This window comes from Dermacentor andersoni, chromosome 11 (genome assembly GCF_023375885.2).
Source record: "Dermacentor andersoni chromosome 11, qqDerAnde1_hic_scaffold, whole genome shotgun sequence".
NCBI lineage: Eukaryota > Metazoa > Arthropoda > Arachnida > Ixodida > Ixodidae > Dermacentor > Dermacentor andersoni.
The window spans coordinates 25,023,084-25,310,562 of record NC_092824.1 but is presented as its reverse complement, the minus strand read 5'-3'; the positions used below and the strand labels follow the sequence as shown (position 1 = coordinate 25,310,562).

General features: G+C 47.3%; 3 protein-coding genes across 4 annotated transcripts; 2 read left to right on the top strand and 1 right to left on the bottom strand.

The window, feature by feature from the left end:
• Positions 1 to 11,014: 11,014 nt before the first annotated feature.
• LOC129381720 (uncharacterized) lies at positions 11,015 to 80,885 on the top strand. Its single transcript, XM_055064787.2, has 5 exons — positions 11,015 to 12,366; positions 16,286 to 16,434; positions 26,591 to 26,702; positions 50,966 to 51,105; positions 80,687 to 80,885. Exons 2-5 carry the CDS (start codon positions 16,347 to 16,349, stop codon positions 80,860 to 80,862), a joined length of 516 nt encoding a protein of 171 aa, XP_054920762.2. The 5' UTR covers positions 11,015 to 12,366; positions 16,286 to 16,346; the 3' UTR covers positions 80,863 to 80,885.
• A 10,107-nt stretch (positions 80,886 to 90,992) lies between these two features.
• On the top strand, positions 90,993 to 247,344 carry LOC126518330 (uncharacterized). 2 transcript variants are annotated; one of them, XM_055064121.2, is made up of 12 exons: positions 90,993 to 91,190; positions 101,892 to 102,034; positions 102,797 to 103,102; positions 135,103 to 135,257; positions 176,281 to 176,413; positions 185,691 to 185,830; positions 190,222 to 190,336; positions 191,389 to 191,543; positions 231,118 to 231,307; positions 233,181 to 233,365; positions 241,313 to 241,454; positions 247,075 to 247,344. In XM_055064121.2, exons 2-12 carry the CDS (start codon positions 101,904 to 101,906, stop codon positions 247,304 to 247,306), a joined length of 1,884 nt encoding a protein of 627 aa, XP_054920096.2. In that variant the 5' UTR covers positions 90,993 to 91,190; positions 101,892 to 101,903; the 3' UTR covers positions 247,307 to 247,344. The 2 variants fall into 2 exon arrangements, with proteins under 2 accessions (XP_054920096.2, XP_050024134.3); XM_050168177.3 differs by having other exon boundaries at positions 101,887 to 102,034.
• LOC126535622 (uncharacterized) lies at positions 161,438 to 162,369 on the bottom strand. The gene has a single exon (XM_050182432.3). The coding sequence runs from the start codon at positions 162,333 to 162,335 to the stop codon at positions 161,574 to 161,576; it is 762 nt and encodes a 253-aa protein (XP_050038389.2). The 5' UTR covers positions 162,336 to 162,369; the 3' UTR covers positions 161,438 to 161,573.
• Positions 247,345 to 287,479: the final 40,135 nt, after the last annotated feature.

The window sequence follows — 287,479 nt, the reverse complement described above, 5'->3', positions numbered from 1 at the left end:
AGTGCTGTGTTTACAGAAAACACACTTAAAAAACAAACACACAAACTTTCTTCGACAGTATCTAGCTTTTCGCAAAGATCGCGATGATGCCGTCGCATCATCGGGCGGCGTTGCCATAGTCACACATAAAAGTATAGCGTGTCAACCTTTACAGCTACAAACGTCCCTTGAAGCAGTGGTGGTTCGAGCTGTCCTACTAAACAAGCTCATCACCATTTGCTCGCTTTACATACCCCCGCATTACAAACTAAACAAACATGAATTTCAGTCCTTGATAGATCAATTGCCAGAACCTTATGTTGTTCTTGGCGATCTCAATGCGCACAGTAGCCTGTGGGGAGACTTTCGTATAGATGCGCGAGGTCGTCTCGTTGAACAGTTCCTTTTTTCGTCCGGTGCGTGTCTGCTGAATAAAAAGACACCCACATTTTATTCTCTCGCAAACAGAACATTTTCTTCAATTGACCTCAGCCTAGTTTCCCCTTGTATACTGCCTGAACTCGAATGGGAAGTGACCAACAATCCTTACGGGAGCGACCACTTCCCCATACTGCTAAAAACACATAAAGAAAAAGAATGTCTACCACAGGCTCCTAGGTGGAAGATCGATACAGCCGACTGGGAGAAGTTCCGAAACTTAACTAGTATCTCATGTAATGACATGTCTTCTTTAGGAATTGACGCTGCTGTGCAGTATCTCACAGCTTTCATTACAGATATTGCATTTAAATGCATATCAGAAGTAAATGGCTTGGCATGTAAACGGCGGGTCCCGTGGTAGAACGACGATTGTAGGATCGCTCGTAAGAAGCAAAACAAAGCGTGGGGGTTGCTACGCGCTTCTCCCACTGCAAAGAATCTAGTCAACTTTAAGCAAGTAAAATCCCAAGGCAGGAGAACCCGCCGACAGGCCAGAAGAGAAAGCTGGCAGAAGTACCTATCGAGCATTAACTCGTTTACAGACGAGGCCAAAGTCTGGAACAGGGTAAATAGAATTGGAGGGCGACAAACATATTCACTCCCTCTGGTAAATACACAGGGCGATACACTGGAAGATCAGGCAGACTCACTTGGGGAGCACTTTGAGAGCGTATCAAGTTCAAATCATTATTCGCAATCCTTCCTGAAACATAAACAAATAGAAGAACGTAAGCCATTAATAAGAAAAAGTCGAGAGAATGAGCCTTACAACCGTCCTTTCAGTATTGCCGAATTGAGAGCTGCCTTGAGCGCATGCGAGAGCTCCACACCAGGATATGATAGAACCATGTACGAAATGCTGAAAAACTTACACAATGACACGCAAGTGACACTACTTACACTTTTCAACACTATCTTGGACGCAGGGTACCTTCCGACCGCATGGAAAGAAGCCATTGTGGTCCCTGTTTTAAAACAAGGGAAAGATCCTTCCTCAGTGGCAAGCTACCGCCCGATAGCCCTCACAAGTTGCATGTGTAAGGTATTTGAAAAAATGATAAATCGGCGACTGATCCATTTCCTTGAACAGAACAAAATGCTTGATCCCTATCAGTGTGGCTTCCGAGAAAGGGCGCTCCACAACCGACCATCTTGTACGTATTGAAGGAAATATCCGGGACGCATTTATACACAAACAGTTGTTCCTCTCGATATTTCTCGATATGGAAAAGCCGTATGACACAACGTGGCAATACGGGATCTTGCGAGACTTATCGGAAGTGGGCATTCATGGCAATATGCTAAACATAATAAAAAGCTACTTGTCCAATCGTACCTTCCGGGTGAAAGTCGGCAATGTGCTGTCACGTCCTTTTACACAAGAAACTGGTGTACCCCAGGAAGGCGTGCTCAGTTGCACGCTTTTTATTATTAAAATGACAACGCTTCGTTCTTCCTTACCACCAGCCATTTTGTATTCCGTCTATGTGGACGACATTCAGATAGGCTTCAAATCCTGTAACCTCGCAGTATGCGAGAGACAGGTACAGCATGGTTTGAACAAGGTGTCAGGGTGGGCAGAGAAAAATGGTTTTAAAATCAATCCTCAAAAGAGTTCTTGTGTGCTGTTTACAAGGAAGAGAGGCCTAGTTCCGTATCCTTGCTTACAAATGTGTGGACAACAGATACCTGTAAACAAAGAGCACAAATTTCTAGGTGTTATACTCGACAATAGACTCACTTTCGTCCCACACATTAAACAACTCAAAAAAAGTGTCTGAAAACAATGAACCTAATGAAACTTCTATCCCAGACTACGTGGGGTAGTGCCCCGCAGGGGCGTCTGCGTCAGCAGGCGTTTGGTGTGTTGCGACACCACGTACCCGAGCACACGAGGGTTGGACCCTCCCGCGTGTAGCCGTGCGCGGCTTAGCCGTGTCCGGGAAAGGGGGATCCTGGAGGTTGAGCCGATGCTGGGTGTTTGGACCTTTGGGGCCCCCCGGCGGAGGCAACACACCTCTTTGGCCTCTGCTTCACATAGACGGCACCCCCGGACTGACCCACCCGGGGGAAATCGGCAGTCGCCTCTTCCTGTCCTCCTTTCCAATCTTCGTCTTTCTCTCCCACATTTACATCTTTCCTGTCTTCTCTTCACTTCTTTTACTTCCGTATTTCCTGGCGGCAAGGGTTAACCTGGTGTAATTATCCAACCTTGGGTATTTTATAGTAGGTTATAGTGGCGATGCATGGCTGGCGTCCTCAGGCTTCCAATCATGTAGCGTCCCCTTGTTGGGCTCCGTGGTGGGTGGCCACCATCGCCGCCGAATTTTCGAATTTTCTTATGGCAGAAGCTTTTCCCCCATTACCTGATCGCTCCCTGAAGAGGGGGCGCACCGATGAACAGTTCAACTTTTTCATGCAACCGAAAGTGTCCTTTCCTAAATTCCACGTTGTCCACAGTCAGCACGAAACAAAGACTGTCAGAATGATATCACCATTTCTTGTAGCCAAATCTATCACTGATGCAATAGGCCCAGGTTATAAAGTAACGAAGATGGGAAGTGGCGATCTTCTACTCGAAGTTCGCGACAAGCCACAATACGACAAACTCTCGAAGCTTGTTGCATTTGGAGACATTCCCGTTTCTGTGGGCCCACACAGGTCAATGAACACAGTGCGCGGTGCCATCTCGGAAGATGACCTTATCGAGCTTACCGAAGATGAATTGCTAGAAGGATGGCAAGAACAGAACGTCGTCAAGGTACAAAGGATAAAAATAAGGCGCGATAACAAAGAAATATCAACCAGGCATATAATCATCACGTTTGGAACTAGCAACTTACCAGACTCAATAGAAACAGGATACTGCAAACTCCGTGTAACGCCATACATTCCTAACCCACGCCGATGCTTCAAGTGTCAGCGGTTCGGGCACGGTTCGCAAAGCTGCCGAGGGCGCACTACTTGTGCAAAATGTGCGTCAGCAGGCGTTTGGTGTGTTGCGACACCACGTACCCGAGCACACGAGGGTTGGACCCTCCCGCGTGTAGCCGTGCGCGGCTTAGCCGTGTCCGGGGAAAGGGGGATCCTGGAGGTTCAGCCGATGCCGGGTGCTCGGACCCTTAAGGCCCCCCGGCGGAGGCAAGACACCTCTTTGGCCTCTGCTTCACGTAGACGGCAACCCCGGACTGACCCACCCGGGGGAAATTGGCAGTCGCCTTTTCCTGTCCTCCTCTCCATTCTTCGTCTTTCTCTCCCACTTTCCCATCTTTCCTGTCTTCTCTTCACTTCTAATTACTTCCGTATTTCCGGGCGGCAAGGGTTAACCTTGTGTAATATATCCAGTCTTGGGTATATGTATATTAGGTTATAGTGGGAACGTACCGCTGGCGTACGCAGAATAGAATTTTTCTAATCCTGTGACGTCCCCAGGTTGGGCTCCGAGGTGGGCGGCGGGCATTCCTTCCGAATACAGTAATCCTATATGGCTTCAAATTTCCCCACACTCCCTGATCGCTCCCTGAAGAGGGGGCGCACCGATGAAACCTTCAACTTTCTCTTCAAACCAAAAGAAATATTTCCCAAGTACCACGTAATACATAGTCAACACGAAACCAAGACAGTCCGTACAATATCCCCGTTTGTGGTCGCAAAATGCCTGACAGAAGCCATCGGTTCTGGTTACAAAGTAACTAAGATGGGAAGCGGCGACCTTCTTCTGGAAGTGCGTGACAAGCTCCAATACAGCAAACTGACGAAACTTGTTGCGTTTGGTGACATTCCTGTATCTGTGGGCCCCCACCGGTCTATGAACACTGTGCGTGGTGTCATTTCTGATGACGACCTCCTTGATCTTAGTGAGAGCGAGCTGTTGGAAGGATGGCAAGACCAAAACGTGGTAAAGGTGCAACGAATTAAGTTAAGGCGTGACGACAAGGAAATTCCAACAAAGCATCTAATAATAACATTTGGAACAAGTGAACTACCTGATTCATTAGAGACAGGATATTGTAAACTGCGCGTACGACCGTACATTCCCAATCCGCGCCGATGCTTCAAGTGTCAGCGTTTTGGGCATGGGTCTCAGAGCTGCCGAGGGCGTGCCACTTGTGCAAAATGTGCATCTAAAGACCACTCTTCAGACAACTGTTCTTCCACAACCCACTGCGCTAACTGTGACGGAGACCACCCCGCCTATTCGCGATCGTGCCCGTCATGGAAGAAAGAAAAACAAATAATCGAACTGAAGGTATAACTAAACATCTCTTTTCCAGAAGCGCGCAAGCGTTTAAGTGTCCACAACCAATCGAATCCGTCCTACAGTGATGTGACGCGCCGGGGGGCAGCGCCACATCTTCTGGCGGCCGCGCAAGTCACACGGAGTGTGACGGCGGCTACGCCATCAGCCCCCCTGGCGGGAGCAGTCACTGCTCTTCCGCCCCCTACCACGAAGGGCCAGCAGACTTCCGAGCCTGCTGGTCCCAGGGCCACTGCTCGTGCAGACAGGCCCGAAAAACCCCCGCGCGTGCCCGCTGCGCGGGCGTCATCCAGCGCCTCTGACGAGGCGATGGATGTCACAAAAACTTCTCCGGCGTCTGAGACGCCGAAGGAACGGCGTGGCTCCCTGGAGCGCGCCAACAAAAAAGAAATACCCCGCATCAAGGGGCCTTGAAAGGTCCCTTGAGCCAACCTAATTGATCTCTTGACACACACCTTAAAACACTTCCAATATGGACACACAGATAATGCATTGGAATGTGAGAGGTTTATTACATAATCTTGATGATATTAAGGAACTCCTGCGCAGGTTTAATCCAAGGGTGCTGTGTGTGCAAGAGACACACCTCAATCCTTCACATACTAACTTTCTCAAACAATATGCCATTTACCGCAAAGATCGCAGTGACGCTCTCGCCTCGTCAGGCGGTGTTGCTATTATAGTTGATAAGAGTATCGCCTGCCAACATTTACATCTGCAAACGTCCCTTGAGGCAGTGGCAATCAGGGCCGTGCTATTTGATAAGTTAGTAACAGTTAGCTCTCTGTACATCCCTCCATGCCATAAACTTTCCACAATAGAATTCCAGAGCTTTATCGCAGAACTCCCCGAACCTTACATTGTAGTAGGTGATTTAAACGCACATAACACCCTCTGGGGAGATTCTCGTTGTGATACGAGAGGGCACTTATTAGAAAAATTCCTTTTATCCTCCAATGCATGCTTACTAAACAAAAAAGAACCCACATTCTACAGCGTGGCTAACAAAACATTCTCATCCATTGACTTAAGTATAACATCAAGTACACTAGTTCCATACCTGGAGTGGGACGTGATTAAAAATCCATATGGGAGTGACCATTTCCCAATTATCCTAAGATTAACAAAAGGCGATAAGTGTTCCCCACATCTGCCACGTTGGAAGGTCGACTGTGCTGACTGGAAACGATACAGAGAGCTCACACATTTGACCTGGGATGAGATCTGTACTCTCTCAATCGATGATATAGTATCTTATTTGACGGCATTTATAACTGATGCTGCATCAATATGTATCCCTCAAACGAATGGATCACCCTCTAAACGGCGTATTCCTTGGTGGAATGAGCAGTGTAAGGAAGCCCGCAAAAATCAAAATAAGGCTTGGAGTCGCCTTCGCGACTGCCCAACTACCGAGAACTTGATTAGCTTCAAGAAAATAAAATCAGAAGGTAGAAGAACGCGCCGCCTTGCCAAAAGGGAAAGCTGGCAAAAATACATCTCTAGTATTAATTCTTATACAGACGAGGGAAAAGCCTGGAACAGGGTAAACAAAATAAAAGGCCGCGAAACTCATCCTCTACCATTGGTAAATACACAAGGAGACACACTCATTGACCAAGCCGACTCTCTAGGGGTACATTTTGAAAGGATTTCTAGCTCATCCCACTATTCAGACACATTTCTGAGATACCGGCAACAAGCGGAACGACTGCCTCTGAGTCGGAAAGGAAATAGCAACGAACCTTACAACCGCCCATTTAACATGGCGGAATTTCAGGCTGCGCTGAATGGCCGTAACAAGTCCGCTCCAGGAAGTGACAGAATATTGTATATAATGATCAAACACCTACACCCTGAAACCCACAAAACACTACTGAAACTCTTCAACTCTGTGTTCTCTGCCGGGTACATTCCATCCGCCTGGAAGGAAGCAATAATTGTTCCAATACTAAAAGACGGCAAGGACCTAACTTCAGTCAACAGCTATAGGCCTATAGCGTTGACAAGTTGCCTATGTAAACTCTTTGAAAAAATGGTTAACCGGCGTCTCCTTCATTTTCTTGAAAGTAACAAACTATTAGATCCCCTACAGTGTGGTTTCAGGGAAGGTAGATCCACAACTCATCACCTTGTCCGCATCGAGACGAATATTCGCGATGCTTTTGTACATAAGCAGTTCTTTTTGTCAGTATTTATTGACATGGAGAAGGCTTACGACACGACGTGGCGGTTCGGAATTCTCCGTGATCTGGCCGAAATGGGAGTCCGAGGTAATTTGCTGAATGTCATCCAAAGTTACCTGTCTAACGGCACGTTCCGCGTCAGAGTTGGTAATGTGCTATCTCGTCTATTTACACAGGAAACAGGTGTACCACAAGGTTAGCTGTACTCTATTCGTTATAAAAATGAACTCGCTTTATACTATCATACCACGTACAATGTTTTATTCTGTGTATGTAGATGGCGTACAAATAGGTTTTAAATCATGTAGTCTTTCCATCTGTGAGCGACATGTGCAGCTTGGGCTAAACAAATTGTCAATGTGGGCTGACGAGAATGGGTTTAAATTAAACCCGCAAAAAAGCACGTGTGTTCTCTTCTCGAACAAAAGAGGTATATTACCTGAACCCGCTATTTATCTTAATCGACAACAGCTCCCAGTGAGCCATGAACATAAATTTTTGGGCCTCATATTAGACACTAAATTAACATTTATCCCCCACTTGAAATATCTTAAGGCGAAGTGCATGAAGACAATGAATCTTCTGAAGCTCTTGTCCCGTACATCCTGGGGAAGTGAAAGAAGATGCCTTTTGAGCCTGTATAAAAGTCTGATAAGATCACGCCTTGACTATGGTGCTATAGTGTATAGTTCTGCTACGCCTAGTGCCTTGAAGATGTTAGATTCGATTCACCACTTGGGTATCCGTCTTGCTACAGGTGCCTTCAGGACTAGTCCTGTAGAGAGCCTGTACGTTGAATCCAACGAATGGTCTCTTCATCTACAAAGAGCATATTTATCTGTCTCTTACGCCTTGAAAGTTAAATCAGATATTCAGCATCCATGTCATTTTGCAATTAGCGACTTGTCCACTGCCAGGCTATTCCGTAACCGCCCAGCCATCAGGCCTCCTCTGTCCCTCCGAGTGGAAGCACTGTCAGAAGAAACAGGCGTCCCTTTTGTAGAAAATATCCCAATGGCTCCTGTTCGGTTCCCACCGCCTTGGGAGTGGCAAACTATCCAATGTGACATATCTTTCCCTAGAAATATCGAAACGAGCGCCTGAGGCTCACATAAAATCACATTTTCTTGAACTAAAAGAGAAGTATTCCTGTGCTGAATCCTACACGGATGCTTCGAAGTCTGCCGATGGTGTTGCTTACGCAGCTCTTGGACCATCATTTTCAATATCTGGGACACTAAACCCACACACAGGCATCTTTACAGCGGAAGCATATGCTATACTCTCGGCTATTAAACACATCAGGCTCACAAACATCGCTAAGGCTGTTCTCTTCACAGACTCGTTAAGTGTCGTGAGAGCACTAATTAGTTTACAAAAACATAAGAATTCCGTTCTGAATGAGCTGTATAACTTATTGTGCGCCCTATATATGTGGAATCAAGTGATTGTCATATGCTGGGTACCCGGTCACAAAGGTATAAAAGGGAACGAAGCAGCTGACGAAAGCGCTACATCCGTAACTTTTAGCGACAGAGATGGAAATATTCCCATCCCTGCGACAGATCTTAAGCCTTTTCTACGCCGTAAATTAAGGAATCATTGGCAAGGCAAGTGGGATACACAAGTAATGAATAAGCTTCACATAATAAAACCAAAACTGGGGAACTGGATCAGTGGGAAAACAGCACGTTACAAGGAAGTAGTTCTTTGCCGACTAAGGATAGGCCACACATACGGTACTCACTCTTATCTCTTGACTGGAGGCGATCCCCTGACTTGTGGTAAGTGCGGCAATAGTCTCACAGTACTCCATGTTCTTATTCAATGCCCTGCAATAGAAACAGAGAGGAAAAAGTATTTTCCTTCTGCATATCGTGAAAATACACTTCTTCACCCTGCATTTTTTCTTAGTGATGAACCGCTTTTTAACATGAAATTAGTCTTACAGTTTTTATTGGAAACAGATACTCTCAAAATCATTTGGACAGGAAATTTTTAGCACACGACTAACAGCCCTTCTAATAAACGGGCTCTCTTGAGGTTCTACTATCACTGTTATGTGTTGCCTTGTTCCATCATGTTTTTTAACGAAACCCAATTGCCATCGTCCATGCCCTAATCAGTGTCATCATTTTAGTACCTATTTATTTTACGCCATTTACAGCGACAGTTTTTAGGCCTTTTTACAGCCATGTCACATTTACCATGATAAATCCACTATTCACTGCATTCACAATACATTGTTAAAATTACCTTTTGGCATGGCGCTCTTTGGTCATACTTGGCCCTTGCGCCATTAAACACCACATAACATGCAAGTTTTTTCAGCCAGCTGCAGCTGCGAGCGTTGCGAGCTTCCCCGAAGAGAGAACCATGGAAGCCTATCACAATTGCTGCGGTGACTCATTTCGTAGGGACCTCGAGGTGCCGCATCAACACCCCCTCGGCGCCGTTGTGACTAAACGCGGTCGGCGGACGAACTATTGTTACTGAACCCGCCACCGCCGATATGGTCTCTGCAGCAAGAATAGCTTCTCTAACAAAAGGGTGCTTTGCAGTACGTGGGCCCCAGGATTCGTCACAGTCTGCTGACAGTCGTGGCGACTACAGGACACGAGAACCCGCCGTGGTTGCTCAGTGGCTATGGTGTTGGGCTGCTGAGCACGAGGTCGCGGGATCGAATCCCGGCCACGGCGGCCGCATTTCGATGGGGGCGAAATGCGAAAACACCCGTGTACTTAGATTTAGGTGCACGTTCAAGAATTCCAGGTGGTCGAAATTTCCGGTGTCCTCCACTACGACATGCCTCATAATCAGAAAGTGGTTTTGGCACGTAAAACCCCATAATTCAATTCAGGACACGAGACAATGGACAACCGGCGGCCACGCTGCGGGGGTCAGCTAGGGGAACCAACGCGCCTTTCAAGACGTAAGCCCCGAGTTCTGCGAAGCCCGTCTCACCTCGAAGGGGGCAGTGAAACCTGTGCTGCGTGCTCGTCAGTGTGCTCTGTGATCGTGCTCGTAAGCTGTGTGCTGTATGCTCGTCTTGCGTGCTCCATTTGGGAGCCATGCTAGACTGTCGAAAGTATCTCTTGTTTAATATGTAAATACTGTAAATAAACCCTGTACGCCTAGTGCCTCCGAAGTTCCTCCCTACGACCTACAACCCCTTCAACTGGTGGCAGCGGCGAGATCGTCCGACAAAACCTTACACTGTCTGAAGGACATCTTCTTATGGTGCTAATGCCAGCATTAAGCTACCCTTATTTCTTTAGCGCAAATTTATGGCCGGAGTTAGATAAATCAGCCAGAAAACACATGGCTTTTAGGTAGCGTAGGCTATATTTGAAATACTTTTCATTGTGGATGCAACTATGACATAATAATACTGTACCTTATCACATTTAGTTCTTTGTCCTTCTGGTATAAAGAAAATTTATGTTATCTTTCCTTACACGCAAATGAGCTTGAATTTTGATTTGAATGAGCATGAAAATAAATATATTTTGGTTTTATGTACAGATGAAGGATTGTATTGTTTGGTTCAATATATATTCTGGATATATTAAATGCATATGCATAACACTGCAGATGAATTAGGTCTCCCTATCAGTTTTTGTTGTCAACGTGCGCGTTATTTCACCGGTGTTAGTCAGTGCTGAACACAAAAACCAGTCTGGTAAACAAGACACATAAGTAAAAAAAATTAATCCAATCCTTCACATCTGTTGCAGAAAGTATGCGTGCACTTCACCTCTGACAATGCCACAGTAAGGAACTTCGACATAGCGATTTTTGTCAGGAATCAGGCTGGTTGGAACTCCTGTCAGTGGTGAAAGGAATTGGTGCGATATCAATGTGTCTTTGCAACATACATGATTGAAATGTAGTATGCTCTTCGACGTTATAGGCTGATCAGAATTCTGTCTACTTCGACATTGCTTTGGTCCATAAATGTGCACTTTAATTACACTTTCGTGCTCTTTCTTTGGTTTAGCACGAGCAGTTTGCTCGTGCTAAACTATAGGAATATATATATATATATATATATATATATATATATAGTATACCCTACAGAAGCTTGCGGCATAGCTTCAGTGAACTTCTGTTGTCATCACTGCGTACATGTGGCGACGATAGCTTTCTGTCGTATTTCAACAGCTCTCTCTAGCACTGCAGACGTTCGTCTGGTTACTTCAGGAACATTTCTGTCGTGACAATAGGGTGCCTGTTGTGACAACGAATTTTTCTGTAGTACTACAAAAATCTGTTGTAGTGCTTCAGCTTTCTGCTGTAACGACACACATAGGACGGAGTGCACATCAGAAAAGTATGTCGCTGCAACAGGAATCTGTAGTTACTACAGAAAAATCCTGTTGTACAACATAAATTTCTGTAGTACTGAAGGCAACCTCTGTTGTCATTTTCAACTGGGATAGTGCTTGGAAAAAATATAAGGTTTGTAGGCTTAAGTTTCGCATCTCTCCTGCAGATTCACGCCCTGACTTCCATGCAAAAACAATGCACGCAAAACTATTCGATTTTACTTGAACTTTAGAAATCTGCTAAGCAGCACTAACAGTAACCATACGCAGGTGCAACAAATCTCCAACCTTGTCTCCATACAGCCTACACGTACTATGTCATTGCTTAAGCACTGGTAGCTAGTATGCCTAACGGTTAGTACATTCATCATTTCATAGGAGCTTACCGCAAAATATTTTCAGTCTTTGGTAACGCTCACATTATTGAGCTTAAGAAAGCAAGGTGGTGGTTAAGCAGTCCGGGTATTTGTTATGGCCATAAAGTATTGATGTGCATGGCTAGAACTTTGTATGTGCGTCCACGCCTAATCTCTACCCGCCAACTTGTGTCTTGGTAGTCCATGGTCAAATGCCATGTAGTGCATGGCTTCTGTGCTGCGAGAACTGGGTTCAAAACCAACCGTTGGACCAACGTGAGTCTGGGTATGTAACACTGGGTATCTGGTGATGTTCAATGAAAGTACATAACTCCAACTTGGGTCGGCGGGTATGTGCCACTGTTCAATGGCCCTCTTTCACGCTAGGCATGTGCTGCTCTTCATTAAACCCCTCTCATGCCACCTTGGGTCACTGTGTTTGCGCTGCGTTTCATAATAACTATTATATGAAACGTACGATGAACAATTATTTAGCAAGCAATAAGAACGATTGCTAAAGGAATTTAAGTCGCCAATCACCTATGATGGATCCACCGCCAGTTTTCTTCCACGATAAGGAATATTGATAACGACATCGCGACTCGGATATTCTGTGTGATCAATACGAAGCCACTATTAGTCGTTTTTTCTGCAGCAGGAGCGAAGGGCTTGTTTATCATTATCTTTAGTTTCTCCACAAACGCAAGGAAGAGGACAAAGAAGAAGAGCCAGTCCTCTCGGCGTCGGTCACAGGGTGGGCCATGTGAACGACGCGGGTGACGACCATCTGAGCGAGCCTGATCTGCAGCCTGTTACAGGTACGGCCGAAACTGTTTCTCGCCAAAGTTCTTCCGTAGTTCCTGAAAATGTATTTCACCGGGTACGCGCTCGATCGGCCTTTAGCCATTTTTTGCACTCACTGGCGCGGAAGTAAGACGCGCCTGCACACAGTGATTGATGTATCCGGAGCCAACACTTCGACAAAGACGACTTGTCTTCAGCACTCGGGCATGAAGCCCAGTACGGTGACAACTGCGTCAACACGGGACCCTTTGTCGGAAAGCTGGCTCCCGAAACATCTCTGGCTGGCCACTGTCTGTCGATTCGTCTTTATCCTCCTATAAATCTATGTTTTGTTAGATACCCGCATAGAATATTTTCGCAAAAGTTCCGTCGGTAATAGCGGCCACTCAGCTGCCCCATCAGAACGCTGGAACCACGTGTGCAGTTGGCTGTGGTTTTTCGCCAACTCTTGTCCCTGTGTGCCGCAATTGGGAACCAACCCTGGCCAAGAGAAAGGCCAGTTTGAGTGAGCAACTAAAATATTTTGCCACCGTCCGCAGAGAGACGCCACGGAAACGGCCCGATATATTGAGCAGTACCAGACGCGTGTGTGGGATGCGTCCAGCGAATCTCTCTGTCCACGGCCATGCACGTTGCGAGGAGCATATGCGCTTTTACGTTTTTACACTTTAGCATACCGGTTCCCAGTCATGTCAGGAGCTGGACACATGCACCTCAAGATGAGCGTTGACTTTGTCGACGTCAAGTCGCAGCATGTGCTATTGAAAACTGGTTCCTGCGTACGCCCATATGGGATACGTGTTCTAGCGCTGCTTTGGGCACGCGAAGTTACAGCGTTGGTTTTCGATAACTAGAGAGTCTACTGTGGAGACTCCGCAATTTTCATCGAGGCTTCACGTAGACGCGACGCTTATATGATGGCGCTGATGCCAAAGGTAAGTTGCTAATTTGCATGTGACGATGGTTTACAGTCACCTAATACGCAAAGCTGTATATGTCCCTTCTGAAAGGTCACGTTGGCGTGCGAAACGACAAAGGCGTAAGGGAGTGGCAGGCATCGGCGCGCAGAAACGAAATACAAGTCACATGCAAAGTGTTCGTGCGGCGCTTCGGTCGGTGTCAGTTTGCACATTCAGTCGTAGAGCACATTGCGAACTATCGGCGTCCAAGCGATCAACTTCGCCCATTGGCGATCGCCAGACGCCCGTCGCCAAGAAAGTGACGCCAGCCGCCCATCTGGCCTAGCCAGATTTCGTCCAACGCGCGGCAACGAATGTGAACCAATCCGCGGACAGAGTTAATTAATTCTACGGTCATGCTTCGGACTCTGGTTCGTATGCTAGTAAGGGTGGACAAACTGCATGACGACGTGTACAGAAATTCAGGATTTCCGCCTAGTTACGCGCGTCTTACGGTGCTTTTAAAGAAGTGTGACCTCATCGTGGATCGCTGCAAGTATATTGTTACGATCGGCCAGCGAGGGTAGTGACCTTCTAACCTCTTCCAGCCCGCTGCGACGAATAGCTTCGTGAAGCCAACAATGCGCACCCCTCGCACAGACCTGCAGCGCCACCAACACGCTTTGCGGACCGCGTATTGTTGTTTGTTCACTGTCGCCTTCACGGACCAATGGGAGCAAGAAAATTTATAGAAAAAGGTGTTCTAAGGCGTTTTCTCGCGGCCCCAGTAATCCTCAGGTTCCTTTGAAAGACGCGGCAACTAACTGCGCCCCCCCCCCCCTCCCATGTCAGGAACCAAGACGCGTCTACTTCAGTCAAGCGTGACAACCCCTGTCTACGATGCCTCACTCCTTTCGGTGTGTTCAGTGAAACAAAGGTGCGGGAGTGAGTGTGTGGACTCTCGCCTTATAAGGTACGACAACTTTGGACGCTCAGATTGGACAAAGGTTGGATGGCAGTTTCCACGGCCTAGGGATCCAGGGAGGACAGAAGGGGTTTTGAGCAGCCGTTGTCGGCTCCTCGTTGCTTCGGTTTCAGTCATGCTAGACTTTCGAATTGTAACGTTCTCTACTCTTCATGCAAATATTGTAAATAAAGCCAGTTCTTCTCGTTCTCGATGAAAACACGTTCCACCCTTCAAAAACGTCCTTAGCGTGGATGAGTCGGACTACGGCATAGGCCAGCTACCCTTTTTTACATGTCAGGCTACAACTCTTACAATATATGTTATGTGAGAAATAGAGAAAAAAAAAAAACGCGGCGATTGGTGGTGCTCCTGCAGCTCGAGGTTAGAGCAAAGTGGTATTAGGTATTCTGCTTTCTGGCAAGTGCAGAAAAGCAGACGTGGTTATATGCCTATGAAGCTTGAACACTACTCAGCTGGCAGGCGACTACAAATCATGCAGTTGCGTTTCTAGCAGCAGGCGTTCGCGTTACTAGGCTGCTAATAACATTGGTAACCTAGTCTACTAGCGTTGATATTTCCCTTCCACTTCCATTGTCAACGCGGCACTTTCCCGAAGGTTTGGTAACGAGGCGCTTTTATCGGCGCCGGCAGGTTCTGGTCAGATACGAGTTCTGCGCATAATTCATCCAAACGGACACCGGAAAGACATTTTAACAAGCCGAAAACTGGGACGGTGTGACAGGGATTAGTGAACCTGATTGCGGGACAAGTTCTCTGCAGAAGAACCGCTATCTTACGGTTGTGTTTAGCGCAATTATAGTCTATGCCTCCTATGTGGAAGACATGGCTTGGAATAGCGCTCGATTTTTTTCAATGATTTCATTCACTGTCAGTGTTATCAAAAATTACCACTTTTATATAAAATAATTGCTCGAAGCTGCGACACATAGCCGTGTTATACGGGTGGCGGTGCTTAGTTTCTTTTATGCCGGCTCGCAGTGAACGATTACAATGAAAGGTGTGGAGACACTACTGCCCCCTGTACTTTCGAACGTTCATTGTTCATTGCGCGATCGTTCATTGCGATGTTATCAAAACGACAGCTAATATCAAGACCTACTGCTTTGTCTATTGCATTAAATTGCTTTTACGCTTTTTGGTCACACTGATAGCGACTCGGCGAACGCACGGCGACGTCGGCCTCTTTTTTCGCTCGAGGCAGTGCTGTGGTGGCTAGAAGCAAGCGAACATTCCAAGACGTGCCGTCGCTTATGGTAAAGCGAATAACTTTCTCTGGCTTTATCGCCCATTTGGTGGTCTGTGGTTGGCCGTCGGATGATCCTTGTTGGGGGTTGCTGGTTGGAGGTCAGAAAAAAAAAGAAAACGTTCATGTAAAAGGCGCGTGCGCTCGCTTTGCAAGGACGCGCTGAATCAATTTAGATCCATAAGGTATTCAGAAAAACTACGCTTCTTGACTTCGCGGGAACAGATTGATCATTAGAGGAAAAAATAGCCGCCAAAGTTTGATTTTAGAATTTGTCGCTGGAACACGAGGGCGGGTACGTCAGTGTGACGTCACCGATTGGAAAGCATTTTTCTTTGTGTGTCTGTGCGCGTGTTTTGATCGTTGCGATTCCATTAAAGTTTGTGACGCTTCCTCAGTTTAGTCTATATGGCTCTTTTAGAACGCGATTTAGTCCATTTTTGCCGAGAAATAGTTCACTTGGCCCGAGTAGACGGCTTCAAAATCCGCGACGTGATGACGAGTTGTTGCGGGATTGAAGGTCGCGTCGCCATCCATTTTTTGTATTTGCCTATTTTCTGGCTTGCCGAGCGTCTTCTCGGGGTTAAGAGTGGCTATTTTCGTACTGTGCAAGGATTTTACAAACACAGTGAAAATCGTGTTCCGCTTTAGTGTCCATTTAGCAGCTCTTATATGCGTAGACACTATCGGCGGTGACGTCCTTGCCGTCGAGGCCGAAATTCATTAGGCCCGTGTGTCTCTCGTCGTGTCAATAATTGGGCAAAAAAATGTGCCGTCCCAATTGCGACTCCTTGCTTTGGCAGGCTCCGGTGGGTGCCCGCCCTCGGCAGACGCTCCAGCGTGGTCCCGGACCTGCAGCGGGCGATGGTGACTCTCGCTAGAATCTTGGGCGCCTGTCTCACGCTGGCTGCCTGTTGTCGCGCCGCCACGACGGAAGCCGAACCACCGAGGCGTAAGCGGCCGCCGTTCTCTGCGCAGTGAGCTCGCATGCAGGGCACGGATGGTGCAAGTATACACTCACCCACAAAAGAGTTTACGGACCACGGTATCTCGGAAAACGTTGAACTTCCGAGCAGCCAAGAACAGTAGCCATCGAAACCGTACGTCGTAATGTTGGTCGGATGTACTGGTAGAGGCTGGAAGTGCGAATACCGGGCTTGCCTTGCGAGGCTGCAGGTAGATTCAGCTTTGTCTGAAATCCCTTGGTGCGGAAAATTTTGTGGAGCACTGTGCGTATATATATATATATATAAACGAGAAGAGAGGGGGTTAACCGAGGGTCCCTATTTTTATTAGTCATATCATAAGAAGCCAACAAACACTGACACCAAGGACAACATAGGGGAAATTACTTGTGCTTAATAAATGAAATAAAGAAACGATAGATGAATGGAAATTAAAGTGGATGAAAAAACAACTTGCCGCAGGTGGGAACCGAACCCACAACCTTCGCATTTCGCGTGCGATGCTCTACCAGTTGAGCTACCGCGGCGCTGTTTCCCCATCCACTTTCTTGGGTATTTATGTGTACTAGTAGAACCCTGGGAGTGCTAACACTCCCAGGGTTCATATTTTTTTTTCATGTGTGGCGCACATTTTTTTTTTTGTTTACGAATGTGACCATTGCGAGAAGTTCCTCTAGAGAATGATCGTAGCATTTCTTCTAATGCGTGAAAACCAATATATAGTTAACTTATACTTTTCCGTAATATTACAATGACAGAAGCAGGCACATTGTTGAACAACAAGTTGTACCACCATGCTTATGGGGTATGCATGGAGAATTACAAAAAGTAAAACACAGACAAAAGGTGCCAATACATGCATCTAAGTCGCTGTTGTCGAATCTTGCAGCGAAGGCATTCCTAATTATGCGTCGTCGTCAGGGTCATCAATGGGGCACTAAGATATTAAATCCGTAAGAATTTCTTTGTCTACCCAACGAGGAAACTCGTCCGTGCATCCGTCTGTCACGTAAGACGAATCATTATAAAGGAATTAATGTATGATACAAAAGAAATTCGAAAGAAAAACGTTGGCTGTGATGAGTTTAGAACCTATAACTCCACGCTCAGAATCCGATTGTTTTACCCTCTAGGCTAAATACCCACGCTTGCAGAAAGTTAATATATCTGAACCATATGAATGTGTTCTCCCGGCGGTACAAAAGAAATGTCAAATGAGAACAGGTTCTATGAAGGCTTTGGTGAAAGATTTGGTGATGATGGTATAAAAAGCCATCTCTAGGTCGACATGTAGAGCCAACTTCAAGCGTTGCAGACATCAGAAAAAAAATCCAGTTTTACAATAATTTAGTGCCGAAACACGCCACATCCCCAATGTGCTTGGGTGGTCGCGGAATGCGCATTCCGTTTAGGCGTTCCTTCATTGACAGATATCCCACGGATTTCTTAGGCCCCGTGTGCTTCACGTCGCGCAACACACATATAAGCAGTTAAGGAGTGATGACGGGTTATATGGGTCTCATCACGGTTGATAATGGTTCGACGCGGTAGGGTAAGGTGCTAAAGAGCGGTGAGGGCTTATAATGGTCGGAGCAATTCTGATAAGGTTAATAAGCGCCGATAAGGGTTCATAAGAGTCGGATCAAGTTCGATAAGGTTATAAAGACTGATGAAAGTTGATAAGGGTTGGATCGTCTCCAATAAGGTTGATAAGAACAGATAATCATTGATAAGAATTGTGTCGATTGCGATAAGGCTGATACCGACCGATAAGGATTGATAAGGCTAAGACCTAGTCCAATAAAGTTGAAAGCAACTTACAAGGGTTGTATCTAGTCCGATAGCATTGATAAGGACCGAAAAGGTTTGATAAGGGTTTGTACTGGTAGGATCCAGTTTGATAAGATAGACAATAACACCGGGCTGCACGGAGAGGAGCAAGTGGCACTGTGCTTACGCATACTTAGACAACTCCCAGAGGAGCTTCTGCCTGGATTTGTTTTTAGGTTTCTTCGTTGGTGAAGGCTTCTAGTATCTATCGTGCAGTTTTGTCATGGTGCTTGTAGGTTACATGCGTTTCATTCAAGCATGGGCAGCGTAGACATTGTTCGCAGTGGAATGACAGTTAACGAATGTGCGCGCCTTTTGAAGTGGAGATGTGTAATGGTACATTCCGTTGATTTGTACGGTGATGCATCTCGGATGGCGATCCACCGCATCGCGGTCGTGCTCGTAAGGCGAGAGTGAGAGCGCTTCCGAGTGTATTGAGCTGTAGCGGCGCTCTGAAAGAACCAGCCTCGCCGAAAATTGACACGTGCTGCTGTCTTTACTAGGGCGCCTTGGTGCGCCGGATTCCGTGTAGTGTGATGCTGCGAGTGTTCACATAAACGCGACAGTAGCGTATCGCATTTCTTAGAGCGTCACGCCATTGGATACGGTGCATCCCCTTGCGTCCGCAACAGTGGTTTCTAGCAAGGCGGTATACTTGTTTCCGGTGGCTGCATTTCGCCGGTGACTAAAGCAGCGCACGCCAGGGCAGGCGTCTCGCCTTTTCCTCTGTCCCTCCATGCGATACACCGGCGTTTACGACCCGCTGGGGTGGTTTAGCGGCTATGTTGTTGCACTGCTAAGCACGACGTCTCGGGTTCGAATCCCGGCCGCGGTGGCCGCATTTCGATGGGGGTGAAATGCAAAAACGCTCGTGTCCCGCGCGTTGGGAGCACGTTAAAAATCCCGTCGTGGTTAAAATTATTCCGGAGCCCCCACTAAGGCGTGCCTCTTAATAAAAGCATGGTTTTGGCATGTAAAACCCCTAAACTAATTCATTTATCATTTAAGCGTGCACATGTACAGGAACATCGTGAGCTACTTTACCCGTCACGATGTGACCTCTAGCAACGCAATAACTACGATTAACCTTGTTGGCACATTACCGCGGTTTACATGCATGCGACGGGCTAGAAATTCTCATTCGTGCAAACGCTGGATATGCGACCTGCTTTTGTCGTATTGGTGCTGACGCGGCTCGTGTCTGAGTGGAGGGGACAAGTCGCGGTTTCCCATCGTCTGTGACGTTTTGCCGCTGTGCACACATGGTTACGTGTTCGATTCCCAGTCGCGGCGGCCGCTTTCCCATGGGGGCGGAATCCGAAAAAGGCTACTGGCTTTGCGCAATTGAAAAATGTTGGTAGAATCAACTCATATGTTAGAACTTGAGATGCGAAGCTTTCGTGAAGCTGTTGAATAATTGCCAAGCAACTGATTGTACTCTGCACAGTGTGTTGTCGAATATCGATTACCTACCTACTTGCCAGTGAAGACGACAATACACGTAGACACCCACCACGTGACCCACATGACGGTGCACTACACTGCCTCTGCCTAGGCCCCCTTTGCTATGAGTCGACAATCTAACAAGAGGCGCCGCGCCGACTTCGGCGGGTGGATCCTGGAGACAGTGCAGCAGTGAACTGCACTTTACTCGGCGAAAGACCGACCCCAAGGGTGGGCCGAACCCGAAATCCAATTAAAATATGCACAGAAAGGTTTCATTTAACTGAGGAATCGTGTTCTTGATGACGTGTATTTGTTTCAATGGGAATATTTACGCATCAATTGTTTTGTCACTGCGTGATTGCGTAGAAGTAAGGCCAGAAGCAATAATGCCTGTAAGGCTCGTACAGATGGTAGTGCCGTCCTGCATGCGAGCTATTCACCCAGTAACCCAGTATTAGCCGTGATCAGGGAGGATTCGCCAGTTTTAATTTAATAAAACATCAGGCGTTGTTAAGTGCACGGTGACCTGCGTCAGCGGCTCAGTGGCTGTGTCTTCCCCGCAGGGGCGTCTGCGTCAGCAGGCGTTTGGTGTGTTGCGACACCACGTACCCGAGCACACGAGGGTTGGACCCTCCCGCGTGTAGCCGTGCGCGGCTTAGCCGTGTCTGGGGAAAAGGGGATCCTGGGGGTTGAGCCGATGCTGGGTGTTTGGACCTTTAAGGCCCCCCGGCGGAGGCAACACACCTCTTCGGCCTCGGCTTCACATAGACGGCACCCCCGGACTGACCCACCCGGGGGGAATCGGCAGTCGCCTTTTCCTGTCCTCCTCTCGCATCTTCGTCTTTATCTCCCATTTTTACATCTTTCCTGTCTTCTCTTCACTTCTTACTTCCTTTCTCCACGGCGGCAAGGGTTAACCTTGTGTGTGTGCCCTCCCTTGGGTATAATATATTAGGTTATAGTGGCAATGCACGGTTGGCGCCTGCAGCCTTACGCGTTAAGTTCTGCAGCGTCCCCATGTTGGGCTCCGTGGTGGGTGGCCGCCATTGCCGCCGAAAAGAAACTACAATACTATGGGAACGCCCGCATTTCCCCGTATACTTGATCGTCACCCTCAGAAGAGGGGACGCACCGATGACTTAACTACATATTTGTCCCGCACAAAAGAGAATTACCCGAAATACCATGTTGTACATAGTGAGAACGCTGCAAAACAGGCGAGACTCATTTCACCATTCATAGTTTCAAGATCCTTGACCGAAGCCTTAGGGTCAGGTTATAAGGTGACGAAAATGGCAAGCGGTGATCTTCTTCTTGAGATCCCGCAGAAAAATCAATATGAAAAGCTAGGCAGTCTGGTTACCTTTGGTGACATACCAGTTTCTGTTACACCACACCGATCAATGAACAGCTCACGCGGAGTCGTGTCAGAGGCAGACCTTCAGGATTTGACAGAAGCTGAACTCCTGGAAGGGTGGAAAAATCAAAATGTGACCGATGTAAAGCGTATTATCATTAGACGGGACAATAAGGAAATTCCAACCAAGCATCTTATCTTAACATTTGCATCCAGCGTACTACCAGAAACAATCGAAACAGGATACATCAGGTTAACTGTGCGACCATATATCCCCAACCCTAGACTGTGTTTCAAATGTCAGAGGTTCGGCCATGGCTCGCAGAGCTGCCGTGGTCAAATAACTTGTGCAAAGTGTGGAGTCCAGGGCCACCCTTCCGACAACTGCAGTGGCACACCTCACTGTGTGAACTGCAGTGGTGACCATGCAGCTTACTCACGCTCCTGTCCGAACTGGAAGAAAGAAAAAGATATAATCACCCTTAAAGTCAAGGAAAACATTTCGTTTAAGGAAGCTCGTAAACGGTGCTCACCTTTTCACAGCACACCTTATGCTGATGCGGCGCGTCGGGGGGCAGCGTCGCAGCGGCCAATGCCAAGTACCCAGCCCGCGTGCAGCGAGCAGGTACCTTTGGCTCCTGCCCCCAGGGTGGAAGTAGGTAAGCCTACTCCATCCAACCACCAACCAGGCCAGGCTACCCTTGGGTTGCCGGCCCCACAAGAGTCATCTGCGGCAACCTGCGCTACGCGCAGCGATCCCGCAGGGCCGATAGCGGCCACGAAGGTAGACGCAACCGAGGCTGCCTCGACCTCCCCGGCCCCTCCCAGCGCTGGCAACAGCCGGCGCAGCCAAATTCCACAGGGAGCCCCATCGACCTCCGGGCTGGTGGGCGCAGGGGTCTCGCCTTCCGAGGTGAGACTCTCCCGAAAAACTTCTCGCTCGCAAGAGCGCGTGTCCGGCGCCTCACAAGAGGCAATGGACACAACACCTATCCCCACGGCGCACCAAGCGCCTAAGGAGCGGCGAGGCTCCCTCGAACGCTCCAAAAAAGGCAAAGCCCCGGTTACAGGGCCTCGCAAGAGCCCTGTAATCTAATTAATCATTTCTGTTTCCGTACACACAGCACCAATTTACATTAAATATGGATACACAAATCATACAATGGAATATCAGAGGTCTTCTGAGAAACCTTGATGATGTACAAGAACTCATCCACCAACACAATCCAAAAGTGCTGTGTTTACAGGAAACACACCTAAAATCAAAACACACGAACTTTCTCCGACAGTATATAACCTTTCGTAAAGATCGCGATGATGGTGTCGCATCATCGGGCGGTGTTGCAATTGTCATACATAAAAGCATTGCGTGTCAACATTTACAGCTACAAACGCCTCTTGAAGCAGTGGCGGTTCGAGCTGTTCTCCTAAACAAACTCATCACTATTAGCTCTGTTTACATACCCCCACATTACAAATTAACTAAACATGAATTCCAATCCTTTATAGATCAATTGCCAGAACCTTATGTTGTTCTGGGTGATTTCAATGCACACAGCAGCTTGTGGGGAGACTCTCGTATCGATGCGCGAGGTCGTCTCGTTGAACAATTCCTTTTTTCGTCGGGTGCATGTCTGCTGAATAACAAAGAACCCACCTATTACTCTCTTGCAAACAATACCTTTTCTTCAATTGATCTTAGCCTAGTTTCCCCGTCAATACTGTCTGAACTCGAATGGGAAGTTATAAACAATCCTTACGGGAGCGACCACTTCCCCATACTGCTGAGAACATATAAAGAAAACGAATATCTACCACAGGCTCCTAGGTGGAAGATCGATACAGCCGACTGGGAGAAATTCCGAACTCTCACTAGTATCTCCTGGAATCACATGTCTTCTTTAGAAATTGATGCTGCTGTGGAGTATTTTACAGCTTTCATAATAGATGCCGCATCAAAATGCATATCCGAAGCAAGCGGTTTGCCATGCAAACGACGTGTACCGTGGTGGAACAACGAATGTACGATCGCCCGTAGGAAACAAAACAAAGCGTGGGGATCGTTACGCGCCTCTCCCACTGCAGAGAATCTTATTAACTTCAAAAAAGCAGTCTCAAGCCAGGAGAACGCGCCGACAGGCCAGAAGAGAGAGTTGGCAGAAGTTTTTATCGGGTATCAACTCTTATACAGATGAGGCGAAAGTCTGGAACAGGGTTAACAGGATAAAAGGACGACAAACTTATTCACTCCCCCTGGTAAACACCCAAGGCGATACCCTGCTTGAACAAGCAGACTCACTTGGGGAGCACTTTCAGAGCGTGTCAAGTTCCACCAACTATTCGCAATCTTTTCTGAAATATAAACACATAGAAGAATGCAAGCCACTCACAAGAAACTGTCGGCAGAATGAACCGTTCAACCGCCCCTTTAGTATTGCAGAGTTGAGAGCTGCCTTGAGCGCATGCAAGAGCTCTGCACCGGGCTCTGACAGAATCATGTACGAAATGCTCAAAAACTTACACAATGACACGCAAGTAACACTACTTAAACTTTTCAACACCATTTGGGACGCAGGGTACCTTCCAACGGCATGGAAAGAAGCCATTGTGGTCCCTGTTCTGAAACAAGGGAAAGACCCTTCTTCAGTGGCAAGTTACCGCCCGATAGCCCTCACAAGCTGCATGTGCAAGGTATTCGAAAAAACGATAAATCGGCGACTCATTCATTTCCTTGAACAGAGCAAAATGCTTGATCCCTGTCAGTGTGGCTTCCGAGAAGGGCGCTCCACAACCGACCATCTTGTACGTATTGAAGGAAATATCCGGGACGCCTTTATACATAAACAGTTCTTCTTATCGACATTTCTCGATATGGAAAAGGCGTACGACACAACGTGGCGATACCGGATCTTGCGAGACTTATCGGAAATGGGCATTCATGGTAATATGTTAAACGTAATAAAAAGCTACTTGTCCAATCGCACCTTCCGGGTAAAAGTCGGCAATGTGCTCTCACGTCCATTTACACAAGAAACTGGTGTACCCCAGGGTGGCGTGCTCAGTTGCACACTCTTTATTGTTAAGATGACAACACTTCGTGCTTCCTTACCACCGGCCATTCTGTATTCCGTCTATGTGGACGACATTCAAATAGGTTTCAAGTCCTGTAACCTCGCAGTCTGCGAGAGACAGGTACAGCATGGTTTGAACAAGGTGTCAGGGTGGGCAGAGAAAAATGGATTTAAAATCAATCCTCACAAGAGTTCTTGTGTTTTGTTTACAAGAAAGAGAGGCCTGGCTCCGGACCCTTCCTTAGAACTGTGTGGACAACAGATACCTGTAAACAAAGAGCACAAATTTCTAGGTGTCATACTTGACAATAGACTCACTTTCGTGCCACACATTAAACATATGAAAGAAAAGTGCCTGAAAACAATGAACTTAATGAAACTTCTATCCCAGACTACGTGGGGTAGTGACAGGAAGTGCTTAATGAATCTGTATAAGAGCCTCATCCGGTCACGATTAGATTATGGTGCCGTGGTATATAACTCTGCCGCCCCAAGCGCGCTAAAGATGCTAGACCCGGTTCATCATCTAGGAATTCGACTGGCCACTGGCGCTTTCAGAACGAGTCCCATACAAAGTTTATATGTAGAATCAAATGAGTGGTCACTTCATCTGCAGAGAACATACATCAGCCAAACATATTTTCTGAAAGTCCACTCAAATCCTCAACATCCCTGTTTTAATACCATTAATGACATGACATATGCTACACTCTTTCGCAATCGTCCCTCCGTAAGACAGCCTTTCTCGCTGCGTGTGAGGGAGCTTAGTGAAGAAATGCACGTTCCACTCCTCGAGCTTCGCCTAATGCATCCAGCCAAGCTGCTACCTCCTTGGGAGTGGCAGCTCATACAATGTGATATATCTTTCGTGGAAGTCACAAAGCATGCTCCAGAGATTGAAATCCAGATGCATTTCCGGGAACTCCAGCACAAATACTCCTGCACGGAGTTCTACACAGACGCATCAAAGTAACACGACGGGGTGTCCTATGCAGCCGTCGGTCCATCCTTCTCGGAATCCGACGTACTGCATCCGGAAACTAGTATCTTTACGGCTGAGGCTTACGCACTGCTGACGGTCGGAAAGCATATATATAAATCAAAACTCCAGAAATCAGTTATATATACGGACTCCCTTAGTGTTGTGAAGGCCTTGATGTCTTTCTGTAGCCACAAAAATCCGGTAATTAATGAACTCTACTCCCTACTTTGTAAAGCATATATATCTAACCAACATGTGATCATATGCTGGGTGCCTGGACATAGGGGCATCGAGGGAAACGTTCTGGCTGACCAGATGGCCACATCAATTTCATTGCATGCAGTTAATCCTACTGCTTCGGTCCCTGTCACAGACCTGAAGCCTTTCTTAAGAAGGAAACTACGAAAGCATTGGCAACGCATGTGGGACGAAGAAATAAATAATAAACTGCATGTAATAAAGCCACAATTAGGTTTTTCGCCTCCTGTAACAAAATCCCGCCGTACAGATGTCCTATTCTGCCGTCTAAGAATAGGGCACACTTTTGGCACACATAACTTTTTACTCACGGGAAACGAGCCTCCAACCTGCGGCAGATGCGGGGAGAGGCTGACCGTCCTCCACGTCCTACTGGAGTGTCGGGAAGCCGAATCCGAAAGAAAAAAACATTTTCTCGTAGCATACCGGCACCACATCCCCCTTCATCCTGTTATGTTACTTGGTCCAGAACCACTCTTTGACAGCAACGCCGTCCTAGGTTTTTTGAAAGATGTTGTGTTGCATGTTATTAGCCCCACACGTTCGTAGCGCTTCCTCTCTCCAGAGGACGCCGCTGCGATAATTATTTTGTATAGCACATGCCTCTAGGCCCTTGTGGTTCAAGGGCTCTGGCGAGGCAGTAGTGCTGTAAGCAATTTAACATCTCGCATATTTTAAACAATGCATCATTCTTTCACGATGTATTTTAATGTTCATAGTATTCGTCATTAGTCATCGCCATAATTTTATAGTACATAGATTTTACGCATTTACAGCGACTATTTTTAGGCCACTTTACAGCCAAGTCACATCTTCCATAATACATCGTTAACACTACCACCTGTCATGGCGCTCTTTGGCCAAACCTGGCCCTTGCGCCACAAAACACCACACATCATCATGGCTGTGTCTTTGTACTGCCGAAAACGAAGTTGCCAGTTCGATTCTCGTCTCTGGCGACGAAATTCCTCCAGTAGCGGAATGCAATGATGCCCGTATCTTCAGGTGTGCCTTAAGGAACAGCAGGTGGTCAAATGTAACGGAAAGCCCCCTACAACGGCGACCCACATAGTCCGTGTTGGAGCTCTGCTAAGCTATAACCCACATTTTTTTAAACTTTGAATGCACGCTGACCTCGCTGTGAAATCCAGGGGGCCCTGTTTCATCACACGTATTTTTTTATTGTTCACCTGAGGCAGGAGAAGGCAGCTGCGACGAGACCAGCTTGGCCGCCAGCCTGCGGCAGTGTGACGCAAAGTTTGGTTCGACCAGCGCACAGGACACCGGGCTCAACGCGAAGACGGCCTGCTCGTAAGTAAAACCAACTCAAAAAAGAGTTTCATTGCAGGGAACTCATGCACAGCCTGACTATTTTAATCGTTGCAATTGTTACAAATACTGCCCGAACTTTATTTTTGTCTTGAAGGAGACCTTTCTTGAGGACAGTACTGATAAAGGGCTACTAGGTAATGGCTCATTATACCTGATGTATTTTTTGAACATTGACCGAATTTTTTAATATCGGCTGTGGCATATAACACAAATCCGCTCATTGAGCTGGATTAATGAGAGGGGCGGGTAATAACGCTGCAAATGAGAATGTGTAATTGAATAACTATAGCAAGTATTCACTGAACTTTCTAAATGATTAGCGCACATATTACAATGCATAAATTGGACGAGCTTTAAATATGGCACAAGTTTCGAGATAAGCGCTGGGAAACTTGTAGTATAAATGCGCTGCCGTTCCACGAAGTTCGTTAACAATCGGCCTTGAATCTCTAAGGCTACTGGAACGCCACTGCAGTTTGTTGCAAACCTGCGATAAGGTGTATCCCGAAATCGATTTTCAGTAACACAGTGTTTTAAGCATGTTAGTATGACGTGATTAGACTTATAGCGCGCGAAAGGACGAGGACACGGAAAGTCGTGAAATAAATTACTCGAAATAAACACTATTGTAAGTTAGCGCCTGTGTGCACCACATCTTTCTGTGTCCACGTCTTCTCACTCGCCATAAGCCTCGTCGAAATTGATGTCATCTTCAGAATTCCCTTCAAGTAGATCCGACTTTCGAAGTCAACGGCTACGTACTGAATGCTTTCGGCGCAGCGCACCCGGCACAGGACAAAAGAGTGACACAGAACACACGCGCACATGGCGCTAAGTTTCAACAAACGGTTTATTTGCGGGATCAAAGCACACATATGACTGTCACTTGGTACGCAACAGAACACGAGCTCTGAGCTCGTGTTCACACGGATAGCGCGACATGTAGCTGACATATCTTGCGATTGACATTCTCGCCAACGACAAAAGTTGTTTTTGTTAAAGTCAAATGGACGGTTTGGAGATACATGTTTCACCATAGATGGCTATGTACTCTGCTTCAGGGATTAGCCTGATCAACTCATTCACGCCTTTATCCAGAATCACAGTATCGATGAAGATAAGAAGGCATGCGCATTTCTTGCAGGGAAGCGCAAGAAAGCCATCGGGCTTCTTGTTTAGATTGCCGTTATGTCCACGTAGCCTATTAGTAAGGGACTTGCCAGTCTGCACGACGTACCTAGCTCTGCTCGTCCTTGGTAAGCGGCGAATGACATCTGTCTTTCTTTTCACACCTTATTTACCCGCCGTGGTTGCTCAGTAGCTATGGTGTTGGGCTGCTGAGCACGAGGTCGCGGGATCGAACCCCGGCCGCGGCGGCCGCATTTCGATGGGGGCGAAATGCGAAAACACCCGTGTACTTAGATTTAGGTGCAGGTTAAAGAACCCCAGGTGGTCGAAATTTCCGGAGTCCTCCACTACGGCGTGCCTCATAATCAGAAAGTGGTTTTGGCACGTTAAACCTCATAATTGAATTTGAATTCACACCTTATTTCCTTTGTGCGCGCCGGTCTGGTCTTCCTTCAAAGACTTACTGCTTGACTTGTTTTGTGCTGAGAACGCTACTGTGATGTTAATAGGCTGCGCAATTTTCTTTGGGTAATGTAGTCGGTGAATGTGTGGTATCACTGCTAACAGTTTTTTTAATCTCTATTGCGGCTTGCTGTCGCGAATTCTTGTGACAGAATGGGATTTAGGAGTCCTTAGGCTACGCATTTAGTGATATGGCCTGCATACGCGGAGACATATAATCAAAGAACGCGTCCTTTATGTCGAGCTAGTTATGTTTTTCCAGCCTATACCCAGCGGTGCATTTTCACCACGTGTCTCTTTCCGATAGAATCGTCCTAAACGGGACATATGCTTTACAGGTCCTTGCGTTAAAAAAAAACGCTTTCAAGGCACGTTCTTTCTTCTTTTCCATACTCCTCAGCACCTCTGTTAGATTCATCTGTTTGCATAACTCGATAGCCCTCGTTCGGACCTAAGTTCCTCAGCCTGATATTGTGCTCGATAGTTAGTGCTGTAATTGCAGCATTTGCTTTGGTATCAAAGGTCTTGTGTGACAGGACAGGAATCCCGCCTTCCTCGTCCGTGGTACGACGCAAAGCGAATTCTTTTTTAAGTATGACGTAACACGTTCTACCGTTAGTTTTTAGAGTTGAGGCTTACGTCAGTTCAACACGTCGAGGTCCTCCGAGTTGCACTTATCACTGCAACAATCATGACATTGTATCCATAGCAGAAGGACTGCTACAATAAATAAGAAAAAAAAAACAACTCGTCAGCCTTCAGAAATACGAAGAAGAAAGGGTTAGCAGTGACACCATTCCCATACAGTCACCGATTGTCATACATCCTCAAGAAAATCCGCAGCGTAGTAACATTGGAGTTACGTTCTCAGCACCAAAGAAGTTGTTTAGTCATTTCAGAAAGATAATACCGGGGCGTACAAGGAAGTGAAGCTGTGAAAATAAATACAGATAAAGGTATGTTCAATGAAGCACAGATGTTCTTTATGTCAACGACTTGAGGAGCTTGCTAAATCAACCAGACTGTCAGGTGCCTTAACGAAGGGCTACGCGAACATAACAGCAAAGTAAAAAGAAGAAACAACCTTACGGCTTTCTTGCACTTCATACAATATTGGTTTGAAGGGAAGCCGTAAAGTTACACGGAAGAAGGGTTCACGAACTGGAAGCACGCTGTTCCTTCGTGTTCGGCCTTTATTCTCGTAAACTATATTTTTCTTCGCCACAACTGTTGTGCTCACCTTCGCACACATATGTAAGCAGGCCAACAGACTCGTAATGCAGGTTGCCCCACGTAACTATAGCCAAACACTAAACACCTGCAAATGCGACGTAGCTGTGCAGAATCCAGATAATGTTGTTGGCCATCGCTTGACGTTACTCAGACTATTTATTGCATTTCGCCTAGTTACACACTAATTCTTCATCCACTAATCAACTTCTCAAATATTACAATAAGGCGAAAGGTGCCCATGAGAAAATTGTAAAGCAACGTGAAAAATATTCCAGCAGAACTTTTTGTTGGGCTAGTTGGTGCATCTTACTGAAGTACTAAAGCGCCGAACAGACGACACAAGAAGCGCTCGTCCGTGTCTCTTCTTGTGTCGTCTGTTTGGTGCTTTAGTACTTCAGCAACATGAAAAACTTCCGATACAGATTTGTATTTCTCAATACGTGGTACATAAAAGAGTTTTTCCTAGAATGAGAGAAGCCCGTGAATACACGCAAAGTGCCGCGAGTGGTCAGTCGGGCGGCAATTTCTCGGCGCAGCCTCAAGTAGCCTCAATTGCTGACATTATCTGAGAGGAGGTGCAGCAATCACTTGGAGTCACTGAATCGCCTCAGCCGGACGCGACGACCTACGCCACCGTAGCCTACCGTCACTTTCCCACTGCGCGCCCGCGCCAAGGCCCGGTAACCCCGCAGATCCGTCGTCCACCGCCGCCGCTCCCAGCACGCCCACACGTCGCCTCAAACAACATTGCAAGGAAGACTGATGTTTGGCGAGCAACCGACCACCGTTCGCTCTGCTGTCACAGTGGAGAAGCAGACCATGTGTACCGCCATTGCACATAACGCAAGATGTGACTGCGAGAATTCGCCGTCAACGCGCCGCGTCACAGCTGGACGAACGACCACGAGACATCGCCGACCACCTGGCTGCGACTGAGTGCAGACCGTGACACCCCTCCGGTTCACCGTCACCTGGCTGCCATCTTTCGCAGTGCGCCGACCGTGCACTGGACCTCGCGGAGCCGGTCCTTCGCCCATATCTGGAAAACTACAAGCAGCAACCAATGCAAGTGCGGTTGCTGTTCGTCGAAATGCCGAAGATCCTCCGCCGCCGCCGACAACGCTTCAACTTCCTACTCGACAACGCACCAAGGACACGCTGTCACCAAGACGAAGCCTTGAAACCAAGACTACGCCGCCTACAGAAGGCCTAACGACGAGACCTAACGACAACGGGACAATGCGACGCGCAACCTAACCATAACGCCAGACAAAGAACAGCCGACCTCAACGTGCTTCTCAATGGCCACTTGGTCCCCGCTTTAGCGGACACAGGAACCGATTACTCTGTCATCACTGGATCCTTCGTCGCCAAGTTACAGAAAGTTAAGACTGCCTGGGAAGGTCCTCAAAGCCGGACATACTATGCGACGTTTGTTGTGTTGCCACAATACTCCCGGCACGTAACCCTCGGCATGAACTTCCTAAGCCAACACGGCGTAGTCATCGACTTAAGATCCAAATCGATAACGCTGTCCACGAACGAAGCGACACCACCTAATAGGAGTCTGAATCGCAGCGCCTTGAACATGCTCGAAGAGGAAGTGACTATTGCACTTGGCGCCAGCAGGATTATTTTCGTCGGATAAGAAGACACGGGAGACGTGGAAGGCATCCTGGAGAGTGACCAACAGCTGCTTGACCGTGGAATAGCCATCGCAAGGGCAATCGTGCAATTGTGCGGAAGAAAATCGCAGGGAATGGTGTCGAACTTCAATCGTGAGTCTAAATACCTGAACATGGGCACGAAGATTTAATTCATGGAAGAGGTTACAGCAGTCAGCGATGCGTTGGTCCTCTCGGATTCAGCCTAACCAACAACGATGGTCCATGTTACTGAACCAGACTTCCATGTTATTCGAAGTGTCCCAAGCCATCAGCAAGGACAGCTCGAAGGTCTCCTTCAGCAATACATGGTCTGCTTGTCGTCCTCATCAAGGATTCGACGAACACCAGTTGCTAAGCACTGCCTAATAGACGAAGAATGCGCTCGATCACTTCACAGAGCCCTTACCGAGTTTTGACGCAAGAACCTGAAGCTATAAGACAAAAAATACCCGGGTCTCTTAAAGGGACACTAAAGTGAAACAATAAATCAGTGTTGACTAATGAAGCGTTGTTTGAGAACCCTGCAGGCAGTGATTTCAAAAAAATAGTTTGATTATTAGATGAGAAAATGAAGGTCTAAGTATCAGTATTTGAATTTCGCGCCGAAACCCCAGCGCCGGTACGTCAGCGTGACGTCAGGGACTCCAAAGTATGTTTTCGCATTCGAGCCGCGTTGGTTGAATAAAGGTTCCCGAAACTTCCATGTTTAATATTTGGTTCCTTTATAACACAATCTGGTCAATCTGTACCGCTATACATAGTTAGTAGGCGCTAGAAGATGCCATCAAAATCCAAGATGTCACAGCCCCCAGGTGCGGGAACTTAAGTAGGCGTCACCACCCGTATTTCGTTCTTGCGCTTTTTCTGGCTTGCCAAACGTCTTATCGTTGTAAGAGTGGTGTTTTTGGTGTTGTAGAACGGTAATTTACTGATGCAGAATAAATAATTTTTCACTTTAGTGTCCCTTTAAGATCTCTATTGAGAGATGAACGACGAACGCCTACTCTTCCTACTCTTATCATTCGCCTGTTTTTCTTTCTCTCTTCTCTTTTTCTTCTTTCTTTTAGTCATTACTGATCGCTACTAAGCATCTTTAGTCATTTGTAATCAATTGTCGTCATTACAAGTTGTCGTGAGACATATTGGTCATTTCGTAGTCATTAGTATTCATTACAAGTCATTTGAGTTATTATTAGTCACTACTGCTCAGTAGTAAGCATTTTTGTCATTTGTAATCAATTGTGGTCATTACAAGCCGTCGTTAGACATACTGGTCATTTCGTAGTCATTAGTGGTCATTTTAGTCAATACTATTCATTACTAGACATGTCTGGTCATTTCTTATCAGTTGTGGTCAATACAAGCCGTCCTTAGACATATTGGCCATTTTGCAGTTATTAGTAGTCATTACGAGTCATTACAGTAGTCATTATTCGTCATTACCAGTCATTATTAACCTCTACCAATCTCTATTATATTGGCATCATTCACGAACTGTTACTATCAATCATTTTTCATTATTTAATGTCCTTAATCTGTCTCTTCGTATGGGGTGATTACGCTTCGGCGGACACTCCGCCGGTCAGGTCTGCTGACAAAACTTCACCATGAGCCTAGAAAGGCTTTCGCCTTAAAAGTCAACGAAATGCTACGCGGTGAGATCATCCACCCATCGAAAAACCCGTGAGCATCTGCTGTAGTCTTGGTGAAGAAAAATGATGGAACTTTGCGTCCCTGCGTTGATTACTGTCGCCTGAAATAAATTACGAAAAATGACGCATGCCCCTTCCTATGGATAGACGATGTGTTGGACCGGCTTTGCGATGCAGTGTATTTTTCGTATTTAGACCTCAAGACGGGCTACTGGCCAATTCAAGTCAAGGAGAGCGATAGAGAAAAGGCCGCCTTTATCACGCAAAACGGCCTCGTGAATTCCAGCCATGCCATTTGGTATTTGCTCGGTAGCTGCAACTTCCTAGCGCGTAACAGACATGGTATTTACTGGCTTGAAATGGCAGACCTGTCTTATGTACCTTGATGACGTCGTCGTCTTTGCCTCAAACTTGGACGACTAGCTTAATCGCCTTGCAACAGTCCTAGAAACGTCATAAAGTAATCTCAGCAGACCCTGATGCAGGAGAAATGCCACTTGGCTTACGAAGAACGTTTGTTCCTGGGCTCCGTCATCAGCACTTCAGGAGTCCTTCCTGGTGCGCGGAAAACAGCTGTCATTGCGGACTTTCCGCAGCCCGTCGACAAGAAGTGTCGCAGTGGCGCAGGTTTCTTGGTTTGTGTGCCTACTATAGGCGTTTTGTCAAAAACTTCTCTAGGATCACTGCGCCTCTGACTCGTCTCACGAAATACGACGTCCAGTTTAAGTGGCAAAGACCGCAAGTCGAGGCATTTGAACAACTAAAACGACGCCTGCCAGTTAGCACCACTACTCGCCCACTTCGACGAAGACGCCCATACCAAAATCCACATTGACGCAAGAAGCGTATGCCTCGGCGCTGTCCCAGTACGAGGGTCGTTCATGTCAATCCGGGACCTTTTTTAAAAACAAATAGAAGAACAAATTTCAAAGTGTGGAAAAGGGATTTATTTTGCCACCTAACCTCCAGCTACAGTTATACACTTATCCCGTTTAACTAAGGCCTCGAATGCTTCGGCATAGAAATATTTGTTATTACCACGGAACAATTGTAGGACAACATTCTTCACTTCATCATCACTGTTGAAATGTTTTCCTCCAAGGAATTCCTTCAGGGGCCCAAATAGCTGGAAATCACTTGGTGCTAAGTCAGGACTGTAGGGGGGGGGGGGGGGTAATATCTCCCAGTCAAGTTCCTGAATTGTTTGGAATGTGCGTTGAGCGCTATGCGGTCGTGCATTGTCTTGCAAAAGGACCACATTCTTTGTGTTCAAACCCGGACGTTTCTTCCGTAAACCCTTGTGCACATCACGCAGAACACGGCAGTAATACTCACTGTTGATAGTGGCACCATGGAGCAAAAGTCAAGGTGAATAATTCCCTGTTTAACCCAGAATACATTTGCCATCACTTTGCCAGCAGACGCAACTGTTCGAGATTTCTTGGGAGGTGGTGATTCCGCATGCTTCCACTGCATCGATGCTGTTTTGGATTCTGGGGTGAAATGGTGAACCCATGTTTCTTCACATGTCATCATGCGATTCAGAAAATCCTGGCCTTCCCTTTCATAGGGTTCCTTCAGTTCTCTACAGATTTCAACTCTTCTGCGTCTGTCAAAAATAGACAGCTGCTTTGGGGCCCAGTGTGCACTCACTTTTCGGAACAACAAATGATGATGAATTATTGTGTTCACTGTTCCTAACGACAGATTACACACCCTAGGAATTTCACGAGAGGTCATGCGATGATTGTCCACGGTCACCTGCTCCACGCACTGAATGTTCTCAGGAATGACCACCGTGGGTTGTGATCCACCACTACTGGGAGCGTCAGTAATAGAGATACAGCCATCTTTGGAGGGCTTACATCATTCAAATGTCTTACTGCGACTGAGTGTCTCATCACCGTACTGAGCCTGAAGTCTTCTGTAAATTTCAACAGGTTTATGAACCAGCGTCTTAAAAAACAGACTTTTATAACCTCATTGACCAGTTTCCCGAGTCTTATATACTCGTGGGAGATTTTAGCGCACATAACACATTGTAGGGAGACTCGCGATGCGACGCGAGAGGTCGACTTATTGAAAATTTCCTTTTAACCACCGGTGCCTGTCTCTTTAATAAGAAAGAACCAACGTATTATAATCCACATCATAACTCGTACTGATCAATAGACCTGGCGATCGGCTCCGCTTCCATCTTTCCTGATTTATAATGGTATATAATCAAAAACCCATTCGGAAGTGATCACTTCCCAGTAACGCTGAACTTCGTAAACAAACTTGACTTGCATCCACACTTCCTTCGTTGGAAACTGGCCTCAGCTGACTGGGAACGTTTTAGGGAATCCACCCACATATCACGGGATTTTATAGATAATTTTACTATAGATCATGCTGTTTCATACTTCACCGCTTTTATCATTGACGCCACTGAAAAGTCCATTCCTCAAACAAGAGGCACTTCATCCAAAAGACGGGTCCCCTGGTGGAATGACGATTGTAGAGAGGCGCGGAAGAGACAAAATAAAGCTTGGAGCAAACTACGCGAAAGTCCTACAGCGGAATATCTTATAGAATTTAAACAGGTTAAATCACAGGGAAGAAGGACGCGACGACTGGCAAAGAGGGCAAGCTGGCAGAGGTTTCTCTCTGGTATAAATTCGTATACTCAAGAATCTAAAGTATGGGATGGGCTGAAAAGGCTTAAGGGGCAAGAAATTCATCCGGTGCCCCTAGTAAACGGTGAAGCAAACCGCTTGGAATACCAAGCAGACGTCCTTGGCGAACACTTACAGCACGTTTCCAGTTCTAACCATTACTCCAAGGCATTTCTAAAACACAAACAAATAGCAGAACGCAAGGCTATCGACCGAAAATGCAGACAGAACGAACACTTCAACGCGCCTTTTAACATCGCCGAGTTGACAGCCTCCCTGACAGCATGTCAGAGCTCCGCACCTGGACCGGATAGGATCATGTACGACATGATTAAACACCTCCCCAGTGATACTCAAATTACGCTGCTAGCACTTTTTAACGCTATATGGGCTGCGGGATACCTCCCTGCCGCATGGAAAACAGCCCTGGTCGTTCCGATTCTTAAACAGGGCAAAGACTCCACATTAGTAAAAAGTTACCGTCCATTTGCACTTACAAGTTGCATATGCAAACTTCTTAAAAAATATGATAAACCGTCGACTTTTACGCTTCCTTGAATTAAATAAATTTCTTGATCCATATCAGCGTGGTTTTAGAGTAGGACGATCTACAACCGGCCATCTAGTGCGCATGGGAGCAAACATTCGCGACGCCTTCGTGCATAAACAGTCCTTCTTATCCGTGTTTCTCGATATGGAAAAGGCGTACGATACAACTTGGCGCTACGGTATCCTGCGTGATCTATCGACGCTGGGCATCCGCGACACTACGTTAAACATCATAGACAGCTACCTGCAAAACCGTACATTCCGGTTGAAAATAGGTAATGCGCTGTCGCGTGCATTCATACGGGAAACTGGGGTACCCCAGGGAGGCGTACTGAGCTGCACACTCTTTGTAGTTAAAATGAACACGCTTCGTAAAACATTACCCCCATCTACTTTTTATTCCGTCTACGTAGACGACATACAGGTAGGTTTCAAATCCTGCAACCAAACAGTCTGTGAGAGGCAGGTACAACAGTGCTTGAACAAAGTCTCCAAGTGGGCAGACGAAAACGGCTTCAAAGTGAGCCCCAACAAAAGTTCTTGCGTTCTTTTCACCAGGAAAAAAAGGGCTTGCTGCAGGTCCCACTGCTGAAATATATGGGCAACGAATACCCGTAAACAAGGAACACAAATTCCTAGGTGTTATACTTGACTCCAGGCTTACACTCATCCCACACATAAAATATCTTAAAGCAAAACGTCTTAAAACAATGAACTTACTTCAAGTCCTATCCCACACAACATGGGGTAGAGACAGAAAGTGTTTATTGAATCTGTACAGGAGCCTAGTTCGATCACGGCTGGACGATGGTGCCGTGGTTTACCATTCTGCCGCCCCGAGCGCGCTAAATATGTTAGACCCCGTCCACCACCTGGGTATCCGCCTGGCCACTGGCGCCTTTAGAACTTTGCCCTGTCGAAAGCCTATACGTCGAGTCAGATGAGTGGTCACTCCATTTTCAGAGAACATACATCAGCGTCACCTATTTTCTTAAAGTGCGCTCTAATAAGGAACATCCGTGTTTCATGACAGTAAACGACTTGACGTGTCAAACACTTTTCCGTAACGGACCCTGTATGAGACTTCCTTTGTCACTGCTTATAAGAGAACTAAGTAAAGAAATGGATGTCCCGATACTCGAACATCGCCTAATGGCTCCAGCTAATCTATTACCGCCCTGGGAGTGTCAGGTGATAGAATGTGACTTATCCTTTGTAGAGGTCTCGAAGCACGCTCTTGAGCTTGAAATTGCTATGCATTTCCGTGAGCTTCAATCGAAGTGCTCCTGCTACGAATTTTACACAGACGCGTCCAAATCCCATGCTGGCGTATCCTACGCTGCTGTTGGCCCCTTTCTGAATCTGACGTGTTGAGCCCCCTAACAAGTATCTTCACTGCAGAAGCCTATGCAGTACTGTCTGCAGTAAAACATATAAAGAGACTGAAACTTGACAGAGCAATCATATTCACAGACTCGTTAAGTCTTGTAAAAGCACTCATTTCTTTACAAAAGCATACAAATTCTGCCTTCAATGAAGTCTACACACACTTATGTAACATCTACTTATCACACAGACATGTAGTAATATGCTGTGTTCCTGGCCATAGAGGAATCGAGGGAAATGTGCTTGCTGACGAGATGGCCATATAAATAGCATCGCAGGGTATTCGTTATGCTGCAGTCCCTGCCACAGACATGAAGCCTTTCCTCAGACACAAACTGCGAAGCCACTGGAAACGCTTGTGGGACGCAGAAGCAAATAATAAGCTTCACGTAATTAAGCCTAAGTTAGGTTTCTGGCACCCAACAACGAAAACACGAAGAACGGACGTTCTGTTCACTAGACTAAGAATAGGACACAGATTCGGCACTCATAACTTTCTCCTGACCGGTAACGAGCCTCCAACCTGTGGTAGCTGCAGCGACAGGCTTTCCGTCCTCCACGTCTTCCTGGAGTGCCGGGAAGCCGAAAGAGACAGGAGGAAACATTTTCCTTTTGCATACAGCCATCATGTCCCTCTGCATCCGGCCATGTTTCTTGGTGTGGAACTGCTTTTTAAGACCAAAGCAGTCCGCAGTTTCTTAAAAGATGTTGTGCTACATGTTACAAGCCCATTCATTTCGTAGCGCATCCTCTTTCCAGAGGATATCGCTAGGGTAGATTCTCTGTGTAGCACGTGCCTCTAGGCCCTTGGGTTTCAAGGGCCCCGGTGAGGCAGTAGTGCTCTAGACAATTTTATACATCTAGACAATCACATATTTTATATATTGCATCATTTTTTCTCAATGCATTTTAATGTTCATAGTACACGCCAATAGTCATTCCCATAATTTTATTACTCATATATTTTATGGAATTTGCATCAATTCTTTTAGGCCCCTTTACATCCACGGCACATTAACATCACAGAACACATCAGTCCACTGCGAACTCACTAACATTAGCATGGCGCTCTTTGGCCACACCTGACCCTTGCGCCATTAAACATCAAATATTCATTATGCCCTCCACTAAAAACTTCCTCACAACAAGCTGTTCCACGTAGACGTTCACGCTGTTGTCCACCATCTTGAATAACAGTCTATTCAGAAGCGCGGGAAATGAGCGCCGTCTACCAGTAAGAGGACACAGGTGCAAATTTCTACTGGATAGAAAAGCTCCAGCCTAGGCGTTCATTTAAACCTGGAAAGAAAAAAAAAGTCTCGGATTGAGTTGAACGACCCTCGTACTAGAAGAAACACGGACTTGAAAGGGTCATATATTACGCTAGCCGGTAGCTGTCGAAAGCGGAAGCCAATTATTCAACGATGGAAACGGAATGCCTTGCCAAATTTGGGCTGCGACAAAATTTTGCACTTATCTATATGGCAGGCTGTTCAAAGTTGTAAGCACCATGACGCTCCGTGTTGGCTTGCCAAATTAAAGGACCCTTCAGGACGCCTAGCACCGTAGCACCTCCGACTGCAAGAATTCGGCCACACCGTGATACACAAGTCCAGACTTTTGGAAAACATTCTGATGTCGACTGCCTCTCTCGCGCTCTTCTTGACCCGCCGCAAGACGACCAGGACGACTCTTGCCTCGGGACAATAAGTGCCGACGAGTTCACCGAACATCTGCGAGCAGACTCAGAGCTAAGAAGCCTTGTCGACTACTTGGAAAGGAAGACCGACTTTTCTCCTAGGGTACCTTGGCGCGAATAATTCTCATTTTAGTTACGAAACGGCGCACTCGTAAAGAAGAAGTTGTCACGAGTCCGCGCCAACTACCTTTTGGTTGTGCCTTCAACACTGCGGCCAGAGGTTCTACACACCATTTACGATAACCTGATGGGAGGGCATATTCACTTTTTCTGTATGCTTGCCTGGATTCAGAAGTATTACGTGCCACGCCTGAAAGCCGACGTCACCTTATACTTCAAGACGTGCCGAGATCGCCAGTGACGCAGGACATCACCGACAAGGACGGTGGGACTGCTACAGCCGAGCAAGCCTTCTTGCTGACCATTTCAGCACATCGGGACGGATTTGTTCCGGCCCTGTTTGAAGTCGATGTCTGGACACAAGGGGATCGTCCTGACCACTGTCTATCTTACCCGCTACGCGGAAACGAAAGCGCTGCTCAAAGGTAGCGGAGCGGAAGTAGCGAACTTCTTAACGCCTGCTTCACCTCCGCCGCGGGTCGACCCGGCATTGCACTATCTTCGGCATCGACCCACTTATGAGGACTGCTTAATTCCTGCTTCACCTCTGCCGCGGGTCGGCCCGGCATTGCACTATGTCCGGGATCCACCCACGTATGGGGAGTTTTCTTTTTACTTACCACGCAACAACGGCACGAAAATTTCCTTGGACGGTAGAGGTGTACAGTTTTGCTCTAAAACTGGCCGAGTACTTTGCACGGAAAGGCAACGAGATAGCCGACTCTGATCGGTTTGTCACAAGAAATCAGCAAGTTGACGATTCGACAAGCGATTTAATTGCCGAGCTACGAAGGTGGCTAATAGGTGCAGCTTTGGCGAGGCGCTATAGGGAATGCTGCGCGACAGGCTCGTCTGCGGTCTACGGGATGCTGGAGTGCGCCGTAATCTGCGAGCAAGGCACACGCTCACACTGAAGGAAGCAGAGGACGCGGCGCTAGCTGCTGAGATGGCGGCACGCAACGTACAGCAGATGGGAGATGGGCCAATCAGGGGGGGAGGGGCGTCCACGCACTACGAACAAAGCAAGAGCAGCAGAAATTCTCGAGAAGGCCGCAACCATGCCGGGTGGCAGAATCCAACAACGAGGTCCAGATCGGCTGCCTTTGCTGCGGAAGCGACGCCCACAAGACCGCCAAATGCAGGTTCCGCCGCGTTGAGGTTTTCTCTTGTCGGAGGAGGGGACACCTGGCTTCAATGTGCAATTCAAAGCCACGCCAAGAAAAACTAGCTCACTGTGAAGGACCATCCTCGGACAGCGAGGATTATGGACAGTTCCTGTTACACCTCCATGAGTCGTCGACAGGGCTGGTCCGGTCGATTTGGCGAACGTTACAGTGGAAAGGGGTGCCCGTGAAGATGTAGGTGGACACAGGGTCACCAGTACCAATAGTAACATGGCTAATTTATGCCCAGCACCGCCGCCGCTGGCCCACGCTCGACAAGTAGTCGTATTAACTGAGTTGCTTCCTCGGGAGGCTACCGGTGAAAGGGCAGCTGAAAGTTCATGTCACCTATGATGGGAAAATCGCCAACACGACGCTAGTGGTCCTCGGCTGCTCAGGCCTAAACCTGTGTGGGCAAGACGTAATTCAAGCATTTCAGCTGACCGGAGGTCCAGTGCTCAATGTGGACGTCAACGACGGTAAGCCGCCAGCTGCTGACGAAATTACCATTGCTACTACGCTGAGAGCGGAATATGCCGATCTGTTTAGCCAGGGATAGGATCAATGAAGTGGTCTCCGGTTCATTTGTAGTTGCGCGAAGGAACCGTACCGCGATTCTGTAAGACCGGTTATGTACCGTGCATACTACAAGAGCCTGTGAATGCAGAAATCGAATAGTTGGTTGATACGGGCTTACTGACACAGGTCGCCAGCGCCGAGTGGGTGGCGTCACTCGTTCCCGTCGTCAATAAGGACGGCTCCATCCGCTTGTGTGCTCATTTAGAACGACAGTCAACGCAGCATGCCACACGGAACAATATCCGCTGCCAAAGATAAGGGATATATTTGCGAAGCTCAGAGGAGGGAAAGTATTCAGTAGAATAGATTCGAAGGATGCATACAACCAACTACCGATAGATGATAAGACAAAGAAGCTGCTGCTGGTAAAGACGCCAAAAGGGTTGCATAGCCTCAACCGGCTACCGTTTGGGGTTGCGTCAGCACTGGAGGTTTTTCAGAAGCGAATGGAAGCAATTTTGCAAGGTCTACCGGGCGTACAAGTATACTTAGACGGTGTGGGGGTCGCCGAGAAGAGAGGAAACTGTGACACATTGCGCAAGGTGTTACAGCGGTTCAGGGAAGTCGGTGTTAAATTCACCCGCTCAAATGCAGATTTCAGCAGCCGAAGGTTGAATTCCTTGGTCATCGCATTAGCGCAGAAGGCCTGAGGCTAAAGACTGAAAACATCAACACACTCTTACTAATGCCTCAACCTACGTGTGTAACGGAACGTGGCGCGCTACTACGTCTAATTACCCATTACAACGCATTCTTAGGGAACGTGGCTTCAGTACGTGCGCCGTTATAAGAACAGGCCTTGGCAATCGGAAGCTAAGGAAGACAATGCATACGAGGCAGTGAAGTGGTTGATAAAGGAGGTGCAAGTTTCGACCCACTATGACCCAACAAAACCACTCATCTTGGAAACAGACGCATCTTCATGCAGTGTCGGGTCAGTCTTGCACCGCAGAGTTGACGGCGTAAACCGACCAACCGGGTTTCGATCTCGCACCCTCTCTGCAGCCGAGCGAAATAATGCTCAAAGCGCGAAGCCTTAGCGGTGATATTCGACGTGGCGAAGTTCCGCGAATATTTGCTGGGAAACAAATTTACATTAGTCATGGATCATAAGCCGCTGATGCGCCTTTTTAGTGCCGATAAACCAACACCGCCCTTCGCAGCAGCAAGGATACAGCGCTGGGCTCTTTTACTCGGTGGTTACAAGTACTCCATTCAGTACAAACATGGAAAAGACATAACTGTGGCCGACGCATTGAGCCGCCTTCTCGTGCAAGTGCCATATGATGACAAGACAGTGAAGTCAACGTTGAAAGATGAACGTGAGTACGTGCTGCTAACAGACCATCTGGACACCGGGCTCGTGTCGTCGCACAATTTCGCCGAAATGACGGCACATGATGGCATGCTCAGGCCGGTTATGCGCTATGTTCGGGAAGGCTGGCCAAGGAAATTGCCGGCTACGCAAGAAGTATTGCGGCCTTTGTTCCAAAAGAAAGACGAGCTGACATGCAGCCACGGTATCGTTTATGTTTGGACATCGGGCCGTTATACCCACTGCGGCTCAGAAATCAATGCTGCAGCTGCTGTAGGATACCCATCAAGGCCAGCAGTGTGCCAGCAAAACTGCAGCATGCCACGCGCGCAAGAGCCGGTTCCGTGGCCGGACACATTTGAGCGATGGTCGAGAATCCACGTTTTTTTCGCAGGACCAGTCGACGGGCGAATGTTGATAATCGTAGTGGATTCGCATAGCAAACGGATCGAAGTTGTTCCGCTGGAAATAACCAGCGCACATAACACTGTCGAAGCCTTGCGGGGCATCTTCGGGAGATTTGGATTGCCACGAATAGTTGTTTCCGACAACGGGCCTCAGTTTACAAGTAGACAATTCCGCCAATTCATGGAAGATAATGGTATCCTTCGCCTAGGAACCGCTCCGTATTATTCAAAATCCAACGGGCTGGCGGAGAGGGCAGTGCACACTGTTAAGGAAGGGCTGCGCAAAAACGTGCATGGCACCCTGGTAAGGCTCCTGGCCCGATGGCTACTGCGTTATCGGCGCACCCCACTCCGAAACTGAAAGACACCTGGCTTCCTGTTTTTTGGTTTTAAACCACGTCCTCTGTCGGATAATGTCGTGTCACGACCTTTTTCTGCCGCAGGCGCACTTCCCCGCAGATGTTCGCCCAGAGAACCGGTATGGTGCAAAAACTGTAGGGCAGGCGCCAACTGGAGACCCGCAGTGATACAGAATACCAGGTTCCCCGCCTGGGGAACCATGTGAGCATAATGAAGATCAGCTAAGGCACAGCGAGGAGGGCCAGCTACCAACATCGTTGGACGAGGAAGGCGCTGAAGGAAAAGGAGGGTTAGCCCCAGCAAACAAAAATACAGACCCTTTAGCGGACTTTTCGTGTACCAATCCCATTCCCTCAGCTATCAAAGAGCGCGAAATAGGAGCTGCAAACACTGGAGTCCCGGAAGAGCACGGCACGGGTACCGCCAATGCTGGACCTCTGCCAGTGCGTAGATCAAACCGGCGTCGCAAGGCGCCAGGCGGTTTCTAGAGCTCCCCTTAAGGAGAAAGAACTGATGTAATGTCAGCAATCCACGCATGCCAAGAGCGCATGCGTCACTGCTTGAATGACATGACGTCACACAGAGTTGGCTATTTAAACGGCTTACTCAAAAAACCTGCGTGAATTCCTATTGCGGCGTCCATTACTTCACTTACTGGAGCCATCCTGGAGTATAGTCAAGCAAGTCACCGGAGGACAACTGTCTACCACCCGCAGACGAATTATCGAACGGAACGCCTGAACGAGTCGCTCGTCGACGTGTTATCGATGTACATCGACGTCGAACACAAGACGTGGTATACCCTCATTTCCTACGTGTACTTTCGCTTAGAACACGGCAGTGCAGGAAACAACATTCGAAAACTCCGTTCAAGCTGGTGTACAAAAAAAAAAAAACTCTACGACGACCCACGATTACCGACGCCACTGTTAGCCACAAGTTACCGACGAAGAGAATTTCGACGTCGCTTCCGATCTGCAGCGCGCCGAAGGAGCACAACTCGCCAGCCTTCGCATCAACAGGCAGAAAAGAACGCACAGCTGACACTACAATGCCGATGCCACTAAGTGGAATACCAGCCGCGCGACCGTGTTTGAGTTTGGGCCCCTATATATCGACGAGGGCTTAGTGAAAAACTTTTGCAACGTTATTTCGAGCCTACAAGATCATCCGACGTATTGGCGCATTGGACTATGAGGCGTTGCCAGACGCCATTGCGCAATCACAGCGACGCCACGCACGACCTGAAGTAGACAAGACGGTCGTTTGACGAGTCACCCGATCTTTGTGCGCAGGCGCGAATAAAAGCGGGCGCTCGAGAGAAAGTATGGGCGTTTTTGCTCCTCGAATATCTGGCTTTGCCTAGCTACTGCGGAGAACTTGCTTCGCGGGATTTGCATGCGTTTGTCTCTAGGCGTGCCGACATTACTGAGTGAGGTCGTGTGTCAGCGTGTGATGCTGCGCGCCGTCTACAAGTTTTCCTCGTGCGTCTGCTTGGATATTGCCGACGTAGTGCAATGGCGTAGACGATTGTTGGCGATATTGCGCATGCTGAAGATGGCCATGCGTGAGTTCGCGCTCCGACGCTGGCTGCCAGCGCGGTTAACCAGGTGAAGCAGTGGGCACTGACGCACCATTTGGTGATCGCTGTGTCTAAAGTTGGAGCGCAAAAACTGGAAAAAAAGAGAACAGAGAAAGGCAAAAGGAAAGGAGACGAGCGCTCGTATTTCCTTTCCTTTTGTCTCTCCTTTCCTTTTACCTGTCTATTTTCTTCTTTTCAAGTGTTTGCGCTAAGAAGCATCACGTTAAGTATACACCAACTGGCCTGAGAAGAAGTCATCCTCAAGTCTAAAGGTACGTCGGGCGCACGCGAATCCCAGAAACTAAAGGTACGTCGGACAGACTTTACCCTACCTGCGGCACTCTTGCTGACTCAGTCATGCCGGATTATACCTGTCTAGCGCCACACGGTGCTGTACCTTGAAAATAACACCACTGGTTTTCACAGGGGAGCAGTAGGGACCGTAATAGAGACCGGGCCTGCTCTCCTGGAACAGTATCTTCTCTCATGCCAGGCTTTTCCTATCGCGACTTTTCGAAAGTATTTTTGATTGGTCCCTTTTGAGTTAAATAAAAGTCCTACAAAAACGTGCAAACATCGGTAGGCAGGAGCTAGTGAAACGGAAGCAAAGTAGGTACATCCGACGTATCTTTAGCCTGCCACGAGCGAAGATATTGCTCCAGGGGAGCAGGCCCGGTCTCTACTACGGCCCCTGCTGCTCTCCAGAAGATCAGTGATGTTATTTTGGAAATGGAGCGCCGGAACGCGCAATAAAGGTATAATCCAACATGACTGTCACGATCCGCCCGGGTTCGTGAACAAGGGAGGGCTCAAGGCACCCTCCGTTAGACAGACGCTCCGCAGCGTGGTGGTGCTGAGCGATTATGCCCGAGGGGGCGTCGCACGCTTGCTACAATGACTGGTTTTGCACAAACGCCGCAGGCGCAAGAAAGTTTGTTCTACGTACCTTTAGCTTGTGGGATTGGCGTACGTCCGACCTACCTTTAGACACACCGATACCCGCCGTGGTTGCTCAGTGGCTATGGTGTTGGGCTGCTGAGCACGAGATCGCGGCATCGAATCCCGGCCACGGTGGCCGCATTTCGATGGGGGCGAAATGAGAAAACACCCGTGTGCTTAGAATTAGGTGCACGTTAAAGAATCCCAGGTAGTCGAAATTTCGGAGTCCTCCACTACGGCGTGCCTCATAATCAGAAGGTTGTTTTGGGTCGTAAAACCCCGTAATTTTTTTTAGACACACCGATCACCAAGTGGGGCGTCAATGCCCACTGCTTCACCTGCCTGGTTCACCGAGCCGGCAGGCAGCGTCGGAGCGTAAACTCGCGCATGGGCATGGCCAGCGCCCGAGCTCACTCCGCAATGTGGGCATGCCTATGGAAAACGCATACAAAACGATGAAAGCAACTTTTGCTGCGTAGTATCTATGTGTAGTCAAATATTCAAGGAGCAAAAGTCCCTACATTTTTTCTGTTGTACGCGCTTGTACTCGCGCCTGCGCAGAAACGTCGGGCGAATACTGAAATGACCGTCTAGTCCTCAAGTAGTACAAGTTGTGCGCCTTAAGCCGTTGTACCAGCGCTAACGAACTCTCGGACCTCATTTCTTTGTTGATTTGGTATTTTCTTTACTGCGCCTGCTTTCGTTATCTTTTTTTGGGTTTTGCTGTTGTTTTCGTAATATCCGGACGATGCCTTTTAAGAAGAGACAATGACACATTTACTTATCCTTTTCCTGGGGACTGAATTTCATCGGCTAACAATTTAAAGTTATCGCTGAACGCAAGACGCGTCTGCATGATTCGGAACTTACTCGAATGTCATCGTTGATTCTATATGTTGTGCATGTTCTTGCCGAACCTTGGGTAATGAGATTGTATACGTAACACGAACTGTGTACATCTTTCTTGAAGGCAATTAGGAACCAGAGTTTACCCTGAAACCATCGAGGAGTCATGCATAAAAGCCGACGCGCTTGAACCGCCTATCAGATTTTAGAGCGCAGCTCTCAGGCACCCGTTCCTTGGGCGAGCGTCGGCCTCGGCGTCGGCGTTACCGAGCCAACGAGCACAGCAGCCAAGGTTGAAAGAGCGAACGCGGAGTGGGAAACGAAAGACGCGAGCCGCGAACGGCTGGAACCAATGAGAGAGGGCGCAGGAAACTGGTGTCATGCGGACCCGGCCGACCGCTCTATGCGTACTTGTATCTGGCTTCAGCCGGACCGCTCCTTTCGTACTATCGGCTGCTCGCGTCGGCACTCGCTCGCGCTTGTTTCGATTGTCATGGTTGGAGATTGTTTTTCACAATGTTGTGCCTAAGGCGAGATGTCCTCATTGAAAGGTTTTTAGAGACAGGGTGTCATATCAGATTCTGTACGAAAAGACGGACCCTGCATACAACGACGCGGAGGTGACACCCAGTATCTCGTTCTCTTTGACTTTGGAACGCAGCGACGCTGCAACAGAAGAGAGCACACGAACATGTTTATGATAAGGTTTGGAAGAATTGCGTGTATAAAACGACGAACACAGGAAAAAAACGAGGTAGATGGGAACGGGCGAAAGAGCGCAAACTATCAAATGGTTTTAATGATTTCGAAGTTGCATATGCAGGCAGTGCTCATACTTGACAAAAAAGGAAAGTGGGAGGAGGCAAATCAAGCCTGCCTCATGTCAACAAAAGCTGGGCAGGAAATTGTTTTGTGCATAATACAAGATAAGAGTCTCACTTACGCAGTCATCGCTCTTTTCCTTGATGTAGAAACTTCGAAAAGCTCACAGGCTATTTTGTTCTTGCTCCTGCCTAGAACCTTATTGTTGTTCAACAGTGGCTTACATCCTTTACATGCAGTGCAGTGAGCGGGCAAGTATGCTTCCTCTCTTTTCCGCATTGACAACGGATCTTGCCTGCGCGTTTAATGGTTATGATTAGTGGCGACGAAGTCATTTTCATAAGACATAACTCGCATTATGAACCAAGGACGAGGAGCGTAAACACAGCGCCGAATAATCAGCAGACGAAGGAAAAAGTACGCGACATCTCGCACCTACAGAGTGGAGGCGATATTTTCATGCTGTCACGTGACTGCCGCAGCGGCTCGCCACCAGCTGGCATGGCCGCTCAGCCTTAGCTGCGTTTTAATGCTGGCGGCGCGCTGCACGCGTTTTACCGCTAGTGTGCATGGGGCTTTCTACGGCGACGATCGCTCTGGAATATCGCCAGAGTAGCGCGCGTCGTCTGTTCGCCCATGACACTATGCATGAGGGGTACAGCTAGCGCGTCAAAACAAAGCGCTGCATGAGCGGAGGCCTGTTTGCGGCGGGTGCTCTGAATCGCGTCCACGCCTCACCTGCGCGCTGCCTCTCACCATCTCCCGATTTGTGACGAAGTCGCGCCGCACTTCACTCGCTTGCAACGTGCCGCGCGAGACACATTGTCCGCGTCAGCCACTATATCACGCAATGAAAACACGTATAGAGCTGTGCGCAAATTTAGCATATGGGAGTATGGTAATCGTCGCTGAATTTTTAGACGATTTTCAGTTTGGTCTAGTTGGCGTTTGCTGCATATATATTGACCAAGGTCGACCCAAATAGGTGGCGAAGCTTTGAGCGAGAAGCGGTTCAGTAAAAATTGTCACCGGTATCAGAAAGGGTTTTATGGGAGGAGCGATTAAATCGTGACTATATTTGGAAGGAACAAACACTGAGAAAGAAAAAAAGCATTTTTTTTTTAAATTTCAAGCCAGGCACAGTTAGATTCATTCAACGAAAATAACATTCCTGGTCAATTTTATATGTTCGTGATGAGTTAAGAAAATACAAGCTTATTTAATTTCATTATTATTAATAAATACATTTCTTTTCAGCGCCCATCGTTACAGGGGGCGTTGACGCCGCTATCACTCGCAATGATATGCACCTCTTGACATGTACACAAAGGCGCGCTCGTAAAGTTAACCTGTTGAAATACGCCCTCCTCACGCGTTGTGCTTTTTTGCTTGTAGTTGTTTGTCTGAATTTGGTGACGTGGGTAGCTGCATCGCTTCTTAACCTGTTCAGTCAAAAGTAGTGAGTTACGACCACCAGGTAATTGTGTAGTTATTTTCGCGCAACTGCGCTGGATGATGGGCTTGGCATCCGGCGATAGGATCAGCACTCTATATCGAAAGCTTTCGTCGGACTCCAAAAAAAAAGTATGTTCTGTGGAGGGGTGCGATTTGACAACCGTATGGCTGGCCTTTTCCTGCATAGCTTTCCGCGCTGAAAGCTCGAAACGCTCATCAAGTTGAATGGCGGGGCATTTGAATATATAGCTGTAAAGACAGGCCAACAAAACGAATTTCGCGCCTTCGTAAACGAAATGACGTCACTTCTGTTTTGAAAGGATGTGGCGTCAGATTATTTTCTCTTCCGCCGGAAGTGTCCCCTCCACGTACAGATGGCGCTAAGCCCCATGAACCGCCGATGAACCGCCATGTTTTGAATGCATGGGCTCCTATGGAAGCTTTGCTACCAGGTATATTCACCTTGCAATGACCGCTAATAAAGACGAGGACAGGGGAAGAGAACACAGAACGACCGCGTCGTCGTTTTGTGTTCCCTTCCCCTGTCCTCGTCTTTATTAGCGGTCATTGTTCTCGACGCTCGCCGAATGTGGTCGCCGCTATCATTGTGCTTGACTCTTGCTTATTTTTTCTAGGCACAGGTTTGCCCAATAAAGTGTTACTTTCGCGATTCACAGTTTTCGCTAGTCTGTTCTTCACTGTCGCAACAACGCAAAAATATACGAACCCAGCGAGTGACACGCTTTTTCACGCGACGCAATCGAAGCATTCGAGAGTTAAAGCTCAGCGGGTCGGCTGGCTTGCTGAACTATAACACTCTATTAAAAGGGGGATGTTTTCTTCGCTCGATTACAGCAACAGCGTGTTATTTGCCACAGTATAAGAGATTCGCTAATTATTTAATTGTGCGCATTTATTTCCTTTAATGAATGATGCTAAAATCAACCACGATTTGAATCACGAATAATGAAAATGGCTACAGTGCGTTTTGTGAAAGAAGTTGTACCAAATCGTAGGAAAATATCGTATGCCACGCAAGGACATCATTAGCTCATTCATGAAGCCGACCTATAGCAACGGTGCATTATTTTAAGATGTAATACATATGAAAATACTGCATTGCGTGCTCGGCTCGACGGCATTGCGTCTACTTGCTTCCTGAAGTTGGCTTTCGCGGAATTATTGTTATGTAATTTAGCTTTACAATAAATGTCACGTTTGCGATTGTCCTAAGATATAGCTTAATTGTAGAAATGAGAGGCCAAATAAGGCTAACCATTACTGTCATTACTATGATAAATTAGCTTCAGAAAGGCTAGGTTCTACGATTTCATTATGAGCCACGCCGTAGTGGGGGACTCCGAAATAATCTGGATCACTTGGAGTTCTTTAACGTGCACCTAAACGTAAGTACACGGGTGTTTTCGCGTTTCACCCCCAGTGAAATGCGGCCGCCATGGCCGGGATTCGATCCCGCTACCTCACACTTAACAGCCCAACACGTTAGCCATTAAAAGCAACCACTGTGGGTTTCAGGAAGGTGAGAAAGCACAAGAACGAAGCTAAGCTAATGCACTGCGCATGCTGTGCGTCATTCCCATCGTGGCTTCGCCGCCATGCTGGCGGCGCACGGCATGACATTTACACCATAATTTTCTTGTCGCATCGTTACTGTACAACTGCGCGGTAAACCTGACAACCATAAACAGGCTTGTTGTAGATGGCAATGAAAGCCTGCTCGAATATAAGTATTTTCGGTTAAGGTGGTTTGCGCAAACCATGCATCGAGACTGCTGCGTCCCTGGCAATCATGTTGTGGCACCACCTTTTATAAATGAATTACGTTACTTTCTGAACACAGCGGTAACGTCAGGCTTATTTGTAGTTTAATTACCTTTTTTAAAAGCGAAGTACTTAGTAAAACACTTGAATTGCCTCTTGCGAGTAATATTTGACCTGTGAGATGTGTGTGATGCGTTTTCTTTCAGTAATATTAATACCCCTCCAAACACAGGCAGCTGATACGTTTCCGCTTTAACCGAAAAATTAATTCTAGTTTATAGAGAAGGCTGTCTATAACTCGATATCGCCGCACCGAAATGGCGAGATTGCGCTCGGCGCCAGAAGCGATGATATTTAATCACGTGTAGGAAAAAAAAAACACTGTCTGAAGATGTCACACGTTAACGGCATACTGATTCTTGAGTGCCACCTGTTTCAGGGCAGTCGGAGAATACAAGGGGTGCCTGGTGGAACTGACGCGAGTCAGTGGATGCGGAAACTCTTCGCTACTCGTCAGACGACTGCAGCGAATGGATAAGTTCGCGCAAGAGCAACCCCTCTGCGTTGAGCATGCGAACGGTAAGTACCCCTGCCATAGTCGAAAGACACGTGTTGGAACTTCGCCAAGGAAAAAGTGTTCAGATACGACCGACGATGGTTGACACTGTAACGGAATAGCCCGAACGCACCAATGAAAGCTCACGACTTGCCCATCGCCCCCTCCCGCAACTCGATTGGGCGAGATTTCTCTTGTCCTTTAACGTTATACCAAAGAAGAATGATTGGTATAACGTTAAAGGACAAGAAAAGAGCAGATTGGGTGAGGGAACAAACGCGAGTTCTTAGTTGAAATCAAGAAAAAGAAATGGGCATGGGCAGGACACGTAATGAGGAGGGAAGATAACCGATGGTCATTAAGAGTTACGGAATGGATTCCAAAGGAAGGAAAGCGTAGCAGAGGGCGGCAGAAAGTTTGGTGCGCGGATGAGATTAAGAACTTTGCAGAGAAAACATGGCTACAATTAGTACGTGACCGGGGTAGTTGGAGAAGTATGGGAGAGGCCTTTGCCTTGCAGTGGGCATAACCAGGCTGATGATGATGATGATGGCTGTGAAGGAACGAGAACCCGACCTCCCCCCCTTTCTTTTTCGGCCATTTGCAGTTGCCGACACAATAACATGAAGCATGGCTTCGGTTAAAAAACGCGGACCAGTGCCAACTAGTGTAAAAGGCGCCTGGTGTCGAGACGTCAGCTCTCGCATGCTGGTCCTTTTTTAGCTCGCAGCCTCTCCAAACCGTGAGCATCGGCTTAGCGCTCTTTAATGGTAGGGAGCAGCGCGAGATGATGCTGTTGTAACCGAAACGTCTGATGCGCTGCCGGAATGAGTTGTCGCGGGCGCGATGGTTTTCGCCCAGCTCGCGCTGCAGGTGACGGCTGCCACCTTAAAGCCACACGGCCTACACATTTCTTTTTTCTGTCGCGTGACCACAATACCGCGTAGGCAGAGGGCCGATGCGGCGTCTCGTCTGTGAGAGTACCAATTATCCGTGGGCGACAGGTCGTTGGAATGACGGCGCGCGACACATCCTTTGTATTTGCGCATGCTATCTCGCACTGCTGGGTTTGTTCGCAGTAGATAAGTGGCTTCGGTATACGCTTTCTTTTATGAGAGCTGCTATCGTCGAATCTTCGTTTATTTTTTTTCTGGAACATGGAGCGCTTGGCGCCGTGCAAACCGTGTGGCTTGATGCTCTGCCTCTGTAGTGGCTCGAACTTACCAGCCTTTCACTGCCTAAAAATGGGCATGCGTGGGGCTCGCTGGTGGGTTATGGGAACGAAGCACAAGCCATTGCTGATGAAGCCATGATGAAGCCACAAGCCATGATGAAGCCATTGCTAGAGCCCTCTGAAATTTCAGTCATCTCCATTAGTAGATATTCAATGACAGAAAATACGCTACAGATCTTAAAGAAAAAGGCATAAGGCGATTTTCCAGGTATTACTACGTGTGAACTACCTCAATGCAGGATTTTAGGAGTGTTCTTTTTTAGCTTTAATAATGGGCACAGTCGCTAAGTGTACTCAATGAACAAACCTTAATGCATATCTTTCGTGGCACTTGCCTTCTCTTTCATCGCTCAAGGCATGCAGCGACCGAACAATCAACGAGAACCATGACAAAGAGCACGCATTGGCGATTGTTTATTCGCACTATAATAATCACGTGCCCTCATACTATCCAGAATCGACACTTTTTTTTCATTCTCCTGCATAATTAATATCCAATGAAGTTTCCTTCCGCATCCAAAACTTGCGCCACCCGTCGCGGCATGGAATCGTACAGGGCCACTACTTCGAGATGCGCTTGAAGCGTGCACCACTCGTCACTGATGATTTACCAAAGCGTGTCCGCAGTGGCATTTCCAAGGTGCCTTGAAGCTACGCGCCGTTTCATAAGCCCCAAATATTTTCAATGGGGTTCAAATCTGCCCCATTTGGCGGCCACTGGAGCTCCTGAATGCCACGGTTCTCAAGCAAGCGAGACACTCGGCGCGCTGTATGAACGGGGCTCCGGTCGTGTTGGAGGAAGTAGAGGCCGTCTGGGAAGGGCCCGTCCAGCAGGTACGGAACCAGGGTGTGCTCCAAGATGTCGCACGATTGCTTCGCCGTGAAGCGGTCCTCTATTCGCACAAGCGGGCCCAGGCCGTCTTTGGTGATGGCGCCCCACACGTTTACCAAGCAGCGCCCGCTTGAGAGTACGCTTCTTGTGTACGCTTCCAGGTATCTACAGGGAGACAGGGAAAAAGGGGCAAGCAGGAAAATTAACCCTCAAGGGTCGACTGCACTGAAGGAGGGTTTGCATGACATGTGTTTTAGTTTATGGTAAATGGCGCAAAAAAATATAATGAAATGAAGACATACTGACATAGGATGAGGTCACTATTTGCAAGCTGTAATCTTCAAGTGGCATTCAAATAAGAAGTTAGGCAAGATATCTTGACGACTTAATCTTTCCTCATCGCTTTGTAGTACCAGAACATTTATCTTGCGTCATATTCCGCTGTCATAACTATTTCCGCCGCCCCTACCAAACATCTGGCAGAAATGTATAAAGGGAGTGAAGCGCTGCCCACCTGCTGTTGAAAGGACGCCAGACTCGTTGCTGTTGATTCCATCTTCTACAGAAAGTGGACTCGCCCGTGAAAACTACTTGTTTCCAATTTTCAACGGTCCAGCCAGCAACCTTGTGTGCAAATCCAAGCCTTGTCCTCCTCTGGAATTCAGTGAGTAAGGGCTTCTTGGCAGCGACGCGCTTTTCAAGACCGGCTTCTTGAAGCCTCCTTTGAATTGTTTTGCATGATACATGCAAGGAGAGCGCCTCAATGATATCTCTCGCCGTGAGAAAAGGGTCTGCCACGGCGGCTGCAACTATAAGCTGGTCCTCCTCTTCCTTGATTATTCTTCGTCTCCCTGTACGGAGGGCGTCACCGAATCTTGCTTCGTCGTGGTACGCTTGAGTTATGCGGCTTACTGCCGTTCTTGTTCTTCCTGTTCGCCTACAGATTTCACGCTGACTTATTCCTTCTATGTAAAGCCGCACGATGAATCTTCGCTCCTCAATAGGCACGCGAGCCGGCATCTTGGCGAAAGACGACGCGAACCATTTGCTACATCCTTTTATTACTTCCGTTGCATACCCATGCCCAGTTAGGAAAAGAACGCGAATCTTGCTTCATCGCCGCGCCGGTATATCAGGTCAAGTTTTATTTCTGTATGTTTTTCAAAGGACAACTCGCGATTATGTGAACACATTATGCGGAAATGTCAGCTCAAAGCGGCGCCCAGACCGGCGGCCGTTCCGACTGCCGGCTGGAGCCAAGCAAGCGTGCATCGGTGATCGCTGACATCATGCTCATTTGCCGCAGTCTTTTAAGTGTAACCTAAAAACTTATCAGCGCCATCGTATGCTTTTCGCTGTGCAACGCTAGCTATCGGCCACCAGGACGAGACTGCGTTGCCGTTGCATGGGGAATCCTTGCCGTGGTGTGCAAGGATGCTTGTTTATTCCTTTTGGTCGTGCTCCATACCGTCTCCACCTCCTTTACGTGTGCGCTGGTAGTGGTAGTGATGGTTCAGCTGCCAGTCAATAGGCACTTCTACTTATTTTTTTGTCGAACGCACCACCACCAGTACGCTGGATTCACTGAAGCAGTTTTCCTGCCCCAGTGACGTCCCGTGCATGTTTACATCCTAACATTCATGTACTACAGATGCTTTAATGTATAGCAGAGGCACAACCTATCCCCATGAATTTATCGTCCACCCCTCTCATACATAGCCGAGCCACACGCATGCAGTCACTGCGAAGGAACAGCTTTCCTTTCGTGAGATAATTATTCGTGTCATCCGACACAGTGCCGTTAGAACGTCGCAGAGCATGGCAAAATAGCAACTTCCCAGCAACGTAAGCACTAAACCCTTTCGCACCTAGCGAATTTCAAGGAAATATACCAAAGATGCAATAACATATGTTGCCCGTGAAAAGTCAAGCAGGTTATTCAGGGATCACGAACAGATTTTGATATCATGTACCAGAAACAGATAATTCCATTCAACATGGTCGTCACTTTAACAAGGCCCCTACAGTACAACTGTCGCCTGGAACATGCTGGAGCAAAAACTGCCCGCCAGCAAGCTCACGACACCGGCCAAGCAGTCTGCTAACAGCGAGCCGTGGGCGGTAGTACAGTCGAGCGCGATTTGAAGGTTATCGCGCGAGCGTCAACCAGCCCAGCACTCCAGGCACCTGGCGGCCGGTTTCGGGACAGGAAAAATCATGATTTCGCACTCTTCTCTCCCTCGTTCGCTGTTACATACAACGACCATCACCCCGCGAAAACTCACCGCCCTTTCTCTCTATTCTAAGCTTTCCATTTGTTGCGATAAAGTGTGGACTTGGTTACCTCGTATCGTCGCGGGCTTAAGCTAATGTTCTTGGTCACCCATTCTTCCTGGCTCAGCAGCAATGACGTTACATAGGCTAGATACAGCTTCGTAACGTCCAATTTCAGATAATACCGAAGAATACGTCGTGCGCACTACGACCACTGCCTGTTCGCAGAACCAAAAAAGAAAGAAAAAGAAAGAAACTGATAGCCCAGCAGGGAGTGACGGCTGCTGAAGGAACAGCAAAAAGAGTGAGGGAAGCAGGCTTGATACCTCCCTCGCCTCGGCAGAGAATTCTGGGCCATGGCGCTGTTCGCGTACCCGGTCGACGCTCGCGCGATAACCTTCAAATCGCGCTCGACTGTACATAAAGGCGCACGGTTTGCATGGCGTCAAGCGCTCCATTTTTCAGAAAACACACACACACGCAAAAAAACAAAAAAATATGGCGCAGGGGTGACGATAGCAGTTCTCATTAGAGAAAGCCTACCGAAGCCACTTATCTACTGCGAATCAAGCCAGCAGCATTCAGGCACTGCGAATATAAAGGGTGGGTCGCGCGCCGTCATTCCAACGACCTGTCGCGCACGGATAATTGGTACTCTCACAGACGAGACGCCGCATCGGCCATCTGCCTACGCGGTATTGTGGTCACGCGACAGAAAAAAGGAAATATGTAGGACGTGTGGCTTTAAGGTGGCAGCCGTCAGCTGCAGCGCGAGCTGGGCGAAAACCATCGCGCCCGCGACAACCCATTCCGGCAGCGCATCAGACGTTGCGCTTACAGCGGCGTCATCTCGCGCTGCTCCCTACCATTAAAGAGCGCTAATCCGATACTCACGGTTTGGAGAGGCTGCGAGCTAAAAAAGGACCAGCATCCGAGAGCAGACGTCTCGACACCAGGCGCCTTTTACACTAGTTGGCACTGGTCCGCGTTTTGTAACTGAAGACATGCTTCATGTTATTGTATCCGCGACAGCAAATGGCCGACACACACAAAAAGGAGATCGGGTTCTCGTTCCTTCACAGTGTGGAGGTTTTATTAGTTGCGACTGTCCACTGCTGCGCGACAGCGCACAGTGCTGAACCACTGGCGATTCACGCGCCCCCTCACCCCGACCGTAAGCAGCAGAGCAGCCGAACGCCGCACAAGAAATTTATCAAGCACGACAAACACAAGCGCGAGAGCGAGAGGGTGGAGGACGTGGAGGAGAAGCTTGACGTCACTCCGGGTACTCTTGTCGTTAGCGCGCGAAGCGCGATAGCAGCGCCGTGGTGCGGCCCCGCAGCCGCTCTGGCCGCCTGAGCCATGGTCCATTTTGTTCTGTCTGCGACTGTACTTGTCTTTGTCAATGCTAATGGTAATTCCATGCCAATGCGACATGTTAATGATGTACAGTCGCGGTCAAAAATACGCGGCCCACGGCTCCAGTCGGCGGAGCGGCCGCGAGCCGCACCGCGGCGCTCGCGTCGGCGCTGCGAGAGTTTGCGCTCTGACGACAGGTATCTCCCTACGTATCGTCCGTATCCGTTACGTATCCGCCCGTTACGTATCGTCCGTTACGTATCCGCCCGAGAGCGAGGGAGATACCTGTCGTCAGAGCGCAAACTCTCGCAGCGCCGACGCGAGCGCCGCGGTGCGGCTCGCGGCCGCTCCGCCGACTGGAGCCGTGGGCCGCGTATTTTTGACCGCGACTGTACGTCGACGTCGAATACAAGACTTGGGATGACGTCCTGCCTACCTATTTTTTGCCTACAACACGGCAGTGCAAGAGACAACCCAGATAACGTCGTTCAAGCGGATTTAGCGAAGTAACCCTGCGAGGACGCTCGACGGCATGTTGCCGCACACCACCGATCTAGACAACCTTGACGTCACCGCCTTTCTCCAGCGTGCTAAAGAACCGCGACTATTCATCCGACTGCGCATCAAGAAGCGGGATAGAACCGACAGCCGGCACCAGAATCTGTGACGATGGTACGTGTAGTACCAGCCAAACGACCGTGTTTGGGTTTGGGCCACAAGGCGCCGGAAGGAACTTTGTGAGAAACTTTTGCGACCGCCCGCAGGGGCGTCTGCGTCCGCAGGCGTTTGGTGTGTTGCGACCCCACGCACCCGAGCACATGAGGGTTGGACCGTCTTGCCTATAGCCGTGCTCGGCTTAGCCGTGTCTTGGGAAAGGGGGATCCTGGGGGTTGAGCCGATGCCGGGTGTTCAGACCTTTATGGTCCCCCGGCGGAGGCAACACACCTCTTGGCCTCTGCTTCACATAGACGGCACCTCCAGACTGGCCCACCTGGAGGAAATCGGCAGTCGCCTTTTCCTGCCCTCCTCTTCAACCTTCTCCCGCAGGGGTGTCTGCGTCAGCTGGCGTTTGGTGTGTTCCGACACCACGTACCCGAGCACACGAGGGTTGGACCCTCCCGCGTGTAGCCGTGCGCGGCTTAGACATGTCTGGGGAAAGGGGGATCTTGGGGGTTGAGCCGATGCCGGTTGTTCGGACCTTTAAGGCCCCCCGGCGGAGGCAACACACCTCTCTGGCTTCTGCTTCACGTAGACGGCACCCCCGGACTGACCCACGCGGGGGAAATCGGCAGTCGCCTCTTCCTGTCTCTCTCTCTCTTCAAACCTTCGTCTTTATCTCTCACTTTTTGATCTTTCCTGTCTTCTTCTCTCTTCCATTTACTTCCTTTCTGCACGGCGGCAAGGGTTAACCTTGTGTGGCTATCCTACCTTGCGTACACCATATTTGGTTATAGTGACAGCGTACGACTGGCGTCGTGCAGACTTATACACAAGCTCTGCCGCGTCCCCGCGTTGGGCCGCGTGGTGAGCGTTCGGCGCTGTTGCCGAACATACACATTTTTCTCATGGCAGCGCAAGCCTCCATTCACCCCGCAGGGGCGTCTGGTATGTTGCCACACCACGTACCCGAGCACACGAGGGTTGGACCCTCCCGCGTGTAGCCGTGCGCAGCTTAGCCGTGTCTGGGGAAAGGGGAATCCTGGAGGTTGAGCCGATGCTGGGTGCTTGGACCGTTAAGGCCCCCTGGCGGAGGCAACACACCTCTTTGGCCTCTGCTTCGTATAGACGGCCCCTCCAGACTGACCCACCTGGAGGAAATCGGGAGCCACCTTTTCCTGTCCCTCTATTCAATCTTTTCCTTTCTCTCTCGTTATCTCTTCTTTCCTGTATTCTTATCACTTCTTCTCACTTCCAAATTTCTAGGCGGTAAGGGTTAACCTGGTGTATGTATCCAACCTTCGGTATTTTATGTTAGGTTTAGTGGCTACGTACAGCTGGCGTCTGCGTTTCCTCCCGGACTCGTGGCGTTCCCTTGTAGGGCTCGGTGGTGGGCGGCTGGCGTAGGTGCCGAAATTAAATTATTCTGCATGGCTAAGACGTCATTCCCCCCCCCCCCCCCCCCCTTTCCGATCGTCCTCTTTTAAAAAGAGGGCGCACCGAAGAAACCTTTCAGCTATTCAGCCAGCGCAAAAAATACTTTCCCCCGTTTTCATGCGATACTTTATTCAACATCGCCATGAGGATGTTGGGTGCATCGACAAAAAGCCAGAAGAAAGGCTTGACAGAGGTCGGCGCACCCTACAAGGACTTGGCAACAGTATCGCAGTGTATCATACAGCATGTGTAAAGCATTCGCAACAATAACATTGACAAAATGAAACGGTATTTGAACATTACAGACAAAAACAAAAGCAAGCACAAAGCACTATAACATAAGTGTCAGCAGTGCATAAATTAACATAAATTCACAGCGCGTTATTTAACATCTGTGGAAGAATGTAGCTAAGCACTTGGCGACCATAATTCGTTCGCGTTTTAGGTACAAACCACGTGAAGCCAGTGCCTGTAGCATACTTACGTTCCTTGCATTTCAAAATTGCCAGGTCTAACATGAATGTGTAATTCTATCTTATACTTGTTTTATACTGTCTTAACAGTAAATTCTCATGCAGTTGGGGAAGGGGGTGATGCCAAGTGACGCAGAGATCGGTGCGGTATGTTCAAATCTCGAAGTATTAACAATATTTCTAGGAATTCTCTTCTGAAGCATGTGCAGCCGTCTGATATTGGTAAATGCCGTTGTGCCCCAGACCAAGATACAGTAATTAACGACTGAAGAAAACAGTGCATTGTACAGCATTTGCTTAAAACGCTTCGGTAGGAAATATCGCAGTCGGGACACGATACCAACAACCTTTGACAACTTGCCCCTGACCATTTCAACGTGATCGTCCCACGATAAATTTTCGTTAAAGAAAACACCCAGACTGTCAAGATGCCGAAAGATCCCGAAAAGACAGGTAAAACTATCTCACCTTTCATCGTAGCTAAATGCCTTACCGACACACTAGGTGCTGGCTACAAAGTGACGAAAATGAGCAGTGGCGACCTTCTTCTTGAGGTCCGCGACACTCAACAGCATGGAAAACTCTCTAATCTCCTAGCATTCCGTAATGTGGCAATCACCGTTACTCCCTACCGATCATTGAACACGTGCAAAGGAGTCATCTCTGATGAAGATCTATTGAGCCTAAGCGAGGAAGAGCTCCTGGAGGGCTGGAAAGAACGCAATGTTATTCAAGGGCAAAAAATAAAGATCAAGCAAGACAACAAAGGCATTCCAACTAAGCATCTCATCCTTACTTTTGCATCGAGCGTGCTACCAGAAACCCTAGAAACGGGATATACGAAAATTAGAGTAAGGCCCTACATCCCAAACCCCCGAAGAGGCTTCAAGTGTCAGAGATACGGCCATGGTTCGCAAAGCTGCCGTGGCCGACTTACCTGTGCAAAGTGTGGCGAACACGAACATGAATCCAACAACTGTAATGGCACACTCCACTGTCCAAACTGTCACGGTGGACACGCAGCATACTGTCGAAGCTGCCCCAAATGGAAAAAAGAAAAAGACATAATCACAATGAAGATCAAAGAAAACATCTCATTTCAAGAAGCGCGGAAACGTGTTTCCTTTTTCCATACCTCAGGGTATGCTGATGTGGCGCGCAAGGGGCAGTGTCGCAGAAGACTCCGGCTCCGGCCCAGCCCACAACGAGTGTGGTTGCGGGCTTGCCACCAGCCCCCCTGGCGTCAGCAGCCAGCGCTACTGCGCCGTCCCTGAAGGAGGGCCCATCGACCGCTGGGTTGGTGGCCTCCAAGGGCCTGCTTTTCGAGGGAAGGCCCACGGTGAAAACACCCCGCTCGTGTGAGCGGAAATCCAGCGGCTCTCAAGTGTCGATGGACAAAACCCCGAGCCAGAAGGCGCATCTAGCGCCTCGGGAGCGGCGCGAGTCTCGCGACAGCTCCAAAAAAGACAAAACCCGTACCATAATCACGGGGCCTGAAAAGGCTCCGTAAGTCATTTCTCTAACTTGACTCCTCTTGACACACAGCATAAAAACACGAACAATATGGCTACACAAATAATACACTGGAACGTTAGAGGTCTTATCCACAACCTCGATGACATTAAAGAACTCTTACACAAACATAACCCAAAGGTGTTGTGTGTTCAGGAGACACATCTTAAATGCACACAAACTTTCTTTGTCAGTACGCCATCTACCGTAAAGACCGCAACGTGGCGAATACCTCGTCTGGCGGTGTAGCGGTAGTTGTAGACAAGTCCGACCATGTCGCCCTTCAGACGCCCCTTGTGGCAGTGTCGATTCGGGCAATTCTTTTTAACAAATTGATCACTGTATGTTGCTTATACATACCCCCTAATTTTCATCTGGAAAAAAGTGATTTTTTAACCTAATTGACCAGCTTCAGGACCCTTACATACTCGCAGGCGATTTTATTGCCCACCACACCATGTGGGGAGACTCGCGATGTGACGCGAGGTCGTTTCATTGAAAATTTTCTAGTGAACTCCGGTGCATGCCTCTTCAACAAGAAGGAGCCAACTTATTATAATATTCATAATACTTCATGTTCATCAATAGACCTGCCAATTGGCTCGGCTTTATTTTCCCGGGCTTGCAATGGCATGTAATAAAAAATCCCTATGGAAGGGACCACTTCCATGAAATGTTAAATTCAATGCCTCAACATGAATGCCCCATATATACACCCCGGTGGAAACTAGCCTCCGCCGAATGGAATGATTTTAAGGAAGCAACTTACTTATCACGAGATCTTATCACTGATTTTAACATAGACAATGCAGTAGAATATTTTACTTGTTTTATAATCGACGCAGCTGAAAAGTTCATTCCCTAAACACAAGGTCTCTCTTGTAAAAGACGGTTACCCTGGTGGAATGAACAGTGCCGACTGGCACGAAAGAAACAAAACAAAGCGTGGGGTTTGCTGCCTCGCTCCCCGACTGCAGAAAACCTCATAGAGTTTAAACTGGCAAAGTCACAAGGAAGGCGCACACAGAGAGACGCAAGGAGGGCTAGCTGGGAGAGGTTTTTCGGGCATCACTTCCTACACCCAAGAGTTCAAAGTATGTAATGGCGTAAGAAAGATAAATGGGCAACAAATCCACCCTCTGCCCTTAGTGGACTACCAAGGGACTACCTTGGAGCACCAGACTAACGCTCTGGGCGAACACTTTAAACATGTATCAAGCTCCACACATTACACAAAATGATTCCTCAAATATAAACAATTAGCTGAACTTAAGACACTTGATCGTAAATGCCGTCCGGATGAACCATATAACCGTCCTTTTAATATTGCCGAGCTTAAAGCTGCATTGAGAACATGTAGAAGCTCTGCACCGCGAGCTGATAGAATCATCTATGACATGATTAAGAACTTACACGAAGACACACAAATGACACCTCTGGCACTTTTCAACTCTATCTGGGCTACCGGATACCTCCCAACCTCATGGAAGGAAGCTATTGTTATTCCCGTCTTGAAGCTGGGTAAAGACCCTTCCTTGGCGGCAAGTTATCGCCCGATAGCTCTTAAAAGTTGTTTTTGTAAGCTATTTGAAAAAATGATTATTCGTAGACTAATACATTTCCTTGAACTGAACAATATTCTTGATCCCTATCAGTGTGGCTTCAGAGAAGGGCGGTCCACAACTGATCATCTTGTACACATTGAAGGAAATATCCGCGATGCATTTGTACATAAACAGTTCTTCTTATCGATATTCCTCGATATGGAGAAGGCGTACGACACGACGTGGCGATACGGGATCTTGCGAGACTTGTCGGGGATGGGCATCCGTGGAAATATGCTAAACATAATAGAAAGCTATCTGTCCTAACGTAGTTTCCGCGTGAAAATCGGCAATGTATTGTCGCGACCTTTTATACGAGAAAATGGTGTACCTCATAGAGGTGTGCTTAGCTGCACGCTCTTTATCGTGAAAATGAATACCCTTCGTGCTTCATTACCACCAGCCATTTTTTATTCTGTTTACGTAGATGACATACAAATAGGTTTCAAATCCTGCAACCTTGCAGTGTGTGAGAGGCAAGTGCAACAGGGCTTGAACAAAGTATCTAAATAGGCAGACGAAAACGGATTTAAAGTGGACCCGAACAAAAGTTCTTGTGTGCTTTTCACAAGAAAGAGAGGGCTTGTTGCAGGTTCCAATATAGAAATGTATGGCCAGCAAATCCCTGTGAACAAAAGGCACAAGTTCTTAGGTATCATACTTGACTCTAAACTAACATTTATTCCACACATGAAGTACCTCAAGGTGAAATGCTTAAAAACAATGAACTTACTTCAAGTGTTATCCCACACAACATGGGGCAGCGACAGGGAATGTTTGATGAATCTTCACAAAAGCCTCATTCGATCACGATTGGACTATGCCGCCGCGATTTATCATTCTGCAGCCCCGAGCGCGCTAAAGATGCTAGATCCGGTTCACCATATAGGAATCCGACTGGCCACTGGCGCTTTCAGAACATAGTCCCATTGAAAGTTTGTATGTAGAATCAAATGAGTGGTCACTCCATCTGCAGAGAACATACATCAGCCAAACATATTTCCTGAAAGTCCACTCTAATCCTCAATATCCGTGTTTTAATACCGTTAACGATATGATATATGCTACACTGCTTCATAATCGTCCCTCCGTAAGAAAGCCTTTCTCGCTGCGTGTGAGGGAGCTTAGTGAAGAAATGCATGTCCCACTCCTCGAGCTACGCCTAATGCATCCAGCCGAGCTGCTACCTCCTTGGGAGTGGCAGATGATACAATGCAATATATCTTTCATGCAAGTTACAAAACACGCTCCATAGATTGAAATCCAAATGCATTTCCGGGAACTCCAATACAAGCAATCCTGCACGGAGTTCTACGCAGACGCATCGAAGTCACGCGAGGGGGTGACCTATGCAGCTGTCGGTCCATCCTTCTGGGAATCCGATGTACTGCATCCGGAAACAAGCATCCTTACGGCTGAGGCCTACGCACTACTGTCGGCTGTAAAGCATATAAGGAAAACAAAACTAAAAAAATCTGTTATATATACGGACTCCCTAAGCGCTGTGAAGGCTTTGATGTTATTTTGTAAGCACAAAAATCCAGTAATCAATGAACTATATTCCGTCCTATGTAAAGCGTATATATTGTCACGTGGTCGTGACGTTGAATAACACAGTAGCAGTACTGTGAACGACAAAACTAACTTTTATTGGGCGAACCTGTGCCCACAAAACAGGCTACACTTATAGCACAACGATAGCGGCGAACACGCTCGGCGATCGTCGAAAATCTGCCCAGCGGGTCAAGCGCGTCGGCTTTTATACAGCAGCCGTCGAATGTTCCAGACTAATCGCTGGGACCCGCGCGTATTCCACAATGTTCTACGCCATTCGCGTCAGGCGATGAAATCAGATAACATAAGGTTCGGCGACAACAGACAGCCGGGTAGAATCATCGATAACTTTCCAGAAACGTCGGATACATGCAGGCGCGTCCGTCGCTGTGCGATTACAGTTGTTAAGCGGCGAAACGTGGTCGCCCGATAAAGATAAGTACACGTGTCAATATGTAACCAGCATGTCATCATATGCTGGGTGCCGGGTCATAGGGGCATCAAAGGTATCGTTCTGGCGGACCAGATGGCCACATCAATTGCATCGTATTCTGTTAATCCTACCGCTGCAGTCCCTGTCACAGATCTGAGGCCCTTCTTGCGCAGGAAACTGCAGAACTACTGGCAACGCTTGTGGGACATGGAAGCAAATAATAAGCTGCACGTAATGAAGCCACAATTAGGGTTCTGGCCTTCTGCAACGAAATCACGCCGCACAGATTTCCTATTCTGTCGTCTAAGAATAGTACACACATTTGGCACCCATATTTTTTTACTCACTGGAAATGAGCCTCCAACCTGTGGGAGATGCGGGGAGAGGCTGACCGTCCTCCACGTCCCCCTGGAGTGTCGGAAAGCCGAATCTGATAGAAACATTTTCCCTTAGAATACCGGCAGCACATTCCCCTTCATCCGGTAATGTTACTCGGCCCAGAACCGCTCTTTGACACCAACGCAGTCGTGGGCTTCCTGTAAGATGTTGTGTTACATGTAATTAGCCCCATAGGTTCGTAGCGTCTCTTCTCTTCAAAGGATGCCACTGTGATAGCTGTTTCGCATAGCACATGCCTCTCGGCCCGTGTTTCAAGGGCTCTGGCGAGGCAGTAGTGCTCTTGGACAATTTTAGCATCTCGCATATTTCATATAATGCATCATTCTTTCTTAATGCATTTTAGTGATCATAGTAAACGTCATTAATTATTGCCATAATATTATTACGTGTAGTTTTTATTCAATTTACACCAACTCTTCTAGGCCCCTTTACAGCCACGTCACATTAAATTCACAGAACCCATCAGACCACGACATATTCATTACCACTAGCATGGCGCTCTTTGACCATACCTGGCCCTTGCGCCATTAAACCTCAAACATCATCATCATCATCAGCCTCTATTCTCTATGATCGGCGTCTGAAAAGATGCCGCACCGAAGCAACGTTCCAGTTCTCTTTCCGGGGCAATGCTCCATCATTTCCCAAGTTCTATGTACTGCACAGCGAAAACAACGTACCACTGAGAAAGGTCTCTACATTCCTTGTGGCCAAGTGCCTAAAAGAAAAATTCGGGCCTTCATACAAAGCCTCAAAAATGTCTAGCGGGGACCTCCTCCTAGAACTAAATGACAAAGAACAAGCGCAAAAGCTCACGGAACTTACCAGCATCGGTAACGCAACAGTGACAATTTCACCGCACAGAACACCAAATACAAGCAGGCGTGTGATATCAGAGGAAGGCTTTATTGGCTTGAGCGACGAAGAACTGCTGGAAGGCTTCCAGGAACAAAATGTTACCAAAGTCCAAAGAATTGTCATCCGCAGGAACGACCAAGCAATCCCCACAAAAGATGTTATACTTACCATCGGAACAAGTGTAATGCCTACCTTGCTGGATGCAGGATATGTAAAGATAAATCTTAGACCATATATCCCGAACCCAAGACGATGTTTCAAATGCCAAAGGTTCGGACATGCTTCGCACGCATGTCGAGGACGAACAACTTGTGCTAAATGCAGCTCCAACGATCACCAAACTGACAATTGTACCTCTTCCCCACTTTGTGTTAACTGCAAGGGAGAATATCCCCCCGCTTACTCGCGGTCTTGCCCTTGCTGGAAAAAAGAAAAAGAAGTGATTGCACTAACTGTTCAAGAAAAAATCTCGTTCTTTGATGGCAGAAAGCGACTGTCGTACCTTTCGCGACGTAGCTATGCCGATGGGACGAAGGTGGGGGCATCGTCACAGAGGCCTGAGGAGTGCTGCGAGCCCACGCGCAGTGGTCCCGTAGTGACGCCGCCCGCCCCCGTGGTGGAAGCAGCCAGTGCTGTTTCATCATCTTCAGAGGCCCTGCAGACACCAGTCCCGCAGGGCCCTAAGATCAAGCGAACTCCAAGGCCCGAGACACGTGTCTCGGCGCCAAACTCTCGGTCCTCCAGCGCCTCAGAGAGAGCAGTGGAGGTCGAAACAAAAACCCCGGTGTCATCGACACCGAAGGACAAGCGCTCTCTCGAGCGCGGTAAGAGGGACAAAATCCCAATAACCACCCAAAATAAGAAGGCGATAACCTAAGGGTTATCGCTCCGTTGTATCGGCCTTCTTCAGATACATGTCACCTAACATCTTTCTTATCTCCCATTCACTCGTTAATATCATTTTTTACCTTTCAATTTTATAATGGCTTTTATGATCCATTGGAATTGTAGAGGTCTCTTAACATAACTTAGGTGACATAAAAGACCTGTTGTTTAACTTCTCTCGCGTGGCATTATGCTTATAGGAAACAAACCTAGGTGAAAAAAAACATTTAAAAAAGTTTCACTGTTGTACGGCGAGACCGTACGCAGACGAACCGGCTGTGAGGTGGTGTAGCCATTGTTCTGCAGGGTGGTATTGCAGCCAGAGAAGTTCCTATTAACAGTCAGATAGAAGCTGTTGCTGTCACCGTTTTAGCTCATAAAACCATCACCATTTGTTCAGTATACATTCCGCGGCGTTCATATTTTACCGTAAGAGACCTAGAGTTAATTTTAAACCAGCTACCTGAACCATTTTTAATAGGCGGTGATCTTAATTCACATAACATGTTATGGGGCAGCAAAACTACTGACACCAGGGGTCAAACGCTTGAAGATTTTATCCTAACAAATGACATATGCCTTTTAAACACTGGTGCGGCAACTTATTACTCCCCAAGCACAGGAGTTATGAGTTGCCTAGATCTGGCACTGTGCTCTCCATCTCTCTTTGGCGATTTTCAATGGAGTGTTATTGACAACCCCTATGGTATTGACCATATGCCTGCTATTATTAAAGGAACATCTCCTTTTCCTACCATACCATTGAGACCACCCCGTTCGAAACTCCGTCTAGCAGACTGGCCTCTCTTTACTGAAAAGGCCACTCTGGATAACATAACAGAAGAGTTAACCATAGACGAAATGAATGACAAGTTTACCGCCTGCATACTCGCTGCAGCAGAGCAGACAATCCCACAATCCTCTGGCTTCTCAAGAAAAAACCTAAAACCCTGGTGGATGAAGGAATATACGCAAAAAAAACTACAAAACAAAACGTCGGGTATTTTTCGGCGATACCCTACACAAGAAAATCTACTCCCTTTCAAGATATCAAAAGCGAAAACCAGGTACACACGCAGACAAGCCGAAAGACAGTCCTGGAAAAATTATGTCTCGTCTATAAATAGCTCAGTAACATCCAAACGAATGTGGGATCAGGTTCGTATGTTTAGAGGCGATTACGCTTCTTACACTATCCCCATACTATCACCTCCAGGCATGCAAACAAATATAGAAGGACAAGCAGACATATTAGGCCAACATTTCGATTATATATCAAGCTCAGAGAACTACTCTGCTGCACATCTAAAACATAAGCAATTAGCAGAAAAACTGAAGCTTCCAACCGCAGGTAGTTCAGAAAGACTGTATAATTCCGCTTTAACACTTCCAGAAATCAACAGAGTACTTACTACTGGCAAAAGAACAGCACCTGGTCCGGACATAATACATTACGCAATGCTCGCTCATCTGTCTCCTAATGCAGTCGAAACCTTGCTTCGTTTTTTTAATATAATCTGGGAAACAGGAAAAATGCCGAAAGAGTGGAAGAAAGCCATCTTTATCCCATTCTTGAAAGCTGGAAAGCATCCCACAATAGCAACCAGCTATAGACCCATAGCACTCACAAGTTGTCTAACAAAGTCCTGTGAAGTCATCATCAACATAAGATTGACATACGTCCTTGAAACAGAGAACCTGCTCGATAACCACCAGTCTGGGTACAAGAAAGGTTGCTCTACAACAGATCACCTAAGGCTAGAACACGAGATACGTGCGGCCTTTCTACACAAACAATGTTGTCTCACTGTTTTCTTTGATTTAGAAAAGGCGTACTACACAGCATGGAGGTTTGGTATTTTAAGGGACTTAGCGGATTTAGGGATCCGCGGTAGAATGCTTAAATGTCTAGCCAATTTCATGTCCGACCGAACATTCCAAGTGCGTTTAGAAACGGTGCTGTCCCGCGTATTTAATCAGGAAAACGGTGTGCCACAAGGATGCATATTAAGCACAACATTGCTTGTGGTGAAAATGAACTCGGTCAATAAGGTAATTCCATCTTCTGTTAATGCATTCATTATATGTGGATGATCTACAAATTGCGTGTCGTGCATCGAATCTGACATCCTGCGAACGGCAAATTCAAATTGCATTAAACAAACTAACGCAGTGGGCGTCTGAAAACGGTTTTCGCTTTTCAACTGAAAAAAACTATTACTGTTGTCTTTTCACAAAAAGAGGCCTACAACCAGATCCCATGCTTAAGCTACTAGAATCCACATTACCGGTAAAACAAGAATACAAGTTTCTGGGTGTTCTATTTGATAAAAAGTTAAACTTCCTGGCACACATAAATAGCCTTAAAATTAAAGCGAACAATGCTCTTAACATCCTCAAAGTTCTGTCCCGGAAGCGCTGGGGCTCTGACCGTAAATGCCTGCTACGCATCTACCGCACTTTGGTGCGTAGCATATTAGACTACGGTAGCATCATATATGGCTCAGCCAGACTATCTTACGTCCGACGACTTGACCCAGCCCCCTTTACAGCAGCGCAGAGTACTACTAACTTTTTCTTACGTACTCAGAATTCAGTCCTCACGACAACACATATGCTTCAACATTGTCACAGAGTTTAATGCACGCTTACACTATACAATGAAACCGAACATGATTAAGCCGCTTGTCCTGCGATATGAGGAATATGTTCGGGATTATGACATTCCTCGCGAAGTCCTCCAGGTTGCCAGGAAGCCACAGCGTTTGGTCCCGTGGTACGATGTTGAACCGTTATGTGACTGGACATTGACATATTTAAAGAAGAAAGACACCCCTCACGAACACATTATACAAGAATTTCGCGATCTTCAGGAGAAATACCAAAATTACATGGAATTTTACACCGATGGCTCTAAAACAAAAAATCACATGGATGTGTGGGGGCCGTAACACAACATTGGGAAATAAGTATTCGATTACCACAACATGCCTCTGTGTACACAGCCGAAGTCTACGCAATGTGGACTGTAGTTAAAAAGAGCGTCGCTGACAAACACGAAAACGCGGTAATATACACTGATTAATTAAGCACACTGAAGGCTCTACACGCGAAATCCGAATGTGAACCCCTGATAGGAGATATCTTAAACATGCTAACGTTAAACAAATGCGGCCGGTCAGTTAGGTTTTGCTGGGTACCAAGCCATGTTGGTATACCAGGTAATGAAGCAGCGGATAGGTGTGCATCAACGGCAGCGCGCAAATACATAACAAACACGGCGCTTCCATATCAGGATAGTATCACGGCGATTAGGAAAGCCTTGACGTCAAAATGGCAACAGGAATGGGACCATTGCTTAAGCAACAAGCTGCATTTTACTAAACCCGCAATTGGTGAGTGGAAGTCGTGCACTCACCAGCAACGGTTCTATGAGGTGATCCTGTGTTGACTTCGGATTGGACGTACACATTTAACACAAAACTTTCTCCTCCGGAAAGAAAACCCGCCGATTTGTGAAAAATGCAATCAACCTCTCACAGTAATACATATCCTTATAAGATGTCCACACGTCGAAACACAGCGACGGAAGCTTTCACACAACCTATATGATTTACATATAGCTTTACACCCTGCCCTATTACTGGCAGATGACCCGCTAGTGTCATTTACTAACCTGTTCCACTTTTTAGAGACAACTGGTTATTTACAAGAACTATAATGCAATGCAGGTTTGCCTGCTCTAACCTTGCCTTTCCTTTTGTCTTGTGACAGGCGCAGCATGGCCTTAGTTGCCTTTGTGCCATTAAACCCCAACTAACGAACCGACCATCTTCCACCTTCGTCTTTCTCTCTAGCCTTTTCATCTTTCCTCTCCTCTTTTCACTTCTGGTGTCGTCTGCCTTCTGACCTTGTTTGCTGGTGCTAAATATACTTCCCCCCCCCCCGCAGGGGCGTCTGCGCAAGCAGGCGTTTGGTGCGTTGCGACACCACGTACCCGAGCACACGAGGGTTGGACCCTCCCGCGTGTAGCCGTGCGCGGCTTAGCCGTGTCCGGAGAAAAGGGGATCCTGGGGGTTGAGCCAATGCCGGGTGTTTGGACCTTTACGGCCCCTCGGCGGCGGCAACACACCCCTTTGGCCTCGGCTTCACGTAGACGGCACCCCCGGACTGACCCACCCGGGGGAAGTCGGTAGTTGCCTTTTCCTGTCTCTCTCTCCCTCCAATCTTCGTCTTTCTCTTACTTTTCATCTTTCCTCTACCAAGGGTTAATTTTTCCAGGTAGCAAGGGTTAACCTTGTGTGAATAGCCAACCTAGGTTATTTTATATTTGGTTTTAGTGGTAATGTACAGCTGGCGTTTGCAGGCCGTGTTTCACACGCCCTGCAGCGTGCCCTTGTAGGACTCCACGGAGGGTGGCTGGCGTTACTGCCTAAATATCACATATATTTATGGATAGCTCCTTTCCTCAACTCCCTGATCGCCCTCCGAAAAGAGGGCGCACCGATGAAGTCTTTCAGTTTTTCGGACGCCAAGCCCACAACTTCCCACGTTTCCATGTAGTTCACTCGGAAAAACCAGGCGAACCAGTGCGCACCATTTCACCCTTCCTTGTATAGAAGACTCTGACTGATGTTTTTGGAGCCGGTTATAAGGCGCCCAGGATGGCAAGCGGTGATCTCCTCCTGGAGCTCCGCGACAAGAAGCAATACGAGAAACTGCCTAAGCTAGTGTCATTTGGGGATAACCAACTAACAATTACTCCGAATCGTACTATGAACACCACCCGCGGCGTTGTGTCGGACGATGACTTGCTGGAGCTCACTGAGGCCGAACTCTTGGAGGGCTTCAGTGAACAGAATGTAATCAATGTCAAAAGAATTAGGATGAGGCGAGATGGCAAAGAAATCGAAACCAAGCACTTGATAATCACCTTCGGATCAAGTGTCCTGGTCGAGTCAGTCGAGGCCGGGTACATCAAGCTCCGTCTTAGGCCGTACGTGCCAAATCCACTCCGATGTTTCAAATGCCAGCGCTTCGGTCACAGCTCGCAGAGCTGCCGAGGCCGCCAAACCTGTGCGAAGTGCAGTGCCCACGAACATACTTCTGAAGCTTGCGTGAACACTCTCCATTGTGTAAACTGTGAAGGGGAGCACGCCGCATACTCGCGGTCGTGCCCGTTCTGGAAAAAAGAGAAAGAAATAGTCACAATCAAAGTTAAGGAAAACATAAGTTTCAAGGAGGCACGCAGGCGGGTAGCATACCTGCCAAAGAAAAGCTTTGCCGAAGTGGCGCGTCAGGGGGCAGCGTCACAACGGCCTCCGGCAGCTGTCCGACCCACAAGCAGTGAGTCGGCAGTTACCACATCTGCCCCCGCGGCGGTTGCAGCTAGCGCTGTTCCGTCAACCGAGGAGAAGGGACCATCCACCCCGAAGGTGGGCGCAGCCGAGGCTGCCCCAGCCACCCCGGCCCTTTCCAGCGCTGGCAACAGCCGGCACAGCCAAATCCCTCAGGGAGCCCCATCGACCTCCGGGCTGGTGGGCGCAGGGGTCTTGCCCTCCAAGGCGGGACCCTCTCCAGTAACTTCTCGCTCGCAAGAGCACGTGTCCGGCGCCTCACAAGAGGCAATGGACACTACACGTACCCTCAAGGCGCACCAAGCGCCTAAGGAGCGGCGCTTCGAACGCTTCAGAAAGAACAAAACCCCTATTACAGGGCCTCGAAAGGGCTCTGTAATCTAAGGCATCCCTTCCGTTTCCGTAAACACAGCACCTATATTTCTTTAAATATGGATACACAAATCATTCAATGGAATATCAGAGGTCTTCTTTGGAATCTTGATGATGTGCAAGAACTCATCCATACACACAATTCAAAAGTGCTGTGTTTACAGGAAACACACTTAAAATCCAAACACACAAACTTTTTCCGAACGTATGTTACGTTTCGCAAAGATCGCGATGATGCTGTCGCTTCATCGGGCGGTGTTGCAATTTTAATTCAGAAAAGCATAGCCTGTCAACGTTTACAGCTACGAACGGCCCTTGAGGCAGTGGCGGTTCGAGTTATTCTGCTAAACAAACTTATCACAATTTCCTCGCTTTATATTCCCCCACATTATAAACTAAGCAAACATGAATTTCAGACATTTACAGATGAATTGCCAGAACCCTATGTTGTTCTTGGCGATTTCAATGCGCACAGCTCCCTGTGGGGTGACTCTCGTATAGATGCGTGAGGTCGCCTTGTTGAACAGTTCCTTTTTTCTTCTGGTGCCTGCCTGTTGAATAAGAAGGAACACACATATTACTCTCTTGCAAACAGCACCTATTCTTCAATAGATCTTAGCACAGTCTCCCCGTCTGTACTGCCTGAACTTGAATGGGAAGTTGCCGGCAACCCTTACGGCAGCGACCACATCCCTATACTGCTAAGATCACCTAAAGAAAACGAATATCCACCACACGCTCCTAGGTGGAAGATTGAGGCAGCTGATTGGGAGAAATTTCGATCTCTTGCTAGTATCTCATGGGCTGACATGTCTTCGTTAGGAATTGATGCTGCTGTGGAGTTCTTAACAGCCTTCATAATAGATGTCGCATCTAAATGCATATCAGAAGTAAATGGCTTGGCATGCAAACGGCGTGTCCCATGGTGGAACGACGATTGTAGGATCGCTCGTAAAAATCAGAACAGGACGTGGGGGTTGCTACGCGCTTCTCCCACTGCGGAGAATCTTAGCAACCTTAAAAAAGTAAAATCCCAAGGTAGGCGAACCCGCCGACAGGCCAGACGAGAAGGTGGCAGAAGAACTCGTTTACTGATGATGCCAAAGCCTGGGACGGGGTTAATAGAATAAGAGCGCGGGAAACATATTCACTGCCTTCGGTAAACACAGAAGGCGATACCCTGCAAGCTCAGGCAAACTCACTTGGGGAGCACTTTGAGCACGTGTCGAGCTCAATTCACTATTCCCATTCCTTTTTGAAACTTAAAGAAATAGAAGAACGTAAGCCACTCTTACGAAAATCCAGATCGAATGAACCGTATAACGAGTCGTTCAGTAGTGCCGAGTTGAGAGCTGCATTGAACACATGCAAAAGCACTTCACCGGGACCTGAGCGAGTCATGTATGACATGATCAGAAACTTACATACTGACAAACAACTTACACTTCTCACACTTTTCAACACTATGTGCGCAGCGGCATACCTCCCATCCACATGGAAAGAAGCGATTGTGGTCCCTGTTCTTAAGCAGGGTAAAGACCCTTCCTTGGCGGCAAGTTACCGACCGATAGCTCTTACAAATTGTCTCTGTAAGCTTTTCGAAAAAATGATTAATCGCAGACTTATACACTTCCTTGAACTCGCCAATATGCTCGATCCCAATCAGTGTGGATTCAGAGAAGGACGATCGACTACCGATCACCTTGTGCGCATTGAAGGAAATATCCACGATGCATTTGTTCATAAACAGTTTTTCCTATCAATATTCCTCGACATGGAGAAGGCGTATGACACAGCATGGCGTTACGGGATCTTGCGAGACTTGTCGGGAATGGGCATCCGTGGAAATATGCTGAACACTATTGAAAGCTATTTGTCGAATCGTACCTTCCGAGTAAAAGTCTGTAATGCACTGTCACGTCCTTTTACGCAGGAAACTGGTGTACCCCAGGGAGGTGTGCTGAGTTGCGCTCTTTTTATCGTATAATGAACACACTACGTGCTTCACTGCCACCGGCCATCTTTTATTCCGTATACGTAGACGATATACAAATAGGCTTCAAATCCTGCAACCTCACAGTATGCGAGAGACAGGTACAGCAGGGCTTGAACAAGGTTTCCAAGTGGGCAGACGAAAACGGATTTAAAATCAACCCCCACAAAAGTTCCTGTGTTGTGTTTACTAGAAAGAGAGGCCTGGTTCCAGATCCTTGTGTTCCACTCTGTGGACATGAAATACCTATCAACAAAGAACACAAATTTGTAGGTATTATACTAGAATCCAAGCTTACTTTTATACAGCACATTAAATATCTTAAAGAAAAATGTCTACGGACAATGAACTTACTTAAAATTCTATCCCACTCAACATGGGGTAGCGACAGGAAGTGTTTGATGAATGTTTATAAGAGCCTAATTCGATCACGATTTGACTATGGCGCCTTCGTATATAACTCTGCCGCTCCGAGCGCACTAAAGATCCTAGATCCTGTCCACCATCTAGGTACCCGCTTAGCCACTGGCGCTTTCAGAACTAGCCCGATTGAAAGCTTATACGCGGAATCAAATGAATGGTCCCTCCATCTACAGAGAACTTACATCAGCCTTACATGTTTCCTGAAAATACATTCCAATCATCAATATCCATGTGTTCACACTGTTAACGATATGACATGTACTACACTTTTCCATAACCGTCCCTCTGTAAGACAGCCTTTCTCGCTTCGTGTGAGGGAGCTTAGTGATCAAATGCGGGTCCCACTCCTCGAGCTTCGCCTAATGCATCCAACCAAGGTGTTACCACCTTGGGAGTGGCAGCTGATTGAATGTGACATGTCCTTTTTAGAAGTGACAAAACACGCACCAGAGATAGAAATCCGAATGCATTTTCTTGAACTCTAGCACAAGCACTCCTGCGCAGAGTTCTACACAGACGCTTCGAAGTCAAATGCCGGGGTGTCTTATGCTGCCTTCGGGCCATCCTTCTCAGAATCTGGTGTACTGCATTCGGAAACAAGTATCTTCACGGCCGAGGCCTACGCAGTACTGTCTTCTGTAGATCACATAAGAAAATCCAAACTTCAAAAATCAGCGATATATACAGACTCCCTAAGCGTCGTGAAGGCCTTGATGTCTCCCTATAGACACAAAAATCCAGTACTTAATGAGCTATATTCCGTCTTGTGTAAAGGGTATATATCTAACCAGCATATCATTATATGCTGGGTGCCTGGCCATAGGAGCATCGAGGGCAACGTTCTGGCGGACGAGATGGCCACGTCTATAGCATCGCAAGCCGTTAACCCTACAGCTGAGGTGCCTGTCACAGATCTGAGGCCTCTCTTGCGAAGGAGGCTGCGGGCCCACTGGCAACGCATGTGGGACGCGGAAAAAATAATAAGCTCCACCTAATAAAGCCACAGTGAGGTCATGTCCCTCGACAACAAAATCGCGCCGAACAGATGTCATATTCTGTCGTTTAAGAATAGGACACACATTTGGCACCCATAACTTTCTACTGACCGGAAGTGAGCCTCCAACCTGTGGTAGATGCGGGGAGATGCTGACCGTACTCCACGTCCTCCTGGAGTGTCGGGAAGCCGAATCTGAGAGAAAGAGACATTTTTCATTAGCATACCGACAGCACATTCCTCTTCATCCTGCAATGCTTCTTGGTCCAGAACCTCTTTTTAATACAGACTCAGTGCTAGGTTTTCTGAGAGATGTGGTCTTAAATGTTATTAGTCCCATGAATTCGTAGCGCCTCCTCTCTCGAGAGGATGCCACTGCGATAATTGTTTTGCATAGCACATGCCTCCAGGCCCTTGTGTTTCAAGGGCTCTAAGGAGGCATAGTGCTCTGGCATTTCTCATAATCTGATATATTTTACCTATCGTATCATTGTTTTTATATGCACCTAAATTTTCATAGTACAAGTCATACGTCATCGCCATAATTTTATTATACAGATTTCACGCACTTTAGAGCGTATATTTTAAGGCCCCTTTACAGCCACGTCACGCCAACTACATCGTAATCATAATTACACCGCAAACTCATTACCACAGACATGGCGCTCTTTGGCCATACCTGGCCCTTGCGCCATAAAACCCCATACATCATCATAAATATACTTCCCAATTCAGTTTACCAACACGCCCATGAAATGGCACTTCTTACTTCAGAATTTCATGGCGGCAAGGGAAAATCGTGTGTAATATATCCAATTCTTTTAAATTCTGGTGCACTGACCTACTTTTCACCGACTTCCCGCTCTGTTAGTTGTTGAGATTTAGCTTTTTGCTCGCCATCTCTTTTTAATTATCTCGATTGGGAAGCGCTCAACACGTCACATGGTAGTGGCCACGTGCCCGCAATCATCAAACCCTTATTATCATCGCCACCAACCTTAGTCACTAGGCCACACCGGTGGAAATTACAGCTCGGTGACTGGCCGGTTTTTATGGAGAATGCGAAACTGGAAGTGGTGTTTTTACCAGCACTATGCATTGAGGAACTCAACGAAACAATCACTAAGGTCATAATATCAGCGGCAAAAAAGCAGTACCCCAGTCATCCGGTATTGTGCGCAGAAAGCTAAATCCGTGGTGGACAAACGAGTGTACTGAAGCAAAAAAAAAAGAAAGCGAAAGAGGCCTGGGGAATCCTACGGGGTCACCTGCTTATAGCAACCTATTAAATTTCGAATAGGCCAAAGCCAAACCACGATTTATTCGAAGAAAGGCGGAGAAATCATCATGCCATAAGTACAAATCTTCTTTCAACAGTACAATAACATCAAAACGAGTGTGGGACCAGGTGAGGAGAGTACTCATCGTACACAATACCACTACGTACATGTCCAGACACACAAATAACATTACAGGACCAGGCTGGCTTATTAAGCGAACACTTTTACGTCTCCAGCTCAGCAAACTACCCGAATTTTATTGCAAATTACATGAGGAATACTGTCAGACTTCTGATATTCCTCATGAGATCCTACGGGTTGCTCAAAGGCCAGCAACATTGCCACCCGTGGTGCAATATTACAGAGCTATGTGATTTGACGTTAGCACATCTAAACAAAAAAGGCATTCCACAAGAACACATAATACAAGAGTTCCGAGCTAGTCATGGAAGATATAAAACTTGCACGGAGTTTTACACTAACGGCTCTAAAACACAACAATACGTGGGTGTCGGAATCGTAATGAAAAATTGGGAAAATAGCATTCGAATAAATAATTTTTCTTCAGTCTTACCGCCGAAGTTTATGCGATATGGAAAGCAGTTAAGAAAATTACTACCGACGAGCAGAAGAATGCCATTATTTATACCGTCTCGTTAAGTGCCCTGAGGGCTCTAAACTTAAACTCCGCGTTCGAACCTCTGCTTGACGATATCTTAAAGATAGTATTTAACAAGAAATACCGAGGAACTATACGATTCTGCTGGGTCCGAAGCCATGTTGGGATATCAGGGAATGAAGCTGCGGATAGAAGCGCATCCATGGCTGCGCACAAAAGCATAACACACATAACACTTTCATACAAAGACAGTGTCTGAGCGATTCGTAAAGCCCTAGCATCAAAATGGCAACAAGAATGGAACTGGTGCATAAATAAGTTACATGTGACTAAACTTCTGCTTGGCGAGTGGAAATCGTGCAGTCACCAAGAACGTGATCATCATCCATGACGTGGTCTTATGTCGACTTCGAATCGGACACTCTCATGTAACGCGCAATTTTTCACTCCAAAAAGAAAACCCACCAACTTGCGAGAAAGGCCATGACTGGCATAGTATTACTTGCATATATATACCTTTACACCATGCTTTCTTATTGGGAGATGAGCCGCTAGTGCCATTCACTGACTTCTTCGAGTTTTCATATGAAACTGGTTATTTACATCGATTTTAAAGCAACATTGGATTTTTCCCTGCCCTGTGACTAGCGCAGCGTGGCCTTAGTCGCTTTTGCGCCATTAAACTCGAACTAACTTTTGCGACCCTACTTCGAACCCTACGGTGTCGTCCGAAATATTGGTGCACTGGACTACAAGGTCGTGCCAGGCGGCATTACGCACTCACAGCGGCGCCGCTACTGACCTGACGTAGTCTGATGCTGCGTGCCTTAAGGCGTTCTACCAGCGCTAACGAACTTTTTTCAGGAGCCAATCTCTGTTACCTTACTATCGCTCAGTGCAAGACTCGGCTTTCTGTTTAGGAAGTTTCTCAAATGTTATTGCTGGCTCCGTACGTTGTTTGTTGTCATCAAACCTTGTGGAATCAGGGTATATGCGCGACGCAAATTGTACAGTACTTTTTGGAAGGCACGCGGGTGCCAGCGATGGAACCGATGACGTGCTTGTGCCGCAGATTGTATTTCGAGCGATCGACGAGCATAGGTTCGCCTTACAAATAATTAGTTTTGTTACCTGCCTTCTGCGAGTGTGGTTCTTCACCGTCCTAAAACGTGACAATATCGACAAAGCGAGGACAACATTGGATGTCGAATGAGTTTTCGTGCAGATGTGCAGCATGGGTTTGTAATTACTTTGACAATTCGATAAGGAATGGTTACTTTCCTTATGTTTACCGGTACAGAATATGGCATGGTAATGACTATTAGAACTTCCGTCCCATTTTGCTTACAAGTACCGGCCCTAAGCTCTTTGAACATATGGTTTCTAAACATCTTTTTTGCATACCTTGATTATCATGATATATTAATTTCCCACCAGCATTTATCCTGAAAGGTTTACGTACGATTACTCAGTTCATCGAACCTGTTCACGATCTCTCTGCCACAATCCGCGGCCAGAGACGGACGGACGGACGGACAGGCAGTCAGAGAATTTTTAGGCTTCCCGAAAGTATTTGACGAGATGTCTTATTCAAAGTTATTGTTGAAGTTGACTATCTTTAAGAAGCCCAGCGTAAAACAGTGGTTCTCCTATATTCGCAATTGTAAGCAGTAAGTTCATATTCAAGATAAAAAAAATTTAACTTGCAGACGTTGCTTCCGGAGGTCCCAAAGGGATTGCCTTGGGCCCTCTTTTTTGTTTTATTTATTCATCTTTCTAAAGATATTACGATGCCAATACGATATTTTTGCAATGCGACGACAGCTACGCCTGCCAGTCAAGTGAAACTAAGTTTAACTCTCCAGGACGTAAAAGACATTGCCGGTGTGAGTGGCAGATGGTATTAAATGCGTGTACGTCAGTTGATGTAAGGAGAAAGAAACGTATTTTGGTATACACGGTCTTTTTAAGCGCCAGTAAGCTTAGCAAATTCCTGAAACTGAATTATTTGGGCTTATGAATAACTTATGATTTAACATGAAATTTGCACACAGATCACGGTTACTCCAAAGGCGTCGTGGAGCCTCCTGGGAAAATTGACTAGAAGTGTTGAAATGAATGCTTGTCTTAGAAGGCGTCGCTATGCCCAATTATTCAGTTTAGAAAAGTCATATGAAGTACCATTAAACGTAATTGCTTAATAATGGAAAAGATAGGATGGCTTGCTACAGGTATATATTAAATAAATACCGGTATTTACGCTCTCCAAATGTGCTTTGAAAACAAGCCCACCTTCCCTTACCTAGTAAGATCAAGTGAAAATTAACAAATCGAAATAAATTGAAGTAGAATCCGAATAATGCACGAGATACTGAAAGAGTAAGTATATTCCTTCTCCAAATTCCCACAATGATTGCTTTAAACACACATTTTTCTCTGCGGAAAATGAGTGAATTGGACATGAGTGAATTGGACAGGTTTTCCAATTGGTTCGTCTATACGTGTGAACTTATTGTTGGAAACTTTGAATGAATGGATGTTCCCGGACGTTGTATACTGCCATTACATCCGTTCCTTTTTCCTTTAAGGGATTAACATCTCTTGTGCTTATTCATTTTTCAAGTGCTTACGTTGTTTATGCCTTGCTGCCTGTGCAATGGGAGTGTCTTATGTCGTAGAGCCTCTGTTTTTCTACCTTTGTAATAGTCCTAGTTGGGCTTACTGTACTAATAAAATGATGAATGGACGGGTGAATAAATATTTAATTTTGGTCGACTTGGTGATTGCGACCACTAATAAACTATATATTAGCGTTAGATATTATGCAAAAAGAGAGTAGTTTCAAGATTATGCGTAATGATATCTTTAAAACTGACAGCATAAATCGGTCACAGCATGACAAAAATTATATACCTTACAATTACATATCTCGAATGAAAACAGCGTGCGCTAAGTATAAGTCTACTCGGAAAAAGCGCATCGCCTTGCCGAGCAACAGCGTTGCAGTAATGGAGGGTTCTGCGAATTAATTTCCTGATATGATGTTTCCTTACAGCGTCCTCGCAACTCGTAATGGAGGCACCTCGGGCGAAGGGAGACACATGTGTGACACATAAAGTGTGGAATACGCAGTTCCTGTGCGCCAAAAGTTTCAACGCCGAAGTGGAGGAGCTACAAGAACACATAGGCGATCAGTCAAAAGAAATTTGCAGGCACGTACTGGCATGCTGATTAAAGGGCGTTTAGACTTTTACTGTGACGGCCACTTTAGCCGCCTTCAAGGTGTTCGACACACTTTATAACCGCGCGCACCGCATACAGAACGCCGTGACAATCAGATTTGTCGAACATGGCAGCGCTAAGCGCCAATCGAGAGAGACGTTTAGCGCCAGTTCACACAAGGCCGCTACCGTAATACAGGATTGTCGGACGTTGGTGGCGACATCGTGTGACGCTTCGTGTAACCACAATGCCTTACAGAGAACAGTTCGTGTTCCATGCATGTTCTTGTCGAAGAAAAGAGAAACATATGAAAAGGCGACGTGTTCAATATTCCACCGCTGTTGAAACAGTACTCTAGCACCGAAGTAAAATAGACTTTGTCATTGCGATATTCGGTTTGTATCTCTGAGGTGTGCCCAACCAGGGGGCGCCACCACTTCGACCGCTCACGTTTACGTCTCCGCTCAACAGGTAATCTGCCCGATTAGCCTGCGTTTACTAAAATGTCTCTGGTGTAAGAAAAAAAACTAGAGCGCCTGAACAGGAGACTTGAATATGGCATAAACAAGCACTTCTTTGTGTCCTCTTCGTTTCTTGTCCTTACTGCGCTGCAGTTCTTTTTCTAATAATGAAATATTGACTAGCCCCACAATGCATCCTATTGTGTCGTGCACATTACATCATCTGGATAAATGCTCCCAAATTGGTCGATCGACGAAGCGTGAAAGCGCTAGTGTGATGAGAGCCGGCTTTGTGTTCTGACGAAATAGAGCGGCTCGCCCATCGGGCCTCACTAATAATAGCTAGAAGCTTAGTTTAGTTGGCGTCGTGCGCAGTGCGACTGAAAGGCGGACAACGGAGGAACTTTTTGTCGGGCCCTGCGTTCTGCGTGGCCGACGAGACTCACAGCTTTCGCTACACTGTACGGAGTTGGTGTCTAAGCTGTGAGGGAAGAGGCGACACCAGTGGGTTGGGTGCCATTATTTGTGTCTCATCGTGTGTCCTGCACGTGGAAGAATGCCCCGCAAGGGCATCTGTGTCAGCAGGCGTTTCATGTTGTAGCGGCGCGGCTATCGCCTCAAAGCCGGCGAAGAAGAGGAAGGTTCACGTGCAGGCAGCGCGAGAATAGAACACGCTAGCGTGCTCGACTTGAGCTGCCGCGGTGTTGACCGCTCCGGTGATCTCACGGCAACATGGCTGGTCGGCCTAAATAAACCATGGCTACGGGGATTTCATCTTCGCGCCGCCTCCCACAAATTGGTGACTCTGACGACCGAGCCCAGCCATGCCAGCGTCAGTGCACTGATTTTATCAAGGCGAGTAGTGACGTGGCTTCACGCGATCCGGCAGACGTCCCGCGATTGTAGGGTGTCCAGGAATTCTACATCGGCATGTCGGACATCTGGTTCGTCCAGCTGCACAGCTATTTCCTTCTCAACAAGGTTCCAGGCTCCGGCTGCGTTCCGGGTTTCTAAATAAACCATCGGCCTAAATAAACGGTGGCTTCGTTTTCGCAACGCCTCCCACAGTTTGCTGCGACACGACGGACACGAGCATATGGTGTTTGCACCCTCCCGCGCCTAGCCGTGCGTGGCTTCGCTGTGTCCAAGGAAAAGAGGATCCTGGGAGATGAACCAATGCCGGGTGTCAGGACTTTTATGGTCCCTCGGCGGAGGCAACGCACATATTCGGTCTGCGCTTCACCTAGTCGGCACCTCAAGTCTGACCTAACTGGGGCAAATAGTCAGTTGCTTTTTCTTGTCCCCCTCTCGTACCTCTTGCTTTCTCGCTTGCTTTTGCATTTTTCCTTGCCTCTTTTCACTTCCGAATTTCTCGTTGGTGAGGGTTAACCAGGTGTAGCTATCGAACCTTGGGTGTGTTAGGTTATAGCGGTGATGCATAGTTGGCATCTGCAGGTATTCTTCTAAGCTCGTAGGATGCGCTCACTGGTCTCGGTGGTGGGTGGCTACCATCGCAGCCAATTGTTTCAAGGCTATATGGGTACTGCTTTCCCCCCCTTACCTGATCGCTGCCTAAAGAGGCGGCGCACTCATGAAACATTGCCTTTCTTTATGTAACCCAGTATTTTCCCAAGTATCATGTTGTGCACCGTCAGCATGATACCCATGGTCCAAATGATCTTACCTTTTCTTGCAGCCAAACGTCTCACCGAAGCAATCGGCCCAGGTTATAAAATAACAAAGATGGGAAGCGGCGATCTTCTGCTCGAAGTTCGCGGCAAAAAGTACAATGTACCAAACTCTCGAAACTTGTAGCGCTAGGAGGCATTCCTGTTTTGGTGGGTCACACAGGTCGATGAATGCCGTGCGCGGTATCATCTCGAAAGATGACCTTCTGGAACTCAGTAATAGCGAACTACTTGAAGGATGGCATGACCAAAACGTAAAGTCCAAAGAATAACAATCAGATGAAATGGTAAGCAAGTATCAATCAAGCACCTAATAATTACTTTCGGAACCAGCAACCTCCACGAATCAGTCGAATGCGGTTACTGTGCGCTTCGTGTCATACGATACATTAGAAATCCGCGTCGATGCTTCAAGTGCAAGGGTTCTGGACATGGATCGCAAAGCTGCAGAGGGCGCGCCACTTGTGCTAAGTGTAGTTCTACTGAACACTCTTCCGGCATCCCCCGCAGGGGCGTCTGCGTCAGCAGGCGTTTGCTGTGTTGCGACACCACGTACCCGAGCACACGAGGGTTGAAGCCTCCCGCGTCTAACTGTGCGCGGCTTAGCCGTGTCTGGGGAAAAGGGGATCCTGGGGGTTGAGCTGATGCCGGGTGTTTGGACCTTTAAGGCCCCCCGGCGGAGGCAACACACCTCTTTGGCCTTTGCTTCACGTAGACGGCTACCCCGGACTGACCCACCCGGGGGAAATCGGTAGTTGCCTTTTCCTGTCTTTCTCTCCCTCCATCCTTCGTCTTTCTCTCACTTTTCATCTTTCCTGTCTTCTCCTAGCTTCCACTTACTTCCGATTTTTCCAGGCAGCAAGGGTTAACCTTGTGTGAATAGCCAACCTAGGTTATCTCATATTTGGTTATAGTGATAACGTACAGCTGGCGTTTAGAGGACCTGTTTTTTACAGTACCTGTAGTGTCCCCTTGTAAGGCTCCACGGTGGGTGGCTGGCTTTATTGCGAAAATTAAATTCTCCTATGGCAAAGTCCTTCCCACCCCTCCTTGATCGCCCTCAGAAAAGAGGGCGCACCGAAGATGCATTCAAGTTCTTTGGTCGTGAAAGACCCAACTTCCCACGATTTCACGTGATTCACTCGGAAAGTCAGATACAGAAAAGTCAGAAAAGGAAATCGTAACAGGTAAAGTAAAGGAAAACATACGTTTCAAGGAGGCACGCAGGCGGGTAGCATACCTGCCAAAGAAAAGCTTTGCCCAAGTGGCGCGCCAGGGGGCAGCGCCACAACGGCCTCCGGCGGCTGTCGGACCCACAAGCAATGAGTCGGCAGTTGCGCCATCTGCCACCGCGGTGGTTGCACCTAGCGCTGCTCCGCCAACCGAGCAGAACGGACCATCGACCCCGAAGGTGGGCGCAGCCGAGGCTGCCCCAACCTCCCCGGCCCCTTCCAGCGCTGGCAACAGCCGGCACAGCCAAATCCCTCAGGGAGCCCCGTCGACCTCCGAGCTGGTGGGCGCAGGGTTCTTGCCCTCCAAGGCGGGACTCTCTCTGGTAACTCCTCGCTCACAAGAGCACGTGTCCGGAGCCTCACTAGAGGCAATTAACACTACACCTGTCCTCAAAGCGCACCAAACGCCTAAGGAGCGGCGAGGTTCCCTCGAACGCTTCAGAAAGGGCAAAACCCCGATTACAGGGCCTCGAAAAAGCTCTGTTATCTAATCTCTGAAATCTCGAATTAATACTTATGTTTCTGTACACACAGCACCTATTGACTTCCAATATGGATACACAAATAATTCAATGGAACGTCAGAGGTCTTCATAGAAACCTTGATGATGTGCAGGAACTCATCCAAAAACACAAGCCAAAAGTGCTGTGTTTACAGGAAACACACTTAAAATCCAAACACACAAACTTTCTCCGACAGTATATAACTTTTCGCAAAGATCGCGATGATGCTATCGCATCATCGGGCGGTGTCGCCATTGTTATCCATAAGAGCATTGCGTGTCAACTTTTACAGCTACAAACGCCTCTTGAAGCAGTGGCGGTTTAAGCTGTTCTCTTAAACAAACTCATCACCATTAGCTCTCTTTACATACCCCCACATTACCAATTAACGAAAGATGAATTTCAATCCTTTATAGATCAGTTGCCAGAACCTTATGTGGTTCTTGGCGATTTCAATGCGCACAGCTCCCTGTGGTGCGACTCTCGTATAGATGCGCGAGGTCGTTTTCTTGAACAGTTCCTTTTTTCTTCTGGTGCGTGCCTTCTGAATAAGAAGGAAGCCACATATTACTGTCTTGCAAACGGAAATTTTTCCTCAATTGATCTCAGCATAGTCTCCCCGTCAATACTGCCTGAAATCGTATGGGAAGTTATGAACAATCCTTACGGGAGCGACCACTTCCCGATACTGCTGAGAACATATAAAGAAAACGAATATCCACCACAGGCTCCTAGGTGGAAGATCGATACAGCCGACTGGGAGAAATTCCGAACTCTCACTAGTATCTCATGGAAGGACAGGTCTTCTTTAGAAACTGATGCTGCTGTGGAGTATTTTACAGCGTTCATAATAGATGCCGCATCAAAATGCATATCCGAAGTAAGTGGTTTGGCATGCAAACGACGTGTACCGTGGTGGAACAACGAATGTACGATCGCCCGTAGGAAACAGAACAAAGCGTGGGGATCGTTACGCGCCTCTCCCACTGCAGAGAATCTTATTAACTTCAAAAAAGTAAAGTCTAAAGCCAGGAGAACGCGCCGACAGGCCAGAAGAGAGAGTTGGCAGAAGTTTTTATCGGGTATCAACTCTTATACAGAGGAGGCGAAAGTCTAAAACAGGGTTAACAGGATAAAAGGACGACAACCATATTCACTCCCACTGGTAAACACAGAAGGCGATACCCTGCTTAAACAAGCAGACTCACTTGGGGAGCACTTTCAGAGCGTGTCAAGTTCCACCAATTATTCAAAACCCGTTCTCAAATATAAACAAATCGAAGAATGCAAGCCACTCATAAGAAAGTGTCGGCAGAATGAACCGTTCAACCGTCCTTTTAGTATTGCAGAGTTGAGAGCTGCCTTGAGCGCATGCAAGAGCTCTGCACCGGGATCTGATAGAATCATGTATGAAATGCTGAAAAACTTACACAATGACACGCAAGTTACACTACTTACACTTTTCAACACTATCTGGGACGCAGGATACCTTCCGACCGCATCGAAAGAAGCCATTGTGGTCCCTGTTTTAAAACAAGGCAAAGATCCTTCCTTAGTGGCAAGCTTCCGCCCGATAGCCCTCACAAGTTGCATTTGTAAGGTATTTGAAAAAATGATAAATCGGCGACTCATTCATTTCCTTGAACAGAACACAATCCCTATCCTATCAGTGTATCAGATCCCTATCAGTGTGGCTTCCGAGAAGGGCGCTCCACAACCGACCATCTTGTACGTATTGAAGGAAATATCCGTGACGCATTTGTACACAAACTGTTTTTCCTATCGATATTCCTCGATATGGAGAAGGCGTACGATACAGCATGGCGCTACGGAATCTTGAGAGATTTGTCAGAAATTGGCATTCATGGTAATATGCTAAACGTAATAAAAAGCTACTTGTCCAATCGCACCTTCCGGGTAAAAGCCGGCAATGTGCTGTCACGTCCTTTTACACAAGCAACTGGTGTACCCCAGAAAGGCGTGTTCATTTGCACACTCTTTATTGTTAAGATGACAACACTTCGTGCTTCCTTACCACCGGTCATTTTGTATTCCGTCTATGTGGACGACATTCAAATAGGTTTCAAATCCTGTTACCTCGCAGTGTGCGAGAGACAGGTACAGCATGGTTTGAACAAGGCGTCAAGGTGGACAGAGAAAAATGGATTCAAAATCAATCCTCACAAGAGTTCTTGTGTTCTGTTTACAAGAAAGAGAGGCCTGGCTCCGGATCCTTGCTTAGAACTGTGTGGACAACAGATACATGTAAACAAAGAGCACAAATTTCTAGGTGTTATACTTGACAATAGACTCACTTTCGTCCCACACATTAAACATCTTAAAGAAAAATGTCTGAAAACAATGAACCTAATGAAACTTCTATCCCAGATTACGTGGGGTAGTGACAGGAAGTGCCTAATGAATCTCTATAAGAGCCTAATACGGTCACGATTAGATTATGGTGCCGTGGTATATAACGCGGCCGCCCCGAACACGCCAACGATGCTAGACCCTGTTCACCATCTAGGTATCCGCTTAGCCACGGGCGCTTTCAGAACAAGCCCGATTGAAAGCTTATATGCCGAATCGAATGAATGGTCACTCCACCTGCAGAGATCATACATCAGCTTCACATATTTCCTTAAAGTGCGCTCTAATCTAGAACATCCGTGTTTTGATACCGTTACCGATATGACGTGCGCTACACTTTTCAGCAATCGCCCCTTCATAAGACAGCCTTTCTCGCTGCGTGTGAAGAAGCTTAGCGATGAATACATGTCCCACTCCTCGAGCATCGCTTAATGCACCTAACCAAGCTCTTACCTCCTTGGGAGTGGCAGGTGATAGAATGTGACATATCCTTTATAAAAGTTACAAAACACGCTGCAGAGGCCGAAATCCGAATGCATTTCCTGGAACTTGACTGCAAGCGCTTCTGCGCAGAGTTCTACACAGACGCTTCGAAGTCAAATGCCGGGGTATCCTATGCAGCCGTCGGCCCATCGTTTTCGGAATCCGATGTACTGCATCCGGAAACAAGTATCTTTACGGCCGAGGCCTACGCATTATTCTCTGCTGTGAAGCAAATAAGAAAATCAAAACTTCCAATAGCAGCGATCTATACAGACTCTCTAAGCGTCGTGAGGGGCTTAATGTCACTGAGCAAACATAAAAATCCCGTATTTAATGAACTCTATTCCGTCTTGTGTAAAGCGTACATATCTAACCAGCATATCATTATATGCTGGGTCCCTGGCCATAGGGGAATCGAAGGTAACGTTCTGGCGGACGAGATGGCCACGTCAATCACATCGCAAGCTGTTAACTTTACCGCTGATGTGCCTGTCACAGATCTGAGGCCTTTCTTACGAAAGAAACTGCGGAATCACTGGCAGTGCACGTGGAAGGAGCAAACAAATAACAAACTGCAGGTTATAGTGCCACAGTTAGGTTATTGGCCCCTTTACAGCCACGTCATATCAACTTCATAGAAGTCATAACTCCACTGCAAACTCTTCAACACTGGCTTGGCGCTCTTTGGCTATACCTGGCCCTTGCGCCAATAAACACCATACATTCATTCATTCATTCTTAGGGCATCGGCACTTTAGCAACCCACTGTGCCTACTGCGAAAGAAACCAATCTGCCTACTAGCGATTGTGTCCCTCGTAGAAAAAAAAGAGGGCGAAACCATAGACATTAAAGTAAAACTAAACCTATCTTTCTTAGAGGCACGTAAGCATTTCTCTCTTCATAATCAATCCAGTCCTTGCTACACCGATCTGACGCACCTCCTGTGCTTGTTCTTTCAGCTTCGTTGCCGTTGCGTACAGGCCGGTAGGTCTTCCAGACGGTCAAGCTGTGACAGGCGTCTCCCGTTGAGTCCAGCGGTTCAGGCGGTGGAATTATTGGCGATGGCATGTTTGTCCAGTTTTCGCGGCGGTTCCTGCTTTGGCGTTTTCAACGAGAAAGGCTACGCAGTCGATACGAACGATGGTGCTAAACCGCGTTCGCCACTTCTGACACCATGAAACCCGCAGGCATGAGGGAACGAAGAATGCCTTCCTCTTGGGGAGAGATATTGGGCTGAGACATGCGCAGTTGTCGTTTCGCGCACTTGCAGATGACGATGCTTTCTGCCACAATCTGCATGTTGATGACTTCGAACTTAATTGCTCCCCTTGTAATGTGGCTACAGGCAGACGTCAACTCCAGTTAGGCATAAACACCATAGTAGGGCGGTCTAAGGAAAATGGCTCCGTTTTTTTCCCCGGGTAAAACTGAATGTACGCGTCTCAGGCTACAGCTAAGGCTCGCACCCGGCCAAACATTTCAAATTTAAACAAAAATCCCCGGAAAGAATCGACACAGATTTCTTTGGGCTATTTTTGACTAGCTCACATTTAGAGCGCGTTCAATATAGGAAAAATAAATTTCAGAAATTAATCAATCTATGAGAACTTCTGTCTTATTAGTTTCGAGGTTCAGACAGAACATGCCTGGTTTCGCATATACAGTGCAGCTAAACGGTTGTAGTTGGACTACAGATGTGTTTATGGCCTATCACAAAAATTTTCATTGATGGTTCTTGACGTCGTCCATCATCTTGGTCTTTGGCTTGGCTCTGGCGCTTTTCGAGCGTCTCCTACAAAGACGTTGTATGCGGAAACAAACCAATGCTCTTTGAAACGCAGAAGACTATTAACTGAAAACAAGTATACAACCAGGATTTTATCGTGCCCAATGCGTTTGTGTAGAATGCCAATTACGACTCTGCGCTTCGACATACTTTTTTACAACGAACATACAGCCATTGTTTCTTATAGATACCAAGAGCAACATAACGCTATACCTCACAAGAGAGGCAAAAAGGCCGTTTTCTTAATTTTTTCATGTGAACCTTCTTGTACACCCTGAGTGGTTAAGGTCTAGAGTGCTACTTCTGAAATACGGAACGCGCTCCACATGATCAGAGGCTTTATTGAGTGAATATTTTGAAATAGTATCGGAATGTAACATAAACGTGAAATATTTTACAGAAGTTCCAAAGGGATACAATTATGTAGGTGCAACAATAACATCAGTAGCATGAGTCAAAAACAAATGATACATTCGAGTTATGCGACTGTGTTTACAACAGAAACCTGTGTCATCTCGTCAGAACTTTTAAGATATTCTGACAATACAGAGTGACAAACACCTCGTATTTAGAGACTGTCGGAGTTCTGTAAAGCTGTCGTTTCTAGTCGACCTTCAAAAAGTGGTTTACTAAACAAAATTAAACGAATCTACAGAATTTGATTGCAAAGCAGGCGTTTAAATGCAACTTTCTGTTGAGATCCAAGTCACACAGGAACCCCAGGGAATGAGCGAGTAGATTGTGTTGCCAGCTGGAACAAAAGATTTCAAGCTAGGCGATATCGGCTTACCCTAGCAAGGTTATAAGTGCACTATGAGAACCGCTGTTTTGACACACTGGCACAGACGGTGGGACCAGAAGAAATATCATATCCTACTAAAATGATGCTCATATGAGGGCGCGGTAGGCATTTAAATATATAAGTAAATAAATCCTGTTCTGCGGGAATGGTTCTATTGTTGCTACGTGCAGTGAAAGGTTAAATGCGGTCGATCTGTTTAACGTAAAAATTGGTGACACGCAGCTAAACTTCAGTGTTCTCGTAAATAAACCACTGCCAACCACCACTGACGAGTGTTTATCATTAGTAGATATTTTAATAAGGTCTGCGGGGTTCGAAAAAATGGTGGCATTCTGATTTTTTTTTTTTTTTTGCTATGAACACGCAATTGTTTTTCAATCCCTGCTTTCATTAAGGAGCAAGCCTCTTTTCTGACACGAAAATATGTTGAAATACTTAAAAGCCGCAGATACCCTCGAAAAAATGTAGTTCACTGTCTCCTTCTATAGTTTTACCCAGTCACATGGAGCAATTTTATTGCATTTGAAATAACCGTCTGATTCTAGAAGGTTGCCTCTGGTGCATTATAGCCTGCATGGCTGCCGCGCCCGAAAAAATCTGAATCCCGTTGGCTGTTTTCTTCGTATGGTTTGAAAAATATCGAGGGGGGCCTTCGGGTCTCGTTGTATTAATTGGTCATATAAAGGCAAGTCGTATATATATATATATCGCACGAAACCGAAATTTAACGCACTTGTCGCAAAGTTGCAAGTCAAACAGAGACAACTGGAAAGTAGATAGACAGATTAGCGTATGCGAAGAAACAAATCGAAATCTCGTTTCTTTTTCCTAACCATTTCTACAGATCAGTACAGCGCTATCACAGCTGCCTAGACGCTGCGGTTCGCGGTGAATCGTGCGAAAAGGACGACGAGCTCAGGAGACATGCCAAGTATTTTCGCAACGTGTTGACCTTCAAGTACAGTGACCTCTGCCCCGCGGAGTTGGGACTTCCTGCTCTGAAACCCAGAGGTAAGCCCATGCGTGTGTACTAAGCGTGCAAAAAATGGATTGAAAAGTGATTTCAGTTTCTTCGCAGCAGAAAGAAGACTGTTAGACAGACAACGGTTCAGAATATGAATCGAGATAGCCCTGCTCATGGAAAGATCAGGTCTCCTTTGAATGAAACGAGCACTGCTATTTTTAATAACCGAGAATTTACTATTTTAAATTATGCATAATGAGTCACAAAAAATTGTAGTCGGCTCCCCCTGCGGCCAATACATTTCAACACCCCGCAGCGACACCACATACCCGAGCACGTGAGGTTTGGACCCTCCCGCGTGTAGCCGTGCTTGGCTTAACCGTGTCTGGGGAAAGGAGGATCCTAGGGTTTGAGCCGATGCTGGGTGTTCGGACCCTTAAGGCGGTGGATGCAACGCACCCCCTCGGCCTCTGCTTCGCATAGATGGCACCTCCATACTGACTCACCTGGAAGTAATCGGCAGTCGCCTTTTCTTGTCCTTTTCTCCAATGTTCGTCTTTATCCCTCGCCTTTTCATCTTTCCTGTCTTCTTTTCGCTTCTACTCTTTTCTGAATGTCTGGGCGGCAAGGGTTAACCTGGTGTAGCTATCCAACCTTGGGCATCTTAGGTTATAACGGCGATGCATGGCTGGCGTCTGCAGCTATTCTAGCAACCTTTTAGCGTCCCCTTGTTGGGCTCGCTAGTGGGTGGCCTACCATCTCCGCCAAATTTTCCAATTTTATATGGCAAATGCTTTCCTCCTTACCTGAGATGAAACATTGTTTTTTTTTCCTGCAACCAAAACATTATTTTCCGAAGTACAACGTTGTACACAGCTAGCACCTGAATGATCTCGCCATTTCTTGTAGCAAAATCATTTACGGAAGCAATCGGTCCATGTTATTAAGTAACGAAGATGAGAAACAGCGATGTTCTTGAAATTCGCGAGAAACTACATTATGACAAACTCTCAAAACTCGTAGAATTTGGAGACATTCAAGTTCAAGTGGGTCCACATAGGTCGATGAAACACAGTGCGGGGTTTCATCTCGAAAGATGACCTTCTCGAACTAAGTGAAAGTGAATTACATGAAGAATGGCAAGAGCAGAACGTCGTTAAGGTACAAAGGATAACGATAAGGCGAGATGACAAGCAAATACCGATCAAGCATACAATCATTACTTGTGGAAGCAGTAGTTTACCAGAATCAATAGAAAGCGGTTACTGTAAGCTTCGCGTCAGGCCGTATACCCCAAATCCGCGTGGATGCTTCAGGTGTCAGCAATTTGGGCGTTGGTCGAAGAGCTGCAGAGGACGCGCTAATTGTGTAGAGTGTATTCTTTCTGAACACGCTTCTGATATCTGCACTTCAGCAAGCCGCTATGGCAGCTGTAAAGATCACCCGCCTACTGGCGATCGTGCCCCTCGTGGAAAAAAGAGAAACAAATCATAGAACTGAAAGTCAAACTTAACCTATCTTTCTCAGAGGCACGTTATGCGTTTCTCACTACACAATCAGCCCAGTCCTTCCAACACCGATGTGACGCACCGGGGGCAGTGCCACATCTTTCGGCGGCCGCCCAAGTCACGCCGTTAGTCCCCCTGGCAGTAGCAGCAAGCCCTGCTCTGCGTCTAGCCATGAATGACCAGCAGAACTCCGGGCCTGCAGGTCCCAGGGCCTGTGGAGACAGGCCCGGAAGAACACATGGTGTGCCCGCCGAGCGGGCGTCATCCAGCGCCTCTGAAGAGGCGATGGATGCAAGCAGCGCTACTCCGGCGTCTCAAATGCCGAACGAGCGGCGTAGCTCCGTGGAGCGGACCGAGAAGAAAGATAAATCCAGTATCATGGGGCCTGGACAATTCTCGTGAGCTAACTTAACGACTCTTTCTTCACGCACAGCACAAAACACTTCCAATATGGCTATACAGATAATACAATGGAATGTGAGAGCTCTACTCCACCATCTCGATGATATAAAGGAACTCCTACATAAGTTTATTCCAACGGTGCTGTGTGTGCAAGAAAGACATCTCAATTCTACGCACACAAATTTTCTTCTGCAATATGCGATTTACCGCAAAGACCGCAATAATGGCCTTGCCTCGTCGGGCGGTGTGGCCATAATCGTAGATAAGGTTGTCGCCTGCCAGCATTTGAACTGACAAACGCCCCTTGAAGCAGTTGCAAACAGAGCTGTGCTATTTAATAAGCTTGTCACAGTTAGCAATTTGTACATCTCTTCCTGCTATCAACTTTCCAAAGCAGAATTCCACAGTTTTATCATAGCACTCCCCGAACCTTTCATTATAGTAGGTGATTGAAATGCACATAACACCCTCTGGGGAGATTCTTGTTGTGAGGCGACGGGGCGCATATTACAAAACTCATTCTCCACAAGCGCACGCTTACTTAAATAAGAGCCCACATCCTACAGCGTGACAAACAAAACCTCATAGATTTAAGCATCACATCAAGTACACTCGTAGCATACCTGGAGTCCAACGTAATCAAAAATCAATATGGGAGTGATCATTTCCCAATTGTCCTAAAATTAACCAAACGTGATAACTGTTCACCACATATGCCCCGTTCGAAGGTCGACTGTGCCGCGGCTGGAAACGATACAGAGAGCTGACACATTTGACCTGGGACGACATCTTTACTCTCCCTATCGATGACGCACTGTCATATTTGACGTCGTTTACAACTGATGCTTCGTCAATATGTGTCCATGAAGCTAATGGATCGCCCTCTAAACGGACTATCTTGTGGAATGAGGAGTGTAGGATGCTCACAAAAATCAAAATAAGGCTTGGCGTCACCTTCGCGACTCTCGAACTTCTGAGAACTTGATAAGCTTCAAGAAAAAGTCAGAAGGTAGAAGAACGCGGCGTCGTGCCAAAAGGGGCGGCGAGCAAAAATACATCTCTAGCATTAATTTATGTACAGACGAAAGAAAAAACCCGGAACAGGGTAAACAAAATAAAAGGCCGCGAAAATCATCTTCTACAATTGATAAGTACACAAGGAGACACACTTATTGACCAAGCTTATTCTCTAGGGGCGCATTTTGAACAGATTTCTAGTACAACCCACTACTCAGATTCGTTTCTGAGACACCGATAATAAGCGGAGCGACTCCCTCTGGATCAGAAAGAAAATGGAAACAAAAACTTACAACTGTCTATTCAACATGGCGGAATTTCAGGCTTCACTAAATGGTTGTAACACGTCCACTCCAGGGAGCGACAGAATACTATATGAACTGATCAAACCCGTACACCCTGAAACCCACAAAATACTATTGTCACTATTAAACTCCGTGTTCTCTACCGGCTGCATTCCGTCCGCCTAGAAAGAAGCAATAATTATTCCAATATTAGAAGACGACAAAGACCCAACTTCGGTCAGCAGATATAGGTTTATAGACTTGACAAGTTGCCTATGCAAATTGTTCGAGAAAATGTTGAACCGGCGCCTCCTTCATTTCCTTGAAAGTAACAAACTATTAAATCCTCTACAGTGTGCTCTCAGGGAAGGTAGATCTACAACTGATCGCCTTGTCCGCATCGAAACGAATATTCGTGATACTTTTGTGCATAAGGAGTTGTTCTTGTCAGTATTTATTGATATAGAGAAGGCATATGACACCACCTGGCACTTCGGAATTCTCCGTGATCTGGCTGAAATAGGAATCGAAGGCAATTTACTGAATGTCATCCAAAGTTACCTGTCTAACTGCACGTTACGTGTTAGAGTTGGTAATGTGCTGTGTCGTCTATTTACACAGGAAACAGGTGTACCACAAGGTGCTGTGCTTAGCTGCACTCTATTCGTTGCAAGAACGAACTCGCTCCATACTATCATACCATGTATAATGTTTCATTCTGTGTATGTGGATGACGTACAAATAGGTTTTAAATCATGTAGTATTTACATCTGTGTGCGACGTGTAGATGTTGGGCTGAAGACAACGGGCTTTAATTAAATTCGCAATAAAGCACGTGTGTTCTCTTCTCGAACAAGAGAGGTATATCATCTGACCACGGTATTAATCTTAATCGACAACTGCTCCATTTGAGCTACGGACGTAATTTCGGTCCTCATTTTACACTCTAAATTAAAATTTATTCCCACTAGAAATACGTGAAACCGATGTGCATGAAGACAATGAATCTACTGTAGCTCTTGTCCCGCACATCTGGAGAAGTTACACAAGGTACCTCTCGAGGTTATATAGAAGTATTGTAAGGTCATGCCTTGACTACGGAGCTATAGTGCATAACTCTGCTACGCTTAGTGCCTTGAAGATGCTGGATTCGATTCACTACTTGCCTATCCGTCTTGCTACAGGTGCTTTCAAGACTAGTTCTGTAGAAGCTTGTTCATTGAACGCAACGAATACTCTCTGCATCTAAAAAGGACATATTTAACTTTCTTTTACGCCCTGAAAGTTAAATCAGATATTCAACATCCATGTCATTTTTCTGTTCGCGTCTTGTCCACTGCCAGGCTGTTTCGTAACCATCCAGTCATCCGGCCTCCTCTGTACTTCTGGTTGGAAGCACTCTCAGAAAAAACAGGAGTCCCTGTTTTAAATAATGTCCTAATGGCTCCTACTCGGCTTCCACCGCCTTGGGAGTGGCAAAATATCCAGTGTGAAACCTCTTAGAAATATTGAAACGAGCACTTGAGACTCACATACAATCGAATTTTTTTGAACTTAAGGATAAGTATTCCTGTGACGTTAGTGTTGAAGCACTGAACGATAATTTTATGGGCATCGTTAAATAACGTGGAATAGAAGTCGGTGGTAACTTAGTTAGACAGGATACCGGTAAGCTATCGCAGGAGACCAATGATTTGATTAAGAAACGCCAATGTATGAAAGCCTCTAACTCTACAGCTAGAATATGAGTGGCAGAACTTTCAAAGTTAATCAGTAAGCGTAACACAGCTGATATAAGGAAGTATAATATGGATAGAATTTAGCATGCTGTCAGAAACGGAGGAGGCCTCTAAGCAGTGAAGTATCTAAGTATAGGCAAGAATCAGATCTATGCGTCAAGAGACAAAGCCGGCAATATCATTACTAATACGGATAAAATAGTTCAAGTGGCTGAGGAGTTCTATAGAGAATTATACAGTACAAGTGGAACCCAGGCCGTTAATGGAAGATGGAATAGTCTAGAGGAGTTTGACATCCCACAAGTAACGCCGGAAGAAGGAAAAAAAAGCCATGGGAGCTATGCAAAGGGGAAAGGCAGCTGGGGAGGATCAGGTGACAGCAGATTTGTTGATGGATGGTGGGCAGATTGTTCTAGAGAAACTGGCCACCCTATATACGCAATCAGGCACGTACCCAGGATTTTTTTTCGGGGGGGGGCCCACCACCTCCATCATCATCATCATCATCAGCCTGTTTTATGTCCACTGCAGGATGAAGGCCTCTCCCTGCGATCTCCAATTACCCCTGTCCTGCGCCAACCGATTCCAACTAGCGCCCGCGAATTTCCTAATTTCATCGCTCCACCTAGTGTTTTGTCGTCCTCGATTGCGTTTCCCTTCTCTTGGTACCCATTCTGTAACCCTAATGATCCAACGGTTATCTAACCGGCGCATTACATGAGCTGCCCAGCTACATTTTTTCCTCTTGATGTAAATTAGAATATCGTCTATACCCGTTCGCTCTCTGATCCAAACCGCTCTCTTTCTCTCTCAACGTTATGCCTAGCAATCTTCGTTCGATCGCTCTTTGCGCGGTCCTTAACTTGCTCTGAAGTCTCTGCCCCATATGTCAGCACTGGCAAAATGCACTGATTGCACACCTTACTTTTCAATAATAATGGTAAGCTTCCAGTCAGGAGCTGGTAATGTCTGCCGTATGCGATCCAACCTATCTCTATTCTTCTGTGAATTTCCTTCTCATGATCAGGGTTCCCTGTGATTAATTGACCTAGGTAAACGTACTCCTTCACAGTCTCTAGTGGCCGACTGGCGATCCTGATCTCTTGTTCTATGCCCGGCTATTTATCATTATCTTAATCTTCTGCATATTAATATTCAACCGCACTCTTACACTCTCTTTGTTAAGGTCGCCAATCATTTGTTGTAACTCGTCTGCATTGTTGTTGAATAGAACAATGTCATCGGCATACCGAAGGTTGCTGAGACATTTGCCGTCGATCTTTACTCCTAAGCCTTCCCAGTTTAATAGCTTGAATTCTAAGCACGCAGTGAATAGCTTTGGAGAAATTGTGTCTCCCTGTCTGACCCCTTTCTCTATAGGTATCTCCCTGCTTTTCTTGTGTAGAATTAAGGTAGCTGTAGAACCTCTGTACATATTCTTACGCGAAGGACGAGTCAGTAAGATGAGAAACTATTTACAGGTTATATTTACAACAACGGTTGCAGCGCTGACCGGTTAGATTCACAGCGCGAGCCAAGTTCGTTCTTCCTCCTCTTTTCTGGAGTGATGGCGCCTACGCGCTTCGTTCCAACAAAGAAATACCACACGCATGTAGCAATGTTTTCCAAGCTTTTACGTAAGCGTTCTGTACTCCTTGATTACGTAGTGCCTCTACGATTGCTGGTATCTCTACTGAATCAAATGCCTTTTCGTAATCTATATAAGCCACATAGAGAGGCTTATTGTACTCTGCAGATTTCGCGATAACCTGATTGATGACATGGATGTGATCCATTGTAAAGTATCTCTTCCTGAAGCCAGCCTGTTCCCTTGGTTCACAAAATCCAGTGATGCGCTTATTCTATTGAAGATTATTTTGGTAAATATTTTATATAATACTGGGAGCAAGCTAATGGTCCCATAATTTTTCAATTCTTTAACGTCTCCTTTTTTGTAGATTAATAGAATGTCTGCATTCTTCCAGTTTTCTGGGACCCTTGCAGTCGATAGACACTTCGTATAAAGAGTCGCCAGTTTTCCAAGCATTATGTCTCCTCCATCTTTGATTAAATCGACTGTTATTCCACCTTCTCCTCCCGCTCTTCATCGTTTCATGTCTTGCAGGGCCCTTCTGACCTCATCGCTAGTTATAGGAGAGTTTCTGTATCCTGTTCAGTACTGTGTCTAAGTGAGGTATCGTGACTCCTCTGGGTACTGTATACAGGTCAGCTTAGAATTTTTCCGCTGCTTTTACTATATCTTCGAGATTGCTGATGATATTATCCTTCTTATCTTTTAGTGCATATATCATGGTTTGTCCTATGCCAGTTTTTTTTTTTTTTTACTGATTTCAGGCTGCGTTCATTTTTTACGGCTTCTTTAGTCTTTCTCATGTTATAGTTTCGAATATCAGTTATTTTCGCCTTGTTGATCAGTTTTGATAGTTCCGTGAATTGCGTAACGCTGTGCGGCCGCCAGTCCCATACAACCGCGTAGAGCGCAGGACTCTGCGATTCTAGACGTACTGCGCTCACCGCGAAAGGTTAGAAACACACCCACATAAGCACAGCAGAGAAGCGGCTACGTGAGGCGGTTCAACCGATAACTGTAGAAGCGTCATTCAAAACAAGTAATTGTTCTCCACTTCCGGCGGCGTTTTCTCTATTTCCTATTTAAATAAAAAGATGTTGATTCATAAATATTCTCATAAACAACGGTTAACTTTTTTATTATTCGCTTTTGCTCGCAGTTTAGTTGTTGCCTTGGCTCTCTCCCTCAGTAGATCGCTTAATTTCTCAACTCCTTGCGATTTTTGTTTCCAGTTGCCAATTTTGCACGAAAAGTGCTATACAATTAGGGAAAAACAGACGAGGTAACGGGCGACAGTCATCTTGCTTATGGGTTTAAGGGTTATTGCAGGGTTTCATGATGGACGCTCTTTCACATTATTTTATTTCCCACCTTATCTAACCCATATCACGTGTATATGGTTCCGGGCAGCGCTTGCGGTGCATCTGCCAGCGTCGCGGCGAGCCGTAACTCAAGGAAATAATGAAGCAAAGGGATAAGTTAAACGCAACTGGCGTTTTCTCCGGCCGCAACTCGTTCCATGAGAGTACAGACCAGCTGAGTAACAGCCGCATCCCTCTCCTGGTCCCAGGATCAGCCTAAACAAAGAAGGTTGAACTAACAAAAGCAACAGCTATGCGCGTGACGGTTGAATAGATGGTGACAACTGAACGCATCTCGAGTTAATTGCGCGGGTGCGGAATCTATGAGAAAACCGTCCTTCACATTACAAGAGATGCCGATAACTACCGCCATCTAAAAGGAGTGAAAAAGGCAGCATAATGCTGACAAGTCTCAACATTGATCTGGCGGCGCTTTAGGAATGTGTGAGGAGTGGTGGCGTGGGGGGGGGGGGGGGGGGGGGTATGTCACTTAATTTCGGGGGGGGCCCGGGCCCCCCCGGGCCCCCCCTTGGGTACGTGCCTGTACGCAATGCCTCATCACCTCGAGCGTGCCGTAATCTTGGAAAAACGCTAACATAATCCTAATCCATAAGAAAGGGGACGCCAACGACTTGAAAAATTATAGACCGATCAGCTTACTGTAATCGCAAATAGAATGAGGAACGCCTTAGACTTCTGTCAAGCAAAGGACCAGGCAGGATTCCGTAAAGGCTACTCAACAATAGACCATATTCACACTATCAATCAGGTGATAGAGAAATGTGCGGAATATAACCAACCCTTATATATAGCTTTCATTGATTACGATAAAGCGTTTGATTCTGTCGAAACCTCTGCAGTCATGGAGGCATTACGGAATCAGGGTGTAGACGAGCCGTATGTAAAAATACTGAAACATATCTATAGGGGCTCCACAGCCACCGTAGTCCTCCATAAAGAAAGCAACAAAATCCCAATAAAGAAAGGCGTCAGGCAGGGAGATACGATCTATCCAATGCTATTGACAGCGTGTTTACGGGAGGTATTCAGAGACCTGGATTGGGAAGAATTGGGGATAAAAGTTAATGGAGAATACCTCAGTAACTTGCGATTCGCTGATGATATTGCGTTGCTTAGTAACTCAGGGGACCAATTGCAATGCATGCTCACTGACCTGGAGAGGCAAAGCCGAAGGATGGGTCTAAAGATTAATCTGCAGAAAACTAAAGTAATGTTTAACAGTCTTGGAAGAGAACAGAAGTTTACGATAGGTAGCGAAGTGGTAGGAAGTGGCAGTGGAATACATCTACTTAGGGCAGGTAGTGACCGCGGATCCGGATCATGAGACTGAAATAGTCAGAAGATTAAGAATGGGCTGGGGTGCGTTTGGCAGGAATTCTCAGATCATGAACAGCAGGTTTCCATTATTCCTCTAGAGAAAAGTGCATAACAGCTGTGTCTTACCGGTACTCACCTGCGGGGCAGAAAGCTGGAGGCTTATGGAAAAGGTTCTACTTAAATTGAGGACGACGCAACGAGCTATGGAAAGAAGAATGATGGGTGTAACGTTTAGGGACAAAAAAGAGTAGATCGGGTGAGGGAACAAACGCGAGTTAATGACATCTTAGTTGAAATCAAGAAAAAGAAATGGGCAAGGGCAGGACATGTAATGAGGAGGGAAGATAACCGATGGTCGTTAAGGGTTACGGACTGGATTCCAAGGGAAGGGAAGCGGAGCAGGGGGCGGCAGAAAGTTAGGTGGGCGGGGGAGATCAAGAAGTTTCCAGGGACGACACGGCCACAATTAGTACATGATCGGGGTTGTTGGAGAAGTATGGGAGAGGTCTTTGCCCTGCAGGGGGCGTAACCAGGCTGATGATGATGATGATGTTTAGGACGCAATGTTTGGAAGCATTATGTTTAAGTCACACAGGGCGGACATTGTGTCGAATCATTAGGTTTTCGCCAACTATGGCGCCAACAACCGCCAAGAGTATGTGATGAGATGTTGATGGAATTGAAAAGACCAAGTCTTATACACCATAAATTCGAGCTTGGTGGTGTAAGCGTGAATTATCGTTTAAAATTGGCGCAGAAAGTCGCGAAACACGATGTGTCGTGTCCATTTGCGGTACAAACTTGGTACTAGAGCCGGATTCTGACCACGTAGGCAGAGATTACGCAATTCCGCTGTTATGTGTCTGTCACGTATCGTTTTCGCAGTGTTTGTAGTATATAGGCGCTTGCGCTTCGCGGATTCGATCTGAAAAAGTTCAGACAAACAAGCGGCACTTCCTTCGCGGCAACGAGTGGAACGGGATAACAATGACCGTCGCAAGCCGTAATATCGCTTATTGCATGTCGGCGCACATTAGTGCTTTTGTTGTTGTAACTTGCAATACTAAATCTTTGTTTCTTTTGACTAGAAAAGTGGCTCTACCTTTACGTAACGGCTTGTGGTGATGGGCAGCAGTGGCGTAGCCAGGAGGGGGCACACCGGGCACGTGCCCCCTCCCCCTATATTTCTGTTTTAGTAGCGCCTCCCCACTAACAGTCTCTCTTCAAGGGCACCCCCCATAGGTATCGTTTAATATTGCAGTCTTTGTTTTACAAAGGCGTTTGTCGTAGTAGGCTCTATGAATTTGGCGTATGAGTGAGTACGCCAAATTCTATGGTCCCCCTGTGAGAACAATTTGTGGTCGGTAAAGATGGACTACCGTATTAAAAATGGCAAAGGCGGACTACATTGTAAGGCTAGAAAATATCGTGTCAGCGCTTCTGTAATGTCAAGCGTCCTCTGACGGCCGAAACCGCCCCGTGCACGCCTGGTACCTCCTCAAGTAAAGGTTCTCCGCGCAATGGGGACCGCGAGTGGCAGCTCGGCAGAGCAGTCGTGCCAGGAGGACAAGGCGACCAAGGAGTTCTTCGCCTGCGGCCTCCTCTTCAGCGTCATTGTGAGCCACAACCCGCCCAAGGAGAGGATCTGCAGGTGAGTCTGTCACCGACGCTTACACACCCATGGAGGAAGGGAAAAACGAGGAGGGAGCATTGGGTGACACGAATGGAGCCAGACAAGTCGGTTAAGGTGAATGAAAAAGTCGGAACGCGGTACAACCTCTAGTTGAAGTGGATCAAAGACAATGTATTCCTGATAATTCTGGGGGGTGAGAATGGGATGTAAAATTTAGCCTGCAATACGCTACAAATAACTTGCTAAATAAGATAAATGAACAAGAAAGAAACAGAATACAGGCATATAATCAACATTTATTAATGTAATTGTTTGAATCGCCATGTACGTCGATCTTGCCTTCCTGAGCGTCGACGCTTACCAACGCGAACATGCAACGGAAACGGCTTTAGACTGTGTCGTCTCCGGGATAGGCTCATATTTTTTTTAAAAAGCTGTGCTTTCTCCGGACTCGGCCAACGAAAAAGGCTATAAATCCAGATTTTCATACTGAATTAACGCGGCAACTCACTAAAGAAGACATCTCCAAAACTCACCTACATTGTGCTGCTCTCTCGCTAACCCCCATATTTAGAAACACACCTTCTGTTGAAGCCCATGCTTGTCCTGATCAAAGTGACGCCTGGCGTGAAGGTATATACGATGTTCAATCCGTGTCCTTCGGTGCGTTCACGACAGTCTGTGGCCTGTCGTGAACGTAACTTGAAACGTGGGCTTCCAGTTAAGACGTATTTCCGAATACGGGGCTAAGTTACCGACATTGTTTTTTTTTTTTTGTAGGGCGTACAGGAACATGGAGAAGTGTACGAGGGACCTCCAGTGTCCGAACTCTGTGGCCACCTTCAACGTTCACTCCATGCGCGTGGCGGACGTGCTGCTTAGCCCGTACGACAAGTACTGCCGCGGCTTCGCGGGTTCGGACATGATGAACCGTACCGTGCCGCCGCCACCCGCGCCCACGACCCCGCCGGTATGCGACGAGGAGGTGTACCTGCAGCAGTACTTCGAGTGTGGCCTCATGTACATGTTCGGCTTGCCCGGGGCTAACGAGACCGAGTACAGGACTAACAAGAGCCTTATTTGCGCGTAAGTGTATACGTGGCGGAAAAGCCTTGTCCACTCACTTATACCCAGCGTTTCAGCGATGACTTCAAGCTCGTGAAGGAACGCTGCGCCAAGGATAACGTTGGTATTGCTCGGCGATGCCTTTATACCTGCAAGCTCTCCCCAATTTTTCGTTATGTTTACGAATGTGGGCCCGTTTTGAGATTTCACGAATGTTGCATCAGATTTTACGCAAGCTAATCTTATTTGCGAGAATGTTAGCACGGCGTTCGCCGTGACTTCGGCTTCAAGTGTCGTGATGGCGACAGGATGCAAGATAGATAATTGCTTCAATCAAGTTTATGCAAACTATTTATTGAAGCAGGCGAAATTGTCCGTGTTCCCTGTGATGTAGAAACAGTTTGTTGCTTCTGATTATTTGATTTTCTGAGTTTGTAGCTCATCCATGTTCAGCGTCTAAAGTTAAATCCTCGTTACTAAAGTGCGTGTGCATCCCTGAAAATACGTGTACTTAGGGAAGCTGTAGAAAAATTAGCGCCATCTTCTCCCCCGCCTCCCACCGTGCGCAAGATGTGACGAATTATAATGTCCATAGAATGGCAGGTATTCCACGTTGCTCGTATCGGAGACATGGGAATTAGTTTTTTATGGCAGTTTCTTTTTCAAAGGAGAAAAAGAACAATGACAAGAAAGTGAGTCTTATCGAGCTTTTTACAGGCCTGGAAAACCTTACATAGCAAGCAATAAACAGCTTGAAATTACTCAAAAGAAAGGAATGGGGCAGAACAGAAGAAAACTGTACGTGTAATGAGTATGTTCAGCTTAGCAAGAGTATGTGATATCACGCAACCTTGCGTCAGCACCAAAAGTAGAAAATAATCTTCTAAAGTACAAAGTTTGTAAGCACGCCTACTATCACTTCGATAGTAGCTGCATAGCATTTTAGTTAATTATTCATCACAACTTCTCTTTTTAAATAACACTGTAGAACGAGAGGGAGGGAAAAAACTTAGGTCTTGATTTGAATGCAACAGCCATTTGAATACAACATACGAGGGCGAATCAGAACTACTTTGCCTCTATATTTATTAGCCGAAATCAGGTACATACTTGTAATTACAGATATACAGACTATTCCGCGTACGTTACAGTATTTTTCCACTTAGTCCCCACAGCGGTTCGCACAGTTGTCCCATCGCAGTACTAAATTGAGGTGTCTTTGAGGTACAATTCGTCCGGCTAGCTGCGCAACCACTGTCAGACTGATGGCGTGGCTTCGCTGCACACGAATCGCTGTCGCCAGTGTAATATGTGGAATTATTACGAGACACTAGGCACAGTCTAATTGCAGCGGCAGTACACGAACGCCGATCGCGCACACAGCAGCACAATAGCCGTCTTCATCGTCCTCCTCTTCACTACAATGGCCCCCGGGAGAGAAGAGGAGCTATCCTGGTGACTTACAGCGTAGGGGTAGGGGTCATAGTACGGCTTAAGTCGGTTGACATGAACCGTGTCACGCCCGCGATGCCTAAGGTCGGGTGATGGTGTCACAGGTTCTACAACGTAGGTGACAGCGGAGGTACGGTCTATGACGTGGTAGGGGCCATCATAGCGTGCAAGGAGTTTAGTTAAAGGCCAGGGCTATAAGGTGGGACCCACAACCAAACAAGGGAACCAGTCGGAAAAAGTGGTGTGAGCGCGCCACTGTCATGCCGCAGCTTTTGACGACCTTGAGCAGCGGTCGTAAGGGTTCGCGCGAGCTGCCTACAGTCCTCGGCGTATTTGGCGGCTTCAGACACAGGCGTGCATTCGCAAGCGTCGGGTCGGTATGGTAGCAGTGTGTCAATAGTACACGAGGGCTCTCGTCCTTACAGCAGAAAAAAAGGGCGAAAAGCCAGTGGTAGCTTGTGTGGCCGTATTATAGGCATATGTGACGAACGGCAAAACAGTACCCAGTTACTGTGGTCCGAGGCGACGTACATAGTCAACATATCGCCGAGTGTGCGGTTGAACCTCTCTGTCAAGCCTTTCGTTTGCGGGTGGTAGGCTGTAGACTTGCGGTGACCGATGCTGCATGCAGCGAGAAGGGCTTGGATTACTTCGGACAAGAAGACACGTCCCCTGTCGCTGAGGAGTTCGCGTGGTGCGCCGTGTCGAAGTACGAAGTTCCGCAAGATGAAAAACACAACTTCGCGCGCAGAGGCTGCCGGGAGTGCGGCAGTCTCGGTGTAGCGCGTCAAGTGGTCGACACGTACAATTATCCAACGGTTACCCGAGGAGCTGCAGGGAAGTGGCCCGTATAGGTCTATGCCGACGCGGTCGAAGGGCCGAGAGGGGCAGGGCAGCGGCTGTAGCTCACCAGGAGGGCGCTGTAGAATTTTACGTCTTTGGCACGGCGTGCAAGCGCGTACGTACTTCCGGACGAAGTGATACATGCCGTGCCACTCGAAACGCTGCCTTAGCCGAGTATACGTTTTCAGAACGCCGGCGTGACCATTATGAGGAGCAGCATGAAAATAAGCGAATATGTCAGAACGCATGTGTCGTGGTATCACGAGGAGCCATTTGTGACCATCAGACAAATAATTTCTGCGGTAAAGGACGTTGTCGCGTACCGCAAAGTGAGCGGCTTGGCGACGAAGTGTTCTAGAAGAGGGTGTGGCGGATGGGTCGTGGAGGAATTTCAGCATAGTTGAAAGCAGGGGATCCTTACGCTGCTCGTCCGGCATATCAGTGACGTTGAAGGCTGACACGGATGCGAAGAGCGGAGACACTGAAGCCACATCAGAAGGTAGCGGTGATTGGGAAAGCGCATCGGCGTCAGAGTGCTTTGTGCCCGATCGGTAGACAACGCGGATGTCATATTCTTGTAAGCGAAGTGCCCATCGGCCTAGGCGACCTGACGGATCCTTCAACGAGGACAGCCAGCAAAGGGAATGGTGGTCGTTGACAATGTCAAAAGGGCGACCGTATAGGTATGGACGAAATTTGACGAGAGCCCGAATAATGGCCAAGCACTCCTTTTCTGTTACAGAGTAGTTGGCTCCTGCCTTCTTTGAAATGCGGCTCGCATACGCCACGACGTACTCGTCATAGCCGTCTTTCCGTTGTGCGAGGACTGCACGAAGTCCGATGCCGCTGGCATCCGTGTGTACCTCTGTAGGCGCTGTGGGATCGTAGTCTCTAAGAATCAGTGGCGAAGTGAGTAGTCGACGTAGTTGCTTGAAGGCGTCGTCACAGGAAGTTGACCACGCGGAGATGCCGTTGGTAGCGGTGAGCAAATTGGTCAGTGGTGCGATGATAGTTGCAAGATTGCGCACAAAACGCCGAAAGTAAGAGCAGGGCCCTATAAAGCTGCGGAGTGCCTTAAGAGTAGTGGGCATCGGAAACTCTGCGACCGCGCGAAGCTTGGCTGGGTCAGGAAGTACACCGTCGTTCGATACAACGTGTCCCAATATTGTTAGCTTGCGGGCAGCAAAACGGCACTTTTTGATGTTCAGTTGGAGGCCAGCAGAGGTGAGGCAGGTCAGGATCTCACGCAAGCGAACGAGGTGCGTCGGAAAATCTGGTGAAAACACCACGATATCGCCAAGGTAGCAGAGACATGTTTTCCACTTGTGGTTACGAAAGATGGTGACCATCATACGCTCGAAAGTAGCGGGCGCGTTGCAGAGCCCGAATGGCATTACGGTAAATTCGTACAAGCCGTCGGGCGTGATGAAAGCTGCCTTCTGACAGTCATCTTCTGCCATCGGCACTTGCCAATAGCCGGAGCAAAGATCCAAAGATGAGAAGTACTCCGCACCTTGTAAGGGGTCGAGGGCGTCATCTATCTGAGGCAGCGGATAGACATCTTTGCGAGTGGTCTTATTGAGTCGACGGTAATCCACACAGAAGCGTATTGACCCGTCCTTCATGCGCACTAATACCACAGGAGACGCCCAAGGACTGTGGGAAGGGCGAATGACGCCACGGTGCAGCATATTGTTGAGCTGCTCGTTAATTATCTGTCGCTCGGCTGCCGACACGCGGTATGGTCGCTGGCGTAAAGGAGGATGGGTACCAGTGTGGACACAGTGAGTGACGGTTGCCGTACGCCCCAGAGATGGTTGTTCACAATCAGACGACGAGCGAACATTCTGAAGAAGCGCGTGAACTTTGTGGCGATACGGAGATAGCAGATCGGCGTCCACGACAGATTCAAGAACGTCCGACGACGAAAATGATGACGATGACATGCACAGTACGGGAGAAGTGAGGGCGTCGAGCTCATAACAGGCCGTGTCGTCGGAAGCTTCGAGAATGTGAAGCGGGTCAAGGGGCTGAACACGACCTAGTGATTCGCCGCCTAGTAAGGTCACAGGGTTGTGTGACGGGTTGCACACAAGCATAGAGGATAATCCAGATACAGTGGTGAGGACAGCAAACGGGAGATGTAGGGCCTTGCGACGTAGAAAAATAGGCGATGGTGTAAAAAGTACTGTAGCGTTTGGCGCGGTAGAGCAAGAGACGGGCACAAGCACAGACATTTCGGGTGGTATGTCCGTATCGGATACAACGGTGAGCTTGGAGGCTTTATCTTCAGAAGGATCAGACAGCGGAGAATCGGCAAGCGGGAAAAGCGCCACTTCAGCCCGGGCACAGTCGATGATGGCACGATGGTGAGACAAGAAGTCCCAGCCGAGAATTATGTCATGTGAACATGAAGACAGCACGAAAAATTCAACAGCGTAGACAATGCCATCTATGACCACCCTTGCAGTACATTGAGCAAGCGGGGCTATATGCTGCGCAGTCGCGGTGCGTAGAAGCATGCCAGACAACGGCGTTGTGACCTTGTGGAGGTTACGACAAAGCTTTTCGTCGATAACAGAAACTGCAGCCCCAGTATCAATAAGCGCAATTGCGGCGGTTCCTTCGACGAAGACGTCCAATAAGTTGCGTGGCGACTGTGCAGGCCCTGTAGAAGTCGCGAAGCTTGCAGTTCGTGCCTGCGGAACTGCAGCAACTAGTTTCCCTCGCTAGGTGACTGGCGGCGACGTAAGGCGGAAAGCGAGCGACGACGTGGTGATGGCGACCGATGGGTTCTGACAGGGCGTCGTGGAGGTGGCGAGAACTCTGGGTTGGGAACCATCGTATGCCCAGTAGTATCGTCGGAATAACCATATCCAGGCGTTGCGACAGCAGCGCTAGCAGGTGGCATGTGACGATGGCAGGAGCGCGTGACATGGCCGGCGATACCGCAAGCGAAGCACATGGGCCGGTTGTCGCGTGTACGCCAAGAGGTCTGAACTGGGCGTCGAGACGGAATTGGGGGCGACGGGGGAGAAGATGCAGCCTGAAGTCGCATTGGCGCAGGAAACGCGAAAGTCGGCGGCGGAGGTCGCGCGGTGACTTCGGCATAGGTCAGAGGTGCAGCCGCGGGAGGGCAGGGTTGAACTAACGGTAAAGACCCAGCAAGTTCCTCGCGAATGGCCCGCCTAATGGGACCAGCCAGAGATATGTCAGGCTGGGTAGGTCGATCGTTGAGAGGCAGCATAGACAGTTGGCGCGTCACCTCCTCACGAATGAAATCTTCGATCTCCACAGAGAGCGAGGCTGCTGGCGTGGAGTTGGAGCGAAGCGCGAGGGCCGAGAGAGAGTCGCCAGGTGCAACACCGCTGCGCGCAAGGACCCTTTGTCGACGCTGCTCATCGAAGCTCTGGCAAAGAGTGACGACAGCAGCGACAGAAGTAGGGTTTTGCGCCAGGAGCATTTGAAATGCGTCGTCTTCGATGCCCTTGAGGAGGTGCTTCGCCTTGTCTTCTTCACTAATGGTGGAATCGACGCGGGCGCATCTACGACATCCTCTATGTAGCTGGTGTAAGTCTCGCCGGGCTGTTGAGCGCGCTGGCGTAGGCGCTGCTCAGCCCGGAGTTTTCGCAAGGCTGGGCGACCGAAGAATTCCGCGAAGGCTGTTTTGAAAGCGGACTAGGTTTGCAGTTCCCTTTCATGACTGTGGAACCAGAGGTTTGCTACGTCAGTGAGATAGAAGAACTTCTTCAGCGGTCCGAAAACGTGGAGGTCGCTAGGTGCAAAGTCCGGACTTTATGGTGTGGTCCAAATTCTCCCTTGTCGTCAGTGAGCGACGCACGCGGCCTCCGTGAGCACACATTGTCATGCATGCCCTCACGGCTTTTTCAGAGTGCAGCTCTTTGGCACCCGTTCCCGCGATTCGCGTCGCCGTCGGCCTCGCCGTAACCAAGGTCCTTATCCGCGCACTGCTCTAGCTGCGTGCTCTCCTGCTGCCATCTCTCGCGTGCGGCGCGAGCCTTTCTCACCCCTTGTCCTCCAAAGCCGGATCACGTGTTCTCGGCTATCCACTTGCCCCCTTTCTCCGCGCAGCGCCATTGCGGTTACTCTCGCCGCCACCATCCACTCCGCCCTCGCCGTCCCCTCTCCCGCTGTCGCGGCACTGCCGCGGTGCCGGCGGGGGCGGTCCTTGCCCCCTCGCGCGTGATCCGCAGCTCTCCTTCCCTCTGTCTCTGTGTCGCGTGGATGTACGGCTCTCCGCCGTACAGCCACGCCTGTCGCTTTTCCTTTTGCGGGACGCGTTCCTCAGTGGCATTTGTTGGCTCTAGCAGTGCTTGCGCCTGGCTGTTCCACTCTTGCCCTATACCTCCCCTTACCTGGCGCAGTGCCGTTGCGGTGACTCGAAAGACAGTTATAGCGTTTCGTCCCCTTACTTCTACTGCCCACCCCAACCTTGTGCGGTCACATTGAGGCCTGTCTGTGAGTGAATGAGTGTGTGGCCTTTACGCAATACAACTGTTCTCCACCAGTTACCTTATCCCACCTCAGTAGAAACATTAAATAATAATTGCTAACCTCCTCCCTCCCTCTCCGCGGCGGTGACCCTGTATAAGATGGCGCGATGGCGCGTCGCCCGAGTGCCGGCTCGATATCGGCGGATCATTGCGTGCGCTGCCCAATCCGAAACGCAGAACCGCCTCCGTTCGGTACTGCGTGTTCTGTATGCGGTTGCCTGTTGTTAAAATAAGGCAGCAGCTGCGCTCAAAGATCGCATTACCAAGAAGCGTAATCGTCGGCCAATCTTTTTGAACTCACAACACCACCACCTCACACTTCACCAAGCCAGACACCTTTCCCCATACCTGGGTTGCATCCCCCTGTGGATTTCGATGGGCGTTCTTCCCTTGCTCCATAGAAAACTAATCACACTACGTTGCTGGTACGCCGTGGAACAGCCAAAGGCTGGAATGACCTTGCCCACATCGTTTCTATAGCCAGCTCATCTGCCTTCATAGAAAAAATTGCCTCGCATTATGCCTTGTTAGAGAGTGCAGCGGTGGCGTAGAGGTAGAACATCCGCCTTGCGTGCAAGAAGACCGTGGTTCGAATCCCGGTGCCGCGCAATTTTCCACCGGATTTTTAAAAAAATCCGGGTGTTGATAAAATTGCTTAACAAGGCCTAGAGTGCGGCCTGATCCCGGCGACCAGACCGGTAACGCACTCCCTCACCACAGCAGGATTGGCCACCCTGGTGCAGTACTTGGCCACAACCTCCTATATGAATACAACAATCAAACCCCGGCCCTCAGTCCCCAGCAGCTCCGAAGAAACTGACCACGGTGGCGGTCAGACCTGCGACGCTGCAGAGGGTGCTAAGAATCCCTGGCACCGGACAGGCCGCCATTGGAACATGAACCTGGCAACAGACTAGTGAGGCGAGTCTAGCAGTGCTATTGGAGGAATTAGAGGGCAGTAAATGGGATATAATAGGACTCAGTGAAGTTAGAAGGGCAAAAGAAGCATATACAGTGCTAAAACGCGGGCACGTCCTGTGCTACCGGGGCTTAGCAGAGAGACGAGAACTAGGAGTCGGATTCCTGATTAATAAGAACATATCTGGTAACGTTTAACGGTAACAGCATTAACGAGAGGGTGGCAGGTCTTTTTGTGAAACTAATAAGAGGTACAAAATGAAGGTTGTACAGGTCTACGCCCCTACATCCAGTCATGATCACCAGGAAGTCGAAAGCTTCTATGAAGACGTGGGATCGGCGAGGGGTAGAGTGAAAACAAAATACACTATACTGATGGGCGACTTCAATGCCGAGGTAGGCAAGAAGCAGGCTGGAGACAAGGCAGTGCGGAAATATGGCATAGACACTAGGGATAGCAGGGGAGAGTTATTAGTACAGTTTGCGGAACAGAATAATATGCGGATAATGAATACCTTCTTGCGCAAGCGAGATAGCCGAAAGTGGACGTGGAGGAGCCCGAATGACGAAACTAGAAATGAAATAGACTTTATACAAGATGTGGACGTGCTCGGCAAGGTGCGCTGCAGTGACCATAGGATGGTAAGAACTCGAATTAGCCTTGACTTGAGGAGGGAACGGAAGGAACTGGTACATAAGAAGCCGATCAATGAGTTAGCGGTAAGAGGGAAAATAGAGGAATTCCGGATCAAGCTACAGAACATGTATTCAGCTTTAACTCAGGAAGAGGACCTTAGTGTTGAAACAATGAACGACAATCTTATAGGCATCATTAAGGAGTGTGCAATAGAAGTCGGTGGTAACTCCGATAGACAGGATACCATTAAGCTATCGCAGGATACGAAAGATCTTATCAAGAAATCCCAATGTATGAAAACCTCTAACCCTACAGCTAGAACAGAACTGGCAGAACTTTCGAAGTTAATCAACAAGCATAGGACAGCTGACATAAGGAAGTATAATATGGATAGAATTGAACGTGCTCTCAGGAATGGAAGAAGCCTAAAAGCAGTGAAGAAGAAACTAGGAATTGGCAAGACTCAGATGTATGCGTTAAGAGACAAAGCCGGCAATATCATTACTAATTTGGATTAGATAGTTGAAGTGGCTGAAGAGTTCTATAGAGATTTATACAGTACCACTGGCATCCACGCAGTTTATCATATCATCATCAGCCTGGTTACTCCCACTGCAGGGCAAAGGCCTCTCCCATACTTCTCCAACTACCCCGGTCATGTACTAATTGTGGCCATGTTGTCCCTGCAAACTTCTCAATCTCATCCGTCCACCTAACTTGCTGCCGCCCCCTGCTACGCTTCCCTTCCCTTGGAATCCAGTGCGTAACCCTTATGACCATCGGTTATCTTCCCTCCTCATTACATGTCCTGCCCATGCACATTTATTTTTCTTGATTTTAACTAAGATATCATAACTCGCATTTGTTTCCTCACCCAATCTGCTCTTTTCTTATCCCTTACCGTTACACCTATCATTCTTCTTTCCATAGCTCGTTGCGTTGTCCTCAATTTAAGTAGAACCCTTTTCGTAAGCCTCCAGGTTTCTGCCCCGTACGTGAGTACTGGTAAGACACAGCTGTTATATACTTTTCTCTTTTTCTATTATCTCTACTCTGATTCTCTACTCAGACTATTCTCTGTTTTTTCAAAAGAGAGAATAGATTAGGTAACAGCAGATTTGTTGAAGGATGGTGGGAATATTCTGCTAGAAAAACTGGCCACCCTGTATACGCAATGCCTAATGACCTCAAGCGTACCGGAATCTCGGAATAGCGCTAACATAATCCTAATCCATAAGAAAGGGGACGCCGAAGACTTGAAAAATTATAGACCGATGAGCTTACTGTCTGTTGCCTAGGAAGTATTTACTAACGTAATTGCAAATAGAATCAGGGACCCCTTAGACATCTGTCAACCAAAGGACCAGGCAGGATTCCGTAAAGGCTGCTCAACAATAGACCATATTCACACTATCAATCAGGTGATAGAGAAATCTGCGGAATATAGCCAACCCTTGTATATAGCTTTCATTGATTACGAGAAAGCGTTTGATTCAGTCGAAACCTCAGCAGTCATAGAGGCATTACGGAATCGGAGTGTAGACGAGCCATATGTAAATATACTGAAAGATATCTATAGCGGCTCCACAGCCACCGTAGCCCTCCATAAAGAAAGCAACAAAATCCCAATAAAGAAAGGCGTCAGGCAGGGAGATATGATCTCTCCAATGCTATTCACAGCGTGTTTACAGGAGGTATTCAGAGACCTGGATTGGGAAGAATTGGGGATAAGAGTTAATGGAGAATACCTTAGTAACTTGCGATTCGCTGATGATATTGCCTTGCTTAGTAACTCAGGGGACCAATTGCAATGCATGCTGCACTGACCTGGAGAGGCAAAGCAGAAGGGTGGGTCTAAAAATTAATCTGCATGAAATTAAAGTAATGTTTAACAGTCTCGGAAGAGAACAGCAATTTACGATAGCTGGCGAGGCACTGGAAGTGGTAAGGGAATACATCTACTTAGGGCAAGTAGGGATCGCGGATCCGGATCATGAGACTGAAATAATCAGAAGAATAAGAATGGGCTGGGGTGCGTTTGGCAGGCATTCTCAGATCATGAACAGCAGGTTGCCATTATCGCACAAGAGAAAAGTGTATAACAGCTGTGTCTTATCAGTACTCACGTACGGGGCACAAACCTGGAGGCTTACGAAAAGGGTTCTATTTAAACTGAGGACGACGCAACGAGCTATGGAAAGAAGAATGATGGGTGTAACGTTAAGGGATAAGAAAAGAGCAGATTGGGTGAGGGAACAAACGCGAGTTAATGACATCTTAGTTGAAATCAAGAAAAAGAAATGGGCATGGGCAGGACATGTAATGAGGAGGGAAGATAGCCGATGGTCATTAAGGGTTACAGACTGGATTCCAAGGGAAGGAAAGCGTAGCAGGGGTTGGCAGAAAGTTAGGTGGGCGGATGAGAGTAAGGAGTCTGCAGGGACGACATGACCGGGGTAGTTGAAGTACGGGAGAGGCCTTTGCCCTACAGTGGGCGTAAGGAGGGCGATGATGATGATGCCTTGTAACATTTTGATATTCTTTGTTTTTTATATTCCTTGTAACCCACCCCTTATGTAATACCCCGAAGAGGGGTCTTTAAGGAAATAAAATGAAAGTGAAAGTGAAAGACGTGTGAAGCACAACAGCCATCTTCAACAGCTGACAGCAGCGCTGTGCTGCGGAGCTAGCAGCAGATGAGGCCAGGCCAGTCCAAGAATGGTCCACCGTTGGGAATATATATGCTGACTTCGCATTTGCAGCCGTGATTTGGCTAAAAAAAACTGGCTTCAAGACTTTCTGATTCGCCCTGGTAAAATAATGCCGAGGTAAGCATCGGAAAATTCTGATGACTTGAGACAGCAAACGGCCATTTCCAAACTCATAATAATATCCCATATTGTGTGACGCCTGCGGCCAAATGGATTTTGCACATCCGCCGCCATGGCCATGAGTCGACGTGGGGCGAGATGCTTTCCGAACATTCGCTTAAGGTTTCGTGATTGCCCAGCGTCGCGTTACGTCAGCGGTCGTCAGCACAGCAAGGCGGGATAGCAAATTATTCACCGCCGACTCGTTGACGTCAGAGGCAAAGCGAACGTTCAGAAAGCTGGATGCTTGCGCGACCTGGCCCCTTGCTGACCTAAGCCCTATTATAACTAAATGAAAGTAAATACTGTAGACTGTGAAAGGAGCAACAGCTGTCGCCGTGTCGGAGTTTACCACATCTATAGTCCTCAGCAGAGCGTTGCACAAATTGAAGATTCCGCTGTACCGGTCACACTGCATCACCGCTGTAGGACAGCCAGTCTGCCTATGGCTTCAGTCTTATATATTTCTACGGAACAGTAGTTGCGATGACACACAGGTAAGCAGGGTGAAGACGATGACGACGATTAGAGGCTAGCGCGGGCTGTTGCCTGTTGGCCAAGTGCGGCGTATTTCCTTGTAAATATACTTGCATATAGCTTTTCCTCTGCGTCTTCCTACGTAACATGTCTGGTGGAGGTGGACCTTCCCTGTACCGCGTCACGAAGCTTCGCAGTGGACGGTACGTCGAGCCTTCCTTCATGGCTCCCGGCGACGACAACTCGACACCGCCTGCTCCGACACCTGCTGCCACTTCGACGACCTGCATCACTCTCCCCGCTCCCCGTGGTCCTGGCGTATTCTCGGGCAAAGATGGGGAAGACGTCGAGGACTGGATCAGCCTGTACGAACACGTCAGCCGCAATAACCCGTGGGACCCTACTATCATGCTCGCCAACGTAGTCTTTTAACTCGGCGGCACACCTCGAGTTTGGTTTCGGACGCACGAAGATGAGCTCACCAGTTGGGATTCGCTTATGCAAAAGCTCCGAGACTTGTTCGGCAACCCCTACGGTCACCAGCTTGCCGCGGAGAAGGCGCTTTCTGACCGCGTGCAGACGTCAACAGAGCCCTACGTCACGTACATTCAGTACGTCTTGGCTCTGTGCCGCAATGTTGACGCACACATGACTGAGTCAGTCAAGGTTTCCCACATCTTCAAAGGCATTGCCGATGACGCCTTCAACTTGTTCGATTGCAACAACGTGGTGATGGTGGATGCAGTTATAAAAGAGTGCCGCCGCCTGGAACTCGCTAAAAGCCGACGTATCGACCAGCAGTTTGGCCGTCTGCCCAACACCCCTGCGACATCTTCCTGTGCCGACGCTCCTCGTCCAACAACACTGGCGATGTTACCCGAATCGTCCGGCGTGAGATCGAGGCCGCCTGTCCGGCTGCCTTCCACTCCAGCCCCACCAACGCACCTGCAGTCACGGTTTCCCTGATCTAGGCAGCTGCCCACCAGGAGTTCGGAAACATGGGTCTTCACACCATCTGCTCGGCCCATCGCCCTGATACCCACCCAGCTTCTTCGACTCCGCCCCATGCCACATCTTTTTACCCACCACGTTTCCGCAACCCATCTGAATGGCGCATTGCTGACGACAAGCCCATTTGTTTTGACTGCCATCGAATCGGGCGCATTTCTAGGCACTGTCGCAGTCGGTGGAGTTTCACGACCCTATCTGCTTATACTCCCTACTCTAGCCCCCCAGGTGGCCCTTTTCGTCCTTATGCAACACGCTCCGATAATGCCGCCACTGATTCTACTGCGCCGAACCGCCCCTATTCTCGTTCGCCTTCGCCCCAACGACGACAATCTCGCTCTCCCCAGCCCCGTCGCCCCTATTCGCCGACTCTCTTCCAACGCACCTGCAGTCACGGTTTCCCTGATCCAGGCAGCTGTCCGCCAGGAGTTCGGAAACTTGGGTCTTCACACCATCTGCTCGGCCCATCGCCCTGATACCCACCCGGCTTCTTCGACTCCGCCGCGTCCCGCATCTTTTTACCCACCACGTTTCCGCAACTCATCTGAATGGCACACTTGCTGACGACACGCCCATTTCTCTTGACTGCCATCGAATCGGGCATATTTCTCGGCACTGTCGCAGTTGCTATAGTTCCCCGACCCGGTCTACTTATACTGCCTACTCTCGCCCCCCAGGTGGCCCTTCTCATCCCTATGCCGCACGCTCCGATAATGCCGCCACTGATTCTCCTGCGCCGAACCGCCCTATTCTCGTTCGCCTTCGCCCCAACGACGACAATCTCGCTCCCCCCAGCCCCGTCGCTCCTATTCCCCGACTCCCTTCCAACGCACCTGCAGTCACGGTTTCCCTGATCGAGGCAGTTGTCCGCCAGGAGTTCACAAACATGGGTTTTCACACCATCTGCTCGGCTTATCGCCCTGATACCGACCCGGCTCCTTCGATTCCGCCCCGTCTCGCATCTTATTACCCACCACGTTTCCGCAACCCATCTGAATGGCGCACTTGCTGGCGACACGCCCATTTGTCTTGACTGCCCCCTGCAGGGGCGTCTGCGTCAGCAGGCGTTTGGTGTGTTGCGACACCACGTACCCGAGCATACGAGGGTTGGCCCCTCCCGCGTGTAACCGTGCGCGGCTTAGCCGTGTCCGGGGAAAGGGGGATCCTGGAGGTTGAGCCGATGCCGGGTGTTCGGACCTTTAAGGCCCCCCGGCCGAGGCAACACACCTCTTTGGCCTCTGCTTCACGTAGACGGCACCCCCGGACTGACCCACCCGGGGGAAATCGGAAATCGGCAGTCGCCTTTTCCTGTCCTCTCCAATCTTCGTCTTTCTCTCTCGTCTTTTTCATCTTTCCTGTCTTCTCATCACTTCTCCTCACTTCCTAGTTTCCCGGCGGCAAGGGTTAACCTTGTGTAGCTAGCCAGCCTTGGTTATGCTGTATTTGGTTATAGCAGCGATGTACGGCTGGCGTTGGCAGGGTTTCTCTAGCAGGAACTCCTGTCATGTCCCCCTGTTGGGCTGCATGGTGGGTGGTCAGCATCGCGGCGGAAAACCCAACTGTACTCATGGAAAACGCTTTTCCTTAACTCCCTGATCGCCCTCAGAAACGAGGGCTAACCGAAGAGGTCTTTTAGTTTTTCGGGCGCCAAGTCCACAATTTTCCTCGTTTTCACGTGATCCACGCAGAAAAACCAGCTAAACAAGTGCCAACAATCTCCCCGTTCCTTTTATCTAACACCCTTAGCGAAGTTGTTGGCCCAGGTTATAAGGCGTCGAGGATGGCTAGCGGTGACCTCCTCTTGGAGCTCGGCCGTCTGAAACAATTTGAGAAACTGCCTAAACTAGTATCATTTGGGGAGACCCAAGTAGTAGTAGCCCCGCACCGCACGATGAATACCACCCGCGGCGTTGTCTCGGACGATGATTTGCTGGAGCTCACTGAGGCTGAACTCTTGGAGGACTTCAGCGAACAAAATGTCGTAAATGTCAACAGAATCAAGATGAGGCGAGACGGTAGAGAAATTGCGACCAAACACCTAATACTCACCTTCAATTCAAGTGTCCTGCTCGAGTCAATCGAGGCCGGGTACATCAAGCTTCGTGTAAGACCGTATGTGCCAAATCCCTTGAGATGTTTCAAATGCCAACGTTTTGGCCACAGCTCGCAGAGCTGCCGAGGCCGCCAAACTTGTGCTAAATGCAGTGCCCTTGAACACGGCACTGAAGCATCTAAGAACTCTCTACACTGTGTACACTGTGATGGGGATCACGCCGCGTACTCGCGGTCATGCCCCTCCTGGAAGAAGAAAAAAAAATTGTAACCATAAAAGTAAAAGAGAATATATCGTCCAAAGAGGCACGAAGGCGGGTAGCATACCTGCCAAAGAAAAGCTTTGCCGAAGTGGCGCGTCAGGGGGCAGCGTCACAACGGCCTCCGGCGGCTGACCGACCCACAAGCAGTGAGTCGGCAGTCACGCAATCTGCTCCCGCGGCGGTTGCAGCTAGCGCTGCTCCGTCAACCGAGAAGGGACCATCGACCCCGCAGGTGGGCGCAGCCGAGGCTGCCTCAACCTCCCAGGTCCCTCCCAGCGCTGGCAACGGCCGGCGTAGCCAAATCCCTCAGGGAGCCCCATCGACCTCCGGGCTGATGGGCGCAGGGGTCTTGCCCTCCAAGGCGGGACTCCCCCTGAAAACTTCTCGCTCGCAAGAGCACGTGTCCGGCGCCTCACAAGAGGCAATGGACACACCTATCCTCAAGGCGCTCCAAGCGCCTAAGGAGCGGCGAGGCTCCCTCGAACGCTCCAGAAAGGGCAAAACTCCCGTTACAGGGCCTCGAAAGGGCTCTGTAATTTATTCTGTGTAATTTCCATAATCACTACTTCTGTTTCTGTACACACAGCACCTATTAACTTCCAATATGGATGCACAAATAATTCAATGGAACGTCAGAGGTCTTCTCAGAAACCTTGATGATGTGCAGGAACTTATACAAAAACACAATCCAAAAGTGCTGTGTCTACAGGAAACACACTTAAAACCACAACACACAAACTTTCTACGACCGTATGTCAAGTTTCGCAAAGATCGCGATGATGCTGTCGTGTCATCAGGTGGTGTTGCCATCTTTATTCATAAAAGTATTTCCTGTCGGCGTGTACAGCTACAAACGCCCCTTGAAGCAGTGGCGGTTCGAGCAGTTCTTCTAACTAAACTCGTCACCATTTGCTCGCTTTACGTACCCCCACAGTACAAATTAAACAAACATGAATTTCAGTCATTTATAGACGAATTGCCAGAACCTTATGTTGTTCTTGGCGATTTCAATGCGCACAGCTGCCTGTGGGGCGACTCTCGTATAGACGTGCGTGGTCGTCTTGTTGAACAGTTCCTTTTTTCTTCCGGTGCGTGCTTGCTGAATAAAAAGGAACCCACATATTACACTTTAGCAAACAGAACATTTTCTTCAATAGATCTTAGTATAGTTTCCCCGTCTATACTGCTCGAACTTGAATGGGAAGTTACGAAGAATCCTTACGGGAGCGACCACTTTCTCATACTGATAAGAACATCTAAAGAAAACGAATATCCTCCACAAGCTCCTAGGTGGAAGATAGACACAGCCGACTGGGACAAATTTCGAACTCTCACAAGCATCTCATGGGCCGACATGCCGTCGTTAGGAATTGATGCTGCTGTGGAGTATCTTACATCATTCCTAATAGATGCCGCATCAAAATGCATATCCGAAGTGAGTGGTCTGGCATGCAAACGACGTGTACCGTGGCTGAACAGCGAATGTAGGATCGCCCGTAAGAATCAGAAGAAGGCGTGGGGGTTGCTACGCGCTTCTCCCACTGCAGAGAATCTTATGAACTGTAAAAAAGTAAAGTCCCGAGGCAGGTGAATCCGCCGACAGGCCAAAAGAGGAAGTTGGCACACGTTTTTGTCGAGTATTAACTCGTTCAGAGATGAGGCCAAAGCCTGGGACAGGGTTAAAAAGATAAGAGGGCGGCAAACATTCACTCCCTCTGGTAAATACACAGGGCGATACACTGCAACACCAGGCAGACTCACTTGGGGAGTATTTTGAGAGCGTGTCAAGTTCAACAAATTATTCACAATCCTTCCTCAAATACAAGCAAATAGAAGAATGTAAGCCTTTCATCAGAAAATGTCGTCAGAATCAACCATAGAACCGTCCTTTTAGTATTGCGGAGTTTAGAGCTGCCTTGAGCGCATGTAAGAGCTCTGCTTGTGGATCTGACAGAATAATGTATGAAATGATCAAAAACCTACACAATGACACACAAGTTACACTACTCGCACTTTTTAACACTATTTGGGCTGTAGGATACCTTCCAACCGCATGGAAACAAGCCATTGTGGTCCCTGTTTTGAAACAAGGCAAAGACCCTTCCTCAGTGGCAAGTTACCGCCCGATAGCCCTCACAAGTTGCCTTTGTAAGGTATTTGAAAAAATGATTAATCGCAGACTCATACATTACCTTGAACTGAACAGCATGCTTGATCCCTATCAGTGTGGTTTCAGAGAAGGGCGCTCCACAACTGACATCTTGTACGCATCGAAGGAAACATCCGTGGCGCATTTGTACACAAACAGTTTTTCCTATCCATATTCCTCCATATGGAGAAAGGATACGACACGACGTGGGGCTACGGAATCTTAAGAGACTTGTCAGAAATGGGCATTCATGGTAATATGCTAAGCCTCATAGAAAGCTATGTGTCCAATCGCACATTCCGTGTAAAAGTAGGCAATGTACTGACACGTCCCTTTGCACAAGAAACTGGTCTACCCCAGGGAGGCGTGCTTAGCTGCACGCTCTTTATAGTGAAGATGAACACGCTTCGTGCTTCATTACCACCGGCCATTTTTACGCTATCTATGTGGAAGACGTTCAAATAGCTTTTAAATCCTGTAATCTCGCAGTGTGCGAGAGACAGGTACAGCATGGTTTGAAGAAAGTATCAAAATGGGCACAGAAAAACGGATTTCAAATCAATCCTCACAAAAGTTCTTGTGTTCTTTTTACACGAGAGAGAGGCCTGGTCCCGGGTCCTTGCTTAGAACTGTGTGGACAACAAATTCCTATCAACAAAGAGCACAAATTCCTAGGTATTATACTTGACGATAGACTCACTTTCATTCCGCACATCAAATATCTGAAAGAAAAATGTCTAAAAACAATGAACTTAATGAAACTTCTATCCAAGACTACGTGGGGTAGTGACAGAAAGTGTCTAATGAATCTCTACAAGAGCCTAATACGGTCAAGATTGGATTATGGGGCCGTAGTGTATAACTCTGCCGCCCCGAGCGCGCTAAGGATGCTGGATCCTGTCCATCATCTAGGTATCCGCCTAGCCACTGGTGCTTTCAGAACAAGCCCGGTCGAAAGCCTATATGCCGAATCGAATGAGTGGCCGCTCCACTTACAGAGATCATACGTCAGCTTCACTTATTTCACACTGTAAACACAGAAACCCCGTAATAACTGAGCTCTATTCCATTCTCTGTAGAGCGTATATGTCTAACCAGCATGTCATTATATGCTGGGTGCCCGGACATAGGGGCATTGAGGGTAACGTTCTAGCGGACCAGATGGCCACATCCATTTCATTGCATGCAGCTAGTCCTACTGCTTCGGTCCCTGTCACAGACCTGAAGCCTTTCTTAAGAAGAAAACTGCGAAACCACTGGCAACGTATGTGGGACGCAGAAGTAAATAACAAACTGCACGTGATAAAACCACAGTTAGGTTCTTGGCCCCCCGTAACAAAATCACGGCGAACAGATGTCCTATTCTGTCGCCTGAGAATAGGACACACATTTGGCACGCATAACTTTCTACTCACTGAAAATGATCCTCCAACCTGCGGTAGATGCGGGGAGAGGCTGACCGTCCTCCACGTCCTCCTGGAGTGTCCGGCAGCCGAATCTGAAAGAAGGAAAAATTTTTCCCTAGCATACCGGCAGCACATTCCCCTACATCCCGTAATGCTACTCGGCCCAGAACCTTTATTTGACACCAACGCAGTCATAAGTTTTCTGAAAGATGTTGTCTTGCATGTTTTTAGCCCCACGTGTTCGTAGCGGGTCCTCTTTTCAGAGGATGCCGCTGTGGTAGCTCTTTCGTATAGCACGCGCCTCTAGGCCCTTGTGTTTCAAGGGCTCCGGTGAGGCAGCAGTGTTCCAGGTAATTTTACTATCTCATATATTTTCTATTCTGCATCATTCTTTTACGATGGATTTTAATGTTCAAAGTATTCGTCATGAGTCATCGCCATAATTTTATAGCACGTAGATTTTACGCACTTTACAGCGACAATTTTTAGGCCAGTTTACAGCCAAGTCACATCTCCATAATACATCGTCAACATCACCACTTGTCATGGCGCTCTTTGGCCAAACCTGGCCCTTGCGCCATTAAACACCACATATCATCATCATCACTTATTTCCTTAAAGTGCACTCCATTCCTGAACACCCATGTTTTAATACCATTACCGATATGACGTATGCTACACTTTTCCGCAACCGTCCGTCTATAAGACAGCCTTTCTCGCTGCGTGTGAAGGAGCTTATCGATGAAATGGATCTCGCACTCCTCAAGCTTCTCTTAATGCACCTAAACAAGCCGTTACCTCCTTGGGAGTGGCAGGTGATAGAATGTGACCTATTTCTCCTAAAAGTCACAAAACACGCTCCAGAGGTCGAAATAAGAATGCATTTCCTAGAAATTCAGTACAAGCACTCGTGCACAGACTTCTACACAGACGCTTCTAAGTCACCTGCCGGAGCGTCCTATGCAGCCGTCGGTCCATCCTTCTCGGAATCTGATATACTACATCCAGAAACAAGCATCTTTACGGCAGAGGCCTACTTTGTATGGTCGGCTGTAAAGCATATAAAGAAATCAAAACTCCAAAAAGCTGTTATATATACATACTCCTTAAGTGTGGTGAAGGCCTTAATGTCACCCTACAAACATAAAAATCCGGTTCTTACTGAGGTCTATTCCGCCCTGTGCAAAGTTTATCTATCTAACCAGCAAATCATCATATGCTGGGTACCCGGCCATAGGGGAATCGAAGGTAACGTTTTGGCCGACCAGACGGCTACGTCAATTACACTCCCAGCTGTTAATAGTACTGCTTTGGTGCCTTTCACAGATCTGAAACCTTACATACGAAAGAAACTGCGAAACCACTGGCAACGCATGTGCGACGCAGAAATAAATAATAAACTGCACGTTATAAAGGCACAGTTAGGTTTTTGGCCCTCCCCAACAATATCTCGGCGAACAGATGTCCTGTTCTGTCGCATCAGAATAGGACACACGTTTGGCACCCATAATTACCTGCTTACTGGAAGTGAACCTCCAATCTGTGGTAGATGCGGTGAGAGGCTTAGCGCCCTTCACGTGCTCCTGGAGTGTCGGGAAGCCGAAACGGAGAGAAAGAGACATTTTGCGCTTGCTTACCAACATTCCATCCCTCTACACCCGGCTATGTTTCTTGGTAAGGAACCGTTTTTTGACACCAAGGCAGTCCTCAGCTTCTTAAATGATGTCGTACTGCACGTTTTATGCCCATTAAATTCGTAGAGCATCCTCGCTCCAGAGGATGCCGCTGCGATAACAGTTTTGCATAGCACATGCCTTCAGGCCCTTGTTTTTCAAGGGCTCTAAGGAGGCAGTAGTGCTCTAGCACATCTTATAACCTTATATATTTTTACGCATCGTATCATACTATTTAAATGCATCTTAATGTCCATAGTACACGTCATAAGTCATCGCCATAATCTTATTATACAGATTTTGCGCACTTTAGCGCGACCATTTTTAAGGCCCCTTTACAGCCACGTCACACCAACTTCATTGAACTCATGATGACACTGCGAATTCATTACCACAGACATGGCGCTCTTTGGCCATACTTGTCCCTTGCGCCATAAAACATCAAACATTCATTCATTCATGTCTTGACTGCCATCGAATCGGCATATTTCTCGGCACTGTCGCAGTCGCTGGAGTTCCCCGACCCGGTCTACTTATACTGCCTACTCTCGCCCCCCAGGTGGCCCTTCTCGTCCCTATGCCGCACGCTCCGATAATGCCGCCACTGATTATCCTGCGCCGAACCGCCCCTAATCTCGTTCGCTTTCGCCCCAACGACAACAATCTCGCTCCCCTCAGCACCGTCACTCCTATTCACCGATTCCCTTCGGACGCCGCTCCCAGCCCGAAAACTGGACGATGCAGCGCCTCGCGGTGATGCTGCATTGCTCCCTACGCCGCCAAATCCTCTACTGACGTTGCCCACTCATCTGAACCTTCTTGACGTGCAAGTCGACGGTGTTTCTGTGTCTGCTCTTGTGAACACTGGGACGCATTTGTCGGTAATGAGCGCTGACCTTCGTAACCGGCTGAGGAAAATAATCACGCCCGCCACGACGCCTGTTGTCCATGTCGCCGATGGCGGAACAACCCCCGTAATGGATATGTGTGCCGCCCGCGTCTCCTTCGCCGATCGCTGCACTATTGTGTTATTCACAGTCATCGCCCACTGTCACCACGACATCATCCTCGGCTTAGACTTCCTCTCCGCACAATCGGCTCTCATCGATTGTTCCGCCAGTACTCTCCGCCTTGACCTGCCTGCTCTGGATCCCGCTGAACCACACCCCTGTCGCCTCAGTTCCGTCGACTTCGTTCGCTTGCCACCTTCGGCACTGGCTTACGTTGACTTCCTGTCATCCCCACCAGTCCCCGATGGTCACTACATCGCGGCTCCTGTGCAAGACGTCCTCCTTACACACGGGCTCACAGTACCTTATGCAGTACCACATGCAGTTTTATCTATTACGGCGAATTGCATCAGCCTGCCAGTGGTCAATTCTGGCTTGACGACACAAGTGCTGCCATACGGGAGGTCTCTGGCCCAGCTTTGTTCATTCGAGGTTCACTCAGTAGCATCTATTGCAGTAGACGACAATTCAGCCGATCCTGCTCTACCATCGCAGTCGGCAACTTGTACCATCGCCGACTTACGGAAAATGATTGCGCCCGACATGCCGTCCGAGCACGCTCGTGAGCTCTACCACGTTCTCTTTTCCTACCACGATATTTTTTACTTTAACGATCGTCCTTTGGCCCAAACTACAACTGTTAAACATCGCATTAATACCGGTGATGCCCCTCCTATTCATCGCCGCCCGTATCGAGTGTCACCGGCTGAGCGTCAAGTTATTGTCGCCGAAGTTCACAAAATGCTTGCCAAGAACATTATTGAATAGTCATGTAGTCCATGGGCGTCGCCTGTTGTACTGGTAAAAGAGAAGGATGGCTCATGGCGCTTTTGCGTGGATTATCGGCACCATAACAGGGTTACTAAAAAGGACGTGTATCCCCTACCTCGCCTTGATGACGCCCTTGACTGCCTCCACGGTGCTCGCTATTTCTCCTCAGTTGACCTTCGCTCCGGCTACTGGCAGATTGCCGCGGACGATCTCGACCACGAGAAGACTGCTTTTGTAACACCCGACAGGCTTTGTCAATTCAAAGTGATGCCGTTCGGTCTATGTAACGCTCCTGCCACTTTTGAAGGCATGATGGACTCCCTTCTTCACGGTTTCAAATGGTCCACGTGCCTGTGCTACTTCGACGACGTCATAGTATTCTCCCCAACGTTCGCTACGCACCTCGAGCGCCTCTCAGCAGTCCTGGATGTTTTTCGTCGAGGCGGTCTGCAACTCAACGCATCGAAGTGCCAATTCGGCCGTCGCTCAATTACCGTCCTTGGACATCTCGTTGACGCCAACGGAGTGCAACCGGACGCAGGCAAGGTCCATGCTGTTACGCACTTCCCAGTTCCAAAGTGTGTCAAGGATGTGCGCAGCTTCATCGGCCTTTGTTCGTACTTCCGCCGTCACGTGAAAAATTTCGCCGCCATAGCAGGACCTCTAACCGAGCTTTTGAAAAAAGATGCCCCTTTCCAGTGGGGCGATAACGAGGCATCTGCATTCTCGCATCTAATGGACCTTCTCACAACGCCTCCCGTTCTGGCCCATTTCGCGTCTTCTGCGCTGAACGAAGTCCGTACTGATGCCAGTGGTCACGGAATTGGCGCAGTGCTGGCACAACGCCAGCGCGGCCACGACCGCGTTATCGCTTACGCCAGCAGGCTCCTCTCGCCCGCGGAGCGCAACTATTCCATCACTGAGCGTGAGTGTCTGGCCGTAGTTTGGGCGGTTGCGAAGTTTTGCCCATACTTATATGACCGACCCTTTTCCGTTGTCACAGACCATCACGCGCTTTGCTGGTTATGCTCACTGAAAGATCGTACAGGAAGACTTGGTCGCTGGGCCTTACGCCTCCAAGAACATTCGGCTACTATGCGGCTTAAAAATTCAAATTCACTGTCATGCACATGTAACGATGGCATGCTTACACAACACGACCCTTTTTTTCTTATATAGTAGGCCTCAATAATCTCCCTCGTGGTCTGATTTTTATACGCGGAAAGTATTGTGGTATTTTTATAGATTGGAGTGCACCCATGCTCAGAGCAATGCCGCGCGACATGCGAGTAGGCATTACCCGTTAGCGAGCGCCTATGCTCAGACAATCTAATATTCAGGCAACGACACTGTTTGACCGACATAGACGTCACCGCAGGAAAATGAAAGCTCGTAAACAACTCCCATTCTACAGTGCACAAACGGGGAAGTACGCTTAACAGTACAGCCTTTCCCAGCATGAGAGGAGGCAGCCTGGGCCAATTTCCTATCAATCTTACCACAAATTTTGATCATCCTGTTGGGGGCAGAAAAAATAACCTTTACATCAAACCTGTCTGCTACATTACTGAGGCTGTGTGATAGCTTATGCACATATGGAATTACAACCAACAATTACAACAATGGGTAAGCATGCCATCGTTAAATTTGCATGACAGTGAATTTGAATTTATAAGTCACCTCATAGTGTAGCATTAGATTACAGTGTTCTGCGTTTTTGATAATGACGCCATCGATGGGAGAGCACGTGGCTATGGGTTGTGTAGGTAAGTTTCTGTAAGCCTTCGAATAAAGTTAGTTGCGAGTTCATCGCTGGCCTGTGTGTTCCTGCCTTCTGTCTTCGTCTTATTGCGCTGCCCCTTCAACATGTTCAACCAGTACCAACTCGCCCAAATGTCGATCCTTCCTTGAAAACGCTGCGCTCGTTACTTTTCTATCGAGAATGTTCTGTCATGCTGACAATGCGCAGGCCATTCGTCACTTGCAAGTACCAGGCTCGCAGCGCTAAAGAAAGGAAATGTAGGCAAGACAGATGATGATTGTCGTTGTGTGGCAAAAAAATTTGGAGGACGCTTATGCATCGCCTTTAGGAGTGCAACGAGATGGCATTCGAAGATCTCTGACTGCTTCTCACGCTTACCGGAAACTGGAGCGTATGCAACCGTAATGTTTACCTGGAAACGATTGCCGTGAACGCTATGCACCAAGGCGAGCCTTGTGGTGGAACCACGGCCTCTCGCGTGGGTCGCGATGCGGCGGAATCGAGCGCCAGCTGGAGTTAACGCAAGGAACCGGGCGTGCCGCTCCGTGACCTCCAAGACACTCATCGCGCCGGCGCGCGCAAAATCGCGGACGCCGCGGCCGGTTTGAGTATTTGAAAGGGCATTCTTTGAGTTTTCGCTTAACAGAAGGATGTTTTAAAGCCAAAGCTTTACTGGCCGCGAACTTGCGATTTCGCCGTGGCGGTGCTCGGTGGACGCACATGACGTCACAACGCGCGCCTCGCCGCGGAGATTTCTCTCTCTCTCGCTCCCTAGTGACTACTGCGCATGGGCCACTAGTAGCACCGAGCCACAGGTGTTGCGCCGCTGTTCGGCGCCGCGCCTTTCTCGTGTCGCCGTTTGGTATGACTTCACACCGCGCTCCTCGCCATTGCGCTCGCCTCCCCTCGCTTCGCCAGCTGCGTCGCATGCCTGATGTCGGAGGATTGAAAAGGAGAGTTCGCGCGCGCCGCAACCACAGTTGAGGCGGCAGTATGGACGGCGACAATTCTGATAAGCAGGAGGACGCCTGGAATCGACATCAGAACGAGATGAAGAGGAAACGAATCGCCCAGGAAACAGACGAACAGCGCGCCGAACGACTGGCTAAACGCCACACGATAGCTAGACAACCAGAATAACCTGGACTTGCAATCAAGATTAACCAAGGCTAACCTTCCTATGCCTTAGTTTTCGCTACGTATACCCTGGTATAGCCGAGGTAAGCCACTGCCAATTTTTCTCGTATAGTCAAATTACAGTCCGATAGCTATTGTGTCTGTAGGTTGTGTGCAAATCGTAGTTTACAGTTATTCTACGTATTCTAGCTTCAGAAATTCAATCAGTTCAGTCAATTCCTTGCATCACATGGAAGGCCTAGGTATACGTGGTTCGAAAATTATTTTGCCGTTGGGAAGGCCGACGTAGGACGTCGGATTTTCTGCGAGACGGGATCCTTAACGCTGTGGCGTTAATATACACCCCGTAGGGTGCATCTGTTTTTAGTGTGTACGGGGCCTTGCTTCTCCAGAGTCAAAAAGCTGTTGTCTGTTAGCTTGGTTGTCGATGCATTTGTTAAGCCTTTCCAAAAAGATGGCGTCATCATGCGTATGCTAAGAAACTCGGTGCCCTTCCACTTTGTGAAGAAGGGTGACACGCGAAGCTGTGCATGTGGGCCCCTTAATGGCGAACTGAACCTCCGCTGCGAGTCGGCCCGGCATTGCACTGTCTTCAAGATCGGCCCACGCATGGGGAGTTCTTAACGCCTGCTTCACCTCAGCCGCAGGTCGGGCTGGTATTGCAATATCTTCGGCATCGGCCCACACGTATGGGGAGTACTTAACTCCTGCTTTACCTCCGCCGCGGGTCGGGCCGGTATTGCGCTATCTCCGGGATCGGCCCACTATGGGGAAAATCTTGCTTCCAACAATGACACAGAAATTTCCTTGGATGGCAGAAGTATACAGCTTCGCTGTAAAAAACTAGATAGAGAAATGGGCGGCTGCGAAAAACGTGAACGAAAACAACTTTAAATTTGTGGTGCTTTTCTTGGGCGCCTCCTATTATGGCCGACCCAACCCTGCCTTGACGGTTTTACCTCGCAGCTCAAACCACGCCTGCGGCCGTGCTAAGAATTGGCGAAAATGCGGGAGTTTGGACGTCATTCGTACAATATATATATATATATATATATATAGGAACAATACGAGAACCAAGAAGGCATTGCAAATTCTCGTACTACTAAGACAGCCTTCATCGTTTTCGTGGCAGCCAGGGGCTTTCCAAATGGCTCTTCATTTGGTCATACAATTCAATGGTTCTCTTACCACCCATACAGGAAGTGGCCGATACTAGGGATAAACGCGTAATGGTGTTATATTAACCAATAAGGAAAGACCGAAAGATACAATGTGTGGCCCAAGACCTTCCTTCAGTTCATTGCTCCGTCGCAGCTGCACTGGTTTCAACAAAAGATGACGCCGGTGCTAACATTGTCATAAGGGGATTATCTTCGTCAGGGCAGCAGCTGCCCTTGTTGCCAGTGCTTGCTTGCTCTCCTACGGAACCTACAGCACAACCCCTTAACACTTCGCCGTTCTGTCGCAATCTTCGCCGTGTCTTCGCCTTCGCCACTCGGCGAGATGGGAGGGAGGGATTACGTCTGCAACTCAGCCTTTTGGCTCGCGACACCAAGGAAATCAGTCGTTGCCTGACTAAGGCAATTATTGCTGTCTAGACGTTTGATCTAGCGACACCCCTTGCCTCAACCACTGTTGGTCTCTTCTTCAAGTCTTCCTCTTTTTGAGTGCACCTGTACACAGACGCACACAAACACTGCACAAGTGTGTAAAGATTTACCGGAGCTACTGGGTGGTCTGAAAATTTCACTTTTCACGCACAGCCGTGCAGTGCGTGAAAATCTAGTTCCTGATTATCTTCGCAATGGCGAATCTCGGACATCTGAGCCACTGCCGCTGCTTCGTCTGCAAGTGTCTCTGATGTAGGATGTCCTGAAGCTTCGGCGTGTTCGGTTTTATAATTTTGTTACCAAGAACACACTGCCCATACCATAAGGGATTATTGCAGGAAGGGCACAAGGACAAACAATAAACATAATGAACTCATAGTTTAAAAAGTAAATAAAAAATATACAGAATCTGAATAATAAACATGATAACGAGCAGCATCAAAGTCGGAAATATAGAGAGAGGTTAAATATATATGCCTATACAATATAGCAGTATTTACAAAACGCTACAAATAAGGGTAGCAAATAATTTTCGAGAAGTGACAAAAAATTAGCAAGCGACAAACTATTGGTGATAATACCAGGTAAACCATTCCACTGTCTTGTGGCCAGCGGAAAAAAGGAGTGTGTAAAATAGCCAGTTTGAAAAAGATATTCCTGTAGGATGTACGAATGCTTAAGTGGTGTTATTCTGGAGTTTGCCAAGGTAACGTACTTGGAAGTATTGACGTTTAACTTGTTACGAATTTACTGGTGAAATAATTTCAATCGCTGGACTGTGGCTCGGTTTTGCATTTTGAGTATTCCGGCTGTTTTTAGTAGAGTACTTGGAGAGTCTGTACGTCGATATTTATTCAAGATGTATCTAAGTGCTTTTCGTTGCACTCCGTCTAGCACGGTAGTAAATTTGCTTGTCGACAAAAACCAAGCTGAGATAGGTACTCTAGTGTTGATCTGACGACTGCATTATAAGCTAGGAATTTAGCTTCACGTGGACCTTGACGTAGGCGCTGATTAGGAAAGAAAAAGTGACTTAGAGCCGTTCAAGTAATACGTTTAACATGGGAGTACCATTCAAAGTCAGCCGTTAGAGTTCGACTAACATATTTGGGATCTGTGACTGCGGTTATGGGGTCATCGTTTATGGTGTTTTCTTGTCATTCTAAAACCAGCAGTTCTCTTACCATTGAGATCCATTTGCCAGTTCGTACACCACGCAGGTACTCATTTCAGTGCATTGTTTAGGATTACATGTTCATCTGGTGAATTTTCTGTCTACAGTATACAGCCGCCAGTGAGGAGCTTTATGTTGACGTGAATTTCAGTGGGCAAGTCGTTAATATAGATTAAACATAGTGCAGGTGCTACAACGCTGCACTGGGGCACACGAGAGGTAACCTGAGTTAGTTTAGAATTCGTATGGTTAATCTGCACAAGTTGTGCCCGGTTAGTCAAGCAGTTCTTTGCTCATTCGCTAATGGACCTCTTCCCGAAAGTGTGCTCATGTTTCAACACCAGTTTCTGCATGTGAAACGCGATCGAATGCTTTTAGAAAATTAAGGAAAGTCTGTTTGGTTTTGGTCGTCTATGTTACTGGAAATATCATGGCTTAATTAAACTAGTTGAGTGACTGTGGAACAACTTTGACGAAGCCAATGCTGAACCATAGATAAAATGCGATTTTGTTCGAGATAAGTATTTATAAGGATGATGTACTTAACGAGTTTACACAATCATTTTTAAAAACTTTTTGTGAGTAAACAAACAGGGACGAAGAAGAGGAGGAACACAAGGACGAGCGCTTCCTTGTGTTACTCCTCTTCTCCGTCCCTGTTTGTTTGCGCACAAAAAGTTTTTAAAAAATCAATCTGTTCCAACTACGCTGACTCGCAGTTATGCTAGAGTACACAAGGTGCTTGTGAGACAGATGGGCCTAAATTCAAGGGCTCATCTTTATCGCCTGACTTGTGTTCTGGGGTAATTTCAGCGGTTTTACAGTGATTTGCAAAAGCACATGAGGATAAAGATTGGTCATACATTAAGGTTAAATAATGAAATATTAGCCCAGCATATCTTTCAAGAAAGTTACTTGAATTTTTGCTGGTGCTGGGTTTTTCTTATTCTCTAAATACAGCAATAGGATTTTTACGGCGAACCATGTTGCAGTTAAAGGTTCCAGGAACAGAAAGATGCGAAGTGCGGCAAGTTGTCGTCTACTGTAAAAAATTGGTTTAAAGTAGTCATAAAATATAGGTTAGCTCCGGCTTCATTCTCTTCCCGCGTAATTTCGATACTGGCGTTACATGTTAGCAAGACGTGGTTCCAGGGTTTGTGAGTAGATGACTTCAAAAAGTCACCGAGAGTGTTTTAAAAGTACATGCCTTTAGCTGTCATTATTTTAGCTTTTATAATATGTATGGCTAGAGTGAGGATTTGTTTGAAATTTGCCTGAGCATTCTTCTTCGAACTATTTGAAACGTCACTTGTAGCCTGATGGGCAGAGGTGGTGCACACAGGCTTTTCCTCCGAGGCCTTATCTGTACTTCCGCGGCAAAACATTCAACTTCTGCCAGATTCCCCGGTTTTAACGTTGCGATATGCACATTCGCAGAAAGTGTCCTCGCATTCCACGCTGCTCACAGGTGGTCCAGCGTTGTCGACGGTCCTCATTTCGATGCAGCTCCAGGCTGCATCGTGCTCACATTGTGTTGTCTACGACTTTACTCGCTTGAGCCGTTCGCCTTGATGTCTTACGAGTATTTGTGTTCAGGAAATGCACTGTAACGATTTTATGGTGGCGATCCGTAAAAAATTGGTTGTGCAGTCTTTGCGCGTGTTAAATGGCGAGTTCTCAGCAGAAGACGCGAAGTCCGCGGCATCTTGCCAGATCAACTTCCGACATGTCAACAGTTGACACCTGACACTTTCATCAAGCAGTGCACGAACAATGCTGTACCTTATCATGCGTTCTAACGTAGTCCAGAAATTTGAGTTCTCTGCGAGACGCCCGAGTAAAGGCTGGGAATTCTAGAACACTCACCTCCCAGCTGCGTCCGCATGAAGAAATTGTAGCTCGCCACCATCTCGTGCACTTATTCAATCTCCAGATCATTTACCTCGTCGGTGCACCACAGTTCATCTGCTTTTCAATGCGTAGCCATTCTAGGTGACTCACCCAGGCAATCTGTCCGTGGTTTGTCGGTCCATCGGTAACGCAAATCAGAATACGCTCCATAAAGAAAAACAGAACAAATTCCAAATAAATATTTGAACAAAAAAGTTGGCGGTGGTGAGTTTCGAACTTACGAGCCCACGCTCAGGAGTATCTGGACTAAAACACGCTTGCAGAAGACGAATATAACTGAACCATGTGAATGTGTTATCGCGCAATATAGACGGACAAACAGTCACAGGGTTGATAAGGAGCGATGAGGAGTTATATGGGTCTGATCGGCTGCTGATGGTTCGACGCAGTTGGACATGCTGAATAGCTATAAGGGCTCATGGAGCAATTCTGATAAGGTTGACAAGGACTGATCAGACTTCATAAGGGTCATATCAAGTCCGATAAGGTTAAGGACCGATAAGAGTTGAGAAGGGTCGGATCGTGTTCGACAAGGGGTTGATAAGTGTCGGAACGATCCTGATGAGGCTGATAACGACCGATAAAGGTCGATAACGGCTGGATTGAGTCTGATAAATTTAATAGCCACCTGTAAGGGTTGATAACGGTTCTACACTGGTCGCATCAAAAGCCAAACGAGATCACAAAGCTAAAAAATCGCGCATACTTACGTGTTCTTATTTATCCTTTTCTCGGGGACGGAATTTCACCCATCCACAACTTAAAGTTATGGCTCAGCTCAAGATGCGTCCGCATGGTTGGAACTATCTGGAATGCTATTGGTTATTCCATCCGTTGTCTCTTGTCTCCGAAGCTTGTGTAATCTGATTGCATGTGCGACGAGAATTGTGTAGTACTTTCTGGAAGACACGCGGTCACCAGCGATTACTCTGGAACCTTCGATGACTTATGTATAAAAGCCGACACGATTGACCGGCAGATCAGATTTCCACGATCGCTGACTGTACTCGCCCTTATCGTTGTGCTTAGAGTGTAACTTTTGTGGGCGCAGGTTTGTTAAGTAAAAAGCCAAGTTATTCGCCGTTTTGGTGTGTTTTTCATCGTCACTATGTGACAATATAATGAGCCCTCTGCTGCTTCATCAATCACGGTAAACGTACGCCGTGTCTAATGCGTGGAGATGAGCAAGTGACACAATTCTTGCGTATACTTAGACAACTCCATTGGAGTATTCGCACAATTTTTTCCGGTTGGCACCGGCCTTGCAACACTAGGCAGTTTTAATTTAACGTTAGCCTAATAGTGCGTTTAAGGGAACTGGCATTACTGTTCCGCAAAAATACTTTGCAGAAAGCAAGTTTTAGTATAGTGTGGTAGCGACGTTTCCTTGCGGGATGCTATTTATTACACTTAAAATTTTACATGCATATGTACCTAAGTGATTCTATCTATTCGCCAAGTTAGCTTGTCCGCAATTAAAGCCGGGAGCGGGCTGTACTTATACTTTCCATGTCTGCCGATCCGCAGTTAAATCAATACAAGCAGCACAAGCTGTCGACCATGACCTCCGAGATCTCCGGATGTCAAAGGCAATACGCCATTAGGCCTCGATGCGTTCGAAACTAGAAGCCATCTTGAAAACTCTGCAAGGTTATCCATAATACGCTGTCGTCGAAGCTGCCTGAGACTAACCGAAAGCCGCTTACACAGTCACTTGCTGCGAAAGAAATTAATTTTACATGAGCAATGCCAATTTCACTTCCAAGCAGGCGGCCTGGACTGCCGCCATGCTTTACGTAATCTGCGTAAACCACGCAAAGACGGTAACGTTAAATCGGAGAACTAGCGTGCGTACGCTGAATGCAATGTGTCGTTTAGCGTTCTGCGCATGCACGTTTCGATCCCGCTCAACCGCTCTTAACGCTAACTTAAACCTGTCTACTTTGATTGCGTTGTCGGCAAGTAGCATCGCCAGTGACACCCAGCGTTTTCCATCGTCGGTGACTGCGTTCGCTTCGAAATTCGCCTCGAAATACCAAGCTTCTTGAGCCTTTCGAAATTTCGTCAAATGAATGCACGGTATCTCCCGCTTGTATCAGGGAATCAGTCCGTCGAGGCCATCCTCGTTGCCATGCACTGCTGCCTCGCGGGAAGGAATCACAGCGCGATAACTCATATCCGTCAACGAATTAATTCTTTTTTTACTCGAAAGCGGTTCTTTTGATGCCGCCCTCTACGGGGACGGTCTGGTGCACACGGCTGATCGCGATGCGAGTAGTGCTTGAAAATTAGTTTCGTTGTTCTGATTGCTATCCTTACTACCGTCATTAGTTTTATCACTGTTCGTGCTGCTCATGCTTTCGCACACCTCTCTACTTGCCCAGCCTCATACACAGCCACAAGGTGTGCGTGGAAAACGTCAGGAAGGTAAGCTACTGCCCAAACGGCATCCCCATTCAGACCAATCTTGACTACTTCGACAACGAGCTTCGCAAGGCCCCCAAGGAGAAGTGCTCCGCCTTCACGGAAAAGCGTACGGGTAAGACCAGGACTCTTGCAAACGGACGCCAAACCTGCAGTCTCAACGCGCGTATGTGAATTGGGTCAAATGCCAACCGCTGTGCACATTTTAATTGCGTGTCCTCAGTAAGATAACGTCGAACATATATGAGTGCATTTTGCAAGTAGCATCAGTCGTATATCACTTTTGGGACCAGTCGTATAAGTCGTATAGCACTTTACCCTTAGTCGTGCGCCCCAAGCTAATTTATCTGATTGCCCAACTGCTGTAAACTAACAATAATTCAAGTCCGGACTCAATTATTTTAAGGTTTAGGATGATAGATTTCCGCATATAAAGTGTAGAGAAAACGGGAGTGCATGCCACAATTTTTGCACGATGTTACAATATTTATCTTCACTAGCTTGTTTAGAGCAGCGCGAACTATTCACATGCATGACCGTACCGGCTATTGTGGCGAAAGAATAGCGATGGCTGTGGAATAGCCATTTGTGATTAATTTTTTTTAGTGAGTCCAGTTTTTTGACTACTTCGAAGCGAAGGACATAAATGGTCTAAAAATGAAGCCGAATAAATATATTATTGATATTCTTAGCCCGTCTGTGACACATATTTACAACTTTTCCTTACGAACTGGCATTTTCCCACAGAATATTAAGAATGCTAAGGTGACGGTAATATACAAAAGTGGACATAAAAACATCCTCGGGAATTGTAGACCTATTTCAATCCTTCCCCACCCCGCAGGGGCGTCTGCGTCAGCAGGCGTTTGGTGTGTTGCGACATCACGTACCCGACCACACGAGGGTTGGCCCCTCCCGCGTGTAGCCGTGCGCGGCTTAGCCGTGTCTGGGGAAAGGGGGATCCTGGAGGTTGAGCCGATCTGGGCGTCTGGAGCTTTAAGGCCCCCCGGCAGAGGCAACACACCTCTTGGGCCTCTGCTACAAATAGACGGCACCCCCGGACTGACCCACCCGGGAGAAATCGGTAGTTGCCTTTTCCTGTCTCTCTTTCCCTCCAGCCTTCGTCTTTTTCTTACTTTTCACCTTTCCTGTCTTCTCCTAGCTTCCGCTTACTTCCACTTTTTCCAGGCAGCAAGGGTTAACCTTGTGTGAATAGCCAACCTAGGTTATTTCATATTCGGTTATAGTAATTACGTACAGCTGGCGTTTGCAGGACCTGTTTTTACAGTTCCTGTAGCGTCCCCTTGTAGGGCTCCACGGTGGGTGGCTGGCGTTATTGCCGAAAACTACACATTCCTCTATGGATAATTCCTTCCCTCCACTGCCTATCGCCCTCAGAAAAGAGGGCGCACCGATGCAGTTTTCCAGTTTTTTGGCCAGCAAAAAGAATCCTTCCCGTGTTTCCCTGTCATTCATTCTGCAAAACCAGATAAGCCAGCACGAACAATCTCACCCATCCTTGTTTCCAAGTCAATGTCTGAAGTCTTTGGTACAGGTTATAAGGCGTCGAGGATGGCAAGCGGTGATCTCCTCTTGCAGCTCCGCGATCAGAAACAATATGAGAAATTGCCAAAACTAGTGTCATTTGGGGAAACCCAAATAATTATAACCCCGCACCGCACGATGAACACAAGCCGCGGTGTTGTCTCCGACGATGGCTTGCTCGATCTCACTGAGGCTGAACTCTTGGAGGGCTTCAGTGACCAGAATGTTATCAATGTTAACAGAATTAAGATGAGGCGTGACAGCAAAGAAATCAAAACCAAGCACCTGATACTCACATTCGGTTCAAGTATTCTGCCCGAGTCTGTAGATGCCGGGTACATCAAACTTCGTGTTAGGCCATATGGGCCAAATCCCCTCAGATGTTTCAAATGCCAAGGTTTCGGCCAGAGCTCGCAGAGCTGCCGAGGCCGCCAAACATGTGCGAAATACAGTGCCCATGAACACACGCCTGAAGCTTGCGAGAACTCTTTGCATTGTGTAAACTGTGATGGGGAGCACGCCGCGTACTCGCGGTCGTGCCCGTCTTAGAAAAAAGAAAAGGAAATAGTCACGATCAAAGTGAAAGAAAATATATCGTTCAATGAGGCACGCAGGGGGGTGACATACCTGCCTAAGATCAGCTTTGCCGAAGTGGCGCGTCAGGGGGCAGCGCCACAACGGTCTCCGGCGGGTGTCCGACTCACACCCAGTGAGGCGGCAGTGAAGTCATCCGCCCCCCCCCCCCCCCCCCCCGGCGGCTGCAGCTAGCGCTGCTACGCCAAACCAGCAGAAGGGGCAGGTGCCCTTCGGGCAGGTGCCCCCAAACGCCTCGTCCAACGTGACGAGGCCTTCACGCCAAACAAAGCGCTCGGAAGAGCGCGTGTTTGAAATTTTTGAAATTTTGAAATTGAAGTTTATTCAAAATAGGAAAGTACACAGGAAATGTTGTACAGGACATCTGGATCCCTAGCTCAAGGCTAGGGATCCAGATCCAGTTTGTGTCCAGCGCCTCGCAAGAGGCGATGGACACAAACACCTGCAAGACGGCGCCACCAGCGCCTAAGGAGCGGCGAGGCACTCTCGATCACTCCAAAAGAGACAAAACTCCCGTCACGGCGCCTGAAAAAGGCCCGTTAGCTAATCCTTGTCTTTTAAACACACAGCACCCAACACATATAGCATAATGGATACACAAACACTACAATGGAATGTTAGATGACTTCTCCATAACCTCGACGACATTAGAGAAATAATACACAAACACAACCCCAAGCTGCTGTGCATTCAAGAAACGCACCTCAATCCTACCAATACAAATTTCCTTCGAAACTACACCATCTTCCGCAAAGACCGTCAGAAGGCTAATGCCTCAGGCGGTATAGCAATAATAGCCGACAAGGCGGTAGGTTGCCGACCCGTCGCCCTTAACACGCCCCTTGAGGCAGTGTCCGTTCATGCCATCCTTTTTAATAAAATTGTAACTGTGTGTTCCTCTTATATACCGCCGAACCAGCGTCTCGAAAAAACAGACTTTTATAACCTCATTGACCAGGTTCCCGAGCCTTCTATACTCGTGGGAGATTTTAACTCTCATAACACAATGTGGGGAGACTCGCGATGCGACGCGAGAGGTCGACTCATTGAAAATTTCCTTGTAACCTCCGGTGCGTGTCTCTTTAACAAAAAAGAACCAACGTGTTATAATCCACATCATAACTCGTACTCATCAGTACACCTGGCGATCGGCTCCACTTCCATCTTTCCTGATTTAGAATGGTATGTAATTGAAAACCCATTCGGAAGTGATCACTTCCCAGTAACGCTGAACTTCGTAAACAAATATGACTTGCATCCACACTTCCTTCGCTGGAAACAGGCCTCAGCTGACTAGGAACGTTATAGGGAATCCACCCACATATCACGAGATTTTATGGATAATTTTACTATAGATCATGCTGTTTCATACTTCACCGCTTTTATCATTGACACCGCTGAAAAGTCCATTCCTCAAACAAGAGGCACTTCATTCAAAAGACGTGTCCCCTGGTGGAATGACGATTGTAGAGAGACGTTGAGACAAAATAAAGCTTGGAGCAAACTACGCGAAAGTCCTACAGCAGAAAATATAATAGAACTTAAACAGGTTAAATCATAGGGAAGAAGGACGCGACGACTGGCAGAGAGGGCAAGCTGGCAAAGGTTTCTCTCGGGTATAAATTCGTATACTCAAGAATCTAAAGTATGGGATGGGCTGAAAAGGCTTAAGGGGCGAGAAATTCATCCGTTGCCCCTAGTAAACGGTGAAGCAAACCGCTTGGAAGATCAAGCAGACGCCCTTGGTGAACACTTCCAGCACGTTTCCAGTTCTAACCATTACTCTAAGGCATTTCTAAAACACAAACAAGTAGGAGAACACAAGGCTATCGACCGCAAATGCAGACAGAACGAACCCTTCAACCCGCTTTTTAACATCACCGAGTTGAGAGCCTCCCTGTCTGCATTTCAGAGCTCCGCACCTGGACCGGATAGGATCATGTACGACATGATTAAACACATCCCCAGTGATACTCAAATTGCTCTGCTAGCACTTTTTAACGCTATATGGGCTGCGGGATACTCCCTGCCGCATGGAACGAAGACCTGGTCGTTCCGATTCTTAAGCAGAGCAAGGACCCCATATTAGTAACAAGTTACCGCCCAATTGCACTTACAAGTTGTATATGCAAACTTCTTGAAAAAAGGATAAACCGTCGACTTTTACACTTCCCTGAATAAAAAATTTCTTGATCCATATCAGTGCGGTTTTAGAGTAGGACGATCTACAACCGACCACCTAGTGCGCATGGATGCGAACATTCGCGACGCCTTCGTGCATAAACAGTCCTTCTTATCCGTGTTTCTCGACATGGAAAAGGCGTACGATACAACTTGGCGTTACGGTATCCTGCGTGACCTATCGACGCTGAGCATCCGTGGCACTATGTTAAACATTATAGAAAGCTACCTGCATAACCGTACATTCCGAGTGAAAATAGGTAAGGCGCTGTCGCGTGTATTCATACAGGAAACTGGGGTACTCCAGGGAGGCGTACTGAGCTGCGCGCTCTTTGTAGTTAAAATTAACACGCTTCGTAAAACATTACCCCATCTATTTTTTATTCCCTCTACGTAGACGACATACAGGTAGGTTTCAAATCCTGCAACCAAACAGTCTGTGAGAGGCAGGTACAACAGTGCTTGAACAAAGTCTCCAAGTGGGCAGACGAAAACGGGTTCAAAGTGAACCCCAACAAAAGTTCTTGCGTTCTTTTCACCATGAAAAAAGGGCTTGCTGCAAATCCCACCGTTCGAATATATGGGTAGCGAATACCGGTAAACAAGGAACACAAATTCCTAGGTGTTATACTTGACTCCAGGTTTACATTCATTGCCCCGCAGGGGCGTCTGCGTCAGCAGGCGTTTGGTGTGTTGCGACACCACGCACCTGAGCCCACGAGGGCTGGACCCTCCCGCGTGTAACCGTGCGCGGCTTAGCCATGTCCAGGGAAAAGGGGATCCTGGGGGTTGAGCCAATGCCGGGTGTTCGTACCTTTAAGGCCCCTCGGCGGCAGCAACACGCCCCATTGGCATCGGCGTCACGTAGACGGCACCCCCGGACTGACCCACCCGGGGGAAATCGGTAGTCGCCGTTTCCTGTCCCCCTCTCCGATCTTCGTCTTTCTCTTTCGACTTTTACATCTTTCCTGTCTTCTATTCATTTCTTTTATTTCCTATTTTCTGGGCGGCAAGCGTTCACCTTGTGTAATATATCCAGTTTTGGGTATATATATATTAGGTTATGGTAGGAATGTACCGCTGGCGTATGCAGAATAGAATATTTCTTATCCTGTGACGTCCCCATGTTGGGCTCCGAGGTGGGTGGCTGGCATTCCTGCCGAATACACTAAGCATATATATGGCTTCTTGTATCCCCCCACTCCCTGATCGCTCCCTGAAGAGGGGGCACACCGGTGAAACCTTCAACTTTCTCTTGAAACTGAAATAAATTTTTCCCAAATACCATGTAATACATAGTCAGCATGAAACCAAGACAGTCCGCACAATATCCCCATTTGTTATCGCAAAAGGTTTGACAGAAGCAATCGGCCCTTGCTACAAAGCAACTAAAATCGGAAGCGGCGACCTACTTCTCGAAGTGCGTGACAAACTTCAATACAGCAAATTGACTAAAATTGTTGCGTTTCGTGACATTCCTGTCTCTATGGGCCCTCACCGGTCATTGAACACTGTGCGCGGTGTCATTTCTGATGATGACCTCCTTGAACTTAGTGAAAGCGAGCTGTTGGAAGGATGGCAAGACCAAAACGTGGTAAAGGTGCAACGAATTAAGTCAAGGCGCGACGACAAGGAAATTCCAACACAGCATCTAATAATAACGCCTGGAACAAGTGAACTACCTGATTCATTAGAGACGGGATATTGTAAACTACGCGTACGGCTGTACATTCCCAATCCACGCCGATGTTTCAAGTGTCAGCGTTTTGGGCATGGGTCTCAAAGCTGCCGAGGGCGTGCTACTTGTGCAAAATGTGCATCTAACGACCACACATCAGACAACTGTTCTTCCACAACCCACTGCGCTAACTGTGACGGAGACCACCCCGCCTATTCGCGATCGTGCCCGTCATGGAAGAAAGAAACACAAATAATCGAACTGAAGGTCAAACTAAACATTTCTTTTCCAGAAGCGCGCAACCGTTTTAGTGTCCAAACCAATCGAATCCGTCCTACAGTGATGTGACGCGCCGGGGGGCAGTGCCACATCTTCTGGCGGCCGCGCAAGTCACCCAGAGTGTGACTGCGGTTACGCCATCAGCCCCCCTGGCGGGAGCAGCCACTGCTCTACCGCCCCCTACCACAAAGGGCCAGCAGACCTCCGAGCCTGCCGTTTTCAGGGCCACTGCTCGTGCAGACAGGCCCGAAAAACCCCCGAGCGTGCTCGCTGAGCGGGCGTCATCCAGCGCCTCTGACGAGGCGATGGATGTAACATAATCTTCTCCGGCGTCTCAGACGCCGAAGGAAAGGCGTTGCTCTCTGGAGCGCGCCAACAAAAAAGAAATACTCCGCATCAACGGGCCTGGAAAGGCCTCTTGAGCCAACCTAATTGATATCTCTTGACACACACCATAAAACACTTTCAATATTGCCACACAGGTAACGCATTGGAATGTGAGAGGTCTAATACACAATCTTGATGACATTAAGGAGCTCCTTCGCAAGTTTAATCCAAGGGTGCTGTGTGTGCAAGAGACACACCTCAATCCTTCACATATTAACTTTCTCAAACAATATGCCATTTACCGCAAAGTTCGCAGTGACGCCTACGCCTCGTCAGGCGGGGTTGCTATTATAGTTGATAAGGGTATCGCCAGTAAGCATTTACATCTGCAAACGCCCCTTGAGGCAGTGGCAATCAGAGCCGTGCTGTTTGATAAGCTAGTTACAGTTAGCTCTCTCTACATCCCTCCGAGCGATCAACTTTGCAGAACAGAATTCGAGAGCTTTATCGCAGAACTCCCCGAACCTTACATTGTAGTGGGCGATTTAAATGCACACAACACCCTCTGGGGAGGTTCTCGTTGTGATATGAGAGGGCGCTTATTAGAAAACTGCCTTTTATCTTCCAATGCATGCCTACTAAACAAGAAAGAACCCACATTCTTCAGCGTGGCGAACAAAACGTTCTCATCGATTGACTTAAGCATAACATCAAGTACACTAGTGCCATAACTGGAGTGGAACGTGGTAAAAAATCTATATGGGAGTGACCATTTCCCAATTATCTTAAAATTAACAAAAAGCGATAAGTTTTCTCCACATGTGCTCCGTTGGAAGGTCGACTGTGCTGACTGGAAACGATACAGAGAGCTTACACATTTGACCTGGGATGACATCTGTACTCTCTCAATCGATGATAGAGTGTCATATTTGACGGCATATATAACTGATGCTGCATTAATATGTATCCCTCAAACGAATGGATCACCCTCTAAACGACGTATTTCTTGGTGCAATGAGCAGTGTAAGGAAGCCCGCAAAAATCAAAATAAGGCTTGGAGTCGCCTTCGCGACTGCCCAACTACGGAGAAATTTATCAGCTTCAAGAAAATAAAATCAGAAGGTAGAAGAACGCGCCGCCTTGCCAAAAGGGAAAGCTGGCAAAAATACATCTCTAGTATTAATTCATACACAGACGAAAGAAAAGCCTGGGCAGAGTAAACAAAAGGCCGCGAAACTCATCCTCTACCATTAGTAAACACGCAAACAGACACTCTTGAGGGCCAGGCTGACTGTCTAGGAGCACATTTCGAGCACATTTCCAGTACATTTCATTACACAGATACATTCCTAAAATTCCGGCGACAAGCAGAACAGATGACTCTGGGTCGGAAAGGCACATCCAATGAAGTATACAATCGTCCATTTGGAATGGCTGAGTTCCAAGCCTCACTGAACTGTGGCAACAAGTCCGCTCCAGGAAGTGACAGAATAATGTATGAGATGATCAGACACTTACACCCTGAAACCCAAAAAACACTGCTGTCACTCTTCAATTCCATGTTCTCTGCCGGCTACATTACTTTTGTCTGAAAAGAAGCAATCGTGATCCCTATTCTCAAAGAGGGCAAGGACCCTTCCTCACCCAACAGTTATAGGCCTATAACTCTGACTAGTTGTCGTCACGAATTACTTGAGAAGATGATTAACCGTCGCCTCATCCATTTTCTTGAAAGCAACAAGATACTCGATCTCTTTCAGTGCGGTTTTAGGGAGGGTAGATCCAAAACAGATCACCTTGTCCGCATCGAGACAAATATCCGTGATGCCTTTGTCCACAAACAGTTCTTCCTGTCAGTATTTTTTTATATGGAAAAGGCATACGACACAACCTGGCGCTTTGGAATCCTCCGTGACCTGTCTGAAATGGGAGTTCGAGGCAACTTGCTGAACGTGATTCAGGGTTACCTCTCCAATCGGACGTTCCGTGTTAGAGTTGGTAACGTTCTGTCTCGTCCATTTACGCAAGAGGCTGGTGTTCCACAAGGTGGTGTGCTGAGCTGCACTCTTTTTATTGTCAACATGAACTCGATCCAGACTGTCATACCACGTACTATGTTTTATGCTGTATATGTGGATGACATCCAGATAGGTTTCAAATCATGTAACCTAAGTATATGCGAGCGACAAGTACAGCTTTGCATAAATAAATTATCTAAGTGGGCGGACCAAAATGGTTTCAAGCTAAACCGACAAAAAAGTACATGCGTCCTGTTTTCTAACAAGAGAGGCATACTAGCGGACCCCGCAATAGATCTAAATGGAGAACGGCTATCTGTGAGCCATGAACACCAATTTCTAGGAATCCTTTTAGAGAGTAAGCTGACTTTTGTACCACACCTGAAGTATCTGAAATCAGAGTGCCTCAAGTCTATGAATTTGCTGAAGCTCTTGTCACGTACATCTTGGTGAAGCGACAGGAGGTGCCTTTTAAAGCTGTACAAAAGTCTAATATTAACTCGCCTTGACTACAGAGAAATAGTCTATAATTCTGCCGGACCTAGTGCTCTGAAAATGCTAGATCCTATTCACCACTTAGGTATCCGCCTTGCTACAGGCGCCTTCATTGCTAGCCCTGTGCAAAGCCTCTACGTCGAATCAAACGAATGGTCATTGCACTACCAAAAGACATATTTAACTTTCTCCTACGCCATAAAAGTTAACTCAGATGTTAAACATCCTTGTCATTCTACTATATGCGACTTGTCCACTGCTGGCTGTTTCGTAACCGTCCAGCCACTAGGCCTCCTCTGTCCCTCCGGTGGGAAGCACTCAGAAAAAACAGGGGTCCCTCTTTTACACAATGTCCTAATGGCTCCTACACGGCTTCCACCGCCTTGGGAGTGGCAGACTATCCAATGTGACATCTCTTTCTTAGAAATATAGAAACGAGCTCAGGAGGCACACATGTATTCGCATTTTCTGGAACTCAAGGACAAGTACTCATGTGATGAATTTTACACAGATGCTTCGAAGTCTCCAGCTGGTGTTGCTTACGCAGCTCTGGGACCCTCACTTCTAACATCTGGACCACTAAACCCACACTCCAGTATCTTTACAGCGGAAGCATACGCCATTCTTAAAGCTATTCAACACATGCGGCTCACAAATATCGCTAAGGCTATTGTGTTTACAGACTCATTAAGTGTAGTGAGAGCCATAATTAGCTTACGAAAGCATAACAATTCGGTTTTTAATGAGCTGTATAGCTTGCTATGCTCCGCATATATGTGCAACCAAGCGATTATTATATGCTGGGTACCTGGCCATAAAGGTATAAAAGCCAACGTAGCAGCTGACGAAAACGCTACGTCAGTGAGTTTTAGCGACACAGATGGAAATATCCCCATTCCCACCACAGACCTAAAGCCCTTTCTGCGCCGTAAATTGAGGAATCATTGGCAGGTAGAGTGGGATACACAAACATTAAATAAGTTACACATTGTAAAACCAAAATTGCTGAATTGGATAAGGGACAAAACAGCACAATACAAGCAAGTACTTCTTTGCCGATTAAGAATAGGACACGCTTACAGTGCTCACTCAGTACTCAGAGGGTGCTAAGAATCCCTGGCTCCGGACAGGCCGCCATTGGAACATGACCCTGGCAACATTTAACGCTAGAACGTTATCTAGTGAGGCGAGTCTAGCAGTGCTATTGGAGGAATTAGAGGGCAGCAAATGGGATATAATAGGGCTCAGTGAAGTTAGGAGGCAAAAGAAGCATATACAGTGCTAAAAAGCGGGCACGTCCTGTGCTACCGGGGCTTAGCGGAGAGACGAGAACTCCGAGTCGGATTCCTGATTAATAAGAATATAGCTGGTAACATAGAGGAATTTTATAGCATTTCCGAGAGGGTGGCAGGTCTTGTTGTGAAATTTAATAAGAGGTACAAAATGAAGGTTGTACAGGTCTACGCCCCTACATCCAGTCATGATGACAAGGAAGTCGAAAGCTTCTATGAAGACGTGGAATCGGCGATGGGTAGAGTGAAAACAAAATACACTTTACTGATGGGCGACTTCAATGCCGAGGTAGGCAAGAAGTAGGCTGGAAACAAGGCAGTGCGGAAATATGGCATAGACACTAGGGATAGCAGGGGAGAGTTTGCGGGGGGATAGCAGGGGAGAGTTTGCGGAGCAGAATAATATGCGGATAATGAATACCTTCTTACGCAAGCGGGATAGCCGAAAGTGCACGTGGAGGAGCCCGAACGGCGAGACTAGAAATGAAATAGACTTCATACTCTGCGCTAACCCTGGCATCATACAAGATGTGAACGTGCTCGGCAAGGTGCGCTGCAGTGACCACAGGATGGTAAGAACACGAATTAGCCTAGACCTGAGGAGGGAACGGAAGGAACTGGTACATAAGAAGCCGATTAATGAGTTAGCAGTAAGAGGGGAAATAGAGGAATTCCAGATCAAGCTACACAACAGGTATTCGGCTTTAACTCAGGAAGAGGACCTTAGTGTTGAAGCAATGAACGACAATCTTATGGGCATCATTAAGGAGTGTGCAATAGAAGTCGGTGGTAACACCGTTAGACAGGATACCAGTAAGCTATCGCAGGAGACGAAAGATCTGATCAAGAAACGCTAATGTATGAAAGCCTCTAACCCTACAGCTAGAGTAGAACTGGCAGAACTTTCGAAGTTAATCAACAAGCGTAAGACAGCTTACATAAGGAAGTATAATATGGATAGGATTGAACATGCTCTCAGGAACGGATGAAGCCTAAAAGCAGTGAAGAAAAAACTAGGAATTGGCAAGAATCGGATGTATGCGTTAAGAGACAAAGCTGGCAACATCATTACTAATATGGATGACATAGTTCAAGTGGCTGAGGAGTTCTATAGAGATTTATACACTACCAGTGGCACCCACGACGATAATGGAAGAGAGAATAGTCTAGAGGAATTCGAATTCCCACAGGTAACGCCGGAAGAAGTAAAGAAAGCCTTGGGAGCTATGCAAAGGGGTAAGGCAGCTGGGGAGGATCAGGTAACGGCAGATTTATTGAAGGATGGTGGGCACATTGTTCTAGAGAAACTGGCCACCCTGTATATGCAATGCCTCATGACTTCGAGCGTACCGGAATCTTGGAAAAACGCTAACATAATCCTAATGCATAAGAAAGGGGATGCCAAAGACTTGAAAAATTATAGACCGATCAGCTTACTGTCCGTTGCCTACAAAATATTTACTAAGGTAATTGCAAATAGAATCAGGAGCACCTTAGACTTCCGTCAACCAAAGGACCAGGCAGGATTGCATAAAGGCTACTCAACAATAGACAACATTCACGCTATCAATCAAGTGATAGAAAAATGTGCGGAATATAACCAACCTTTATATATAGCTTTCATTGATTACGAGAAAGCATTTGATTCAGTCGAAACCTCAGCAGTCATGGAGGCATTGCGGAATCAGGGTGTAGACGAGCCGTATGTAAAAATACTGAAAGATATCTATAGCGGCTCCACAGCCACCGTAGTCCTCCATAAAGAAAGCAACAAAATCCCAATAAAGAAAGGCATCAGGGAGGGAGATACGATCTCTCCAATGCTATTCACAGCGTGTTTACAGGAGGTATTCAGAGACCTAGATTGGGAAGAATTGGGGATAAGAGTTCATGGAGAATACCTTTAACTTGCGATTCGCTGATGATATTGCCTTGCTTAGTAACTCAGGGGACCAGCTGCAATGCATGCTCACTGACCTGGAGAGGCAAAGCCGAAGGGTGGGTCTAAAAATTAATTTGCAGAAAACTAAAGTAATGTTTAACAGTCTCGGAAGAGAACAGCAGTTTACGATGGGTAGTGAGGCACTGGAAGTGGTGAGGGAATACATCTACTTAGGACAGGTAGTGACTGCGGATCCGGATCATGAGACTGAAATAATCAGAAGAATTAGAATGGTGTGGGGTGCGTTTGGAAGGCATTCTCAGATCATGAACAGCAGGTTGCCATTATCCCTTAAGAGAAAAGTTTGTAACAGATGTGTCGTACCAGTACTCACGTACGGGGCAGAAACCTGGAGGCTTACGAAAAGTGTTCTACTTAAATTGAGGACGACGCTACGAGCTATGGAAAGAAGAATGATCGGTGTAACTTTAAGGGATAAGAAAAGAGCTGATTGGGGGAGGGAACATACGCGAGTTAATGATATCTTAGTTGAAATCAAGAAAAAGAAATGGGGCATGGGCAGGACACGTAATGAGGAAGGAAGATAACCGAAGGTCATTAAGAGATACGGAATGGATTCCAAGGAAATGGAAGCGTAGGAGAGGGCTGCAGAAAGTTAGGTGGGCGGATGAGATTAAGAAGTTTGCAGGGACAACATGGCCACAATTAGTACATGACCGGGGTAGTTGGAGAAGTATTGGAGAGGCCTTTGCCCTGCAGTGGGCGTAACCAGGCTGATGAGGACGATGACAGTACTCACTCCTACCTCTTGACTGGCGGGGATCCTCCTACTCGTAGTAAGTGCGGCGATAGCTTGACAGTCCTCCATGTTCTTATCCAGTGCCCTGCAATACAAACTGAGAGGAAAACTATTTCCCTTCTGCATATCAGGAAAACATCCCTCTCCATCCTGCATTTTTTCTTAGTGACGAACCATTTTTTAAACTGCACATAGTCTTAGATTTTTTAGCCGAAAGCGACACCCTTAAAATAATTTGGGCAGGCAATTTTTAGCACTTGACTAACAGCCCTGCATTCAAGGGTTCTCTTGAAACTCTGGTGTCAGTGTTACGTTTTATTGCATGATGTTTTAACGAAAGCCCATTGCCATAGCCCACATCACTGCCTAGCCACCGTCATTATATTAGCAACTACATATTCTACGCCACTTACAGCTACAGGTTTTAGGCCCTTTTACAGCCACGTGACATCTATGATGAGGAATTCGTTGTGCACGCCATCCGTAATACATCGTCAACATTACCACTTGTCATGGCGCTCTTTGGCCAAACCTGGCCCTTCCGCCACAAAACACCACACATCATCATCAGGCTCACATTCATCCCACACATAACATATCTTAAAGGAAAATGTCTTAAAACAATGAACTTACTTAAAATCCTATTCCACGCAAAATGGGGTAGCGACAGAAAGTGTTTATTGAATCTTTACAGGAGCCTAGTTCGATCACGGCTGGGCTATGGTGCCGTGGTTTATCACTCTGCCGCCCCGAGCGCGCTAAAAATGTTAGACCGCGTCCACCACCTGGGTATCCGCCTGGCCACTGGCGCCTTTAGAACAAGCCCTGTCGAAAGCCCATACGTCGAGTCAGATGAGTGGTCACTCCATTTTCAGAGAACATACATCAGCTTCACCTATTTTCTTAAAGTGCGCTCTAATAAGGAACATCCGTGTTTCGCGACAGTAAACGACTTGACGTGTGAAACACTTTTCCGTAACAGACCATCTATGAGACTTCCTTTGTCACCGCATGTAAGAGAACTTAGTGAAGAAATGGATGTCCCGATACTCGAACATCGCCTCACGGCTCCAGCTAATCTACTACCGCCCTGGGTATGGCAGGGGATAGAATGTGACATATCATTTGCAGAGGTCTCGAAGCACGCCACGCTCCTGAGCTTGAAATTGCTATGCATTTCCGTGAGCTTCAATCGAAGTACTCCTGCTGCGAATTTTACACAGACGCATCCAAATCGTATGCTGGCGTATCCTATGCTGCGTTTGATCTCTCTCTTCCTGAATCTGACGTGTTGAATCCCGTAACAAGTATCTTCACTGCAGAAGCGTATGCAGTACTGTCTGCAGTACTGTCTGCAGTAAAACATATAAAGACACAAACTTGACAGAGCAATCATATACACAGACTCGGTAAGTGTTCTAAACGCACTCATTTCTTTACAAAAGCATACAAATCCTGTCTTCGATGAACTCTACACACACTTATGTAACATCTACTTATCACACAGACATGTAGTAGTATGCTGGGTTCCTGGCCATAGAGGAATCGAGGGAAATGTGCTTGCTGACGAGATGGCCGAATCAATGGCATCGCAGGGTATTCGTTCTGCTGCAGTCCCTGCCACAGACGTGAAGGCTTTCCTCAGAAACAAACTGCGAAGCCACTGGCAACGCTTGTGGGACGCAGAAACGAATAATAAGCTTCACGCAATTATGCCTAAGTTAAGTTTCTGGCACCCAACAATGAAAACACGAAGAACAGACGTTCTGTTCACTAGACTAAGAATAAGACACACATTCGGCACTCATAACTTTCGCCTGATGGTAACGAGCCTCCAACCTGTGGTAGATGCGGCGACAGGCTTTCCGTCCTCCACGTCTTCCTGAAGTGCCGGGAAGCCGAAGGAGACAGGAGGAAACATATTACTTTTGCATACAGGCATCACGTCCCTCTGCATCCGGCCATGTTTCTTGGTGTAGAACCGCTTTTTAAGACCAAAGCAGTCCTCGCTTACTTGAAAGATGTGCTACACGTGACAAGTCCACTAATTCCGTAGTGCATCCTCTTTCAAGAGGATACCTCTGCGATAGTTTTCTTTGTATAGCACATGCTTCTAGGTCCTTGGCTTTCAAAAGCTCTGGTGAGGCAGAATGCTCTAGAAAATTTTAGCATCTGACATATTTTGTATATTGTACCATTCTTTTCCCAGTGCATTTTAGTGTTCATATTACACGTCAATAATCATTGCCATAATTTTATTACGCGTAGATTTTATGCAATTTACTCAAACTCTTTTAGGCCCCTTTACAGCCACGTCAAATTAAATTCACAGAAACCATTAGACCAGGACGAACTCTGTAACACTAGCATGGCGCTCTTTGGCCATTCCTGGCCCTTGAGCCAATAAACATCAAACATCAATCAATCAATCCTTCCCCTATTCTCCAAACGACTTGAAAAAATGATTCATCTGAGACTGTCAAACTTTTTGACAAATATTCCGTCATGACAAAATCGCAATACGGATTTAGATCAGGTTTTTCAATAGAAAGTGCTCTACTGTTTCAAAAACAATTGATTCATAAAAATATTGATGCAAAAAAATTCACACTCGGCATATTTTTAGATACGTCCAAGGCCTTTGATAAAATTATCCATGAAACATTATTAGGAAAACTGCAGTGTTATGGAGTTCGGGGTGTTGAACTAAATCTAATTCAAAACTACTCAACAAACAGACATTAACGTGTATCGATAAGCAGAACTCTATCTTCTATACAACCTGTTAAATACGGAGTTCCCCAAAGCAGCATGCTGGGGCCGCTTTTGTTTAATTTATTTATTAATGATATTGTAAATGTTAACCATTCAGCCCAATACATAATCTATCTGATGATACAAGTATTTTCTTTTCAGGAACAAATATACATGATCTCGTGAATCTAGCTAACTTGACATTAGAAAAAAATATGCCGCTGGACAATTAGAAATTCTTTACAAATTAACTCCTCAAAAACAAAAGCTATTCACTTTCACTCTAAATCCACACTTTATGAGCTCACTCATTCTTACAATCTCATGTTGAATAATAATGAAATTGGATTTTCTTCTACAGTAATATCTCTAGGTGTAATTTTTCACGAATGCATGAAATAGGATCACCATACGGAACATTTACAAAACAAACTTTGCAAGGTCTTGGGCGTACTTAGAAAATGTCAGCATGTATTGCCAGTTCCTCAAAAGCTTTCGGTATTTAAGGCACTCTTCTCATCACATCTGGCTGTTGTAACTTAATTTGGGGTAACGGAACCCAGCAATCCATAAATAATCTTGTTATCCTACAAAAAAGGCCCTACTATCTGTTACAAACCAACCATTTAATGCACATATTTCGGAAGTATTCGTTAAATATGATGTAAATAAATTAAACGTGCCATATGAATACACTTTATTACTTTCCTTTAGATCTGATACTGTAAAAATCATGGTTATATACACAGTGTACCTAACTTGCAACTAAATCCTTCTTCGCGCCTAAACAGACACTCGGAACAATGGTATGTGCCACGGCCGCGCACAAGCTATGGCTTTCAAACATTAAGTTGCTTGCCGAATACATTAAATAAATTCGAGGTGTCTTATGAAAACTTTCGCACACTCTCTTACACTTCTGTTTTAAGCATGCTGTGTTAAATATGTTCAGTTAAATTGCGCTTTTTTACAAAATATGTCTTCTGTGGATATCATGTTTTCTCATTTGACACCGACATTGAAATGTATTTTTCTGTTATCGCCACGCTGCCTTAGTGAACCGGGAACGTGGGGCTAGTCAAGCTGTTTTTAATGAGGCTTCTTTTCCCTCGTCCCAACTACTTATGTGAAACTCCATGTATATGGTAAATAAATGAACTTGAATGCAGAAGACAGTGCATGGGCGAAGAAACTTTGTCATAGGCACGAGCGTTACTCGCGGTATTAGGAGTCGAAAAGAAAAAAAAAACTGTAATTGGACCAAGATATATTGCACTCTATTATTCTCTATACCGAAGATGCGAAACCTTAACCTCGATACCGGTGCAAAATAACTACGAAATGTGCGGTGGATATATCAAGCTCGCGAGGTTGACCCGGTGCATCGGAACGTAGCCCGACGCCTCAAGACCAGAATTACGGAGGGGGGCTGTTAAGCCGCTGATCTCTGAAACGTGCAGAATAGGCGGCGTGGCGCACTGAAGTATACACGCACTTTCTCGGCGCGGTAATAGACTGCGCTTGAATGCACGGCTAATTACCTGCTGATGCCTACCTACCCATGAATGTGGGCGCGACGACACTGTCACCAAAAGTGGGAAGCGATGACTTCGCAAACCCTTTTGTCAGGTCTGAATGCCTACGGCAAAGGACCAACAACGGCAAGAAATTTTCACAAGGTCAATGACCTGCGCGGAGACGCTGTGAAGAATTTCCGAAAGGGAGAACAGCCCAGTCATTCAAAGCTCATGCAGGCCAGCGCAGTGACAGCTTAGAATTCGAGAAAAACGGTCCTTTGACGGGGCGCTTCTAAATTGCCGGTGTGCGTGTCAGTTCTGGTATTCTATGAGAGTGGGCCTGCGGAGCTGGCCTGACGAGAGAAATTAGAGGCACCCACGCAGCGAGGAATCGCCCAGAACATGGAAATAGGGGAGAGAGAGCCATGACGGGAAAGTGTGCCGAATGCTTGCCTGAAGTCTAACAACTCTGTAAAGAGATTAGGCACGGCGCAGTAGGTGATGGCTTAAATTCAGTTGTAACCTCATTGGCTTGGGGAATATCGAAGCAGGCCAGCAGCTGCGACCTCCCCATTTTCTTAGTTAGCTGAAATGTATTGAAAGGCTGTATGAAACTCATTCATTTCAGTATAGGCTGTAATCACTAAACTGATAAGTCAGTAGTACTCAGTGCGATGCAACACTAGTCTGGGCCGCAACCACTTGGTGGTCGAACAGCGAGACTGAATTGGTCGTACGTAGGGACAGTAGTCCTAGGCTCTAACTTAGGAAAATTAGAAGAGTAATGCGCTGTTTATTTCTTTGTTTATCATCAGTGTTCTTGTGCAAAGTGCATTTGAGTGTGCGAATATTTTCCGTACATTGTCGTGGCGTCACAAAACTCGAGGCACAAACCGACTTGTAAGCAGGAACAGTAACATGTAAGGGCTGCTTTAATAGCGCGCGCTGGTCACTGCTTCTTCTTCCTTTTCATGTGTTCTTACAAGGGCCGATATGTAAGCTTATCGTCGTCGTACTTACAGCACTACAGACGCGGCATTTGCCCCCCCTTCTAAAGGAAGCATCGATCCAAATGCGCAACTTAAGCGTATGCACACACGCAACGCTAAAACGTGTCACTTATAAAAGTGCGGCTTCATGCGCACCACATGCACCACTTCAGGAAGATACTTGCAGCGCTGCGAACAAGTCTCGCCATCTGGGACAACCTTTTAGTTCAGGCGTCGGACAACTGTGTAGGGCACAAAATGTCGCCTTAGCGGTTTTTCTGGAAGTGCCCGACGCCGAATGCGCATCCAAACCCAAACTCTCTCGTCAGGTGTGTAGGCGACGAATTTGTGCTGACGATTGTACTACACCGCGTCCTTGTCTTGCTGGTGGTGGATGCGTACATGTGCAAGCTGTCTGGCTGCCTCGGCACATTGAGCAAATTCTTCAGCAACTGCATAGGTATCGTCACACACCTGCGGCAGCACTGCATACAACGTTGTCGTGGCTTCGCGACCGTGTACCAAGCTGAATGGTGTCATACGACTCGTTTCTTGTTGAGCGAGGTTATACGCGACGGTTGCCTAAGGCGAAATCTCGTCCCAGTTCTTATGTTCTTCATCGACGTAGATGAAAAGCATGTGTGCGAGTGACTTGTTGAAACACTCCGTTAGTCAATTCGTCTGGGGATCATAGGCTGTCATTTTCCGGTGGGCTCTGCCGCTGAGTTCGAGAACTGCATCTAGAAGTTCGGCTGTGAACGCGGTTTCTCTGTCAGTAATCAATACCGCTGGGACACCGTGCCGACGGACGACGTTTTCTACGAAAAATCGAGCTGCTTCAGCTTCTGTGCCCCACTGGGTAGCTTTTGTCTCCGCATACCGGGTAAGGTAGTCGGTGACGAAGATAATCAGCCAGTTCCTGTAGTTGAAGTTGGAAATGGTCCCATAAAAAGCATGACAATTTTAGCGAATGGCGATCCCGGCACCTCTACAAGTTGTAGGTGACCATCTGGCCTCTCAGATGGCGCTTTGTGTCTTTGGTAGACAGGACATGCAGTTTTACCATCGGCTACGAGCTCGGCCAATAATGCCTAGATGACCTGAGGTCATCTAGGCATGCTGTGCGAATTTAGTTGCAAAGCGAAGCAGGCGCGACCAGTAAGTCGGTGCTGCCCGTCGTTTTTCTTATAGAGAACATTGCCCTGCACGCAAAATGACGCCAGGCTTCGTCCAAAGAGTCGCGGTAAGTCGTTGTCTCTGCCTTCCAAGAAATTAATAAGTGGAAGCAGTTTTATGTCGTCGCGCTGCTGCCGAGAAATGGTAAATGCATTGACGACTTCCAAAAATGCAGCGTCTGGGCCCTTATCCTTATCCTCAGTGACAGAAGGCTGTATTGGTGACCGAGATAGACAGTCGGTGTCAGTGTGCTTTTTCCATGGCTTATACACGGCGGTCATGTCGAACTCCTGATGGCTGAGGCTGCGGCGTGCCAATCGACCAGAGGGGTCTTTTATAGTCCGCCAATAGAAAGAGTGATGGTCACTGACGACGGTGAATGAGCGGCCGTAAAAATAAGGGCCAAAATTAATAACAACCCACACTGCGGTGAGGCGTTCCTTCTCCGTAGTGGAATAGTTTTCTTCTGTACGTGAGAGAGTTCTGTTAGCGTAGGCTGTCAGTTTTTTGGAGCCGTGATGCCACTGCACCAGCACGGCACCCATACCTACATTGCTCGCGTCGATATGAAGTGCTGTCGGGGCGTTCTGCTCAAAGTGTACAAGAACTGGAGGAGTTTGCAGACGTTGACGTGATTAGTTAAATACCATTTGCTCACTGTCGCCCCACACAAAGGGTAGATCCTCACGCGTTATTCGCGTCAAGGATGGGGCAATACGGGAAAAGTAAGCAATAAACCGTCGGTTATAGGTGTACAGGCCCGAAAAGCGTCTCACTGCCTTCTTTTCAGATGGTGTGGGGAACTTGGTAACAGCGTCTATTTAGCCAGACACCTTCGTTACTTAGGACATGGCCTCCCTACCGCATCTCTACTGAACGAAAATAAATTTTTTCTGGCTTTAACTTGACGCCAGTCAAGCGTACGGCGAGGAGAACAGCCAGTAACGGAACAACCGTAAGGAACAACCGTGACGAGCCTGTTTAGGTGCTCTTCATATGCAGCCGCAAACAAGATCACATCGTCTAAGTATACCAAGCACGTTTGCCACTTTAGACCTGAAAGTACGAGGTCCATTAAACGCTGAAAAGTGGCTGGCGCTGTACACAAACCGAAAGGAAGCACCGTAAATTCGTATAGGCCGTCGGGTGTCACGAAGGCGGTTTTCTCCCGATCACTCTCATCGACTTCTTTCTGCCACCCAGCAGGGCCGTCTGCGTCAGCAGGCGTTTGGTGTGTTGCGACACCACGTACCCGCGCACACGAGGGTTGGACCCTCCCGCGTGTAGCCGTGCGCGGCTTAGCCGTGTCTGGGGAAAGGGGGATCCTGGAGGTTGAGCTGATGCCGGGTGTTTGGACCTTTAAGGCCCCCCGGTGGAGGCAACACACCTATTTGGCCTCTGTTTCACATAGACGGCACCCCCGGACCAACCCATCCGGGGGAAATCGGTAGTTGCCTTTTCCTGTATCTCTCTCCTCTACAACTTTCGTCTTTTCCTTACTTTCCACCTTTCCTGTCTCCTTCTCATTTCTTTATTACTTCCGACCTTCCTGGCAGCAAGGGTTAACCTTGTGTGAGTAGCCAACCTTGGTTATATCATATTGGGTTATAGCGGCAACGTACAGCTGGCGTTTGCAGGCCCTGTTTTTCAGGCCCTGCAGCGTCCCCTTCTTGGACTCCATGGTGGGTGGCTAGCGTTGCTGCCGAAAACTACACGTCCACACATGGCTATTTCCTTCCCTCCACTACCTGATCGCCCTCAGAAAAGAGGGCGCACCGTAGAAGTATTCCAGTTTTTTGGCCGCCAAAAAGAATCCTTCCCGCGTTTCCATGTCATTCATTCTGCAAAACCAGATAAACCAGTACGAACAATCTCACCCTTCGTTGTTTCAAGTCATTGACTGAAGTCTTTGGTCCTGGTTATAAGGCGTCGAGGATGGCAAGCGATGATCTACTCTTGGAGCTCTGCGATCAAAAACAGTACAAAAAATTGTCAAAACTAGTGTCATTTGGGGAAACCCAAATAATTATAACCCCGCACCGCACGATGAACACCACCCGTGGTGTTGTCTCTGACGATGACTTGATGGAGCTCACTGAGGCTGAAATCTTGGAGGGCTTCAGTGACCAGAATGTTATCAATGTTAAACGAATTAACATGAGGCGAGATGGAAAAGAGATCAAGACGAAACACCTGATACTCATCTTCGGCTCAAGTGTCCTTCCTGAGTCCATCGAGGCCGGTTATATCAAACTTCATGTTCGACCATACGTTCCCAATCCTCTCAGATGCTTTAAGTGCCAACGTTTCGGCCACAGTTCACAGAACTGTCGAGGCCGGCTGACTTGTGCCAAGTGCAGTAACAAAGAACATTCCTCCGAAGCGTGCCAGAACACTCCCCATTGTGTTAATTGTGATGGCGAGCACGCCGCGTACTCGCGGTCGTGCCCTTCCTGGAAAAAAGAAAAGGAAATCGGTACAATCAAAGTCAAGGAAAATATAACTCTCAAAAAGGCACGGAGGCGGGTATCATACCTGCCCAAGAAAACCTTTGCCGATGTGGCGCGTCAGGGGGCAGCGCCACAATGGCCTCCGGCGGCTGTCTCGACTCACAAGCAGTGAGTCGGCAGTTACGCCTTCTGCCCCCGCGGCGGTTGCAGCTAGCGCTGCTCCGTCAACCGAGGAGACGGGACCATCAACCCCGAAGGTGGGCGTAGCCGAGGCTGCCTCAACTTCCCAGGTCCCTTCCAGCGCTGGCAACGGCCGGCGCAGCCAAATCCCACAGGGAGCCCCATCGACCTCCGGGCTGGTGGGCGCAGGGGTCTTGCCCTCCAAGGCGGGAGCCTCGCTGGTAACTTCCCGCTCTCAAGAGCACGTGTCCGGCGCCTCACAAGAGGCAATAGACACTACACCCATCCTCAAGGCGCACCAAGCGCCTAAGGAGCGTCGAGGCTCTCTCAAATGCTCCAGAAAGGTCAAAACCCCGATTACAGGGCCTCGAAAGGGCTCTGTAGTCTATGGCATAACTTCCGTTTCTGTACACACAGCACTAATTTACTTTAAATATGGATACACAAATTATTCAATGGAACATCAGAGGTCTCCTTAGAAACCTTGTTGATTTGCAAGAACTCATCCACAAACACAGTCCAAAGGTGCTGTGTTTACAGGAAACACACTTAAAACCAGAACACACAAACTTTCTTCGACAGCACGTTACTTCTCGCAAAGATCGCGATGATGCTGTTGCATCATCGGGCGCTGTCGCCATTGTAATTCACGAAAGCATAGCGTGTCAACGTTTACAGCTACGAACGGCCCTCGTAGCAGTGTTGGTTCGAGTTGTCCTGCAAAACAAACTCATCACTATTTGTTCGCTTTACGTACCCCACATTTCCAATTAAACAAACCTGAATGTCAGTCCTTCATAGATGAATTGGCAGAACCGTATGTTGTTCTTGGCGATTTCAATGCACACAGCAGCTTGTGGGGAGACCCTCGTATCGATGCGCGAGGTCGTCTCGTTGAACAGTTCCTTTTTTCTTCTGGAGCGTGCCTTCTCAATAAGAAAGAACCCACATATTACTCTCTTGCAAACAGATCCTTTTCGTCAATAGATCTTAGTATAGTTTCCGCGTCTATACTGCCCGAACTCAAATGGGAAGTTACGAGCAATCCTTACGGGAGTGATCACTTCCCCGTACTGCTAAGAACGTCGAAAGAAAATGAATTTCCCCCACAAGCTCCTAGGTGGAAGATAGATACAGCCGACTGGGAGAAATTTCGAACTCTATCTAGCATCTCATGGGCTGATATGTCTTCTTTAGAAATTTATGCGGCTATGGAGTATTTTACAGCGTTCATAATAGATGCCGCATCAAAATGCATATCTGAAGGAAGTGGCTTGGCATGCAGACGGCGTGTTCCGTGGTGGAACGACAAATGTAGGATCGCTCGTAAGAAACAGAACAAAGCGTGGGGGCTGCTACGCGCTTCCCCCACTGCAGAGAATCTTATCAACTTTAAGAAAGTAAAATCGCAAGGCAGGAGAACCCTCAGGCAGGCCAGAAGAGAAAGTTGGCAGAACTTTTTATCGAGTATTAACTCGTTTACAGATGAGGCCAAAGTCTAGAACAGGGTAAATAGAATTAGAGGTCGACAAACGTACTCACTCCCTCTGGTAAATACACAGGGCGATACACTGCAAGATCAGGCAGACTCACTTGGGGAGCACTTTGAAAGCGTGTCAAGTCCAGCAAGCTATTCAGAATCTTTTCTCAAATACAAACAAATAGAAGAATGTAAGCCACTCAAAAGAAAATGTCGAAAGATTGAACCATACAATTGTCCTTTTAGTATTGCCGAGTTCAGAGCTGCCTTGAGATCATGCAAGAGCTCCGCGCCGGGTTCTGACAGAATCATGTATGAAATGATCAAAAACCTACACAATGACACCCAAGTTACACTACTCACAATTTTCAACACTATTTGGGCTGCAGGATACTTTCCAATTGCATGGAAAGAAGCAATTGTGGTCCCTGTTTTGAAGCAGGGGAAAGACCCATCCATGGCGGCAAGCTATCGTCCGATAGCTCTTACAAGCTGCCTGTGTAAGTTTTTTGAAAAAATGATTAATCTCAGACTCATACATTTCCTTGAACTCAACAATATACTTGATCCCTATCAGTGTGGCTTCAGAGAAGGCCGGTCGACAACAGATCACCTTGTACGCATTGAAGGATATATTCGGGACGCATTTGTACATAAGCAGTTTTTCATGTCAATTTTCCTTGACATGGAGAAGGCATATGACACATGGCGCTACGGCATCTTGCGAGCCTTGTCGGAAATGGGCATCTGTGGCAATATGCTGAAAATAATTGAAAGCTATTTGTTGAATCGCATCTTCCGAGTGAAAATCGGCAACGTATTGTCGGGACCTTTCACACAAGAAACAGGTGTACCACAGGGAGGCGTGCTGAGCTGTACGCTCTTCATCGTGAAGATGAACACGCTTCGTGCTTCGCTACCACATGCCATTTTTTATTCTGTCTACGTTGACGACATTCAAATCGGCGTCAAATCATGTAACCTCTCAGTATGCGAGAGACAGGTGCAGCAGGCCTTGAACAAGATTTCCAAGTGGGCAGACAAAAACGGATTTAAAGTCAACCCCCGCAAAAGCTCTTGTGTTCTTTTTACAAGAAAGAGAGGCCTGTTTTCGGATCCTTCCTTAGAACTGTGTGGACACCAAATACCTGTCAACAAAGAGCACAAATTCCTGGGTATTATACTTGACTACAGACTCACTTTCATTCCACGCATTAAATATCTGAAATGTCTAAAGACAATGAACTTAACGAAACTTTTATCGCAGACTACAAATGGTAGTGACAGGAAGTGTTTCATGAACCTATACAAGAGCCTAATTCGGTCTCGATTGGATTATGGTGCTGTAGTATATAACTCTGCCGCCCCGAGCGCGCTAAAGATGCTAGATCCTGTTCACCATCTAGGTATCCGGTTAGCCACTGGCGCTTTCAGAACAAGCCCGATTGAAAGCTTATACACGGAATCAAATGAATGGTCCCTCCATCTACAGAGAACTTACATCAGCCTTACATATTTCCTAAAGATACACTCCAATCATCAACATCCATGTTTTAACACTGTTAATGATATGACCTGGACTACACTTTTCCATAATCGCCCCTCTGTAAGAAAGCCGTTCTCGCTTCGAGTGAGAGAGCTTAGTGATGAGATACATGTCCCACTCCTCGAGCTTCGCCTAATGCATCCAACCAAGTTGTTTCCGCCTTGGGAGTGGCAGGTCATAGAATGTGACATATCCTTTTTAGAAGTAACAAAACACGCACCAGAGATCGAAATACAAACTCATTTCCTAGAACTCCAGCACAGGCACTCCTGCGCAGAGTTCTACACAGACGCTTCGAAGTCTAATGTCGGGGTGTCGTATGCTGCCGTCGGCCCATCCTTCTCAGAATCTGATGTACTACATCCGGAAACAAGTATATCTACGGCCGAGGCCTACGCATTACTGTCTGCTGTGAAGCACATAAGAAAATCAAAACTTCAAAAGTCAGCGATATATAAAGACTCCCTAAGTGTCGCGAAGGCCCTGACGTCACTCTATACCACGGTGAAAGACAACTTAGGTGAGCGAACGCCGCCGCCAGCCCTCGGACTATACTGCTGTGCTTCCTTCTCGCTCGACAGATGGCGCTTCCAACTTGTGCCCGTAGCGGCGCCGTTCGTGGCTCTAGCACAGCGTCTCCGTATGCAGCTCCGGGGAAACTTGCGGTCATCAGCTGATTTTTTAGGCGTTTGTTATACTGTGAATCATCGTTAACTCTGAAAAAGTTGTCCGCAGATCAGGCCGAGCTTAAAGCCCCTTTATCGACGCTCGCGCAAGACGACAGATAACGCTACGAAGAAGCTTTGGTGGAGCGGGAACCAAGCAAGCCAATATTACATAGTTTGCAATTTTTCTCAGTTATAACATAGACAGCGTTTACTTCTCACTAAAGAATGAGATGAAGGGCACATCAAGTTACCAGTCGCGTTTGAGAATCCAGCGGCTACGGCCCTCCGATGGGGAAATAAATGAATATCTGTGTGTGAAAGCGGCTGAACGCATGCTTTAGTTCTGTTACGCGAGAACTGCATGCGATTTCTGAGAGGATGATAGTGGGTGTTTTCCGTAGCTCAGAAAAATTTACAACCCAGGTAGAAACTTATGTGTTTATTTCACACATGAAGCAAAAATTAGTCACTGCAAAACTATTACACACGGAACACCTAAATTCGACTGTTGTGCATACAATCAAAATAACAAACAGTACACTCAGCTCGGCTCCTTGTGGTCACACAAGTTTGGACATTTTACGCAAATCCTGGCCTTTTTCAACGTGCTTGCGTTTCAACTGACGGCAGTATTGACGCATACGAAGGCTTATATAATAATGGAGTAGCTTGGCGAGAATGTCCTCCCTGTGGATAGTACAAGGGAAAGTGAAAGTGAACTTCTCTAGTACAACATCAATTGTTTTGTCGTAGGCATCTCCCAGATTTGCGTATTTAGAGAAATGTTCTTCAGCTTCCATGAAAATCCGATAGAGGTGCATGCTAGGGTGCGTGAGTCTGCCCCTTGTTTTGCAATTAACAAGCTCAGCTTCGGGCACCTTTGACGAGCCTTTCTGACCCTCCAGTGCTTTCTTGCACGTAGTGCAGGAGGTCTGATTGAAAATTTTCCTGGATACAAACCCTGTAACATAATAAATTATACACTCAACAACACTTGCATCGTTATTATCATACTCAAACACTTCATCGCACTCCCAGCTCCCTTCGTCGATTAGGCCGTCGAGCCGCTCTTTCAGCTGGTCCAGCTTGTTCAGTTCCTTCGATGCCGAGCTGTTATATGCGTTCTTTAAGTCAGCCAAGGTCACAACGCCGTACTGTTCTTTCTCGGAAGCTGAACAGTTACCAAACCGCGGTGGCTTCAGGAGGGAGTAAAGCGACAGCATACGGTACAGTTGCAAGAACGTTGGGAAAGTTGGATGTTCGTTTTGGCCACCCGCTTGTCGAATAACACCAAAAAAACATTCCAACGGGTCCTGATTCATTTTCCCGGTCAGGACATATCTGAAATCGCACTTTTTCAACAGGAAGATTGACAGCTCACGAGCAGATTTGAGCGTCACCCTTAATCCTTCCGCAGTTGACCGGCTTAGGAAGAGATCTTGAGGAATTTCTCCTTTTGTAACTTCTTCCTCCCATTCGTCAAGCCAATCAGAGGCTCTCTCAAGAACTTTAAAATCATTGCAGTCTATAGTCAGACATTCTCCTGGAAACCGCCGGTTCAGGGCATCAAATAAGTTGTTCATAAAGATTGTGAACTCAACGGTCGGTTCGACATTAACCAGCCGAGGTGCTCCTCTACGTTCGTAAAACAAAATTCCTTTTTCTACGGAATTGCTGAAAATTTGGGTTGCCAATTTCACTCTCATTTTAAGCATGTTAGAAGGATTAACATGGTTGTACGTCAATTTTGGGCATACTCTCAGCTCAATTGCGTTTTTGGTGTCTGCTACAAACAGGGCGTCGTAGCAAGACCATTCAATGAACTTTCCGCCTTTCTTCAACACTTTTTTGTCATACAGACGATTGCGTATGCACTTGAAGAGATGAGGTGCGTCTGCGAACGCATGCACCTTTCGTGATGTATCCAGTAGGTGCTCAAAGGCATTTACAACATGCCCCAGAGCACCGCTGATTCCAAGCTGTCTCCACATTGCTCTATTAGTAGAGGCGCCATCACAAACAACACCATCAACTAAAAGGCCCGCTTCTTCTAAGTGTACAATGCATTGAAGCAGTAGCTGTGCTAGGAGCGTCCCTTTCGTAGGTCCCTTGGAGGCAAACACAGCCACTGGCTGCAAGTATTTTTCTCCGAACGGTGCGAAGGCGAAAACGAGCCCGTGATCTGCCGGCTCATTGCTTTGGCTGTTATTCTCACCAAAGTCAACAAGCCCGGCATATGTCAGTGTTCGTGAGTTCACCGTGATCTTCTTTCTAACTTGAATCTCGTCAAGAATGAGGATCCCTCTTCGTTGAAATGCTGGTTTCGGGGCAACTTTCATTTTAAGGGCCTTAAAAAACGCTTCGTCGAAACCACACTTCAGCCCCACTAGGCTGATGTACTTCCTGATAGTGGAAACGCATGGCAGAGGTAATATGGCATTGCTGCGCAGAAAAGAGTATGCCGCAGGGCTTCGGATGTTTAGCAAAAGGCACAGCAGCAGCCAGTCGTCAGTGTACCTTCTGTTCTGCTTCGTCGTGCATTTAGCTGCAGCAATGCACTCATTTACAAGAAGCAACTGTGCTGCAGGTAAATCAACACTTTCTAGCTTCTCTGCGAGCCCTTCCTCTTTCACTTTTGCGAATTCTTGCTGGCAGTTTTTCAGCTGATTCATAAGTAATTTGTTTCATGCTAAAAGTCGTGCTCGAGACCGCAGTACAGTGGCTTTTGCATGGCGCAATGCGTTGATTCTTTCAAGTTGGGCTGACGGTACACCTTTCCTCACAGCAGAAAGCCTGATCCGTTGAAGCGGTACCTTTTGTTTTGCCCTTGCCATTTGGCGATCATCATGCAATTGCAGTGTTTTGTGGAGGCCACTGCATGGCCGACATATGCCACCTGCAGGTGATAATAACGGGCATTTGTTATGTCTCCACTTTTTTTCGTTGTCCACATAAGCACATTCTGGCAGCACAGACGAAAAGCTTTTTAAACTTGGTCCGCCGCAGCAAACGTTCGCATTGTCAAAAGTTCTTACCATGCTCTCAAGTTCAGATGTTGTTGAGACAGACGGGCTGATTCCTATTGCTGTGCAGTCGACTGGCCTGTCGAAAATGTAGGCTTGGACCGCCATGTCTGAGTTTACGTGCAAAGACTTCTTATTAAATATACGGCAGCTTCCGTCACTGTACACTATGCGAGCATCAATGACCAGAACGCCTTTGATCCCCTCTTCATCGATCCGATGTACTGCCCACGATGACCTTGGTAAGCACATGTTCGCTGCGAAGTCGAATAAGTACTCGAATGAAGAGTGGTTTAAAGCTTCAATGCCATCGCTGTTTTCCTCTTCGTGGCTTGTGGCTGCGGTCTTGCACGCTTCCACACCATGTGATGAACCCTCAGATATGCTGGTGTAATTCGGGGGACGCACAGAAGTTGCTGCAGGTTTCTCTATCCGCTTCACTCTTTTTCTAGGACTATTGATCTTCTTGGTAAGGTAACTCGGTGCTCCTTCGAAAATTGAAGGCACAGCGTCCTTTGTTAGGCCGGCTCTTCTATTCCCTGACATCAGAACGTGACCATCTATTTCAGAGGACCACGTTTTTGGAATAAAATGAGGAGCAAAATGTTTCTCACACACACGGTCCGTCCGCTGCAGCACGCGATCTTTGCGCGGGATTGCTCTTCTCCATGCCTCCAACCTGGCGTCGTCATTCGGTGGCTTGAAACGTGATAACTTTTCCGCACAAGACTTGTAGCCTGTCTTACAAAACGGCACGAAGCACTTCCCCATGTCATCAGTGGATCAGCAACAAACACGACCCACACAAAGGCGACATCCGGACGGGAAGAGGCGCGTAACAGCCGCTACGCGGGCAATACGAAGGGCGCACGTGCGCACTGAAGCTCCCTAGCGGGCCACAGTTTGGTGCGCCCTCTCTTGAACTGCCGGCTAACTACTGCACTATCCTCCCGGCGCGGAGCGGTGCCTCTCCCTTTCCGTTCGCTCACCTATCCTACTCTTACACCGTGCTCAATACACACAAAAATCCAGTACTTAATGAACTATATTCCGTCTTGTGGAAAGCGTACAGGTCTAACCAGCATATCATTATATGCTGGGCGCCTTGCCATAGGAGCATCGAGGGTAATGTTCTGGCGGACGAGATGGCCACGTCAATCGCATCGCAAGCTGTTAACCCTACCGCTGCGGTGCCTGTCACAGATCTGAGGCCTTTCATAGGAGATTGCGAGACCACTGGCAACGCATGTGGGACGCGGAGACGAATAAAAAGCTCCACCTGATAAAACCACGGTTAGGATTCTGGCCCCCTACTACAAAATCGCGCCGAACAGATGTCCTATTCTGTCGTTTCAGAATAGGACACACGTTTGGCACCCATAATTTTCTACTCACCGGAAGTAAGCCTCCAACCTGCGGTAGATGCGGGGTGAGGCTGACCGTGCTCCACGTCCTCCTGGAGTGTCGGGAAGCCGAATCTGAGCGAAGGAGACATTTTTCCTTAGCATACCGACAGCACATTCCTCTTCATCCTGCAATGCTTCTTGGTCCAGAAGCGCTTATCAATACAGACAGAGTCCTAGGTTTCCTCAGAGATGTGGTCTTACATGTTATTAGTCCCGTGTATTCGTAGCGCCTCCTCTCTCCAGAGGATGCCACTGCGATAATTGTTTTGCATAGCACATGCCTCCAGGCCCTTGTGTTTCAAAGGCTCTAAGGAGGCAGTAGTGCTCTAGCATTTCTTATAATCTGATATATTTTACCTATCGTATCATTCCTTTTAAATGCATCTACATGTTCATAGTACAAGTCATACGTCATCGCCATAATTTTATTATACAGATATTACGCACTTTAGAGCGTATATTTTAAGGCCTCTTTACAGCCACCTCACACCAACTCATAGTAATCATAATTACACTGCAAACCCATTAGCACATGCATGGCGCTCTTTGGCCATACCTGGCCCTTGCGCCATAATACCCCATAAATCATCATCATTCTTTCTGCCAATACCCGCTTCGTAGGTCCACGGAGGAAAAATAGCGTGGCTGGCGCAACCTGTCTATTGAATCGTCTATGCGTGGTACCTGATTTAGCTTGGGGTAGTCAATACAGAAGCGTAAGCTGCCGTCTTTTTCTTGACCAACACCCCGCAGGGGCGTCTGCGCAAGCAGGCGTTTGGTGTGTTGCGACACCACGTACCCGAGCACACGAGAGTTGGACCCTCCCGCGTGTAGCCGTGCGCGGCTTCGCCGTGTCTGGGGAAAAGGGGATCCTGGGGGTTGAGCCGATGCTGGGTGTTTGGACCTTTAAGGCCCCCCGGCGGAGGCAACACACCTCTTCGGCCTCGGCTTCACATAGACGGCACCTCCAGACTGACCCACCTGGAGGAAATCGGCAGTCGCCTTTTCCTGTCTCTCTCTTCCCACAACCTTCGTCTTTCCCTTACATTCCACCTTTCCTGTCTTCTTCTCTTTTCTATTTACTTCCTTCTTCTTGGCGGCAAGGGTTAACCTTGTGTGGCTATCCAACCTTGGGTACACCATATTTGGTTATAGTGGCGGCGTACGACTGGCGTCGTGCAGACTTGTATGCAAGCTCTGCCGCGTCCCCTCGTTGGGCTCCGTGGTGGGTGGTCGGCGCTGTTGCCGAATTTTTATACATTCTCATGGAAACTCCTTTCCCTAAACTTCCTGATCGCCCTCAGAAACGGGGGCGCACCGAAGATTTATTCCAGTTTTTCGGACACCAAATACAGAATTTCCCCCGCTTTCATGTTATTCATTCTGAAAAGTCAAACAAAGCAGTGCGAACCATTTCACCATTCCTTGTTTCAAAGTCCCTGACTGATGTTTTTGGCCCAGGCTATAAGGTGTCGAGGATGGCAAGCGGCGACCTCCTCTTGGAGCTCCGCGATGTAAAACAATATGAAAAACTACCGCAACTAGTGTCACTTGGAGAGACCCCCATAACAGTAACCCCACACCGTACAATGAACACCACCCGCGGCGTTGTGTCAGACGATGACTTGCTGGAGCTCACTGAGGCTGAACTCTTGGAGGGCTTCAGCGAGCAAAATGTTATCAATGTCAAAAGAATAAAGATGAGGCGAGATGGTAAAGAGATACAAACCAAGCACCTAATAATCACATTTGGTTCAAGTGTCCTGCCCGAGTCAATCGAGGCCGGGTACATCAAGCTCCGTGTCAGGCCATACGTGCCCAATCCACTCCGATGTTTCAAATGCCAGCGCTTTGGTCACAGTTCGCAGAGCTGCCGAGGCCGCCAAACATGTGCGAAGTGCAGTGCCCACGAACACACCTCTGAAGCTTGTGAGAATGCTCTCCACTGTGTAAACTGTGATGGGGAGCACGCCGCGTACTCGCGGTCGTGCCCATCCTGGAAAAAAGAAAAGGAAATAGTAACAGTTAAAGTAAAAGAAAATATAAGTTTCAAAGAAGCACGCAGGCGGGTATCTTACCTGCCCAAGAAAACATTTGCCGATGTGGCACGTCAGGGGGCAGCGTCACAACGGCCTCCAGCGGCTGTCCGACCCACAACCAGTGAGTCGGCAGTCACGCCATCTGCCCCCGCGGCGGTGGCAGCTAGCGCTGCTCCGTCAACCCAGCAGACGGGGCCACCGACCCCGATGGTGGGCGCCGCCGAGGCTGCCCCAACCTCCCCGGCCCCTTCCAGCGCTGGCAACAGCCGGCGCAGCCAAATCCCTCAGGGAGCCCCATCGACCTCCGGGCTGGTGGGCGCAGGGGTCTTGCCCTCCAAGGCGGGACTCCCTCTGAAAACTTCCCGCTCGCAAGAGCACGTGTCCGGCGCCTCACAAGAGGCAATGGACACCACACCTATCCTCAAGGCGCACCAGGCGCCTAAGGAGCGTCGAGAATCGCTCGAACGCTCCAAAAAGAACAAAACACCTATTACAGGGCCTCGAAAGGGCTCTGTAATCTAAGGCATCTTTCCGTTTCCGTACACAGAGCACTAATTTACATTAAATATGGATACACAAATCATACAATGGAACATCAGAGGTCTTCTTAGGAACCTTGATGATTTGCAAGAACTAATCCACAAATATAATCCAAAAGTGCTGCGTTTACAGGAAACACACTTAAAATCTAAAAACACAAACTTTCTCCGAACGTATGTTACATTTCGCAAAGATCGCGATGATGCCGTCGCATCATCGGGTGGTGTTGCGATTGTCACTCATAAAAGTATAGCCTGTCAGCCCTTACAGCTACAAACGCCCCTTGAAGCAGTGGCGGTGCGAGTTGTTCTGCTAAACAAACTCATCACTATCTGCTCGCTTTATATACCCCCACATTACAAATTAACTAAACACGAATTTCAGTCCTTCATGGATGAATTGCCAGAGCCTTATGTTGTTCTTGGCGATTTTAATGCACACAATTACCTGTGGGGCGACCCTCGTATAGATGCGCGAGGACGACTTGTTGAACAATTCATTTTCTCTTCTGGTGCGTGCATTCTGAATAAGAAAGAACCCACATATTACTGTCTTGCCAACAAATCCTTTTCTTCAATAGATCTTAGCCTAGTCTCCCCGTCACTACTGCCTGAACTCGAATGGGAAGTTACAAACAATCCTTACGGAAGCGACCACTTCCCCATACTGCTACGAACACCTAAAAAGAACGAATATACACCACAGGCTCCTAAGTGGAAGATTGATACAGCTGACTGGGAGAAATTCCGAACTCTCAGCAGTATTTCATGGGATGACATGTCCTCGTTAGGAATTGATGCTGCTGTGGAATATTTTACAGCCTTCATAATAGATGCCGCATCTAAATGCATATCACAAGTAAATGGCTTGGGGTGTAAACGGCGCGTGCCGTGGTGGAACGAGGATTGTAGGATCGCTCGTAAGAAACAAAACAAAGCGTGGGGGTTGCTACGCGCCTCCCCCACTGCGGAGAATCTCATAAACTTTAAAAAAGTAAAATCCCAAGGCAGGCGAACCCGTCGACAGGCCAGAAGAGAGAGCTGGCAGAAATTTTTATCAGGTATCAACTCGTATACAGATGAGGCCAAAGTCTGGAACAGGGTTAGTAGGATAAGAGGGCGACAAACATACTCCCTCCCTTTGGTAAACACGCAAGGCGAAACCCTGCAAGACCAGGCAGATTCACTTGGGGAGCACTTTGAACGTGTGTCAAGCTCAATCAATTATTCCCAGTCCTTTCTTAAACATAAAGAAATAATAGAACGTAAGCCAATCATTCGAAAATCCAGGCAGAATGAACCGTATAACTGGCCATTCAGTACTGCCGAGTTGAACGCTGCCTTGAACACATGCAAAAGCACTGCACCGGGACCTGACAGAGTCATGTATGACATGATTAGAAACCTACATACTGACACACAAGTTACACTACTTACACTATTCAACACCATTTGGGCTTCCGGATACCTCCCATCGACATGGAAGGAAGCGATTGTGGTTCCTGTTCTGAAGCACGGGAAAGACCCCTCCTTGGCGGCAAGTTACCGTCCGATAGCTCTAACTAATTGTCTGTGTAAGCTTTTTGAAAAAATGATAAATCGCAGACTTATACATTTCCTTGAGCTCAACAAAATGCTCGATCCTTATCAGTGTGGATTCCGAGAAGGGCGGTCAACAACAGACCATCTTGTGCGCATTTTAGGATATATTCGCGATGCCTTTGTACACAAACAGTACTTCCTCTCCATATTCCTTGATATGGAGAAGGCATATGATACAACATGGCGTTACGGGATCCTGCGAGATTTGTCGGGAATGGGCATCTGTGGAAATATGTTGAAAATAATTGAAAGCTATTTGTCCAATCGTACCTTCCGTGTAAAAGTTGGCAATGCACTGTCACGTCCCTTTACCCAGGAAACTGGTGTACCCCAGGGAGGTGTGCTCAGCTGCACTCTCTTTATCGTTAAGATGAACACCCTACGTGCTTCACTACCACCTGCCATTTTTTATTCCGTATACGTAGACGATATACAAATAGGCTTCAAATCCTGCAACCTCACAGTATGCGAAAGACAGGTACAGCAAGGCTTGAACAAGGTTTCTAAGTGGGCAGACCAAAACGGATTCAAAGTCAACCCCCACAAAAGTTCTTGTGTTCTCTTCACAAGAAAGAGAGGCCTGGTTCCAGATCCTTGTGTAGAACTGGGCGGACAACAAATTCCTGTAAACAAAGATCACAAATTTCTTGGTGTTATACTTGACTCCAGGCTTACTTTCATTCCGCACATAAAACATCTGAAAGAAAAATGGCTTAGAACAATGAACTTACTTAAAATCCTATCCCACACAACGTGGGGTAGCGACAGACAGTGTTTGTTGAATATTTACAAGAGCCTTGTTCGATCACGGTTAGATTATGGTGCCGTAGCATATCACTCTGCGGCACCGAGCGCACTTAAGATGTTAGACCCCGTTCACCATCTGGGTATCCGTTTGGCCACTGGCGCATTTAGGACAAGCCCTGTTGAAAGCCTATATGTAGAGTCAGATGAGTGGCCACTCCATCTTCAAAGAACAAACATCAGCTTAACATATTTTCTCAAGGTTCGCTCTAATAAGGAACATCCGTGTTTCACAACCGCTAACGACTTGACGTGTGAAACACTTTTTCATAACAGACCCTCTATGAGACTTCCTTTCTCACTGCGTGCAAGAGAACTTTGCACGGAAATGGATGTCCCAGTTCTCGAGCAACGCTTAATGCCTCCAGCTAAGCTAGTACCACCCTGGGAGTGGCAGCTGATAGAGTGTGACACATCCTTTATAGAGGTTACTAAACATGCGCCAGAGCCACATATCAAAATGCATTTCTTGGAGCTCCAGCACAAGTACTCGTGCGCAGAGTTTTACACAGACGCTTCTAAGTCGCATGCCGGGGTGTCCTACGCAGCCATTGGTCCATCCTTCTCGGAATCCGGTGTACTGCACCCTGAAACAAGTATATTTACGGCTGAGGCGCATGCACTATTGTTGGCTGTGAAACATATCAGAAAATCAAATATTCAAAAGACAATTTTATTTACAGACTCCCTAAGTGTCGTAAAAGCCTTGAAGTCACACTGTAAACACAGAAACCCCGTAATAACTGAGCTCTATTCCATTCTCTGTAGAGCGTATATGTCTAACCAGCATGTCATTATATGCTGGGTGCCCGGACATAGGGGCATTGAGGGTAACGTTCTAGCGGACCAGATGGCCACATCCATTTCATTGCATGCAGTTAGTCCTACTGCTTCGGTCCCTGTCACAGATCTGAAACTTTTCTTAAGAAGAAAACTGCGAAACCACTGGCAACGTATGTGGGACGCAGAAGTAAATAACAAACTGCACGTGATAAAACCACAGTTAGGTTCTTGGCCCCCCGTAACAAAATCACGGCGAACAGATGTCCTATTCTGTCGCCTGAAAATAGGACACACATTTGGCACGCATAACTTTCTACTCACTGAAAATGATCCTCCAACCTGCGGTAGATTCGGGGAGAGGCTGACCGTCCTCCACGCCCTCCTGGAGTGTCGGGCAGCCGAATCTGAAAGAAGAAAACATTTTTCCCTAGCATACCGGCAGCACATCCCCCTACATCCCGTAATGCTACTCGGTCCAGAACCTTTATTTGACACCAACACAGTCCTAAGTTTTCTGAAAGATGTTGTCTTGCATGTTTTTAGCCCCACGTGTTCGTAGCGGGTCCTCTCTTCAGAGGATGCCGCTGTGATAGCTCTTTCGTATAGCACGCGCCTCTAGGCCCTTGTGTTTCAAGGGCTCCGGTGAGGCAGCAGTGCTCCAGGTAATTTTACGATCTCATATATCTTTTATTCTGCATCATTCTTTTACGATGGATTTTAATGTTCAAAGTATTCGTCATGAGTCATCGCCATAATTTTATAGCACGTAGATTTTACGCACTTTACAGCGACACTTTTTAGGCCAGTTTACAGCCAAGTCACATCTCCATAATACATCGTCAACATCACCACTTGTCATGGCGCTCTTTGGCCACACCTGGCCCTTGCGCCATTAAACACCACATATCATCATCTTGACCAACACCACGGGGGACGCCCAAGGACTCTTCGAAGGTTGTATTACATCAATGTCGGCAATTTTCTTCACCTGTTTCTGTATTTCTTCGCGTTCCTTCGGACGACACGGTGGGGATTCTGTCGAATTGGTCTCGTGGCATCTTGCGTAATTATCCGATGCTTCGTCAGCGGTGTTTGTTTGATCTTGGACGTTGACGAAAAGCAATCCTCAAACTGCTGTAGCAGTAACAGCAGGCGCTGTCTCCTAGCGGGCAACAGACAATGTTGCCGAGGCCGGAATGGTCGTTTCATTCATTCTTGGCCGTGCACAGCGAAATAGTGCTTTACTTGTACGGTATCATCACAGCACGCAATTGCCGTGTCCTTCGAGACGTAGCGGCGTTCGTTGCTAAAGCTCGTAAGGAACACTGCTGCGTGACCACGACTTAATGGCAGAATGCCGCTTGCAATCGAATCGCCTTGTGTGAGCAATAGCAGGCCGATTTGGTCCGCTTTCACATCACCATAATAAGGTATCTCGCTAGAGACATACACAAGGCAGCAGGTTCGCGGCGGTATCGTCATGTTCTCGGCTAGTCGCAAACGCTCGCGCTGCCTATCATAGTTGCCGTCTACGTCAGGGCTCGCGGAAAACGTGACCAAAAGCTCTAGGTCATTCATTACAGTGCAAAAATGCCGCTGAAAATCTCTCCCCTAGATCAGGATAACGAGCGTGGCAACAAAGCTTGAATTACCGTTGTGGATTCTGGCTCTACACTTACCCGTTGTCGTCATTAGCTGAGCCCCGGTAGTTCTGGTGTGTGGACCTGTCCATAGTGTTTTCACCTTTTTAATGCAGTCAACCAGCTTTTGAAGCATAATTGGGAAATCAGCACCGGTGTCCACAAGGGCTGTCACGGGATGTCCGTCAATAAAAAGGCTGAGGTCTGCGCAAACACAATCGTCAACATTAGTCGTCGTCATCATGTCGTCTTTTTGCGGTGGTTGGAGGGTCTTTTCGGTGTCTCGACAGATGGCAACCTTACCCCCGGAGGTCGTGGCCGTTAGTTTCCCCGGCGAGGACTGGGGGAACCGCCCCTGAAGGCGTCAGTGAATGTCTGGCGGCTGGGGTCAGAGCAACGTCGAGGTGACGGAGAGTGCCAGCGACGACGTGGTGTGGCGGCTTGGTTGGACGAAAAATGATCTTCGTCCAGGGCATCGCGGTATTCAAAGCGCGCGGACACTGGACTTGGAAAGCCTCCAACATTGATATCTTGATGAGGGCAGTGACGAACAATGTGATCCGGTTCCCCACATTAGAGAAGCAGAGTGGTCGGCAATTGCCAGTGCCCCACTTGTCAATTCGGCGAGCTGGTGGCCGTCGCCCAGGCTCCCGCTGCTACGATGGGGTGGGAACAGGTCCCGGATGGATGGAGGTAGAGGACGACGAACTACACCGGCATAGCTCCACGGGCGTGCTTAGGGGCACGGCGCGGGCGATAAAAAGGCTTGCCGCAGCTCCTGGCAGAAGACCTTGGCAAGCGAGTGCTGGCTCGGTAGACGGAGCAACCAGGGTTTGTAGTTCCACGTGCAGTTTTCTGCGAATCAGTTTTCGCAGAGGGCTTTCGCTAGTGGAGGCATCCTTAGCGGTGCCGCTCATGGGTGTGCTACTGCGCTGGCGGTCAATGTGCCGACATCGTTGTCGAAGTGCCCACTCGATTGTAGTAGCTTACTTTATGAATTCGTCCACTGTGTTTGGTGGGTGTCGTACGAGGCCTGCAAATAACAGTTCTTTACTTACTCGCATAAGATGGCGTACTTTCTTATTCTCGGGCATGTCGTGGTCGGCTCGGCGACATAAATAGGCCCTATCCTCAGCATACATGGCGACCCTTTCGTTGGGTTGCTGTAAGCGCGCTTCGATAAGCTGTTGCGCGTAATCCAGCCAGTCGGAACAGGAGAAAGTCTCCTGGCGTTGGCGTCGAAAGTCGTTCCATATTTGGAAGTGCGCTTCCCAGTTCTGGAACCACCTGCGACCGCTATTTTTTTGTAAGAAATAAGCTTGCGCAAGTTTTTTGTTCTTCGCTCCAGTCGTGGACATTAGCAGCTCTTTCGTACTGATCGAGCCAGTCCTCAACGTCTTGAAATGCATCGCGACGAAAGATGTCCAGAACGAGAGGATGCTGAAAAGTCACCTGGGAAAGACTTGTCGCCATCTGTGAAGGAGAAAATTTGCCGATGTAAAAATTTCCAAGCTTGTCTGAGCTGGAACCGTAGTGAATTCGGGGCTCAGGCCTAACAGGCGGCGGCTGAATCGGTGCACTGGAGTAATGACGAGAGGTGGAATCTCTGCAACGCGTTTGCGGGTCTAGTAGCAGTCGCGACTCTCAGGTGCGCAGCACCTCCACCAGTGTCGCGGTGTCACGAAACTTGACGGACAAACAGGCTTGTAAGCAGGAACAGCAACAACTACAGGCTGCTTCAGTACCGCGCACTAGTCACTGATTCTTGTGCTTGCTTCTCACGTATTTTTACAAGTTCTGATATGTTTATTTATCGTCGTCGTCTTTGCCGCTCCCGCAGGGGCGTCTGCGTGAGCAGGCGTTTGGTGCTTTGTGATACCACGTACCCGAGTACACGAGGGTTGGACCCACCCGCGTGTAGCCGTGAGCGACTTAGCCGTGTCTGGGGAAAGGGGGAAACGCTGGAATTGTTCGCCAAGGGCGTTAGCCGAAGGGTAAACACTGGAAACGCGCTGGAAGTGTTCGCCAAGGGTGTCAGCTTCGTTCAAAAGCGTCACGTTTTGGGCGAGTTGGTCGTACATGATTCTTATTAAACTTTTGCGCGCACAAAGCTAGGACGTGGAACGAAGAAGGGACACACAACATGCGCAAACTTCAACTGGCTTTTATTGTGACAGCGATACATATGTACGTTTCCACGATGTGAAAAAAAAAACAGGATGACAAGAAAACAAACAAACCACGTGCAAAACTGCATAGCCACCTGTGCCTGCAAAACCAACCCTTGTCACTGTCATTCACCGTCCAGAAACCTCACTTCCTTATCACTTAATGCTACAGACAGCGCGCTAACATAACTGTGATTATAAAATTTCTCTCGCCTCAACTATGTCTCTGTTCAGCCGATTTATGTTAAAAAATAAAATCGTGCATCTGTTAAAGATAGGATAACAACGATTGCATGACTTGCAGTGAACTTTTTGTTTAGCACTTTGGCATGATCACTGGCACCACACAGCCCAGCACATATCTTTGACCGCCTTCTTCCCATGTGGCATCCCAAAGCACATATTAAATAGTGGGGACAACCTGGGTTGCGGAGCAGCGCCCCTTTCCGAGCAATGAGGTTCCGTAATGGCCGTGCACTAGCCCGGGAACACGTTTTTACCGGTTGGTATTCATCGACAGGTTCCTTAATAGCCTGCTTCCCACGGCCACGGCGGATGTTCTACAAAGCCGTCGGTGGTCACACAAGTCCCAAGACAACGCCTAGAAATCTGTATAGGACCCCCTTTAGAAATGTGAACCCCGACAAATAATCGAGCAGCAGGCCGAGAGATTTGCTGCCCACTTGAAGGACCGGCCAGTTTCGGGCGACACCTGTGCTCGAACCCAGTACCTTCCGCATACTGGGCGCACGCTCTACATCGAGGCCACCGCTTCGATTCACGAAGTGAAACTCTGACCTTCATTTCTTTTTCTTCTGATAGTCAACGTGTTAAAACTGAATTAAGGAAGATAGTGTTTAGCAAGACTGCTTTATCGGGCTAAACTGATGTAGTGTTTCTCTTAATGCGCCTTCAAGACCTAATGTCTAGGGCAGCCAACTGCGGTATTCTTGCACGTTCGACCCCGAGCGACATCATTCGCGTGGCCGGTCAGTATAGCAGGCAGCGATGGTGCGATGTGTACGACCTTTTTTGGCCTGCAGTAATATTTTCCCGTGGTATAACTGGCGGCATTACACGAGGCTCGTGTAAATGCAAGAACGCCAATGTCACATGCATCAGGTGCAAGTTAAAGAACCACAGGCGGTCCAACTTAATCCGGAGTCCCACAGTACTGCATGCCTCGTAATAAAATCTTAGTTTCTTCGCACGTAAAGCCCAAGAATTCGATGAATATTTAACGCTGCTTGTTACTGTACGCAGCACGAAGACGATTTCGCAGCAGTTCGGTGCCGCGCTGCCACATCCGGGAGTACGTTGGGTCGTACTTCACGTGCGGCATGGTGTTCCTGGCGGCTACGATGCCAGACCCACCGGCTCTCGACGAGCTCTGCAGGTAAGCCTGTGCTCACGCGACGCTGCGATGTTATTCGTGAAGGCTCGTGTTGAAACTTTGCCGCTTTTAACGTGAAGGTATTTCAATATGCTTCTATTCAGTTTCCTTCGTTAGCCCGCCACGATTGTTGAAACACCAGTGGCGGACGCCCGCTTCGCGTTGTTGCGACGCCTGTTTCTCGAACCTCGACCGGCGTTACTATTGGGTGGCGTGGCGTTGTCGGCAGGCTGCAGGCGTCCGGTAGACCACGGCGACCAGGCAAGGACGAGACGATTTCTAGTGCGAAACTTGCACTGTTTATTCAATGGTTGGTGAAGGATAAGAAGAAGAGAATGAATGAATTGAAAAAGTACATTGCGGGGCCCCTTAAAGAGGCCCACTAAAATCGTAGGCGGGATCTTGCTCACGTCAACATCACGTGCCATGCACTGAGTCGCTCCGGTGCTTGGCGGCCGCTCCCACTTTCCCAGGTGACGTTGCACTTGCTTGCCTCCGCTGGCGGCAACCCGCGGATCGGGGATCGTAGGCGGCTGATCCTTTCTCCCAGGTGACGTTTTCACGGTTTTGCCTCCTCTGGCGGCAACCCACGGAGTCTGGTCGAGGATGGGCGGCTTGGTTCCTTCCCCCATGTGACGTTTGCACGTGCCTCCGCTGGTGGCAACCCGGGGGTCCCGTGTGGTTCGCGGAAAGCGTTCTCCCCTCGAATTGGGCAGTTCTTGGTAAGGGTGCTCCCCTTGGTCGCACACACGAAGGGGCCTGTCATCACTGCGGGGCGCCTGCCAGACTGACAACCACTCGAGACAACCATAGCAAATTAGGAATCCATCCTTCGTTTCGGTTGAGCAGGGTCTTTCGAGCATCCTTCTTTCCCGGGTGTTACACGCCAACCCTAGCAGCCTGCCTGTCACGAGACGTCACGAAAACTCCCCATCTTAAGTTCACGTTACACGCTGATTATGAATGTTTGGGCCGACGAAAAGAAAATGAGTTCTTTGCGATTCCACGCCCGTCACCATTTAGCCTTCCGCAATCAGTAAAATGTTTTCGGGCCACGTCCAGTTCGCCTGGTTGCAAGCAACGTTACAAAGGCGTGGGAATTCGCCACGTCACAGTGGCATCTGTGCACTAAACATGCATTCATATGCCGAACAGAACTGAAATTTCTTTGGGATAACCGGAGATTACCCCGTTCCGAAAGGAATAGAAGATGGCACACTGATCGTTCTGGCGATGTCTACGCGGAACTGCGGGCAAGAATTGATTTCTTTGCCTATAATAAAAATTTGGCGTGGTATTATGGCCTTTCTGAGCACCTTCGGCACGTATATGACATCGCTTCGTCAAATCTTCTTCATTGGCAATTCATTTTAGCAGCATTTTTAGGGCACCGCTGGACGCCGTCGCGATCGTCGACGAGCCAACGCAAGCTAAACAAGGAGAAGCGGACCAGTCGGAGACGCCGACACCACTCTCTTTATCCGGTTATCTGCCGTACTGCGCTAGCCCTCCCCCCCTCTCCCTCGACGCCCAGAAATTCAGTGGCATATCCCTCCCCCCTCCCCGCCCACGCCACCACTCCTCACACATATTCCTAAAGCGGCGCCAGTCAATCTTATGACCTGACAGCTATTCGGTGGTCAAGGTTTTGCTGCGTTTTTCACTCCTTTTGCATGACGGTATGGGTGTCAAGGCTAGTTTTCTCATTGATTGAGTACCCGCGTGATCAACTCAAGATGCATTTAGTTGTCACTGTCTATTGGAACAGTCACGCTCATCGCTGTTGCTTCGTTAGCTCAACCTTTTTTATTTAGACTGATCCAGGGACTAGGAAAGGGATTCGGGTCATAGTGAGCTCGTGGAGAGTTGCGACCGGAGTAACCGCCAGTTGCGTTTAAGTTTTGCTTTTGCTGCATTATTTTCTGGCAGATCCTGGAACGCTGGCAGCTTCTCGGAACCATATACCCGTGATATAGGTTAGATAAGGCGGAAAATAAAATCATGGGAAAAAGCGTCCATCTTCAAACCCTGTAACAACCGTTAAACCTATAAGCAATATGAATGTCATCCGTTTATACCTTGTCTAAGTTTTCCCTGATTGTACAGCACTTTTCGTGCAAAATTGGCATCTGGAAACAACAGTCGCAAGAAGTTGATCAGCTAAGCGAGGTACTAAGGCAGAGAGCCAAGGCAACAGCCAAACAAGAAGGAAAAGCAAAAATTAACAAATTTAACCATTATTTGTGAAGGTATTTATGGATCAACGCCTTCTTATTTAAAAAGGAATTAAAGAAAACGCCGCTAGAAGTGGACAATGATCCGCCTGTTTTGAATGACGCTTTTACAGTTATCATTCGAGCCGCCTGACGTAGCCACTTCTCTGCTGTGCTTACGTGGGAGTGTTCTAACCTTGCGAGGTGGGCGCAGTGTCTAGAGCCGCAGCATCCTGCGCTCTACGCGGTTCTACGGGACTGGCGGCCACGCATGATTACGCAACTTCTCAAATAACGATACGAGTCGGTTTAGGCGCTTGGTAGAGCAGTAAACAAGGGATAGAAAAGAGCTGTGATTGTTCCGCAAATATATATTTCTCTATGATTCTTCCAGAGAGAGAGAACAACTTTAGTGAAAATGCCTGCTAATTAAAAAAGCGCTAATAGAAATCTTTATTTTACACTTTCACTTGTTTATTTGTTCTTCGCAGTGTCCTTCCTGTGTTTCTTCCCTGCGCGAGTCCATTTCTTATGATTCCTTGCTTACTAAGTGAAGGAAGGGTGTGTCTCAGGGGTACATCCGCGTGATACACAGTATTTTATTTCTCTTTTGCGGGTTTACGAGTCTCTATGGTGAACGATGGGCAATACTCACACTTGTACTAGTAGAGGTTCCCCCTCCCCTCATTTCACTTAGATAAGTTACCTTGTGGGTTGCCTCCCCTTCCTCCCCCCCCCCCCCCTCCTCCGAAAAAAATATCCTGGGAATGTGCTTGTCGCCAACACACACGCGTTTATTAAACCAACATACGGCACAGTGAGACAGCCACGGTGCTTACGGGCAAAGGCTCACCGCAAGACCGATAAAGTACTCGCGCCCGCAGTGCTAGGGCTAACCTGTGTTGTGAAGTAGGGGTTCCGTGCGGCCAACGAAGTTTCCACGGATGGTGCCGTGACAGGCAGCGGGAGAACGGGTTCTGAGCGACGTTTAAGATAGTGAAAAAGAGGATTATAGTGAAAAAAAAGTACATGCTTGAGTTTTACAGTACAGCTCCAACTAACGGAGCACACTATGGTTGCGTCTTAGTATGTCCGAGTGTCGCACTCTCCCCGAGCGTCCCCCTCCTCCTCACAGGTGTCTGGATCCGCTTTTTATGCACTGCTTCGTCATTGTTCAGTCGCTTCCACCAATCCGGCGTCAGGTTACTGATGACCTCAGGTCGCACCAATCTGGAGGTTTGTTGCCCTTTCCCTCCGACGGGTGTTTTGCCTAAACACATGCACATCACTGGGCACAAACAGGGGAACTGGGATGGTACGCTGACTCCGTCTCCAGCGTGGTCGTGCCAATTTGTGCGGCAGACAGGTGTGAAAAAGCGTAGCCTTACACGGACCTCAACTCCTGCGTTGACAGGCCAATTTCGGCTGTTGACAGGTGTGAAGAATCGTCGCCTTGCACGGACCTCAACTCCGACTTGGACGTTCAACATCACATTTTACGAGGCCGTCGGCTCGTTTCCCATAATTGCTTCATCCGTGACCGCAATATTGTCGCAGGGTGAACGGCCGACCATAACGGCCTTGATGGTCTCTTCGTGATGATCAGGAGAGACGACTTTGCTGTCTTAAGTGGGCTGCCTTGAACTAAATGATTAGGCGTGACAACTGCATGTCGCCAGGGGGTCATCCCCCGCTCTGAAGGGCCGCCGAGCCCGGGTAACGGTCCACCATGCACGTGAACGACAATTCGTGGCAGCAAGGCTCCAACGTTACCAACTCCTTGCGAGCCTGTGATTATCTTCCTGGGTTGCCAGGTCTTCGGAAGAAAAAGTAACGGAAACATTTCGAAAAGTAGCCAGAAAAGTCGCCAACTGCGGCTAAAGCTTTCGTTGGTAGCCAGGAGTGTAGCCACGGTGCGACAAACGAACATTTGCCCATTTTTAACGCCAAAATAAGGAAGAAACGGCGTGAAAGACCTGTAGTTTCCTGCTGCGCGGATGACAAACAAAAATAACAACAAAACAATATTCATCACAGGATATTGTGTCAATTTACCATAATGACCAGCTGGTGTTCTTTGAAGATTTCTGCTGCACAATTGCGGTGCCTTCTCTATAGCTGAAGTAGTATCGCCAGTTTCAGTGGAAAAACCTCGCCGGACGCCGTCATTGCTCAGATGGTTATAACTCTATGCCACCATGATTTCACATAGAACGACCCCATGTGAACTCTATGACGTCACACATGTTTTACACTCCCTGGTACGCACTCGCATAGTCAAATAGACATTGGCACCTGTAATGTCATGGCTGCCATGACGCGTTTTTCGTTGTTGCATTCATTTCTGGCGCCAAAAACCATGTTCTTCGAGATTCTCTAAAGAGGTAACCGTCGCTGGGGATGATATTAGGACACCACGTAGTGCTTCCGTCCTTCGCAGGACACAAAAGCATTGTCTTTAGGATTGGTTAATTCCTGTTAGTCAGAGGGACCTGCTTGGGCTTGTTCAATTATCCGTCCATGACAGTGCCGAACTGCCCGATGCGTTGATATCAGCCAACGAGCGTTGTATATGAAGCATCTCGGGCAGTCCTGGACAGGCCAGGGTGACAAGCCGATGAGGCCCACTGGTTTATGTGGCGACTATGATATATTTTCAGCTCCTGAATTTGCGCAAGACGCAAAAGCGTTGCCTTGAAAATCTGACTTTTGGGGCCATTGCTTCAATGGGGCCGCCGGGGAGTGTGATTCGGCCAGTGCTTATACCAGTACCCCTGCCAAAAAGCTGCGCGTAATAAAGCCACAATTAGGTTTCTGGCCCTCTGCAACAAAATCATGCCGAACAGATGTCCTATTCTGTTGTCTCACAATAGGACACGCATTTGGCACCCGTACGTTTTTACTCACTGGAAATTAACCTCCAGTCTTTGGTAGATGCGGGCAGAGGCTGACAGTCCTACACGTCCTCCTGGAGTGTCGGGAAGCCGAATCTGAGAGAAAGAAACATTTTCCCCTAGCATATCGGCAGCAAATCCCCCTTCATCCTGCAATCTTTCTCGGTCCAGAACCGCTCTTTGACACCAACACAGTGCTAGATTTCCTGAAAGATGTTTTGTTACATGTTATTAGCCCCATAAATTCGTAGCTCTTCCTCTCTTCAGAGGATGCCGCTGTGACAGTTGTTTCGTATAGCACATGCCCTTGTGTTTCAAGGGCTCTGGTGCGGCAGTAGTGCTACACCCAATTTTAGCATCTGATAAATTTTGTACGTCGTATCATTCGTTCGCAATGCATCTTAATGACCATAGTGCCCGTCATTTGTCATCGCCATAATCTTCCTACACATAGATTTTACGCACTTTATAGCGACTATTTTCAAGCCCCCCTTACAGCCACGTCACATCAGCTTCACAGAAGTCACAACTCCGCTGCAAACTCATTAACACTTGCGTGGCGCTCTTTGGCCATATGTGGCCCTTGCGCCACTAAACACAACATTAATTAATTCATTCATTCATTACTCCTGTCAAAAGTACCCAGAAAGTTGCCAAGTCGCCAAGGAAGATTTTCGGTCGGCGGGAGCCCAATTTCCCGAGAAATCACCAAATCTGGCAATCCGGCGCCGGGGTGATGAATGAAGCGCTCAGCAGAAGAGCTCTCATGTGGAAAGGGCGACACAGGGACGCCAGTCCGGCGGCCAATCAGGGCGCGTCCCGATGACGTCTGATCGCGCGGCGACTCGCCGCCGGGGGAGAGAAGCACGGTTTGCGCGGAAAATTAACTGCAGCGCCCTAGCAGTGTCCGCCGTGTCGCCCATGGGGCGGCGGTTTCTCGAGATCGAGCTAAGCGCAAGGCGCGAGCTGGGGGAGAAGGTGCGGGAAGGCAGCTCGATCACCACAGTTGAAACAGCCTTGTGGGTTAGCGCCCGTGCTTGCGTCGGCGGTTACGTAAATTTAAGGTCAGAAAATTTGAATAAATTCCGAATGGAATAGGGTGATGCTATAACGCCCTTGTTCATAAAAAAATATGCAAATGCAGCACTCTTGTTGGGATCTATATGTAGCGAAGCTCTGGTGAAGCGATTCAGTGAATGTAATTGTGTTTAATTTTACCATGTTTAACACGTAACGCCGTATACTTGTCACAATTTTGATACTTTCTGCTTGCGATGTGTGCGAAAAGCACGTGGTCGGAAAAACGGGGACCAATAAATGGCGCGCAAAATTACGACTGGTATGTTCGTGTCAGGGCACGAATGTATAAAATGTGAGGGCCAGGTTAAACTAAAAGTGTAAAAATATTTTTAAGAATCTTGATCACTGATTCTCACAAAATCCAAACCGACAGATTACAAGCTTTCATGGGGTATTCTTCACGCAGGAAATTTCCGCTTTAGCTAGCCGTAGACATGGCATGGTGACACACTTTTCTTTTTTATAGAAAGCACTTCTTCAAACCCTCTTACGCACTTGTCATCCCCACGTGCCAGCACCCCAGTCTCACCGATTAGCGATAGGCATCAGCATTTCTCAAAAAATGTGCAGCAATGTGAACTACTCCCTGCAATTGTTGACAGGGCATATCAATGTTCGTGAAGTTGCTCATTTATGCAACATTCTCTATGACTAATGTGTTCTTTGCCACGTTCAAGGAGAATCCGATAGATTGCTTTTTCGGCACATTGTAGAAACACGTCCATTTTTTTGCACCATGCATGCTTTCTTGCCATTCCAAGTTTCGTTTACTGCGCTGCAGAAGTTCTTAAAGGGACGCTAAAGTGAAAAGTGATTTCTTCTGCATCAGTAAATTATCGTTCTACAACGCCAAAAACACCACTCTTACAACGATAAGACGTTTGGTAAGCCAGAAAAAGCGCAAGAACGAAATACGGGTGGCGACGCCTACATAGGTTCCCGCACCTGGGGGCTGTGACGTCTTGGATTTTGATGGCATCTTCTAGGGCCTACTAATTATATATAGCGGTACAGGTTGACTACATTGTGTTCTAAAAGAACCAAATATTAATCATGGCAAGTTTCGAAAACCTTTATTGAGCCAACGCGGCCCAAATGCAAGAACACACTTTGGAATCCCTGACGTCACGCTGACGTACCGGCGCTGGGGTTTCGGCGCGAAATTCAAATACTGATACTTGGACCTTCATTTTCCCATCTAATAATCAAACTACTTTTTGAAATGACTGCCTGCAGGGTTCTCAAAGAATGCTTCATTAGTCTAAACTTATTTATTGTTTCGCTTTAGTGTCCCTTTAACCCTGTGTGGCGCGGAGAACAAAGCAGTAACACCGCGTGCATGTCGCCCATCTTTTTACGCGGTGCGAAGCGTTGTGTGAATACGGTGCAACGGTTACTTTACTGCAATCAGTGATTTCTTCTTTTTTAACGTAACGGACTTACAATTTCTGTGTGCATTCTTTCGCTGATTGCCGGCATCATGCCTTCCGGACAACTGCTGTCCTTTAATCGTTGTAACTATGTGCTAAGGTTATGCTCCTCACGCTTATCTAAAGGTAAGTGTTCTCAATCTTCACCAATAAAAATTAAGCACGCCCGACGAGACTGCGTCAATAATCATGGCGCCTCGCCTAACTAGATCGTTAATCTCGAGGCTTCGGCGTCAGTAGCGTTATTGAGGTTCTTTAGCGCACGAAAAGGGACGAAAGACAGAGGCAAGACACGGACACAGCGCTAACTTTCAACAATTGTTTTATTCCACGAAGCGGTACAAATATATATAGGTAACACACACCACCGTACGCATGCGCATATGTACTGATTTTCAATCTAATGAGACAGCAACGAGACATGTGTAATGGAAAGTTAAGATGATATCAAAGATGAAAGAACGACCATGCATAGCCAAAAATGAAACAGGCCCGTTTCGCGCAGCATATCATCACAGCTGTGGCCGAAGGTCTCCTTAAGACCGCAAAACGCGGGCGACAGGATGACAGTTTACTTCACCGGAAAATGCGAGAGTGAAGCAGAAACGCGCAATCATATCGTACATCCACGATATCTCGCACAGACTGAAGAAGATTGGCAATAACGCAAATATAAGCGTCATCTTTTCAGCGCCAATCAAGCTGTCCAACTTGTGCAAGGCCAGCTACCGTGGTTCTGAGAAGCGCAGTTGCCGGACAAGTCACAAAGAATGCTACGTTCATTGTGAGAACAATATCGTGTATGAACTGCCCTTGTCGTGTGGCAAAAAATACATCGGCCAAACAGGAAGGTGCGTAACTGACAGGTTGCGTGAACACGCAAATAATGTGCGAACTGGAGGATTGGGGCATCTGGCTTTTCACTGCAGAAAGCATGGGTGCAGTCCCATTTATAAAGAGTGCACGGTGATAGGAAGAAGCACAGCGCAAACAACACGTGAGATTATTGAAGCGGCGAAGATGGCTAGTTTAAGGAGCGCTTGTGTTAGCGCACCTACAATGGATCTTTCAAAAAAAGAATTCGATTTTTTAAACGAGACGCAGGGGGTGGTCTGATCGAGATGACATTTTAATCATGCAATTACAAAAAAATTTTTTTGGCTACGCAAATGGTCGTTCTTTCATCTTTGATATCATCTTAACTTTTCATTACACATATCTCGTTGCTGTCTCATTTGATTGAAAATCAGTACATATGTGCATGCGTACGGTGGTGTGTGTTACCTATATGTATGTGTACCGCTTCGTGGAATAAAACAATTGTTGGAAGTTAGAGCTGTGTCCGCGTCTTGCCACTGTCTTTCGTCCCTTTTCGTGCGCTAAAACACCTCAGTTATGGAATACCAACACGCCCTAACCTACGCTCTTTCAAGTAGCGTTATGTTCCTTGCCTCCTTACACCGATAAGAATGCCTTTTGTCGCATTTCAGGAGCGTAGCTTGCTCCTCAGCTTAATTTTATTTTACGTTTAAGATAATAGCGAAGATATGCTGGAAAGTTTCTGACCCAACTTGAGGCTGATGTCACTGCGTCTGAGGTGCCCGAGGTCCCGTGGACTTGGGAGTGCCCACTCACATGAGCGTTGCGATGTGCTTCTGTACAGGTTACTCGCAGAGTTTAAGAAGTGCGTCGCGGGCCTCATAGAGTGCCGAACGGACACCGACCTCACAGCGCGGTTGGACTCCTTCTCGTCAGTACTGACTCAGGGCTACATGGAGAGCTGCAAAGGTCGCAACATCACCGGTAAGTTGCACCGCCTCAACGAACAAGTGCGCAGATCCAACGAACATTTCTAAATGTGTATGAACGAACCTTTCGTCAGGCGGTTATTGAATATGGTACTTAAGAAATTCTGAAGAAACAGTCGACAATCATCGTAAGTGTAAGCGTGTAGTATGAACGAACCAACCAATGATCGAACGACCGAACAAACAAAAAGCTAACTAACCAGCGATCGAACGAAGGAAGGAACGGACGAGCAAGCGTACCAACGATCAAACTAATGAACCAACACTCGAATGAAGCAACCATGAAACCAACCATTCAACCAACGATGGAACGAACGAGAGTCTGACCATTGACCAACCACGGAAGCATCCGCAAGAGCCAAACAAAGCCATTCGCTTTATTATTCAGATACAACGTAAGTTTTGTAATCTATGTGAAGCGAAGATTTTAGGAAGCGCGGCGCACATCGGTAGCACAAATAGCAAGACGCGTAAATCATCACCGCGCGGCTCGCATGATCCCCGCGACCATCGGATTACGCGGTCTCCGATATCGGCCCGGCTGTTCATCACGCCATCTCGCTGATGAACCAAGTATACTATCTCCATGACCGTGGCCCAGATCCACCTTACTCGTGAAGAAGCCGACCGAGAGGACGAGCCTAGTTGGGAAAGGAGGCGTAGAGTGATATTGTGGGATCGAAGGCACATATTTGTTGCACTGAGGATATTTAGGTACGGTTTGTTGCTTAATTGCGTAATTCAATAGAGAATAGATCGAGCGACCGGGACATGTGCAAGGTTATATTACAAATGGCGCAACATACAGGCCGATACGGTATATGAGGGCTCTCCTGTGCGGGACGACCACGAAATTCGTGACGTCACGCTGACGTCAAGTTCTTATGGACTTTGCATTTGAATGATGCGTAGGACCTGTATTGTATTTAGGTGGCGTGTATGGCCAAGCAATAAGATGGCGCTCATAAATCTCCGTTTCCAACTCACAAAAGCAATCAGCAGCGAACGTTCTACAAAAACAGCTTTCAAGAAGTGAAAACCATGGGCCGTGGACAACACTCAAACTTTTAAAAGTTAGCCTTGAAGTCCAGTGTCATCTTATTGTCGGGAGAACTGCGCCAAAGCTGGAAGACTGGCTAGATGGTTGATAGGATTTCGAGAGGCGTCTAGCTGCACAAGTGGACAGGACTTAGAGATTATAAGTGGAGATACATAAAAAGTCAGTGTTTATGATCATCTTGCACAGCTCATCTGATCAGGGAGAAGTCTCACAGCTTGCAATTCGTTGTGTCATTTTCTTCACGCGTCATGTATCAGTGGCAACTGCATGCGCGACATACTGAGTGTATTTTATGGAAATGTGCGAATAGTAATTTTCCAGACTGGATTCAACGCGAACGGTATAGTGCCAGAAGCGAGTCCAAGCGAATAATAGCGAAAACTCGTGGAACATTTTTCGGCGAGTAAACAGTCCTTTTCACCACTCATATAAAACGGCCATCCCACATTCTGGTAATTTAACAACGTTAGCAAGTCTCTGGCATTACATTGCACTTTATGGAAACTTCTATTGCGATAGCAATTTATGGACACTGCAGGCGAAACTTTACCGTCGGCGCCACCGCCACCGTAGCCGTGATGTTCCACACAGATTCATGTATATGTATGCTCATTGTTCACCTGTGCCGCATATGCTCGGTAGATCATATACCAGTCAACCGTCATACCTGCTCAAACCAGGTGTCATCTTCCTGACTAGATTATTACTCCGAATTTTTCACAATTGCAGCGCGCAAACAAACTTTATGACACAATTAATTCACAGTGCATGCCGTTTCTCTTAGACTATTAAAAAGTGCAAGACAGTGCTAGGGCCCACAATCTCAAAGTGATGTAATCTCACTGGCGCCGTGCTTTACGGGCAGCGTAAAGGTGGTGATGGTAACATCTTTATTTTTTTTGTAAGAATTCGGCAGCCCCATGACAGAAGTCATATGAACGAAATGGTAGTGGCACCTGTGCGATGCAATTATATGCCCTACAGGGCACGTTAGATCTTTTCATGGTGCCAGAAATTTTGGTGCGCCAGCCAATGTGCCATCCGCGTATAGTAGGACCAGCGTATTCTTAGAACAACGTCCGAAGAATTTAGGCGCGACGCGAAACCTTGCAATCGCTGTCAGTAAGGGCGAAAGTGCTTATTGTTTTAATAAAAGCACAAATGGGGAATTAGGATTCTTATTTGTGGTGCTCATTGGTCAGGGTGTAGAATAGCGGCTTAGCCGGAAACGTCGGGCCCTCTGGGTAGCGTAGCGTGCTTCATAACGCAATGTCTTGGTTTTCGTGTCGACTATGGCCACCAGGATGAGATTTATTGCACTTTGGCTACAATTTTACGCTTTGTCGTGTACAGCTGACCAAAACCTATTCGAAAATGATTCATGCCTACCAATAGTCACTGTTAGCTTCGAAAACAGAATCGAATGTGGCAATATGCTGGTCGTCGCTCGAAACATTCGAATATTCGCACACCCTTACTATTTAACATACATTAATCATTATGCCTATAATCGTTATGCTTATAAGAGCTGTTATCAACTATTCAAAATCAGACTATACTCGTGACTTAAGGGAAACAACTGTGTTGCATGGTTACGGTATATACGCATCGCCTCCCCTTGCCGTCCTCACCATCTTTCACCACTCTTTTTTATTGCGATAGCAATTATACGGACACTCCAGGCGCATTTCCAGCGTCGGCGTCACTATGATGTTCCGTATAAAGTCCAGCTGCGATGACATCGTAGCCGTATGCCGTATGTGCGAGTGAAAGTGTTCGAGGGTGAGCCGACGACGGTGGCTCAATCTCACGCGCGCAAGGGAGAAAAGCGGAGAGGAAGCGCGCGGTCTTCTGTCGCGCGCACGACACCGGGGGAAGGGGGAGAGGGGGTGGTCTACTCTGGCGGCCGCTGCGTACGCCGCGGCCGCGGGTGCCCTATCTGGAAAGCGATTTGCGATGGGAACAGATCTGCCCGAGTGCTGATAGCTTCGTGTCTGCTGCTTTCTCGCGACTTAGTTCCCGATGAAATAGAGGCACAACGAAGGTCAGTTTGATCGCTGCTGACGCCGCGCTTTCTCACGCCAGTGTTTTGACAGCGAGTGTGCGCGCTCATCGAGTGAGATGTGTTCATGTTGGCTTACGCAGGCGTGACACCATGCTTGTTAATTTCGTTCGTAAGCGAATGTTTTCAAAATTATACGGCTGATAAAAGTACTATCCTTGCTTCGTTTAGCTATCTACTAATTTGCTATAGAAATCGGTCCTTCGCCTTTCGGATGAAACTGCGACATTTTTGTCCCCTTTCCTTTTCCTCCTCTGGAGGCTAGCAGGTTAGAGCATAATATCTGATGCCGACATCCTTGCCTTTCCTCTAATAAGTTCCCTCTTCTTTCTTATACTCCCTTACACGGGCACCAGCGAACTCCGTTGAGCATGAAAATCCCTAATGGAGATTTACGACAAGGGAGTTCCGGCCGTGTCACACGGCGCAGTACGAGATTTCGCTGGTAGCCGCATGGGACACAAACGGCGCTGCTGCGCTTATCTCGGCGGGCAAATTTTCACATGTGTAATTGCCCCTAAAGCATCCTATCCTTAGTTTTCTTACGTGTAGTACGCAATTTAATAATATCATAGCGAGAAAGTGCGATGTGTGTTAACCACATTGCTCTCTTGTTTTGGTGTGTGGGCGCAGTGCACTAGGTCTAGTTTATTGTAGTTCTAGTTCTCTGTAGCGTGGGTGCATGTTGTTCAACCTGTGCGCGATTAACTACGAGTTGTGTTCGTGTTGTGAAATTGGCTGTATGTGTGCGTTCGCGGTGAGCTAGGCTTGTGTCAGAGTGATGTGCGCCACACGAAGCGCATGGATAAACAAACGAAATGGTGGAACGACATTTCCCCATGCGGCATGGTGAAGCATTGGTGTACAGGGTACAGGCGATGATGTCCTTAAAAACAGATCAAAAACTTGCGTTACACGGTGTATTACGCAAAAAAGTACTGTTGCTAAAATTTATGAGTGAACTAGTTATAAAGATTTTCTTAGCGCGATTTTATTAGTATCTGTAGCTATATGAAAACCAGAGTACTCCATCCAGTCGTAATGGTCATCGCCGAATTTCCTTCGCCAAAAGCTCCGTTAAACTTAGCGGAAGTGAGATCGTGTCACACCGAGCGCATCTACTTTCAGATAAAGACGACGGAGTTCAAAGTAGTTCGTGGGTGCGCGTGTGACAGGAACATTAATCACTAGACATCTAGCGTTTATCACCAATTACCTCAACTTTCTTAAATAATTGTGAGTTCGTTATCTTCTTCTTTCGTAGGCTATTGTGACAGATTCATCCTGCTCAAGGACTACTTCTCTTGTAGCCTGACGTATTACCAGGCGCACAACGAGTTTGGCCGGTCGTATCTCCTGACCAAGCAACACAGCTGCAAGTAAGTACCCGTATTACGGCCAGTAGCAAAAAATACAATGGTCCCGATTGTTCACACAATAGATGTTCATTGTACGAGATAAAGTAATGACAGCCCGTTCTCACCTTGAACAAATGTGCATTGTATTCAAGCAACGGTGTGGAACAGGCATCAGTCATACTTGGTGTCGGTGGCCTTAGAACATCAGATTTTCTTCAACTTCACGACGTCCTATCTCCTTCAGCCACGAATTACGATGCGCTGTCAACAGACGTGTGAAGTTCACAGAACATTATCTAAAGGTGTCGTAGGCTTTATTGGAACAAAGTAAATCTAGCATGTATAAGTAAGTCCTCGTAATTACACAGAAAATACATTTCTGTTTAATGTCCAGTCAGTAATGTCACATTGTTTCGTTGAAAAAATTGGCCATATGTACCAATTCATTATAACGAAGAACGCAAAACTACTGCTTAACCATTTCAGAGGGTACACCGCACGGCGGACACACCGTCAAACGGGGTAGAGCCTTTAGAAATGTGATCATGGGGGTCTCGGTCCTGTGCAGTCTAAAATGATCCGGAGTAACACTGCGTAAGCAGGGGGATCCATGGACCCGAAGCTCAGTTTCCACTTATTTTCTTTCCTTGCGGCTACGGTGCAGATTACTCGCAAAAAGAACTCGCGTCCACAAATGTGGATGCCGTGGCTGGAGGATAGCATCTCATCTTCGGTACCGTCCGTGACATTTGGCATAGCGCCTTCTAAAACTGGTTGCCTATTACCGCATCATATTTAGCCTTAAAAGCGGCCGCAAACAATGCCCCAGCTCCTAAAGTTGCAGCCAAACGTGTGCATTGGTTAGGACTACCGCAGTCTTGAGTGCCGACGACGACGGCTTGTCCGTACTGCAGTTTCGGTTGTCGCACTCAGTTGTCGCGTCAGACTCTAATAAATGTGGTATTCACCGAACGAAGAGGATACGTGACACTGCAATGTGCACGCAAGCCAACTTCTGTGCGAGTCACTGCGACTAAAATCGCGTGGTTGTTGTTTTCTCGCTCGCATTGCAGACTCATCGAAGATTACAGCAAGTGCGTCTACGAGAAGGTGTTGAAGAACTCATGCGAATCACTCAAGGACCTCTTCAGCAACATTAGAGACGTGCGGAACTACATAATCAAGGTCTTTAACAAGAGGCACCAGGTGTCCTGCTCCACACCAGCAGGTGAGATCGTATGGCGGGAGAGGAGGAGGACCGTCGCCAGTACTCCAGAGTTGCTCTCTCACTTAGGCAGGTTCTTGGAGGCAGGATACCGCCTCCAAGAACAGTAATCGAAGAAAGCTATTACATAGATATAGTTCGTCCGGCATTCCGGCAAGCGCGGTCGGTCTGTCGAATGAGCGGAAGCGTAAACGTGAATGGCCATTTTGCTGGCGACACCTCGATGCCAAGTGTCTTCTTCGCGGCTGGCGTTATTTTTCGACAGTGGCGTAATCGCGTCCACGATAATGCCGCTGCAAATCTTTTTCTCCAGCAGCGAAGTAGAATATACTTGCATGGTTACTGCAATGTTATCTCTTTGTGTGGTTGACCTCTGCCCCACCAAATGGCTGCACCACTCCGGCCGCTCATGTTTACGCCGCCGCTCATCTATCATGTGACAACGCTCAAATATCAAGTTTACAACTTGAAAAACCAGATCGCAATTAGGTAAACCGCATCTAATAGCACGTCTAAAGCGAAAAAATTTGATGTATTATACATGATTCTCAAGTACACCACCCAAATGTTAGTAGTACTTTTGCAAAACTTTCATAAACATTGCAAGAAATTCACGTAAGTCATAGGTTGATACACCACAATTGTCCATTTTAGATGTTCTGATGGATGATTTAAAGAACAGCGATATCTGTTCTTGATGCGGACGGACAAATTTGTATACATCGGACTTCCATCTTTTAACACACGATTATGTAAAAATCCTCGTAGAAAAATTTACGTCATAAATCGAAATTCCGCTTGCAACAGTCACTAGAATTTAGCCTGTTCTCTCAAATGCCGCAAATTTTATTAAAGTTGGCCGAGGGGATATCTCAGAAATGCATTTCTGCGTTTTACATGTATTCGAATAGGCGGTGTCGGAGTTTGGGCCTAGCTAAAGCTTCCTCTTAAGAGGAAGCTTTAGCTCGGGCCCAACTCCGACGCGGCCTATTCAATTACATGTAAAAACGCAAAAACTTTTTCTGAGATAACCCCTGGACCGATTTTAATGAAATTTGTTGCATTTGAGAGAGAAAGTTAAATTCTAGTGACTGTTGGAAGCGGAATTTCGATTTAGGGCTTGAATTTTGTTAAAAAGATTTTCAAAAATTCAGAAGTTTGAAGGAAATAGAAGCGCGAAGTTTACTAACTAATAGCTCTGCATCAAAAAACAGATATCGCGATTCTGTAAACGGCATCCATTAGACCATTCAAAGCGGACAAATTTGATATGTCATTTTACATCTTACGTGAATTTGTTACGTTATTTATGAGGGTTTTGCAAAAGTTGTAATAACACATTGACACATTTTTTGAGGTTTATGTATAACATATCAATTTTGTCCGCTTTAGATGTGCTATCAGATAGAATTCACAGAATTTTGATATCATTTTTGCTTGCTGGGTTACGGAGTTGTAAACTTCATAGTCTCGTTTTCTGAAAATTTGAGATTTTTGCTAATTTTTTATTAAAACATGACAACCTAAATAGAAAATTCGAAACCAACAGTCACTAGATTTTAAGTTTTTCTTTTAAATGCAGCAAACCCCGTCAAATTTCGTGCAGTGGTTGCCGAGAAAAACGAATTCCACTTTTACATGTATTTAGATAGGAGCACCCGAACTAAAGTTTCCTCTTAAGGATAGGGTCTGCGCCGGCGCCATGTTGATGCTCACCTTCGTCGCGCCGCCTTAAGCCTGTTTCACATGATGCGATTTCCGTCGTTTGCGATGAAAATCGCAGTCGCAGAGCCGACTTCCCGATTTGTGGCTGCGACCAACTGGTTGGTCGCACATTCGCACCGTCGTACCGATCGCTGCGATTTTCCGTCGAAATTGCGCGGAGAGCTGTCAACGGAGCTATTTCGCCGGTTTGTTTTGGAAAATGGCGTCTCGCACCACAAGTGCAATGCGCGGAGACGTGGATCGTCGAATTCCGTACGTACGCGAAGGGAGAATAAAAAACTTGTACCGCATATTCGATTCTCCCATTTACGTACGGTTGTTGACACGTTACGCAGGAACTAAAGTACATTTTCACGTTTGCTTCGTACGCCTTTGCGAGTTGTCAGTGCTAGGAGGTGTTCGATCCCCAGCAGACGACGAGGTCGTCACAATTTTCTTTTGTTGAGTAGCATGCTAAAATCGCACTTACGGAGCAGCTTGAATTATTTCAAACTCGGCAAGGGCAAATGACAAGACAGCAAAGTACCCGAAGTTTCAACGTTGCGCTGAACGCGGTACCGTTCAGTTGCCTTTTCTTGTCGGTTTTCAAGCGTGAATTACCCGATGCATCTTGAAAGTTTATCTTACCTCTTAATAAATTTGACAGAGCAGAAGTGTAGGCTATCGTAATGAATTTGCTACGATAGCACGATAGCATTAAATCCATGGCTTGAATAAAATATTACATGCACGTTAAGTTCTCTTCTCTGGAGAATTTTTTTTCTTGCACAGAAACCAATAAACATTGACTATGTTGCGGACTTTGTATCCTTACTGCATCTGTATTAACACTTGTTTTGAAAGGTAATTAACTCTAGAGCTAGTAGATTAAGTAAATTGCTTGCTATAGTGGCACAGTGACAACGTACCCTCCTGCACAATCATGTAGAACTCGTGCAACAATGAGAAAACCAGGCAAACGGCCTGTTCTTGTGGGGATAAAACAGTATAAAACGACACGCTGAAGAAAAGTAAATCAAAACTGTGCAGTGAAGTCAGCCAGTACAAGCAGTTCTTGCACGTTCACAGCTGATCAAGTGTGCAGAAACATGCACGCCGTACATGTTTCTAGTAAGTTCCTAATAAGTTTGTGATCACATATATTAGTGTGTAAACCCATATAACGATATCCGCTGCGATTACTATCTTTATAAGTAATGAAATACCATGCTACTTGCAATAACATATATCACCCGAGGATTTTAGAACAAATTTCTGCATTTCGACTATACACAATATGTGGTTCATTCAATAAAGGACCACAAACTGGGCTTTTTTGCAATGACACACTTATTCCAAGTTTTACTTACATACAGGCAAGAAAAAAAATCTATAGACAAAAATATTGTTCCTCACTTTATTCACCTGCCACTGTGGCTATAGCATTCTGCTGCTAACACAAGGTGAGGGGTTGATTTGCCAGCCATGGAAGTTGCATTTCGATGGGAGTCATAGGTAAAAAAAGAGCTCTTGCACTTGGGTTTAGTTCATCACCTTTTATTGAACCCTTAAACTTCAAAATACTCTTGCATAGGGGGGCATGCTTATGCAAAATCTAACACCAATAGAAAGCAAATGGCAGAATTGTAAAACAACCATCTTTCGTGCTAATTTGAGCATGTAAATATTCATTGCATCAATATGTATTGTTCAACAGCACTGCACAAATAAGCATGATCAGGTATAGCAAGTAATAATATTAATAATAATAATAATAATAACTTTATTTGCATCCGAGATACACGATGCCGGAGGCCTACAGAAAACGCTGTCGCATTGCAGCTTGACAAGGCCGCAGGCCCCCGCACTGGCAACTTCACGTAGCAACCATCAAATTATAAAATATATGTGAGTTATGATCAGCACTCACTAAAATCCATACATACAAAAAGATAAAACTCATTCCATATTCAGACATCGTTATACAAATTATGTTATACAATTTGAAGTTATACAATTCATAGAATTACATTTGCAATACAATTAATACAATACAATTTGAAGTTATACAATTATGAAGTGCAAACATTCAGCTTTCAAGACACTGTTTATCCATACAAGAACGCCACCAGAGACCAGCGCACACAAAATGACCGCAGAAAGCGCAGATAACTTCGCAGTAAAAGTGCAGCAAAATTATACACTAACTATACTATTCTTTTTTCCCTTTTTGTTTTCTTCTACGCACTAAAGTATTTTCGAAGGTCCGCAAAAGTAATTTTGTCAGGCTCTATATTTTGTTTCTGTAGCGTATTCAATAACCTTGGCAGCCGGTTTTTCAACATTTGTAAGCCATATGTTGTCCTACAAGTATCTATTGCCCATGTTTCAGAATTTCGCGTATTATATGTAGTAGAGTGATATTTACTCTACTCAGAAAGCTGGTTCTACAGATGTATAGATGTCAAGGCATGAATGCTCATACTACGTCGCACACAGAGCACACAGAAAACCTTTTTCAAGAGTTGTCCCTTCTGGCAGATATGAGTGGGCCATAAGCAGCAGAAACTTTATTGCAGGACATTGCGTAATACCGCTTATGAAAGAATGAAGAGAGTGAAGAGCCTTTTAACAGCAGTACCTCATGCTACTCCAATAAGAGGAACGATGAGCAAAAACATTTCTGGTAGAGCACTTAAACAGTAACTTTCTGAAAGACAGAAAATTCCAGGTGAGAGTTGGAGGTACATTTGGCCCACACACAGCAACAACACGGGCATACTACAAGAAACACTACAGCCTGTGGTGTATTACAGTCTATGGGAAAGCTATCTTATACAGAAATCAAGAATGATGCGACAAGCCCTCGACAACACTGCAGACTTTCTTGGCCAACCTGGCCTCTCGCTTACTGATAAGTCAGCTCATATCGACGTCGGAAAAAAAAGAAAGACTAGAATCAAGCACTACCCTAGATTGCACATTGTGATCCACATAGCTGGACAAATATGCCCGCAAGTCAACATCCACAAATCCTCAGGTAGTGTAAGCCCATGACAGCAGAGCCAGCACGTGGGTGAAACAATTATGCAATGCCTGGACGCAACTTCCACACCTGGTGAAAGAATAATCTCGAAATCATGGAGGTGGACGAGTGGATACTATGGAAAATCGCAGATGCTGTGCTTGTGTCCAAGGTATGGTACGGTATGAATTACCAGCAGCACACAAAGAAGACAACTCATCGAATACAGGCATCGGGTAGTACTAACAGGTCTTTCCAACTTTACCATGCTTGAAGATCTATGAGAAAGAGAAAAAAGCAAGCACCTAGACAGAGTAGAGTTGCAGCCTGCAGCACAAATTCTTTGCCTCAAGAGCTCAGAACCTCGTCCCAAGATATTATGCCAGCTAGCATATGAGATGCAAAGACGACTACTCCTCCCTAGAGAAACACAACCTCAGGAGTACCTGAACTTGAAACATAACAGGCCCATACCGTGAAATATGGGGGCAAAGAATTAGGCCAGGAGACTATATGCAACTGCCAAACACACAGAGGAAGTTGCTAATCATGAAGATGCAAGCAAACATAAGGCACATATAGTACACTGATCTGGCAATAGCAGTGTTACAGTAGTATGACATTACCTAAAACTAAACCCCATATGAGTGAGTACCATTCCAGGTCATCCTACACCTAGAAAAGCTGAACTGAAAGCAATCAAAGCAGCACTTGTAGTGCAGAGAACACCCTGCACAACACCCTGCTTGGATTCACCAGAAACTGTCTGGGCCTGCACATCACACAAGATTGTCAGGAAAATCAGGAGATTGACACGCGACTTGTGAGCACATGGCCAGAAATTAAATTACAGGATACATAGCCATGCAGATATTCCAAGACACGAGCCGGCTTATAAGCCCGACATAATAACTGAAAACTAGATGAGTTTGTGTGTATTCATTATTAACTGAAGTGCAACAGATAGACAACAGACAAGAACGAAGTGCTCTGTGTGTTCACTTCGTTCTTGTCCATCGTATTTCTGTTGCAATATGGTTAATGAATTCACGAGGCTGCACAGGAGAAGAATGATACCTCTGCCCAAGGGCCCGATTTCACATCCAAATCCACGCGTGTGCGCACACACACACACACACACAAATGTTGCAAGAGTGCATAGCATGAAGCAGTATCAACAGGATGGCACTAGATATGGATGAGGACTAACTTTCAACTGAGGTTCATTTGTAAAAATGTGGCGAGTTATACAAATTACCAGAAAAAAAAGGATGATGAGCAAAACGAGAACAAGGTGAAAGCAGGAGCCAACGTTTCGACAAGTGGACTTGTCTTCTTCAAGGTGCACTTGTGGAAACGTTGGCTCCTACTTTCACCTTGATCTCATGTTGCTCATCGTCTTGAATTTCCATCTCCTACCTTCCCCGAGTTTTCCCCAGAAAAAGAAAGACATCTTTGAATGATAGATAAAAATTGGTGCTTGATGCAGCCAAACAGAAATAAAAATGCTACAGAAAGAAAATACAGAAAAATTCCAAGTGGAGAAAAAAATCATTACAATTGCCAATCCTGCATGCCAGCACCTTTCAAGAAACACTGTTGTTATTCCAATAGACAGACTGACAGCTTGCTTATGCAAGCACATTCTTCCAGTTCCGTGTCATTGGGGGAAAAATTAGCTTCCGGGAAAGTAGCCACATGCACACTTGGTGATCACAATGTTTTTTTCCCTGGACTTGTGTATATATATATATATATATATATATATATATATATGTATATATATATATTCTCCCTTTAGTGCTTTTATGTTTGGTTTCATCAAGCACTAGTCTTTATCAGGTTTTATTGCTGTACTACTTTCTGGTAACCTTTATAAATCACTGCATTTTCACAATAAATCTTTTAATTAGAAGTTAGCGTACCCTGTTCTTACTGCTTGACACTATACATTCTTGCTATATTGGCCAAATAAAAGATTTTATAAGGTACACAGAAGCATCATAAGGGCTATTAAAGTCACTTGTTGCAGTCTAAAAAAAATGAATAGCCTGGCTGCAAATGGCACCAGAGAACACATAGGACAAACAAGAAAACCGAGATGATCTAACTACCAAAAGTTTAATGTACACACCGAGTAAATGCTCGTTGACAAGCAATAGACTGAACATACAGAAAAAGGAGAAGCAAAAATTCATGTGCGTTTCCTGACAGGAAATGCAACCATTCTTAACGGAGGCTGTGCTGACAAGATTAACCCAGCATTTTTAGATCTACAGCTTCCGTAATTTCTCTAGGCAGCCCATCTGCACAGAATGCTAGCTTCTTCGTCTACATGTACGCTCAGATGTGGAGAGTGCATTGTAGAGGAAGCTAGCATTCTGTGGAGATCGGCTGCCTAGAGAAATTATGAAAGCTGTAGATGCAAAGACACTGGGAGAATCTTGTGTCAGCATGGCCTCTGTTACACTTTCAGAGATGGATGCGTTTCTTGTTGGGATCTGTATGGACACACATCAGATCTTGCTTCTGCTTTTTGTGTAAATTTGATTTATTGCTTGTCGACCAGCATTTACTCGGCATGTTCAATAAAGTTTCATTTATTAATACACTTCATGATTGTCCTGGTCTCTAGCAGAAAGGTGTTCATTCTTTTTACAATGAAGCTGTATATGCCTAGGCAAAACACTCGTGGTCCGATCACAAAAACCCTAGTGTGGGGGTGTGAGCCATTGTTTAAGGTGGTGTGAGCCATTGCATTCGTCTTGCATGATGGACGGAGAAATTTCTTCTTGGGTAGACATAGAAATGCTTATGCATTTCAAACATTCATTTATCGACGTATTATTGCAGGGAAGGGACACAGAGGGGGACCGGGTTAAGACAAGATCATGATGTCATTATTATCTCGCAGCAAAGGTGTGGTGGGCCATTCACTAGACCGATAGTGACATGTTTCTCTCTAGCAGCAGAGCGCGCATGCAGCAGTCTTTCTCCGACTTCCCAATAGGTCCAAAAATGTGTCCCTGTATTTAATTAAATAAAATGTGCGGCCCCGGTGTGTCACTTGGTAACTACAGTGCATAAAGGAGTCATAAACATTATGATTAACGCATTACAAAACACAAGTGCGCAACATAATTCAGAAAGACTTTGATGGACCCGCTGGATTAACACAATGAACCACTGATTGCACTTTCCATGATGGTGATCTTGTAAAGTGCAATGTGTGGCATTCCAAATAAACAATGTGATAAACCCAAGCCAAACATGTGGATAACCTCATTAAGAAACATAGACATAACCAATAATATAGAAAGACGTGAATAAACCATTGGAATTAACCCAGTGATAAACACCGGGGCCGCACATTACAGCTTCGCTGGTTTACCGTCTGTACAGGGTGCATGGGCAGTAACTTTTTCTGTTATTGTTTGTTAAGTATTGTATAATGTTGTGCCAGTAAAACACGTTGGGCTAGTTGGTGCAATGTATTGGTACTGCTTCTTTTACTTGTTTCTTTCTTAATGTTGTGCCCTTCTTCCTTTTGTAACAACTTTTTTATTCCCTCTTGCATAATACTCCAACCTTGCAGCCTGCGAGGTATGTAAATCAATAAGTACATAAGCACGTCATTCATTCATCTGCATACACCTCGCACCATTCCTTGCTCAACAAACGTCACTGTGTTGATGTCTCGCAGCGTGCATCTACATTAACTGCCATTTGCGTTTCGGTACGGTTTGTGAACAGTGTAATGCATAAAGATTACACGACATTAAGGTTGTGACCTATGCGGTGCATAAGCAAACCTTGCAAAAGATCACATGTTGGATTGTTGAAAATAAGACAAATTGTATATATCGCAGTTACTTTAACAGATTTAATTAACCACTTGACAAGAACTTCACTTCGTATAGATTTCAACACGTACACTGAATCTGCAGTTTTTTTTTGCTCATTAATGTAGTCATTACTGCATGGCCACATAGTAGATTTGAAAACAAAGTTGAATAAATTTGTTTGTTGCAATATAACAATATGTGTAGATAACTGCGATTGTACACCAGAACTTGATACAAACATGCACAGTATAGGATGCAGACAAATGCTCAGGACAAACTCCAAATGTTTGCATCCTGATACTTATGAAAGTGAACGGTTTCATTCCATGGCTGTCAATGAGAGGGAGGGAGCAAACTTAATTGTGTTCGTGGAACAAAAACGCATTGATAAGCTTAGACATATAGTTATTGCTTAACACTTTCGATATGAATAATTATAGCTTGCTATCGACATTGAAGCAGCCTTTCGACAGCAAGAAAAGGAATCAGTTTTTCCAGCTCTGAACATTGAACTGCAGGAAATGCTAGCAGGCATAAAATTCTGCCACTATAATCTGTTTAGGAATACCAAATTGGAATAAACATTGAGACTTGCATTTGTACTTTCTATTGCTGAGCAATCTAGTTTGAAATGACTCCCATAAGCATGTCGTAACAATGTTGATATAATACAGGTTAAATGCTTGACTAGCTTAAGAAATCTGCATGATTACTATAAATTACAGTGAAGAAACTATAATATCTCATAACATTAATAATATAATAATAATATTTATTTCCACAAAACAGGCTAACCGTGAGAGGCGTGCGAGGCTGAGCAGGAAGCTGAAAAATTCTACGGCAAGTGCGCCTGCCGTGGGCCTACGATCCTGCATTATGAATAGCGCGTATTGATATGGTCTTCTTGTTAGAAGTTCCGAGTATACTACCAGCGCGAGACACGGGACAACAAAGTGGACGAGAAGCGTGTCTTTTAGAATGCTATGTTACAACGTACAGGTTTCTACAAAAGTGACGGTAACTGCTCGAAACATTTGATGCGTCGGCTTTTGCGCCTTTAGAAACATTTAGAGAGGACCCCCATATATATATTCGCAGCGCAAGCACGGCGATGGACGAACCAGGCTAGCACTAAGGTTGAATTTCACAACACAATTTTCATTCCACGTCGTAATCACACATCGTTTGAGGCTTCGTTCAGGGGCACACGCGGGCGTTCGGGTTGGTGCTTCTTGTTGCGTTTGGCGTAAGAATATGGCTATGAGCAGGTACCACATATGCGCAATTACGGGCAATATACACGCATAATTTCTCCAGAAGCTGACGCCGAGCACGGGTAGCGCGAGGACCTTGTTGGGCTGACACGACAACTTCGTGGCAGCCGAATTCCGATTACTGCATATGCGGTGAGGGTAGCTATATGAACTTGTCGATAGGTCATCTTGTAGATTGTTGTAGCGCAGGCAGAACGAAACGGTCATAGAAGGTAGATAAGACAACACACAGCGCTGAACCATAGAATAAAGAGCCGCTGAACCACCTGCGAACAGCTGTTTACGTGCGCGATGTCGCACTGAACTACAGAAACCGCCGTCGCGCACTCCAAGACAAATCTTAACTAACGTATTTAAATTAGTACACGTACAAATTATTTGCTTCTAATCAAGAGAAGTCAATAATATTATAGTCTAAACATTTTATTCATTACAATAAAAGAATTATACAGCGTGTGCTACGAAACCTGGCAGTAAGCAACCCTGGGCGTCGCACCAGTCGCATTGTTGAAATCGCAATCATGTGAAATGAGCCCTCTAAAAATCGCATTGCGACGCGTGCGACAGCACCGATTTTCGTCGTTGCAGTCGCAGCATGTGAAACAGCCTTTAGAGTGTGTATGGGGAACGTCGCGTCTTTGTCGAAACCATCCACATTTGTCCCTATCAAAAAAGTGTGAGCTGAGATATTGTTTTTCTGGGCAATCACTGCATAAATCTTGAAAAGGGTTGTTTCATGTTAGAGTAAAGAATTAAACCCTACTGACAATGTGGAATACGTACGCACGCTGACGCAAACACGCAGGCACCCAGAAGCACACACGCAATAGTGCACACTCACAAGCGCAAACGCGTGCGCGCAAGCACGCACCAACACACTCGCACGTTTACAACAACGCATGCACAAAAATTCGAATACGCGCAGGCACGCAGGCACACGTAGAAGCTCACTCAGGCACACACGTACACAGCCGTATGCATTGAAATACAAACGCGCACGCACGCTAACACGGCGAAGAAAGGCTCCCGGCAAGCGGCCCGCAGGGGCGTCTGCGTCAGCAGGCGTTTGGTGTGTTGCGACACCACGGACCCGAGCACACGAGGGTTGGACCCTCCCGCGTGTAACCGTGCGCGGCTTAGCCGTGTCCGGGGAAAGGGGGATCCTGGGGGTTGAGCCGATGCTGGGTGTTTGGACCTTTAAGGCCCCCCGGCGGAGGCAACACACCTCTTTGGCCTCTGCTTCACGTAGACGGCACCCCCGGACTGACCCACCCGGGGGAAATCGGTAGTTGCCTTTTCCTGTCTCTCTCTTCCTCTAGTCTTCGTCTTTCTCTCACTTTTCATCTTTCGTGTCTTCTCCTAGCTTCCGCTTACTTCCAATTTTTCCAGGCAGCAAGGGTTAACCTTGTGTGAATAGCCAGCCTAGGTTATATCATATTTGGTTATAGTGGTAATGTACAGCTGGCGTTTGCAGGCCGTGTTTTCACAGGTCCTGCAACGTCCCCTTGTAGGACTCCACGGTGGGTGGCTGGCGTTACTGCCGAAATTACAATCTCTTATGGCTTCTTCTTTCCCCCCCTTACCTGATCGCTCCCTCAAGAGGGGGCGCACCGACGATGTCTTCGAATATTTTGCCCGTCAAAAAGAAACTTTTCCTCGTTTCCATGTAGTGCACTCCGAAACACCAGACAAACCCGTGCGAACAATCTCACCATTCCTCGTGTCCAAGTCTCTTACCCAAGTTTTTGGTACAGGTTATAAAGCATCCAGGATGGCAAGCGGCGATCTCCTCTTGGAACTCCGCAACCAGAAACAGTATGAAAAGCTACCCAATCTAGTTTCATTTGGTGACGCCAAAGTAACCGTAACTCCTCATCGTACAATGAATACCACCCGTGGCGTAGTGTCTGATGATGATCTCTTGGAGCTGACTGAGGCTGAGCTCTTGGAGGGCTTCAGCGAGCAGAACGTCATCAACGTTAGGCGAATTAAGATGAGGCGTGATAATAAGGAAATTCAGACCAAACACCTGATACTTACTTTTGGCACAAGTGTTCTGCCCGAGTCCATCGAGGCCGGCTATATCAAGCTCCGTGTTCGCCCATATGTTCCAAATCCCCTGCGTTGCTTCAAATGCCAGCGTTTCGGTCACAGTTCACAGAGCTGTCGAGGCCGCCAAACCTGCGCGAAATGCAGTGCTCATGAGCACACCTCTGAAACTTGTGAAAACTCTCTCCATTGTGTAAACTGTGAAGGGGAGCACGCTGCATACTCGCGGTCGTGCCCATCGTGGAAGAAAGAAAAGGAAATAGTTACAATTAAAGTAAAAGAAAACATAAGTTTGAAAGAGGCACGCAGGCGGGTATCCTTCCTGCCAAAGCACACGTTTGCCGATGTGGCGCGTCAGGGGGCAGCGCCACAACGGTCTCCGGCGGCTGTCCGACCCACACCCAGTGAGGCGGCAGTGACGCCATCCGCCCCCTCGGCGGCTGCAGCTAACGCTGCTACGCCAACACAGCAGACGGGGCCATCGACCCCGAAGGTGGGCGCAGCCGAGGCTGCCCCAACCTCCCCGGCCCCTTCCAGCGCTGGCAACAGCCGGCGCAGCCAGATCCCTCAGGGAGCCCCATCGACCTCCGGGCTGGTGGGGCGCAGGGGTCTTGCCCTCCAAGGCGGGACTCTCTCGGGAAACATCTCGCTCGCAAGAGCACGTGTCCGGCGCCTCACAAGAGGCAATGGACACTACACCCATCCTCAAGGCGCACCAAGCGCCTAAGGAGCGGCGAGGCTCCCTCGAACGCTCCAGAAAGAACAAAATCCCTATTACAGGGCCTCGAAAGGGTTCTGTAATCTAAGGCATCCCGTCCGCTTCCGTAAACACAGCACCAATTTATTTTAAATATGGATACACAAATCATTCAATGGAACATTAGAGGTCTCCTTACAAACTTTGATGATTTGCAAGAACTCATCCACAAACATAATCCAAAAGTGCTGTGTTTACAGGAAACACATTTAAAATCCAGACACGCAAACTTTCTCCGTACGTATGTTACGTTTCGTAAAGATCGCGATGATGCCATCGCATCATCAGGTGGTGTTGCGATTCTCACACATAAAAGTATAGCATGTCAACCTTTACAGCTTCGAACGCCCCTTGAAGCAGTGGCGGTGCGAGTTGTTCTGCTAAACAAACTCATCACTATTTGCTCGCTTTATATACCCCCACATTACAAATTAACTAAACATGAATTTCAGTCCTTTATAGATGAACTGCCAGAACCCTATGTTGTTCTTGGCGACTTCAATGCGCACAGCTCCCTGTGGGGCGACTCTCGTATAGATGCGCGAGGTCGTGTTGTTGAACAGTTCCTCTTTTCTTGTGGTGCGTGCCTTTTGAATAAGAAGGAACCCACATATTACTCTCTAGCAAACAGAACCTTTTCTTCAATCGATCTCAGCATAGTTTCTCCTTCTATTCTGCCTGAACTTGAATGGGAAGTTACAAAGAACCCTTACGGAAGCGATCACTTCCCCATACTACTAAGAACACCTCAAGAAAACGAAAATCCACCACAGGCACCTCGGTGGAAGATTGAGACAGCTGATTGGGACAAATTCCGAACTCTCAGTAGTATTTCATGGGATGACATGTCTTCGTTAGAAATTGATGCTGCTGTGGAGTATTTTACAGCCTTTATAATAGATGCCGCATCTAAATGCATATCACAAGTAAATGGCCTCTCGTGCAAACGGCGCGTCCCGTGGTGGACCGACGATTGTAGGATCGCAAGTAAAAAACAGAACAAAGCGTGGGGTTTGCTACGCGCTTCTCCCACTGCAGAAAATCTTATCAACTTTAAAAAAGTAAAATCCGAAGGCAGGCGAACCCGCCGACAGGCTAGAAGAGAAAGCTGGCAGAACTTTTTATCGGGCATCAACTCGTACACAGATGAGGCGAAAGTCTGGAACAGGGTTAGTAGGATAAGAGGGCGACAAACATACTCCCTCCCTTTGGTAAACACACAAGGCGAAACTCTGCAAGACCAGGCAGATTCACTTGGGGAGCACTTTGAGCGTGTGCCGAGCTCAATCAATTATTCCCAGTCCTTTCTTAAACATAAAGAAATAATAGAACGTAAGCCAATCATACGAAAATCCAGGCAGAATGAACCGTATAACCGGCCTTTTAGTATTGCCGAGTTGAAAGCTGCCTTGAACACATGCAAAAGCACTGCACCGGGACCTGACAGAGTCATGTATGACATGATCAGAAACCTACATACTGACACACAAGTTACACTACTTACACTATTCAACACTATTTGGGCTTCCGGATACCTCCCATCCACATGGAAAGAAGCGATTGTAGTCCCTGTTCTGAAGCACGGAAAAGACCCCTCCTTGGCGGCAAGTTACCGTCCGATAGCTCTAACTAATTGTCTGTGTAAGCTTTTTGAAAAAATGATAAATCGCAGACTAATACATTTCCTCGAGGTCAACAATATGCTCGATCCTTATCAGTGTGGATTCCGAGAAGGGCGGTCGACGACCGATCATCTTGTGCGCATAGAAGGAAATATCCGCGATGCCTTTATACATAAACAGTCTTTCCTATCGATATTCCTCGATATGGAGAAGGCATATGACACGGCATGGCGTTACGGTATCTTGCGAGACCTGTCGGAAATTGGCATCCGTGGAAATATGCTGAACACAATTGAAAGCTATTTGTCAAATCGTACCTTCCGAGTAAAAGTCGGCAATGCACTGTCACGTCCCTTTACGCAGGAAACTGGTGTACCCCAGGGAGGCGTGCTCAGCTGCACTCTCTTTATCGTTAAGATGAACACGCTACGTGCTTCACTACCACCTGCCATTTTTTATTCCGTATACGTAGACGATATACAAATAGGCTTCAAATCCTGCAATCTCACAGTATGCGAAAGACAGGTACAGCAGGGCTTGAACAAAGTGTCCAAATGGGCAGACGAAAACGGATTTAAGGTCAACCCCCACAAAAGTTCTTGTGTTCTCTTCACAAGAAAGAGAGGCATGGTCCCAGATCCTTGTGTAGAACTGGGCGGACAACAAATCCCTGTCAACAAAGAGCACAAATTCCTTGGTGTTATTCTTGACTCCAGGCTCACTTTCATACCTCACATAAAACATCTTAAAGAAAAATGTCTTAGAACAATGAACTTACTTAAAATCCTATCCCACACAACGTGGGGTAGCGACAGACAGTGTTTATTGAATATTTACAAGAGCCTAGTTCGATCACGGTTAGATCATGGTGCCGTAGTATATCACTCTGCCGCACCGAGCGCACTTAAGATGTTAGACCCCGTTCACCATCTGGGTATCCGTCTGGCCACTGGCGCATTTAGGACAAGCCCTGTTGAAAGCCTATATGTAGAGTCAGATGAGTGGCCACTCCATCTTCAGAGAACAAACATCAGCTTAACGTATTTTCTCAAGGTTCGCTCTAATAAGGAACATCCGTGTTTCACAATCGCTAACGACTTGACGTGTGAAACACTTTTTCATAACAGACCCTCTATGAGACTTCCTTTTTCACTGCGTGCAAGAGAACTTAGCACGGAAATGGATGTCCCAGTTCTCGAACAACGCCTAATGCCTCCAGCTAAGCTAGTACCGCCCTGGGAGTGGCAGCTGATAGAGTGTGACACATCCTTTGTAGAGGTCACTAAACATGCGCCAGAAACACATATCAAAATGCATTTCTTGGAGCTCCAGTACAAGTACTCGTGCACAGAGTTTTACACAGACGCTTCTAAGTCGCATGCCGGGGTGTCCTACGCAGCCATTGGTCCGTCCTTCTCGGAATCCGGTGTACTGCACCCTGAAACAAGTATATTTACGGCTGAGGCCCATGCACTATTGTCGGCTGTGAAACATATCAGAAAATCAAATATTCAAAAAACAATTTTATTTACAGACTCCCTAAGCGTCGTGAAAGCCTTGAAGTCACACTGTAAACACAGAAACCCCGTAATTACTGAGCTCTATTCTATTCTCTGTAGAGCGTATATGTCTAACCAGCATGTCATTATATGCTGGGTGCCTGGACATAGGGGCATCGAGGGTAACGTTCTAGCAGACCAGATGGCCACATCAATTTCCTTGCATACAGTTAATCCTGCTGCTTCGGTCCCTGTCACAGACCTCAAGCCTTTTTTAAGAAGGAAACTGCGAAATCACTGGCAACGTATGTGGGACGCAGAAGTAAATAACAAACTGCACGTGATAAAACCACAGTTAGGTTCTTGGCCCCCCGTAACAAAATCACGGCGAACAAATGTCCTATTCTGTCGCCGTAGAATAGGACACACATTTGGCACGCATAACTTTCTACTCACTGAAAATGATCCTCCAACTTGCGGTAGATGCGGGGTGAGGCTGACCGTCCTCCACGTCCTCCTGGAGTGTCGGGCAGCCGAATCTGAAAGAAGGAAACATTTTTCCCTAGCATACCGGCAGCACATCCCCCTACATCCCGTAATGTTACTCGGCCCAGAACCGCTATTTGATACCAACGCAGTCCTAAATTTCCTGAAAGATGTTGTCCTGCATGTTATTAGCCCCACATGTTCATAGCGGGTCCTCTCTTCAGAGGATACCGCTGTGATAGCTCTTTCGTATAGCACGTGCCTCTAGGCCCTTGTGTTTCAAGGGCTCCGGCGAGGCAACAGTGCTCCAGCTATTTTTACCATCTCGTATATTTTCAATTCTATGTCATTCTTTTATGATGGATTTTAATGTTCATAGTACTCGTCATGAGTCATCGCCATAATTTTATAGCACGTAGATTTTACGCACTTTACAGCGACACTTTTTAGGCCACTTTACAGCCAAGTCACATCTCCATAATACATCGTCAACATCACCACTTGTCATGGCGCTCTTTGGCCACACCTGGCCCTTGCGCCATTAAACACCACATATCATCATCATCCCGGCAAGCGGCAACAGCTGCGCACGACCGCGCCAAAGAGAACCAATATGGCGCCTGCGGTTTCGAAAGGCGGCGAGGACCCGACTCAAAGGGTGTCTGCACACTGAACGGTGCCCCTATTATTGAGGCGTCCCAGGTTGCTGCCGTGCGCTTCTGCGGAAACCCAATCAATCGCAAAGGGTGAAAAGTTTGCGGAGGAGCTAAAAATCTCTATTTTAGCAGTTGTACCTTGCGTCAGATATACACTTATAAACTACTTAAGCAATACTTGCGAGAACTGGCCTATGCACAGCTTTCAGTTGGCAGAAAAAAAGGACACGATTATGAAAAAAATAAAACAGGAACTCTCCTGTGCCTTTTGCGATCACGCGCGGTAGCATCGTATGACGTGAGAACGCTAGGGGCGACATTTTTTTGTCCTCCTTCCATTCACCTGCTTACGGACGCACTAACTGGGAAGGCGCTATGTCAAGTTTTTGTCTACAATCCCCGCACTGCAAGCTGTAACTGGCTGTCGCTAACATGTACGTCGGCCTACATTATTCAGCTTCTAATGCCGGAAACTGTTCTACCTTGTGCCGTACTGCGAGTAACGTGCACCATGAGTTGACCGCTTAAGCACAGCTTCCTTACAAGTCAACCCAGCGAAGCTATGACGTTAAGCTATACCAGTCTGGTTCAATTCCATTTCTGAAATTATCAATGAACGATGGATAAAAATTTGAGGTTGCGTTCACTTGTGTGTCACGCGACGTCGCGAAAACTGCGAACGCCCCCGTTTATTATGACGTGGACACACTGATTATTCATGATTAGGCCTAACATAAGAACAAACCGTTACTTTCAATTCTACGCTTTTTCGTCGTTCGGCAACTGCTATTGGTCAGACTCCTTTCCGGTAGCGCCTACTTCGCCTATATGGCACGCGGCGTTAGAAAGCGCGAAAACTCACTACGCCAAAGTGATGTGTGCGCACTAAAAGTGCATTACCAAAACAAAATATTGCGGTCACTGACGAAGTCAAAATTATTATTAAGGCTTCGGAATTCATGAGGAGTCCCCCCTGCTCATAGCACCCGTGTGGGTTAAGAGAGGTAACATGCAATGGTAGATTCTTTATGCATATTAAAAATATGAGGGGGCATAATACTTAAAATTTAGGAACGTCAGATGTTACGGGACGAACATCTGATGTAGTGCTCTTAATACTGATGGTCTGTGGGCGGTTACCAAGAAATTCCTTTATCCAGGTTTAGACTTGAGATTGCAAGTTCAACAGAGAAAGATTTATCATTAAGCGTTGATTGACTAATTTGTCAAATGCATTTGTGAAAACAAGGAAGATTATGTCCGTTTATTCTACTTGTGTACAAAAAAAAAATAACGAAGGCCTTCCCAGAAAACCCACACTTTGCTTTTGTACTTTTCAAGTTAGCTGTGCATGTGCTTTGTACGAAAAAGTTGCTCGCTCTGTTTTATAGTCACTGCATGCAGTTTTAGTGTAATGTCTTTATACACCGCCGATGCGATGACAGTGTGAAAGGAGGGTACGGAGCTAAAACTTAACATTTGAATCATTGCATGGATATGAGAGAATTCACAGGTTTGTGTATGTTCATGTTGTTTTGCATATATTCTAAATTTCATTAATACAGATCAAATAGAAATTAAGTTACCGCCGTCATACGGACCAATTAGGCATGTGACCTTAGGAAAACTATCATTTCAGCAATAATGAAGACGCCCTGATTATTTTTGTTACGCACCTTTTAGAGGGTTATCGTGCAGGATAAGGTCAGTCGCGTGTTTTCATTACATTTCTGCAACAATGTCATCACATTGAGGGTAAGCTCAATTTGCCTCATTGTCATGTCACATATTCAGAATTCTTTGCAGTAACAAATCTTCTTGAAATGAAAAAGCACCTCACCGTAATCCTGACAAAATTTCAACCCAGTAACTATTTGAAAGCATGTTTTGACGAAGCAATTTGGAAATAGTAGCTTTCCCACAGGTTTTCTTCGGCCAGAAAATATAAATTGAGAAAAATTAGCTCAACACTTTCAGACCACGCTATTTCATCTTAAGACCAAGAATAATTCATCAGAGTACCCTGCTACATAAGGTGAACCTTCCTCTTCAATTCGAACCTGCTGTAACGCATTTACTTCAAGTCGTCCTCGCTTCTTTTTTTTTACAGCTTTAGAGCAGTCCAGCACCCTTAGCTCGCCGTCAATGGCACCACAGCCAGAATTATTCTTTTCTTGTTTAATTTTTACTTTTGCGGTCTGCTGTACTCTCTATGGAAGATCTGCCATTATTAAAACGCGCGAAATTCAAATTTTCTGTCGCGTGCATGCAGTCCACTTTCGGTTTTTTGTCTGCTCTGTGGCCGCGTCTCGAATAGGAGCTATCGACGGCGAGCGAGTCACTGTTACGAGAATTCATTTTTTCTTTTCTACGGTTTCGGATGAGCTTCTTTTTACGTCTGGGAATCCAAAGTAAAGAACGTTAGAAAATGCGTTTTTCTGGCGAAAATCGGCATTTTAGCCCGGCATGAGCAAAGGATTTTCGCTCACACGTGTGCGTAGAATTTCGAACGCGTACAACAGCAAGCCATGCAACCAGTGAAAACAATTCGTCCATAGGACATCCGAATCATGTGCCATTGTGCATACAGTATTTCGGATGCAAATAGCGTATCCGCTGGACATCAAATTTTGCGTATCCTATTACGGACGTCCCAAGGATATCTCAACTGAACCTGTTTCAAATATTTTACATGGATGTCCCATTGTTATCTAACAAATACTTTTCTTTTACATACTCGTGAATATTTGTTTTCCAATTGAGGCTTTATGTTTGAGTGTTTTGTAACATAATCATGTTTTCTCCCATGTCCAAGTCGCAATCCGAAGCTTTCATATCTACAGCTCGTGTATACTTCCTCCTTTACGAATATTCTGATGCATATTACTTTGAAAACTTCAGTTGGTTCAGGAAGGCACTTGCGCTTCCTGGAAGGCCTAGATGATGGGGGAGCACGCTGTACTTCCGCACACCAGGGTGCGCGCATAACGTTTGCACATGATGTATCTGGTTTTTATGCGTAGGTGCTTTATCCGTTGCATCTATCACACAGCGTGTAATGTTTGCTGTAATGGACAGTATGGCAAATAGTGTGCAAGAGGCCCTAACATATGTCCACTAAACGTACGCAGCATTTTTCAAAAAATGTTTCTCGCTGGCATGCTAGTTTGGCCGCAGGACACGGACAGTGCTGCCAAATGGTAATCTGAGTGACGCCCACAGGACATATTCGGCACGTGCTTAAGTTATCCATGTCCTGGCAACGGATGTCCATAGGATATCCAAAGGACGTCATTGTTGTCAGTGGGTATAGACGAAGTCCATCCCGCCCCGCAGGGGCGTCTGCGTGAGCAGGCGTTTGGTGTGTTGCGACACCACGTACCCGAGCACACGAGGGTTGGACCCTCCCGCGTGTAGCCGTGCGCGGCTTAGCCGTGTCTGGGGAAACGGGGATCCTGGGGGTTGAGCCGATGCTGGGTGTTTGGACCGTTAAGGCCCCCCGCCGGAGGCAACACACCTCTTCGGACTCGGCTTCACATAGACGGCACCTCCAGACTGACCCACCTGGAGGAAATCGGCAGTCGCCTTTTCCTGTCCTCCTCTCCAATCTTCGTCTTTCTCTCCCACTTTTCCATCTTTCCTGTCTTCTGTTAATTTCTTTTAACTTCCTATTTCCTGGTGGCAAGGGTTAACCTTGTGTAATATATCCAGTCTTGGGTATATATATATTCGGTTATAGTGGGAACGTACCGCTGGCATACGCAGAATAGAATTTTTCTAATCCTGTGACGTCCCCAGGTTGGGCTCTGAGGTGGGCGGCGGGCATTCCTGCTGAACACAGTAATCCTATATATGGCTTCGAATTTCCCCACACTCCCTGATCGCTCCCTGAAGAGGGGGCGCACCGATGAAGCCTTCAACTTTCTGATGAAACCAAAAGAAATATTTCCCAAATACCACGTAATACATAGTCAACATGAAACCAAGACAGTCCGAACCATATCCCAATTTGTGGTTGCAAAATGTCTGACAGAAGCAATCGGCTGTAGTTACAAAGTAACTAAGATGGGAAGCGGCGACCTTCTTCTGGAAGTGCGTGACAAGTTTGAATACAGCAAACTAACTAAACTTGTTGCGTTTGGTGACATTCCTGTCTCTGTGGGCCCCCACCGGTCAATGAACACTGTGCGTGGTGTCATTTCTGATGACGACCTCCTTGAACTCAGTGAAAGCGAGCTGTTGGATGGATGGCAAGACCAAAACGTTGTAAAGGTGCAACGCATTAAGTTAAGACGCGATGACAAGGAAATCCCAACAAAGCATGTAATAATAACATTCGGAACAAGTGAACTGCCTGATTTGATGGAGACTGGATATTGCAAACTTCGCGTACCACCATACATCCCTAATCCACACCGATGCTTCAAGTGTCAGCGTTTTGGGCATGGATCTCAGAGCTGCCGAGGGCGTGCTACTTGTGCAAAATGTGCATCTAAAGACTATACATCAGATAACTGTTCTTCCGCAACCCACTGCACTAACTGTGATGGAGACCACCCCGCATATTCGCGTTCGTGCCCATCATGGAAGAAAGAAAAAGAAATAATCGAACTAAAGGTCAAACTAAACATTTCTTTTCCAGAAGCGCGCAAGCGTTTTTCTCTCCACCACCAATTGAATCCGTCCTACAGTGATGTGACGCGCTGGGGGGCAGCGCCACATCTTCTGGCGGCCGCGCAAGTCACGGAGTGTGACGGCGGTTACGCCATCAGCCTCTCTGGCGGGAGCAGCCACTGCTCTTCCGCCCCCTCCCACGAAGGGCCAGCAGACCTCGGAGCCTGCCGGTCCCAGGGCCACTGCTCGTGCAGACAGGCCCGAAAAACCTCCGAGCGTGCTTGCTGAGCGGGCGTCATCCAGCGCCTCTGAAGAGACGATGGATGTAGCAAAAACTTCTCCGGCATCTCAGACGCCGAAGGAACGGCGTTGCTCCCTGGTGCGCGCCAAGAAAAAAGAAATACCCCGCATCAAGGGGCCTTCAAAGGTCACTTGAGCCAACCTAATTGATCTCTTGAGACACACCATAAAACACTTCCAATATGGACACACAGATAATGCATTGGAATGTGAGAGGTTTAATACACAATCTTGATGATATTAAGGAACTCCTTCGCAAGTTTAACCCAAGGGTGCTGTGTGTGCAAGAGACACACCTCAAACCTTCACATACTAACTTTCTGAAACAATATGCCATTTACCGCAAAGATCGCAGTGACGCTCTCGCCTCGTCAGGCGGTGTTGCTATTATAGTTGATAAGGGTATCGCCTGCCAACATTTACATCTGCAAACACCCCTTGAGGCAGTGGCAATCAGAGTCGTACTATTTGATAAGTTAGTAACAGTTAGCTCTTTGTATATCCCTCCATGCCATCAACTTTTCACAACAGAATTCCAGAGTTTTATCGCAGAACTCCCCGAACCTTACATTGTAGTAGGTGATTTAAACGCACATAACACCCTCTGGGGAGATTCTTGTGGTGATGCAAGAGGGCGTTTATTAGAAAAGTTTCTTTTATCCTCCAATGCATGCTTACTAAACAAGAAAGAATCCACATTCTGCAGCGTGGCGAACAAAACGTTCTCATCAATTGACCTAAGTATAACATCAAGTACACAAGTTCCATACCTGGAGTGAGATGTGATCAAAAATCCATATGGGAGTGACCATTTCCCAATTCTCTTAAAGTTAACAAAAGGCGATAAGTGTACCCCACATCTGCCACGTTGGAAGGTCGACTGTGCTGACTGGAAACGATACAGAGAGCTGACATATCTGACCTGGGATGACATCTGCACTCTTTCAATCGATGATAGAGTATCATATTAGACGGCATTTATAACTGATGCTGCATCAATATGTATCCCTCAAACGAATGGATCACCCTCTAACCGGCGTATTCCTTGGTGGAATGAGCAGTGTAAGGAAGCCCGCTACAATAACAATAAGGCTTGGAGTCGCCTTCGCGACTGCCCAACTACCGAGAACTTGATTAGCTTCAAGAAAATAAAATCAGAAGGTAGAAGAACGCGCCGCCTTGCCAAAAGGAAAAGCTGGCAAAAATACATCTCAAGTATTAATTCTTATCCAGGCGAAAGAAAAGCCTGGAACAGGGTAAACAAAATAAAAGGCCGCGAAACTCATCCCCTACCATAGGTAAATACACAAGGAGGCACACTCATTGACCAAGCCGACTCTCTAGGGGTACATTTTGAAAGGATTTCTAGCTCGTCCCACTATTCAGACACATTCCTGAGATACCGGCAACAAGCGGAATGACTGCCTCTGGGTCGGAAAGGAAATAGCAACCAACCTTACAACCGCCCATTTAGCATGGCGGAATTTCAGGCTGCGCTCAATGGCTGTAACAAATCCGCTCCAGGAAGTGACAGAATATTGTATATAATGATCAAACACCTACACCCTGAAACCCACAAAACACTACTATCACTCTTCAACTCTGTGTTCTCTGCTGGCTACATTCCATCCGCCTGGAAGGAAGCAATAATTATTCCAATACTAAAAGACGGCAAGGACCCAACATCAGTCAACAGCTGTAGGCCTATAGCGTTGACAAGTTGCCTATGTAAACTCTTTGAAAAAATGGTTAACCGGCGTCTCCTTCATTTTCTAGAAAGCAACAAACTATTAGATCCCCTACAGTGTGGTTTCAGGAAAGGTAGATCCACAACTGATCACCTTGTCCGTATCGAGACGAATATTCGCGATGCTTTTGTGCATAAGCAGTTCTTTTTGTCAGTATTTATTGACATGGAGAAGGCTTACGACACCACGTGGCGGATCGGAATTCTCCGTGACCTGGCCGAAATGGGAGTCCGAGGTAATTTGCTCAATGTCATCCGAAGTTACCTGTCTAACCGCACGTTCCGCGTCAGAGTTGGTAATGTGCTATCTCGTCTATTTACACAGGAAACAGGTGTACCACAAGGTGGCGTGCTTAGCTGCACTCTATTCGTTATAAAAATGAACTTACTCTACACTATCATACCACGTACAATGTTTTATTCTGTGTATGTAGATGACGTACAAATAGGTTTTAAATCATGTAGTCTTTCCATCTGTTTGGGTATCCGTCTTCCTACAGGTGCCTTCAGGACTAGTCCTGTAGAGAGCCTGTACGTTGGATCCAACGAATGGTCTCTTCATCTACAAAGAGCATATTTATCTTTCTCTTACGCCTTGAAAGTTAAATCAGATATTCAGCATCCATGTCATTTTGCAATTAGCGCCTTGTCCACTGCCAGGCTATTCCGTAACCGCCCAGCCATCAGGCCTCCTCTGTCCCTCCGAGTGGAAGCACTCTTAGAAGAAACAGGCGTCCCTCTTCTAGAAAATATCCCACCGCCTTGGGAGTGGCAAACTATCCAATGTGACATATCTTTCTTAGAAATATCGAAACAAGCGCCTGAGGCTCACATACAATCACATTTTCTTGAACTAAAAGAGAAGTATTCCTGTGCTGAATTTTACACGGATGCTTCGAAATCTGCTGATGGTGTTGCTTACGCAGCTCTTGGACCATCATTTTCAATATCTGGGACACTAAACCCATACACAAGCATATTTACAGAGGAAGCATACTCTCGGCTATTAAACACATCAGGCTCACAAACATCGCTAAGGCTGTTCTCTTCACAGACTCATTAAGTGTCGTGAAAGCTCTAATTAGTTTACAAAAACATAAGAATTCCGTTTTGAATGAGCTGTATAACTTATTGTGCGCCCTATATATGTGCAATCAAGTTATTGTCATATGCTGGGTACCCGGTCACAAAGGTATAAAAGGGAACGAAGTAGCTGTCGAAAGCGCTACATCAGTAACTTTTAGCGACAGAGAAAGAAATATTCCCATCCCTACCACAGACCTAAAGCCTTTTCTACGCCGTAAATTAAGGAATCGTTGGCAAGGCAAGTGGGATACACAAGTAATGAATAAGCTTCACATAATAAAACCAAAACTGGGGAACTGGATAAGTGTGAAAACAGCACGTTACAAGGAAGTAATTCTTTGCCGATTAAGGATAGGCCACACATACGGTACTCACTCTTGTCTCTTGACTGGAGGCGATCCCCCGACTTGTGGTAAGTGCGGCAATAGTCTGACAGTACTCCATATTCTTATTCAGTGCCCTGCAATAGAAACAGAGAGGAAAAAATATTTTCCTTCTGCATATCGTGAAAATACACCTCTTCACCCTGCATTTTTTTCTTAGTGATGAACCGCTTTTTAACATGAAATCAGTCTTACAGTTTTTATTGGAAACAGATACTCTCAATATCATTTGGACAGGTAATTTCTAGCACACTACTAACAGCCCTTCTAATAAAAGGGCTCTCTTGAGGTTCTACTATCACTGTTAGGCGTTGTCTTGTTCCATCATGTTTTTTTAACGAAACCCGATTGCCATCGTCCATGCCCTAATCAGTGTCATCATTTTAGTACCTATTTATTTTACGCCATTTACAGCGACAGTTTTTAGGCCTTTTTACACCCATGTCACATTTACCACAATGAATCCACTGTCCACTGCATTCACAATACGTTGTCAAAATAACTATTTGGCATGGCGCTCTTTGGCCATACTTGGCCCTTGCGCCATTAAACACCACATATCATCATCACGAAGTCCATCCCGCGGATGTCGGCTGGGCCCGTACATATAGTCACGAGCCCGGGTCGCACCTGGGCTCCGCACAGCGCGCCCGTGGGCTGAAATATTTGTCCCGTGCAGTGCTCTTGCGTAAGCAAGTGACTAAATAAAAAAAAAAAAAATAGACAAAGCGTCGCATAGCTAACACGGACCTCGTCGTCTCACTTCCAACTTTGGCGCATCAGCCGACAGCCAGTACTTTGTAGCGCTCTCCCGTGGCTGGCGCCACCTAGAACCCGGATAGCGCGCGCCCGCATGAGAAGGATATAAAGACGGCGCTTGGTCGTGGCACGCGAAGCCACGGCTCGCGATTTTACGCTGAGAAGTTACTTCCTGCTGAGACCCGCTACAGCGTCTTCGGCCGACCAGCTACTCAGGCGACCAGCTACTAGCCATCTACACTGCGATACAGCACTTCAGGAATTTTCTGGAAGGATGCCAGTTTTACGTGCTCACCGATCATAAGGCACTGGCGAATGTTTGCCGCACCAACTCGTCGAAGTACGTTTCAGTCGAACTCCGTCATCTCGCGTACATTTAGGAACTTAGAACCGACGTCCGCCACGTCAAAGGTGCCAACAACACCGCCGCTGAAGCGCTTATCGGGTAACTGCGGTTGACTCTCCGTCTCCAATCATCGACTCGTCCGCATTCTCTTCCGCACAGCAGAATGACAGAGAGCTCGCCGGTTTTCAGAACCCCCGTTCTCGCCGACTACGCCTTGGGCCCCATCCATGTTCGCCTGAGCCCATGTCGTGCGATTTCGCAGCAGACCTTCCCCGCCCTTTTGTTCCGGCTTCACTACGTCGCACCATTTGACACTCTCTACACGACTTATGTCATCCAGTTATTCGGGCTACTCGGCGCCTTCTCGCCCAGTGCTATGCCTGGCCCGAAGTTAACGGTAATGTGTGCGCTTGGACGCTCACGTATTTGCCCTGCCAGATGACAGAGGTCTCGCGATACCAAGACGCCTCCCCAAGCCTTCCTTCTAGCCGGCCGTCGTTTCGACCTTGTTCATCTCGACATTGGGCAGCGCGTAGAATCCGAATAGCGCGCGCCCACCTGAGAAGAAAATAAAGACGGCGCCGGATTGTGGCACACGAATCCACGGCTCGCGGTTCTATTCAGACGTTGATCCGGGTCAGATGTCTCGTCTTCGCTCCTGAGGCAGAAGCCTGTAATTTTTTACATTCCGTGACATTCGACCTCAAAGCACAAGTCTTTAAGATCTAAGAAAAAGTGCCTTTTTTAATAAAACATCCCTTTGCATTCTGTTTTAGTAGGCAATGGACTGTTGTGACAGATGGAACGGTGCTCGCCAGGCGCGCTTGTTTTTATAATAATAATAATAATAATAATAATAATAATAATAATAATAATAATAATAATAATAATAACTTTATTCGCATCACGCGTATACATGATGCTAGAGACCTGCAGGTAAAGCTGTCATAATTGCAGCTTGGCAAGGCTGCAGGCCCCCGCACTCGCAACTTCATGTAGCGCTCAGCAAATCATGCAAAATGTAACATAGAAATCCACAAGCATTGAAATTTGTGCATATGTGCAAGAAAAAGAATTATTCAACTTTTTATGGTACCGCGTTTTAATTGTCCAGAGGTACGAACCGCATACATTGAAATTTCAGGACATCATACACCTACGGAAGTTTTTAAATTCACAATCAACTGCATACATCTAACGAAGCCTAACTTTACAATCAGTTCAATAAACAGAAGTTAGTACATTAACAAAGATAAATCCATGCAAAGGCTTGGCTCAAAACAGAGAGCGTAACTCCGACAATAGATTAGCGCCGGAAATATGTACGAAAAGCATTGTAAAGAAAGTAAAGAAATTGGAAGAATAGCGAACTGATTTCGTGTTTTCTTTTTTTTTCTAGTTATAAAGTAATCACGAAGTTTCTTGAAAGTAATGTTCTCAGGTTGAATGTTTTTCTTATGCAATGTATTTAGCACTCTGGGTAGGTGGTTTTTTATTATTTGTAAACCATATGTTTACATGTGTCGACTTCCCATCACTCGAAAGCTCATGTGTTATATATGGTAGAATGTTTTTATAGGTTTGGTAACTGGCGCAAGAAACTAGTATTGTTCTTTATCTCTTGTTTATCTAGTTTGCACAGACGATAATCATGTCTTTGTAACAGGTGAGAAATAAAGGCTGAGAGGGATAGTCCATGCGGACATTTGCCACAGTACGAAGGAACCTTTTTAGTAGAACATGAACTTTATGCAGATTGTTTTGTGTTGTTGAGGCCTAACCTAAATAGCATTAATTGAGTCTCGAACAAAGCAAGATATTGTAGAATAGCATCATTACATTATGCGGTAGTAAACTTGCATTTCGATATACGAGTCCACCAACTTGCGATAGTGTTTTTGTTACGTAGCTTATATGTACATCACAAGAAATGGTCTGGTGAAAGACAGCAGCTGATGTTTTAATATACGGGACGATTTCAACTGCGGTTGATTTCAGAAGGACATTTTCATTTGTGGTGTTACGGATCTAGGAGGATGATGACAATCTGAAGCCACATCATCATGGAATTCCAATATATTACGGCGCAGTGCCAATATTACCTCTAGGTAATATTGCAGGAAACTGTATATACTATTTGCCTCTTTCCCAGTCACGTGACTTGTAGTGTTTCACTGCGGTAAACAGGCTCTTCCAGTTACTATGCATTGCCACCAAAGATCCTCGTCGTGGTAGCTTGCCAGCATGCTCATGTTGCATTGCTGAAAAACAAATGCAGAACCTTGTATGGCGGCCTGCGTGGAACCTGAAACCCTGGGACATCAACGTGAAAAAAAAAAGTTCTCGAATCATCTACGCCACTATGTGCGATTGATACCACGTTGCACTTACCCGCGCTTCAAATCACGCTCCAATGAACTGCGCCCCAAGTGCGTCACCAAGACCAGCATCACCACGTGAAAGCGCTTTCTGTACATGCCACACTGCGGTAACAACACTAGGAAGTTTTAGCTGTACGTGATATGCTACCACGATACTTTAGGGTCACTGCTCATGCCCCAGCTCTTCGTGGTATCACGGAAGACATGCCGAGACATCAACGCTCTGGCACATTCTTATCGCATACAGTGCTAGAGCGTAGAACCAACTTAATGTTGCAGTGAAGAATCAGACAAGACATTTCTGCATCGCCTAGGCACAACCAATGCTAGTGCTTTCACGCCCACCTGCTAGATGGAAATCAAAACAACCCGCCTTGGTGCCGCCTCTCTAGACCTCGGATCTTCGAAACAACGAGGTGATCTCAATATTGACGAGAAAGAATCGCCCCTACTTTGTTTCTAAGCATGGAACTAAGCAATGGCTGATTCCAATGGCACATATCCTGCTGCAGTAAACGGTACAAGACGCGCATGGGACATGGGCATAACGTAGCGCGTATCACGGATAGGCAAAGTTCTCTTATACAGCAACGTCGAGGTTAACCCATTAGGGACCGGTTTCTTTTTTTTCTTGATATATTGAAGTAAATCTTATATCTGCAAAAAGTTATTACTCTTGCCTAATTAGTTTTGGAAATATAGCTCGTGACCATATGGTCACACTGGGCCCTTACGCTACAGCAAAATACGCGAAGTGAAAAACATTTATTTGAAGCCATGAGACATCACAAAAAACATACATAGCGAATAGTCGAGCACTTATTTAGTGTGATATGGTTTAAATCATGGAATACACATGCCGTCGTCATACTCTGCGCATTGTGTGTGCATTGCGCTGTTGCAATTATCTCATGCACACCTCATGCGCAATGCCATTAGGTATTGGTGCAACAAAGTTGGCCACTTGGTCATACCGTTTACCAGTCAGGACATCACCAGTCTTTGGGATTCTGCGTTGACCAGGTTCTCTATGCTTATTGGCCCATTGCATCAGGTAGCTTTGTGCAATTTGCCTGCGGAATTCCACCTGCGTGACGTTGAACCCTTTGCTACCATTTAGCGCCCAAGCGTTGCTGATAGATACATTACAATGTCAAGTGAAAATTGGCCACCACCACTTTTTACCATGGATTACAATCCTGTGGGCGCCTACATTTGCATCAATCTGGTCCGTACCTCTCATAAAACTTGTCCTGAGCAACAGTGTTTTTTGCGGGCCACCTCGATTTGCTTCTTCTGAGCACGAGAGTACCTGTCTGCAGATGACATTGGCTCTACGCCGTGAATGGTGCTTACGAAAGTTACTATAGAATTGTCCAGAATTGTTGTCCAGCGGACAACAATTATCCCATTGTCGCTGAGCACGGGCTCTTCGTGCCCGCGAGGTTGCCGCTTGACGAATTGTGGTCGAGCGATTAGGCACTTTTTGGGAACACGGTTCTGCATCACTGTGCGCGTGCCTTCGTAGCCCTGCGCCTTGAGATGCCAGAGTAGCGGCATGCCTGTGAATAAATTATCAAAATAGAAAAAGAAAAGAAGGTCGTGCGTCTGTGCTGCGAGTTCATCCACCATTTGAAGAAGCGGCGCCGGTGCTTTTCCGAACTCCTTTTCATATTTTTCAGATGTTCTTGGATCCCCTGCTTGCCTTGATGCACTTTGAAGTTTACAAGGTATCCGTTCTTGGCGTTTAGGAAGCATAGTTTATCCCGGAAGCGGATAGGCTTTCCGCGTATAAACTGTTTACAGCCATCACGACCATAATACTCAATCATACTTTCGTCATAGCTCAGGTGACGCACAGGTTGAAAGTGCCCCAGAATGCTTGCTTTCAATAGTGCCATCAATGGACGCAACTTTGCCAACTTGTCACTAAGCGTTAGGCTTGCATTTCCCACAGTGCAGGAATCGCATTATCTGTAGGAAGCGATTTCTTCGCATAGCATTGTAGGTCATCGTGTGGCGCATATCCCAGCCGCTGTCCCAATAGCACTTTTTCCCTGGCAAGCGCTTATAGCCGGACAAAACCAGCACTCCAAGAAAACCTAATTCTTCTTTGGTAACCTCCGGATCTGGCATATTGAAAAATAACGCATACTTTCTTGTTTGTTCGACTAGCAGCTCCATGACGGCTTCGTCAAAAGAGATTTCGAACAACTCAACAGGTGAAAAGCCCCTGTAAGCAGCAAAGTTTGGGTAGGGAAATATGCCAAGGCTTTTCTGGAGATCACCGTTCGTCCACTTAGAAGCAGTGGATAATTTCGCAGGAATGGCCGCATCAATTACGGCAGAAGAAACCGCTCATGTTCCGTCACGTTGCCCGTCGGGGGTCGTCATCGTCCGAGTCGGATCCACCAATCCACCAAGAAAGAATCGCCCCTACTTTGTTTCTAAGCATGGAACTAAGCAATGGCTGATTCCAATGGCACATATCCTGCTGCAGTAAACGGTACAAGACGCGCATGGGACATGGGCATAACGTAGCGCGTATCACGGATAGGCAAAGTTCTCTTATAAAGCAACGTCGAGGTTAACCCATTAGGGACCGGTTTCTTTTTTTTCTTGATATCTTGAAATAAATCTTATATCTTAACTTATCTTTGTACTAATAATTTCTCTGACATCCGTCAGAGAAAACAACTTCAGCGCCGGCTCATAGCTGCCGCCAGATTAGCTTGTCAATGAGCCCGCCTGAAGGCACATTCATACCGAAAGCGGAGCGTCTAAGCGGACAAGCGGATTTTCAAAGCGCCGAGGCGGCGAGCGCCCGCGCCTGTTCAGACCAGCATCGTTGTCTGGCTATCCGCGCCGCCGGGAAGGCGGGGCATCTCGCAACTTTTTTAGCGATTTCAGGGACGTGCCGCCATCTCGCGACACTTTGGGTTTGTACGCGCACTTTCGATATTTTTTTCGTCATGGGTCGGTGCGCTCCCGTGCTCTATCTACTTCTGCAAAATTATGAGCTCAGACGAAGAAGACGACATCGTTGGCATTTTACTCGCCATTTGTCTAGTCGATTTTCAAGATTTGTTACAGCGCAACACAAGACAAGGACAAAAGAAGGTATAAAGCGACGACACGGCGCCATGTCATCGTTTTATACCTTCTTTTTTCGTTGTCTTGTGTTGCGCTGTAACAAATGAATCCCAACCAACTGTCCTAACTTGCCGTTTTGATGCTTTTGAATAACAGAAGCGAAAAGCCCAGAGAAAGACATTCGTTTACATTTTTTCACCAGCACTTCCGCAGTGTCGGGTTCTCATTGGCTGCGGCCAAAGCGGCCAACTTATCCGCGAGGAAAAGATCAGTCCGGGCGCGATCCGGCCAAGCGCCCGCGTATTTTCCGCAAAGCGGAAAATCCTTGTCCGCTTGGCCGGATCCCCTTGTCCGCTTGTCCGCTCCGCCTTCGGTGTGAACGTGCCTTGAGTCTTCATCGGCCGACTCTTCATCCGAATAGGTGCTAGCCTCTCGCGGGTCGATATAAATCACTGACACGTCATCATCGTCTTCTTCGAGTATCTTCGCTATTTATTCCAACATCAACCTATTCAGACATTAAAATAAAAAATAACCACTGCGGGAATGCGCCAGCAGCCGTGCAAGAGATGAGAATGCAGTTAAAAAAAATAAGAAGTTAGGTAGCCTAAAGGCCTAGCGTGACCATATGGCAACGCGCAAGATAACACGCTCGTGCACGGATAAATCAAACAAATCTTTCAGAAATGCTCATCGAAGGTCACATATTCGAAGAGCAATATGGAGGAAAGGATATCGGACTATTGCTTAAACAAGTAGTGAAAAAATAAACACATTAGCCCTTGGAGTGATGCATGGCGACGCTACTCGCACAGCAACACTTATTCCCGCCTTTGCGAGGGGCTCCTACAGCATGACTGACACCTTCTGCCGCTTGATATCCATAAAGGGACCTCTCATCTGTCTAACGGCATGTCAAAGGTGATTTTGTTGCCGTTTTATTATTCTTAATTAAATGAAATCCACTGTGCAGACTAACGTGACCATATGGTCACGCTGGTCTTTAATGGGTTAAGTAAGTCAGGCGACCCCGCAGGGGCGTCTGCGTCAGCAGGCGTTTGGTGTGTTGCGACACCACGTACCCGAGCACACGAGGGTTGGACCCTCCCGTGTGTAGCCGTGCGCGGCTTAGCCGTGTCTGGGGAAAGGGGGACCCTGGGGGTTGAGCCGATGCCGGGTGTTTTGACCTTTAAGGCCCCCGGTGGAGGCAACACACCTCTGTGGCCTCTGCTTCACATAGACGGCACCTCCAGACTGACCCACCTGGAGGAAATCGGCAGTCGCCTTTTCCTGTCCCCCTCTTCAATCTTTTGCTTTCCCTCTCGCTGTTTCTTCTTTCCTGTCTCCTTATCACTTCTCACTTCCGTACTCTGGGCGGCAAGGGTTAACCTGGTGTAATTATCCAAACTTGGGTATTTTATATTAGGTTATAGCGGCGATGCATGGCTGGCGTCTGCAGGTATTTTCCCGACCTTGTAGCGCCCCCTTGTTGGGCTCGGTGGTGGGTGGCCACCATCGCCGCCGAATTTCCAAACTTTGTATGGCAAACGCATTTCCCCCACTGCCTGAACGCTCCCTGAAGAGGGGGCGCACCGATGAACCGTTCAGCTTTTTTATGCAACCAAAAGGGTCCTTTCCGAAATACCACGTTGTTCACAGTCAACACGAAACTAAGACAGTCCGAATGATATCACCTTTTCTTGTAGCCAAATCCCTCACAGAAGCAATAGGCCCAGGTTACAAAGTAAAACAGATGGGAAGCGGTGATCTTCTCGAAGTTCGCGACAAGCCACAATACGACAGACTCTCGAAACTTGTAGCGTTTGGGGACATTCCTGTCTCAGCAGGCCCACACAGGACGATGAATACAGTGCGCGGGGTCAACTCGGACGATGACCTTCTCGAACTTAGTGAAAGTGAATTACTTGAAGGATGGCAAGAACAGAACATTGTCAAAGTGCAAAGGCTTAAAATAAGACGAGATGACAAAGAAATACCAACTAGGCATATAATCATAACTTTTGGAGCCAGCATTCTTCCTGAATCAATCGAGACCGGTTACTGCAAGCTACGTGTCAGGCCATACATTCCAAACCCGCGTCGATGTTTTAAGTGTTGTTTTGGCACGGGTCCCAAACCTGCAGAGGGCGTCCTACTTGTGCCAAGTGTAGCTCCATCGAGCACACTTCTGACGTTTGCAGTTCAGCAACCCACTGTGCCAACTGTGAAGGAGACCACCCTGCTTACTCGCGATCCTGCCCTTCGTGGAAAAAGGAAAAAACAAATAATAGAACTCAAGGTGAAACTAAATCTGACTTTCCCAGAGGCACGCAAGCGTTTCTATTCCAACAATCAGACCAGTTCTTCTTACACCGATGTGGCGCGCCGGGGGGCAGCGCCACATCGTTCGGCGGCCACCCAAGTCACGCGGAGAGTGACGGCGGTCACGCCATCCGCCTTCCTGACTCGAACAGTCAACGCTGTTCCGTCTCCCGCAAATGAGGGCCAGCAGACCTTCGGGCCTGTTGAACCCAGGGCCACTGCCGGTGCAGATCTGCCCACCACTCCCACGAAAGTGCCCGCTCCGCGGGCAGTATCCACCGCCTCAGACGAGGTGAAGGATACGAGCACAAACCTGGCGTCTCAAACGCCCAAGGAGCGACGCAGCTCCCTCGAGCGCGTCCGGAAGATAGAGAGATCTCGTTTCACGGGGCCTGGAAAGGTCTCGTGAGATAATCTAATATATATTTCTTAGACACACAGCACAAAACACATACATTATGGATACACAGATAATACAATGGAATGTCAGGGGTTTACTCCACAACCTAGACGACATTAAGGAACTCTTACATAAGTACAGTCCAAAGGTGCTGTGTGTCGAAGAAACACATCTTAATCCTTCACACACGAACTCTCCGGCAGTATGCCATATATCGAAAAGACCGCAACGACGCCCTTGCCTCGTCTGGCGGTGTGGCAATAATTGTAGATAAAGGTGTTGCTTGCCGGCAATTACCGCTTAAAACACACCTAGAGGCAGTTGCAGTCCGTGCGATATTGTTTAATAAACTAGTAACAATTTGCTCACTTTACATCCCCCCAAACTGCAACCTTTCAAAAACGGAATTACAAACTTCATTAATGAACTGCTCGAACCTTATATTGCCGTCGGAGATTTCAATGCACACAACATCCTTTGGGGAGGTTGTCGTTGTGATGCCAGGGGACGCTTAGTAGAAAGCATCCTCTTCACTACAGGTGCATGCTTACTAAATAATAAAGAGCCTACATTCTATAGCGTGGCAAACAAAACATTTTCATCGATCGATTTGAGAATTGCATCTGGTACACTCGTACCGTATCTGGAGTGGAACGTGCTTTGCTTAAAAACCGATATGGGAGCGACCATTTTCCCATTCTCATAAAATCAACAAAACATGATAAATGCTCCCCATGCGTCCCCCACTGGATAGTCGAGTCAGCCGACTGGAAGCGTTATAAAGAACTCACCCGCATGACCTGGGAAGACATCTCTGCACTTCCTATTGATGACGCCGTGGCATATCTGACAGCATTTATTGTTGATGTGGCGTCACTGTGTATCCCTGAATCAAATGGATCACCCACTAGGCGACGTGTTCCCTGGTGGAATGCGGAGTGCAAGGAAGCTCGTAAAAATCAAAATAAGGCTTGGAGTCACCTTCGCGAATCTCCAACTGCCGAGAACCTTATGAATTTCAAGAAAGTAAAGTCACTAGGTAGAAGAACACGCCGCCGGGCCAAACGGGAAAGTTGGCAAAAATACATCAGTAGCATCAATTCATATACAGACGAACGGAAAGCCTGGAATAGGGTCAACAAAATAAAAGGCCGCCAAACTCACCCTCTACCTTTAGTTACCACACAAGGAGTCACTATTGAGGACCAAGCTGATTCCCTAGGGGCACATTTCCAGTACATCTCGAGTTCATCCCATTACTCAGATACATTTCTAAGATATCAGCGACAAGCGGAACGACAGCCTCTGAACCGGAAAGGAAATAAACATGAAGCTTACAACCGGCCATTTAACATGGTGGAATTTCAGGCTGCACTGAACTGTTGCAGTAAATCAGCTCCTGGAGGCGATCGAATAGTTTATGAGATGATTGAACACCTACATGCCGAAGCACACAAAACACTACTATCACTCTTCAATTCCATATTCTCTGGCAGTTACATTCCATCTGCCTGCAAGCAAGCAGTCGTAATTCCTATTCTCGAAGAGGGCAAGGATCCAACTTCGGTCTGCAGCTACAGGCCTATAGCCCTGACAAGCTGCCTATGCATACTCTTTGAGAAAATGGTAAACAGACGCCTAATTCATTATCGTGAAAGTAATAAAATACTAGACCCCTTGCAGTGTGGTTTTAGGGAGGGTAGATGTACGACAGATCACCTTGTCCGTATGGAAGCGAATATCCGAGATGCCTTCGTGCACAAGCAGTTTTTATTGGCCGTATTTTTATATATGGAAAAGGCATACGACACAACCTGGCGTTATGGAATTCTTCGTGATCTGGCTTGTATGGGTGTCGGAGGCAATCTCTTGAATCTGATCCAAGGCTACCTCTCTAATCGTACGTTCCGTGTGAGGGTTGGTAGACTGCTATCTCGTCAATTTACGCAGGAAACAGCTGTGCCACAAGGAGGTGTACTGATCTGCACGCTCTTCATCGTAAAAATGAATTCCCTCTATAGCGTCATACCACGAACAATACCCGCCGTGGTTGCTCAGTGCCTATGGTGTTAGGCTGCTGAGCACGAGGTCGCGGGATCGAATCCCGGCCACGGCGGCCGCATTTCGATGGGGGCGAAATGCGAAAACACCCGTGTACTTAGATTTAGGTGCACGTTAAAGAACCCCAGGTGGTCGAAATTTCCGGAGCCCTCCACTGCGGCGTGCCTCATAATCAGAAAGTGGTTTTGGCACGTAAAACCCCGTAATCTAATCTACCACGAACAATGTTTTATTCAGTGTATGTGGATGACATACAGATAGGATTTAAATCATGCAATATTTCTATCTGTGAGCGACATTTACAGCTTGGCCTAAACAAAATATCTAAGTGGGCTGACGAGAATGGATTCAAGTTAAACCCCCACAAAAGCACATGCCTTCTATTTTCTAAAACGAGAGGTATATTACCTGACCCTGCTATCTATCTTAATGGACAACGGCTATCTGTCAGCCACGAACATAAATTTTTAGGAATCATCTTAGACTCGAAACTAAAATTTGTCCCTCACCTTAGATATCTGAGAGCGAGATGTCTGAAGACACTGAATTTACTAAAGCTCTTGTCCCGCACATCTTGGGGAAGTGACAGGAGATGCCTTTTGAGCCTCTGCAAAAGTCTCATACGGTCCCGCCTCGACTATTGAGCAATAGTATATAGCTCTGCTGCGCCTAGTGCTTTAAAGATGCTAGATCCCATTCACCACTTGGGTATACGCCTGGCTACAGGCGCTTTTAGGACAAGTCCCGTAGAAAGCCTGTATGTGGAGAGTAATGAATGGTCATTACATCTCCAAAGGATATATTTAACTTTTTCCTATGCTCTCAAGGTCAAATCAGACGTGCACCATCCATATCACTCATCTATTCATGAAGTGTCTACAGCCAGAATATTTCATAACCGCCCAGCTATTAGAGCTCCGTTGAGCCTTCGTTTGACAACACTGACAGACGAAACAGGTGTCTTAGTCCCAGAGAATGTCCTAATGGCACCCACTCGCCTGCTCCCACCATGGGAATGGCAGACCATTGAATGCGACGTCTCTTTCGTAGAAATATCTAGGAGGGCGCCAGAAGCACGTGTAACATTCCATTTTCGTGAACTTCAGGAGAAGTACTGCTGTACAGAATACTATACAGACGCTTCGAAGTCCTCTAAAGGAGCTTCCTACGCAGCTCTGGGACCTTCATTTTCAGTATCCGGAGCACTAAATCCACACACAAGTATATTTACAGCTGAAGCCTACGCTATACTATCGGCTGTTCAAAACATAAGGCTCACAAAACTTGCTAGAGCTATTGTGTTTACAGATTCACTAATTGTAGTCAGAGCCCTACTTAGCCCAAGAAAATATAAAAACTCAGTTTTTAGTGGGCTCCCTATATATGTGCAATCAAGTGATTGTCATATGTCGGGTACGTGGTCACGAAGGTATAAAAGGCAACGAAGCTGCTGACCAAAGCGCTAGGTCAGTAACTTTTAGCGATGCAGACTCAAATATCCCTATCCCTGCCACAGACCTAAAGCCTTTTCTGCGCAGTAAATTGAGGAATAATTGGCAAGGCGAGTGGGATACACAAGCATTGAATAAGCTCCACATAATAAAACCAAAACTGGGGAACTGGATAAATGGAAAAATAGCACGGTACAAGGAAGTACTTCTTTGCCGATTAAGGATAGGCCACACATACGGTACCCATTCTCACCTCTTGACTGGGGGCGATCCTCCAACTTGTGTTAAGTGCGGCAATAGTCTCACAGTCCTCCATGTTCTTATTCAGTGCCCTGCAATAGAAACAAACAGGAAAAAGTATTTCCCTGCTGCATATCGCGAGAATTTACCCCTTCACCCTGCATTTTTTCTTAGCGATAAACCGCTTTTTAATCTGCAAACAGTCTTAGAGTTTTTAGCCGAAACAGACATACTGAAAATCATCTGGCCAGGCAACTTTTAGCACACGACTAACAGCCCTGCATTCAAGGGCTCTCTTGAAACTCTGGTGTCAGTGTTAAGTTTTATTGCATCATGTTTTAACGAAAAGCCCATTGCCATAGCCCACATCACATCCTAGTCACCGTCGTTATTTTAGCACCTATATATTCTACTCCACTTACAGCGGGAGTTTTTAGGCCCTTTTACAGCCATATCACATCTACCATGATGAGTTCATTGTGCACGTCATGCACAACACATCGTCAACATTGCCACCTGTCATGGCGCTCTTTGGCCAAACCTGGCCCTTGCTCCCTAAAACACCACACACATCATCATCAAGTAAGTGAGGCGAAGCCATGGACAGGAAAAGAAAGAGAGGTTGGGAAAAGGGTGAACGAAAATGCCTTAGTTCTCCCAATTAGTCGGCTTGCCTGTCACTATTTGGATGGTTCCTGCATCTGATTATGCCCGAAAGAGTGGAAGATCGGTGAGCCTCCTAATGCGATATGTATCATTGTCTCTGATGCGAGTTCTGGGCAGTGATTCGTACTTCAGAGAAGAATACCCATTGCTAACATGAAAATTCCAGATTTTTCCCACTTTTCCCTGCACTACTCTGAAAAAAATCCCGCAAATTTCTCTGCACACACATAGCGGCAGAGACATAATCTTTGAAACAGTATCTTGCCAACCACGAATATCAGATGAAGAATCTCACATTGAGAAGCATTACATGCTTTATTTTACCTTTTGCTCGAACAGTATAATGAGAACTGAGTTTCTAACGCGGCGTGCTGTTCGGTTCTGGACATCTCCTCCACGAGTATTCCGAACATTCAGGGCCGACCACTGCCAACGCCCTGAAGCGTTTCGATTGTCAGTAGTACAACTCATGACCAAATATTGACGCAACATGTTGAAATTGATGATTGCTTGCACGAAACTGCATATTGGACATTTAACCATGCAGGTTACAGGAACGAGAAAATGACCGAGCTACAATTAGGCTACTGCAATGAAATTGAAATGCTGTGGATCGACGATATGATCTTTTGCCTACTGGCACAGCTTCAGTATTTATTTCATGAATCAAATTCCTTATAATACCAGTAAAGTTTCCGTTGGCCCAAATTATGGCTTAGAATCTCCAAAAAAGGAAAAACTCGCTCCGCGGGAGAAGGCTGGCTCTGGGTGGAACTACGATATTTTTTTTTTTTTACGCAACACCCTGCAGGTATGCAAAGGCAGCGTGGACCCGTTGCTGCACTCCAGATATCTTGCGACGAGTTCGCAGCCGTGAAGAGAGTGCTGCTGTGCGGTGCCTCCTTCCATCGGATGCTTCCAGCGTCCAGCCCTGCCCAGAACGGTTCCTCGTCCTCGGAGTTGACTGAAGTGGACAACGGAGAGACTGTAGCGCTGTGCCCGTGAGTGCATTAAAGAGACTGACAAGCACTTCTTATAGTGCCCATTCTTTTAGGGCAATTAAAAGCTTACCGGCCAGAATGTTGAATCATGCAGTGGTAACGCGGAAAACGCCGTGGAACATTCCTTATCAGAATTTTTCCATCTGCGGTGGGGATAGAGTCGTTCATTGCAAGCATGCTGGAGACAATGAGCGCGATAGCGGCTATACGGCGCCATTAGCTGGAGCCAGACAAGTGCGGTCGTAGCTGTGAAAATGTATTTTGTTTATCAAACCGATGACCCTGCGATTCGTTTTTTCGGAATTATCAAATTATTGCTGCAATAATAGCCACGCGCTTTCCTGGTTTCCTGTCCGCCAGATTTGGTCATTAACAAGAGAAGGGTGTTTTTAGTCAAACCAACTCAAGTTCCGTACAGTGAAAAGACGCTCTTAGACGTGATACACAGTTCAGCCTGTTGCCGCAGCCGCGCGAGTGCTCTTGATTTCCGAAGCTTGTCGCCTCTAGAAGACCTGAGCGAGCTGGAACAAAGGATTTTAGCTCGCAGGCGTGCACATAATTTCGAACGCGTACAACAGCAATCACGTGCACCGCTCATGAACGTGGCCTTGTTTTACTTAGTAATGCGCATGTAATCGAGCGCGCTAGCCTAACGACATACGAACTGCAATTTTAGTGATTAATTATGCAGCACCAAATCACCGCCGACGTACCTACAGTACTATCATATACTAGATTCGAAGTACCAGAAATTCACTGGCAGTTCGCACCACTTCCTGGTTTTTGACGGTTTCTTTGCCAATTAAAAATTAGAATTCCTACCTAAATCGGGAACAGCGTAGTGGATTCTATCACTATAATTCGTAGTTATTTAATTTCCGTCAACGTCTCACAACATATTGTGGCCATTTATCAGTCCCTTCCAGGCTTACTGGCATAACATTAGTTTCCCGGGCTTTTTTTTTTTGCTTTATATGACGGCCTACTTTGGGATTTCCCTCGTCTGCCCCCCCCCCCCCCCAAAAAAAAAAAAAAAAAAAAGAAAGCCAGCTGTCCCCCAACGTTTTGCAGGAACCATCGACGATGGTTGTAAATGTAAACCAATTGCCTGAATGAGCGAACATGCGCGAAAATTGCAACGTCTCCTGCCCTACCCGCCTCCTGGCAAACAGGGCAACTCTACGACATCTGGACGGCGGGCGACTGGAGGGTGCTGACGTGCAGAATGCCTCTCTCAGGGCACCTTGCTCCCTATTACACGTTTGCCTGTATTTTCTGGTGACACCTAGCAGGCTTTGTCGCCGCATCTTTTTTTTCTTTCAATAGCCTTACTTCCGCAAATTGCTACACTTCGTTTCATTTATTTTAGAACTGGCTTTATGCTCGTTATGTATGTTAAGTGTGCGGGCTTAACCCCCTTTTTCTTTCCTGTTTTTTTCCAAATCAGGGGCAACAAACCAGCATCACCATGAGGTATATTCATACAGAACTTGAACCGACAGTTAATTTTTACTGCATAAATTGAGTGCATTTCACTCTGAAAGCAGTGAAGCGCTCTATAGCAGTCACGGCTATAGTGTAGCGCTTGTTTCATAACTACAACATTACGGCAGCATACCGGTAAAGCGAAATTAAACACGGAAAATAACATTAAAGAAGACGAACTTGTAGAGCAAGCACGTTAGGTTGGGCGTTGTACATCGAAAAAAAAAAGAAACACTTCTTAAATGAGGCAGGAAAATTCTTGGCGAGTTTGATTTCACGCGCAATGGTATTCGGGGAGATTGATTCATTAGACTCCACTTGTCTGGCGGAGGCTGGCCTTGGCGAAACTGAACGTCAGTGTTTTATACATTCTTTCGCCTGTTTCAAGGTTGGTCAAGGAGATGAAGTACTGCATGTACTCGGCCACCAAAGATGCTGGGTGCTCGGAGTCGCTGTTCTTCAACACGGAGGTTTCCTTGCTCAGAAGACGACTGCTTGCGGAGTTTGAAGGCATCTGCAATGATAAGCTGCCTTCGAATGAAAACAGCACCGATTCGGGAAGGAATCGTCAAGGTACGCAAAGCTAAACTCCAGATAGGTTTGCTGGTTCGTGCTTGTACTGGTTACATTTTCTTCAACCGGCGTTGTAAGCATGCACCGAGCTCTCCGCTGACTTCTTATATGGGCGTTTCTTTCCTTCAAAATACACACTTTCAACGTCCTTTCTTTGAAGGAGTTGAAGTCGTGCCGGGACTTATTATTTATTAGAAAAGATTTAGATTAGATTTATTTATTAGTTATTAGAAAAGATAACCCGCTGGGCATGCGATGTCGTAAATGAGTGAGTTTAGTTTTTGCATTCACTCACTGACACTTGCTCAAAAGGCGGTGGTCCTATAGTGTAGCCATAGAAAAGCCATGTGCCCTATAATCATAATCTGGCATCATTCAACGTCTCTTATATGGGAACGTACAATATTGTATACAGGATCCCGTATGAAATGAGGATATCAATGCGGGTGATATCGTTTTCTTTTTCAATACGGTACGCTTAAGAACTTAACTCAAGGCCGTAAAGGAAATTCAGAAGACTTCTGTAGCTTTTTGGGTAGTGCGGCGTGTACTGCCTAACACATCTGCGTAGTACGCGATTGGTGCATGCCGAGCTTGAGTCGTGCTTTCGCAATAACCTCCAGAGTAGAATTTAGGTTAAAGTACCAATTTAATTGCTGCGTAGCGTTACTCTTTTCAATCAGCGGATAAGGCCAGCATTCGATGTCCAGCGCACTCGTGGGAGTCAGTCTTCATTCTGGCTGCTCATTGTTCTGTTCTATGAGATGTACGAAAGGGAAATGCAATACTTGTCTATTCTGTTTACGGCGTGGATAAAAAATTGCAGGAAGATTTTACCCAGACCATGCTTAGCATGCATGAAGTGCGCATAGCTGCGCGCTAGTTACTGGTGCACTGCATGGCACCAAGTGGGAGGACATCTGTTGCGACTCGCGGGACAAGCTGGAGTCATGAATGACATGGGGGAGCTTCAGTCGCTCCAATGTTTGATTCAAGGCACGATCCACGGCAAATTATTTGTTCAATGTGCCATTTTTTTATTTCTTTGGATGTTCTGACGCGATCTTTTGATTTCAACACAGTTTGGGACGCCATTTTTTATATGCCACCCGCGTCATGGTGAATACTACATTACGAACGGTGCCGTTTTGCGGGGTCGGGCTGCAGATTTTCTTGAGGAAGTCACCCCGCAAACGAACTATGGATAACTCTGGCCTAGTTGTTCTGTTGTACGTATGTGAACAGTTTCCTTATTCACTCAATTCTACGTTATCCTCTCTGTCTTTTTTTTTACTTATAATAGTAAAGGTTTACTACTATATCGTACCAAACTTTGCAGCTTGCTACCCCGCACACTGCGTCTGGCGCCTCTCGATCGCCACCTTCACTACGAGTACCAAATAAATGAATTGATTTCTGGGGACTAACTTCCCAAAACTGCATAGTTGGCTAGAGTGACGCGGTAGTGGTGGACTCCGGAGTATTTCGCACCTCCGGGGTTCTTCGGCAAACACTTGTAAAACATACACGAGCGTCCTTTCACTCCGCCTCCCTGCAAATGCGGCTGGGAATGCAGATCGCGACCTCATGCTCAGCAGCATAAGACCACAGCCGATGTGCCACCGGTGCGGACATGTTTCAGCCGCGGTTAACTACGGCGTCAACACATGTTTAATCCGCCTATCTGAGTCTGTTGTGCTTCTGACCGAGAGAGAGAGAGAGAGAATAAACTTTTTTATTCGGTGAATGAAGCTTTGGAGAGGCGTCCTCATTCCAGGATGCCTTGAGCTCGGGCCGCGTCCTGGGCCCTCGCAATCAGCCGTTGCTGATCCTCGAGGTCGGAGCTGGCCAAGGCTCTCTCCCAAAGCTCGTTAGTGGGGTAAGGGTCCGGAGGATTTAATGGAGCCGCTCTGCAACCCCCTACTATGTGCCTGAGGGACCCGGGCTCTGCGCAGAAGCGGCATTGCGGAGAGAATTTTGTAGGGTCTATGAGGTGATTTCTGGTTGGGTGGGGGAATGTATTAACCTGTAGAGCTCGGAGGCATCGCTCCTGCTCTCTAGGTAGTGACTTGTGTGGGGGTGCGTATGTTCTGCGGGTGAGCTTGTAGTGTTGTGTGATGTCTTGGTAAGAGACTAGAGGGTGCATGCGCTCGGGTTCAGATTCCTCGGCGTCGGCTCGGTGGGTCAGATCTCGAGCCACGTGGTTGGCGACCTCGTTGCCAGGAATGCCTTGATGAGCTGGCGCCCAGATGATCATGACTGATCTCGTTGGCGGCTTTTGATTGATGATCCGGAGCGTAGTGGTATGAATTCTGCCGCTAGCAAAGTTGCGGCACGCCTGTTGGGAGTCGGTCACTATGACTTCAACCTCTGTTTGGGAGAGCGCGAGGGCTATGGCCGCTTCCTCGGCTTGGAGGGGATTGTTTCGTGTGAGTGAAATGCTGCTCCGATGTTCTGTGTTGACGACTACGGTGGCTGTTGTGGCTGCGTGTCTGGAGTAAGAAGCCGCGTCCGTGTAGGCTGTAGAGGGTAAAGTCCCGTATCGCTTGTGTATGGCCAGAGCGCGGGCCTCCCTTCGCTCTGCGTGGTGCACTGGGTGCATATTGCGAGGTAGAGGACGTACGGTGATGTTTCTCCGGATGGCATGGGGTAAGCTCACAGTCTCAGGCGGCGGATGGCTCAGAGGGGCAGAGAGCCCCAGGCGTAAGAGAATGGACCTCCCTGCTTCCGTAACCGCCAGCCTTGTTCGTTGACTGGATAAATGTGCCTCGATCAGCTCCTCGGCCGTGTTGTGCACACCTAGTCGTAGTAGGCGTTCTGTGGAAGTACTGGTTGGCAGGCCCATCGCCTGCTTATATGCCTTTCTGATCATTGTGTTGATTTTCTTCAGTTCCGTCTCGTTGAGTAGTGCGTATGTAATAGCGTAAGTTATTCGAGACACGACGAAGGCTTGGACAAGCCGAAGCGTGTCCGCCTCCCCCATGCCTCTTGTCTTGGTTGTTATTCGCCGGATCATGTGCGTAACTTGGGCTGTTGTATTCTTAAGCTTTTGAATTAATATTGTATTGGTGCGATCCGACTGGAAAACCATTCCCAATATTTTTACGCTCTGAGACGGAACGATGGTGTGTCCCTCCAGTTGTATGTTGATAGTGGGCGAGTCGGATGTGTGCTTCTTTCGAGGTGAGACCAGGAGTAGCTCCGACTTTTGGGGGGCGCAGCTGAGCCCGCATGACTTAGCATAGTCGCTCACCACGTCTGCAGCTTCCTGCAAGCGGTTCTCCATTTCCCCTATGGACCCTGTGGACGACCAGATGGTAATGTCGTCGGCATATAGGCCATGCCGGATCCCTGGGATGTTATCGAGAAGCGGCGGTAGGCCTATTAGGGCGATATTGAAAAGGAGAGGGGATAACACTGCGCCCTGTGGTGTGCCGCGCCCGCCCAGTAGGTGTTATGCTTCTTTTGGTCTACCAAGTTATCATAGCCGTTCTGTCGGTGCACAAGAGCTCCCTGACTGTTGCTCAATGTTAAACAGCAGTTTTTGACACTGTGCCTCGTAATTTTTAGCAGGCGCTCACGTGGGATTACCGCAGTCAATAGAGTACCACGCTGTCACCCAGGAAGCTGTGTTTACAATGCCTTTGCGGCACGAATGCCGGCCGCGTTTTCCGAAGCTTACCAGACACCTTATCTACGATTGACCGGCTTCGAAGGTCCGTGTTTTTCTAAAATTGTTTCGTTGGACTTCTGTGGATTCTTTCAACTGGCTCCTGTGTTTTTCTTTTTTCTTTTGTTCTTTTCGTGCGCCACGTGTCCTGGTGCTCGGCTTTTCCTCGTCGCCTCTTCCGAAGCGCTCTACTTGCGAACGAGTACACACTTCTAGCTGTCGATTTCCTTTTCATGTTGACATCACCTATTACACTCGCTCGCGCACTTCACTTATCAGAAAACGTCATTTTTAAGAGCTCTCCGAAAAAAAAGAACAGAACTGCCGCTCAGTGCGCGACACGTCGACTACAGCACATGTGATACATGTTCTCAACAACGTCGGCTTCGCACCCGCCACTTAACATATAAGTGTAAAACCATACAAGCTAAAAACAAAGGAGTGTGTTCATAGAAGCAATTTGTTCAGTTCGAGGTCAGCGATATCGATATGACAACTAGGCAATCATTAGTTCTGAAGTCGCTTCATCCCTGATGTGATTAATAGCACGTGTTACCTGATTAACAGATCTTAGCACTGGCCCCTGTTGGACGTGACTTCGGAGAGAACTGTGGTTCCGCTTGATAGGACTCAGGAACTTAGCACATTTGGACGCCTTCGTCTAGGCGGAACCTAATGAAGTTTTCGTTTTCCTATCTCAGAATCTATATCCACCGAAAGCTACAAGCCTTAATTCTTTTCCGTAGTCCCAGGAGTCATGCTAGCTTGCTCTCTCGACTAAATTGCGGACTCGGCTGACATCTCAGCATAACTGATGTCTGGTCACAGGCAAGCCATCACATGGCATATCTTCCTGTCTACTAGACAAAGACAACTGCGCAGCCTATGTGCTACCCTTCCCATCTCTCCGATCAGAAATTTGTGATATGATAGATTAGGCTGTCCCTGAGCAGAACCACTCAGCCATTTATCAACCTTGGCAAGCATACTATGACGCACAACTTCCAAGCAGGCGTCACTATACTTGCCTGCGTAGTGATTTGCCTTCCAAGCCATTTACATATTTATTTGAATCTAATATGGTCACTTTGCTGAGCACCCCTGTAGTCATCTCCTGTTTTTCACATTGACCTGTTTGGTCTCCATATGCGCAGTAAGTTGAGCTCACCCTCTCCTGAGGTGAGTCATTCGATTGGTCCTCAAACCTGACTACCGAGGCCACTTGTTACCGCCCTAAGCGGTACAACTGAAGAACTGGCGACCGTTACATTGTTCACCTTGCCCTCTTCGAGGTTCCTGCCAATGCGATCATGTATTGCCCTTTCCCTTGAGATTTCTAGCCGTTTCTTCGCTTATTTACCCAATGTGACTTCACGAGCACAGGTTCGCATGCGTGCCTCATTTTCGGTGGAACTTGCTTGTTCGCTGCTCTCTGAGCTACCTGTGTCCTCACTATCGTCAATTTCTTTCATTCTGGGACGAGGCTGGTCTCTTTGCCGCTACCCCTCTGTCGCCCGCTTTCTGAACGTACTGCTCTATAGAAAGACCGTGATGAGGTGCTCGGCGGTCGTTGGCCTTCGATTGGGATTCGCAGCAGGTAGAATTGCTTTTGGAGCGCGCCTAAAACGTTTGCTCAATAGAGCTCAAGCGCCAATAAAGCTTGCGAATCTTCCTATAACAAGCCCCTTCCGGCACCGTGACCTTAGGGCGCAGCTGCAATATACCCCCCTTAAGTTCAAGCTGCTACCTATTCGCGCCTCGCTCGCGATCTAGCTGGTGCCTTTTCGCTTCCCGTTTCGCCGCGCGCTGCTCGCGCGCTCGCTGCACATTCAATGCGTCAGATTTTGCAGTGCCAGCATGGAAAAAAGTGTATGTGCGAGAAATGTGGGAAGCTAGTCACGTGATAGAGGTAGAGAGGAGGTGCACTTGCCTCCTCAAAGACGCAGGACATGTAACGAGTGAGCCAGTGAACAAAACTTTGCAATATGGTGAACGTGGTTTAAATCACGGATCCGAGACGTCAAAGAGGTGCGACGTGATGCTATATCGCAATACTCCTGGATTTGCCGCTCAATCTCCACTGAATCCGGGCGCCGGCCGAGGCTCTTCTCGCTGCGCTCTCTCTCTCGCCGGGTACTCTTTCTTTCTCTCTTCTGTCTCTGCAGTTCTGCGTGTTGGGCGTGCAGCAAAGCAGTTGATGTGGAATGATTTAAAACGCTCAGAGCCGCAACCTAAACACCTATGGATAGCCGCCGCCATTTGTTTGCGTCAGACGATTGCCTTCAACTCGGCTTTTTCCAGACCCGAACGTTCTGCTAACGCTAATAACTATGGGATGGTCACCTTTTAAAACACCCTAAATACTTAAAGCATACAAAAATAATTTGTCCTGTTGCGGACGCCATCTTACTATGCAGGTTATATTCAGTTTAGCTGGAGTCACCAAGGCATCGCCTCAGCGCCTCCAAAAAGGACAAAGCCTTTGGTTTACGCTAACATACGCTAGGCATTAAATACAGTCAGGAAACGGGAACGAGGTGGATTAAGCTCAATAAAACACTCCACAGCTAAAGTTAACATGAGAGAATAATACCTGACTAACAACATACATGAGCACCAACTGGAACATGCGCGGTGTAATCCCCGCAAAACAGTTCATTGTTACTTGAAGAGTGGGTCGAGATCACGGGTGAAGCAGAGCTGATCTCACCAAGGTAGAAACGGGGCTCAGCGACGGTTTGTGAATGGTTGGCTTGGTCTTGTGCCCAGAAAGCTGTTGAGAATTAGGTGCCACACCGAAAACCTTGAGAACGTAGTAGCAGGGGACCACGACGTCCTGGCCAGGCATGCTGAGTGCAAGCTTGGACCCTCACCCCGACCGCTCACGTTTTGCCAACAGGTCCAGGCATCCACAAGCCTCGCGGTGCAAAGTCCTTGGTTTAGTCACAAATTATGTGAGGGCCGGTCGGCCCTTGACTAGTAGCCACGGATGAATCAAGTTGTGGTGGCTCGGGTCCGAAATCCGACAGCCATATTTAACTGCCAGTCGACTGGCCTACTTTCTTCCTGCGACTTTTCCTGTAACTTCGCCGCGCTTAGCTTCGTTTCGCTTTTTTTTTCAGTGATTGCGCATTCCCACTTCGAATGGTATTAACAAATTGCCGGTAGAACTAAAATGAATAAAAATTTCTAGGGAGAAATGAGCGAGAAATGACGCAGGAAGAATTTTAGCAAATCTCCCAGTAAGAACTAGAAATGCCTCTTCGACTGAGCAAATATCCCTATGGCAGTTTCCAAGAGAGGAGGCGACCAGTGAATGTCCACAATGAAAAAAATTGAAAAACGAAGGCATCATGCAAACTGTGATTTTACATGTTTTTTTCTTGAAGGAGAAAAACAGCAACAGAATAAAACAAAATAATTTATAATCTCATCTCCATGGATTATGCACAGAGGGGAGAGCGCCAGGCGAGCCCTGTGCAAAGTTTAAAACCGTCATCCCGAGAACGTAATTGAGTAAATATTCATAATTCGTTGTCTGAATAAATACTTTATTTAAAGGAACAAGTAGGTGGCGATATTAGGAAAAATTAGGTGTTCTGGGCTCAAATTGTTTTCGACAATTGCATATCTCATGAATCTAGGAGTAGTTAGTAAGCTTATCTTGAAAGTAATGACAGTACGTGGCCATTGAGGGCCGCTATCGCGAGTCTGTTGGCCATTTCGTTCATGAATACTCTTTTATGGGCAGGCACACAAAGAAATCTAATTAAATTTATCTACGCAAGCGCTAGAAAATAAAATGTCATTAAAAAGTGAGTTCCACTAATTCGTGTGAGCGATGAGCATAAAGATAAAAAAAAATCCGTTATGACTACCGTGGATATTTATGAATACAGTTTTCCGTAAGGATACCATAGTTCGAAATTAGCAAGAAATACGTATAAGTCCGGAATCCTGACGGAGAACTACAAGTCTAGAGCAGCGTTCGAATCCTGCTCATATATTTCGTGTGCTTTGTAATTTTCACTTCACCCACTTGTAAGGAATGTGACCTTCCGTATTCTGGCTTTAGCTTTATTCTCAACGCATTTTACCTAACTTATGAAAGTGCTTTTCATGTAATTTCGGTGCAGGTATCTTTTCTACCTATAAATGACATCATTATTCTAAAACAACAAAATTCTTTTACCGTTGATACTCCAGCCTAACTACACAACTGTAACGTTGGAGACACGACAACGGTAGACGAAATATTGGTCTTCTTGAACCCACAGGCTGCGAGCTCAAGGAGTTCACCCAAGAATGGGAGACGTGCGAGACGGCCAGAGCTAACGAAGTGGCCCACAAGTATCGGAATGGCACAGGTACACCAGGCGGGAATATCATTAGCGACCGTCAGCGAAGTAGGTTTTGCAGGTAAGCTACCAAGGGTATATATATGGGGACCGTTGATGGATCACGATTTAATAATGGTCTCTTGTTTACGCAAGTCACCACAGAGAAAATTGGCGCACTGGTTCTACAGCTTTGAAGCCATTCCCATAGCTTCGAAGCTGTTCTCAAAAATTACGAATTTATTGTTCGCTGGCCGCAAGTGGTCCTCACAGATCACCTCTGCTGCTCTCGTGGCGTTTCTTGGTGTTACTTTTCTATTTAATTCACCTTTGTAAGATTTACGATTAGGCGAGGTGGTTCTACATTATAGTTTGCAGAGCGACAAACTCTCGGAAACACTCCCTCTGTGTGTGCAATGTCTCACTGCGAAACCCGGTGAGTCGTGGACTAATGCTTCAAACGACGTGAGACCCGGCCTTTTATGGACTCGGCAAGAGGCATAGAATGTCTTTGTATTAGTAGAGTAACGCTTTGCCATTGCGGCTAATCGTCTTCGAACGCGTTTTGGGCACGTAATTATAACGTACCAATGCTCTACGTGCCATGTCTCCGTGATGTACTGCGTCATGATGTGTGATAAACACTGGTCGAACATCGTTGTCTCAGGCTGGCGCCAACGTATCGTAAAAAAGACCTGGGTTAGAAGGCGCTTCGTTGAAATACTTGCATTTTCTTGTGACTTGTCATATTTGTCATCCTTTCTAGAGCGTAGCTCTTTGGCGCCCGCTCCCGCGTTTCCTGTCGCCGTCGGCCTCGCCGTAACCAAGGTCGTCATCCATGCGCTGCTCTAGCTGCACGCGCTCCTGCCGCCACTTCTCGCGTGCGGCGCGAGTCTTGCTCTCCCCTTATCATCCAAAGCCGGATCACGTGTTCTCGCCTATCCTCTCGCTCCCTTCCTCCGCGCAGCGCCGTTGCATTGACTCTCGCCGCTACCGTCCACTCCGCCCTCGCCGTCCCTTCTCTCGCTCTCGCGGCATTGCCGCGGTGCTGGCGGTGGGCGCTCCTTGCTGCCTCGCGCGTGATCCACGGCTCTACGCTCCTCCGTCTCCGAGTCGTGCGGCTGTACGGCTTTCAGCCGTGTCTCTTGCTTCCCCGTTTGCAGGGCGCGTTCCTCAGTCGCACTCGTTGCCTCTGGCAGTGCTTGCGCCTGGCTGTCTTTCTCCAGCCTCCACTCTTGCCTGGCGCAGTGCTATTGCGGTGACTCGAAAGACAGCTACAGCGTTTCGTCCCCTTACTTCTACTGCCCACCCCAACCTTGTGCGGCCTCGTTGAGGCCTGTTTGTGAGTGAATGAGTGTGTGACCTCAACTCAATACCTCTGTTCTCCAACCGTTTTCTCAACCAACCTCAGAAGAAACAAATAATAATTGCTAACCTCCCTCCCCTCACCGCGCCGGTGACCCACTATAATGGTACGCCCACACTAGCGACAAAAACGCGCGCGACACGCCGCACGCGGCAAGCGCCCGCGCGGCAGACGCGTGCGGGCAAGTCCACAGTCGCGTTTTGCGGCACGCGGCAGCGGCCCGTGGAGTCCCGCGTTGTCTCATTCCATTCGATACTTCTCCTGACAACGCGCTCTCCGTTCTGCCCATTTCGTCTTCCATCGGAAGTGTCTGTGTTTTTTTGCGCCACTGCCGGCCACGCTCAGGCATGTCGGATACGGACGAGGAGCTACTGGTGACTGTGAATACTATAATACTTGTTTGTTCTTTACTTGTGTGACGCCGACGTGCCAGAAAGCGGACGAGAAAGTTTTGGGTGCGGTACAGGGACACTGAGGGCCAGGCGCACACTCTGCTTCCCCGCCTTCACCAATTACTCACCTGTCATGCCAAACTGCTGTCCATAATGTGCCAGCGGTTGGCGCGCAGCTCCTTGTCCGACGCTCGATTTATCATAGAGGCACGCATATCCGCGAACGATTTCCAAAAACGCCTCCATTGCGAGGCGAATTCTTCGTCGACGCCTCAGTGGCGGTGTGGTAAGGCTTAACAAAAACAGCCCCTTGACTGGAAATGGCCTCTGAGATTTTACGGCGCGCGTGTCACTGTTCAGTCTCAGAGCCCATAGATTATGATTCTTTGCTTGTGCGACAGGTGGCGCCACAAGAGCGCTGCTCGTAAAGCGGCTCGCTTCTGATTGGTGGTCGTTTTGCGTCTGCCGCAAAAAATGGGTCTCGCACCCATTCGCGCGTTTGCCGCGCGTTGCTGCCGCTTTTCGTGAATCTTGCCGCGCGCGACAGCACCGCTCGCCGCGCGCGGTGTGTCGCGCGCGTTTTTGTCGCTAGTGTGGACGTACCATAATATGGCGTGATGGCGCGTCGCCGGAGCGCCGGCTCTATAAAGGCGCAACGATATGTTGCGCTGAATTCTATGTGCTTAGGTTAGGTTAGGTTACGCGCATGTATTTAGTGCTGTTTCCGCCGAAATCTTAATAACCAACTAGCCGATGCTTTCACACTAATCACGACTTCAGGGCCATATTTTGTAGTCCATCTTCTCTCGGTCGCGTCCATACTTTGAGCTGGCAATGCTTCGGCAAGGGGTCTGGTCGAAAGGGACATTGCTGGCAAAATGGCCCGCGAAAAAGACAAGTTCCTTCATCAAAACGTTGGTTCTAGCCTGACGTAATCCTTGTTAGACCACATTGATACCTTGAAGTCTCCGTTCTAATGTGAAACTTTGTCTTGGTTAGAGTTCGCTATGCAATCTGCTAGCCTCCTCTTTAGCTCAAATGGTAAAGTGACCACATCAAGGCGTTGGTCCCAGGTTAGAATCCCGGACCAGGACGAATTTGTCTTCAGCTGCGAATTCTTCCTGAGATACCCCAGGTTTACTTTTAAGCTTCGTGCTACACTCGTGTGGATGACAATTTTTACCGTTCTTGATTAGAGTTATAAGGGAGGATGACATATTTCAACATTTCAGAGGCTTGTTCAGCCGGTTGAAACCGCTCCATTCCAATTTTTCACTAACCGTTGCCGAAACGCAATTACCTGTTCAAGCACTTACGGAATCTTGAGCGTCAGCACTCTTACCTTTTTTTTGTAAAGAGTTCAGGTAACTTGGCATATAAATGAATCAGTTTAGATATATTAATATGTTTTTTACCGTGCCTTCTGTTATTGTGGCACTGTGGCTTATGAATGTGTATGACTGTTCTTCTGATTCATGCGCAATTCTCTGAAAATTCTATTGCATGTGTTGTAAGGTCGTGTATTGTTATGAGGAGTTCCATACGCCGTGTGCTGTGTTACATGCGGTACATTATCAGGAATTCATTTTGTCTTAATCGGTGATCACCGAGCCGACCACCATAAGTGTTTATTTGAATGGCAGCTCTGCGCTCACCACACACAAGGGATAGGTAGACACTAAGACTGGCACATGCGCACTGAACTTACTCGCAACTAAAGATTTATTGGCGCTGCACGGGATATAATTACCAGGGCACTTAGAATGAAAAACGCGAAGGAAAACCATTACAGACACATTGAAGAGTTTAGAGAAGATGCTGCACAAGAGGCTTTCAGATTTCCGGACCTCGTGGACCGGAGATTAACCCCCTCCCGTCTCTTATCGTCTAGCAAGCTTTAAAAGTACTGCTTAATTTGTTGGTGCGCTTTGCTATAAATTATTTGTAATTGTTTACTATACAATATTTATATATATTTCTTTTGCTATATATTCACGCAAAGAGTACGTGAACTGTATGAGCGAAGAAACCTCCTCCGTAGTGCCAAGGCAGAGTCACAATTCAAGGAGCAATGGCCCCCATGTTTTCTTTCTCGCATCCGCTCTTACTCGCGCCTGCGCAGAAACGTCGAGCGCCGCGAGAAACGCCACGCTCCGCTTTACCTACTAGCAAGTGTAAAAATGCGGCCCTGGTGGCCGCGTGCGCCTGGCCGGGCCGCTGTATCTTGACAGCCATTTGTGACGAGGACACCGTCTGCCGTGCATTGTTTTTTCATGGCTCAATTCGCGCTTATGCGACAGGGAGCACGAAGGTCAATTTGCTCGCTGCTGCTGCCGCGCTTCCTCATGCACTCCAGTGTTTCGACAGCAAGATTCCGCGGTCATCGAGTGAGATGTGTTCATGTTTGCTTGTGCGCGCGTGATACCATGCTTGTTAATTTAGTTAGTATGCCTAGGTTTACAAGTTTATACGTCCGATAAAACTACTATCCTCAGTTTGTACAGCTGTTCACTAATTTGCTATCGAAATCGATGCTTCGCCTTTCGGGCGAAACTTCGACATTTTTTGAGACGTACGCTTAATGAAAACCTTGAAATCCAAAAAAAAGGAGACAGATAAACAATACAACGCTGCTTCCTGGTGTCTATATTTTGTGCATGCGTGATAAAATAGTCCCTCTTCTGAGCTATTCTTTTGATTAAATGGTAGCGGCGCGTCTGCATGTCGTGTTCACCATGAAGTAAAGAAATAAACGAGCAGATACATTTATGCCCTGCAGCGAGCGCACGCGAGCCAACTCTCTGTGAAGCGTTACCTTTCGCTTCTTATCTCTCAAAAAGTATGCCTAACACCTGATCCTGTGTTCGGCAGACTTGATCGATTGCGCTTAGTTACAGGTAGGTTTAATTGGATGCACTTTTGTACGGGTTCTTTCCCAACCGCTGCGGTCGGTTGCGGAGTCCACATTTATTGTCTTTGCTACAACATGCGAGTTCCGCAGGCTCATAATGCTGTCGCACCAGTTGTTTTTTCGGTACAGGAAGCTAGCGTTGAGCGTGGATCGCGGGTCAGCGGAAGACACTAATTAGCAGACACCGCTGCAGGGATGTGAAAGGCGCACAACAAGAACACTAGCATGAAAGAGGCCGCGCTGGTAACGTCTGATTTATTTCACAAGAACAGAGGGAAAGGACAACCACGCATATCAACGCCTATGCCCAAATAACTGTGCGCAGGACATGAAAAATGGACAAAACTAACAAGGCACGAAATAATGCAAGGTGGACTGAAGAACGTGGAGTTAAATTCACATGTGCGACCTTACCATTAGGACTTCGCCTCGACTTCTACATTTTGATTAGACGATATGTGCGCATGTTCCGAGCCCTTTGCGGGCCGGCCACAATCAAAACATGCCTTTCCGCGAGCACTATCGACGGTGAGCATACGTACAGATCGCGCTTTCCTGAGATCAGCAAGATTAGATTATATTGGCGGGGTTAGATAAGATAAACTTAATAGATAGACAAAATCAAATAAGGTTCCATTACATAAGATTCCGTTGATAAGAGAGATTAGATTTACTTCTCAGCGCATGGATGTTTCTGTGCACGATTCCACGTCTGCTGTGCTGTTATGAAATACATGACTTGTTAGAAACGCTTTCTCGCCTATGTTGTGTGTCTACCATACCTCTGCAGCACTGTATCCCAGTTATGCTTTCTCAGCTAACCCAGAGGAAAGTCCTGGTCAATGGGGGGGGGGGGGGGGGGCAGTTACTGTGACATTATCCCGTGTTGGGCCCACTTTACCGGCTTCGGTTTTATTGCGTGGTGTTGCTGCTTGCTGTGTTCTTTCGTTCCTAAGTGGTGCTCTGTAGGTGATGTACATCTCCCGCGCCGGAGCTTTGCATGAATAACCTGAAACGTAGCTTCGTTTCACAGCGACATTTCTGGCTTCCTGCGGTGCCTGCGTGACTCGGCCGGCAGACATCATTGCCCGGCACTGGCGCCCGGTGCATCAAACCCGGGACACAACGAGTTGTTCGAGCGGCTCGGGTACATGGCTTGTTCCTCGTCCGCCTGCTCGTCGCTGGGCGACCGCTTGGCTCTGAAGCTCGTGGTGCTCGCCGGCACAGCGCGCTTCGCAGCGCGCCAGCCCCATGGCTGGTTTTAGCGCAGGAGGACCGGGGGCAATAAAGGGACACGCAACGTTCGCGATCACGAGGAGAAGTCTATTTCGATAGCTAAACGAGAACATTGAGCCGGTGCGAATATTTAAAAAAAAAAAAACCTTCTAATTTCTCGAATTTTCGAATTAGTGATTCGTTGCAAAGAAGTTTCATTATTGCAGTGTTGTCGCAAGGACTTGTGGTTTCGTTATTCTGGACAACGATGCTAAAGTCAGGCGCTCTCTTACTACGGTTGCAAAACTATAAGCGATGTTATCGTAATGTGTTTTCGTTGCACCCACGTAGCGTTACATGTAGTTTTAAGTAAGTGACCCTTTATGCTGACCAGCGTGAAGGACATTTACGTCGAAGGAAACGTCAACTACGATCAAACAGACCAGCAGACAATGAGGCCAGGAAAACGTGGGAAAGCAAACTATTCGTTTTACCTGAAATAGAGAAATAATAAGCAAAGGCCACGTGAAACTGCATGAACAGACACTTCCGGCAGGACGAGGTTGAACGCAGATCTTCCGCATTGCGCGTGCGGTGATTTTCCATTGGGCTACAGCTCAAAGCAGGAACAATAGCTTGGTGGCACAACCCACTGCCCCTCCTCAAAGGGAACACTCGTAGCATACATGCATCCATCCAACTGTGGTGGCCGTGCTCCTGTATACTTTTTAGGATTTGGCATGTCTAGATTACTATATATATCTGGCCCAAGGTGAGTTCGCTAGCGGCCAAGGCAGCTGTTCACAGTGATGGCGGTGAGGGGCGCTAGCTAACACTCCCAATAGGCTCATGAATCAAGGCTGTCTACTCCCAAGCCAGAGGAACTTGGTTGCTACGGAAAAACAGCGTTTATTATTTGAAGCGATTAGTGTCGCAATGCGGGCTTTGTTGTTGCATCATCTCGGAATAGCTGAGTAGCGGCAGAAAAATTAGGCTACGCAAGCGAACATGAACACACAGACACAGTGCTAAACAATTATCATTTGACACATTATAACTGCAACACTAGTTATCTTTTTTTTTATTAAACATTATTATGCCTACCTCTTTCCAGGGACATTGTCCTTCTTTCTCATTTCCCCTGCGGAGTGCCATACATCGTACACCAATTTTGCACTCTTAGAAGGCTCCTAAACCACCCAGAAGACGAACTTTATTTGTGGTGTTGCAGTTGCGCACGAGTCTGCAACGAACGCGTTGCCGCGAGACTTTTTCGAAACGGTACCGCAACAGCGCAGAGAGACGCGTTTTATCCAAGGGGCTTTAGTTTTATCATCGAAACGCGGCTTGTCGCCTCCTCGCCGAATGCTCCTCCTGATGTCACGTGCAATACGTCATCGCCAACGCGCTTTTCAAAACACTGTCCACTTCCGGTTATTGCGACTGCGTTATTGGACGCCGCCGTCGCCGCCTTCCCCAGATCGTGGTGACCCAACGTTCTGCCGTTTTCACCCACTGGCTGGTAGCCCGTCCCGCTCCCGCGCTAATGGCATCATCAATGCACGTGCGCGTGCGGTCTACGCGTGGCGAGTGCAAATGCCGAGGAGATCGTTTGCGGCAGCAAGGTGACAGAAGTCGTTAGTAAAGGGAACGATGACTGCAGGCTGCCGGTGTCGTCATTTCGTTATTCCGGTAGGCGCTGTTGCAGCCAAACACCACACGTGGATGCCTTCTAGCCATCGCAAAACACTGTCGGACTCTGTTCGCGCAGCCAATCAGACACCTGAGCATGACTGTGTTGGAACGCGAGTGATTCGGCACTTGCGTTGCGGGCCGTAGTTACCGATTCCCAGGTGCGCACAAGCGAGAAACGCGACGAAGAAGAGTGGACCTGCTAGCAGACTAACCCGAAAGTCGTAGGCTCTTCTTCGACCAATCGACAGCGTCTGCTCCTGGTGGCATCCCGATAAGCGCTGGGGACACCGGGAAGGCCCGAGGAGGAGCACGGGATTGTTTTTTTTTATTTTATGGCAGATCCGCGGGGCGTAGCGCTGCCAAGTTTGGCATGGCTGATAGTGACGGCATTTTGAACTCGATGCCCGTGTTTACTTGAAGTGTTTAAAAAATATCTGGATGCTTTAGGGGCCCTAAAGGTGTTTTCTGTCGATAACTCAAACCCTTGTGTGAGTTAGACCCAACTTGCACTCCTAAAGATCCTTAAGAGTGTGAATTGGTTTACAGCGTATAATCGAACACTCAACGTGAAAAGACGAAACCTCACTGGAGCATTCTTTTTTTTTTTTCATTTCTCCCGTTCCTCTCGACGCTGTGCTGGATGCACTTGCTCAGACACGGAGCATTGCCGAGCGAGGAAACAGGGAAGCACGATAACGACCATGATAGAGTAGTTTATGCAAAGCTACTCCATCATTGATTATCCCATCGTCATCCCATAACAGGTGATTTGGGATTAATGTTGACCACCTGGGTTTCTTTCACGAGCCGCAAATACAAGCTACGCGAGAGGTTTTGCGATCATCCCCCGTCTTATAGTGGCCACCGCGACCGAGATCGAACCCGCAACCGCGTACTAAGCAGCGAAACGTCACAGCTACTGAGCCACCGCACATTCTCTGGGAACATCGACGGCGTTTTATTCTCATTTTATGGACACTTGCAGGAAGTTGGCTTCGATATCTCTGTTTGCAAATATTAGTTTGCAAATATTAGAAGAGGCCTCGCCATTGGATTATATATGACAGTGTTACACTTGCAGGAAGTTGGCTTCGATATCTCTGTTTGCAAATATTAGTTTGCAAATATTAGAAGAGGCCTCGCCATTGGATTATATATGACAGTATTACACTTGCAGGAAGTTGGCTTCGATATCTCTGTTTGCAAATATTAGTTTGCAAATATTAGAAGAGGCCTTGCCATTGGATTATATATGACAGTATTGCAATTCAATTGGAGCCTGTCATGGCCTTGAATCGTCATTTTCATTTTGCTTCTCTTCATCGCTGTTTTGTAATACCTTAGCAGTATTAGACATAGACGTTCTGCAAATTCCTCATTTTGGGGCTTCGAGAGCCCTCAGGTGATAGTGCTGGATGCACTTGCTCAGACTCTGAGCATTGCAGACTCAGACTCAGGAACGGTAGCTTATTGCACCAGTTGTCTAAACGGGGGCTTCGGAGTTATTAAGCCTATGTTGTGTTTCCTTTTTTTCTTATTTTCTTGCTGCTCATTACAAGTAAATAACCCCCGGTGGTTCTTCTGAGGCTTGTTCAATGCATAAACACTCCTGTCTAGCGCGTCTTCTAATATTAAGTAGCGGCCGACTCCGTAACAACGGTATGGCTCGAGAATTTCTGAAACTTGCAAAACATCAAACACCACTCTGGCGTAGGGCTTGGCGACAAGGACGCGTTTTACAAGTAAGGAAGTCGTATGTGGCGGCCACGTGTCGTCAAAAACCACTGACAGACGGGCCATTCAAACGATAAATTGTTGCGCTGCTAAACACGAGGTCGCGGGATCAAATGTCCGTCATGGCGGCTGCAAGTCGTTGAGGGCGAAACGCAAAATTGCCGTTGTCCCTTGCTGATGATGTCCTTGATGAGTTTGGTGCTTGCATTACACTAGAACATCTTTTTTTGAGCCTGAGGGCTTCAATGCTATAAACGGCTTGAAGGCAACGTATTGAATTCCTAGCGCTCATCTATAGGGATCATAATACGCCCTGTTCACACGTTCAGACGCTTCTTTGCGTTCAACAAGTCTGTGTTCATTGCATATCCGTCTTGGCCATTTGTCTGTCGTTATACCCGATTCATGGCCAATCTCCCACTGTGAGTATGCGCCACGGCCACTCAGGTCAGCAGCAGCAGCATTGCTTGCAGAAGCAAGGTAAGCGCGATCGCCATCGAGAGCCGAAAAGACTGATCGCGTCCGCCGCACTCTGGGATGAGGGCCGGTTTACGCTGGAGTTGCCCATCGCCGCAAGCCGCACCGCACCTTGCGGTCGCGCGAAAAATTGCACGTATCCAGCACTTGTGCACAAATTACCATTTACACTGTGTGCACAGTGTATGCCTTACACATTGTAAACCGAAATTTGTGCACAAGTGTTTGATACGTGCAATCTTTCGCGCAACCGCACGCGTGCGGTGCGGCTTGCGGCGATGGGCGGTTCGAGCGTAAATCGGCCCTTAACGGCTAAGATAGGCGGCCGCTCGCTGGCTGCCGGAAATGGCCGCTGCCGACGTGGTCATATTGTGGAATAAAAACCAAACAGTGCGACACTGGACGAGTGACCAAAGAGCACCGGACAGAGCGCTGAGTAGCAACCAAATGCTTTATTTGCAGAAGCAGCATATAAAGACATAATTGAAGGTGACATAAAGAACAGAAAAAGAAAGGATAAGCGTTAGCCACGGAGATAATCCAGTTCTTTTGTTGATAGCGCGAGGGACGCAGAACTGATGCATGTGTCGCCACTAGTCAATATGCAAAATGCCTCAAATGTGTCGCGCGCGCGCTTTTCATTGTATTTTCCGGTATTTTCACACTTCTTAAAAGATCGGGGTGGAACCACACGTGTTACAGTGGGCAGCCAGACGACTATGCCGGTTTTCTTTTAGTGAAGCGGCATGCTAGCGCAGGCGATCATTAATGCCGCTCCTTGTTTGCCCGATATCCCGTACAAAAATGACTGTTGATTAACCATTTATAGATTGTTGGGCAATTGTTGAAACAACGGACTTCAACAAATTTTCAAGAGCAGTTGAGTTCACTCAACCCTTGCACAACAATATTTCCGTTTAGTGTTCTCAATCAACAATTTATTGGGTAATTTGTGTTGATTTTTCTAGTTGCTTTTTTGTTGTGTAGCAGTTGAGTCTAGTATACAATAACTAGGACTCGCATATGAAGACATTCCAAACAGTTATTGCGATGCGTTCCAGCCTCATTCCTGTCACTTTGCGGAAGGTAGGTTCTTCTTTCGCCTCGCTTTCATTAAAAGAAAATAATGTGTAACCGATGGGGTGGAATCGAACGTCGGCCGTCGAGCCCGGTACTCTAAACAATAGGCCACGAGCGCGCGCATACTCCTCTCGTTCGAAAGCCAGTAAGCTCTGAAATGCTTGGCGCGTGCGCCGCGTGCCACTTCCTGGTGCTCTCGCTACAGCTGGCGCTTTGAAGCGTCTATCTCCGGGACCGCCCCACTTTCGTAGCCATTCTCGCTACGTAAAAACTGCAACATTAGACTAGATTCATGACCGCCCAAGTTCATAACGATTTATTTCTTCGCCGGAAACTGCCAGCCATTCATTAATAAAGTTTCTTCTCTCTCTCTCTCTCTTCGCCTGTGTACAAATGCCATCGTCGTTTTAACATACGCTAGATGACATAACCATTGGTACGATCCGAAATGAGCACGTTTCGCGGAGCAGAAGAATGCGAAGTTCACTCGCAAACACGGTGACTACGCGCATGTGGAGTTCCCCAAAAGTAGACACGGTCGCAGCGCGGCAGGCGATGACAGGTGCCGACAGGCGACGACGCTACCTTCGAGCATCGGACGCGCTGTGGGAACCGTAGGATGCAAGCGCGCACACGCTACAAACATACACGGGTGAGGTCTTCGAATTTCCTGCGACGTACCCACTGTCCGTGAAGCAAATATAGTTTTTTATCCAATGTCTGTGGTACTAGAGATCAAAGAACGAACGCGCTTTGAGATCGCAGCGCGCAGCCGCTATAACCATTGACTTCAAAGAGCTTCGGATTCAGCAACGGCCGCAACAGTATCACAGCTAACCGCTGTGTCTGCGGCTGCTCCCGTCTCTCGCCTTGCAAGAAGCACGCGATTTATTTGAGCCTCGCCTAACTGTCGTCTTCCCATCTCCCAAGTTTGCAGCTCTCGTATGTTCAGTTAAGAACACCAAAGGGAAATGAAAGAAATACAGGTAACGGATTCTTATTATACCCTACTTGTTACCTCGTCATCTCCAAAGGCGCTACAAACTACTTTAGAAGCTTTATTTTTGTAAAGATAGCAAAATTAGTAGTTATCTTTATTTCTATGTAGAGCTACCAACGTCAAGGTAGCTTTCGGGTGTGCATGTGTGCGCGCAAGCGGGTGCAACCGAGCTTCGTTTTGCGCACACTATTGCAACAGTACACACGGTGACCGCTAGTTTCGTAGTCGCATTTTTTGGTCATGGTATTTATTGTTTACGCTACAAATTAGATTGTTCTTAAAATGTTATGAAGGTTAGTTGATTATAAATTATTGCTAATTATTTAGCGGTTTTTCAGTGCTGTTATTTTGTGTTTGAAAGGTTTTTATACCTGGATACGATAGTGAAGCTGTGAACGGCTTTCGGATTCAGTTATTCGGTTGCAGTCGTGCGGTGGTCCACCCCTCGTGCTTTTTGATGGAGGTATTTTTTTTCTTTTCGAACATCATGACGCACATTTTAGTGAAATGCTTTAACGACGATAAGTGGGACGTTTATCCGATGAAGTGGTTGGCTCACCCAGCTACTAGTCTTCGACTGATGTGCGAGCCTGGTTGTTTTGATGAGTTGCGCGGCAGAGGTCATGATGCCTGTTGAGAGAATTCAGGCACCCTGAAACTGTCGCAGCCGCACTTCTGAAGATAGGTAAGTAATCTCATTTTCTTGGGCACGTAGCCTCTTTTTTTTATTTTGACATTGACGAGCGTGAGATGTTAAGCACACCGTTCACTTTCTTCAAGCAAACCGCATGCCTCGGAGCAAATGCGCGCGATACTAACTCTCGCTGCCGCCGTCACTTCGTTTGAAACAATGGTAGGCGAAGAGGCAGCGGCGCCCCATGTGCGTAAAATTGCATTGCTTCATTTGTTCTTCTCTAATAACGTTTCCTTCATTTGTATGACAGAACACAATTGGAACATAAGGATCGGCTTCTCTGCGCAGTGATACTTTTGTACAGTGGCCACGTCATCTTTAGACAGTTTTAGCAGAGCGTTTGCTTGCGCTCCGCTCCGCACACGTTTCACGAGCACCGGTGGCTGCACAGAATGCATTGATTTCGCTTATGTGACAAGAGCGTCTTCCAGAGATGCCACTGGCGTGCTCTCAGCTTGGCGGTAAAACGATTACGAAAGCAACTACACGCTCCCTGACGCACCGCTAAATCAGTTTCCTAGCGTAACGTGGTCAGCGTCCCACGTTCCGCTGCCGCTGTGTGTGCTGTGCGCACGCGCGTCAGTGTTCCCAGTAGCGTTTTGCTGAGCGGCTGCGTGCCAATTGTTGTGATATTCCGGTCTGAGCGGAGCGGACCGTAAACGCCCTGCTAAGACTCTCTTTTCATGAGGGCTCACGTGGGCCGTCTAAGCGCTTGTTATCGCGTTCTGATACGTGAGAGGCGCGCTGCCTTTCAAGGTATTTAGGCAGACACTACGAGCTTAGGAGAACCGCGACAAATAATTTTGCAGCAGGTGTGCAGCTGTGCTACGCTTGTACCACACTCGTACCGGAAGGCAGTGTTGCACCTCAGGGTTACGCATTTCGTAACTATGGCGGCCGCCGTGGCAATTTGGGGCTCGAGGTCGTGGATACGATCCCTGCAGCGGCCGCATTCCAAAGGAGCGGAATGCAAAAACGATCGTGCATTGCGCATTGTATGCACGTAAAAATTTCCAGGAAGTCAAAATACGGAGTACCCAACTACGACGTGCCTCATAATCAGATCGTTGGTTTGGCACGTGGAACACCAGAATTATTTTTTTTTCCGTAGTGGCTCATCGTATACCATACGGTTAGTGTGATCACCTTTTGTGCCGTAGCAGTTAAGCGCGCCTAGATTTAGGTTGCGCCTGATGATGGGGCGCACCGCAAAATATATTTCGCCTCTTTGGGATTTGCGGAGAACGGCCAACCGATAAGTCGCAGCTTCCGCGCGGTGACTGTACACGGATACACCGCGCAAATGAACAGAGGTGTGGTGACGACGTCGCCAAAGAACACAGACGCCGACGGGCTCGCCTTGTCGCCTATCACCGCCAAAACTACCGCAGTAAGCATCTTTATCTAGCGCGGCGCGTTTCCGTTGAAGGCGTACTGTACAATTTTAATTGGCGATAACCGAAACATGCCACCGTTCTCTGCTGCCTCTTTGAGCTGGACCGATCCGAATTTGCGTTGCTTCAGAAGCGAAAGGAGCGCCACTCGGCGCGTTGTCGCCTCGAGCACCGTTTGCGCGGTGAAGAATGACGCGTGCATGACGCTAGCTCACTGCGCAGACGCTACCGCGCAAAACGCGCAAGGGCGTGTACACGACGTTCTGTACACAAATCGCGTGGTATGATCGGAGACACGCCGGAGCGGCTAGCTTCAAAGAAGCGCTGCATCTTCTCACTCGTACAGGCACGCTCACGCTCGCATCGCTCTCGGCGTATCTTTAGGTCATTCCTGCTGCTGGACTTCTACCCAAAAATTCGATATCTGATTGGTATCGGCTATGCACTGTCGCGTGGTCTTTGGTTCTGCGAGAGCCGGGAATAGTTCTCCCCGCTGTGAAACATCGCTGTGCGTGTCTTATCTAACATTTACCGTAGCAACCCATTTCTTCCTTTTTTAGACAGCACTCGTAGAGTCGCAAATTTTTACTTGCCAGTATAGTGTGTACTTCTATTTTGTGCGTAGTTATGTGCAGTGTGTGGCAGATTCTGAATCCGCGCAATCTCATTTTCTGTCCGCATTCCCTTCTCGCAGGTTACGCATGCAGCAAATACCCAGATGCTAAAGTGTTCTACGTCAAGAGCAGCTTGGCGTCCTGCAAGAGACACCCGTTGATATGTGGCTGATTCACTAGCAAGCTCGCATCTCTGTTGCCACTCTCCATCAAGTGGGATTTTTAACAATTTTTTGTGCTGCTGTGTGGTGTACTAACTGCCGCATGGACGATGTGAAGACTTACTTTCGATATACTCTGGCTTGGGAGGTATTTCCTTTTGCTTGCGAGAATGTTCACCAGCCTAACCAAGAGATACGTGCGTACTGGAAACAGCAGCGCGAACAGAGGCGGACGACGGACGACGAAATAGGTAGGAACACACACGAGCGCAAGCTTATTTTTGAAGACAGAGGTATTAAAGACGCTGGCCAGCTTGACAAAGGTAAAGAGCCGTGCATGCGTGGTAGAAACAGCCACGAGCGACAAGCAAAAAAAATATGAGAGAGCCATGTCGTAGAATAAACGTGCGTGAAAAACGAGAACTATCCGACAAATCTTTCGAAAAAGCGAGATATTTGTACGATGAGTGATGCTATTCAACGAGAAATACTCTTGAGAACTGCAAGTGTTCCCCACTAAGGGCAACAGATAACTTAGTTATGCATTTGTTTCGTTTATGATCAATAAATATTGCTTCTGGAACTCCTCTGGTGTTGCGGTATAGAGCAGAAAGAACGGTTATTTCATCACAAAGACCAGAACACAAGAGGACTTATGGAATAATTATTTATTGATCACAAAGAAAAATTCATAAGCAAGAATTCTGTGACCCTTAGTGGGAAAGAGTTGCTGCAGTATTTCTCGTTAATATCACTTACAGGACAAACCTTTCAGTTTTCATGTGTTTTGTTTTTTTGACGCACATGTTTGTTCTACAGGACATGTCTTTCGGTCCATTTTTGTTTTGCCGGGCCGTTTCTGCTGCACATCCATGGCTTTTTCTTTGTGAAGTTGGCCAATGTGTTTAAAATCTTTGTCTTCACGAATAAACTTCTAGTTGAGTCAGCGTTCATGTGTGTCCTACCTTAATTCATCCTTCTCGTCTCTGGGTGGTTGTCAAATATAAATGCACACCGAATTGGCGAAGTTTCCATAGAATTAAAACATGAAATATTTGCGCTGTTTATTTCAGGAAGAGCGCTATAGGATCTTATCTCCTCTGTTTTTAACACTGATGTACATTTTTCTAGTTCAACTTCAAGGAGTCCTCTGAGGAAGCCAATAAGAGTGTTGGTAACTTCACTGGTGTAAGATTTATGAATTTCATCCATTTAAGGCATGACATGTCACATGCCTGTAGGTATGCTAGTATTCGTACCTTTTAAACATATTAAGCTCTAGTTTTCGGTTCTCATGATGCTGCTTTGTACTGCGCTGCATTCTCCAGCCGCAGGAACCTTCTTTTATGCAGTGAGTGCATGTGTTCTTTTTGTATATATTGGAGAAAAAATTGTCTTGAGCTTAAATATGCATGTATATCACTTGTCCCTTCGTCTTTGTTACTGCTTTGTCCCAATTTTTATGCAACTTTTATGTATTTTATGCAATAAAATTCTGGTAGCATTTTAATAACATTTCACCTGCGCAAATGAGGTCATTGGTTTTTCGTATACGCATTTGCGTTTTTCACTGTCTCACCAATCTGGCTGTGCAGACACTGAAACCTTTTCCAATCCTTTATGTGGGATCGAATCCCGGCCACGGCGGCCGCATTTCGATGGGGGCGAAATGCGAAAACACCCTTGTACTTAGATTTAGGCACACGTTAAAGAACCCCAGGTGGCCGAAATTTCCGGAGTCCTCCACTACGGCGTGCCTCATAATCAGAAAGTGGTTTTGGCACGTAAAACCCCATATTTTTTTTAATCCTTTATGACTATTTCTGGGGTACTTGATACTGCAAGTGCAGGTGACCATCTATTTGGCACTTTGGAATTGTGTTAGCCGTGTGTTACTACCAATTTTCCGGGCTAAATAAATATTTTTTCTCTTAACGTTCAAGGTTTTAGCCTTGCCTTATCTCTTTATTGACTGAGGTACCACTTAGTTGCTGTGTATAGTGAAAAAGGCCCCAAAAAGTGCTCTAATTAGCTTTGTGCAAGTCCAGAAAAACTAACTGAAAATGACCTCACTAAATTGAGGAAATACCACCAACAAACTCTTCTGTACCTCAATTTAACATATACAAATGGTGTACTGTTCTTGCAAACCTGGCTCGTCAGAAATATGACTCAGGTGTTCACCATGCCCGACAACTTTCTAAATGATGTCTCACCATTAATAGCTAAGTTGAGTGATGTTGTTTTATAAAATAATTGGGCAACCTGAAAATATATACATCTCGAAGACAAAAAGCTCAGACAAGTCTACTTTGGTACTTCATTAAATTTTAATCGCGGTGAAAGACGTGTGCTAAAGCTTGTATATATTTACGGGAAGTCATTTGTTTCAAGTCTGTTATTTTGCCTTCTCAGAGTCAGCCGTAACTGTTCCTGTGATGGATTAGTGTGCGAAGCATTTTAATGTAACGTATTCAGATGTCTTGTGTGTATTCACACGCAAGCAGCTTCAAGTGTTCATGTGTTCAAAGTTGGTTGTTAAAAGGGTATGCTTAAGCCCTGCCTTTTGAGTCGCTTTGCCTTCTAGTCACAAACTTAAGTCGCAAGTGAAGACCACAATGATCGTTTTGATTGAATTCATATGTATATGTGTTTTCAGATGTATTTACACTGTTAAGAGTGCTGTAGGTACTAGCCTATGTCTCCAGGTTCGATGTAGTGGTGCCTTATGTACTGTAATAATGTTTCATGGGCACGCATCTTTCTTATAAATAAAGGTACTTGAAATTGATCAGTCTCTCCTTTGCTTTTGTTTGTGTTTGTGAAAGTTATGAGCAGGCACCGGGGCATGCAAGTGTGAATAGCAAAGCGATTTCAATATATGAATAAAAATCCACTAGCCCAACGAAATGGCAATCATATTTCAATGGAGACACCTGAAATCTCAATGCCATCTCAACTGGGCCACAATGCACTTTTCAGTGCTGTGACAACAATAAGTCAACAACAGGTCAACAGAACTACCACAACGTCAATTCAATGCAGCATCAATGGTAACCCAACAACCATTCAACAAAATGAACACAAGGAGCCGTCTAAGCGCAATGGAATTTCAATGGTAACTTAACAATTATTCAACATTGGGACACCCTATGGTGTTTCGATTAAATTTCAGTGGCCAATATTCAAGACCGCTCAACAGTCAGCCCAACAGTCCTCTAACAAAATTTCCACAATTCCTCAAATGAAAAACTCAACATTGACCAATCATAATTCAATGCCTTCTCAATCACTTTATTTGTGTGCTTTTTAGGGAGATCACTTCAGCCAATGATCAATCTGATTTAAATGCTTCTCTAGCTGGCATTACTGATTGGTGCAAAACATGGTGTTACGTTTCGCCTACAACGCGCGGTAATGCCGGCGCGGATGCAACGGACGCCGGGGCTTCGTTCAAAGCGGCGGACATTTTGGCCCGTTCGACGCCGCCGCAACGCCTCCCCGCCAAGCGTGTCCAGGCGTGTTTCAGTGCCACGTGTCTTCGTATGTGCGTGTGTGTGTGTGTGTGCCCACGCTTGTCAAAGCGCGGCAGCCGGGGAGCGGAGCTCCCCAAGTGAGGAGCCACCAGGTTTGTCCGTCAGCGGGTTGGCGATGCGTCACTACACTCGGCTCAACATGTCTCTCGGCTCGACCGTGCGCGCCGTCGTGGGCTCATGCTCCGCCGTCGCGTGGGCTCATCCCGTGACCTTCCTTCTGGCCCGCGACGCCGAGGGTATAAGAGCAGCTGCCCCCGGACGCCAGGAGAGAGGCTCCGATTTGTACTGTTGACCTGACCGGCCGCTCTTTTGCTATGTTAGAATAAACAAGTTGTTCTGTTACCAGTCTTCTCTTGCTTTGCCGGGACCTTCGGATGCTTCCAGTGCCCCAGGCCGCCAGGCCAACGCTACCCTTGGGGCTTGCGACCCATTGGCAATAACGGGCGTCAGCACCGAGACCCCAACAACTGGTTGCCAGCGGTGAGATCGCGACAACGGAGGCCAGCAGCGAAGAGATGCGGTTGACTGTATGCTGAGCAGCTCAACGACCATCCGGGAGCAGTGCAACGAGCCCTGTGTGATGACTGGTTGCCTGCAGCGGAACGACTGCGCTGAAGTCTTGGCTGCGAGGTTTGGTGAGTGCGGGACTTTCTTCTTCTGAGTTTTGCCAGGCTTTTGTTAGTGTCAGAAACAGAGCTGGTAATTGTGGTTGTCGTTGCTGCCGGGTTAGTTTGCGGCAAGACAATAGTAGGCAGTAGAGAAAGCAGCATTCAGAGCAGCCATGGATTTGAAGTCGTTGCGCAAACCGATATTGCTGGAGCTTGCAAGAGAGTTGGGTCTGGATGTCTCAGACAAACTCAGAAAACCAGAACTGCTAAGGGCTATTCTTGAGTTAGAAGCTGAGGATGACGAGCTGTCGGAATGCCTTGAGACCATTGAGGAGAGGGAGCGCGAACTTAAAGAGCAAAAAGAGAAACGGGAGCGCGAACTAAAAGAACAAAAAGAGAAAGAAAATGAAGAGCGCGACCGTCAACACGCTTTGGAAATGAAGCGTCTCGAGTTAGAGATGGAACGCGCTCGTAATGGAAGTCAGGCACACGGTGCAGGAGAACGAGTATTGTTCAAAATGACTGACCTGATGCGGCCGTTTAAGCTTGGAGAGGACATTGGTTTGTTCCTGGTTAACTTTGAGCGAACGTGCGAGAAGCAGGGGTTCTCTCGGGAAACGTGGCCACAGCGCTTGCTCACTTTGCTACCCGGCGAGGCGGCCGACGTAGTCGCTCGCTTGGAGAGAGAGGAGGCAGAGGATTTCGACAAAGTGAAATCGAGTCTGCTAAAAAAGTACCGGCTGTCAGCGGAGGCGTTCCGTCGGAAGTTTCGGGAAAATGAGAAAGGCAGAAGTGAGTCGTATACAGAGTTTGCCTACAGGCTAATGTCAAACATGCAGGAGTGGCTCAAAGAAGAGAAAGCGTTTGGTGACCACGAGAAAGTTCTGCAGTGTTTCGGGCTAGAACAGTTTTATAGTCGGTTACCTGAGAACGTGCGGTACTGGGTCTTGGATAGGCCAGACGTTAGTACGGTGGCTATAGCCGCTGAGTTAGCCGAGGAGTTTGTGACGCGTCGGGCTCGCGGAGCTAAGGACGGTCAAAAGGGTGAATTTGGCTCCAAGTTTGAGAGGCCGAAGTTCACACCCATGAGAGCAAAGGGGGATACACGTAGTGCGGATGCGAGTGAAAGCAGTCCGACCGAACGTACGGAGACGGCGGGAACCGAAGCCGAACGCAGAAAGCGGTTCGAGACGAGGCAAGCGCGCGTTTGTTATACGTGCCAGAAGCCGGGTCACTTTTCGGCGCAGTGTCCAGAAACAAAAACAAAAGTCGTGTTTTTGTCTATATGCAGCACTGACGAGAACATGAAGCTTCTCGAGCCTTACATGCGAGACCTCCTCGTGAACGGGAAAGAGTGCCGAGTGCTTCGCGATTCCGCAGCTACAATGGATGTAGTTCACCCCTCTTACGTAGAACCCGATATGTTCACGGGCGAGTGCGCATGGATCAAGCAAGCAGTGGAAGCTCATAGCGTGTGTCTGCCGGTAGCAAAAGTGCTTATTGAAGGACCTTTCGGAGCACTTGAGACGGAGGCCGCAGTGTCATCTATGCTGCCCCCCCAGTACCCGTACCTATTTTCGAACAGGTCCGATCACCTCCTGCGCGAGAAGGGGCTTTTGTTTGGTGAGGCTAGCGTTCAGGCCTTAACCAGATCGAAGGTTCGGGAGCTCGCTGCAAAGGCGGTAGTTGCGGGGCCGACGTTGTTGAACGATGAAAAAGGGTCAGAGGCGCAGCAAGCTGGTATTCAGAGCACGCCCGAACTGAATAAAATTGAGCCTGTAGCGTTAAAGGCACCAGATACTGGAGAGGAAAATCCCGACACGGGAAGGTTAGAAGAGCTGTCTCCAGATTTGCTCATCGCGCCTACGTCAGACGGACTTAACAGGTTGCTAAAAGTCAGGCGGTCGGCTTTGATAGCCGAGCAAAAGAAGGATGGCAGCCTAGAAAACATACGCTGCATTATCAAGGAAGGTATCGCCAAGAAAAATGCTCGCTTTGTGGAAAGAGGTGGGGTCCTGTACCGGAAGTATCTAGACCGCAGGGGAGTGGAGTTCGATCAGCTGATCGTGCCTCAATGCTATCGTCAGGATCTGTTGCGCTTGTCGCATGGGGGTTCGTGGTCCGGACACCTAGGAGTTAAGAAAACTAAGGACCGTCTCTTGCAAGAGTACTATTGGCCAGGGTGTTTTCGGGACGCAGACCACTTTGTGAAGACATGCGACACCTGTCAGCGGGTGGGCAAGCCAGGGGACAAATCGAGGGCGCCGTTGAAGTTGGTACCTATCATTACGGAGCCTTTTAGACGGCTCGTTATTGATACAGTGGGACCTCTGCCGGTAACAGCCACGGGGTACCGACACATTTTGACTGTGATCTGCCCAGCGACAAAGTTCCCTGAAGCAGTGCCGCTTAAAGAACTCAGCTCAGTTGAGATAGTCAATGCACTACTGTCCATATTTGCGCGAGTTGGTTTTCCTGCAGAAATCCAGTCAGATCAGGGCACAGTGTTTACTAGCGCTTTGACGACAGCCTTTCTCGAAAGGTGCGGGGTAAGGCTGTTACACAGCTCAGTGCACCACCCCCAGTCGAATTCCGTTGAGAAGCTCCACTCCGTCATGAAGCGCGTGTTGAGAGCATTGTGTTTTGAACATCAAACTGACTGGGAGCTGTGTCTGCCTGGAGTGATGTTTGCATTAAGAACCGCGCCGCATGCGGCTACGGGGTTCTCGCCAGCTGAGCTGGTGTACGGTCGCTCGCTGCGATCTCCGCTTCGCATGCTTCGAGAATCATGGGAAGGCAGGGGCGACGACCCAGTCGTGGTAGAGTACGTGCTTAAGCTCCTCGAACGCTTAAGAAGGGCACAGGAGTTGTCAGGTGAAGCAATGGCAGAGGCCCAGCAGAGGGCCAAGGTTTATTATGATCGGACAGCCAGGGCCCGTCGTTTTGAGGTGGGCGATGAGGTCATGATATTGCGCACATCGCTAAAGAACAAACTCGACGTGCAGTGGGAGGGCCCAGCACGGATTGTTCAAAAACTGTCGGACGTTAACTACGTGGTGAGTCTGCCAGGAAAGCGGAAAGCACAGCAAGTTTACCACTGTAATCTGCTCAAACCCTATAAGCAACGGGAAGCAGTGGTGTGCATGATGGTAAACGTTCCCGAAGAGCTTCCGGTCGAGCTTCCGGGACTAGGCTCAGTGACGAACAGGAAAGACACCGATCAAGTCATTAGTGACTTAATAAGTAAAGCATCGCTGTCGCCTGAGCAGAAAACCGAACTACACCAGCTCTTACAAGAGTTTCAAGGTCTGTTCTCTGAGAGGCCTGGTAGGACTTCTGTCCTTACTCATGACATAGAACTTACCTCCCCAGAGCCAGTACGATCCAAGGCGTACCGGGTGTCACCCCGCCAGAGCGATATTATGGAGGCTGAGGTAAAGAAAATGCTACAGCTCGGTGTTATTGAAGCGGGTGAGAGTGATTATACCTCCCCTTTGATTTTAGTTGAGGTACCGGGCAAGGAACCTCGTCCTTGCGTCGACTACCGCAGGCTTAATTCCATCACTAAGGATCAAATTTATCCGATCCCTAACATCGAGGAGCGCCTTGAGAGAGTGAGTAGCGCTCAGTTTATTTCCACCCTAGATCTTGTCAGGGGTTATTGGCAGGTTCCACTTACAGAAGAGGCTAGTAGGTATGCGGCGTTCATTTCACCAATAGGGACATTCCGTCCTAAAGTTTTGAGTTTTGGTTTGAAGAACGCGCCATACTGCTTTTCAAGCCTCATGGATAAAGTGTTGCGGGGACAGCAAGAATTCGCTTTACCGTATCTAGACGACGTAGCGATATTCTCCGCATCCTGGCCTGAGCATATGGCGCACTTGCGGGCAGTGCTAACCCGCCTGCGCGATGCGGGCTTGACAGTCAAGGCTCCCAAGTGCCAGTTAGCACAGGCCGAGGTTGTCTACCTCGGACACGTGATTGGTCGGGGTCGTCGCCGCCCCTCTGAAATAAAGGTGGCCGCTGTGCGAGACTTCCCGCAACCGCGCACGAAGACCGATATTCGGTCGTTCTTAGGTGTCGCCGGCTACTATCAGAGGTACATCCCCAGGTACTCTGATATCGCGGCTGCCCTAACGGATGCTCTAAGAAAGACAGAGCCGCAAACAGTCGTCTGGGATGAGACAAAGGAAAGAGCTTTTAGCGCCCTAAAGAGCGCCCTAACAAGCCAGCCTGTGCTACGATCGCCCGACTACACAAAAGGGTTCGTTGTTCAGTGTGATGCTAGTGAGCGAGGCATGGGCGTTGTACTGTGCCAACGGGAAAATGGAGAAGTAGAACACCCCGTCCTGTATGCTAGTCGTAAGCTGACGAGTCGTGAGCAGGCGTATAGCGCCACCGAGAAAGAGTGTGCGTGTATCGTGTGGGCCGTTCAGAAATTGTCATGTTACCTAGCTGGCTCGAGGTTTATCATTGAGACGGATCACTGCCCTCTCCAATGGCTGCAGACCATCTCTCCCAAAAATGGCCGCCTCCTGCGCTGGAGCCTCGCTTTGCAACAATATTCCTTTGAGGTGCGTTACAAAAAGGGGAGTCTCAACGGTAACGCCGATGGCTTAAGTCGAAGCCCCTAACGTGGGAATCAGCCTCAAAATTGCTTGTTACTGATGTTTTTCTTCCTGAGGCAGGATTTTTTTTAACTTATTGCTTTTGTGTAGTGTTTCAAAGTGATGATGTGCTTTCTAGTGCAATTTTCCGATTTGTGGACGCGTTCTGAGTGCTGCTAAACTACTGTAAGGAACTAGGCAGCAGTATAAAAGGGGAAAGAGCCTGGCAGGGCTTAGTGAGGGTTGTGCCGTGCTTGCTGACTGAGCGGTTGACTTTCAGGCGTGGTTCTAACGCTTGCCGGAAACGAGAACAAAAATGTCAACTCTCCCGAAGTCACTTTGCAGTGTCCTGTGTGCACCTGAACGTGAGAACGAGGGCTTCTCTGTGCGCTGCGCTCAAGAAACGCCAAAGGACGCCCGACTTCGGTTATGAGCATCATCGAGCGACATCCCTCCGGACAGCGGGTGCAGTCCCCTGACCATCGGGATCTCCTTCCCCCGGCGGGGCGGTCTGTTACGTTTCGCCTACAACGCGCGGTAATGCCGGCGCGGATGCAACGGACGCCGGGGCTTCGTTCAAAGCGGCGGACATTTTGGCCCGTTCGACGCCGCCGCAACGCCTCCCCGCCAAGCGTGTCCAGGCGTGTTTCAGTGCCACGTGTCTTCGTATGTGCGTGTGTGTGTGTGTGTGCCCACGCTTGTCAAAGCGCGGCAGCCGGGGAGCGGAGCTCCCCAAGTGAGGAGCCAGCAGGTCTGTCCGTCAGCGGGTTGGCGATGCGTCACTACACTCGGCTCAACATGTCTCTCGGCTCGACCGTGCGCGCCCTCAGAAACGAGGGCGCACCGAAGATGTCTTTAAGTTTTTTGGCAACAGACTACAAAGCTTTCCCCGATTCCACGTCATCCATTCCGACAAACCTGAAAAGACGATGAGAATGATTTCACCTTTCCTTGTGTCAAAATGTCTTACCGAACACTTGGTGCAGGTTACAAGGCATCAAAGATGGCTAGTGGAGATCTCCTTCTGGAACTCCGCGATGCGAAGCAACATGAAAGCCTTCCGAACCTAGTTAAATTTGGAGAAATTCCAGTCACTATATCACCGCACCGAACTATGAATACGAGCCGTGGTGTTGTCTCTGATGATGATCTAATGGAGCTGACAGAAGCCGAACTGATGGAAGGCTGGACCGAACACAATGTTATCAATGTCAAGCGAATTATGCTAAGGCGTGACGGTAAGGAAATGAAGACAAAGCATCTTATACTCACTTTTGGCTCAAGCATCCTGCCCGAGACAATCGAGGCAGGCTATGTAAAGCTACGTGTCAGACCCTATGTCCCAAATCCTCTTCGATGCTTTAAATGCCAGCGTTTCGGACACAGTTCCCAGAACTGCCGAGGCCGGCAGACATGTGCTAAATGTAGTGGCGGAGATCATACTTCTGAAAATTGCGAAAGCGCTCTACACTGTGTCAACTGTGATGGCGAGCACGCCGCATACTCGCGCTCGTGCCCGTCATGGAAAAAAGAAAAAGAAATCGTGACGATAAAAGTTAAAGAGAATATTTCATTTAAAGAAGCGCGCAGGCGGGTTTCCTACCTGCCTTTGCCGATGTGGCGCGTCAGGGGGCAGCGCCACAACGGCCTCCGGCGACTGTCCGACCCACACCCAGTGAGGCGGCAGTGACGCCTCCCGCCCCCCCGGCGGCTGCAGCTAGTGCTGCTACGCCAGCCCAGCCGAAGGGGCCACCTACCTTAGAGCAGGTGGCCTCGAAGGTCTCTTCCACAGGGACGAGGCCTTCTTCTCGAACGCAGCGCTCGCAAGAGCGCCTGTCCAGCACCTCTTCCGAGGCGATGGACACAACCAGCCAGACGGCGCCGCTAGCGCCTAAGGAGCGGCGAGATTCTCGCAATAGCTCCCAAAAAGAAAAGCACCGTATCTTGGCGCCCTCAAAGGGCTCCGTGAGGTAACTCGTCTTTCTTAAACACACAGCACATAAATCACATTCAACATGGATACGCAAATACACTGGAATGTCGGAGGTCTGCTGCATAATCTTGATGATATCAAAGAACTTCTATACAAGTATACTCCAAAAGTGCTGTGTGTTCAGGAAACACACCTCAAACATACGCAAACTAATTTTCTCCGACAGTACGCTATTTTTCGTAAAGACCGTGATGACACTGTCGTGTCGTCCGGGAATGTGGCCATTATAGTTGCCAAAAGTGTTGCTTGCCGGGAAGTAAGACTTCGTACGCCCCTAGAGGCAGTTGCTGTCCGAGGAGTGTTGTTTAACAAACTAGTCACGATTAGTTCCATATACATTCCTCCGAATTACCAACTTCACAAAACAGAATTTGAAAACTATATAGATGAACTTCCGGCACCTTACATAGTTGTCGGCGACTTCAACGCACATAACACTCTGTGGGGAGACTCTCGTTGCGATGCGAGAGGTCGCCTAATTGAAAGTTTTCTCTCCTACTCAGGAGCATGTATAATTAACAAGAAAGAGCCGACGTACTACAGTGTGGCACATAACACGTACTCATCAATAGACTTAAGTATAGTATCGAGTACACTAATTCCGTATATTGAGTGGAGTGTTCTGAAGAACTGCTTTGGGAGCGACCACTTTCCAATTATTTTAAACCTAAGCAAACAGGATGGATGCTCGCCACATTTTCCGCAATGGAACATGAACTCAGCCAACTGGGAACTGTTCCAAGAGCTGCCGCATTTAGGCGCAGATAACATTGCTGGTTTTAATATAGACGACGCTGTGGCATATCTAACAGGTTTTATTATTGACGCTGCAACTAAATGTATCAAGCAAACTAACGGTTTGGCAAGTAAACGTCGCATCCCATGGTGGAACGACGAATGTCGGAAAGCACGGAAAAATCAAAATAAGGCCTGGAGATTGCTTCGAAATTGTCCAACCGCCGAAAACCTTATTAATTTCAAACAAGTCAAGTCACAAGGCCGGAGAACACGTCGACGAGCAAAGAGAGAAAGCTGGGATAGGTACATCTCTAGTATAAATTCGTACACTGATGAAACAAGAGTATGGAAAAGGGTAAATAAGTTAATAGGCCGGGAGTCGCATCCCCTACCGTTAGTAAGTAGCCAAGGTGATAGCCTCGAAAATCAGGCGGATTGTCTAGGCGACTACTTTCAATATATCTCCAGTGCATCGCACTATACAGAAACATTTTTAAGACACAAAGAACGTGAGGAGCGGCATCCCATAAACCGCAAAGGCTCATCGAGTGATGCTTACAATTGTCCATTTACTTTGGCGGAACTTAAGGCCTCTCTGGCTTCTTGCAACCACTCGGCGCCAGGTGGCGATCGTATCACGTACGAAATGATTAGACACCGACACCCTGAAGCTCTGGAAACACTTCTATCTCTTTTGAATACCATGTGGGCGGCGGGGTATATCCCATCGTCCTGGAAAGAAGCTATAGTAATTCCCGTACTTAAACAAGGGAAAGATCCTGCCTTAGTCAGCAGGTACAGGCCAATAGCGCTAACAAGCTGTCTGTGCAAAGCTTTTGAAAAAATGGTAAACCGGCGATTAATCAGCTTCCTAGAGAGCAACAATAAACTAGACCCCCTCCAATGTGGTTTCCGAGAGGGAAGATCGACAATAGACCACCTTGTCCGCATTGAGGCAAACATTAGAGATGCCTTCATTCATAAACAGTTTTTACTTTCAGTGTTTCTGGACTTAGAGAAAGCGTACGACACGACGTGGCGATATGGGATCCTCCGCGATCTTTCCGCGTTGGGCGTTTGTGGGAACGTGTTGAACACAATCGAAAGCTATCTGTCTAACCGCACTTTTCGCGTAAAGGTTGGTAATGTCTTATCCAAATCATTCATCCAAGAAACTGGTGTTCCGCAAGGGGGCGTACTTAGTTGCACACTGTTTATTGTTAAAATGAACAGCCTACATACAGTCGTTCCACGGGCAATGTTTTATTCCGTTTATGTTGACGATGTACAAGTAAGTTTCAAATCTTGCAATATTGCTGTCTGCGAACGACAAGTGCAGCTTGGGACTTTTTTGGGTGTTTATTTTGAAGCCGTTCTCATCCGCCCATTTGGACAAACACCCAAAAAAGTACCTGCGTACTCTTCTCAAACAAGAGGGGGGTAGCACCACTGCCTTGTATTATGATCAAGGGAGACCACCTCTCTGTGAGCAGCCAACATAAATTCCTGGGAATCACTTTAGATTCAAAGCACACGTTTATTCCCCATATTCAAAATCTGAAAATAAAATGCTTGAAAACAATGAACCTTCTCAAGCTTCTGTCACGCACTACATGAGGTAGTGATCGAAAGTGTCTTTTGAACTTTTATAACAGTGTTGTCCGCTCCCGCCTTGATTACGGATCAATAATTTATAATTCTGCAGCACCAAGTGCATTAAAAATCCTAGACGCCGTCCACCATTTGGGTATCCGTCTCGCGACGGGCGCTTTCAGAACCAGTCCAATCCAGAGCCTCTACGTAGAGTCAAATCAGTGGTCACTTGATCTACAACGGTCATATAGCAGTTTCACATATTTCCTGAGAGTACAAGCGAACATTGAACATCCTTGTTATCCAACCACAAATGATATCACCGCTGCTACGCTCTTCCATAACCGGCCTGCAATGAGGAAGCCGTTTGCTTTGCGTGTGAGGAACCTAATTGAGGAAATGGGTGTTCCCCTCCTTGAACATTGTCCTATGACTCAAGCGAAACTGTTACCGCCTTGGCAGTGGCAGATCATAGACTGTGATTTGTCATTTGTAGATGTCGGGAAAGATGCGCCAGAGGCACATATTAAAATGCATTTTTTAGAAATCCAGTATAAGTACTCTTGCACTGAGTTTTACACGGACGCTTCCAAGTCGGATGCAGGGGTTTCTTACGCAGCCACCGGCCCATCTTTTTCAGAATCCGGCGCGCTGCACCCGGAAACTAGTATATTTACGGCAGAAGCCCATGCACTATTGTCGACAGTAAAGCATATAATGAAATCAAAACTTCGAAGAACAGTCATATATACAGACTCTCTAAGCGTCGTAAAAGCCCTGAATTCACTCTCTAAACACAAGAATCCTATACTTGTTGAGCTCTACTCCGTTCTCTGCAGAGCATACATATCTAACCAGCATATCATTATATACTGGGTACCTGGCCATAGAGGTATTGAGGGAAATGTTCTAGCAGACCAAATGGCCAGATCAATTACATCGCAAGCTACTCTTACCGCTGCGGTCCCTGCTACTGACCTGAAGCCTCTCTTACGAAGAAAACTACGGAACCACTGGCAACGCCTGTGGGACGGGGAAACAAATAATAAGCTCCACGTGATAAAACCACAGTTAGGATTCTGGCCCTCTGTAGCAAAATCACGCCGAACAGATGTCTTATTCTGTCGTCTCAGAAAAGGACACACGTTTGGCACCCACACTTTTCTACTCACAGGAAGTGACCCTGCAACCTGTGGTAGATGCGGGGAGAGGCTTACCGTCCTCCACGTCCTCCTGGAGTGCCGGAAAGCCGAAGCGGAGAGAAAGAAACATTTTCCTCTTGCATACCATTACCACATTCCTCTTCACCCGGCTATGTTTCTTGGCAGAGAGCCCCTTTTTAATATTAAGGCAGTCCTCAATTTCTTAAATGACGTTGTCCTACATGTTATAAGCCCATTACATTCGTAGAGCATCCTCGTTCCAGAGGATGCCGCTACGATAATTGTGTTGCATAGCACATGCATCCAGACCCTTGCGTTTCAAGGGCTCTAAGCAGGCAGTAGTGCTCCAGCCAATCTTATAACCTTCTATATTTTTACACATCGTATCATCCTTTTTATATGCATCTAAATTTTCATAGTACAAGTCATACGTCATCGCCATAATTTTATCATACAGATTTTACGCACTTTAGAGCGTATATTTTAAGGCCTCTTTACAGCCACCTCACACCAACTTCATAGCAATCATAAGTACACCGCAAACTCATTACCACAGACATGGCGCTCTTTGGCCACACCTGGCCCTTGCGCCATAAACCTCCACACATCATCATCATCATACACATTGATAATATCTGTTCTTCAGCCTTGCGTAAATTATATTTCTTGCGACATAAACTTAGAAATTCCCCAACTAACGTAAAACTGCTTGCTTATTATTCATTAATTAGACCTAAACTTGAATATGCATGTGTTGTTTGGGACCCGTTTTCTAAACAAAATATTATATGCCTCGAAAGGGTACAGAACAAAGCCGTACGATTCATATATACTAAATTCTCTCGCTATGATTCCCCCTCACAAATAATGCGTGATAATGGCATCGAAGTCCTTGAGCAGAGAATGTAACACTTAAGAATTCGATTTCTTACCATGCTTATTAATGGAGACCTCAATTAATCCTGCATCGTATCTGTTCGGTACAACGTCTAGGCTTACTCGACACCATCATCCGAATTCACTAACACCTTATTTTGCACGGACGGATGTATTGAAGTATTCTTTTTTCCCCGAACTATAACAGACTGGAATAACTCGTTGTTGCCTGTTTCAATTGGTTGACTCATTGTATTACTGTTGTGTCTTACCACCTTACTTGATTGAATAATGCATTGTAATATTGTTGTGTTTAACCACCCTGCTTGGACCTGTTTTAGGTCTGCAGTGTGAAATAAATAAAAAAAAATGTCGTTGTAGCTGACTAAGCGTTGTAACCTGTTTCGCATCAAGACGTCCGAACTCGAAGAGGGGGTCTCCGACTATGCGCGGTGAGTCATTTCTCGCGCAGAGTGGTGTGCTACCTCGTTCAACTAACGGGGGCCCTCGTCGGTGGGGGTGGCGACGTGCGCTGGGAACCACATGATTGCGGTGCTATCGAAGTGCCGTCGACCAGATTTACTTAGGATCTGGAGAGTTTTGATGGAAATGCGCCTGAGCGCGTAGTTAAGAACTGCAGACTGTGAGTCGCTAAGAACTGCCACGCGGAGGGGATCGGTAAGCGCAAGTGCAATCGCAGCCTCTTTCACTGTTTCTTAGTGTTCCGTGCTGACACTATACGCGTGCGTAAGCCGAGAGTTAACGTCTATGACTACCGCCGTGAACTGGTGTTCTGTGCATTCTGCAGCACTTACGGAGCGCGTTGTCCTCTTCCCACTAAGGAGCGCAGCAGTGCCTTGGCGCGCGCCTGGCGTCGGCCCCCGTTGCGTTCAAGGTGCATGTTTCGAGAGATAGAGGCGGCAATGAGCATGTCGCTGATGTCGGGTGAAATGGTTTGTTTCTTACCTTGTTGGACGTCGCAATTGAAGTCGAGTTTCTGCAGGATGCACCGACCCGTGGCTGTCATGGACATGCCTTCAAGTAGCGAGGATGTTTGCGCATTCATGATTTCCTCAAGGTGTTTACCCTTAGCTGCAGTAGACGAGCAGTGCTCATGGTCTCCAGTAGGCCAAGGGTGATCTTGCAAGTCTTGCGTATAAGGGTGTTGAGCCCCCGCAGGGACGTCTGCGTCAGCAGGCGTTTGGTGTGTTGCGACACCACGTACCCGAGCACACGAGGGTTGGACCCTCCCGCGTGCAGCCGTGCGCGGCTTAGCCGTGTCTGGGGAAAGGGGGATCCTGGATTTTGAGCCGATGCTGGGTGCTTGGACCTTTAAGGCCCGTCGGCGGAGGCAACACACCTCTCCGGCCTAGACTTCACATAGACGGCACCTCCAGACTGACCCACCTGGAGGAAATTGGCAGTGAGCCTTTTCCTGTCTCTCTCTTCACACACTTTCGTCTTTCCCTCTCACATTTAGTCTTTTCTGTCTTCTTTTTTCTTCTGATAACTTCGAACATTCCTGGCGGCGAAGGTTAATCTGGCGTGCTATGACCTACCTTGGTTATAACATATGTGGTTATAGCGGCGACGTACAATTGGCATGGTAGGGCTTGTTTCACCACATACCTTGCCTTGTCCCCTCGTTGGGCTCGGTGGTGGGTGACTGGCATTGTCGCTGAATACTCAACATATTTCATGGGAACTTCCAACCCTTTTTCAACCGATCGTCCCTCTAAAAGGGGGCGCACCGATGCTACATTTCAGTTTTCTCTCAAACCCACTCAGACTTTCCCGAAATTTCACGTTGTACACAGTGAAAAACCTGACAAGAAGGCAAGAACGATTTCACCATTGATTGTGGCGAAGTATCTCACAGAGACCATTGGAGGCGGCTATAAAATCACCAAGCTGGCCAGTGGCGACTTGTTACTCGAATTGAAAGACAAAGCACAACATGTCAAGCTAACGAACCTTGTACAACTTGGAGACATCCCCGCCAGTGTAACAGCACACTGAACCATGAATACGGCCAAAGGCGTAATCTCTGACATTGACTTGATGGATTTGACCGAGGAAGAACTCCTGGAGCGATGGAAGGATGAAAATGTAATGAACGTGCAAAGAATAAAGATCAGACGGGACAATAAGGAACTGCCAACTAAACACCTGATAGTTACCTCTGGCTCTAGCACGTTACCAGAGACAATAGAAACTGGATATATCAAAATCAGAGTACGACCGTACATCCCCAACCCGCGACGCTGTTTTAAATGCCAGAGGTTTGGCCACGCTTCCCAGAGCTGCCGAGGGCGGCTAACATGTGCAAAATGCGGCATCAATGAGCACTCTGCAGATGACTGTAAGGCTGAGCCCCGTTGTAGCAATTGTAACGGTGGCCACCCTGCATATTCTCGATCATGCGCGGTCTGGAAAAAAGAAAAAGAAATAATTATGATAAAGGTAAAAGAAAACATAACGTTCAGAGAAGCACGACAACGCATCTCACCAACATTTCCACAGAGCACATCTTTCGCCGAAGTGGTACGTCGGGGGGCAGTACCACAACGGCACTTGGCGGACGCCAGCACCACGCGTAGCGAGCGTGCGGCAACGCCATCCGCCCCCATGGGAACAGCGAAGGCTGCCCTACCTCTCCTGAATTTGACCGCAGTGGAGGCCTCTGCCAGTCAGCCCAGCTCAGAGGCCAAGAAAAGTCCATCAACCAACAGGACGGTGGGCTCCAAGGCCTTGTCTTCCGAGACAAGGCTTTCGCGGAAAACACACCGCTCGCAAGAGCGCGTGTCCAGTATCTCACAAGAGGCTATGGACGCAACATCCAGTCAGAAGGCGCAGTTAACGTCTAAGGAGCGGCGCGAGTTTGTCGACCGCTCCAGGAGAGACAAAACTCCAATTAGAGGGCCCCAAAAGGACACTGTATGCTAAACCAAATTCATTCTCTTTGACACATAGCACAACATTTATTTTAATATGGATACACTGATTATTCAGTGGAATATCAGAGGCCTGCTTTGCAACCTCGATGATGTCCAAGAAATTCCTAATGAACTAACTCCAAAAGTGCTGTGTGTCCAAGAGACTCATTTGAAATCTAAACATAAACACTTCCTTCGTAACTATGTTATTTTTCAGAAACATCGCGATGATGCTTTCGCATCATCTGGCGGCGTAGCCATCATAGCTGACAAATCTATAGCCTGTCAACACTTACGGCTACAAACTCCCCTTGAGGCAGTGGCTGTTCGTGCTGTACTTTTAAATAAACTGGTAACCATCTGCTCTTTATACATACCACCGCATTTTCAGCTTCACAAACAAGAATTCCAAACATTAATAGATCAGTTACCCGAACCATATCTTGTGCTTGGAGATTTAAATGCACACAGCAACCTATGGGGCGACTCGCGCTGCGACGCGAGACAGTTCCTTTTTTCTTCAGGTGCATGTCTTTTGAATGGGAAGGAGACCACATATTATAATCTGGCAAACAAAACATACTCCTCAATAGATTTTAGCATTGCATCTCCTACTCTTCTACCTTACTTTAAATTGAAAGTTATTAAAAACCCATACGGGAGTGACCATTTCCCTGTAGTTCTAAGCACACCAATGTGTAATGAATGCCTTCCACAATTACCTCGCTGGAGAACTGACTCAGCTGACTGGGAAAAGTTCAAAAGCCTTGCTTCTTTATCCTGGGACGACATGTGTGCTTTAAGCAAAGACGCTGCGGTTAAATATTTTACAGTTTTTCTCCTTGACACCTCCTCCAATTGTATCCCTGTAACAAGTGGATTGTCCACAAAACGCCGTCTTCCGTGGTGGAACGATGAGTGTCGAATAGCGCGTAAGAAGCAGAACAAGGCATGGGGTTTACTTCGGGATTCTCTGACAGCAGAAAATCTAGCCAATTTCAAGCAGGTCAAATCCCAGGGTTGAAGAACGCGGCGACAAGTTAGAAGAGAGAGTTGGAGGAAGTATATATCGGGCATTAACTCTTACACTGATGAAACAAAGGTTTGGAATAGAGTGAATAGAATAAAGGGGCGACAGCCTTACTCGCTGCCTTTGGTGAATACTCAAGGCGACAACATAGAAGATCAGGCGAACTCTCTTGGCGCACATTTCGAACAGATATCCAGCTCGTCGCACTAGTCTGAAACATTCCAAAGGTACAAAAGGCAAATAGAAGGAAAACCACTAGACCGGAAAAGCACAAAATGCGAGGCATACAATAGACCTTTTTTCAGGCAGCCCTAAACAGCTGCAACGAGTCTGTCCCCGGTTCTGACCGCATCCTATATGAAATGCTAAAACACCTGTTGTCTGAAACACACACAAAAAAAACCTTCTTTGTCTTTACAATTCTATGTGGTCGTCCAGCCACATTCCCTCTGCTTGGAAAGAGGCCATCATAATTCATATTTTGAAACCTGGTAAGAACCCTTCTTTGGCAAATAGTTATAGGCCTATAGCATTGACGAGCTGCTTATGCAAAGTTTTGGAGAAGATGGTAAACAGTCGCCTGGTACATTATCTAGAAATAAACAAGAAATTAGATCCATATCAATGTGGCTTCAGAGAAGACAGATCGACGAGAGATCAGCTTGTACGCATGGAAATATACATCAGGGAAGCGTTTGTCCACAAACAGCTTGTGTTATCAGTGTTTCTCGACATGGAGAAGGCATGACATGGAGATACTACGTGGCGCTTCGGGATCCTTCGGGATCTTTCTGCAATGGGCATTCGCGGCAACGTGCTGAGAATAATTGAAAGTTATCTCTCTGACAGGACATTTCGTGCTAGAGTTGGCAACGTACAGTCTCGACCACTCATGCTGGAGACAGGTGTACCGCAGGGTGGAGTACTGAGCTGTACGTTATTTATTGTTAAAATAAACTCCCTCCACACCGTATTACCTTCCACACTCTTCTACTCCGTTTGTGTGGACGGTATACAGATAGGGTTCAGGTCATGCAATGTTAGCATTTGCGAGAGCCAACTACAGCTTGGCTTGAATAGATTCTCAAGGTGGGCGGACGAGAATGGTTTTAAGTTGACCCCCCCAAAAGTACATGTGTCCTATTTTCAAACAGGAGAGGTGTACTACCACAACCAGACATTAACCTTAATGGAGAAAGACTAACTGTCAGCCCTGAACACAAATTCTAAGGCGTTATCCTGGACGCAAAGCTTCACTTCATTCCCACCTTAAAATATCTTAAAAGAAAAATGCCTGAAGACCATGAACCTCCTCAAGCTGCTCTCGAACAACTTGGGGCAGTGACAGGAAGTGTCTGCTTCGCCTGTATAACAGTCTCGTACAATCACGCCTCGACTACCGAGCCGTGGTGTACCACTCCGCAACAGAGAGTGCGCTAAAGATTCTCGACCCAATCCACAACCTCGGCATACGACTGGCAACAGGCGCCTTTAGAACGAGCCCTGTTGAAAGTCTCTATGTTGAGTCCAACGAATGGTCCTTACATCTACGCAGAACATTCCTAAGTTTATCATACTACACTAAGGTAAAATCATACACCGAACATCCATGCCATTCCATCGTTAGCGACCTGTCCGCTGCCAGACTTTACCGTAACCACACACTTATTAGAACTCTTTTGAGCCTGCGCTTGGAAGCAATGGCAGAGGAAACAGACATGTACTTCCCAGAAAATATTCTAATGCCTCCCACTCGCCTTCCACCGCCTTGGGAATGGCAGACCATGGAGTGCGATATCTCTTTGTTGCAATAACGAAACATGCACCTGAGGTACACATACTATCACACTTCCTCGAACTCCAAGCGAAGTACTGCTGTGCCGAGTTTTATACAGATGCTGCAGATCATCTGCTGGTGCCGCGTATGCAGCTCTTGGGCCATTATTGTGCACCTCCGGTGCTCTAAATCCCAGCACAAGTATTTTCACACCTGAAGCGTACGCGATACTCTCCAATGTAAAACATATCAGACAAAGAAATCTCAATAAGGCCATAATTTTCACAGATTCATTAAGCGTAATAAGGGCCTTAATGAGTTTTCGAAAACATAAGAATCCTGTTTTTAATGAACTATACACACAACTATGCCTAGCCTTAATGTACAACCAAAACATCGTCCTATGTTGGGTACCTGGCCATAGGGGCATAAAAGGTAATGTAGCTGCTGACTAAAATGCAACGTCAGTCGCCTTTAATGAAACGGATATGAATAAACCCATACCAGCAAAAGAACTTAAGCCCTTCTTACGCCACAAACTGAGGAAGTACTGGCAGGACCAATGGGATAATGCAGTAGTGAATAAGCGACACGTTATCAAACCAAAATTAGATGATGATGATGATGTTTGAGGTTTAATGCCGCAAGGGCCAGGTATGGCCAAATAGCGCCATGCTAGTGGTAATGAATATGTCGTAGTCTGATGGGCTCTGTGAACTTAATGTGACGTGCCTGTAAAGGGGCCTAAAAGAGTTTGTGTATATTGCATAAAAAATTGCACGTAATAAAATTATGGCAATGATTAATGACGTGTACTATGATCACTAAAATGCATTAAGAAAGAATGATGCATTATATAAAATATGCGATATGCTAAAATTGTCTAAGAGCACTACTGCCTCGCCAGAGCCCTTGAAACGCAGGGGCCGAGAGGCATGTACTATACGAAATAGCTATCACAGCGGCATCCTCTGGAGAGAAGAGACACTACGAACGTATGTGGCTAATTACATGTAACACAACATCTCTCAGGAAGTCTAGGACTGCGTTAGTGTCAAAGAGCGGTTCTGGGTCGAGTAACATTACAGGATGAAGGGGAATGTGTTGCCGGTATGCTAACGGAAAATGTTTGTTTCTGTCAGATTCGGCTTTCCGACACTCCAGGAGGACATGGAGGACGGTCAGCCTCTCCCCGCATCTCCCACAGGTTGGGGGCTCATTTCCAGTGAGTGAAAAATTGTGGGTGCCAAATGTGTGTCCTATTCTTAGACGACAGAATAGGACATCTGTTCGGCGTGATTTTGTTGCAGAAGGCCAGAACCCTAATTGTGGCTTTATTACGTGCAGTTTATTATTTGTTTCCATGTCCCACGAGCGTTGCCAGTAGTTTCGCAGTTTTCTGCGCAAGAAGGGCCTCAGATCTGTGACAGGGACTACAGCGGTAGGATTAACAGAATACGATGCAATTGATGTGGCCATCTGGTCCGCCAGGACATTGCCTTCGATGCCCCTATGACCCGGCACCCAGCATATGCTGACATGCTGGTTACATATATACGCTTTACATAGGACGAAATATAGTTCATTGATTACTGGGTTTTTGTGCTTAGAGAATGAAATTAAGGCCTTCACAGCCCTTAGGAAGTCCGTATATATAACTGATTTCTGGAGTTTTGATTTCTTTATATACTTTGCAGCCGACAACAGTGCGTAGGCCACAGCCGTAAAGATACTAGTCTCGGGATGCAGTACGTCGGATTCCGAGAAGGATGGACCGACGGCTGCGTAGGACACCCCGTCGTGTGACTTCGATGCATCTGTGTAGAACTCCGTGCAGAAGTACTTGTAGTGGAGTTCCTGGAAATGCATTCGGATTTCGATATCTAGGGCTTCCTTTGTAACTTGTAGGAAAGATATATCACATTGTACCAGCTGCCACTCCCAAGGAGGTAGCAGCTTGGCTGGATGCATTAGGCGAAGCTCGAGGTGTGGGACATGCATTTCTTCACTAAGCTCGCTCACACGCAGCGAGAAAAGTTGTCTGACGGAGGGACGATTGCGAAAGAGTGTAGAATATGTCATATCGTTAGCGGTATTAAAACACGAATGTTGAGGATTAGAGTGCACTTTCAGAAAATATGTTTGGCTGATGTATGGTCTCTGCTGATGAAGTGACCACTCATATGATTCTACGTATAAACTTTCAATGGGACTTGTTCTGAAAGCGCCCGTGGCTAAGCGGATACCTAGATGACGGACCGGATCTAGCATCTTTAGCGGGCTGGGGGCGGCAGAATGATAGATCACGGCACCATAATCTAATCGTGACCGAATCAGACCCTTATAGAGATTCATTAGGCACGTCCTGTCACTACCCCACGGAGTCTGCGATAGAAATTTCACTAGGTTCATTGTTTTCAGACATTTTTCTCTAAGATGTTTAATGTGTGGGATGAAAGTGAGTCTATTGTCAAGTATAACACCTAGAAATTTTTGTTCTTTGTTTACAGGTATCTGTTGTCCACCCAGTTCTATGCGAGGATCCGGAAACAGGCCTCTCTTTCTTGTAAACAGAACACAAGAACTGTTGTGAGGATTGATTTTAAATCCATTTTTCTCAGCCCACTGTGACACCTTGTTCAAACAATGCTGTACCTGTCTCTCGCAGACTGTGAGGTTGCAGGATTTGAAACCTATTTGTATATCGTCTACGTAGACGGAATAGAATATAGCTAGTGGTAAAGATGCACGAAGCGTGTTCATCTTTACGACAAAGAGCGTGCAGCTGAGTACGCCACCCTGGGGTACGCCAGTTTCCAGTATGAATGCAGGAATCCAGTATGACTGCAGTCAGTGCAGGACCTATTTTCAGTCGAAATGTATGGTTCTCTAGGTAGCTCTCTATAGTATTTAACATATTGCCGCGGATACCTAGCGCGGAAAGATCGCGCAGGATTCCGTACCGTCAGGTTGTGTCGTACACTTTTAACATATCCAGAAATACAGATAAGAAAGATTGCTTGTACACGAAGGCATCGCGAATGCTTGCTTCGATGCGCACGAGATGGTCGGTTCTAGATCGCCCTTCCCGAAAACCACATTGAAATGGGTCAAGCATATTACTGGACTCTAGGAGATGTACAAGACGGCGATCGACCATTTTTTCAAAAAGCTTGCAGAGGCAGCTCGTAAGCACTATAGGACGGTTGCTAGTAAGCAATGAAGTGTCTTTACCATGCTTTAAAACAGGGATTACAATAGCCTCTTTCCATTTTGATGGAAGATAACCAGCAGCCCAGATAGTATTGAGAAGTGTGAGTAGCGTGGTTTGTGTGTCGGAGTGTAGGTGCTTAATCATATCATACATGATTCTATCGGGGCCCGGTGCAGAGCTCCGACATGCTGATAAGGAAGCTTTAAGTTCAGCAATGGTAAAAGGGCGATTATTAGGATCGTTTGGCGTGCATTTCCGATTCAGAGGCTTGAGTTCTTCTATTGCTTTATATTTAAGGAACTGCTCTGAATAGTGAGTGGAGCTAGACACGCGCTCGAATTGTTCACCGAGAGCATCCGCATGGTCTTTGTGTGTTTACCAAAGGGAGGGAGTACGTTTGTCGCCTTATGCTATTTACCCTGTTCCAGACATTGGCCTCATCTGTATACGTGTTGATACCCGATGAAAACTTCTGCCAACTCTCTCTTCTGGCCTGTCGGCGCGTTCTCCTGCCTTCGGATTTTGCTTTTTTAAAGTTAATAAAATTCTCCGCAGTGGGAGAGGCGCGTAGCAACCCCCACGCTTTGTTTTGTTTCTTAATGGCGGTCCTACATTCGTCGTTCCACCACGGGACGCGCCGTTTGCGTGCCAAGCCCCTTACTTCAAATATGCATTTAGATGCGGCATCTATAATGAATGCTGTAAAGTACTCCACAGCAGCATCGATTTCTAAAGAAGACATATCAGCCCACGAGATACTAGTCACAGTTCCGAATTTCTCCCAGTCAGCTGTCTCAATCTTCCACCTAGGAGCCTGTGGTAGATATTCGTTTTCTTTTTATGTTCTTAGTAGTATGGGGAAGTGGTCGCTCCCGTAAGGATTGTTAACTTCCCATTCAAGTTCGGGCAGTATAGACGGGGAAACTATACTAAGATCTATTGAAGAATAGGTTCTGTTTGCGAGAGAGTAATATTTGTGTTCCTTCTTATTAAACAGGCACGCACCAGAAGAAAAAAAGGAGCTGTTCAGCAAGACGTCCTCGCGCATCTTTACGATGGTCGCCCCACAGGTAATGAAATCGCCAAGAACAACATAGGGTTCTGGCAATTCATCTATAAAGGACTGAAATTCATGTTTGCTTAAATTGTAATGGGGGGGGGGGGGGGGGTATATAAAGCGAGCAAATAGTGATAAGTTTGTTTAGCAGAACAACTCGAACTGCCACTGCCTCAAGGGCCGTTCGTAGCTGTAAACGTTGACACGCTACGCTTTTTTGAATTACAATTGCAACACCGCCCGATGATGCGACAGCATCATCGCAATCTTTGCGAAAGGTAACATACTGTCGAAGAAAGTTTGTGTATTTTGATTTGAAGTGTTTCCTGTAAACACAGCACTTTTGGATTGTGTTTATGGATCAGTTCTTGCACATCATCAAGATTCCTAAGAAGACCTCTGACATTCCATTGAATGATTTATGTATGCCTATTTAAAGAAAATTGGTGCTGTGTTTACGGAAACGGAAGTGATGCCTTAGGTTACAGAGCTCTTTCGAGGCCCTGTAACGGGGGTTCTGCCCTTTCTGGAGCGTTCGAGGGAGCCTCGCCGCTCCTTCGGCGTTTGGTGCGCCTTGAGGACAGGTGTAGTGTCCATTGCCTCTTGTGAGTCGCCGGACACGTGCTCTTCCGAGTGAGAAGTTGCCAGGGAGAGTCCCGCCTTGGAAGGCAAGACCCCTGCGCCCACCAGCCCGGAGGTCGATGGGGCACCCTGCGGGATTTGGCTGCGCCGGCTGTTGCCAGCGCTGGAAGGGGCCGGGGAGGTTGGGGCAGCCTCGGCTGCGCCCACCTTCGGGGTCGATGGTCCCCTTTGCTGTGTTGACGGAGCAGCACTAGCTGCAACCGCCGCGGGGGCAGATGGCGTAACTGCCGACTCACTGCCTGTAGGTCGGACAGCCGCCGGAGACCGTTGTGACGCTGCCCCCTTACGCGCCACATCGGCAAAGCTGCTCTTAGACAGGTATGACACCCGCCTACGTGCCTCCTTGAAAGATACGTTTTCTTTGACTTTGATTGTCACAATCTCTGTTTCTTTTTTCCAGGACGGGGCAGGACCGCGAGTATGCGGCATGCTCGCCATCACAGTCGACACAATGGGGAGTGTTCTGGCACGTTTCGGAGGAATGTTCATTGTCACTGCACTTGGCACAAGTCAGCCGGCCTCGACAGTTCTGTGAACTGTGGCCGAAACGTTGGCACTTAAAGCATCTGAGAGGATTGGGAACGTATGGCCGAACACGAAGTTTGATATAACCGGCCTCGATGGACTCGGGAAGGACACTTGAGCCGAAAGTGAGTATCAAGTGTTTCGTCTTGATCTCATTTCCTTCTCGCCTCATCCTAATTCGTTTAACATTGATAACATTCTGGTCACTGAAGCCCTCCAAGAGTTCAGCCTCAGTGAGCTCCATCAAGTTATCGTCAGAGACAGCACCACAGGTGGTGTTCATCGTGCGGTGCGGGGCTATAATTATTTGGCTTTCCCCAAATAACACTAGTGTTGACAATTTTTGATATTGTTTTTGATCGCAGAGCTCCAAGAGGAGATCACCGCTTGCCATCCTCTACGCCTTATATCCAGGACCAAAGACTTCAGTCAATGACTTCGAAACAAGGAAGGGTGAGATAGTTCTTAGTGGTTTATCTGGTTTTGCTGAGTGGATGACATGGAAACGCGGGAAGGATTCTTTTTGGCGGCGAAAAAACTGGAAGACTTCGTCGGTGCGCCCTCTTTTCTGAGGGCGTTCAGGTAGTGGAGGGAAGGAAGTACCCATGTGTGGACGTGTAGTTTTCGGCAGAAACGCTAGCCACCGACCATGGAGTCCAGCAAGGGGACGCTGCAGGGCCTGAAAAACAGGGCCTGCAAACGCCAGCTGTACGTTGCCACTATAACCCAATATTACATAACCAAGGTTGGCTACTCACACAAGGTTAAGCCTTGCTGCCAGGAAGGTTGGAAGTAATAAAGAAATGAGAAGGAGACAGGAAAGGTAGAAAGTTAGGAAAAGACGAAGCTTGTAGGGAGAGAGAGACAGGAAAAGGCAACTACCGATTTCCTCCGGGTGGGTCAGTCCGGGGGTCCCGTCTACGTGAAGCAGAGGCCAAAGAGGTGTGTTGCCTCCGCCGAGGGGCCTTAACGGTCCGAACACCCGGCATCGGCTCAACCCCCAGGATCCTCCTTTCCCTGGACACGGCTATGCCGCGCACGGCTACACGCGGGAGGGTCCAACCCTCGTGTGCTCGGGTACGTGGTATCGCAACACACCAAACGCCTGCTGACAAAGGCGCCCCTGCGGGGACCAAAATTGGGGAACTGGATATCTGAAAAAACAGCAAGACACAAGGAAGTGCTTCTGTGTATATTAGGAATAGGACATACGTACGCCACTCACTCTTACCTTTTGACGGGAAGCGAACCTCCGACATGTACCAAGTGTGGCAACAGGCTTACATTTATTCATGTTCTTATCAAATGCACTGAAATACAAGCAGAAAGAAAAAAGTGCTGCCCCTCCGCTTATCTCCAACACATACCGTTACACCCAGCATTCTTTCTGAGCAATGAACCCCTTTTTACTTTTCAAACAGTATTAAACTTTTTAACTGAAACTGACACCTTAAATGTAATTTGGCCAGGCTACTTGTAGCACGGCCTCCACCTGGAGGTCGTAGCTGCAATGAAACCATTTTCTAGAGCACGTGCCTCCCAGCCCTTGCTTTCAAGTCCTTGCTGAGGCAGTAGCGCTACAGCCATTACATATTTTACAGATCATTCATATCTCGTGAAACATCTATTGTCATCGCAGACACGATCAACCACCGTCATTTCTTTATTATGTATATACTTGCATTTTACGCACTTTAGAGCGAATAAACTTGAGGACCTTTTACAGCCACAGTGCACCGCATCTATATTTTGCACCCTTAGCGAATATTTTTAGGCCTCTATATACTCCCCACAACTAACACTCATATATCATTGAGAAGCACAAATCATCGGCTTGGCGCTCTTTGGCCACATCTGGCCCTTGCACCAATAAACGCTACAAATCAATCAATCAATCAATCAATTAATCAATCAATCAAGGGTGTGGAGTTTCTCCCTTTCGGTGCCATTGCAGTTGTGGAAGGCAGCCGTATGAATAATGCGACTGATTGCGATTGAGGGTATGAGGCGCATAACGCTGTCCTCCTTCATGCCCGTGTGTTTGCTTTTATGCGTTTGATCAGGCGGGCAGCCGCTGTAACCTTGCATTCGATCTTGCGGATAGCTTCTCCGTTTGACACGCTTGCTGCTACATGCATGTCGAGAATGCGTATTTTTGGGACTCAGGGAATACAGGAGCCGTCTTGCGTATACAGGAGTATTTCCTCAGATTGGCGTGATTCGCTGGTAGTCTTGGGCCGGCGGCGCGGGCGTTATAGGAACAGCTCCTATTTCGGCGGACATAGTCGGAGACCCGTGCCATGGAGGCATATATGCTTCTACTGCAGAGACCGCTGCTTGTAAGGTGCATCCTTCTGACCGTCACTGCCTTTGGCTACCCACAGGGTGATGTCGTCTGCGTATAAGGCGTGATGGAGGCCGTAAATTTCGTCGAGGTAGGCCGGGACACCCAGCATCACGAGGTTAAAAAGGAGCGGGGATAGAGGCGTCCAGGTGCTTCGTAATGCATGTTCGTTGGATATCATGCTGTCGATCGCGAACGGGACTGTGCGGCGCGGCAGGAAGTCTCTGATGCAGTTGTAGCTTCACTCGCCCATTCTGAGCTTGTTAATTCGGTTCAGGATTGCTGAATGTGCTACATTGTCGAATGCATTTTCCAGATCTAGGCAGAGGATGGCCTGGTTGCCGTTGCTTGGGTCCCTGATAATCTGGGGGTGGAGCAGAGCATGATGTCTTGAGTGGAGAGGTGTGACCATAGGGGTGGGTAGGCTCCTGTGCCCTCGAGGTTATGGTTGACACGGGTGAGGAACTCGTGCTCCATCACCTTGCCTACACAGGATGTGAGGGAAATGGGCCGCAAGTTATCGAGGCTGGACGGCTTGTCTGGCATAGATATCATGACTGCCTTAGTGCGTTTTCACGCCTCTTGGAGGCGACCCGCTCGCCAGCACTTGTTGACGTATGCCGTAAGAGCGGTGATCGAGGTTTCGTAGAGTCCTGCTCGTAACGTTGTCGGAACCAGATCCTGATTTGCCATTAAGGTCGTGGAGAGCTGCGCGGATCTCTGTCTCGTGAAAGTCTTCATCGAGTGTCGCATTTGTATTGCCGGTGTAATCTCCGTGTTGAACATCGCGTCGTCAACGCAAGTAGTTGTCTAGCAGGCGTGTCATGATCGGTTGATCACACGTGGTAATCCGTTCCTTGTGCAAAAGGTGCTGCATGTTGGCACTCGCAGCAAACTTGCTCTGCGTTTTCCCCAAGAGCTGACGAAGGAGACGCCACGTGCTTCCATTGTGCAGCTGCCCGTCGACTGCGTTGCAGATGTCGTACCACTGTTGGCGGCTTAAGGTCCGGCAATGTTCTAGCTGGCGATTGATCTGTCCGATCTTCTTACAAAGCTTTCGGTTGTGCCGTTGCTTCTTTCATCTTGCGTGTAGCGAGCTCAGAGGTTCGTTACAGCCGACTAGCCCAGAGGTGGACTAGTCGGCTGTCGATCTTGTCAACCTGGACTTTGGACCGCAGTCAGGTCCTGCGTTGTGTTCTGTACCGTTGATGTGCCCGTGCAGGTCGGCGCTGTGGGATCGGGAATAAGAGTTAATTCTGCATCATGCAGGTCCTGCCACAGGCGTCTGCCTTTGGCTCTAGTGTAGCCACAGCCCCAGGCCTCGTTCGGGGCGCTAGTCTTCCCTCACCAGAAGCGGTTGTGCGGCCGCCAACTCAAGCGCCCCTGGAACAAAGAGAGCAAATGACGCCGCGAGTGAGCCGGATTACTATACACGATAAGCAGAAATAAACTCTGTTTACGTGTCCTACTTAGAAGGAGCTTTACGAGTATGTGTTCCGCATGTGTGCCGCGTACGGTGTGCTCTTGCACTGCGATTCCTTTCCGAATTAGAATTGAGAGGCCGCGATCAATGAGAATCGGCGAGGTGTGTGCAGTGTAACATGGAAGCATTGGCACGATGTCTACTGTTTCCCGTGTTATTATGACGACGGGCTTGGGTTGCGCGTGTCTGATGTATTCTTGCAGCAGTGGATGCTTCTTAGTGAAGCCCCGACAGTTCCACTGCTACAGATAGGGTCTAACGTGAATGACTGTAGGGCCGATTGTGGGCATCTTAGGCGTGGCTGGGCGAAGGCCTATGTTACTCGATTCTGTCTATATGGGTTTCAACCCTGTCTGTGCGAGCAGTGAGGTTATTGACCTCAACCCTGCCTCATTTGTTCTTCTTTCCGCCAGTCATTTATCGGGACGTGTGCTTTGCGCCAATCGCTTACTGTGGGTTCGAGCTTGTCGAGCTGTTGAGACTTAGAGCTGGCCGTCGCACGTTTTTTTTTTCTTTTTTTTTTTGCGGGCACCGCCGCAGTGCCGTTACCGTTCGTGACGGGAGTGCGTACTGAAGTCGGCTTAGGTATAGATGGCTGCACTCTTCAATCTCGCGGATTTCTTGGGCTAACTGCTGCACGACGGTGCATAACTGCGCGCTTTCGCGCTGTACTGCTTCTAATACCACATCTCTACGGTCCCTCTTATTGATAGGCTCTGAGGGAGTAGCTTACTATGCCCCGCCTCTCAGCGAGCCCTTAACCGCATCTACCCAGCTCACCTTGTTAGGTAGGTCCAAGAATAGTCAAGAATGAAGGTGTCAAGAATAAGTAAATACGCGCACTCCTGAAATCAGTGCGATGAAACGTGGTTGAGAGGCCACCCCGACAACACTGTTCTAACGCTGCAAAATCACCAAATAGAACTGTGATTGAAAGGTTTGTATTTATAAACTGGGGTTATTTAATCCCAAATGTTTCGTGGATCTGTGCCCTTCATTATGCCTCATTTTCAACAGAGCCACCAGCGGTATCTATAACTGCGGTGTCATGCTTAAAAAATGCTTTAGTTGCTATGCTACCAAGGGATGTTGTGTGAATAAACAAATCAGATCACTGATATAGCAGTTAAGCAAGCTTATTTTGCGCATTAGAACATGCATTGCAGGGCACAAATTCACAATCGGCATAACCTGCACCTGCAAGAACGACTGTCACCCAAAATAGCTACAGGTCACTTGCCAACACTCCGAA

Bases quoted from the DNA above. Each gene is read 5' to 3' on its own strand.
- LOC129381720 (XM_055064787.2), top strand. From the start codon at position 16,347: ATGGTGACTCTCGCTAGAATCTTGGGCGCCTGTCTCACGCTGGCTGCC. The intron at 26,703-50,965 runs GTAAGTAAAACC...CACCTGTTTCAG, and splicing joins AACGCGAAGACGGCCTGCTC to GGCAGTCGGAGAATACAAGG. The intron at 51,106-80,686 runs GTAAGTACCCCT...GTTTCCTTACAG, and splicing joins CTGCGTTGAGCATGCGAACG to CGTCCTCGCAACTCGTAATG.
- LOC126518330 (XM_055064121.2), top strand. From the start codon at position 101,904: ATGGGGACCGCGAGTGGCAGCTCGGCAGAGCAGTCGTGCCAGGAGGAC. The intron at 102,035-102,796 runs GTGAGTCTGTCA...TTTTTTTTGTAG, and splicing joins CCCAAGGAGAGGATCTGCAG to GGCGTACAGGAACATGGAGA. The intron at 185,831-190,221 runs GTAAGTTGCACC...CTTCTTTCGTAG, and splicing joins CAAAGGTCGCAACATCACCG to GCTATTGTGACAGATTCATC.
- LOC126535622 (XM_050182432.3), bottom strand. From the start codon at position 162,335: ATGAATCAGGACCCGTTGGAATGTTTTTTTGGTGTTATTCGACAAGCG.